The sequence below is a fragment of the Anabrus simplex genome, chromosome 3, assembly GCF_040414725.1.
Source record: "Anabrus simplex isolate iqAnaSimp1 chromosome 3, ASM4041472v1, whole genome shotgun sequence".
In the NCBI taxonomy this organism is placed as follows: Eukaryota; Metazoa; Arthropoda; class Insecta; order Orthoptera; family Tettigoniidae; genus Anabrus; species Anabrus simplex.
The window spans coordinates 329549043-329836767 of NC_090267.1; the positions used below are offsets into that span (position 1 = coordinate 329549043).

The 287725-nt window shown below is 40.1% G+C and overlaps 1 protein-coding gene across 1 annotated transcript; it reads right to left on the reverse strand.

Annotated features, from left to right (window-relative positions):
* Positions 1 to 19549: 19549 nt before the first annotated feature.
* LOC136866323 (transforming growth factor-beta-induced protein ig-h3) lies at positions 19550 to 125046 on the reverse strand. The gene is made up of 15 exons (XM_067143174.2): positions 124840 to 125046; positions 88805 to 88911; positions 87048 to 87111; positions 57174 to 57311; positions 56987 to 57081; positions 56268 to 56434; positions 47892 to 48032; positions 45631 to 45847; positions 45384 to 45521; positions 44403 to 44618; positions 41313 to 41623; positions 38881 to 39066; positions 29771 to 29927; positions 29348 to 29529; positions 19550 to 19980 (listed from the first exon to the last, which is right to left on the reverse strand). The coding sequence occupies exons 1-15, from the start codon at positions 124974 to 124976 to the stop codon at positions 19891 to 19893; spliced, it is 2346 nt and encodes a 781-aa protein (XP_066999275.2). The 5' UTR covers positions 124977 to 125046; the 3' UTR covers positions 19550 to 19890.
* Between the last annotated feature and the right edge of the window lie 162679 nt (positions 125047 to 287725).

A 287725-nucleotide genomic window follows, 5' to 3' on the forward strand; every position in this document is an offset into this window, starting at 1 on the left:
ACCCTACAGATAAAGGAAAATGTATTTTTAATGCATATTTCACTTAATTTTTAACATTTGATAGCAAGCTGCTAGGCTGGTTGTTTGAGTAATACTTGTAATAACGCAAGTAATAGGGCTTCATTTGCACTTGTTTGTTTCTTTGTATTGATGTCTTGAGTTAATCATGAATTGTCTTTGATGTGTGATCTCGTCTCAGTCCGGTGATATTATCTGAAAGTGCTCAAATATACCAGCCTATTCTTGGTAGATTTACCAAAAGAAAAGAACTCCTACAAGACATAATTCTAACACCTTGACATCTCGGAAAACTGTTGAAGTAGTTGGTGAGACATAAAACCAAGAATATTACTTTATTATTATTGACAGTTCTTGATGAAATGTGAATGGTTAAATCTCATTTTACCATCCCTTTAAAGCAATTATTTTAGACTCATACTTAGTCAGTGATAGAGGTAGAGTGAGATGACATACATACATTTGTTAAATTAGCTATCAATATTCCAGATCCATGTGCTATTGACATTGTTTTCTTTTTGTATAGAACAGCTGCAAAACTTTCTCTTTCAAACTCATGTCTGCTACTAGTCAGCTGCACAACAAGAGGATAACCAGTTATTATGCAAACATGTTGACACAGGTATTGTAATATATTTCATAAGGATCAGTATCAAAGCAATTATATGCTATTTATTGCAACAGTAAGTATTCCATACACAACATACGCATTGCAAATTGTCAAAATGTATCTGTGCACATTTGTAAAGTGATATCAAAGTAGATTGGTTTCATGTTCCATATTGATGTTCGACTACTTGCCATTGTTTTGTAAAGTGACACAAATGTAATAAGCCGTAATAGTACTTCAGGACGGAATCAAAATAATAGTGAATGAAGTAACACTTGTAAGAACAAGACTAGTACTCTGAATATGAAAAATATAAAATTTAACATAAATATTTTTTAGAATTACAACAAATAGTGGAAATCTTGTTTACCATGATAAATTCTACTTTCTTTTCTTGTGCAGTTTGAGGTGCCTATATAAACAGTGTCCCAGAGCACTCATTTTCCACTCTGTTACACTTTTGCCTAGAATTTTGTGCATAAGACAAGAGTATTTTGCCATGCTATTTTGGTCACTACCACATTGAGTGGAATTTTGAGACAATATTCCAGGTTCAGATATTATAATCTTCAAGAACCTACAGCTAACACTATGGAATTAGAAAAAAGAAAAGGACCATGTCATGGTATCAACTGGAGATATCTTAAAACATTTTGATGGTGAAAATGGATTTAGGTCCCCTATAACTGCACGGCCATCATGTATGGCTAGAAATGATGCATAGCCTGGGAGATGACTGTCATTTTCATCTATCTGTGACCATGAATTGAGAGGAGAAGCAATAGAATGATAAATGCTAAATAATTATTTTCTTCCTTCTCTTTTGAAAATTAGATCTTGATTAGATTTAAAATTTTATAGGAAATAAGTACCTAATTTTTATTTCAGACATAAATGTGTTCCATCATCAATTCCGTGTGTATCATAAGATACACAATCTTATGATTGTTTTTGAAAAGTATCTTCTAAAATTGTATTCATGTTAGGATGCACTGTAGATGTAATTATCTCAAGCTAATAGCCATGTGTGCTCAAACCTTCAATATGTTAGTGCGATGTTAAACCAATAGAAAAAAAAAGTTCTTCAATATAAATTATTTTAAATTTATTATTGTATTTCATCAGTGGTCTATTAAGTGATGGATTAATTAGAGTATCATTATGATCTTTAATTAGGTCACAATTTGCCTGTGATGAAAGAATTAATATATCTTCTCATTAATTACTTCTGTAATATTGTGAACTACAGGATAATAATCATTTAAATAAATTAACAAATATGCTATGAATCCAGGATAATAATAATAATAATAATTGTACCGGGTGTTACACCTCTACGCCGCACATTTGGATTTTCCGCCTTAAAATACTCCTCTACTGGAGAAACACTGAACTTAAAACTGGACCTACTTAAACTTTTGCTCTGAAGATGTCACTGTGTGAATTTTGACTTGTTTTTGTTTACTATTTATCAAGAAGGGTGGACATCCTCTCATAGATGTCTCTACTAAAAAAACTATGATCATGCACCCTGGTGAGAAGTGAAGGAACTTTATTTGAAGAAATTTTGTACTCATAAGTTTTTTCTTTACTAAATTTCGTTCTTTCATTTGTGGGTTGGCAATATTAATCTTTTCTTTCCGCCAGTTTTGAAGTTAGTCGATCAATTATTTCTGTAATTAATTTTCAGCCAGTCCCATGTGTCTTCTTCGATTTTGTATGTAACTGTGTACTGTAGCCAATAAAAGCCTGTGGGTGTGTCTTAATTATTCATGAAAGGTCTCGAAACTTCCCCGAAGGTATAAAAACTGCTGATTTTCCTGTCTCTCGGCCACTTGTTTAACATCTAACCCTGTGTATGGAAGTGTAGCAGGAGGCAGGAGGTGCCTCGTTCATCAGGCAGCAGCTCTTCAGCAAGGTAATGGCCACTTAACATCTTTATTTCTTGCTAGCTCAGCAGTTTAACCTGCGGGGAAGGTCTGAAACCTTTACCATGTAACCTATCTCTATAAATATGTAAATTTCTTCCAGTTTATGTAAAACTTAAGCAAATTTGTAACTGAAAATGGGGGGATAGAGAGTGCTTTACCCTCTCGAGCTCCCCTTCATTTTGGTTTGAGGTGACTACGTTTTGGTAACTGAATTCCTTTTCTTCCGTAATATTCATATTTCTTTCTTATACGGGTCACCTCCATAGTTTGGGAATAGCCCCTGTTTCATCGGCCTAGTGCCTTTTAGGTTTTTAGAAGTTTCATGTAGGAGTGCAAATTCACGCCTCATTCCTTTTGTATGTTGGGCCATTTAGTTAACCTGTTCTTTTTCTGCTAAGGCCCAGTAGGTTGGGTGCAAGATACCCTCGTTTAATTATGTAAGTTGTGCTTTGATGGCAAGTGATTGTAAAATTTGATGTTGCCTTGAATAGGCTTGATTAACTGAGAGCCTGTTAGCTCTTTTCAAAATTAGATTACTGAGTGCTTTTTGAAGGCTTGATATTGTGAGTTGGGAGCAAGTGCTCCAGGAATTAGGGGATTTCTGCCCTTAGAAAAATTTGTGCCTTGGTAAAGTTGGGCTAGTAGCTCAAGGATTGTAAAACTTGGGGCTTGAAGCCCAGATTGTTAAATTGTCTTTCAATTTTGGATTTTCTTGTTTTGGGTCAAAGCCTTGTCATTTTACCTAATGTTTCATTGTTATAAAATTTGTTAAATTTGAATTAAAAAAAAAAAAAGGAAATATAACCTTCAGTTTAAGTTTTAAATTTTTCTTTTCTTGGCATTTGTAGTTAGACCCATTCACCCCTGCACATTCTTTGACCTCTGCTGTTCCACAGAAACCTCGGAATAATAATAATAATAATAATAATAATAATAATACCGGGAGGTACACCTCAGCGCCGCACATTCAAAATAAGTGCCTTAATGAACTCATCTATTGGTAAAACTGTGAAACTGAAACTACACCAACTTGGAACTTAAATCAGATGATATCACCATTAAAATATTGAGTAATTTTGTTATTGTGAAGTTTCCTAAACTGACTGAATTTCTCCTAGTTTTGTTTGCTATACATCAAGAAGTTTGGACATTTCTCCACAGATGACACTACCAAGAAACTATGATCATGCACCCTGGTGCAAAGTGCAAGAACTTATAAGGAAGTTTTGTATTTCTAGGTTTTGTTTAACTCATTGATGTTAATTTTTTTGGGGTTGGCAATATTTCCTTTTCCTTTCTGCCAGTTTTGAATCTGGCCAATGAAAAATCTCTGTAATTAATTTTCAACCTATCACAGGCTTCTTGTTCGATTCTGAGTGTAACTTTGAAATTGACCAATTAAATTGAGAGGGTGTGGCTGGTTTAGTCTTGAATGATCTCGAACCTTCCCCGAGGGTTTATAAACTCCGGCTTTTCACGTTTCTTGGCCAATTGATCGACGTCTATCCGAGTGTGTGTGGTAAGCAGGAGGCGGGCGGCATCTTTCTTCGGTCAGCAGAACATCTACAAGGTAACGGCCACATAACTTATTTCTTTCTAGCTACCTCCACAGTTTAACCCGAGAGAAAGGTCCGACTCTTTTGTTATGTAACAAACTTTTCTAAAATGTAAATCTTTTTCTGGCTAATGTAAAAATTTCATAAAGCTTTGACTTTAAATCGGGATAGAGAGTGATGTACCCTCTCAAGCTCCCCTTCATCTTGGTTTGAGGTGACTAAGTTTTCTAACTGTTTCTTCTACTGTAGTTGGTTAATATAATTTCTATACGAGTCACCTCAGTAGTTTGGGAATAGCCCCTCTTTCATCGGCCTAGAGCCCTTTAGGTTTTTAAGTGTTCATTATATTGGAACGCAGTGTGCCTCCATTCACTTTGTGTTTGGGCCAGTTATCTAACCTCTTCTTTTCCATGAAGGTCCAGTAGGTTGGGTATTAAATACCCCAGTATAAATTATTTTCAAATTGTAAGTTGTGCCTTGTGAGGCCAGTGATTGTAAGGTGATATTGCCTCGAATAGGCTGGAAGGAACGGAGAGCCAATTAGCTCTTTTCAAAGTTTGTAATTGTGAATAGTGCCTCTGGGAGGCTTGAGATTGTGTTTAGGGAGCACATGCTCTTGAATTGGGGGATTTCTGCCCTTGAATTATTTGTGCTCTTTTGTAAATTTGAGCTAGGAGCTCAGGAAATATAAAGTGAGGGGCTTGAAGCCCAGGATCGGTTAAGGCCACTTATCTTGTCTTTTCCTAGACTTGTTTTAAGATTATCACTGTACCTGATGTTTCATTGTTATGAAAAATTGTTAAGTTTGAAGTTCTGAAAATATAACCTTCAGTTTAAGTTTTTAATTAATTTTGATATTGTAGTTAGACCCATTCAAGCCCGCACCTTCTTTCATCACCTCTGCATTCCACAGACACCCCGGAACAATAATAATAATAATAATAATAATAATAATAATAATAATGTTAATGTTTTCCTCGGCACCCTCTGGTGCAGCGGATTCAGGACCTGCTGGTTGGGTGTTAGGATGCCGGTACCAGAATCACGTTTATGTGGCTCTCAAGGTACAACAAAGGTATGGAGGACTTCCCTTCGGGCTTCTCGGAGGGAAGCAGTGGTATTATGTCGTTTTCGGATCGGCCACGGTATATTAATGCACTTCTATTTACTGAAAGAAGAACCCTCTCTCGTGTGTACTTGTGGCGATCATCTTGCCGTCGTACACATCCTTACGATGTGCGTGGTCCTGGTCGATCTGCGCCGTAGTCTAAAACTCCCGAGTACCACCTCCCTCATCCTGCAAGATGACGAGCAGTCAGCTAACCTCATCATCCATTTTATGATGGATAGTGGTTTGTTTTGTAGCATATAAACATTATGTTTTGTGTTAGACTTCGTATCAATGTTCACTACATTTTATTCATTTGACTCTGTCTTAGTGTGTGTTTATATATTTTAATGTTTTTCAACATAGTAATTTTTCATGTTATATTATTGAATTTTAAGGCAATGTCTTATTCTACCATTACCTATCATTTTGTTCACTTTACCGAAATTAAGGCTTTGCGAATTAGATCCACTGATTATTTTAAATTCACGATCATTATTCGTCTTCATTTGTTTTAATTTCTAATCAGTGGATAACTTTTAATTATATCATATTGTCCATCTCGTACTATTAGAGGCCAATGACCTTAGATTTTAGGCCCCTTTAAACAACGACAACAACAACTACTAATACTTTTTAAATAACTGTAGATAGGATGTACACCTACCTGGTTACTAGAGACGTGCATTATTCGAACTTGAGATGCAACACATGCAACCACCATTACACAAGTGGAACGTGTAATCTAAAATGCCCGTGCTTGCTCCAATTCTTTCGACAGGGGTAATGGGCAATGCTCTCGAGACTAATTCTACTGTGCTGTGAGCCATGGGGCATCCTAGTAACTACGAGCGTAAGCTTGATAGTACAGTATGTCATCAGCAGTTCTCATATGGAAACGTTATGCCCATAAATTTTGTCAAAAGCCTAGGAAAGTACTGTATGTTGAGCTATGAGCCCCTAAATACTATTAACGAAGGTGAAAACAAAATGTCAGTATTTTAAATTGTTCACAACTTATTTAAGGTGGACATCTTAGCTGAATAACCCTGTGTAATTTGTTAATAACTGTAGATAGGATGTACACCTACCTGGATACCTCCAAATTGTTGTCGTCAGGGTAGCTTCTTGTGATGGAGACCAGGCCGGAGTTGTTCTGTGACTATTCCTCTTCATTGATATTATGTGTTTCCAACAAGTGGCGGACAATTCAGTAACAAGGGAAGGAGGCTATGGCGCATCCCAGAATTTTTTAAATTATTATTACTATTTTTTTTTTTTGCTGACGTGTTTTACTTCTTTTGAACAAACAATACAATGGGCTGTGCAATACGGCATCTCTTCAAAATAAATGACATCCACAACTTACTTTGCGTTTCAGACAGCATCTTAAAGTTGTTGTGTACATTTGACACAATGTTGCACTGTCCTATACCGAAGTACCTAATTATGACGTGAATACTCTACAACATTGTAAGGAATTATGGTATTTCGTCCGCCACCAAAATATCGGTAAACACAAGCAGCGGTCAGATGATATTGAATGTGAGGTCTGGAAATGATGTACAGCTACCTGTCTAGAAAGAATTGGAGCAAACTCAGGTGTTTTAGATTACACATTCTGCTCATGCATAATGGTGGTTGTATATTCAGCAAGGGGCATCTTGGCCCATCTCGAGTTCAAATAATGCACACCTCTAATATCAAGGTAAATGTCCCTACAGTAACCATCAGTTTCTGTACTTAGCCGACTCATTCGTGTACTTACCACTGTATACAATGCCAGAATGTGTATCCTTTATAATTATGTTATACTGCATCAAAGAGACCTCGGTAGAAATTAAATAAATGACCGCCCTAGTTGCTTGTTAACACATATTTATGGAATGGAGAAAGCTTGTGGTTGGCTATTCGCATACTCGGCACAAACAATATTCATCTCAGACTGTCTGTAGGCCTACGACACGCTGCTCACCACACAAGGCGGGAACAATGCTCTCTAGATTTCTCAGAATTTCTCGGGAGAAATAGTGCCTGTGCTAGTCTTGGGAAATATCGAGACCTCATCTCAGAATGCCCATCACTATTGTATTGTGATACTTAAGGATTGTGATGGTCAGCACCTATACAAATGATAATAATTGGAGTTACACTGAAATATGCAATATAATCTGAAGGACTGAGAATGTGTTAGTGGGGTATTGTTCTTTACTGGAGTCCAACTGACAGAGAGTTCATGCTGTATTATTACTACCTCCCTCTGTGAATTAGTGGATCTCTCAATCTACCTCTGCTGGGTTTGATTTTGGGTTTTTGAAGGGTGGAGAAAGCCCATTATTAATATTATTATTACTCACTGTCATCAAGTTACATACAGAATTTTGTCGGTATGTTATCATATACTCCACTTTTTTCACTGCAGATTGTATGTTAGAAGCTCGCCTCCCCAATCACCACAATCATAATACACATTATATAGGCTTATGCCGTGTCAAGACTGATTCTGATGGTTCCATCAGCTTCCACTTCGAATGCTAGCGCTGTACCACATCTGAGGTGCCATCTGGTGATGATTGAACGTACCATTTCCACTACTATTGGGTAATGTATAAATTCAAAGCTCATTGTTTTAGAAGCCTTTCTTGAGGACAGTCGATATTTTCTTCTGATGATGCAGAGCATAGTTCTCTGCGAAACGTAAAGAATTTCACCTTATTTTCTTGACATGGCATAAGCCCAAAAGCCTATATCATGTCTATCAGTACGGGCCGTGAAAGCATCAATGGCAACAATCATATTAATTTATAAAAACAGACAATCATTCAAATCAGTCACTACTGATTTGCATTTAGGGCAGTCGCCCAGATGGTAGATTCCCTATCTGTTGCTTTCCTAACCTTTTCTTAAATGATTGCAAATAAATTGGAAATTTATTGAACATCTCCCTTGGTAAGTTATTCCAATCCCTAACTCCCCTTCCTATAAACAAATATTTGCCCCAATTTGTCCTCTTGAATTCCAACTTCTTCTTCATATTGTGATCTTTCCTATTTTTAAAGACACCACACAAACTTATTCATCTACTGATGTCATTCCACGCCATCTCTCCACTGGCAGCTCGTCTCCTTTCTCCCAAGTTTTCCCAGCTCAAACTTTGCAATATTTTTGTAATGCTGCTGTTTTGTCAGAAATCACACAGAACAAATCAAGCTGCTTTTCTTTGGATTTTTCCAGTTCTTGAATCAAGTAATCCTGGTGAGGGTCCCATACACTGGAACCATACTCTAGTTAGGGTTTTACGAGATACTTATATGCCCTTTCTGTTACATCCTTACTACAACCCCTAAATGCCCTCATAACCATGTGCAGAGATCTGTACCCTTTATTTACAATCATATTTATGTGATTACCCAAATGAAGATCTTTCCTTATATTAACACAAGCCAGAACAAAGTGTAGCTTCCACCTAAGTCCCAGTCTCATCCTTGGCTGTGACAAAATGGAAGCTGCTGAGTAATGACATTTGGAGCACAAATAGTGTCTGAGTGTTATGAAAGGTGTTGCTCATAGGATCAGTTGTGCTGCAGTAGCACCTTCTGGCCCAATGAGGAAAGCAATGGCAAACTACCTCACTCCTCATCTTACCTAGTACGCCTCATTTGGGCTCTGCCATTGGTTTTTTCAGTTTCCCTATAACTGCATAGCCTTTGGTGGTGCTATTTGAGGATCCAACCAGCCTCTGGGCTGATGACCTGACAGACAGACAGACACCTAGGTACATACAATGATCCCCAAAGGGAACTTTCACCCCATCAACGCAGTAATTAAAACTGAGAGGACTTTTTCTGTTTGTGAAACTCACAGCCTGACTTTTCAATTATGAGTAGAATAGCTCAGATCTTCCTCACCCACCATAAATCAGAGGCCCAAATGAAATGACAGATTCTACTATCCACTATCTATTATTAGGTTGATGGGGTAAATGAGATCACTTAACAACTTTCTTCTCGTTTGCATACACCATACCTCTATGCCATTCACACCATGAATAGAATACCTAATTGTCTCTTGAGCCATCTGGTTGACCAATACATTACAGCATGTTATCACTCTCAGTATATGGTGTAATGTAAGAAGCTAGTGAGTAAGGGGTAGATTTTAGTATTTAGTTGCTAATCATATTTCACCATTATGTAAATGTGTTTCAAGTTATTTGAACTAAAGAACAAGATTTTATAGTGCATATACATGCATATTTAGATGGTTCATGTATATTTCAGCTTTTAGTGCATATAAAAGCATTGTTTTCTCTTTTTCTAACTTCCCACATGAAGACTGAGGATCTGGCAAGATGTCTCTCTCGTCGCCATAAGACCTATCTCTGCCGGTGCGATGTAAAACTACTAGCAAAAAAGGAAAAAAAAAAATGTCCCTCAGTGAATGATGTTGCTCGTCGTAATGAAGCTGGAAGGCAGAAATTAGCTCGCTGGGGACTGAGAAGAGAGATGTACGGGGAGGAGAATGGATTTATGATGAAAGACCAATCTATTTGTAGACATTAATGTATGAAGTTGTGGATATTGTCCTTGTTCTTTTGCATTTTCAGGTTTTTCTTGTTGTTATTATTGTTATTATTATTATTATTATTATTATTATTTATTATTAACAAATACATCGCAATTGGGAAATATCCCATTGGCAATGATCATTTACAGTAGTGTGATAATAAAGCAAAGTTAAAACATACTTCAACAACAACAACAACAACATCAACAAGAAATTCCATGGAAAGAAAATATTACAAGAAATACTACTAGTTTAACATTCTAAATCCAGCATCATCATGTACAAATTCACATACACTTAAGTATTTCCAGTGCTTAATACTATGGCTTACAATACTATAGGTTGAACTTACTACTAGCTTAACATTACAACACTGTTATATACAAATTCGCACGTACCTTAAGTATTTCAAAATTTTACACTATGCCTTTATCTTAACATTATAGATACAGCGTGTCTGACTCGTTGGCTGAATGGTCAGTGTACTGGCCTCCAGTTCAGAGGGTCCCGGGTTCGATTCCCGACTGGGTTGGAGATTTTAATCTTCGTTGGTTAATTCTAATGGCCCGGGGGCTGGGTGTTTGTGCTGTCCCCAACATCCCCGCAACTCTCACACCACACATAACACTATCCTCCATCATAATAACACGCAGTTACCTAGACATGGCAGATGCTGCCCACCCTCATTGGAGGGTCTGCCTTGCAAGGGATGCACTTGGCTAGAAATAGCCACATGAAATTATTATAGATAGGTGCAGCATGTTCATATAAAAAGTCACACATACCTTAAATAATTCAGATGACTTAATACTACAATTTGCCGGCCCCGTGTGTAGAGGTAGCATGCCTGCCTCTCACCCGGAGGCCCCAGGTTCGATTCCCGGCCAGGTCAGGGATGTTTACCTGTATCTGTGGGCTGGTTTGAGGTCCACTCAGCCTACAGTTGAGGAGTTGTCTGACAGTGAAATAGCGGCCCCGGTCTAGAAAGCCAGGAATAACGTCAGAGAGGATCCGTTGTGCTGACCACACGACACCTCGTAATCTGCAGGCCTTCGGGCTGAGGCCATGGCCCTTCGGGGCTGTTGCACCATTGGGGGGGGGGGGATACTACAATTTACAGTGCATGAAATATGATGCCATCACATAGATATTTACACACAGTTTACAGAATGCTGGAGTATATTCTTGAAGCATCTTACATTTTTGGAAAAAGGCTCTAAGACAACTGCATTCCAGTCATAAATTTCTTGATTTAGAAACAAATATTTACCATAGTTTTCTGCAATCTTACTTTTACTTTATGCCGATGATCTGTCCTATTTATGTAACAGGGCTTTTCTAGTCGACTCTCCAACTCTTCCCAAGCTGGCTTATTCGTATAAGCTTTATACATGGCACATAACAATATCCGTTTCCTTCTGGTCCCCAGTGTCTCTCATCCAAGTTTTTCTATCGTACATGTCACACTACTTCTAGCATTGAAATCATTAAGGATGAATCTTGCAACCTTTCATTGTACCATCTCAAGTTCCTTAATGAGTCCTGTTTGGTACGGATCCCACACAGCTGCTCCATATTCCAGGACTCTTCCTATTCCTCCCCCCATCCTACACTAACCTACCATTGTGTTCATCCTATTGTGTGTTCCTTTCTCTCTCTATATGACTTGATTTCACATTTATTTGTTCCTTTCCAATACTTAATAGCATATTTTATTGATTTTTTGCAATCTGGTTCTTGAAAAACTATTAAGAATTTAGAATATTGGAAAAATGATGTATAGAAGAAATTGGGACATCGAAATATGTTACTATTTATATTTATTTACCGAAATCTGACATTCAAATAGTGCACTGCTGTCTGCATTACTGTGGGTAATCCCACAGCAATTACCAAAGCACTCCATAATTAAAAGCATTGTCAACTTTATGCAAATATACAATATTGGGAGAGTGTGATTCGTATATGAAAGGTGTAACCATACTTGAGCAGGTTAACACACGAGATGATTAAAGAAAGAAATTTGAAATACGAAAATAACTTTAGAATCTTCAAAATACATTGCAACATAAAATATTATAAAACAGGTTATGATACATGACATCTAAAGGACAGGATGTGGAAAATGACTGGAACCCTGAGTTGTAGTAGAACATAGGTTTTTTAATGGCTAAATAATCATTCCCTAGGATACAAGATTTATTTTAAAATTAATAACATATTTGAAAAATTCAAGAGTTTAGACAACTCCGTTATCATCATCATTAGTCATTTTGCTCATTGCTGAGACCTCATAACTCTCTCATTTCTGCATTGCAGCCTTGACGAGATGCCTCCATCCAGAGCGGTTTTCAGTTTTCCTTAGCAGTGATCTTCTTTGCCTGATCTAACCATCTACTTGCTGTTCATCTTCACGGTCTACTGCCTAGAAACTTTGCCTTGCAAAATGGTCTTTTCCAAGTTCTATCCTTCTCTTCTGAAAATGTGGCCGAAGAACTGGAGCGAACACTCACTCACACTGTAAAATAGAAGTTTTTGGATGCTCAGTTCATTCAGAATGAAAACATTTGGCTCTTCTTTCCGTCCAGAGTACACGCAGAATTCTCCACCAACACCACATCTCAAAGGCATCAATTCGACTTTTGTCTCTAGCATTCACGGTCCAGGTCTCACAGCCGTACAGAAAGATTGAGAACACTAGCGATTCCACCAAGCGCATTCGTAGCTTTTGATATTGCCCGGTTCTGCCTGATCTTAGTGAGTTTAACCGTTACAGCACGACCTAGAACAATATGTATTTTGATCTCTATTTCACAGCTTCCTGTGTCATTGATAACTGACCCAAGGTACACAAATTCCCTTACTATCTCCTTTAGACATCCTGTAAGTTGGATTTGACCTTGCCGATCAACTATCATTAGTTTGGTGTTTTTCATGTGTATCTCTAGACCATAGTGGAGGCTAATATTCTTCACTCTTGTGAACAGGTCAGCGAGTTCCTCTTCACTTCCGCCTATAAGGGAAGTATCATCTGCAAATCGCAGGTTGCTAATTTTTCTACCGCCCATCGAGATTCCACCATTCCAGCCATTGAGAGCTCTTTTGAAGACACACTCTGCATAGATGTTGTAGAATTGAGGTGATAATATGCAACCTTGCCTTACTCCGATTCTCATATTGAAAATGTCTGAGAGATCACCATCCATCTTTATGGTTGATGCATGGTTTTTATAGAGACCTTTCAATAATAATATTAAATGCAGTGGAACGCCAAATTCCTGTAGCACCTGCCACAACTTGTCCGACATAACACAATAAAAGGCCTTTTTGTAGTCAAGGAAACAAAAAAATGGCAGGGACTCAAAACTCACGACTTTTCTCGATTATCTGTCTCGTGTTCAGGATTGACTCTTGAATTCCTTTACCTGTGACAAAGCCTGCTTGTTCTGCGGATACCTGAGGTTGCAGGAATGGTTTTAGGCATTGATAAACAGTATTATGTAGAGCAGGACTTTGCTTGCGTGAGATATTAATGCAATAGTATGATAACTGGAACAATCTTTTACGGACCCCTTTTTGTGAAGAGGAATCAGTACAGATGTTGTTGAGTCCTTGGGCCATTCACCAGTTTTCCACACTATATTACATACTGAATGTAAAACATGCGTGCCATCCTCCCCCATCACTTTCAGCATTTCTCAGGAAATACCATCAATACCTGGGGCTTTGTAATTTTTCAGTTGATTAACGGCATTCACAATTTCACTGAAAATAATATCAGGTCGCTTATCATACCTCAGAAAAATTTCTTGTTCGGCAGAATATTTTCCTTTACAATACAGCGTTTTACAGTATTGTTTCTATCGCTCTATTGCTTTGTTCTTATTGGTAATAAGGTTGCCATCTTCAATCACCCATGTATGTGGTTTTGAATTCATGGGTAATGCTGTTAACTTTTTTAAAAAGATCACGTGTTTGATTCAACTTTTGATGGTGGTCTATTCCATCACAAATACTAGCGAGGAACTGTGTCTTGTCAGTTCTGCAATTGCGCTGCATTTCTCGGCAAAGTGCGCTATATGCTTCTTCATCTTGTTTTGTTTGAATGCCACATTTCTTCAGTAAGCTCCTCTCTTCTATCAGCAGTAGAGTGGTGTTCGATATCCAGGGGTACTTAGCTTGGGAAGGCTTAGGTAACATAACCAAAGAAATAAAGATTTGTGAGACTTACATTGACACGTGTGTAACGCCCTGGGGAAGAGATTTAAATTTACGTGTGCCTCGACACCCAATGAAAACTGTTGACACCTACTCCAACGACACTCGTCTATTAACTTGAGGGCTAGTCCCATTCTACATAAATCATAGAGAACTTATAAACTTTTACACCAGCCAAGAAGTAATCACAAACTGCGTCATCTCTGAAACACTTCATGTGTTTAAGCACATGAAAACAATTACTTAAGTAGGTTATACAGAGTAAAGGAAGGCAAACCAAATGGATAAGTTAAGGTTTTAAAAAGGTTTGCATCCAACAAACATGTAAATGATCTTAGCTGAGAAGCTAAGTCATTGCGACGTTGAAAATTAGTGATGAACGTGAGATCCGAGGGCAAACGCCTGCATAATAGACGAATTTTAATTTAAATTTTAAGTTAATTTATAATCAAACATGAAAGAAAGTGCTTACCCTGAGAGTCAGCCTTTCGAGCAGGGAGCTCGGATCAAGCAGAAAAGACATCTGGCGCCTCTTACAGATAACCACATCAAAGCATAGCATTTCATTTTTCAACTGTTTCTATGTTACTTATTTATAAGTATATTTATCAACAGTTTTACTTAAATATGTAATCAATCTTATTATTCTTCTGTTACCCTTCTCTTGGGTCGGGTAGTGGATCATTGACTTTTGTACAATTTTTGCACCTCTCTGGAGACATAAGATATGCGCGTTACTTGTGAGGCACTCGGTAACCCTTTGTCCTGATCGACTTTCATGCTTCACGTCTAGGCTATTGTTACAGTGGGCTTACAACTCCTAAATTTATTTTATGCCCAGCTGCCATGTTTCAATGAGGCTGCCCCTAACCTTGAGAACAGAGCTCCCTTCTGCTTCCCAGTTTCATCAGGATGGTGGGCATCAATGCTCACCGAGGGGCCATCCTGACAGATCTTCAGTCTTGATGTGGGTAAAAACTGGGGAAGTACAAGGAAAGGGGGAAAATGTATTACGAACACAGGACAAAGATAAAAGGAGGAAAAAGATCCAACAGAATAAGTACTGGAAGGGCTGAAAAATCGAGGGGGGAGTCGAGGAAAAAATACGACAATGTTATCTTTGGAAGGGTTGGTATTAAACACAGACGAAATAAAAGCTTCAGTATACGTATAGTTGAGAGAAGAACAAAGTGGTCTATACTGGCATATAGCTTCACAGTTATTCATGAAGTCAGAATGTAGGATCACAACCCATTTGGATTTGATGGCAATTAAAACACAGGATCTGGATATAGTTCCACGATCAGCCCTGAATAAAGAACTCCTTAGAGAGTGGGATTTCAGAAGCTAATACAGAAACTGTGGACCAAGTTTCACTGAAGGCAATGATGTTGAAAGCTGCTAATTCTTGAAATTGATGATCTTATTGTTTGTAGGTCTGATATTTTGTAGTACACAGAGAACTGATTAGTTGTTGTGGGTCCAGGGTTTATTTGTACATCACCTAACAACAATAATGGTGTTATTAAGAACCTTAATGGAGAACAGAGCGTATGACAGTTTATTTTCAATGAATCGTGGGTCGATGTTGGAACTGTAAGAGAACATGCCAGATTAGCCATCAGTAAGGATGGAAAATAAAAACTTACAAACAGCAGTTAACCTATTTCTTATTTGCTTTAAGTCGCACCAACACAGATAGGTCTTTTGGTGATGATGGAACAGGAAGGAGCTAGGGTGGGAAGGAATCGATTGCGGCCTTGATCGAGGTACAGCCCCAACATTTGCATGGTGTGTAAATGGGGAAACCATGGAAAACCATATTCAGGGCTGCCGACAGTGGGGTTCAAGCCCACTATTTCTGGAATATAAGCTGACAGCTACATGACCCAAACCGTGCACTCACTCACTTGGTCAGTCTCTTGCCAGTGAATGGACGAAGAAAGTTTTCAAGTTCTACTGTATACCTGTGGGCCAGTCCTGTAGCATGGGTAAGCTGGTCACAATTGAATCAGTGATGCAGAAGCACAAACTCACTGATTTCACCATTATATCACCACAGATTAACCGAGCAAAGTGGCAGCGTGTGATAACGTCCTACAGTTATGGAGCCAAGCTCTGCATTCAGGAGAAGAGATGTTTTGAACCCCATCATTGGCTGTTCTGAGAATGGTTTTTTAAGGTTTCCCATTTTTTTTACTTTCAGGCAAATGCTGGGGCAGTTCGTTTTCATAGGCCATAGCAGATTTCTTCCACCTCGTTACCCAATTTAATTCACCATAACTTATTTGATTTACATTAGCTTCGCATTTGATGATGGTGTCAGGAAGGGCATCCAGCTGTAAAACCATGCCATACAAGAAAATGGGACTAAGGGGTAGATATCTATCATCACAGATTCAACTCACTATACTCCACATCATCACTAAATTTCCTGTAAGAAACTCCAATGCAATAGAATTGCTTGATTTTTCATACATACTACTAAAATAGCACAGAGGATACCCACACAGAGACTTTCACTCACCACCAGTGATTTAGTTGGAACAAAATATTTACAGGAACTCACCTTATTAATTCAGCAATTTCCAAATGGACTCGTGTTGGGTGACAAAATCAGCGGCCTCATGTTTCCGACAAGTTGTTTCATGAGGTGAACGTCTCCCATTTCGTAGCCATAACTTGAGATATGGTTGTGGGTTAAATATATGCACAGGAGGTCCAACGTTGCTTATGAAAATGAGTCCGCTTGATCTTGCAACCAGTAGCATATTTGTCTTTTTGGTGTGGATCTCATTCATGGTACTGAAAGCTCTTTCAGCTTCTGCTGAAGAGATGAGAATGGTCTCTATAGTCTTAATTAAAGGCAACTGGTATTTCCTTGGTCTCGGCATACTTTCTAAAATCATTAATGTACCTCCTCTTGTCTGTCATGTGGAAAAAGTCACAAAGGTTTCCAACACTCTCATCACCATATTAGATATCCCAAGTAGAAGTGGAGGGCCAATTACTTTTGTACAGTACCTTTGAATCACTGATGACTTTTGTCATTCTCTCATGTCTCTGCTGACTAGAACTGGAACCATTTTCCATAAGCCTGTTATTTAAATTGCTCACAAGACTTCTGAAAAACTGCTTTCTGTCAATTTTTACAACTTTCTTAGAATCATGTAATCCTATGTTTCTTAACTTTTTGTTTTCTGATGCTTTAAGGACTGTTCTGTAGTATTCTCTAGAAGCTGAGTTACACATTGATTCATAGACTTTTATAGAGCACTTGATTGCATTTTCAATCTCTGTCAGACTTGTCTCTCTTTTCTGCAACTCTAATGAAAAGTTAGCTACCTGTAACTCAACAAGAGCATCATACATAATTACAATATGTTCTAGGAATTCTACACATGATAACACATTTTCTAGACCTTTAAATTTTGCCCTTTATTCAGAGTCTCTCTGGTGGTCATTTTTGGCCTCACTAAAATGTTTTACTAGTGCACTATAGTTTTCCCAGACAGCTTTTACAGTTCTCTGGCTTTATGCTACCCATCTTATTGTAGATATTTTCCCAATCTTCTTAACTCTTTGTTCCAGTGAAGCAGAACAAATGTTGAGTTCCCTTGATATTTTGGTGGGGGAGGGGGGCATGCTGTATAAAGAATACAATTTGTCAAAGAAAGAATGGAAATGGTTAACACCTGCAACTTCATTTCTTGTATCAGAAACGGCCAACTCCAAGCGATGGTTGAAACAGTGCCAGGTTACTATATCTGGAAATAACTTTAAAAACTGTGCTCCAACTATATTTTTTCTACCTAATATTACAGAGGCCCCATCACATGCTAGACCAAGTAAATGTTCTGCCAGAAGTTTTCATTCATCCCATATGAAGAAAGATTCTTCAATATCTCTTGAGCAATAACATCTGCTGTAGTTGATTCAAGTTCTATCAAGTCCCAGGGAAAGGAAACAACTTCAGAATTATCTGAAAGAGCATATCTTGAACATATTACTAAAACAGATTTTACACTTACTGTTGTTGATTCGTCAATCATAATACTGATTCTCCTCTGATTTTCTGTTATAGATTTTGCTGTTTTATTCCTCATTTCCTGTGAAATGTGTTCAATATTATTAGCACAACTTAAATTTGTGTGAAGAACTCATCCCACATCTAAACCATTTAATTGTTGAAGTTCAGGATAAACCTGTAGGTCTACGAAGGGTCTATTTCTTTTTGCAATTGAGTATGCTGTTTGAAATACTCGAACGGTGGTTTCTAGGTGTTTGACATTCATAGTATTCAAGCAATTTTGAAATATTTTTTTAATAAATTCTGATTTTTGTAACATAGCTTTTTGTGATATTCTGAATTTTTGTGCTCAAATATTTTTTTTTCCGAAGGCTTGCTTGTTGTTGATTAATATTATTTCCGTTGGGATGAACCTTTCATTCTTCCTACACTTTTATTAGCTTAAGTCCTGCCCCTTTAGAAACTCAAAATCATAATTTACTTTCCTCTTTACATATATTGCAACCTAAATTTTTATTTTCTGCAAATAACCACTTGTTCTCTGACAAAAAATAAGGGTACCGAGACTCGTTCCAACAGTCTGGATAATCTTGTTTTCGGTAGCTGGGTCCTTGAATTTCACAATCGATGGTAGGTGTAGAACCATAACCTAGATTCTCACTTGAATCTGCATCACACGTTTCGAAAACATTTAACACAGGCTCTGTCTTTATACTCACGTCTTTAATGAAACTAATGTTCTCGGAACTACATTCAGTTTCGTTTTTTACTTGAGCCATTACACACCTTTTTAGTATTCTTTGATTCTTTATCTTCATTTCCAGCACTTTTTCTGAACCCAGCCACTTCAGTAAACTCATGGTCACATTCACAACTCACTTTCATTGCCACTAGAAAACTTGGAAGGTACTACGGGGCTATTGATATTCATTAACTGCAGAGATAATCCATAATATCTGCTTCACAGCAAGACATTGAGCAAAACATAAAATAAAACTTGGTTTCACAAAAACATAACGAGTGGAAGAAAGCTGCTGTGCTCAGTTCTCGCTCTCCGAATCCAATAGCAGTGTAGAGAACCAGAAAAGGTTCGATATTAGTCCGCTAGAGTACACCCATGACGTTTCAGCGCTATGTATAGATTATAAGATGTTCTTACTGAATGTAAAAATGTTATGTCATTCTAAAGCGGGAAAAAAATTTCCGGAACGGCGTTCCGGTCCAACTAAACCACTGCTCGCCACCATCTTGGAAATGTTATTGAGAAAGGCTGATCAAAATCAGTCTAAAGTGCTTTATTAGGTAACCTATCTACTATTAAAGTAGCGACGTCACTATCATTCTTTGTTGAAATACTGATGATGAATATATGGCCTTTCCATGCCACTGCAAGATGAACACCTCAAGATATTCTCAAATTGGCTAATGTAAGAGCATAATATCTGTACAGGTTTCATCAAATTTATTCTGATGCCAGAAGTTTCATTAGGTAGGGGTTCCATATATTACAACATTTTTCTAAGTTTTAAATTATTTTATTTACTTATTTAGTAGATCTTGGATTTGTACATAGTTCTTTATTAAAAACAATTCATCTGTAACAGAAAATAATTTCAAAACATATACAAAAACATGCAATAAATAAACTGATTTTTTTCTGTTGTAGATAAATTGATGATCAGTATTTTATCTTAGACACTGGTGTTTCATTATAAAAATAAGGGAACTGATGTGGATCTTTTACAGTAAGAAATAACAATATTGCGAAATTTCTGTACTAAGAAAAGATAATGCAGATGTGTACATTCATCTGTGAAAACTTAAAGTTGCAAAACAAATTACTGGATGACTTGTTACAATCCATACAGGAAGACTTCAACATTAGGGTTGGTAATTCTATGCAAGCGCATATTTTGCTGATTGTACCCCTGGGGTAGCATAATCTGTAAATAAAAGAAGATGAATAGTTAAGTTTCAAATGCCTTGGCGAGCCTGTAGTTCATACTTAAAACCCTGCACTGTATATCATATTTTCTTGAACACTGATCAATTCATTTGCAATAACATTTTGCTCTTTTTGCTGCATGTAAGACATCCTGTCTGTTAACTAGAGCTCAGGTTTTTATGATGCATCATATTTGTATCCTAGTCTACTTTTACAAACGTAAACATTTCTAGCTTTTGTGAACATGATGACATGGTTTTTAAAATAAAAAATAAATGTGCATTTTACTCTATTTTATCATTAGGGCCTATTTGACCAAATACATGATTTAACAGCATATTTTTGGACATAGGTATTATAATAGTTTTAGCTGGTCTCCAAGTATTATTCACATATTTGTGCCAATAATAATAATAATAATAATAATAATAATAATAATAATAACTACAATGTACGAGATTTCTACAGGGAATTCGGAGGACAAGTCCGTGGGTACGCTCCTCAAAACCTGGCTTTCAAAAGATCAGATGGAAAACTTGCACTCAGTAATCAGGATAATTGTCAAGAATTAGCACTTTACTTCGCTGATCTCCTCAACTGTCCAGAGCCCCTCACAAGATTCCCTCAAGAACCCCCAAGGCACACTTTCCCAGAATCTCCACCACCGACAGAGGAAGAAATCCGCGGCCACATCTTCAAACTTAAAAACAATAGGACCTCCGGAGAAGATGGCATCAATGCGGAACTTCTGAAAAATCTTGGACCTAACTCCCTCAAGGAGCTCACTCAAATCATTACAGATATCTGGCAATCGGAAGAATTACCTCAGGACTGGAAGTGCGCCCTCATCCACCCATTACACAAAAAGGGAGATAAGACTGACGTAAATAATTACAGGGGCATTTCTCTTCTCCAAGTGACTTACAAAATTCTTTCAGCTTGCCTTTTGAAGAGAACGCAAGAACAACTTGAACAAAGTATTGGCGAATATCAAGCAGGCTTCCGCCCTGGTCGCTCGTGCGCAGAACAAATATTCAACTTGAAGACAACACTTAAATACAAAGCATTGAGGAACAAACCGGTCATCTGCATTTTTGTTGACTTTAGGAAAGCGTACGACTCGGTTGATCGACAGTCTCTCTTCGTTGTTCTTGAGGAACTGGGACTTGATTCTAAGACCCTCAACCTCATCAAGGCAACACTCACTGACACTATCTCCAAAGTTAAATTCATGGGGGAGATCTCTGAACCATTCCCGATTAAAACTGGCGTCCGACAAGGTGACGGCTTATCTCCGCTTCTTTTCAACCTCGTCCTAGACAAAGTCATCCGCAAGTGGGAAAAGGTATTGAAAGATATGGGATACTGGCGCCCCATACGACTAGGACGACCCAAAGACGGTATTGAGATATCATGCCTCGCTTTTGCAGATGACCTGGCCATACTTACAGATGATGTATTCACAGCCGTTAAACAAATTGAAACCCTTAGCGAATGTGCTGGAAAGGTTGGCCTACAAATTTCCTTTGAAAAGACTAAGTTCTTCTGCTCAAAATTTGACATCCAAAATTTGAACACGACACATGGGCAAATCAACCGAGTACCACACTTCAAGTACTTGGGAGAAATACTTGAACCAACGGGAGGCGAGAAGGCTGCCCAGAAAATTCGCCTACAAAAATTTCGGAAAGCCTACGGTAGGGTTCACAACATATACAATAAAAAGTGCTTGTCCCGCCATGCAAAGATCAGACACTATAATACAGTAATAAAGCCCGAAGTCTTATATGCCAGCGAGACCCTTACACTGAACGGGAAAGGTGACCTAGAAAACATTTTACCGAGCTCGATAGCTGCAGTCGCTTAAGTGCGTCCAGTATCCAGTATTCGGGAGATCGTGGGTTCGAGTCCCACTGTCGGCAGCCCTGAAGATGGTTTTCCGTGGTTTCCCATTTTCACACCAGGCAAATGCTGGGGCTGTACCTTAATTAAGGCCACGGCCGCTTCCTTCCCACTCCTAGCCCCTTCCTGCCTCATCGTCGCCATAAGACCTATCTGTGTCGGCGCGACGTAAAACAAATAACAAAAAAAAAAAAAAAAAGAAAACATTTTAAAAGAAGAAAGAAGAATCCTGAGGAAAATTCTCGGCCCCCGAAAAACAGAAGATGGATATAGAATGAGGTCACGCAAAGAGACAGAAGAGCATTCCAACATTGCAGCAGACATCCGCAAAAGACGTCTGAAATTCTATGGGCACGTCCACAGATTGCCGGCAAGTAGACTGACACACAAGATTCTCACTTACATAGAACATCTAAAGACATTCCATGGGTACTAGAAGTGAAGAAGGATCTGGAAAAAGCCCAGATAAACCCAAATGACACCGCGGACAGAAACCTTTATAGGAAAAAAATTAATGGATGGAAAGTGCAACCAGAGAACGAAGTGAAAAAGAAGACTGGAGCAAAGTGGACAGAAGAACGAAAAAGGATCCACGGAGAAAGGATGAGAGCTGTTTGGCAACTCAGAAAACAGAATCGTTAGAGCTTTGCGTGATCCATTGGGTCCATACGCACATAATAATAATAATAATAATAATAATAATAATAATAATAATAATAATAATAATAATAATAATAATAATAATTTATTGCAGCCAAAGTGGCCATAAAATGTACATAATTAAATGTACATAACTATAAATACTGACTGTCACATTTTTCAGAAGTTTATAACCAACATCTTCTGATTTGTACAAGTTAAGATTTGATATTTTGACATAACATACTTGCACAGAGTTGTCGTCTAGTTCATGGCAAGGTGAATTTCTGCATAGCTTGTGGTGATGTCTATGGACGGCCAGTGACATTAAAAATGGCAGAGCGTCTGGTTCGTACCTGTCCAGGTCTGGTTCATCATTGTCTCCGTCATATAAAATTCTTCCCAGATGCCTTCTCTTCTTTTTCTTTTCTCATCTATTGCCTCTTACCATTTGGGAGTGTAAAGAAGGTTAAGTTTCATTCTGAGATCTCCTATCAAGGAGGTCTCTTGGGCTTGCACATACGCCAGCCTGGAGAGAGTGTGTTTAGACACTCCTAGTGTAACCTCCAAGAAGGCGAGCCTTGACACTCTCTAGAGTATGGAAGTCGTTCATGCAGTTTGTCCCAGGTTAGTTCCAGTCCATACGAAAAAATTGGGACAATCTTTGGGAGGAAGATGATGTTGGTGAAATTACGCTTGAGGAAGTAGAAAGGATGGCAAATAAATTCCATTGTCATAAAGCAGCAGGAATAGATGAAATTAAACCTGAAATGGTGAAGTATAGTGGGAAGGTAGGGATGAAATGGCATGGAGTGTTGGTAAGGTATCTTCAGATTGGACAAAAGCAGTATCGGCACCTGTCTATAAGCAAGGGAACAGGAAGGATTGCAACAACTATTGAGATATCTCACTGATTAGTATACCAGGCAAAGTATTCACTGGCATCTTGGAAGGGAGGGTGCGATCAGTGATTGAGAGGAAGTTGGATGGAAACCAGTGTGGTTTCAGACCACAGAGGGGCTGTCAGGATCAGATCTTCAGTATGTACCAGGTAACTGAAAAATGTTACGAGATGAATAGACAGTTGTGTTTATGTTTCGTAGATTTAGAGAAAGCATATGACAGGGTACCGAGGGAAAAGATGTTTGCCATACTGGGGGACTGTGGAATTAAGGGTAGGTCATTAAAATCAATTAAAGGGATTTATGTTGACAATTGGGCTGCAGTGAGAGATATATATCCCTAATGGAAAACATTTTCATATTCATTCTGTCCTGACTTTCACATCTTTTAATATTCTCCTCTCATATTTAAAAACGGTAGATATAGTTTTAACTGTACCCATGGATTCACAACGTAAAATGATGTCATGCGGGAAAAAGTCTTATCTAGTGTTTCCATATGCCTGTTGGATAGTTTTTATTCGTGCACTAAGTAGTATGTTTTCTCGCTGAACACATTCTTTTTCCTTGTCCCCTGCATAAATGTCTTAATGAGGTTTTGCTGTACTAAACAAAATGGTGTAAATTTGGTTATACCTAAAAATATTTTCAGGTATATTCCTTTGACTCCCTCTATTTCTTCCAAATCTTGCTTTGTACAATAGTCCCAAATAAATGTCAATCCATAAGCGACTATTGGTGTTATTTTAATCTTGAATAATACTCTTGCTCTTTCCAATGAAATCTGATTAAAGTGTTTAATATTGTTTATCGTTATGATTCCTGCTACGGATTTCTCAAACCCCACTGTCGGCAGCCCAGAAGATGTTTTTCCGTAGTTTTCCACTTTCACACAACGGCCACTTCCTCCCAACTTCTAGCCCTTTCCTATCCTATTGTCACCATAAGACCTATCTGCGTCGATGCAATGTAAAGCCAATTGTAAAACAAAAACAAAAAACTCTCTCTTTGATATGTTCCGTGAACTTTTTTTTTGAGACTGCATGGTTACTCCTGGGTATTTATATTCATCAACTGTGGTGATATTTCTGTCAACATATTTAAGTTTCCCTGCTTGAAATTGTGAAATTATCATACAGTAGCCTCCCTTTAGTTCGGCCATCTCAGGACCAGACCCTTTGCCAGACTAAAAGACAATATTTAGCTTAAGTGAAGTACAGTACGTAAATAAAGAACCAATTACAAGGTAAGTAGTACTGATGTGTCTCTACCAAGTGTACTCACCCAAAATGAGTTGATGTTATCTTTATTATGTCTTCATACGCAACTGAAGTTTCACTCCCAATGAGAGATAAAAACTTGTGATGGAAAATTAAATGCAGAAAAACATATTATAAAAACTCAGAATTTAATTTGTGAAGGTACACCGACAGACTGTACACCGACAGACTGTCGTAAACAAAAAGAACTCACATTGCAGTATAGTACCGTGCCAAAAGCTCTGCTCTGCTTTTTCTGTTTATTGTGTTAATTGCTTTTTTAGAAGCAATATCATGCCACTTCTTTATAAACATTACACCAACTGCTGTGGCTTCTGTCTGCAGCCTATTGTACAGCTGCTCTTTTCCCAGTGTGACTCATTTTTCCCTCTTCATTTTCTTCTTCATCAACTTCTTCTACTTCTTTATCCTGCCGAATAACAGCTTGCACAATTTTTTCGTGAGGGAAGCATAACTCGAGGACAGGTGCTGGCCGGACTTCCCAGCAGCTGGACTAACCAAAGCCGAATTAGAGGCTAGAGAGAGTTATACTTTTAATTTTATTTATTTTCAATTGATTTTTCCTCCGACCATTTTGTTAATCTGTTCAAGGATTCCTGTAATTTGTTGTGATATTGTGATAATAAGATCCTGTTGTCTGCATATAATAACATCTTGGCTTGATCTGAGATGCAGGCCTGAGAACTATATGATGTGTTCTCACATTACAATAATGGGCTGATGTTGTAATATATTGATTAGCTTTTATATATATATATATCTTATTGATTACTTTCAAATAGATATCCTGCTCAATTAATCACATTCTGTACATGTATGGAAAATGAATAACATATTGTCTAAATAAAATTATAATGTAATAAGAAAAATATATTATAACATGGGATGAATGTCAATTCTTTTTTTTAAAAGTTAAATATAGGCAAAAGGGCAAAATTTAAATCGTTGTACTGAAAATTTGAAATCTGTTAAAATGAAATGTTTTAATGCACAATAAACAGTGAAAAGGGAAGTGGCCTAAATTTGCAATTCTGAATATTTTGTTATACTGGTATTCATTAAAGCAATATTTTACTGTATTATGTTTTTATGACTTATAATAAATAACCATTCTCTGCCATTCCGAAGGTCTCCTTCTCTGCCAAAGATGCCGTTAAGGTCTTCACCCGTAACCCTGGTCATGGGTTCAACGTTATACCCCGTGGTGCTGGGTCCCTGTCTGAACTTAGCCATCCTTTCACACCGGCCTACTGATGTGGAGGATGCCCACCCCCGCAGCGTGGATGCACCAGGCAAGAATTACTCAAGTGGAGAACAGGGAAGGTGATCCTCTCTCCCTTGAGCCGGGTTAATGGTTGCGTATGATGCCACAACCAGAGATGGCGGATGAGGCAACCCATCCTCCCTGGGGAAAATTAGAAGAGGACACCACTGCCTTGTGGAGAAGAGGGATCTTCAAAGGCTAAGGGAGTAAACCCCGAAAGAAAATCCTCACCTGTGTTAGGCTTAGCAAGTCAACAGTTGACTTTCAAACCTAAAACGAGCCTCGGATGGAAGAATATATTAAATACCGGACATGACAGTTCTTCTCGTACCATCCGAATTTATGATGGCCAAAAGCCTGATGCTCATCAGAGATACCAGAAGACACAAAACCCTCCCAAGAAAGAGCGACTGAAAATTGGTACACTTAATATCCTTACTCTCACCAACAAATATGAAGAACTTGTAGACCTTATGGAGAGGTATTGGGGTTTTAGTGAGACAAAATGGAAAGGATATGGGAAGAAGCCCTTGAGAAATGGATATGTGCTGTACTGGAGTGGGAACAATGATGAATCCAAAAATGGAGTTGGCTTCCTCCTTCATAAAGATATAGACACACAGACAGATGTCAAATATGTGAGTAATAGGATCATCCAGATGAGACTGTGTTGGTAATGCACATCAAACTCTCCTACAAGTATATGCACCACAGACAGGATGTACCACAGAAGAGAAAGAGCAATTCCTTATCAAACTTGAGGAACAAATAACAGAGGAGAACACGATCATTATGGGTGATCTGAATGCCCAAGTTGGTAAAGAAAGACTAGACTGTGAAAACATCGTTGGCCTACATGGCTATGGTAACAGAAACTCTGAAGGAGAGAAGCTGATTGATTTCTGTGTGCGAAACAACTTAATCATCCAGAACACATGGTATCAGAAGAGGGACAGCCATAAAATAACGAGATACAGCTGGGATGGAAAGCTCAAGACTATGATCGACTTCATCATCACTGATAGAAAAGTGGGTCAGTATGTTACAGATGTTAAAGTCATACCCAGCGAGTGCCTCGATAGCGACCATCAGCTATTAATTGCTTACCTAAAACATGTTCATGTGCCCAAAATTAAACAAAAGAAAATGCCAAAGATTAAGACATGGCTGTTGAAAGACATGGAGAAGAAAGGAAACTATGAAGCACGGATAACAGCTAAATTACCCAAAACTGAGAAAGGGGGAGTAGAAAAAGATTGGTCCTTATTAAAAGAAACCCTTGTAAAAGAAGCCACGGAAATTTATGGAAAAACAAGTGCCACACCAAAAGGGAAACACCTTGGTGGAATGACCGAGTGAAGACAGCAGTAAAAGATAGAAATATACTGAAAAAAAAATTAGACCTTGAAAAACAGAAAACAGATGATAGATAAAATTGAACATCTAGTACAGGAATACCGGAAAAAGAAACTAGCTGTAAAAAGACTGATCCAGGAAAAAAAGGAAAAGTGCTAGGATGACTTTACTAAAAGGTAGAGGAAGACTGTCCAGGAAGTCGGAAACTACTATACAAAATAGTAAACAGTAAAAGAAATGAAAATATAAACATCCTTGCACTGGAAACAGATGATGGTAGCTTAATACAAACAGAGGAAGGGATCAGGGATGAAATGAAGTACTTCAACATGCTGTTAAATGGAGATGGGGGCAACACCACCACCAATAATTGTAGTGTAGATGAAGCCAAAAGCAACAAATACCCATTAACATGGCTTGAGGTAGAAACAGCACTAAAGAGCATGCAAAATGGGAAGTCCCCAGGCTTTGATGATCTCAGCTCAGACATGTTAAAGGCAGCTGGAATACCAGGCTTGAATTGGCTATATAGAGTGTTATCAGTGATTTGAGAAAGTAAAATTCCAGAAGATTGGAATAAAGGAGTCATCATCCCGCTGTTCAAAAAGGGCAACCAATGGAAATGTGGAAATTACAAAGGCATCGTGCTGTTGTCACACTCACTGAAGCTGCTGGAAAAGATCATAGAAACAAGACTCAGGAAGAACAACCTGGGTTCAAGAAAGGTCGAAGTACTGTGGATCTTATCTTTGCAGTAAAGATGCTGACAGAAAAGTACTGGGAATACGGAAGAAATCTTGTGATTGCAGTTGTGGACATTGAAAAAGCATATGATAGTGTTCCTCAAAACAAAATATGCGAATGTCTGGAAGACCTAAAGGTGCTAAAGTACTTAATTGATGCTATACCAGAAGTGCTATAGCTGTGTCCAGATAGGCAACGGACAATCAAAATGGTTTGAAACAAAGAGAGGTGTCCAACAAGGAAGTGCTCTGTCACCACTCCTGTTCGTAATAGTAATGGACAAGGTCATCAAATCTATCAAGAAAATGGACAGTGAACCAAACGCCTTGGTATTTGCTGATGATGTGCTTTTATGGTGAGAGACAGAAGCTGAAGTTCAGAAGAAACTCAATGAATGGAACAACACATTCAAAAATTTTGGACTGAAGATGAGCAAAACAAAGACAGTGGAAATGACCATCAACAGGGAAGGAACAAGCTCAAATATATATCTGGAAGGAGCAAAAATCAAATCAGCTTCCCACTTCAAGTACCTCGGAAGCACAATATCGAAAGACAACACTGTTAGGCAGGAAATACTCAGCAGGACACAGAAAGCATTGAACTTCTACAGTCAAGTCAGGAATCTCCTCGGGGACTTCAAAATACCACAGAAAGCGAAAACAATCATGTACCACACTTACTTCATACCAATCCTCACGTACGTTTTAGAGACATGTTCCCTACTATACAAAGACTTCAGTAGAATCCAAGCAACTGAAATGAGATTCATTAGAACCATGAACCAAACAACCAGAAAGGACAAGATCAGAAATGAAGTGAATAGGAAAGTAGCTGGTATTGAGATTCGTATTATCAGTGTCATAAAGAAATGCAGACTTCAGTGGTATGGGCAAGTAATGAGAATGAACAGCGAAAGACCTGCCAGAAAATATTTCGACCTTAATCTCGTAGGAAGAAGACCACAGGGAAGACCAAGAAAACGTTAGATAGAGACTGTAAGATCAGATGTGGAGGAGAGAGGATACAAATGGGAGGATGTACTGGATCAAAAGATGTATGAAGACAGAAGGAGATGGCGAGTGCTTGTACACCACACCCGGGAAACTGGCGTTGGGAAATGATGATAATGATGATGATGAATAAATAACCAATTCTTTGATGCTACTTCTATCAGAGGGGAGTATTCATTTTTGTAATATTAGTCATAAGAAATAGTGTGAATGGCATACCAAGATCTATTATGGCAATACTGTTTGTCTTAATTTATTTTCTTACCCTATTTACTGTGTGAATAATTCCATTTGTTGCCATGATATCACACTGCTGCACTGTTGTGCTCCCAACGTGAATACGATCATCATGATCCCTCCTGACACCGACGGAACGACCACCCAAGGTCTCTACTCTGTTTATAAATGGCCATGAAGATATACCAACACCTGAGCAGCACAGCATCTCTGTAATGTAAAAAGAAAATACAAGTTTAAATACTAATTACTAAGAGCCATTTTCTGTGAAATAAGGGAATCTCTTGGCCTTAGTCAACCGTAATAAATTTGGTCTTTTGCATGGTGACCAGTACTACTAACTTGTGAATATTAACTAGATTAATGCCCAAATTCCTAATGTCTTACTCTTCCATCCCCTTATTTTTAACAATTAAGTTAGTGCCATTTCTATGACTGCTTGTAGGCTTACCAGGTAGAATATGTTGCTTGAGGATTCGAGCAGCCAGTTTATTATCTTCCAGCAAACGCTTGAGATCTTTTTCATCCAATTTCTTAAAGACTTCATCTGATGGAGCCAGCAAAGTATATGGAGCATTCTCTTTCAGCTCAGCCTCTAAATTAGCATTCTGTTAAGAATGAACAATTAAAATTCACCTTATATATTACAAATTGTAAATATGCAAGATATATATTCAAAGGTGATGGGTGCACAGCTAACTCTAACAAGGGACAGTTGCAGAGCTGTTGATGAGAATCTCTATGAAAGCACAGAATGCCAGCAAGTCCAAAGCAACATGTGCTAAATATTAAGATTCACAACTGCCCTTAGCTCTCAAACAAGGCTAAACATCTGGACAGTGTGCACCTACAAACTGCGCAGTTCATGAAAGAGCCACCCTCTAGAAATGCTGTAAAACCTGTTATGTAAACCTTTGGTAGTTACTGTGACAATCTGATTGTTGTGCGTTGTTTCGTGGAGTACACATTCATTTATTTAAACATCTTTAAATATGTGGTTCCACCTTGTCAATACTATTAACAATCTTTATTATGTTACTAATGGCCGTACATGTTTTGAGAACTCTGAATGTATTACAATGAAATTAGTTCATATATATTATGTTTGTTACAACATTATGCGTTCTCCACTGCAGGAGAATGAAACAATTTTAGAGTGATGCAAATCAATAGCTGCATATTTGTATGTATTTCTTGTGTACATGTCCCTTCCCATTTCCCAAACATATCAATATTGTAAATAGTTTATTCAATAATTGATTGTAAAGGCGACCCCCACCTCAGCTTCTGATCACTGCATCAGGAACTACAGGAAGTTTCAGAAATGGAAACAGTATTGATCTAAGGTGGAAGTTTTGTCAAGGCTCTCATAGACAACTCTGCAACTATCCCTTGTAAGGTCTGACTGGCTGAGAAAGAAAGAAAGAAAGAATTATTTACACCTAAAAGAAATAATATATTTTCATAAATTTTAGTAGACAGGTAATGTATTTTACCTAATGATTATGTAATATGAAAAAAATATTCGATACTTTGTTGGGTAATTTACTTGCTACACCCACAAGAATTTTGTTCCTTGTTGACATTTCAGTATAAGTAAATAATTGTCAATATAGCAATGAATCCTGAAGCAATGCATTATATACTATATTGCCAAAAATGTTCAGTCACTCTTTTATTGTAATGCTTGTTTACAGTTGAGGTAGAATTACTGTAGCCTTGGTACTACCTCGCTGTTGTCACCATAGAGTATTAACCAGAAAATGGGATAGCAGAGTTCAATGACTTTCAGTATGGCACAGTTATAGGCAGGCTCCTCTCCAGTACGACTGTCTGATCAACTGTAAGGTCATTGTAAAATGGAAGTAACAGGGAGCAACAGCAACACAACCACGAGCTGGCAGACCATATAAATTGACCAAGAGAAACCGGTGAGTTCTGAAGAGGGTAACACGACAAAACCATGTCGTCAGTTGAAAGACTCCATACAGAGTTCCAAAGTGAGTTCGGTTACACTGCCAGTACAAGAATTGTTCATCGAGAGCTTCACAAATTGGATTTTCATGGCTAGGCAACTGCACACAAACCAAACATCAAGGTCAATGCCTGCATTCAGCTTAAGTGGTGTAAAGGATGGTGCCATTGGACTCCTGAGCAATGGAGGCAAGTGCTATGGAGTGATTAATCATGCTTCATTATCTGACAATCTGACGGACAGGTCTGAGTATGGAGTATAGTAGGCAAACACCGCCATTCCAAGTGCATACTACCAACTGTGAAGTTTGGTGGAGAAGGCATCATGCTATAAGGCCATTTTTCATGGTACAGTCTAGGCCTTCTAATTCCTGTTAAAGGAGCATTAAAGGCCAGTGGGTATGAAACAATTCTGCACTCCCCACGGAGAGGGTCCATTTCTATTTCAACATGGTCAAGCCCCAGTTCATAAAGCAGCAGCTATACAGGCATGGTTCAAGTATACGCAGGTTGAAGAACTGAAGTGACTTTCCCAAATTTCCAATTTTAACCCCATTGATCATCTTTGGGACAAGTTAGAGCACTGACTGTGAGCAAGACTGCAACACCTACAATCTGCTTCCAACTTACTCAAGATTCTACAAGAAGTATGGTTGTTGATTCCTGTGGCAACATACCAAAACCTGGTGGACAGACTTACCAGAAGAACTACCATCAAAATGGCAGCAAAAGGCCAACCAGCATCATAATAGGAACATTGTTATCAGTGGTAACTTGCAAATGGACATCTGTCCAGAAACTTTTGGCAATATAATGTACTTTCATATAGAGAAATATATGTGGCTTTTGAATTATCATGAGATGTTTAGGTGTGTATGTGTATATATATAAGAAAACACACACACACACAAACCCTATCTATTTGATCTAAAAGTCTTAATTCCATGCTAATATATGAAAGATGGAGAAGACAGAATACACAGATAGAATTGGGACTTCAATGCATTATTTTGAAATTTCATGAAGTTTATACAAACATTCTCAGAAAAAGCAGACACGACTGTTTTACTTCTAAATATTGGAGAAACTTTAGGTCTACAATATATCATGGATGCTAATAGGAGTATATATCTGTTCAACATCATTCCAGTTAGTTTTGAAAAATATTACAAAGGATGTTTCACTAATCAACACTATATAAGTACAATATCAATATTTAATATTTGAGGACCAGTTTCGGTCCCTTTAGGACCATCTTCAGCTCAAAATAAATGAATTATAAAAAGCATTTGACAAACACACTTACAAACGAATACATATACAGTTGAACCTCGATATCTCGAACCTCCATTACTCAAATTTCCAGTATCTCGAAGTAACTTCAATATCTCGGACGTTTGCCCTATTCTTCACGTGTATTTATCTCTCTATTACTCGAAATTCAGTTACACAAATTTCTCAATTTCTCGAAGCAAACGTTTCCTCCCTTGAAACAAAAATACACTCTGTAACTTGAATTTTATACAACATTGACTGTGCAATACAGCATTTGTAGTTCGTGAGGAACAGTTAATAGGTAAAGAAAGGGTTACAGTGATGTTGGGAGCTAATACAGCGGAAACCAAAAAACAAACTTCTAGTGATGGGAAAAATCGGCGAAGCCTCGTTTTTCGGGTGTGAATTCATTGCCGGTCATGTACGAAAGCAACCCTGGAAGTCGTGGATGATAAGCTCCATTTACGAATCTTGGCTGTGTAGTTTTGAACCTACATACAGAGTCATTCAAATGTATATGACAGTGTTTCTCACAGCGATAAATGTTGTTGAAAAGCATGTGGGAAAAAAAGAAGGTTAATAGTAAAAAACAGAAGAGACTAATGAATTTTTTTCAAAAGTGAAAATGGAGATATGTTTCTCGTTTCACTACTGTATTCTATCTGCTAAAAAGTTACCTTAATAGGGCTCATAATTAAAGCGATGCCGTAAAATAAGAGTTTGTTAGTATATTTTGTAAATACTGTAAAAAATACTGTATTCAGTATAAGCCCATCGATACATGTGATTCAATTATGCGCTGTATATGCTAAAAAACGATAACTTGAAGTAAAATTTAGCTCCTGAGGTGATTCAAGATATCGAGTTTTCACTGTAAACTAATTAAAATATTGGTATTTCACTAAAATTGTTTTGTCTTCAAAAGCAATAAGAATTATCCTTCTTGATTATGGAAGACAAATTATAAAATTATGTATTCAAGTCAATTGAACAAATTGATAATCAAATAATGCATGGCTCTTATGACTGTGAATCTTCTAAGTTCTTGATGAGTGGCGATTTGTTTGCTGACATGTAAAATTGAAACGTGTCATAAAAGCTTGGTTATGATGTCAAACAACTTATTTACTACTTTTTTTTGTTATCAACATTCTAACTGAGTAGCATTCATGTGCAGTGAAACTTTAAAATATTACGTCGTTGTAAAATACGGGAAACTATAGATGTTTAGATGTTGGTCAAATTAAACAGTAGTGGTTCACATTTAGAGTTTGTATGATCTTGAAATTATCACTTCCAACACTAATAATAATGTGTGGCTTTCGAAGAGGCCGAGTGCAGGTCTTTCGAGTTGATGCCGCATTGGCGACCTGCGCGTCTATGAGAATGAATTCTAACACCCAGCCCCTGAGCCAATGGAATTAACCAAAGAAGGTTAAAATCCCCGACCCGGCCGGGAATCAAACCTGGGACCCTCAGGACCAAAGGCCAGCACACTAACTATTTAGCCATGGAGCCAGACATTTCCAACACTTATTGTGGTATACACATGGGACTGTTGAGTCTTGAGGGAACATCCTTCATAGTTGCTGTTATATGCAAAGTTGGAGTAGACAGATGATGGTTTGAAAGTAAGATATCTTGTGACAATAAGTAGCTATTGTCTAGATGTTGAATGTGAAAAGAATGGAATGTTCCCTTGTTTCTTGTCCTCATGACCCTGTTGCTAATTGTGTCAGACATGCACCGTACTGCTTAAAAAGATGCAACAGTTATAGTGAAATACCAGTATTTTAATTTGTTCATATGTATTCGTTTGTAAGCGTGTTTGTCTAATGCTTTTTATAATTCATGTGTTTTGCGCTGAAGACGGTCCTAAAGGGACTGAGACTTGTAATCAAATATTAGATATTGTTCTGATATAGTGTTGATTAGTGGAACATTCTTTGTAATATTTTTCGAAACTAGGTAATCATCAACACGGAAATGAAAATCATTAACTTGATAGTTCCAGTTATTCGATGGGTCAGCAAATTAAGCCCTGCCACCAACTCCTCCTGTTCTTCTTCACTGGTCTTGGTACTCTGTCCTAGTCTTGTCCCATATGCTGAATTTTGTTTTTCACCATATCCATATATCTCATTCTTGGAGTTTCTACATTTTTCCTGGTTTTCTACTAGCATCATTCACATGTAGCCATACCACTCGAGTCTACATAGAGTTATTTCATCCTGCAGTCTGTCAATTGGAGCCAAGTTTCCGATATCTTTATTATGGATTTTATCTCTTCTCGTCTTTCCAAATCTAATCTCAGCTGCCCGAATTCTACTCTCGAGCTTCTTTCTCCTGGTCAAAGTTTCACGTCCACATTTAAAAGTGGCACAAAATAAGTTAGGCAAAATGCACGCTTGCAAATTCAGTAGCACTTTCTGGTTCCATATTAGTTCTCTAACAACTTTAAATGATGTTTCTCCAGCTTTAATTCTATTGGTAGTTTTCTCATCAGCGTTCTCCCCAGAAATTTTAGTCAGCTGGGTGGCAGGAATGAGTACCCTGCCGGGGAATACTATGTAAAAAAAATGAATATAATACAATTTCAATTTAGTCCCCTCTGGGCATTAACAATAATGTTAATGCCCAAACTGAACTATGTCAGTGTTATTATCACGAACAAGACATAAGGGAGTATTTTATACTTCTGGTGTTCTACTGCTCGTTCACAATCGTGTAATACCGGAACTTAAGCACTCGGTTGCTGTGGAGTGCCATACGGGTTTGTGACGCCGGGCGGAATCGTGTGGTCGCGCTTTACACTACATGGTAATCAAGGTAAAGCTTGAAACGCTGATGTAATGGATGAAATTATGCTGACAATAACGAAGATGTATCATTTAAATAAACAGATTTACAGTATTTACATTTTCATTTGGAACACCTAATGACTAACATAGGCCTATGTATTAATATTGTGTAACTAGCACAAATACATATCTAGGTTATGATTGCCGGGCGGTCTGTAAAAATGGCCTAGAGAGAGCACTGCTCATAGATGGAACCCGTTGCTGTTAATATTAATTTTAAACCAAATTTACATACAACATAAGCTTCCCCTTTCTCTACTTCCTTGTGTTCTCTATCTCCCACTCCTTACCCTCTGTCCTTCCCCACCTCAATTACTTCTTCTCTCTCTGTTCGTTAGCCTTCTTCCTTCCCCACCTCTCCCTTTACACAAATACACACACAGCTATGTCACATTACCTGATTCAGTCAGTGCTGTGTTAAGCATTTAATAACAGGTTCTATTCAACCAATCCATGAGGCAAGTAAGAAGCCATACCGTATCTTTTCTTCGTATTCTACAGTTAGTATTTCTCAAGAGGACATTTCTTTTCATTCCCTCTTTTTCTTTCTGCACATATACATCAACAAAGTTCCTAATTGTATTTCACATTATCCACCTCTGTATAGTTGATCTCAGCCAATAGCCAAACAACATATAGTTGGGGACAAACCATGACGACCTCAGTTCCTGGAAGCGAGCTGAAAGCCAGTAGTCAATCACACCCTGCACCCTGCTGAGTTAAAGAGCTCTAAGTGATCCTTGTTTGTTTTGGAGAGGCTGTCAAACCACTTTCTTCCTCATTCTCTGTAGTATTTACCCTTTCTTCATGTAGAGTGCAGTAGCCGATTTGGCAACTCTGGCTGCAGTAGAGGTAGTGAATCCTTAAGTCGCTAATAGACACAGAGCTGCTGCTGGAAAATAGTGGTGTGAGGCGAGGTCGTCATGATTTGTCCCCAACTATAATAATAACGCAGCACTATAAATTTAGACTATACTAACTTCTCTACGAAGATTTCAACTATTTGTTAACTCAAGCAACTTTCAAGAAATCATTGCTTATCTGTGTACATCATGTTTGTATAACATTCTTTACTCACTCATGTACTGTAAATTTTTTAAGGTGCTAATTTTAAGCAAGAATATTTTTACCATATACAGCAGAAAGATTACGTATGAATCTATAATTTTAGGCTATATCTGAATCATTCGTGAAGATTTAGTATCTGATGATGGCTCAAAAGAGCTGAAACATGTACCAGAATCCATGTAAAATTATTAAATTTATAAAAGTATTAAATAGGTGGAAAAATAGATATTATTCTGATCTTTTTAAATATCAGCACAAGAAATGGGAAACTAGTTTCTTAGTCATAAACATCTCTCAAAAACTAGATCACTGACTTCCAGCAGAGAAAGACTCCTCCTGCATCACTTTGCGCAGCGTAACCGCAGCCCGAGCAATGTCCGACAGCAGCGTCAAAACTGAATCGGCCAAACATGATTCACCCCATGAATTTACAATTTGCTTCACATCACTTCGGAAGATATAATAGGAGTGAGTTGGCCTTGCGGTTTGGGTCGCGTAGCTGTGAGCTTGCCTTCAGGATATGGCAGGTTCTAATTCCACCGTGGGCAGCCCTGAAGATGGTGTTCCGTGGTTTCTCATTTTCACACCAGGCAAATGCTGGGGTTGTACCTGAATTAAGGCCATGGACACTAACATTCGAAGAATATCATTTTTCCAACCCCACATCGCTGAAAACCTTTGATGATTAAGGCAACGTTGAAAAAACTAGCAAATCAAAAACATAAAAATAATAGGACAAACACAATGACAGGTCACTGTGAAAAGCAGAGGAAATAGTTGGTTTGCTTTTGGGTTCATGTTCGTCCTTGCCTTCTCTTTCTATTGCTCCCTCTTCCCACACTGATCTGTCATTATATTTGTTCTATAAATGTTCCACTCTCTCTTTATACGATTTGATTTGACACTTGTTTGTTCCTTCCCAATATTCTTATTTGGATGGTGTTATGCATTAAGCGGCTATACATCAAATCTAAGTTTTGAGCAAAATGCGTCCAGAGGTTTTCATATTGAAAAATCATCTTGGAAGATACATTTTAGTCAAAATAAATAAATATTTGGTACAATTAAGTAATGTGGTGAGTGTAATGCAATTATTGAGAAAAAAACTCATTCAGTACAATATTTTCCTTAATTTCCTCAAATTTAACTTAGCCGTATTTGTAGTTTGTGGACCGAAGATACGCATCAAGCGGCTAAGCACCAAACTGTGACAGTTAACTTGCTGATGCTCAGGGCTACGTAATATTTAGTTAAGCACCACCATGTGAGATTTTGTTGTTAATAACGAAGAGTCAGCAACAAAATATTAGATTTTCAATAATTACTATTTTATTATATAAGAATTTCACATAAACATATAAGTAAATAAGTGTCGAACTCGTAAAACAAATAGCAGAAAAGGAAGGAAGTGATAGTATCTCATAAATTCTGACTACCTGATGAGGAATCGAACTGACATCCTTCCAGGTACACCTTTACCACCTGTGCTTGCACACCTACTTCAAGGCCTTAGCGGATGACTTATAATGAATTATTAACTTAACGAAAACATATGACCTTGCTGTATGTATTACTAAACTACTTCATGAAATTAGGTTACTCGAATCCAAAACAGCCAACTGTACATTTATAGTGTGATACAATAGAAACAAGAATCCACTAAAGGTAATGCACTGTAGGCCCTGTAGCAAAAACTTGTACTACATATCTGTAATATATGGAAGTATGTTAAGGAACGCCAAATACCACTTGGTGAATCAATTCTTGGAATAGGCGGATAGACAGTTGATGCATAAATTATAAACTCGCATTAGGATAGTGGTGCTTATGTTTTTCTTCTGTTACAGCTGTTTAAATTCAAACAGAGCTATGCGAGTATTTGAGCAGTTAGATTGAATCTTTAGGCGATGGTACCAGTATTCCGATTTTTGATAACTGTCGCTTAGGTGGTTGATGCATAACACCATCCATTCATGAAAGTGATCCTGAAATCAAACCTTATTTAATTTAAGAATTTTTTTTTCCAGAAATGAGTAAACTGTCAGTTTTGCACGAAATGTGAATCACACGAGATGACTTTTCATTTCAAAAATCGTGTCAGTCTTGCCCGTCTTAGTGAGAAAGTTGCTCAGTTCACACATCCTAATTTTCTTTTCCTCAAAATAATGCATCAAAGTCCCAATTCCTATACTCCTGTATTTTGTATCACTCATCTTCCTTTTATCAGTGTACAATTAAGAGGACATTTCAGGTTTATCATTTAAAATATTACTGAAAGTATTACAAAATTTTATAGTTGTGCTTTTCAAATACTAAAAGCAACACATCCAAGGACTGTTAATATTTTTTAAAACAACAGCTTTATGATCTGCACTTGAATTACCTTAATCAGACGGCTAAGTATGGTGTAATTGGCCATCGACTCCAGTGTTTCCTCGATGGAATGTGCAGGTGGTACCAGAAGACGTTCAATTTCGTGGACAACTCCTCCACATGCACGGTTGTTGTAATTTACAACTCTTGCACATTCAACTGTCACACGATCCACACCACCACTGAAGAATGGGAGCTGTAAATAATATAAATGTGTATATTTCTTATATTCATAAATAACCTATCTGAACAAGTTAAATATTCTAATTGTCTTCTGAAGATCCTTAATTTAAGCCATTTCAACTTTTAACAATTGTAAAATTCTTTGATCTTATATTCAGAGAAGAATGTTGCATTGAACAATTGAAAACAAACAAAATTTAAATATAGCAAAATATGTATCAGAGTTATTCATATAAAATAAATCTCCAATTACACAAGAACCTCGTTTATCCAGATTAAGTGGGACCAACACTGATCCAGATTATCGAAAATCTGGATAATCCAAAAACTAAGAAACAAATACAATACATGTTATATAATTTATTAACATAAGTTGTACCTTTTTCCAATTGTACAAAAAAGATATAAGAACACTTTTCTTACTTTTACAACTCTGTTTTTGCACTAAAATAATGTGCGAGTTTTTTCTGTTTTACATTTGTATAGCGTTTGCGTGCAGCACGATCACGAAGACGTTTTACTAATAACAGTTCTGCAGGTGTGGTTTCAGTCAAGGATTCTATACAGGCCATCAGTTTGTCCAGCTGCATTGTTGCCTCTCCATGAGTCATTGTTTCTTCTGGTGGAGCGCCGGTTTCATTTTTGAATTCACCATCACTGAATTAATAGTTCATTGCATTCAGAAGAGCGTGGGTTCGAATCCCACCTCGGCCGTCCTGGGAATAGTTTTCCACGGTTTACCATTCTCAATTCCAGGTGAATGCCAGGATGGTACTATGGCCGAATTACTTCCAATCCCTGTCCTTAACTATCCTTGGCGGAAAAGTCATTCAAGAAGAGTCGACGCGGTAAAAGAAATACTGTACAAGTAAAATTAAATTTTCATTATTTTTGATCCAGATAAACTGGAGATCCGGCTTAATGAGAGCCGGATAAACAAGGTTCTTGTGTATGTTTTAAGTACAAATTAGTCGGAGATAACAGAAGATGAAGATGAAGATGTCAGAATTTTCATCAACATTCCTGTTAAACAAGAGACAGATACAGCTCATGAAATCTTGGGGTTACCAATTCTTTTTTTTCCAATTGGCTTTACAACGCACTGACATAGATAGGACTTGTGGCGATGATGGGATAGGAAAGGACTAGGAGGGGAAGGAAGCAGCCGTGGCCTTTATTATGGTACAGCCCCAGCATTTGCCTGGTGTGAAAATGGTAAACTACGATTACCAATTCATGAAAGCCTGCCTGGTGTCAACGATCGTTAAGACGTCAAGTATTTATGGTCCGACAGAGGTGGTAGTATACAATTCCTATTTACTAGGTAGGGTAGGGTTCAATTCCAAACCTCTCCACATATGGAGCGAGGGCACAAGATGCTGATGGCGATTCGTCCGTCAGATGGAGATGTTAAGCCTTGAGCAGTAGAATATGCGCTGCACTAGGTTTCACTCTCTTCCTCATTATTGACAATTTCACGTGCTAGACAACATACAGTCATCACGGTGGTCACAGAAATACACGTACCTACGTAATGATTTCCATCTCAGAGGGAAGGAGTAACTAACTCCTTTAACAAAGATGGTGCATTTTAATAAATGAAGATCACAAACCACCCTTCATCACAGCCAGTGAACATATATCAAAGTGCCCAGGCATCACTCACTCACTCACTCACTCACCTCACAAGAAACAATGACTTGTGGAGAGACAATAATGAAGCTGGACAAACTGATGGCCAATTTAGAATCTCAGACTGCAACCACACCAGCAGAACTGATGTTAGTGAAACATCTTCGTGATTGTGCTGCACGTAAATGCCATACAAATGTAAAACACCAAAAACTCTCATTATTTTAGAGAATAAAACAGAGTCGTAAATGTAAGAAAAGTGGTTTTGTATTTTTTGTACAAGTGAAAGAGGTTTTACTGTCCAACTTATGTTAATAGATTATATAACATGTACTGCATTCGTTTTTTTAGTTTTTTTTACAGATTATCTAGATTTTTGATAATTTGGATCAGTTCCAGTCCCACTTAATCTGGATATATGAGGTTCTTGTATACATTTTTAATTTCTTCTTCACAATTTCAAATTTCCACTGAAAATATCCTCGGGAGAAAAGTGCAATACATCAGCATATTATTTCAAAATTGTGTAGTAATTCTGTGTATATCTACTCATACAGTAAATGGCAAGACTTCACAAGCAGTGACAGTGAAAATTCATAACAAGGAACATGGACAAATATTACTTACTGTAGCATACAGGTTGATTCGGACAGACTTGTCAGCCAGGCCTGTTTTCAGTTCCTGGTTGTTCATGAGATCACACCCATGGACTTCAGGGCCTGTTGTGTGATAGAGAAGAAGATCACGCAGTCTATCTTTGTCAGCTCTGACCTTCTCAATCTCTGCCATGGCCTCAGGTGTGGAGAGAGCCTCATCAGTGGGAGCAAATATGGTAACATTATTCATGCCATCCAGGGACTCTGTCAGACCTGCTTCATTCAGGAGTGACGAGAAGGTGGTGAGGTTGTGGGATGAAAGCACTCCACTCACTGGACGGCCTGTGGAATGAACAATGTATCTGCAGTCTGGATAAAATTATGTTCATGCAAGTATCCATGGATTACTACAGGAGAAATTTATTTGAATCAACTGTTTAATTTCATGAGTAGGTAACCCTTTATTTGAGTAACATTGAAATTTTTAGTTTCATTTATTAAGGTTACTTTATGAACCATGTGCTGCTGAAAAAAGATTCTTTATTATTTAGAAAGTAATTACTCTCTTGCTATGAATTTAAAAATAGTGCCGACTATCAAAAGCCTTCGATAAGTCAATAACAATACAGTTCATTTGACCTGAATCTGAAATACTGGTATCTGCTTTATACTTTTGGAATCCTTCAAGTTGAACTACACTGGAATAAACTTTCCTAAACCTAAATGGCCTTCTATAAAACCAGTTAGTAATTTTGCAAATGTGTAACATAATCGGAAAGAATGCTTTCCCAAAGCTTGCATGAAATACATGTCAAGCTGACTGGCCTGCAATTATCCACTTTTTATCACCCCTTCCTTTGCATACAGAAGCTACTATAACTACTCTCCATTCATTTGGTATAGTTCTTTCATACAAACAGTAATCAAATAAATACTTCAGGTATGGTACGATATGTATCTCAATGTATTATTTTTAATACATTCCCAGAAGTCTTTCCAGCTGCTTTCAACTTCTGTACCTTTTTGTAAATATATTTACTATCATAGAGCCTCCGTGGATCAGGCGGCAGCGCACCTCTCACCTCTGGATTCCATGGTTCAAATCCCGGTTACTCCATGTGAGATTTGTGTTGGACAAAGCGGAGGCAGGACAGGTTTTTCTTCAGGTACTCCGGTTTTCCCTCTCCAGTATCACTTCATTTCATCTGTCATTCATTACTCATTGCCCCAGAGGAGTGCAACAGGCTTCGGCAGCTGGCACAATTCCTCTCCTCGCCACTAGACGGGGGCTTCATTCATTCCATTCCTGACCCAGTCGAATGACTGGAAACAGGCTGTAGATTTTCATTCATTTATTATCATACGTAAATTTTAGTAATTCAGTACTAAAGAGGTTTATTTCACTACTTCAGTATTTTATTTGCATTACCTTCCCATTTAAAATATGGAATATTACTCACCTCCTCTAACTGGATATGATTATTATGTCCAACTACCATAACACATTGCAGACCAGGTGCCCTTCACCCCATGCACAGCCCTGTTCCCGGCCACTTTCTAACTACCTCCAAGCTGGAGTGCATGCGTACAAATAAACTGTCAGAACTTCACTAGCTTTTGAAGGACTACTGTGTTTTTTTTTCTGGTGGCCTTACTGAATAGTTGTTGAAATGCAGGTAGGTAAGTATTTGTTGAAATCTATTTTCAGAAATATGGGGTTTTCTATTAGAGGATCAGTTCGCCAGTAATCTTTCAGACATGATTTACCCTACCAATACACACAGAGCAATTTTTTTAAAATTTCCCTGCTAGTGACATTAGTCCACTTTAGTGTTTTAGGGGATACGTTATGAGAATGTGAATTCTGATCATAGTATAAGTTTGTCTGCTCAGCTACATACTGAAAAAATTTCTCACCAAACATAAGTCCTGCTACTTGTCCTATGTTTCCAGATTAATTCACCTTTATACCAGGAGCACCTTCAAAATCCTCTAGCCTAGGTTCATTGTTGTCCATAATCCAGTTGTCAGAAAACACTACATTATTTACATTATTTAGAATATTTACACCCATAACACAATTATCAGACTCGTTCTGCACTAGTTGAGTTCCACACCTTGAAGATAAGGCTATATCCTCATCATCACTTGAAACATTCCTGTTAGAAGATATTTCATTATCGAACTCTAAATATTCAGCATCACTTGGATATTCGGAGCCTGTATCAGCACATAATTCATGAATAATTTCATCCTTGTCCAAACACGTGCGATCCCTGGGCGCTGCCATCTTGCACGGCTCTTCAAACTTTGTAAACATGTCAGGAAATGCAAAAAATATGATCTGAAGAATAATCAGAAAGAAATTCTACTATCGACTGTGTAGAACCATACATAACAGAGTTCTATCACCTTTGGCCTCCAAATAGTTCCGGTATATCTCAAAAGATAGCATTAAACTTCAGACTGCAGACTGCTGGGTCTGCTGCTAACACAAGATAACTCGGGACCGGTCCGCAATGCTCGGCCAGGCAAACACGAGTTTTCTCTGGACCAGTCCGCATTGTGTTAACATATAGCTGACTAAATACTTCTGCCTTTTGAAAATCCTTATATATACACTCCCCTCATTCATCAATGACTCCTGGAATGCCTTTCCTGGAACCTGTTCCTGCCTTAAAGTATTTATACATACCTTTCCATTTTTTGGCTATAATTCATATGATTGCCATATTATCCTCATTTGAGTTTTTCACTAAATTCAACTTTCTGGTAAGTTCCTTCAATCTCTCCTTACTTTCACAGCCATTCCTAACCCGTATGGTTTGGCTGGATGTAAAGCGAATGCAGAAAACATAGATTTTCAAGCAATACTTAAAGACAATGGTGCTGGGAAGAAGACCATTTGGACATTCCAGATGGAGGTGGTTGGACCAAGTTAAGGAAGATCCAACAAAAAAGAAAGAGACACATTGGAAAATGAAATGAGAGAGGAAGTTTACAACGACAGAAACAGATGGAGACATATCATTCACACAAGTCGTACCCGGTCCAAGTAGTGGTAATGATGATGATTTCACTGAAGTACATTATATATGATGTAACAGTTATAATATACTACCTGAGTCAGGCATGAGAACATCATCTATAACATGGATGACGCCATTAGTTGCTATTATATCCTTGACAACAATTTGAACATCATTGATAAACAGCTTGCCATCTTCTGGGTGACGTTCAAGGACGAGTGTATTACCACCCAAGTTGCGAGCAAATGTGCGAGCCTGGATAGCTGCTGAACATAGCACCTGCGACACTAGGTGATGACGAACAACATCTATAACAAGAAAGATTTTCGTGTTAGGTTTTTTTTTACAGTTTTTATTTTTTTAAATTACTGCACCATAAACAAAGAAATGTGAAGGGAAATATAACCAATTGGAGAAACTTTGTTAAAATACATTATTTTATTATTGCGTAATGAATAGATAGCAAAGAGAAGGGAAAGGTGTTACAAACATTGGGGGGCAACACAATGAAATTATGGAAAGTTTCAAGTACTTGGGAAGTGAACTGATGCAAAATTGGACATGGAGACCAGTAAAAGGATAAACAGAAAAATGCATTTTTCAAGAGTGTGATCTGTAAGAAGGAAGTACTAAGGAAGTAACATACGCATCAGAGACCTTACACTGACAAGAAGACTGGATAGTAAAATCTGGGCCATTTTAAGAAGTATTATATGAAGACAAGACAGGACAGAGTAAGAAATGAGGAAATCAGGACGGAAATCAGAGTGGAAAAGCTTTCTGTTAAGATAGGGAGAAATAAACTGAGATGGTTTGAACAGAGGGTGGAAGAGGGAAGGATACCAAAGCAGGTGATATAAGCCAAGATAGGAGGAAGGAGAGCACGAGGTTGACCCAGACTAAGGTGGTTTGACTCAATGAAGAACAATATTATATGAAGAAACCGTGACTGGAACATAGCTGAGGAGCTATGGATAGGGAAAGATGGAAAGGTGCCATTGTCATCATTCGGCTGTAGCTGGATAAGAGATATTGATGACAAGGATTATAATAATTGAAAGTATAATACTTACTGCTAATACAGGATTCAGCTTGCATTAGACGTTTACGAACAGCTTGATCTAGTTTATCAAATGCAGAGTCTGTAGGTGCAAAGAGGGTGAGCTGCTCTGGTCCACTCAGCTGATTTAGCATGTCAGCCTTCCCCAGCACTAGGAACCATTAAGTAAGTTAGTTCAACTTTAACTGGTCTCATTATCAAACCAAACTTACTTTATATTTAATGTCACACCTACAAGTTCATACAGTTAGATCACTTACTAGTTTTGAAAGTAGTGAACTGGTCATCTTGAGCAATGAGTTCAGCCAGTGTCTTGCCAACGGGCTGAATCACTCTGTCCACTACATGAACAATGCCATTGGTTGCATAGTTGTTTACAGATGTGACGCGAGCACAATTGGCTGTGACTACTCGTTCTCCCAGTAGAGGGTAGATATTGATCCTAATGGAGCTGTTGTTGTTATCACTGAACAGAATCTGTCAAATAAACCAAGAAACATGGTGAAGCCTTCTACCTACTCACGTGCAAGGCTACAGCATGAATGTGAAATTTCTTAAAGGTGATCACATTATTAAAAGATTTTCACTTGCAACGGTTGCAGTATCATATACAAGATGTCTGAAAATAAGATATAGAAATTATAAGACGACAGTGTTCTAAAACAAAAAAGCAATCTCTAGTGTATTTATTTCCTCCTATTGAAGCTCTCCAGAAAATCAGCAAAGAAATGTAAGTTCAGTCATAAGCAACTTCTGTGTCAGCGTATGAAGAGTGTGGCCAGCCAAGCTCTCTTGCTTGATAATCTTTGGCGGTGCGCTCACAACCTTGCTAGTAACAGCAGCGTATCACAGCTCAGCATATGATAATCATGCCCAGATAATGTAGCGTCTTTATTGTGATTATTATGCGCTAAATAATAATAATGGCGTATGGCCTCCGGAGAGGCCTGGTGCAGGTCTTTTTCTAGTAGACGGCCTATTAGGCAATCTGCACGTCTGTGAAGATGAGGGCCCTACCTAGGATGATTTCTAATGTTGAATACGCCACACACACCCAGCCCACGAGCCATTGGAAGTAACCAATTAAGGTTAAAATCCCCGACCTGGCCAGGAATCGAACCCGGGACCCTCTGAACCGAAGGCCAGTATGCTGACCATTCAGCCAACGAGTTGGACAATCATGCACTAAGGAACTTATTATAAATTTACAGACTGTGTTAATTATCCTCCTAGTCAATACTTAGTATTACATCCAATTAAGATTTAATATGATGTAATATTATGTATTAATCAGATATATGTCCGACTCGTTGGCTGAATGGTCAGCGTACTGGCCTTCGGTTCAGAGGGTCCCGGGTTCGATTCCCGACTGGGTCGGGGATTTTAACCTTCATTGGTTAATTCCAACAGCCTGGGGGCTGGGTGTTTGTGCTGTCCCCAACATCCCTGCAACTCACACACCACACATAACACTATCCTCCACCACAACAACACGCAGTTACCTACACAAGGCATATGCCGCCCACCCTCATTGGAGGGTCTGCCTTACAAGGACTGCACTCAGCTAGAAATAGCCACACAAAATTATTATTATCAGATATATTACATAATATTAAATATATGTAATATTGTGGAATTAAACTGAATCTGCCGTAGAAGAAGCAGGTGCGATTTCTTAAAACACTTCCTTGAGCAACATGGGCTGATCAAAAATACATATTGTAGCAAACTATATTATTGATCATTATTAAGTTTTATTCTTTATTTTATGTTCCATTTTCAGAAGATCTTTGAGGATTTTAGTACACTAATCAATGCATTTTACGTACAGTTTCTCAGGCTCAGTGCTGTGGACACAAGAGCACCTTCAGCCGCATGCTCAAAATGCTATTTTAACATGTAGGCACAGTTACCAGGCAAATCATTAGAGTCACCAAGAAAACACACCAAGCATTTGTATAGAAAATTGAATTCTATATCCTGTATGTATGCATCTTTTGTTTGCAAGGCTAACAGTTTATTAGTTATTTTGGTTTTCATCAGATGAAGCATGCACTAAGATACAGGAAAGCATTTTTCCCCCTGAAAACTGTCAGAGTTAGGAAGAAAAGGATTTTAAAAGTTTTCTTCTAGAAAATTGAATTCCAAGTACACACCTGGTAGGCTCCATTTTTGTAATAGGACTAACCATTTAGGCAGTGTATTTACTTTTCAGAGTCTCAGACATATTTTCCTCAGACTAGCTTCACATTTTCTTTTTCTGTATGAACCTCTGAAGACAGTGTAATAGCTAGTAGCCTATATATTAACTGAAGGTATCAGCTTATAAGCTTGCCAAATTTAATCTTGGTTGGTCAAGTAATTTAGACATGAAAGGAAGACAGACAAAGAGGTAAATATTCAGATTTATATATAAGTAAGGGGAGATAGAAAAAAAATTGAGGTTTGAAACATTGTAATATACAATGCTGATGAATTCCAGAGGAAATTAAATCATGTATTAAAAAAAAGGAACACTTACCTGTTCATTCGTAATTTCACTGATGTCATGGAAACCTTCTACCATGTGACCCAGCACAATCTCCTTCATGCTAGTACTCTCAAGAGAAGTACTGCGTCGTCTTCGTACTGTTGTCGTTGGTGCGTAAAACTCAACCTGATTCTAGAATAGGAAATATTAACCTTGAGACAGACTGAACAAAAATTTTATTTGCGATAACAATGATTATTTATTAACATTTATTGTTCATATACAATAGACCTTGTAATAAAGTGTAATACAATCTGCACAATGTTCGGCTGTCCTCACCAGTCTTCTCAAATCTAGTCCTGTCCAAACTCGAAAGTTTCGCATCCAAGAGTTTCCTTTGACCATGGCCTCAATAGTTTTCAAGTAAGTGTTCAACATCATCATCATCATCATCATCATAATGTACACTACTTCAGGACAAGCCAGAATTAATGCAGTTTACAGAAAGAAAAATTATCATCAATCCAAACCCAAACAAGGTATGAAATAATTCTCATTAACTGCCGAATATATAAAATTGATTTAAAATAATTGTCCTGCCTATCTAAAATATAGAGGCCTAGGTAGTAAAGGCATACTCTGTTTACTGAAGGGACATGGGTTCAGTACCCTGTCAGGAAGTAAAAGCACTTAGAAACTAAACTTCTACTTCTAACGAAGCACATGACCCCAAAGTTCACTCGGCCTACACCAAAAATAAGTGAGAGGTTAATTCCTGCAGGCGAAGGTGGCTGGGCATTGGCCTAACCATTATTGCATTTAGTGCTGTAAATATGATCAGTGAAGCCTTTACCTTCCACTCTTTGAAATACCTTCACAGCATGAATGGAGCTTGCCCCTCCCCCCCATTCATTGACATTGAAAAGGCATATGACAGTGTCCCCAGGAGTAAAGTTTGGGACAGTCTGGTGCAAAAAGGAATTGGACAGGGACTAATAAAAATGATCATGGCAATGTACAAGGAATATTGTAGTTTCGTGCAAACACAAGTTGGCAGGACAAGTTGGTTCAAAATAATTAGTGGGCTGAGGCAGAGAAGTGTTCTATCACCAATCCTGTTTATAATGGATGACATCATGAGAACAGCAAAAGCAGAATATGGAGGAAGAGAAATGAACATGTTGTTATTTGCAGATAATATTGTGATTTGGGGAGAAGACAACAGGAAGGTTCAAGAACAGTTGAATGTGGTGAATGGGAAAATAGAAGAATGTGGGTTGAAAATAAGTGTAGAGAAGAGTAAACCCCTTATTATGACTAGAAGGAAGAAAGAAGGGAAAGGTCAAATTAGACTTGCAGACAAGCCCCTGGAAGTAGTGGAAACATTTAAATACCTGGGGAGTGAATTAATGGAGAATGCTCGACTGGATGCTGAGATTAGCAAGAGGATTCAAGTTGGAAGTTGTTTCTATCATAGTGTAAGAAACATGTTGTGAGACAAAGATGTGCCAATGGAAGCAAAGGAAAATATGTACAAGATGTATTACATACCCATAACTACTTATGGGGCAGAAACTTGGACAATGACAAAGAAGGATGAGAGTCGAATACAGGCAGCCGAAATGAAGTTCTTGAGGAGTAAGATACAGAAGAGTAGAAGAGACAAAATAAGGAATGTGAAAATCCAGGAAGAAATTGGAGTGGAAAAAATGAATGATAGAATAGAGAAGAGCTGACTAAGATGGTTTGAGCACATAAAGCGAATGAGTGACGGAAGAATGCCAAAAAAGGTGATGGAAATGCAAATGCAAGAAAGGAGAGGCTGTGGACGACCACGATTGAGATGGACGGACACAATCCAACGCAGTATTATAGGAAGAAACCTGGACTGGGACACAGTGTTGGAGGAGGAGTGGTGGAAAGACCGAAGGAAATGGAGAGGAACCATATTTGCCCCTACCCGGCTATAGCTGGATAAAGGGAAATGATGATGATATAATATAATATAATATTAATTAATAAGTATATTATTATTATTATAATTATAATTATTATTATTATTATTATTATTATTATTATTATTATTATTATTATTATTATTATTATTATTATTATTATTATTATTCATAAATGAAGAAGTTCAGCGAGTACTTTACATATTGTTCTGTAGTTGCAAGTTTAACCGTTCATGCTGAAACTTTTACAAAATTTAATACTTTAGACTTCAATGTTGTACATATTTACCATCTAAAATAAGCCTATGTTTCATTCTGTATCAGTTTCATCTCACATGCCTTACATAATACGTCTCTGAGAGACTCATTTATAACAACACAATTTGTCAGATCCCTTGTATGTCATTATAACCACATTCTACTGTACATTGCTTACGTCCAGTGCTCAGTCATCCAACTATATCGGCAAATACAGTAGTGTTTTAAAACTATAAGGTCATCGTTGTGAACATACATTTAAAATTTTCATTAAAAGCAAAATATTTGTAAGATTTTATTTTTCTCTACATACATACATACATACATACATACATACATTATAGACCGTTATGCCTTTCAGCACTCAGTCTGTAAGCCTCTGCGATTTTACTAAATACATCCAAAATTGACTTATTTGTAACCAAATCTGAAGCCTCATTTAGTTCCATACCTCTAGCCATCAACTCACTAGATACCAAGTCTAACCATTGTTATGTTTATCTCCCTATACTTGTCATTGCCCTCCATAACCGAATCTATTATTCTCCTAGGTTGCCTATCCTGCTCCGTTCACCTCACATGACCCCACCTCCAAAGCTGGTTTACGCATATCACTTCATCCACTGAGTTCATTCCTAACTTTATCTCCTCATTCAGAGAACCTCCTGCCAATGTACCAGCCTGTTTATACCAGTGATTATTCTTACTACTTTCATATCTGTTATTTCTAGCTTATGAATAAGATTTCCCGAGTCTGCCCAGTTTTCACTCAATCTAACTCGAGCATATTTTATCTTATAGGTTCCGAATTTTACTATCTGTAACATCAAACTGTTGCCACGGGATCCACTTTCCCAGCTATATTACTACACCACATTAATGAAGTGTGAACTCAGTGCCACACATAATTGTCGCAAGTTAATCTCCACTGAGGAACAACATTCATAAAAGAACGTACGTTCCTCATCGCCAAATGTTTCATTCCAGGCTTATGTCTATGTCTTACACCTGTTATATGTTACGCAAGCACGTTATGTGAGCCGCTTAGTCTGATTGTGATAGTTCGGTCAGCTTCCGCTTCGAATGCTAGCATTGTGCCACGTCCTGGGGACCATCTGGTGGTGAATGAACGTCCCATTTCCATTTCTACTTCTATTATAACGTTCCAAATTCAAACGTGTCATTGTTTAAGAAGCCTTTCTCGTGGACAGTCAAGAATTTTTCTGAGGACGCAGAGCACAGTTTTCTGCGAAACATCAAGAATTTCACCTTATTTTCTTGACACGGCACAAGCCTAAAAGCCTATACAATATCATGTCTGTAAGTATGGACTGTGAAAGCATTAATGGCAACATTCATAACAGAACTATCTGGCACTTTTATACATTATATTAAAAGTGAATCATGGCTATAATTTATATGTGCTATATATATTTCACACAAGTTGATCTCTAATGATGAACAATATTTAAAAAAGGAAGTCCCTGTTACTTACATACATACCCTTCCTTACAAGTTAATCATGATCACTAGGCCGCGGTTGTTTATGCAGTAATATGTTAGAATGCAAACTTGCTGAAGCGTGTAATAAGTAGATTCTACCCGCATGATGGTAATACTATGTTGTTTGCATAAACATTAGGGGATTCAGCCCATTAGAACCCTAGAATTTATGTTACTCCCACTACATTACGTTAGAGCGGGCTAGTCGACATTTCCTACTAAGTAATTTGGTTACTAAATAATTTAGTTAGTAGGAAACGTCAACTAGCCTGCTCTAACGTAATGTAGTAGGAGTAACATAAATTCTAGGGGTTCTAATGGGCTGAACCCCTAATGTTTATGCAAACCTCATAGCATTACTATCGTGCGGGTAGACTCTACTTATTACTCGCTTCAGTAAGTTTCCATTCTAACCTATTACTCCATAAACATCCAGGCCCTAATGATCACAATATACCATATCTGACCAACAAATTGTCACCATATTGTGAAAGACAATCAGTATTGGTTTTTAAAAAGTTTTTAATTCTTTTATTATATGACTTTCAAGTTTCAAACTTGTTAAAAAATACAGTTGTCATATGACATTCAAGTTTTATACTTGTAAAAAACAGGGTTTGTTTATAATATGGATATCCACCCCAAGCTAGTTAGTATATTTTAATTGTAAGGTCTTTTTTTTTTTGCTTTATGTCGCACCGACACAGATAGGTCTTATGGCGACGATGGGATGGGAAATGCCTAGGAAGTGGAAGGATGCGGCCGTGGCCTTAATTAAGGTACAGCCCTGGCATTTGCCTGGTGTGAAAATGGGAAACCACGGAAAACCATTTTCAGGGCTGCCGACAGTGGGGCTCAAACCCACGTTCTCCCGATTACTGGATACTGGGCGCACTTAAGCGACGGCAGCTATCGAGCTCGGTATTATAAGGTCTAAAATGATTATGTTTCCGTTATATATGTCACCGTAAGTTTCCCTATTTGGCTGATGTTGGCATCCATTATGTAATAAATAATAATGTGGTGATTTAAAAATTCCTACATAATTTGTATTGTGAACTTCAATTCAATACTGAACAAACAATAAAATTCTTTACGTTGAATCCCATACTAACACAGAAGTCCAGTAAATACTTTCCATTCCTATTAGTTTCCATAACTTCCCCATATTTACCTGTCATCTTCTCATATACTTCAGTTCTATTTCCAACTCTTGCTTTCAAATTGCCCATTAGCACTATTCTATCCTTGTTGTGGACCCTGACTACGATGTCACTCAGTGCTTCATAAAACTTATCAACTTTGTTCTGATCTACACCCTCCCATGGTGAACAGACCGAGAGAACTCTTGTTCTAATTCCTCCATCTGCCGAATCTACCCACATCATTCGCTCATTTATGGACCTGACAAACTACAGTATGTTGCATGCAATAGTATTCCCGATAAACAGTCCTATCCCACAATCTGCCCTTCCATTTTAACACCTGTTAAGAATACTCTATAATCTCCTATATCTTCCTCATTATCTCCCCTTACTGCAATATCATTAACTCCTAACACATCCACATGCATCCTCTTTGCTGACAGCCAGTTCTACTTTTTCTTCCATAAGCCATAGTAATATTGATTGCTCCCCATCGAATTCTATTTCGTTTGCCAAGTTGTTTCCAAGGAGTCCCCTACCTGTCAAATAGAAGTGGAACTCTGTTTCAGAGTCCAGCAGCGAGGCCCAGCCCATGAGCTGCTTCAACAGTACACTGCAATGGGCTTTGAAAGGCTCGAACAAACGAAGCCCGTAACGTCATCGCACGGGCTGGTCTGGGCCAGTGCTCTGTCATTCGTACGCAGTGAGCCAAAGCTGTGGTAGTTCTATGGGCTGACTGCTTCAATGTGTACAGTGTACTGCGTGTCACCGAAGTGCGTTGCAATACGGTCGAGTGGAGCCGATCAAATTTGCTGTGGTTTTCAGTTTGACTTCTCCGTCTATCCTGTTATCGGAAACGAATGTGGACTGTAATTCCAAAAGAAAAGAAACCGTGGCAAAAAATCGTGAAATTAAAAAAGAAGCAACAAACGAACTAAAACCGCACAATACAAGACTTCTGAATTGGATCTTAAACTTAAAAGTCATATTTGGTTGGTATTCAAGCCTGCAGTTGGCGGTGATGGGAAAGACGTTAATTTTGTGTGCTGTACAATCTGCGGTGAACTTTATGTACACACTAGCAGTTACTCGCGGCTTCTCACGTGGATTTCGTAATTTGATAAAAGTAATCGTTCCTCGGTACTGTACTAAGACATTATCTGAAAATCCCTGAAGTATAAAACCTCACTGAAAAATTGAGTTTCATTTACCTCAGAATCTCTTTCTAAACAAAGTTTTTTGTATTGCCTTTTGGGGCTGAGGTGACCATGTGACATAGAACTGTACACGTGAGAACGTCTTCTCTCAAGTAAAAAAAAAAAAAAACACGTTTCTTTATTTTTAAAGGAGATTACAAATACGTATTTCCACATCTGTAACATCTTCAGGTTTTGAGATATAAGTATCCGCATAAAAAGAATTCAACCCCTTTATCAGCCCTTCCTCCACCCCCTCCTTCGTGGATTTTCCAAAAACAAAAAAAAGAGAGACGTGTCTCTTTATTTTTAAAAGAGATTATAAATACAACTTCACATCTGTAACATGTTAATTTTTGGAGATATATTGTAGATATGCTCAGGGATTATGTATACAAATTTTGGTTGGCAGCTATGCCCAAACGTACACACATAATCGCGCTGCTGTAGAACCCTGGAGCTGGTGTTGCCATGGTTACGGCAGTTCATTTCCTTATCCGATTCCGAGAGCAGGGGTAGTGTGGTGCCAATATCTCCATAACGGTCGGTTTCAGGGCTGTAAAACATAGTTTTCGGGCCCATAGAGCTTACTGAGATTTGTTCTTTGGGTCAAGGGGCTTAAAATGAGCTTAGTGTTGTCCTTGCACGACAAATTCGATATTTCGCCTATATTAGCCTATTATTTTTATGCCTTCCCTGTCACCCCCACCTCGAATTGTTTTGAAAATAAAATACAGCCCATGTCCCTCAGGGATAATGTATATTTACATTAGTAAAAGGATTTTTAGAATCGGTCCAGTAGTTTCTGAGATTACCCTCCAGATATACACAAACTAAAAAAATTCGTGCTCTCTTTATTGTATTAGTGTAGATAAGGAGTCGGACTGATTTTGTCTTTTTTATGATTAGATAAAAAACGATGAACGAGGTATGCTTGAATGACGAGCATTCTAATGTTTCCATATCCGGCTCCATGGCTAAATGGTTAGCGTACTGGCCTTTGGTCACAGGGGCCCCGGGTTCGATTCCCGGCAGGGTCGGGAATTTTAATCTTAATTGGTTAATTTCGCTGGCACGGGGGCTGGGTGCATGTGTCGTCTTCATCATCATTTCATCCTCATCACGACGCGCAGGTCGCCTACAGGAGTCAAGTCAAAAGACCTGCATCTGGCGAGCCGAACATGACCTCGGACACTCCCGGCACTAAAAGCCATACGCCATTTCATCAGACTCCACGACTATGCCACAACCTGCCAAAGTAATGAAATTTTATTTGTGGACTGACGTTCATGATGCTCCTATTCCAACAGATGAGCTGGAAAGATATTTAAAGCAAAATTGTGGAATGCAAGAAGATATATAGCATCCTATTGGAGAACAAATGGACAAAACTATCCGAAATTTCACCAGATCGCTAAGAAAGTAATATGTATGCAAGCATCATGTTCAGCTTCAGAGATAAATTGCAGTTCAGTGGGCTTCATTATCAACGCACGACAATGCTGATGCTCTTCCTTTCATTCACAGTAATTCCATTCCACCACATTAACAATGACCAATAAACTACTCACACTAAGTAAAAGCTATGTTCAGGATTGTTTTTGTTGTTGGCAAATTGCACGTCATTTCTGTTTATATTTTATTTTTTGAGGTAAACGCGAATGAAGTCCTATGAATATGCTTCGTGTTATTTAGATTCATTTTCAGTTAACTTGATGTCAATTGCAAACGAATATTAGTTTATAATAAAGTTTCTGTTTGTTTTCAATTATTATTATTATTATTATTATTATTATTATTATTATTATTATTATTATTATTATTATAGTGCAGGAGAAATATCTACCGTTTAATTTCAAAATGCGATTAGCCTACTTTGCAATATGTTAGTAGCGTACGGAATTCGTAGAGGGAATGATCCGAATAGTAGTGTGACGTGAACATTTCGTTGTGCACAACGCACATGTTATTGTGGAGAATTACTCAAGGTTATTCCACGGAGCCCGTCCAGTGCGGTGGACTGCGGTGGGCCGTATGAGCCCAGTTCTGTGGGCCAGTACGCTGCCGTGTCAGAAAGAGAAAAGCACTGCACGGGCTGGGCTGCCGGAGCCCGTGGGTTCGAAGTGCTGCGCGGTGGGTCTGGCTGCAGGAGTGTCCTCTGTTTCTCACATATTGTAGGTCTGAGGTTTGCTTAAAATATTCTGAGCATGCTCATTTAAAAATGTGTTCACTATGGGAAAAAAGAAAAGAACAAACCACAAACATAATTATAAGTCATTCCGAGTTACAAGTATTTCAAACTGTTGCCCTTGAATTACATAAATACCAGTTTGCAATGAACAGTAACAGTGAAAAGTGAATGGTACTTACTGCTTCTTGTACACTATCAGTGAAGTCCCTGATAGCATCATCAGATGGTGCAAAGACAGTCAAGTTATTGACCGAAAGCTTTTCTTCCAGTCCTGCGGACCTCACTAGCTCAATGTAGTCATGAGCTCCAAGACCATTCAATGTATCCATTAGGCTCTTCAGGTTGGCTGTACATAAGAAAAAGAGTAAATGGAAATGGTTTATGACAAAGAAACCACACATGATGGATCAAACAGAAATCCATATACTGATAGTTCTTAGTTTTTTAATACAGTCAAATTACTAGGTTAGAGCTTTACAGCTTGAATAGCCACTGTGGGGTGACCTTTTCTAGTTATGGTCTTAAGAAAATTAACAGGAAATGCAGTAAAACTTCAGACACATTAACAAGTCTTTGTAGAAAACACGTTGTTTCTTGTAACAAAACAATCCAATATCTAGCAAAACTTAATAACACATGTGTTCAGAGCTAAAAGTATGGCACAACACATACTGAATGTGTAAAAATGAACCAATTACCATAATTCTAGATTGCATGCGACAATGCCCTCCATGTGGTACCTCCGTAATTTACCTTATACAAAATTGCATAGGTACCAGAGTATTTACTGCTGCACTATTCAGTTCAAGTTCCAAGATTCTAGGAATGTCACTGTAGGTTAGACAGTCATAAGGAGGTCAACAGTCACTTCAATTTATGTGGTGAAATATTTTGTTACCTTCAGTGCATCCAGGTTTGCCTTCTTCCCTCTTGTAGCCATGGCAACACTGGTATCGTACTATGTAAGTCTTGTGAATTCCATGACTCCGAACCCTGAAATATAAACCACATGGTCATTCCTGTTTTATACTCTATACTAATTAATGTTCTAAAAAAAGGGAAGAAAGTTGTCTCATGTCACTTACTTTGATGTGCAAACGTATTTTGTATCAGTTTGCTGGCAGCTGGAGAAGTGAAAGTTTCCAAATATGTTATCATCTCCATCAGTATCATTTTTGTGTTGATTTTCATCAATCTCTTCACGTTCCATGCACACATGAGGCCTGAAAACAAATATGATCATAATTAGTGAAATTACTTCAATGTTTAATACATTAGTTTGTTAGAGAAGACCAAATAGATATATATACTAGCAAATATAAAGTGAACTACAACAGAATTTCTATAATATAATTTCCCCATAATCAATTTCCCCATTCTGGTGAAAGAAGAATTTGTAAGCTACGAAAAAGTTAAAGATGAGACACATGAAATTCTAGGTGTAAGGCTCATTTCTAAAGATAATAGGCAACTTGATATATTTGGAGTGTACAGATCGGGAAAGGGTAGCACTGATGTGGATTCGGAATTATTTGATAGGATAGTAAGCTATGTGGGAAATGACATGGAAAGAAATGTGATTGTAGCGGAAGATCTGAATTTGCCAGATGTAAATTGGGAGGGAAATGCGAACGACAGGAAGCATGACCAACAAATGGCAAATAAGTTAATATGGGAAGGACAGCTGATTCCGAAAGTGATGGAACCAACCAGAGGGAAAAATATCCTGGATGTCGTGCTGATAAAACCAGATGAGCTCTATAGGGAAACTGAAGTAATAGATGGTATTAGTGATCATGAAGCTGTTTTTGTGGTAGTTAAAAATAAATGCGATAGAAAGGAAGGTCTTAAAAGTAGGACTGTTAGGCAGTACCATATGGCTGATAAAGCAGGTATGAGGCAGTTTCTAAAAAGTAACTATGATCAGTGGAAAACGGTAAATAAAAATGTAAACAGACTCTGGGATGGGTTTAAAGAAATTGTTGAGGAATGCGAAAACAGGTTTGTACCTTTAAGGGTGGTAAGGAATGGTAAAGACCCACCTTATTATAATAGAGAAATAAAGAGACTAAGAAGGAGGTGCAGACTGGAAAGAAATAGAGTTAGAAATGGCTGTGGAAGTAAGGAGAAATTGAAGGAACTTATTAGAAAATTGAATCTAGCAAAGAAGGCAGCTAAGGATAACATGATGGCAAGCATAATTGGCAGTCATACAAATTTTAGTGAAAAATGGAAGGGTATGTATAGGTATTTTAAGGCAGAAACAGGTTCCAAGAAGGACATTCCAGGAATAATTAATGAACAAGGGGAGTGTGTATGTGAGGATCTTCAAAAGGCAGAAGAATTCAGTCAGCAGTATGTAAAGATTGTTGGTGACAAGGAAAATGTCGAGATAGAGGAGGAGACTAAGGCCAATGAAGTATTAAAATTTACATATGATAACAATGACATTTACAATAAGATACAAAAGTTGAAAACTAGAAAAGTGGCTGGAATTGATCAGATTTCTGGGGATATACTAAAGACAATGGGTTGGAATGTAGTACCATATCTGAAGTACTTATTTGATTATTGTTTGGTCGAAGGAGCTATACCAGATGAATGGAGAGTTGCTATAGTAGCCCCTGTGTATAAAGGAAAGGGTGATAGACATAAAGCTGAAAATTACAGGCCAGTAAGTTTGACGTGCATTGTATGTAAGCTTTGGGAAGGCATTCTTTCTGATTATATTAGACATGTTTGTGAAATTAATAACTGGTTCGATAGAAGGCAATTCGGTTTTAGGAAAGGTTATTCCACTGAAGCTCAACTTGTAGGATTCCAGCAAGATATAGCAGATATCTTTGATTCTGGAGGTCAAATGGACTGTATCGCGATTGACATGTCTAAAGCATTTGATAGGGTGGATCATGGGAGACTACTGGCAAAAATGAGTGCAACTGGACTAGACAAAAGAGTGACTGAATGGTTGCTATATTTCTAGAAAATAGGTCTCAGAGAGTTAGAGTAGGTGAAGCTTTGTCTGACCCTGTAATAGTTGAGAGGGGAGTTCCTCAGGGCAGTGTTATCGGACCTTTATGTTTTCTTATATATATAAATGATATGAGTAAAGGAGTGGAATCGGAGGTAAGGCTTTTCGCGGATGATGTTATTCTCTATAGAGTGATAAATAAGTTACAAGATTGTGAGCAACTGCAACGTGACCTCGAAAATGTTGTGAGATGGACAGCAGGCAATGGTATGTTGATAAACGGGGCTAAAAGTCAGGTTGTGAGTTTCACAAATAGGAAAAGTCCTCTCAGTTTTAATTACTGTGTTGATTGGGTGAAAGTTCCTTTTGGGGATCATTGTAAGTATCTAGGTGTTAATATAAGGAAAGATCTTCACTGGGGTAATCACATAAATGGGATTGTAAATAAAGGGTACCGATCTCTACACATGGTTATGAGGGTGTTTAGGGGTTGTAGTAAGGATGTAAAGAAGAGTGCATACAAGTCTCTGGTAAGACCCCAACTAGAGTATGGTTCCAGTGTATGGGACCCTCACCAGGATTACCTGATTCAAGAACTGTAAAAAATCCAAAGAAAAGCAGCTCGATTTGTTCTGGGTGATTTCCGACAAAAGAGTAGCGTTACAAAAATGTTGCAATGTTTGGGTTGGGAAGAATTGAGCGAAAGAAGAAGAGCTGCTCGACTAAGTGGTATGTTCCGAGCTGTCAGCGGAGAGATGGTGTGGAATGACATTAGTAGACGAATAGGTTTGAATGGCGTTTATAAAAGTAGGAAAGATCACGATATGAAGATAAAGTTGGAATTCAAGAGGACAAACTGGGGCAAATATTCATTTATAGGAAGGGGAGTTAGGGATTGGAATAACTTACCAAGGGAGATGTTCAATAAATTTCCAATTTCTTTGAAATCATTTAGGAAAAGGCTAGGAAAGCAACAGACAGGGAATCTGCCACCTGGGCGACTGCCCTAAATGCAGATCAGTATTGATTGATTGATACGGGGTGGATTTCTATGACCTAAAAATGTATGAAATATGTATGCATTTATGACCTAAAAAAAAAAAAAAAAAAAAAGGCCACAAAGGAATACTTATGGTGATGAAGGTTGTACTGCCTCTGAAATACTGGATGAAAGAAATGGAAAGGAAGTCAACTTATCTGAATATGTAAAAAAAATTTGCAGAGGAAAGTATATCGACTGTGCACGAGCAATACCTTGTATCCCGCAATGCTCTTCCAATCTATTATCCTCCTTAAGACTGGTCATGCTTTCCAGCTACACATGGATATGCAGTCCATCAGAACAACGTTCAATTTATTCATTTTCCTGTGCTAATGAGTACAGGAAAATGAACCTTAAATGTATTATACTGTAGGAGTGCATAAATACTTCATGAAAATATACATTCCTACAGTATGGAACAATAAGGTTCATTTTCCTCTACATAGTGGCATAGGAAAATGAACGCAACAAAAATTGTCCTGGTGGACTACATATCTATGTGTGGCTGGGAAGCGTGATCAGTATTAAGGTAAATAATGGATAGGAAGAACATTGTGGGATACAAAGTACTGCTTGCGCACCATCAATATTGTTTGGAGATATCATGTTTAGATCAATAATTAACAAGGGAAGTATGTAGGTCGAGTCATAAGTCATGGCAACTAATTTTTTTCTCGTGAACAGGGGACAATCAACAAATTGTTAAACAAATTAATTTAAAACACCACCTAATCGATACTTTATTTCTTGCCTTTTGGCAGAATTATAAAAACATTATCGTATACAGGACATGTTTCGACCACTTAGTGTTCATCTTCAGCTGTCTTTAAACAGCTTAGATGAAACAATTTGATTAGTAAGTACATTAAAATCTTAAATTACTTTCCCATGGGAACTTATAACTATTGCTTAGAGCACTTGAATTTTTTTTTTTGGGGGGGGGAAGCGGGGATTTTAGTGATATGGTGTGTTAAAAGGTACTTAAATTACAATTTGCGTCTACAGTAATATTAAAAATCTTATTTTCTAATTGAACATATTTAAAAATCTTAAAACATCTGTAATTAGGCACTTTTTGTAAAAACACTAAATTAATTTGTTTAACAATTTGTTGATTGAATTCATTGATACAGTCATGAAGTGGACAGCTTGCAAACAGGAGACAACACGGAAAATCTAAGATATGCATTTGGAAATGTACGGTATGAACTTGCGTATGATGCCACTAGATGGTGTATGTAAACAAGAGTGTGGATCTAAGCGTGCCCCCAAGTTCAGTGTGTGAGTGAGAGCATCACAAAATGAAAGTCAACAAGCAGGAGCAACGATCATATATTAAAATAGCAGTTCTCCACAGCAGAAATGCACGCCAATGCCATGCAGAGCTGCAGGAAACATTAGGTGTGCATGCCATGCCCTACAGAACAGTGATGAGGTGGGTGGAGACGTTCATACGGAGTAGGGTATCAACTGGCGATTTGCCTCGCCCAAGCCGTCCAGTGTCCATGGACAAAGATGTAGGGATAATGGTCTGTAACCAGGTTTGTAACCAGTGGAGACCTGTCCTTTGTACGTAGTCTTGTGTATTTGCTCTCTATACCATAATAAAACAATGTTTACCAATGGCCTGTGTTCTATCACTTTCCTACGAGAATCTTCTGCAGTCAGAATTTGTCTTCAGGCACTCTGCATAAGTACATGCCCTATATTTACAAATGCATATCTTAGATCTTCTGTGTTGTCTCCTGTTCATGAGAAAAAAAATAGTTGCCATGACTTATGACTTGACCCTCGTATATATGTGATGATTTACAGAAGGCAGAAGTATGTAAAGATAGTTGGATATAAGGATAATGTCCAGATAGAGGAGCTGTGTAATACTAGCAAAGTACTGAAATTCACCTATGAAAATTAAGATGTTTATAAAAAGAAACACTGAAAAGTTGATAACTAGAAAAGTTTTGTAGCTAGAATTGATAAATTTCTGGGAATATTTTAAAGGCTATAGGTTGATATAGTACCATTTTGACCACTAGTGATGATTAGGGGTGGCGAGGGAGGGGGGCTGTTCCCCCCGCCCCCAACTTTGTGGAGAAAACGTTGCATTTTTATTCTATTTTAGCCAGCTGAAACTAGGAATTATTTTAAAAAAAAGCAATTTGTACCAGCCCTGTTGTCTTATCAGCTCTTTCCTTTATTTTCTTAAATTATTAGCAAAATTATTGGCGGAAATAAACACAAAATGTTGTTTCTTGCGGCTAACCGATTTGTATAGTGCCACAGCAAGTAGTGGAGAATTTGCAATTACTGTGATGAAGGGTATCAGGGATACTATTTTTCCCCGCCAAGGTCATGGTCACTGAGGTACGATTCACCCACTTATCGTGCGCATTCGTCAGTCTGTCAGTCTCTTTAGTGTCTGTTAGTTTCTTAGTGTGAAGTCAAATACCAAATGATTTTTAATTGTATTATCACGCCTTTCTTTTTTAAAATTGTAATACATGTGTAATATTGTTCCTTTGGTGAAATTTTTATTGAATCAAAATCTCAAAAACTATTATTACTGCACTTAAGTTGGTAAACTGTTACCTCTCTGTCAAAATTTACTCAGAGAGCATAAAGAAACTTACCATTTTGAAGCTTTTTTTTTTTTTTTTTTTTTTTCCAGATTTGAGTTATGTACCCCCGGCCAATCCGCTGCTGTAACCCACAAACCCCGGTACTTTTTGTTGTCTGTTCATTTTTTACCCCTCCCACTTCTAATTCCCCATTGCTGCTACTGATTTTGACTATTGTTTGCATAAAGGAGCTATACCAAATGAATGGGGAATTGCTATAATAAGCAATGTGTACAAAGGAAGGGTGATAAACATAAAGCCAATGATTACAGAGCAGTCAGCTTGAAATGTGTTGTGTATAAGCTCTGGGAAAGCGTTCTTTCCAAATATATTAAACATGTTGGAAAAATTAGTAATTGGTTTGAGAGAAGGCAGTTTGAGTTTAAGAAATGTTATTCCAGTGAGGCTTAACTCTAGGATTCCAACAAGATATAACAGATATTTTAGATTTACAAAGTCCAATGGACTGTATTGATAGTGACCTATCCAAGGTCGCTGATGCAAGACTTGACAAAAATGAGGGCTATTGGACTAGACAAAAAAAAAAGTGACTGAATTGGTGTCTAAATTTCTAGAAAACAGAACTCAGAGAAATAGAGCGATTAAAGCATTACCTGATTCTGTAATGATTAGTGGGAGGGACTACAAGCCAGTACAATTCGACCTTTGTGTTTTCTTATATACTGGAACATATAAATGTTATGAGTAAAGACCTGTCCTTTTGCAGATGATGTTATATTGAGGGCCCGGACTTTTAAAAAATGCATATGCACATATGCAAGTGCATATTTTGAAAGTTAGTGCATATACAGACATATTTTTCTCTTATGTGTGATTGATTATCTAAGATTTCTGAACAAAATGAAAAATTTAATGAAATCTGTGTGTATATTTTTCTCCTATGTATGATCAATTATCTAAGGTTTCTGAACAAAATGAAAAATTTAATGAAATCTGCATGTTGCACATCACTTGGCAACACGCGAAACCTTCCCTGATCAAGAAAAGTGCTTTCAGTGTGACAATATGAGTAGGTAGATGGATAATGACGTTTCTCACAACAGCAATTTCCTTCTTTCTGACATTCCTTCCTCCTTCTCCTTGCAGTAGCCTTCCAAGGTTTGCTTAAACTAGTGCGTTCATCTGTTAACTTGCTCTTCGCCTATTGCAGTGTTTTACCAGATGAAACAGCAAAAATGCCTAAAGTCTTTGCCAGAAGAATGTTCCGAGCACTCAGTGCCAGTGTACAAGTATTGCCCAGTTACATCCGTCGATGTAGAACGATAATTTTCAGCATATAAATTACTTCTGTCCGACAAAAGAATGTCATTGACTCCTGAAAACATTGAAAAACTGTTGAAACTTACTGCCATGCATCATTTTATAAGGAATGAAACTTGTTTATTAATTTAACACCGAGTTAAATTTAAATAATTTGTTTGGTAATTGCAATATTTTTTATTTTTGCGCATATTTTCAACATTTTTATGCATATGTGCATGCATATTTTTGGAGTTTTTAGTGCATATGAATCCGGGCCCTAGTTATTTTGTAGAGAGTAATAAGTAAGTTACAGAATTGTGAACAACTGCAAAAAGACCTCTACCTGCACAGCAATGGTATGATTGTCAACGGGGTGAAAAGTCAGGTTGTAAGTTTCACCAAGTGGAGAACACCTCTTAGTTATAACCACTGTATTGATCGGGTGGAAGTAACTCCCGGCAATCACTGTAAGTACCTAGGTGTTAATTTAAGGAAGGATCATCATTGAGGTAATTTTGATGGTATTTAGGGGTTGTAGTAAGGATGTAAAGGGGAGTGTGTATAGGTCACTGGCAAGACCCCAATTCCAGCATATGGTATCCTCACCAGGATTACTTGATTCAAGAACTGGAAAAGATTCTAAGAAAAGCAGCGCAATTTGTTCTGGGTGATTTCTGACAAACAAATACCATTATTAAAATGTTGCAAACTTGGGCTGAGAAGACTTTGGAATAAGGAGATGAACAGCTTGACTAGGCAGAATATTCCAAGCTGCCAGAGGAGAGATGGCTTTGGAATTACATTAATAGACAAATAAGCTCGAGTGGATTTTTTAAAGTAGGAAAAATCGTAATATGATGATGAAGTTTGAATTCACAAGGATAAATTGGGGCAAAACTCTGTTATAGGAAGAGGAATTAGGGAATGGAATAATTTACCAAGGGAATTGTTCAATAAATTTCCAAGTTCTTTTAAAATTTGAGAAAAGGCTAGGTAAACAACCGATAAGAGAATCTCCCACCAGGGTGACAGCCCTAATGGAGGTAAGTGGCATCTATCTATCTATCTATCTATCTATCTATCTATCTATCTATCTATCTCAATCAATCAATCAATCAATACTGATCTGCATTTAGGACAGTCGCCCAGGTCGCAGATTCCCTATCTGTTGCTTTCCTAGCCTTTTCCTAAATGATTTCAAAGAAATTGGAAATTTATTGAACATCCCCCTTGATAAGTTCTTCCAATCCCTAACTCCCCTTCCTATAAATTAATATTTGCTCCAGTTCGTCCTCTTGAATTCCAACTTTATCTTCATATTGTGATCTTTCCTACTTTTAAAGACACCACTCAAACTTATTACTAAAGTCATTCCATGCAATCTCCCTGCTGATAGCTCGGAACATACCACTTAGTTGAGCAGCTTGTCTTCTTTCTCCCAATTCTTCCCAGTCCAAACTTTGCAACATTTTTGTAACGCTACTCTTTTGTCAGAAATCACCCAGAACAAATCGGGCTGCTTTTCTTTGGATTTTTTCCAGTTCTTGAATCAGGAAACATACTCTAGTTGGGGTCTTACCAGAGACTTATATGCCTTCTCCTTTACATCCTTACTACAACCCCTAAACACCCTCATAACCATGTGCAAAGATCTATACCCTTTATTTGCAATCCCATTTATGTGATTACCCCAATGAAGATCTTTCCTTATATTAATACCTAGATACTTACAATGATCTCCAAAAGGAACTTTCACCCCATCAACGCAGTAATTAAAACTCAGAGGACTTTTCCTATTTGTGAAACTCACAACCTGACTTTTAACCCCATTTATCAACATACCATTGCCTGCTGTCAATCTCACAACATTATCAAGGTCACGTTGCAGTTGCTCACAATCTTGTAACTTATTTATTACTCTATACAGAATAACATCATCCACAAAAATCCTTACCTCTGATTCCACTCCTTTAGTCATATCATTTATATATATATATAAGAAAACAAAGGTCCAATAGTACTGCCTTGAGGAATTCCCCTCTTAATTATTACAGGGTCAGATAAAGCTTCACCTACTCTAATTCTCTGAGATCTTTCTAGAAATATAGCAACCCATTCAGTCACTCTTTTGTCTAGTCCGATTGCACTCATTTTTGCCAGTAGTCTCTCATGATCCACCCTATCAAATGCTTTAGACAGGTCAATCGATCTATCTATCTATCTATCTATCTATATGTCTTCTTTTGCTATTGTCATGACACATTACTATGGCCCGGATCCATTTCTGGTGAGATATAGTGTCTTCTGTTATAGGATAGAACAAAATTTATTACTGCCATTCATCTGTCTCAGTCCCATCCTTAGCTTTGACAATATTCCTTACTCAGCCTAGTGGCCGAGTCAGTAATGTGCCGGTCGCCTGTGGTATTGGTAGTGTAGTGGTTTGAATCCAACCGTATACAATTTTCTTTTCAACTACTGTACAGATCGTGCCTCATTCTAATGTAAGGGTGGGGGGACGACGACAATATTTATCCACAGCTACCAGGTCACATCCCAACACTTATTCACTCACGGTGTATTCCAAAGAAGAGTACTTTGATATGTTGCTAATTTATAGAGAAACAAAGCAAAACGCATTTGAGTCGCAGCGATGTATCACGAGCGGTTTTCTGAAAGAAGACTACCGACTACGAATAAGTTTCAAAAGCTTGAACGAAGATTGCAGTCTACTGGGACACTGAAAGAGTTCCTCCTGTTAAGAGATGCTCCTATAACGTCTGGTCCAAATAAAGAGGATATTTTGGTCGCAGTCCAGTATAATCCTCCTTAGTACATGGACACTTGCATGACGGACCAATATCACACGGTCGCCTGTTATGCGGCAATTGCATATCAATACTTTTCGTCCATACCGTCTGCAGTTACACCGGCAGCTCCACGGATGTGATTTCGATGCTCGAGTATAATTCTGTCAACGGGCATTACGCGGTGTGACTTTTTGTCGAGAATCCTGTTTTGAGATAAATCACAATTTGCAGCAATGGCACTGTGGATCAGCACAATACCCTACAATGCACTACGGGAGCGCGGCTGATTTCCACTAGGAACGACAGGACGCATTTCAAGTGCAATGTCTGGGCAACTACTGTATCTAGTCGGACCATATTTCTTCGACGGCCTTCTGACGGGAGCGCGTTACTTACATTTCTTTCAAAAAGAAGACGCGTCTCTGCGCGGCCGATTACGAATGTGGTTTCAACAGAATCCACCTCACGGATCAGTACCGGTAGTCGTTCTGAAGCATCTTCATGAGTTTTCGATCATTTTAAAGCCTCTTATGTTAACAGTTGGTGAAAGGACTTTTTTCGAACCAAGCGTGGCTACGCTGTTTGACCACGTAGCTGTGGAGCTTGCATTCGGGAGACAGTGCGTTCGAACCTCACTGTCGACAGCTCCGAGGATGGTTTTCCGTAGTTTTCCATTTTCACGCCTTAATTAAGGCCATGGTCGCTTTCTCACCAGCCCTTACTCTTTCCTAATACATCGTCGTCATAAGACCTGTCTGTGTCGATGAGACATATATATATCGTGCAACAATTATCTTAAATATTGTCTCTTTGATTTTGTTTTTGATACTTTTAGAACTCACTGAGAAGAATCAAATGATACCTTACACGATGAGTTACCACGCCGCAGTCTAGTGATACATTGTTAGCCGCGCGGCACGGCGATCTTAGTATATCAACACAGCGGCGCTGCAGTAGTAGTCGATGATGCCATACTGAGGTCAGACTTTTTGCTGGGAACTTTCGTCCTTCCTCTTTATAATTAAATATTGAACGCAGTCGTCGAAAGTGTCGTCTAGTAATTATTTCGATTGTAAAATGTTCATGCTTTTGTAAGGCTGACCGGTGCAGGTACAATTTCAAAACTATAGAATTATTTTCGACAAACAGGACTTTGGCAACCTTAGCAGGTAAACTTTCGTTAGTCGGAATTAGTGTGATAGTTTTCAATATTTAATAAGTTATTGCATGTACTGCCTTCAGGTCCGTTGTAGCGATTCAGACGTCGACTTGTATACCGCCTCCCCATTTTCAGAAGCCTCGCTCGCAATTCAGTCTGAATTATTTCCTCATTATCAAGCCTCGTAACTGGTTCATTCAGCAGAGTTCTAGAAACAGGGTGAACTACCTCCTCTACAACTCAGCGAAACGTTAGGTACACTTCCTGAACAAACACCGAGTGGATTCTTGTCAAAATGTGTACACCTCGTCCCGTGCTGTGGTGTGGCCGTTGTAATACAATATTTCCTGTCTTGCTCATTGTCCAACGCACACCTTACTAATAAAATGGCGTCGTTCAATTTGGTTAGAAATAAGACAACCAGCGCTTAGGGCCATTTGTAGTGAATATTATAATTTAAACTGAGAGCCTCCGCTGCTCAGGCAGCAGCGCGCCGGCCTCTCACCGCTGAGTTCCGTAGTTCAAATCCCGGTCACTCCATGTGAGATTTGTGCTGGGCAAAGCTGAGGCGGGACAGGTTTTTCTCCGGGTACTCCGGTTTTCCCTGTCATATTTCATTCCAGCTACACTCTCCAGTATCATTTCATCTGTCATTCATTAATCATTGCCCCAGAGGAGTGCGACAGGTTTCGGCAGCCGGCACAATTCCTATCCTCACCGCTAGATGGGGGGCTTCATTCCTGACCCGGTCGAATTTTTAAACTAAAGCATAGAAGTGCTCCTTTTTATATTGGCAAAGTGTTCATTCCTTTCGGTCGTGTTTGCACATGGGACGAATTTTCAGCTGATCACATTTCGTATCAGGAAGTGTACTCCTACTTGTCATTTAGATAGCCTCTAGCGTTTAAATGATGCTCATACTCAGTGATGAAAAAAGAAAAGAAAGTAATTGATCTGAATTACAGTTGTCGAGAATAACTGAAATTTACCAAATATCATATCCGGCTCCAAGGCTACGTGGTCAGAGCGCTGGCCTTTGGTCACAGGGGTCCCGGGTTCGATTCCCGGCAGGGTCGGGAATTGTAACCAGTAACCACCATTGGTTAGTTCCCCTGGCACGGGGGCTGGGTGTATGTGTGCTCTTCGCCATTTCATCCTCAATACGATGTGCAGGTCACCTACGGGAGTCAAATCAAGAGACCTACACCTGGTGAGCCGAACATTTCCTCTGATACTCCCGGCACTAAAAGTCATTATGCCATTTCCATTTCACGAAATATCATAATATATCGCTTTATTTGAGTAAAAACATTATTGATATACAGTAATTACTCTGGAAAACTACAAACAGGACAAGATTTCCGTCATAATGTCTCTTTGAAAACGTTCACCTTGCTGAAAATGTAGGCATAAGTTCAATCAAAACCGAAATACTTCCTGCTTAAAAATGTTCAAGAGGCAGCAAAATTTGTCGAAATTCATTTTATCGTTCATTCTATTACTTTGTGAAATAATAATAATAATAATAATAATAATAATAATAATAATAATAATAATAATAATACCCTTCTTCTCGTCCCCCTTCCCAACATGATAATACAGAACTTCGTGCTTCCTACCCTCTTCCCTTCATTTCCACTTTTATTTAAATTTAATTATTATTGAATCTAATCACAAGCAAATCTCATAATCTGATCTATACACAACCTCACTTACGGTTCTCATTATTCTGAAGCGATGATGAATAATTAAGGAGTGTTCTGAAATGAAGGCCAGTCATATGGTCTAGGAGTAGTGAGCCTGAATCATATCCTGGGTTCGATTCCCGACCACATCAGGAATGTTTACATGGATGTGAAGGCTGGTACGAGGTCCACTCAGCCTACATAAGAACAATTAATTGAGGATCGATTTGATGCTGAGTTAGCGGACATGGCCTAGAAGAGCAAGAATTGCGGCAGAGATGATTCGTTGCACTGACTTCGCGCCACTTCGCAATCGGCTGGCCTCCGGGTTGAGCAGCGACTCTTTTTGGAATTAAATTGATCGAGAAACTAAATATCCTGGAAAAGGTCTCCCCGAATTTCGCTTTGTCCTGGATATCGATCGCATGCTAAAAGTAGATAGGTGGACGGAATATAATATATCACATAAAGTGCGGTAAAAGGCCAGAGTCTATCTTAGCTGCAGACAGCCTCAACTTGTTTTTATTTTCCGCGCTCTCCTTTACAAGCCGTGGTGGCCTGTCAATAGAGCGCGCCCCACTATTGGGGAATGATTGAGGCTATGACGTACGAGTTGTGTTTGCTCGCTGGCCTCAAAAACGAGGCTCTCTCAAGTGGAACAAGGGGGAAGGCCAAGGTAGGAGGATAAGGGTAGGTCAATGTCCTTGCAAGGGTACGACCGTAACGGGATCATCAACTAAACAAGGAGGTCATCCCCGCCCCCACGGTACTGTTTGTGATAACGGAAAGAACCATTTTACAACTAGAAGTTGGAAGTGGATGACTCCAAAGTAGGTAGGCTACCGATCGAGACATAGAGCCCTCTAAACATCAAAGACTTAGGTAGTTCTGAACATAGTGTAGGCTACAGTAAAACTCCTCGTGGGTTGAACCAGGAAGCAGGGATTTTGCAACCCACCGCCCCCAGTTGAATTCGCGTAAATAAAAGATCAAACTAAAGTGCTTTTAATGTTGCTTGAAATTATTCTGTAGTGTATCATTTTGCGGATTTGTTTCACGTCCACGCTGTCATATTAATATTAAACTGTCAGTTAAAACAAGACGCTAATTAAATATAAAACTGTTATTTATTTGAACTTACTACACAATCCGTAATTTTAACATATACCGTACTGTACTCGTAAATACGAAACTAACCGCTTTGGTCGAAAGACAATCACGCACTGAGGGCTGAATGAGATATTTACAACGGTGAAGGAGCCAAAGGATGGCTTAAATTGTAACAATGAAATTTAAAGTTTAAACATTATCTGGAATAAATTTAGTATTTAGCCTATAAATGGATGACGTGGCGCTGTATTAGCTTCGTACCAGCGGCGTACCCACAATGTTCGTGTTTAGTGCGTAAAAACACAGCCATCTCCGTACAGGCCATGAAGGACCTTGGAGAAGTGGAAGGTAAAGGCTTCCACTTTCTGTAACCTTAGCACTAAGTAGAATAGAGAGGTTAGCTCTACGCCCAGCCATCTTTGCTCCCAGGAATTAACCTGGTTCTCACTTTATGTGTAGGCTGAGTGAATTCAGGAGTGGAAATCTCGTTTCTTGAATATCTCGACTTCCTGGCGGGGAATCGAACCCACATCCTTCCGGTGAACCGCCTCGGCTAGGTAGTCCCTGTTTAGAGCGTAAGGCTATGCAAATTATAATCCTCTTTTGGTTGGCTTTTTACTCAATTTCTTGAGGTCAGTACTTCGTGTGGATTTGTCCAGTTCTATGGCCGGATGCCCCTTCTGACTCTAACCTTATGGGGAGTATGTAATCACTATTGAGCGTTTCTGTCATGGTTGGTAGTGTGTCGTTCTGTGTGTAGATGTAGATGTAGATGAAGAGATGCGTATTAAGACTAACACAAACATAAGTGTCCCCGGGCTAGAGGAATGAACCATGCAGTTAAAATCTGAGAACCCTCTGAATTGAAAGGCCACTATGCGGGCCTTTCAGCCAAGCGGGAAACCGGCTAATTGCATTTTTTCCTCTGGAAGGCTCAACAGGAATGATTCTTCACGTAGACCAAAGATGAATAATTAAACCGTTTAATCGAAACAGACTTTCAACGTATTAGGTCATGTCACGTACATGTCGTACGTGTTGAAGAGATGTTAAGTACAGAACAAAAATGGCCAGCCGGACACCAGTGGGATCCGAACCCACAACGGGCGACTTAAATGCACTCTACAGTGTGCTAGCAACAGTGCCAGAGCTGTCGCTCAGATCCTTTCAAACAGAATAGCTCAATTGGTAGAGCAACCGACGCGAAATCGGGAGGTTGTGGGTTCGGATCCCACTGGTGTCCGGCTGGCCCTTTTTGTTCTGTACTTAACATCCCTTCAACACGTACGACATGTACGTAACACGACCTAATACGTTGAAAGTCTGTTTCGATTACAATGCGGTCGTGAAAATTCAATATTCATTAAACCGTTTAAATCGTTATAAGAGAGAACGACGTCGTTACAAGTTATATCGGACTAGAAGGGATGAGGAGCCGAGCGTCCTCTCAACACAGGGGGGAGGGGGAGGGGGGGAGTGCGCAAGTGGCAGTGTCACTGGTTTCTTAGCACGGTAGCCAGGGTTCGTATGGAGTCGTTTCTTAGCACGGTAGCCGGGGTTCTTATGGAGTCAATGTAAAACTGGATGTCCAGGGGTTGAGATCACGATATCAACAGTTTCGTAAAACTACAAGATTTATTGTTTACACGGAACAAGGCGCGTATCTTAACCCTTGAAACCCCACCTGTAGCCTGAATATGGTTTTCCGTGGTTTCTCGTTTTCATATCAGGCAAATGCATAAGCTGTAAGGCTGGTTGGATCCTTAACAGCTCTGCCATCAGCTATCATAGATGGCCTAGGCATCACTGGAGAGGCGTGCTAGGGAAATGAGGAGTGATGTAGTTTCCCGTTGCTTTCCTCACCGAGCCAGAAGTTGCTATTACATATCAGTCTGCCAGGCCTACTGAAATGCATGCATCAACCAACCCTATGAGCAACATTTTTACACTATTCATAGCAGGGACTGGCTGCATAAGGAATGGCATTATTAGCATCATTCATACCTCAGTCACTTTCATATTGTCAAGACTGAGACAGGTCGATGAAAGTAACAAAATTGCTCTAGCCTGTATCAGAAGACATAGTGCACTGTAAAAACTAGGTCCCGCCAGCAAAGGCATCTCCGTGTGGTACACCACTAAAATTGAAGTCTTGCAACATGTGTGTTGCTACAGTTACCGTAGGTGCGGATGTAAGAATACTAAATTCAAAGATTCAGTGAAGCAACGATCAATATAAATATAATTATACTGGCTATTGGTTTAATGTCGCACTAGCACACTAAAGGATTTCGGCGATGCCAAGGATGAGAAAGGGCTAGAATTAGGAAGGAAGCAGCCGTGGCCTTAGGTACAGCCCCAGTATTTGCCTGTGTGGAAATGGAAAGCCATCTCCAGGGCTGCCGACGATGGGATTCGAACCCACTATCTTCTGAATGCAAGATCACAGCTACGTGGCCGTAACCGCATGGCCAGCTCGTTCTGTCAACGATAAAATAAAAAAACCGACAAAATCTCTCTCCATAGACCGGGAAAGAAAAAATCCTATATAATGAGACTGGATTGGAAAGAGGAAAGATGGTGGGCCAACAAGTTGAAATATGTCCTACACGTAGGTTTCATTCCCATCCTGTGTACGTTCAATATTACCGCAATTTTACGGTGTCAATGTTTTGATCGCAATCAGCAGGTTAAATCATCATTAAATCCGAGTCTATGTCAAGTGAAGAATGAGCCTATTATGCACGAACGGTTTCCTTTAATGTGCTTTAGCACCGTGCCATTAACTATGTAGCCATGAATAAATACAATAGGCAGTAAAAGTTTGATGGTGTATTTTCGGTCTTCGAGAACAACTCGTTAGATCCAAGCCACTGTTTGAACATCAGGAAAGTAAAAATTCTTGCTGGTTGAAAGTCAGCAATGTTGATATACAAGAAACTGGAGCGTTTCTAAACTCTCACAATGCAGTACTGGTTACTGAGAAACAGTAACTGAAAATCATATCATAAATATGTTTATCTTCATTACCATTGCTGCTGATTTTAAGAGGCCTCATATTACCGGAGTTTTGGCCTGAAAAGAGGTTCTTGCAGCTTGTAGCCAGTAGCGTAGCCAGGATCGGCTGTTGGAAGGGGGGGGGGGGGGGAGGAGGAGGGTGTTATAGTTACAAAATGATGATAGAATACAATTAAGGTGCTTGTGCGTGTATGACGCGCGCATGCATGAGTGTCATTATTAGGACATTGATACGAGTGAATTATGTTGACATTCAGATTTCAGTACACTATAAAATCTTACATTAATATACAGAACAAGAACAAGGTTAACAGTTTAACATTTCCGTGGTTTTCCATTTTCACACCAGGCAAATGCTGGGGCTGTACCTTAATTAAGGCCACGGCGGCTTCCTTCCCATTCCTAGGTATTTCCTGTCCCATCGTCGCCATAAGACCTATCTGTGTCGGTGCGACGCAAAAAACAGTTTATAACAGCGAATTGTATGTTCAGTTTACAATCTAAAATCCACTTTAGAGGCTTCTTACAAAATAGATTCAATATATCTGTTGGTTCTACTATTATGTCTCTGAATGTTTGTTTGGTTTATTGTTAGTTTCTGTTTATTTTCTTTTTGTAAAACTTCAATGAGGGTTAACCCTTCAGTACAACCCCCACCCCCGGCTACGCCCCTGCTTGTAGCTGTAAGTAGTCGTTAAAATCGTCCGCCTGTTGCTATTTCTTGAGAGAGGAGTATTTTTGCGCCTGTCTCTTGGAAAATGTTGGTCATGGCAACATATAGCTTCCACCAGTCTCAGCCTCATTTATGGCTGTGACAGCATGGAAGCTGCTGAGGTATGAGTGTCGCTAATTAGAGCACGACCTGCGAGTGTGGATGTTATAATATGAACTACTCATCGTCCTGCAATAGCACTTTCTAACCCAGTGAGGAAAGCAATGGCAAACTACCTAATACTAATTGCTAGCCTGGTGCAGCCCTTGTAAGGCAGGCCCTCCGACGAGGTTTGGCAGCATCTGCCATGTAGGGCAAACTGCATGAAACTGTGGCGGAGGATAGTGTTTTGTGTCATGTACGAGTTGCAGGAATGTTGGGAACGGCACAGATACCCATTTCCCGAGCCAAGGATATTAACTATTTAGGATTAAAATCCCCGACCCGGTCGGGAATCGAAACCGGAGTCCTCTGAATGCTGACCATTCAGCCAAGGACCCAAACTGCCTCGCACGCCTCATTAAGGCGCCGCCATTAGTTCTTACGGTTTCCCTATACTTGCATAACATTTATGGTGCTATCTGAGGATTCAACGAGCCTCCGTACGGAAGATTTAATATACTGTTGATATCGAGTGGAATCCGAACCATAGGGACGTGAATTTCATTTAAAAAAATTACACGCATTGGCAGGGATTCAATTAAACAACAAATCCCATGACGCTGCAGATTACTAGGTGACGATTGGTCAGCGCAACGAATCATCCTTGGTTTTCTAGACCAGGATCGCTATCTCACCGTCAGATAAATATCTAATAATTGTTCTCACGTAGTCTGAGCGGACCTCGAACAAGCCCTATGATCCAGATCAAAATCCCTGATCTCGCCGGCAATCGAATCCAGGGCCTCGCTACCCCTACCCCTACCCCTACTACGAGATCCATTATCGAGAATTTTCTGCTGGCCTATAAAAAGAGTGACGCTGCAGGAGTGCGAATTAGATGTGAAACACCGGGCTGAGTGGCTCAGACGGTTAAGGCGCTGGCCTTCTGACCCCAATTTGGCAGGTTGGATCCTGGCTCAGTCCGGTGGTATTTGAAGGCGCTCAAATACGTCAGCCTCGTCTCGGTAGATTTACTGGTACCTAAGAGAACTCCTGCGGGACAAAACCGTAAAAGTAGTTAGTGGGACGTAAAGCAAATAACATTATTATTATTATTATTATTATTATTATTATTATTATTATTATTATTATTATTATTATTATTATATGTGAAACAGCGAATCAGGAGCAGGTCGTTAGGAAGCGCGCAACGCGGAGTGAGACCATTCTGACCACGCGAAGTGCGGCGTGTGAGTTCAGTTGTAGAAGTGACCTACTCTGGGGATGACAGTGCGCTGTGAGAGATCGTCTTGGAGAGCAGGATGTCGGACAAGTTAACTAGTACTGTAACTTCAGAGCACTTCTAATAACTGTAAATGGTAAGCAAAACGAACTGAACATAGTAAGCCAAAGCAGTCACCTCCATGCAGGCCATGAAGGAAAAGGCTACCACTGTCCGTAACCTCGGCACCTCATGGGGTAGAGTGGGTTAGCTCTACGGCCGGCCGCCTTTGCCTCCAGAAATTAACCTGGTCCCGGTACTCATTTTTGGTGCTGGCTGAATGAACCTGAGGGCCATGTGCAGCTCCGGAAGTCGAAATCTCGATTAGTTTTAATCAACGAGCTAGATTATAGAGTGGGTAACACTAGGTCGTGTTGTGAGATGGACGGCGGGCAATGGTATGATGATAAACGGGGTTAAAAGTCAGATTGTGAGTTTCACAAATAGGAAAAGTCCTCTCAGTTTTAATTACTGTGTTGATGGGGTAAGAGTTCCCTTTGGGGATCATTGTAAGTACCGAAGTGTTAATATAAGAAAAGACCTTCATTGGGGTAATCACATAAATATGATTGTTAATAAAGGGTACGGATCTCTGCACATGGTTATGAGGGTATTTAGGGGTTGCAGTAAGGATGTAAAGGAGAGGGCATATAAGTCTCTGGTAAGACCCCAACTAGAGTATGGTTCCAGTGTATGGGACCCTCACCAGGATTACTTGATTCAAGAACTGGAAAAAATCCAAAAGCAGCTCGATTTGTTCTGGGTGATTTCCGACAAAAGAGTAGCGTTACAAAAATATTGCAAAGTTTGGGCTGGGAAGATTTGGGAGAAAGGAGACCAGCTGCTCGATTAAGTGGTATGTTCCGAGCTGTCAGTGGAGAGATGGCGTGGGAGGACATCAGTAGACGAATAAGTTTGAGTGGTGTCTTTAAAAGTAGGAAAGATCACAATATGAAGATAAAGTTGAAATTCAAGAGGACAAATTGGGGGCAAATATTCTTTTATAGGAAGGGAAGTTAGGGATTGGAATAACTTACCAAGGGAAATGTTCGATAGTTTTCCAATTTCTTTGCGATCATTTAAGAAAAGGCTAGGGAAACAACAGATAGGGAATCTGCCACCTGAGTGACTGTCCTAAATGCAGATCAGTAGTGATTGATTGATTGATTGATTGATTGATTGAGGACCGAGCTCGATAGCTGCAGTCGCTTAAGTGCGGCCAGTATCCAGTATTCGGGAGAAAGTAGGATCGAACCCCACTGCCGGCAGCCCTGAAAATGGTTTTTCCGTGGTTTCCCATTTTCACACCAGGCTGTACCTTAATTAAGGCCACGGCCGCTTCCTTCCCACTCCTAGCCCTGCCCTGTCCCATCGTCGCCATAAGACCTATCTGTACCGGTGCGACGTAAAGCAACTAGCAAAGCCAAAGATTGACTGAGGGCTATATACACAGGTCAGGACACGTACAAGTAGCCGCCATATTGGGACCAAGTCTGGGCGTTCTCCCACAGTATTTCCGTGGTGGATACAGGCGAGTTTCGGATTTAAAAATGGATTTAAGAACAAATAAGCTGTTAAAATTAGTTCTTTGCCTTTGATTACATGTAATTAATAGTTTTACCATAACCTGCGAATTGTGAAATAATGTTAATGTATAGGCTATATTTTGTCATCTATAAGCACTCAGTTTTCATATATTGTGAGCAGTTGCAATGGCATTAAGAACAGACTATATGCCAAAATTATCATCAAGTTTTCAGCCAGTAGGCCTAATTTAGGGCACCTAAGCATGAACAAAGTAATATAATGATCAAAGAAGTGTGAAGGTTAACATTAAATAATTTCATACAGGCTAAGGCCTAACACATTAGGCCTATTATAATCAATATTAAAGACAGCAATTTAGGCTACATTTCTAGTAACAGGAATAAACGCGTATATTAGAGAACTGCCTTCGTAGTTATGTAATTAACGGTTTATGTAATTAACTGCCGTCCTCGGGGTCGGGGTTCAATTCCTGGTACTGCGGGAAATTTAAGAATGGTATGTGGTCGAAATGGTACATGCAGTTCACATCTATTGTGGGTGTGCCTGAAAAAAGAAAGAGCTGCACCGCCACGGGATGACGACACGAATATTTACTGTTATAATTTTATTACAATTTGCTTTACGTCGCACCGACACAGATAGGTCTTATGGCGACTATAGGAGAGGGAAGAGCTAGGAGAGGGAAGGAAACGACCGTGGCCTTAATTAAGGAACATCCCCAACTTTTGTCTGGTGTGAAAAAGGGGATGCACGGAAAACCATCAGCTGCCGACAGTGCGGTTCGAACCTACTATGTCCCGAATGCCAACTGATAATTACGTGACCCAAGACCCGCAGCCGCTTGCTCGGGGATATAAATTTTATAGCCTACAATAATAATAATAATAATAATAATAATAATAATAATAATAATAATAATAATAAGTTGGATAGGTTATGCAAATTTTACCTTATTTATTTCTTGATCCGTTTGCCGTCCGGTGTTGGTTTTCCCCTCGGACTCAGCAAGGGATCCCACCTCTACCGCCTCAAAGTTAGTATCCTCGAGCGTGAGACTTTGGGTCGGGGGATAAAACAGGGGAGGAGGGCCAGTACCTTGCTCAGGTGGCCTCACCTGCTATGCTGAACAGGGGCCTTGTCGGGGGATGGGAAGATTGGAAAGGGTAGACAAGGAAGAGAAAAGCGGCCGTGGTGTTAAGTTAGGTACCAACCCGGCATTTGCCCGGAGAAGAAGTGGAAAACCACTTCGAGGATGGCTGAGGCGGGAATCGAACACCCTTTTTACTCAGTTGACCTCCTGAGGCTGAATGGACTCCGTTCCAGTTCTCGTACCATTTTTCAAATTTCATGGAAGAACCGGAAATCGATCCCGGGCCTCCAGGGGTGGCAGCTAATCACACTAACCACTACACCACTAACGTAAATATATTTAAACTTGGAGATTATTTATTTTTATCTAGCAGTGGTTATACCAACCTCACACAGCTCCGAAAGTTCTGTGGGCTCTCACTTATGACACTGGCAATTTTGAACCCATTTTGCCCTCGTGTTCTTATCTTTCGGGAATCTAAATAACCTAGTCCCTCTACGTGTGTGGCATGCAATTGCATAAATTGTAGAGAAAACACGAAGGATATATCATATTTCAAATAAGTTCTTTTTTTTACTAACATACACAGTTTTGGGCGATTAGCAAAATTACGCTGCCGGTGTAGCACAATCCGGCACGTGTAGAGTAGCCCTACTTTTATTGTCTTGTAGGAACTGACCGAACAGCCAAACATGCTAAACGGTATCCTGCCTGACTGAGTGGCTCAGACGGTAGAGTGCTGGCTTTCTGAGCCCAAGTTGGCATGTTTGGTATTTGAAGGTGCTCAAATAAGTCACCCTTGTGTCAGTAGGTTTATCGACCCGTAAAGGAACTCTAGAGGGACAAAACTCCGGCACCTCAGCTTCTCCGAAAACTGTACAAAGTAGTCGGTAGGACGAAAAACCAATAACACTCTTTATTATTAAATGGTACCCTACGGAGCACAGTTCCCCGGCATTTTGAAAATAAAAAAAATAGAGAATAAAATGGAATGGCTTTTAGTGCCGGGAGTGTCCGAGGACATGTTCAATTTTCCAGATGCAGGTCTTTTGATTTGACACCCGTAGGCGACCTGCGCGCTGTGATGAGGATGAAATTATGAAGACGACACATAGGCCTACACCCAGCCCCCGTGCCAGCGAAATTAACCAATGATGGTTAAAATTCCCGACCCTGGCGGGAATCGAACCCGGGACCCCTCCGACCACGCTAACCATTTAGCTATGAAGCCGAACCATATATAGAAAACAACGATGATACAAGACCCTTACTGTCCAACGCCATACCTAGTGTTTTGAATTTCCTAGTCACCTCATCCCCTCTGCCAACGATACGGAGTAATACGAGGACTTTCAGTCCTACATCACCTACTACTTAGCGAGTTGGCTACGTGGTTTGCGGCATATAGCTCTTAGCTTGCATTCGGGACATAGTGAGTTCGAATTCCACTACCGACAGCTTTAATAGCTGGTTTTCCGGGTTCCCATTTTTACATCAGGCAAATACGGGGGCTGCTTGCTGTGCCTTAATTAATGCCACTGTAATTTCTTTCGCAGTCCTAGCCTTGTCCTATCACATCGTAGCGATAAGACGTGTCTGAGTGGGTGCAACAAAAGGCAAATAAAAAAGAAATCGCATTACCATAATCTTCGTCCAAAAATATCGAAGTGAACTATTGAAAAGTAAACTTACATGATTTAAGATCATTAACACAAGGACTGTCCTCTTTTTCAACAGTTATTTCCCACTGTTTATCCTACAACTTCTTGTTCTGATTTATTATTATTATTATTATTATTATTATTATTATTATTATTATTATTAAGGGATACTTTATTACACCATTGTTCATTCAAAACTTGTACTCCACGGCTCTAGAATGCTGATTTTTCGTGAATTATTATTAGTTTTACGTCCTACTAACTACTTTTTCGGATACGCCGAGGTGCCAGAATGTTGTCCCGCAGGAGTTCTTTTACGTGCCAGTAAAACTACTGACAATACTGACGGATTTGAGCACCTTCAAATGCCATCGGACTGAGCGAGGATCGAACCTGCCAAGTTGCTTGATGTCTGGCTCCTCGGCTGAATGATCAGCGTGTTGGCCTTCCGTTCACAGGGTCCCGGATTCGACCGAGTTGACAGTTGACAGTTAATTCCTCTGGATCGGCGACTGGATTAACCTTCTTCATCTACACACAACAGAACATGCTACAAACCACCACAGAAACACGCAAGAGTAAATGCATCACTCCACCTAGGGTTGGCGTCGTCAGGAAGGGCATCCGGCCTTAATATTAGGCTGAATCCATACAAAATGCCAAATCCAGGTAAATGGGAAGAGACCAGGATTTATTATTATTAAAGTGATATGAATTATTTCTCGGTGTGGTTGTATTATTTTGTTCAAGTATTATGTTCTATATTTTCATTCTCTGTAAGTACGGCTAAATGTGTTTAATGTATTGTGATTTCTTTTGTAATTACTGAAAATGCGTTAATTTTCTTTTTTTATACAATATGTAAGTATGTAGCCAGTATCTTGTATTTTTAATGTACTTTTAAAAAGACAATATGCACCTTTGAGTGCTTCCCTAATTAAGAAAACTGTGAAACGGTATTAAGTACCACAGCCTCTGTACTTTCATCATCACTACGCCCACTTGATTTGATCGCTTACAATATGGCGGACGCGGCGTTCAAGTAGATTCAACTATGGCGGCCCAATAGCCCCTCTATAGTACTCTTTCTAGCTCGTTGGTTTTAATCAGTTCAGTCGATATTAAAGTACGCTACCTCTCTGAGTAGTCATTTTAATGTACTTGAATCCTGATGATCCGTGACAGTATGTATGTATGTATGTATGTATGTATGTATGTATGTATGTATGTATGTATGTATAATATATACCAGTGATACACATGCAGTGCGAAGAGATGGCGTCATGTACACCAATGACACACAAGTATTGCATATACACTGGCGGAAAAAATATCCAAACACCATGAAATAAGGAATGTCGAATACAGAAATTTTGGCAATATATTTGTCGAGATAGCATATTTAATTGATTAAAAGGTACAAGACTACAGTTTAATATCCGCGCGAGAAAAGCTATCGCAAATGTGCCATGCTGGTCCATTAATAACCGGTATAATCGCCTGACTGTTGAATGAATGCAGGCATGCAAACGTGTACGCATTGTGTGGTACAGGTGCCGGCTGTCAGCTTGTGGGACGGAGTTCCATGCCTGTTGCACTTGGTCGGTCAATACAGGGACGGTTAATGCCAGTTGTGGATAACGCAGGAGTTGTCGTCCAATGATGTCCCATACGTGCTCTACTGGGGACAGATCGGGGGATCGAGCAGGCCAGGGAAACATTCGATACTCTGTAGAGCACGTTGGGTTACAACAGCGGCATGGGGTGTGCATTATCCGATTGAAAAACACCCCCCGGGAATGCTGTTCAAGAATGGCAGCATAACAGGTCGAATCACCAGACAGACGTACGCATCTACAGTCAGGGTGCGTGGGATAGCCACGAGAGTGCTCCTGCTGTCATATAAAATTACTCTCCAGAACAGAACTCCCGGTGTAGGTCCAATGTGGCGACGTCGCAGACGGGTGGAATGCAGGCACTCACCTGGCCTCCTTCTAACCAACACACGGCCATCACTGGCACCAAGGCAGAACAGGCTTTTCTTGGAAAATACTACGGACCTCCACTCCATCCTCCAATGAGCTCCTCGCTTGACACCACTGAAGAAGCAGACGGCGGTGGTTTTGGGTAAGTGGAATGCACGCCGCAGGGCGTCTGGCTTGGAGCTGTCCTTCAAGTGACCGACTGCGAACAGTTCGTTGCGTCACTGTGGTGCCAAATGCCGCTGGAATTGCTGCTGCAGACGCAGTCCGCTGCGCCACAGCCATACGCCGAATACGGCGGTCCTCCCTGTCGGTGGTGCCATGGGGAGCGTACCTTCTCGTGACCATTGCTGCCAACACGCATGCACAGTGGAGACATTCCTGCCAAGTCGTTCTGCAATACGTAGCCCTATTATACGGCCTCATTCAACCACAATGAGCTGTTGATAGTGGCCTCTTCGTCGTCGTAAAGGCATTCTTGACCCACTCACAGTCACTCCGTCCAATCTCACAGGTAACTAACGCTCTCATACAGTACAGCCCGCATTTAAAGCAAACCTGATGTGCAACGTCATGGGGCCGCTACTAGCGCCACGCTAATGCGTTTGCGGGAAATATGAATCAACGTCATCTTTCAGATGTATACAAACGCCTATCAACGTTCGTTAATCTAGCACAACCCCTTCTTGTTGTTTGGATATTTTTTCTATACACTGAAGCACCCAAAAGGGCAGGAGGAAACGAAATGGAACTTCAAATATTGAGAGGTTTTGTGATGTTATTACAGTGATTACAAAATCGAGTCGAATTTTCAAAGCACTTGGCAGTACGAGTCCACTTATCAGTATGATGTTGCACCCCGTCTGGCTTGGATGCTTGCACTGATTCGGTTTATCATAAAGCCGTTGTATCCTCTCCTGAGGCAAGCTGGCCCACACTGTTGTAACTGGTCGTTGATATTCTGGAGACTGGCACTGGGACAGAGTTGATGTCCGAGCTGGTCCCACACTTCTTCTGCCGGGGACAGATCTGAGGATCTTGCTGACCACGGGGGTACTTGAACATTACGCAGACAGTCCACAGAGACACGTTCCATGTGTTGATGAGCATTGTTCTGTTGAAAAATGGCACCACGATACTGTCGCATGAGAGGTAACACATGAGGACGTAGGATGTCCTTGACGTACCGCTGCGTCATTAGAGTTCCGTCAATCACTACGAACCGTGACCTGAAGTAATACCCGACGGTTCCCCATACCATAACACCAGGTGTAACACCGCTGTGACTCTCCAAAACATTGGAAGAATGGTACCTCTCTCCATGTCGCTGCCATACTCGCAGACGATGGTCATCCAGAGAGTGCAAAACTGCGATTTTTTTAAAAGAATTTGCTTTACGTCGCACCGATACAGATGGGTCTTATGGCGACGACGGGATAGGACAAGTCTAGGAGTGGGAAGGAAGTGGCCGTGGCCTTACATATACATATCTTAAGGTTGTATCCTCAGTTGTGATCAATCAATCAATCAATCAATCAATCCTGATCTGCATTTAGGGCAGTCGCCCAGGTGGCAGATTCCCTATCTCTTGTTTTCATAGCTTTTTCCTAAATGATTTCAAAGAAATTTATTGAACATCTCCCTTGGTAAGTTATTCCATTCCCTAACTCCCCTTCCTATAAACGAATATTTGCCCCAATTTGTCCTTAATCAAGATACAGCCCCAGCATTTGCCTGGTGTGAAAATGGGAAACCGCAGAAAACCATCTTCAGGGCTGCCGACAGTAGGGTTCGAACCCACTATCTCCCGGATGCAAGGTCACAGCTGAGCGCCCCTAAGCGCATTGCCAACTCGCCAGGTAAACCGCGATTTATCGCTGAACATAATGCAACGCCATTCATCAGCAGTCCATGCTTGCTAGTTACGGCGATAGCGCGACCCAAGTTATCCTGCCCTGCTTCTCGAAGTGGAAGCAGACGACCAAGTTAGCCTCCAGGAACGTCAGCCCCATTGCAAGGGCCACCAGGACCGATCCACCACTCGGGCACAAACCAGGAAAGTGTTCAGAACGGTGGGCGGCAGCATGGCAGCGGAGAGGGACACCTCCTGTTGGCCCGAGGCTGCTAGCCAGGCCCCCCGGCCTATTAGCGCCTTGTTCGCGATGGAGACATCAATGTGTGCCCCATAGGATAGGGCCAACACAAAGATGCCAGCAACCGCCGACGCCGACACCATCCAGGAAGGAGAAGCCGGCATAACAGCGGAGAAACCAGATCCACCACGGTCACCAGGCCGGCAGGAGGACTACAGCCAGGACGAGGCCACCTCCCCAGCCGAGAAGGTACAATCGCCGCCAGGAAAACGATGCCAGCCACGTACCAAGAAGAAGAAGACCAAGAAGCCAGCCCGACAGGAGAGGACCACACAGCCGCAAACTACGACTGTACCCAGGGAGGCAGTCAAAAGAAGGAGCCAGCGAGGAGAGAGAACCTCAACAAGAAGATGCGGCCGTCAGGCGAGATCAGAACGTCCCCTTCTACAACTCTTGCAGATTTTCCCGCAGTATGAGGAGGGGCGAAGGATAGGGTACCTGTGAGTTCTAGGTACGATGCAATCGCTCTTCTGGTGATCACACCACACAGCCTGCATGACACCTAGGGAGGCGTCTGTGTGCACCAACTGTGCGGAAGGCTATCCGACCTCCCATCGCAGTTGCTCAGTTTGCAGAGCCATGAATCTGGCAGAGAGGAAGGAGTCCCATCGCCATATGCTCACCCCCTCCAGTAGTTCCCCGCTTCGGCGGGTGTGGCCGCATTCTCTGGGATCGTAGCCTGGGAACCAGCGACCCCAAGGAGATCAAGCTGTGCAGCAGGTCCTACGATTTCTCGCGGCATGGCTTGGTAACCGGAAAAGCCGGCGCTAGTCACAGCAGTGCCCAAGGACTGATTCCCCGAATAACTGGACCGGCTTATGGACGATACCTGTTCCTAACTAACAATATTACCAGGATTTTTCTGCCCAGATCCATGCATGTGCTATCTTCAATCTGTCCTGTTTTACATATAGGCAATTTTTTTCTGCGTATGTGGTTTTGTCCTGACCCTTATTACCAGATTACGCCGCTATGACACCTTGTCACCACATCTGGCTTAATAGCATGCAGAGCATGGGGACTGGCAGATACTTATCACTCCCCCACCTCCCTCTAAAACAGAAAAGGTTAAGTGTTTGGCTTGCTTTGAATGTATATAGTCCCCATTTTCTGTATGACAATTCTTATTATGTTTTTAAGTAGTTTAACAGTATCCAGATTCGCAGTCCAGGGATCAAATACTTCCATACTTCTGTTCTTGACCCTCCCTTATATAGCAAAATGCAAGGAGGTGACTGTGGCGATGACAAAAAGGACGGTATTTATTTAGCGTACGGCTGTTAGTGTCGGGAATGCCTGAGGACATGTCAAGCTCACCTGGTGCAGGTCTTTCTATTTGACGCCCATGGGTGATCTACGCACCGGATGCGAGATGATGGTGATGAAGATGACGATGACGATGTAGGGCGCAGGGAGAGGGTGAAATCCTGTGTTGGCACATAGACTATTCCTGTCGAATAAAAACAAGGGGTCTACTCAAGCAGACGGGCGAATCGCCATCAACAGCGTCATATGCTATCACTCCATATGAACACCATGGAGAGGTTTGGAATTGAATCCAGGCTTTTTGGCTCGCAATATGGTGATTATAAATTGTATACCACCATCTCGCCTATCCTGCTGGACAATGTTCTGATAGTGGAAACTTATATAAACCTAAAGCCTTAACGATCATGGTCACCAGGCAGGCTGGCCCAATACACTACCATTTGTTAATTACACTTTTTCAAAGTTGGAGGGGAACGCGCATCGTGTCGAGTAGCCTCTGGCATGCCGACGGAAGTCGCCTCCAGTAACCGCTCGTGACGTTTCTCTTCCTTCCCAGTGCAGACCTTGTCGAGGCGCACTCATGGCGAGTCTGCCAGCAGATCGCAGTAAGACAAGTTCTCGTACATGCCCACCATTCACATGAACGTTTAAATTGCATATGTTATAAGTATTACTATAAGAACTAACAGTCTCTTCGAGCGATATCAGATGCAGACCTGGATGCAAAATTCTATACAGTCTGTAGTGCAACAACTGTAGTGAACAGGACTACTCAGCTTGGTTTGTTCCTTTTCTTATCACCACCTTGTTTTGTTTTTTTTTTATAGAGGAGAGACTCGCCCTGTATATTAATTAACAACATCTGTGTTTGAGGAAGACTTTATTCACGTGAGTAGACCTACTTACTTTCAAACTGACATAGGCGTACGTTACAATCAACTATTTTACGTACTACTTTAGAAATGAAAGACATATTTACACTACTCCTAAGATTTGTTCTGGGTGATTTCCGACAAAAGAGTAGCTTTACAAAAATGTTGCAAAGCTTGGGCTGGGAAGACTTGAGAGAAAGGTAACGAACGAGCTGCTCGACTAAGTGGTGTGTTCCAAGCTGTCAGTGGAGAGATGGGATGGAATGACATCAGTAGACGAATAAGTTTGAGTGGTGTCTTTAAAAGTAGGAAAGATCACAATATGAAGATAAAGTTGGAATTCAGGAGGAAAAATTGGGGCGAATATTCATCTATAGGAAGGGAAGTTAGGAATTGGAATAACTTACCAAGGGAGATGTTCAATAAATTTCCAATTTCTTTGCAATCATTTAAGAAAAGGATAGGGAAAGAACAGATAGGGAATCAGCCACCTGGGCGACTGCCCTAAATGCAGAGAAGTAGTGACTGATTGATTGAATACGTATAATTTTGAACAGTGTAGTAAAGGTGTCCTGATCACTTAGGAGATGTATCATACAAATTCCAACTTACCCCTTCCACCAGACTCCTTGACCTCTTTTCCCTCCTTTAAACAAGCCCCAGAAATCTTGCATGTCTGAAACGATAAACATACAACATTTACACAGGAACACTTCAGGACATTTGAGAGTGGGAGGAGGTTAAGGACAGACATTCAATTAGCAACACATAGAAGCCCCTCTTCACCAATCACTGCTTGCAATTTGCTGCATAGCTTCTCGCCACCTTTCGTCACTTGTTGTGATATGCATTATATACATGACGTAATGCTGTGAAATTTTCAGTTCTAATTTGTTAGTGAGGCGAGCCCGTTTTAATGCCCCACGTTATTATAACTATGTACAGTGAGTTCCTAAGTGACGAGATATTAATGAAAGCAGTCCAAACACACCAAAAATACTACTAGAACTGCAGCATGCGGATGAAACATGTAACAAGTATTACTATTTGTATGCAGTTTTTATTTAGTTTTGTTGGAAACTGTCATTGCACGAATGAAGTTAAGTATACGCGCAGGCAAGTGGGAGCACTTGAATACAAATGGTTTCGGAACGAAGTGTATTACCTTCCTCTCCCTGAGTTTCAAAAAGTATAAACAAGTAAGTTCGTTGCGAGATACTCAGTAGTAAGGGGCATGCCGAAAATACAGAACACTAAATGTTCTCTGTAGTACAAACTTTATAGGATTTCGGCAAAGAATATTTTATTATAAAGGACACAACACTACATTTTGCAAAGTTTGCCGAAAAGATGTATGGGCATTCAGAACTGGATTCTTTACAAAACACTGATATAGCAAAACACAGCAAATATTAAATCGCTCCAATAGGGCCTCAACATCAAAATCAGATCCACTAAATAAAAATTATTTGTGTTTGCTGGTGTTTAAATACCAGTATCCTTTTCAATAGGGTCTAAATTAAATATCTGGCAGATTTTCTTTTAAAAAATGTACGGGAAAGAAAGTCCACTGTAAGACAATATCATCTAAGACCTTCGTATCAAATGCTTCGAACCAAAGAAGAGACGCAGAACAAAACCAGAAAACGAGGGTTTCACTGGATGAAACGACAGCTATTTGTGGTAGATTCGTAGGGAGATTGTTGCTTGATCGTGTTCGAAAGAAAACTGTTAACAACTGATGTGCTACAGGAAGTTAACCAACCACACTGTGATTGAATACCTGTTTGAAAATTCGATGCAGCAGTATTTCCTCTTCTTCAAAAAATGAACTAACTGAGGCCTTTCCCTTTATTAAAGTGACTTCCGGTATTTAGCTCATGGTTCTTCTGACCAATCCGGTATAATAATATCCGGAACTTCAACCAATCGACAGCTGCCTATCGCCCCAATTTTATCGCTTTCGTGTTATCACTTTCATTTTATCGCACTTACGTGCACCATGTTTTGATAGAAATCTTCAGAAGAACGTACTGAAACGTCTTCAAAAATGCATTTGGCTCCAAACAGCTCAATCAACAGTTCGTAATCGTGTTATTCTAATGAAGCCGACAGTCGACATATTTGGAGTCTGCAATTCGAAAATACGATAGTATATTTCCGTGATGAATGTTTTGTTCTCTGTATAGGTTATGAATACCTATGCATTTGATTTACCTTACGTATATGCACCTAAATTACCACCATTTGTTTATTTTTCTAATTATTCGCTAAATAGCCAAAATAAATATAACTCGAACTTCAGATTCTCTCTAAATAAATTGTGGGCTCTTATTGTGTTACTACAAATAAATAAAGTATTATCTTACCAAAGGGATTTTCGTCCTTGTTCTCAGTGCTGTAGTCATCGAATATGTCGAACAACCCTCCGTGCATGGACGAAAGACCATCGTTTATGCCCTTCAGGGAGCTGATCCTGTAAACAACACATAACTAGGTCTCAAAACAATTTAACACTTAACATACTGATCTGGTAAACAGTAACAGGATAGAGGACTGGTAATCAAACATAGTCTACGTTCTCGCATTAGAACCACTGGGATAGAAGTTATGGGTTACGTAGGTCTATGGATATCATTCTTGACAAGTCAACTTATTCTTCATAGAAAGAGCTGAAATATTATAATCACTCGCGGTAAAAACCGAATGAAATAGTAAATTAAAACGTGTAGAGATTAATTTATCGGATAATTTCTATGAGGTAGTAATGTTCAAAAGTCACTTTTGTATGTTCTACCCACACGTTAAGGACCCCGAGGAGACCTACAATGTGGGTATGTTTTGGGGGTTTAAAATTTTCATTCCATACCCGGACTTGATATGACGGGCCTCATAGACGGCAAGGCGGTTTCTCAGACCAGGGAGATTTGTATCGGCGATCTGATTTGCGGTAAAGGTTTTTTTTTTTTTTTTTTGCTAGTGGCTTTATGTCGCACCGACACAGATACAGTAGGTCTTATGGCGACGATGGGATAGGGAAGACTTAAGATTTGGAAGGAAGCGGCCGTGGCCTTAATTAAGGTACAGCCGCAGCATTTGCCTGGTGTGAAAATAAGAAACGACGGAAAACTATCTTCAGGGCTGCCGACAGTGGGGTTCGAGCTCACTATCTCCCGGATGCCAGCTCACAGCTACGCGCCCCTGACTGTACGGCCACCTCGCTCGGTTGGCAATTCATTACCTAGTAAATTCTTTCTTTCTCTTTCTTTCTTTCTTAACTACTTTTGTATACGTTTACTCGGCGCAGTATCGTCTGACTAAATGCCATGGTACTCGCTATTGAAAGTAGTTCGCAATCTCGCCACGGAGCTTAAAACACTAACATGACATTAATCTAGCCATAACCACGTATTAAGCACCGCTCACTAGTGATGAGTTGCGACTGAAATCGCGAAGCATCGATTCCATATGCCTGGGCAATCGAATACCCGATTCCGAAACCGATTCAGAGGAATTCGTGGCGTTATCCATGGTGCTGGTGCGTGCTTATTTTAACCAACGAGCTAGAGAAAAAAATATCCTACCGGTACGTTAAAATTATGGCAGTTATTTCAATGGAAAGGAATTACAGATCTCTATTTTCCAGAATCGCGAGAACTGTGGTTCTAAACAGAAGAAGAAGATAATGTTATTGGCTTTACGTCCCACTAACTACTTCTTTTGGGTTTCGGAGACGCCAAGGTGCCGGAATTTTGTCCCGCAGGAGTTCTTTTACGTGCCAGTAAATCTACTGACACGAGGCTGACGTATTTGAGCACCTCGAAATACCACCGGGCTGAGCCAGGATCGAACCTGCCATGTTGGGGTCAGAAGGCCAGCGCCTCAACCGTCTGAGCCACTCAGTCCGGCAAGAAAAAGAAGAAACGTTAATGTTGTTTTAGTGGGACTATTTATTTGGTGAAAGAAATAATAATAAATAAAAGAAACCACTTTTCCCTTTGCGAAAATTAAATGATCATAAATATGTCTCCCGGCCATGTCCATCCATCAACGGCTGCTAATTTCAGATGGCCAGCAGCCTGCACGGTTGCTAGGTAACATTGTTCGTCCATCCATACCTTACATCATCGCTGCCTTCACGGTTGCTATGGTTACGCGTCCGTCACACATTTCGTCACGTTACATTACACACATTTTCGGATGACACCCAGCCATAAGACGTAGGGCCTATATATGTCAAAAACCACTCTTCCCTTTGCGAAAAATCAAATGATCTTAACTGGTTAATTCGTCTGGCTCGGTGTATGCGCCGTCTTCAACATTAAAAATGTCCGCCTCCGCAGCGTAACGGTCCTAGGGGGCCCGGGTTCGATTGCCGGTACTGCCAGAAATTTAAGAATGGCCGGAGGACTAGTATGTGGTTAAAATGGTACATGCAACTCACCTCCAATGGGGGTGCGCCTGAAAAGAGCTCTCCGGAGCCCATACGCCATTGATTTATTAACTAAATCTAGGACCAGCATAATCTGTACCAATCTAGGTAAGTTACTGTGTTAATCTCTTGATCACTGCGCCTCTAAATAATACTTCGAGGTCAAAGTCAAAGGAGCATGACAAAAAGCGCCCGGCCCAGCTGCTATCCGTGCACACCGAGTATTGATCTATGCCGGGTGGTACCACCACCGTCCATCCCGTCACTACTTCGTAACTCCCTTCTTAAATCACGATTCCGGGGATGGGAATATTGCAGTCAAAACATCACGTGCTTCTACTTCATTATTTCTGGTTCAAGTTCCAAGCTTCACCGTGAGTAGGAGTGGGGTGGTGCAATTGACCCCGTGAGAATAACTGAGTAGGCTAAAATCTCGTTGTTAGCCATCCTAGAAGAGGTGGCGCACTTCACTACCACAAGAGTTACCGGGTGGCATCGCTCTCTTGTGTAAAAGGTGGACGGGAACAATGCGAACCGGGTATATGAGCGTTTAAGAGTTGGTCATACTGCCAAATAATTTGAAAAAACTTCCGATATCTCGCGCCACTATCAGCTGTTGAAGTTATTGGATCAGATCGCTTTGCGGGTGAATTCAAATGCCCTTAGAGCGGCGATGTTGCTAAATCTGCGTGTGGCCTTAAGACCGGCTTGTGGTCACCAATCAAAGAAGAAGTCTTCGCCATGGGAGAGATTTGAACACGGACCTGCAGGATGACAGGATGGTGCTTCAGTAAGTACGCTATGGTGACGCCGGCTGCAACCCACGGTGTGTTTGTGATACTTATTTCTCGATATAGCTCTCAAGCCGGTCTAAGTTACCTGCAGATTTAGCAACACCGGCTCGCAAAGCCTATTTGCATTCGCCCGGGAAGCGATCCGATTCGCTAAATTCACCAGCTGGTAACATGACAACGATACGAGATATCGAATTCTTTTTTCAAATTATGTAATCAGTATGGCCAAGCCTGCAAGGTTCATATACCCCGTTCACGTTGTTTCCAACCACCCTGTGTATATACAGGATGTTTAAGAAAAACACGGCATAATTGCAGGGTTGGATTCCTCGCATATAGAGAAGGAAAAAAGTGTATAGTCTATATACATATGTCCGGAAGTGCGTATTTTCTGAGATATCAGACTCTGTTGTGGGCTAAACCCTGAAGTGTTATGGGCTAGTTTGCATGCTTTTTACGGACGTATGTCATACATCATCTTACAGGTGGTGTTCAAAATGTCCGCCTTCAGCCATAACGCAGGCTTCTGCTCCTTTTCGCATGGAGTTACGCACACACTGGGGTACGCCGGTGTTGTACGTATGATTTGAAAGGCCCTTCAAATTCTGCCGTGAAGTGTTTTTTCATCCTCTACAGACGTCACGTACACCAACGATTTCGCTTAACCCCACACAAACAAGCCCAACGAATTAAGGTCAGGTGATCGGCGAGGCCAAGAAATTGGTCCACCTCTACCTAGTCAGTGACCAGGGTGCTCACGGACAAGTTTTGAATGTTATCGCCTATGAACGTTGCCTCATCGGACCATTATACCAACGCTGGAAAGTGCGGCCGTGGAACGCACAGGTGGAAGAACCACTGGCAAAACGTTAGTCGTGGAGGAAAATCCGCCGATGCTAGAGGCTTGGACCCGCTGTAGGTGATACGGATACAGTTGCTATTTTCGCAAAAGCCGCCAGATACTGACATGATGAAGGTGCATCTGTCTACCGAAATTCCATATGCTGACGCGAGGATTCTGTTGTAGAGCCTCGAGAACAGCTTGAACAGTGGCAGGGGTAGTAGATTCTGGCCGTCTTCTGGTGTCAGGTGCAAAGCTGCAGAGTTCACGTAGGCGGCGTTGGACAGATTCAAGCGTTTTTCTATCGGGGCAATGACGATTTGGATATTGTTCTTGGTAGAAACGACGTGCCTCCACCGCATTTCTATCCGCCAATCCAAGCACGAAATGCATGTCCGCATACTTGGCACTGGAAAACCTGTACATTGCCTGGGAAACAACACAGCTGAATGAGTTAACTGCACGCATACACAATCAACTTCAGCAGCCACTAAGTAACTTAAGCATATGAACACTTACCCACAGCACATCAGCAATAGAGATCACCCCTCTAACCCAGGCCCTCTCAGGGTGCATGCACCGGTGCATTGCGCGGTACAAAGTGCAAAGGACGACTTCGCTAGGCTGATCAGAGTGCATGCTCCCACTCCTCGATTTTGAGTAATAGCTCGTCTCTCTCTTTCCCTACGCTTGTCTCTCTCGCTCCCCCCTGTCTCCCCCTTCCTCATTTGCTCTGTACCGGGCGAGTTGGCCGTGTGGTTAGGGGCGCGCAGCTGTGAGCTCGCATCCGGGAGATAGTGGGTTCGAACCCCACTGTCGGCAGTTCTGAAGATGTTTTTCCGTGGTTTTCCATTTTCACACCAGACAAATGCTGTGGCTGTATTTTAATTAAGGCCACGGCCGCTTCTTTCCCACTTCTAGGCCTTTCCCATCATATTGTCACCATAAGACCTATCTGTGTCGGTGTGACGTAAAACAAATTGTAAAAAATATCTAGCCCTGCAGCGCTCCAACATCCGAGACGAGTTAAGCCGAGCTTAGCCCAGTCGCCCCGAGAAAAAACGCTGGTCCGAGCCAAACCTAGCCGGACAGATGCACGGGGCACAGAACCTCTGCGCCTCGATTAGCACGCGTGAGTTTTTGGACGTTTGAGATGCCCTGCTGTAACCCGTCTCAAGGAGTACAAATGTACACCACCACTACCACCACTACTACTACTAAATGTTTTATTTCCTCTCCTGAGGGGGGAGGCGGGCCTCCTAGACGGTGACGCCGTCTTTCAGGTCGGGAGATTTGTCGGGTGAAGGAGATGTTCGGAGATGGTGATGGGTTTGGCGGCCTAGGAACTGTCCCGGCATTCGCCTTAGTGCAGGAGAATGGAAAACCACGGGAAATCATTCTCAGGACAACCGACGGTTGCGGCCAGCCGTGAGGTCTAGCCCTGTCCCGTCTCCCGAATGCAGAGGCGTAGAGCCACGGTAGAGCCGTGGCAACCCCTCCTCTGTTCGGTTGGCCGGTCAGAGTACAGAGCTGTTGGAGCACGGATCAGCCGTGGCCACTTATGGGCCGAGACTCACTCTGCATCTACCGACGAAATGTACAGATTGTACATTACTACTACTGCTACGAAAATGTTTTCATTCCTCCCCTGAAGTGGGAGGCGGGCCTCTTAGACGGAGACGCCGTCTCTCAGGCCGGGAGACTTGTTCGGTGAAGGAGATTTTCGGAGGTGAGGGGGTTGGCGGCCGTGGCTTATAGGCTATTAGGAAGCCCCGGCAAATGTACACGTTGTCTCCATCGCATTTGTTTGTAAACCACCGTAATCCACTTGCGGGTGTTAAACAGACTCCGTAAAGCATTGTCTTTTTAGCAACAATAAATACAGTACATATTTAAGGAAGTTGCCGCCTCTGTGGTGTAGTGGCTAGTGTGATTATCTGCCAGCCCTGGAGGCCCGAGTTCGATTCCCGGCTCTGCCATGAAATTTGAAACGTGGTACGAGGGCTGGAACGGGGTCCACTAAGCCTCGGGAAATCAACTGAGTAGAGGTGGGTTCGATTCCCACCTCAGCCATCCTGGAAGTGGTTTTCCGTGGTTTCCCACTTCTCCTCCAGGCAAATGCCGGGATGGTACCTAACTTAAGGCCACGGTCGCTTCCTTCTCTCTTCCTTGTCTATCCCTTCCAATCTTCCCATCCTCCACCAAGGCCCCTGTTCGGCATAGCAAGTGAGGCCGCCTGGGCGAGGTACTAGTCATCCTTCCCAGTTGTATCCCCCGACTCAGAGTCTGAAGCTCCAGGACACTGTCCTTGAGGCGGTAGAGGTGGGATCCCTCGTTGAGTCCGAGGGAAAAACCAACCCTGGAGGGTAAACAGATTAAGAAAGAAAGAAAGAAAGAAAGAAATACATACTTAAGGAAGTTACCCCTGTAATTATGCCGTGTTTAAATGAAACACACACACACACATATATATATATTCCATGGTCGAGTTCAGATAAGTTTATCCTGTTATTCTAGCTGCGGATAGATTATTATTATTATTATTATTATTATTATTATTATTATTATTATTATTATTATTATTATTATTATTATTTACAATTGGCTTTACGTCGCACCGACATGGTGACGATAGGATAGAAAACGGCTGCGAATGGGAAGGAACAGCCCCAGCATTTACCTGTTGTAAAAATGGAAACCACGGATGGCGGTTATTTTCAGAATTGTCTTATAGCTGCCCACGAAATTGTTCCAAGATTTCCACTCCATGCTGTATACGAACCAACAACCCCTTAGTATAAGGAAAAGTATGAAATGGAAGAAATAGTGGTAATCGGACAGAAGGTCTGTGTGCAAAAACGAAATAAATCCTATGGTGCAGCACTGACGCTACCAAGCGACCGATTCTCATCCTGAAGGTCTGCAGAGTACAGGTGACGCGCGGTTAGCGCCATGAATCCCTCTGCCATTATTCTTGGTTTATAGAACTGGACCGTCTTACCGTCTCCATATTCATGTGCAGGCTGAGTGGACCTCGAATCAACTCTTAGATCCAGGTAAAATCCCTGTCTTGACGGGGAATCGAACTCGGGACCTCCGGGTAAGAGGCAGGTTCGCTACCCTTAGACCCCAGGGCCGGCTGTCGACCGGTATACGGGCCTATATTACGTTACCACTTATAACACATAACACTGTTCGCTAACATCGAAGATTTCCAACACAGTAATAAGAACTTTTCTATGGCTGCCCTCAGAGGGTCAATCACCATCTTGAGAAACCACCTCACATGTGGTGTAAATTCTAGTGTTCTTTTCTACATATTATTGTGCATCAGTCTATATACCTTCTCAGAATCCAAGACATATAACTTATTCAGTAAGCTTTGTCTCGTAAGGCAAATTTGGAATTAATGAAACATTAAACATAATTTTAAAAAAGAGAGATCTACTCGCGAATGAAGCCAGATAATACCATGCCAACAATAGTATTATCGGTATTGTTCTACGTATTTGGGGTTATTGATGTGTGCAGTAGCACCATCTTGTCTGCCTATCTGAAACGTTGCAACGCAACTCCACTGTAGAACCGGTGTAATGACAATCAGTAAGTTGGTTGGCCTTTGCCAGTGTCACAGCAGTGAATGGTAATGAAATGCGAGTCCAACAGCTGTTGGGCTGCATACTAATTGAACGACCAGATGTTTTTAACACCCAGCTTAAACGGCCGCGAGGAGATGTAATTTAAGTCCTGTTACTATCTAATTTTCCGAATGAATTCGTCTGAAGAATTCATATTCGCAAACGTAATAATAATAATAATAATAATAATAATAATAATAATAATAATAATAATAATAATAATAATGCCGGGCTGTGTATCTGGCTCGATACCAGAGAGGCATTTGAAGGGGCTAAAATTTGTCAAACCTCGTATCGGTAGATTTACCAGCATGTCAGAGAACTCGTGCGGGACAAATTTCCGGCAGCACCGTAAAGCGCAAAAGTACAGTTAAACCAATCGTACAAGGGATATCTTCACGCCATTCATCACAAGGACCGACTGTATAACAAAAGATAAGAACAAGAAGAAGAAGAAGGATAAGAAGAAGTGTGTTATTCAGGACTCACTAAACCGAAAGCCAGACAACCGGGCTAGTTGGCTGTGCGCTTAGAGGCGCGCGACTGTGAGCTTGCAGCCGGGAGATAGTGGGTTCGAATCCCACTGTCGGCAGCCCAGAAGATGTTTTTCCGTGGTTTCCCATTTTCACACCAGGCAAATGCTGGAGTTTTACCTTAATTAAGGCCACGGCCGCTTCATTACAACTCCAAGACCTTTCCTATCCCAAGGTCGCCATAAGACCTATCTGTGTCGGTGCGATGTGAAACCACTAACAATATATATATATATATATAAAGTATCCAGACGGCCCGACATCAACTAATGGTAATAGGTACTCTTAGAAGAGGTGGTGAAACTCTCCCGTACAGCCCGTATGTAGAATAAAGGCTGTTCGTATCGCATACTAGGAATTGTCTACCAAGTGAGTTAGCTCATTTTCATTTCCATACTGTTACGTGCTCAACGGCTGACTGTCAACCCTCTGAAAGCTCAATTCGGTATTTCCTGAAAGGCGTGATTAATCCAGACCGGAGACCTCCCAGCCGGTCGAGGACATGCCGTGGCCTCTTCGATTGTGCCTAAATAAATAAATAAATAAATAAATAAATAAATAAGTAAATAAATAAATAAATAAATAAACTTTACGTCCCAGTAACTACTTTTACGGTCTTCGGAGACGCTGAGATGCCGGAATTTAGTCCCGCAGTTCTTTTATGTGCCAGAACTGTAAATCTACCAACACGAAGCTGACGTATCTGAGCATCTTCAAATACCACCGGACTGAGCCAGGATCGAGGTTGCCTGTGCTTTAACTTGGTTTTCCCATGGGATTTATCGAAGTTGAAACGATAATATTCCTTCTCTAGCAGTACCGTGAAGATTCAAGTACTTCTTCACCACGGATATAAATACAGGCCGCCGCGAATGAATTGTTCTGATAGTGTGTCGAGTGTGGGTGGGTGTTTCACCAGAATCAGTGTTAATTGTTGAGTTGGATAGCTGTCGTCAGAGTTATTGGAATTAGTACGACGAAAATTAATGTTAAAGTGTGCTCGCTGTTTTTAAGTTGTGCTGTCTTATTGTCTTGCCGAGTAGGCCCTAATACGTGCTGAGTAACCCACTATATAGAGGGGCCACGATGACTGTGCCCAATACTACTACTAAAAGGTTTTCATTCCTCCCCTGAAGGGGGAGGCGGGCCTCTTAAGACGGTGACGCCGTCTCTCAGGCCGGGAGATTTGTTACGGTGAAGGAGGTGCTCGGATAAGATGAGGGAGTTGGCGGCCGTGGCCTATACTAGGAACTGTCCCGGCCTTCGCCTTAGTGCAGGAGAATGTAAAACCACGGAAAACCATTCTCAGGACAGTCGACTGTTTGGCCATCCGTGAGGTCCAGCCCTGTCCCGTTTCCCGAATGCAGAGGCGTAGAGCCACGGTAAAGCCGTGGCCACCCTCCCCTTGACTGTGCGATTGACAGGACAAGAAACAGTAGACACGATTGGTAATAGATGGTGTGTTCGAACCTATCTGCGTGCAGCTGTTGTGTGAAGTGACTGAGCGTGTGAAGCAATTTTTAACAGTAAAGCAGAGCGGAAATCAGCATACACGGATAGTTTGCTTTTGCATCAAGACACGCTAAATACTCGAAAAGTATTGCTAAAAACGTACGGTAAAAATTACAGCGCTATTAAACACGATCCAGATACCGATCAGTAATTTAAAAAAACCGCCTTAATGAGCTACAACGTAATGTAATGTAAAGTAGGTTATGTTCAATTCTTTCCCCAGCTACAACGTATCTCATCCGGCGGCTAAGCACGTGCCGTCCCGCAGGAGACAGCGATGTTTTGCATTTGCTCGCTCCGTTATAACTTCTGAGAACGTTTCGCTAAGCTAGTTAGTAAGTATTGGGAATATAACTGAACCAACTTATTACCATTAGACCCCACCTGATTAAGGAATAGCAGAAAATTAATAGATATTATGTTTGTTTACGTGTTCAAAAATAATACTGGAAAATTGGACAATCTTTGCTAACTTTACGAGGTAATGGGAGCCGGTTCTCATTACTCCGCTGAATCAATCAAGTGTGTAAAATGCTGCGTTCGCAAGAAGGCAAAGGTTGAATGGAATTCACCTTTATCGTATCGATGTAGTGGACACACCATACTATACATGTAATGAATGGCCAGTCGATTCAGGACCTAAATCATGTGTGCTAATAAGCACATTCAAAAGCAAACGGCAAACTGTATTGATTAAATCTCTTGAACACGTCAAACAACAGTTACCATGCAGCATAATTACACTACTGGCGTCCAAATAAAACAAAGTGTTCTATTATTAGGAACTATTTAAAATAAACTTGTATACAAATTTGAATGTTTTTATATGGATCCTTATGTAATATAATGTGAAAATTGTGCACTATACTTAATATGTAAAATTTGCTTAAAGTCTGTTAAATATTCCAGCCTGTGTCAATGTGCGTATTGAATTGTAAAGTACAAAAAAATCATTGTGTAATATCCAGATGATTGTTTGGTCTGTCAATGATCTAAACAAAAGAAAAGGCTGAATGTCTACGTAGTGGAATGCACTAAGCTCAGATGACTTGTTCTGATACTTTCAGATGGCAAACGGCCAGAGGCGGATGGACAATGGATGCGCAGAATGCAGTTGTGGAATCTGTAAGGAATTAACTGAATTTCCATCTATCAAGCGTCAAAACAATCGGAGATTCCGTACAGGAATATGAAAAAAAAAAAAAAAAATAAAAAAAAAAAAATTGGCAAGTGTAGCTCCGCAAGTCCGAGGTCTCACTAAAATAAGATCTAGTAGATCCAAGCATAACACACGACGATGAGCAGATCAATGAATTACAATAAACAACACGTTTCTACGGGCTAACTTGTAATCAGTTTCACACAACTGCTTTTCAGTTTGCTGAGATGCTAACAAGAATGCATTAGACAAGGAAAACCAACTCCCTGGACCTGTCTGGCTGGAGCATTTTCTAAAGAGAAACCCTACTGTAAGCTACAAGCGTTAATCGCACTGAGAGTTTCAACAGAAACAAAGTAGACATTTTCCCACAAATTTGGCTTTGTGACCACTATTTTTCACTTTGAGGCCACTCATATTTAAAACGTTGATGAAATTGCGATATCCCCTGTTCAGGTGCACGAAAACAATTAATATTCTGACTCCTAAAGGAAAGAATCAGGCTGCATTATTGTCGTCGTGGAAACGTAGGAAATTATCACATGTGGTCTGAACATCGAGGGCCAGTTCGTGCCCCCATTATTTTCATTTGCCAAGCACAAACATTTGCTCGATAAGTATGGGCCCCCAGGGACTAAATATCTATATTTTTCCATAATGGGTGGAGTAATGAAGGCATTTTCATAAGATGCAAATATTTTTCTGCCTTTGCAAAATCATCTAGAGACAACCCCTTTCTACTAATTCTAGACAATCACTCGAGCCACTCTTCTTTAGCGGCTTTTTTTTTTTTTTTTTTTTTTTTTTTGTTGCAGAGAAAAATGACATCGTTATGTTGTCTTTGCCGCCTCACTCGTAATCGATGAATGCGCCTCTTGACTTCCTTTTCTGAGCCTCTTAAGAAAGTTTATAACGTGGAATAATACGTTGTTTAAGAATCAATAACCTTGGAAAGAATAGCATCCCATAACCTTGTTGGGTTATTCAGATAAAACCTATTCAAGATTACAGCTATAGAAAAGGGGATTTCATGCTTCAAAGCTGCCGAGTGTTGCCCTCTGGATTGGTCTTCACAGACGAGACTTCATCGCACAAGCTGGCGTTATGATGAACAGTGTGACTGAACCACCCCCTACCTCAAGCACCTATGCAAACGATGGCCAGCTCGATATCTCAGCGTTATCGACTTCATAGCCAGAACAGTTTAACCTGATTTTCAAATTCTGTCAAACAAGCGGAGAGAATCTACCAAAATCAGTCGCTGGTATCACCTCTCAACTTCGAGCCATGCGAAACAGTACGAGAAAACAGTATTCTGAGGTGTTAACAGCATCGCCTCCAGAGAATATTGTTAAAATGTAAAGTAAAAGTAAACAAACAGACAGGAATAAAACAGTTAATACAGAAAAAAACCCGCAAAAAAGCCTTCCAGGCGAAAAGAAAGAGACGTGTGTTTGACCGAGGCATATCATCCGTTGAATATTCAGTCGAATTATCTTTTAGGGATGGTGATACTAACAAAAGTTGAGAGATCAGAGAAGTGTAGAATGTGTTTTCACATTGGTAACGCAGAACAACAAAGGATCACGAGCAAGGGGCGTGGAATCCAGCCCATGCTGCTTGCGTTGACCGTGAAAACGTGAGCGATTTCTTCTCTAATTACTGTGCTTTCGAAAACAGGTCCTAGAAAATAAAAACACACTGTGTTTGTTTGAATGATCGTTAGAAAGTCGGAACTTTCAAGAACAAATAATCCTATCACGTTTTTGTTTTATTCAAATATTTTTGTTGAGCAATGGCTCCCATTTTCCCATAGGCTCCAGTTGCCCGGAGTCGGGGTAATGAGAACCAAAGCAGCCATTTTGCTAAATTTGTATATCCGTATGAAATAGTAGGTCCGTCTCTGTGGTGTAGTGGTTAGTGTGATTAGCTGCCACCCCCAGAGGCCCGTGTTCGATTCCCGGCTCTGCCACGAAATTTGAAAAGTGGTACGAGGGCTGGAACGGGGTCCACTCAGCCTAGGAAGGTCAACTGAGTAGAGGGGGGTTCGATTCCCTCAGCCATCCTGGAAGTGGTTTTCCGTGGTTTCCCACTTCTCCTCCAGGCAAGGCCACGGCCGCTTCCTTCCCTCTTCCTTGTCTATCCCTTCCAAACTTCCCATCCCCCACAAGGCTCCTGTTCAGCATAGCAGGTGAGGCCACCTGGGCGAGATACTGGTCATCCCCCCAGTTGTATCCCCCGACCAAGTGTCTGAAGCTCCAGGACACTGCCCTTGAGGCGATAGAGGTGGGATCCCTCGCTGAGTCCGAGGGAAAAACCGACCCTGGAGGGTAAACTGATGATGATGAAATAATTTATTCTTGGTGATAGCCGACAAAATAGTATTGTTACGAAAATGTTGCGAACTTCGAGCTGGGAAGACCAGCGGTTCGACTAAGCGAGATGTTCCGAGCTGTCAGAGAATAAGCTTGCGTTGAGCTTTTAAAAGACAGGGAAGATCATAACGAGGATAACATTGGAATTCAAGAGGATACATAGGGGTAGCATTCCTTACTTTATTGGAGCGTAAGGTTTTAGGTTATATTCAGATTCGTAAAGGGCCCAATAAAGTAGGATTTATAGGAATCAATCAATCAATCAATCAATACTGATCTGCATTTAGGGCAGTCGCCCAGGTGGCAGATTCCCTATTTGTTGTTTTCCTAGCCTTTTCCTAAATGATTTCAAAGAAATTGGAAATTTATTGAACATCTCTCTTGGTAAGTTATTCCAATCCCTAACTCCCCTTCCTATAAATGAATATTTGCCCCAGTTTGTCCTCTTGAATTCCAACTTTATCTTCATATTGTGATCTTTCCTACTTTTATAAACGCCATTCAAACTTATTCGTCTACTAATGTCATTCCACGCCATCTCTCCGCTGACAGCCCGGAACATACCACTTAGTCGAGCAGCTCTTCTTCTCCGAATTAGGGAATGGAACAATGTATAAAGGAAAATGTCCGATACATCTCCAAGTTATCTGAAATCGTTTAAGAAAACACTAATAATAATCTTATTTGCTTTACGTCCCACTAACTACTTACAGTTTTTGGAGACGCCGAGGTGCCGGAATTTAGTCCTGAGGGAGTTCTTTTAAGTGCCAGCAAATCTACCGACACGAGGCGGACGTATTTGAGCACCTTCAAGTACGACCGGACTGAGGCAGTATGAAAATACTTTTTTTTTTTTTTTGCTAGTGGCTTTACGTCACACCGACACAGATGGGTCTTATGGCGACGATGGGATAGGAAAGTCCTAGGAGTTGGAATGAAGCGGCCGTGGCCTTAATTAAGGCACAGCCCCAGCATTTGCCGGGTGTGAAAATGGGAAACCAGCGAAAACCATCTTCAGGGCTGCCGACAGTGGGATTCGAAAAGACTGTAAACAACCGATGAGGGATCTGGCACCTGGGAGACAGTCCCAAATGCAGATCAGTGATAACCGATTGATTGAAAATGACTGAAAATATGCAAATCCAATTCCTTTCAGTTGTCCTTTTGCGGTAATGTGCGATCCGTTCCAGTTTCTCAATACAGTCTTCAGTTCGTGTTTGAGGCGGGAATCAAACCCGAGAGCACTGGATAGGTGTTGTTCACTACACTAACCACTACACCAGAAACAACATTATTACAGTATAACAGTATAGTTTTTCTCACTAATGATTTGAAATTATGTTTATCTTTCGGTTGCAGAGACCATTTTTCCGGTAGCGACATGTGTTCATCATAAGCGGTATCGTTCATTCCCCTTCCGCAGATACTTTTAACGAAGACGAACAGGTTACCTAGTTCAGTACAATGGCATGGCTCGAACCATAACTATGCATCGTTCGCTATATTTATGATTAAAGTGTCTGAGCCGTAGTTACGCTTTGGGTCAAGCGATGTACAATTAAGTGAAGAAATCCGTTGCAAACTCAGGATATCTGGATTGGGGGTGATCGTTCTTGCCGGAGTTATCGAGGTGTCGGCATGGAATACAACGCTGGGGTCACATTTGATGGCGAAACCGACCCATGAATCACGACTAGCTTCGAGTTAAATCCTCAACTGGAATCACATATTTTTGTAACGTAACTAGTGTCATGCTGAGTGTTAGACCCCCGATAAATACTATTAAATGAAAAAAATATTCCTTAATATATATATTTTTGTTTATTGACCCTAAACCCCTTAAAAATATATTCGATTACGTCACAGCAAACTTCACAAAAAATACAAACTCAGAAGAAAATACTACTGTAACATGAAACTCTGAAAATGTAGACCATACTTGTTAACTCAAAAATCTAAATATTGGGCTTGCGACCAATATTTACAGGACCTTTTTTCCTGCGTTTGTTGCGCGCTGCCTCTATAAATACTGGAACGTTTTTCAAGGATTCCCTGTACAAAACATGAGTCCGGAAATTCACACTTTGAATTTCCTGTAATAATGAACTCTGTTGATTACCTTGAAGTACTGATAATGGCCATCCCTCGCAATGCTGTAGCCCTTTACTCGTCACGTCATTGTGTTACAAACACGATCGAAAATGCCCGGCGTTGTACATATTGTTAGACAGAATTCTCTCGCGCTATGAATTTGGAGGTTCTGTAGAGACACAATTACTTAAACGTACTCTACATACTTTTAGTGTATCTCTTAAATTATAGCAAATAATGTTACAACTTATGGTATTCGAGAGTTCGATATTTCAGAAATCACTCGTTTCTAAACATATCTATAAAATACTCATTCTTTACACCCTTGACTGTATCGCTGACTAAAGGCTCATCCCATGACTAGCAGTCAAACTGACGTCATGTGACTTCATCTCCATAGCTTTCAATGCATGTTAGTCTAGTTTTACGTCTGATGGCCTTCCTGACGCCAAACCTACTTGGAGCGATGTATTCACTATTCGTGTGTCTGTGGCAGTGTGTTGTATTTTATGGAGATGAAGTGTATTAAGATGAACACGAATATCTAGTTCACGAACGACAGGAATTAACTATACGCAATTAAAATCCTAGGTCCGGCCGGGAATAGAACCTTGGCCCTCTGAACCTAAGGCCAGTACGCTGACCATTCAGATAAAGAACCAGACCATATTGCGATGTAATTTTTTTGTTTTTAATTTGTACAAGTTGTTTTACGTACCGTCACAGATAGGTCTTATGGCAACGATGGGACAGGTAAGGGTTAGTAGTGGCAAGGAAACGGCCGTGGACTTAATAAACTACTGCCCCAGAATTTGCCTGGTGTGAAAATAAGAAACCACGGAAAACCATCGTCAGGGCTGCCGACAGTGGGTTTCGAACTCACTATCTTCCGTATACTGGATATTGGCCGCACTGAAACGACTGCAGCTATCGAGCTCGGTGATGTAATGTTTGTGCGAAACTCTCTGATGAACATTTAAAGCAATTAACATAAGGTAGACCTATCAAAACTGCGTTCCAGCATGTTCAGTCGCAAGGCGCAATAATAATAATAATAATAATAATAATAATAATAATAATAATAATAATAATAATATATTATATATATTATTATATTATTATATTATGATAATGAAAATCCACAGCCTGTTTCCAGTCATTTGACCGGGTCAGGAATGGAATGAATGGAGCCCCCATCTAGCGGCGAGGATAGGAATTATGCCAGCTGCCAAAGCCTGTCGCACTCCTCTGGGGCAATGATTAATGACTGGTAGATGAAATGATATTAGAGAGTGTTGCTGGAATGAAAGATGACAGGGAAAATCGGAGTACCCGGAGAAAAACCTGTCCCACGTCCGCTTTGTCCAACACAAATCTCATATGGAATGACCAGGATTTGAACCAGGGAACTCAGCGGTGAGAGGCCGCCTGAACCGCGGAGGCTTCAATAATAATAATAATAATAATAATAATAATAATAATAATAATAATAATAATAATAATAATAATAATAATAATAAGTTTGAAAGAGCCTTACGACTCACTCAAAACATATATAACGACAAGTATATCCCTCGATATGCAAAAATTATACATTATCAAACTGTAATTAGACCTGAAGCATTATATGCAGAAGAATGATTAACACTTCGAACGCATAGCCTGCTTGAAAAACTGGCGATTAAGGAAAAGGAGGATTATCCGAAAATTTATTAGTCCCAACCTCAAAGATGATGTTCACAGACTTCGGAGCAACTTAGAAATATATACCCACATCGAAAAGATATCAAGCGAAATTCTGAAAGTAAGGATAACTTTTTACGCTCACCGCTTCAGATTGCCAGTTGAAGTAATCTGTAAACGTTCGTTTATCTTACTTCAGAAGTCTCAAAATGATTCCTCCTTTGCTGGTGGAGCTCGATAAGGATTTTTTAAAGCATGGAATCACAGAAACAGACATTCAACTCCAAGCACCACTCAAACACAAACTTAGACAGGTTCATCCAGTAGCGGCGATTGGGAATTAAAAGTGGGGGTGGGGCAAAAATGTACAGACAACAAAAAGTACATGGGTTAATGGGATATAGCGTTTGAGGGGGAGGGGGGCTGGGGAGGAAGACGGCGTGGTGTATGCATGTAAACTGAGAAAAACCTCCATAGTGTGAATAATTTATGCCCTCTGAGCTAATTTCCACAGAGAGTTAAATGTTGTACCAACTTAAGTGTGGCAATAATTTGAGATTCCGATTCAATAATACACAATACAATAAAAATTTCACCAAAGGAACAATATATCCATCTATTAAAATTAAATAGAAGTATTATGCAATAGATTATGCAATTAAAATCATTTAGTATTTGACTAGGCCTATACACTAAGAAACTAATAGACAGTAAAGAGACTGCTAGACGGACGAATGTGCGCGGCAAGTCGGTGAATCATACCTCAGTGTCCATGATCTTGGCAAAATATTATACCCCAGCTACCCTTTCTCACAGCATATGCAAAGTCCCCACTACTTTCTGTGGCGCTATGCAAGTCAGTTAGCCACGACGAGCGACATTTTGTGCGTATTTCCGCTAATAATTAACGAAAATAAAGAATTAGCTGATAAGAAAACAGGGCTTGTACAAAGTACTTTTATAAAAAGATTACTCCTATATTCCTAGTTTCAGACGGATAAAATGGAATAATTTTTTCTCCACAAAGCCCCCCTTTGTCTCCGCTACTGGGTTCATCAAGAAGAAGTCGCAACTCGAATGAAGCAAGTCCATTCTGATGCCTGAAAGAAAGCACACTCCGAAAGGATGAAAACCTGATGAGCCCGCAAGAAGACAAACAGTTGAGATATCGCAATCCTTATTGGCCATAACGATGAATAATAATAATAATAATAATAATAATAATAATAATAATAATAATAATAATAATAATAATAAACGTATGGTCACGGGTGTCGTATGAATATTTTTGAATATATGGGTTAATCGAATTAAGAATGTATTACTTATGAAAACAAATGCTTTGCAAGCATCAACAGTTCACTTTGTGTAAACTATTTCTAAATCTACTTTCAACAGTTAAGGTACAACATATTAAACAACCTTATCATTGAGAAAACACGATGAAACTAAACATCAATATTCTAATCTTAAATACTTTGCTTAATATTACTTGCTTTAATAGACTTTTCTGTCACGTCAAATATTTCAACTTCATTAAACTAACCCAACTGTTTAAATTTCGATACTGCTCCGGTATAGTTTAGGGGTTAGATTAATAGTTCCCATCTGGTCATCCTGAGTTTGATTCCAGACTCTGCTACAAATTTAAGACTAATGGGTAAGGATTGGGACGGGATAGTAGCTAACAGACATGCCTCGCTTCTTCCTTCCCAAACCTAGCACCAATTAATCACACATAGGCAGAGGAGTACAATGTTATTGGATAGGGTAGTCGATTACCTTGCATGAAGCAACAATTAACAAAATTTACAATTTAGACTGTGTTATATATCTTTTCTATTCATTAGATTGAGGTGATCAGTTGATCTCTACCAGTTCCTATACTATTTTTTGAAGTTTGTCTGCAAAAGTAACGGTGGAATCTTCAAGGTGGTTGTTAAGTTAATCCGATACATCCTCGCATTTACTCAACCGACCTCCAAATCCCAGACTATCACCACTCTGAAATCCAGCATGAAGATGTTAGCTCGTGATTCCTTTATTTGTCATCAAGGACAATCCTCTTTGTTCGTATCTGAAGTTCGACAGCTGCAGATGAATGATTTGCTATTTTTATTTCATGGAATTCGCAGAACAGGCCTAGGGATTCTCACTGTAGATAGACTCAACTGAAGGGGGGAGGGGGGACTAGACTAGTGAGCGCTAGGCCGGAACAACAAAAAATGTCAGAAGGAGATTGGAAATTAAAAAAAGTTTCGGACAAAATACAGCAAATATTTTATGATTAGAATAAACAACAAACACATTCATACTGCCCCACTTTAGAATTCGAATCATATAATTCAATAGTAAGGGGCAGATTTTCTATGACCTAAAAATGAGGAAATATGCATCATTTATGACCCTGTCCCACAAAAAAATGCATTGTTACACATTACTTATCAAAGTCAATGTTACCACTGATTTGCATTTAGGACTTCGCTCAGGAGGCAGATTCCCTATCAGTTTTTTTACCTAGTCTTCTTTGAAATTATTTAAGAGAAGTTGGAAATTTATTAAACATCTCCCTTGGTACATTATTCCAAGCCCTAAATCCTCTTCCGATTAACGAGTATTGCCACAATTAGTGCTCGCGAATTCCAACTTTATCTTCATATTATGATCTTTCCTACTTTCGAGCTGGACAGACGGTTAAGGCGCTGGCCTTCTAACCCCAACTTGGCAGGTTCGATCCTGGCTCAGTCCAGTGGTATTTGAAGGTGCTCAAATACGACAGCCCCGTGTCGGTAGATTTACTGGCACGTTAAAGAACTCCTGCGGGACTAAATTTCGGCACCTCGGCGTCTCCGAAGACCTTAAAAAGTAGTTAGTGGGACGTAAAGCAAATAACATTATTATTATTATTCCTACTTTCGAGAACTGCACTCAAGCTCGTTAGTCTACTTAACTCATTTCACGTCATCTCCGAACATCCCGCTCACCTCCTTACTCCCAGCCTTCACAGCCCAAAGTTTGAAACACATACATCATCATCATCATCATCATCATCATCTGTTTACCCTCCAGGGTCGGCTTTTTCCCTCGGACACAGCGAGGGATCCCACCTCTACCGCCTCAAGAGCAGTGTCCTGGAGCTTCAGACTCTTGGTCGGCGATACAACTGGGGAGAATGACCAGTACCTCGCCCATGCGGCCTCACCTGCTATGCTGAACAGGGGCCTTGCAAGGGGATAGGCAAGGAATAGGGAAGGAAGCGGCCGTGGCCTTATGTTAGGTACCATCCCGGCATTCGCCTGGAGGAGAAGTGGGAAACCACGGAAAACCACTTCCAGGATGGCTGAGGTGGGAATCGAACCCACCTCTACTCAGTTGACCTCCCGAGGCTGAGTGGACCCCGTTCCAGCCCTCATACCACTTTTCAAATTTCGTGGCAGAGCCGGGAATCGAACCCGGGCCTCCGGGGGTGGCAGCTAATCACGCTAACCACTACACCACAGAGGCGGACTGAAACACATACACGGCTTTAAATCTGTGATTTAATCCATAGAATTATGTGAACCTGACATGTCAATCTTAGAAGTTGATATACAATTAATCCAATGAAAAGTCATCGAAAGTGTTGAAAATATTGGAGCATTCAAGGCCTATGCTTTCAATTTCAACCTCCCCATATGCCATTTATAATTCCCTTTTCCCCTTATTCTTCGAATGATCGTGACAGGGGCTAATGACCACATGATTTTGCAGCTTATTTATTTATTATCGTATGGTTGTTAATGTATGGAATGTCCGAGAACAAATGCGGCTTGCCTGTTGCTAGTCTTCCTACTAACATCCATGGGCGACCTGCGCGTCTGGATGTGAGATGATTATGACAATGAGTTAAGGTGAGTGGAAATCCATATGAACACTACGGAGGGGTTTTAAATTTAATCCAGGCTTTTGGCACGTAAACCGGCCCCGTGGTGTAGGGGTAGCGTGCCTGCCTCTTACCCGGAGGCCCCGGGTTCGATTCCCGGCCAGATCAGGGATTTTGACCTGGACCTGAGGGCTGGCTTGAGGTACACTCGGCCTACGTAATTAGAATTCAGGAGCTATCTGACAGTGAGATTGCGGCCCCGGTCTAGAAAGCCAAGAATAACGGCCGAGAGGATTCGTCGTGCTGACCACACGACACCTCGTAATCTGCAGGTCTTCGGGCTGAGCAGTGGTCGCTTGGTAGGCTAAGGCCCTTCAAGGGCTGTAGTGCCATTGGTTTTTTCTTAGCACGCAATGAAGTGATTACATATTGTATACAACCACCACTCCTACCCTGCCGGCCGATATTCCGATGGTGAATTTTACCCTCGCGCCCACGAACGGAACTCTTATCGGCTAACCACGGCGTCGTCAGACCGTATAGACTTTAAGCCTTAGCGACCACGGCCATCAGGCGGGCTTTTGCTGCTTATAAAAGGAATCGCCACCATGACGAGTGAATTCGTTACAATCACTGAACAATATCTGTACGTCAGCGATGCTCCTCGTCGATGGATTTCGCAATAAATTTTTTTCTTTTTCTTTCAATTTGTTTCACAGCGCACAGACACATACACAATATGTGTTATAGCGGCGATGGGAGAGGAGAGGGCTAGGAGTGGGAAGGAAGCGACGATAGCCTTAATTACGGTACAGTCCCAGCATTTTCCTGGGTGTGAAAAATGGAAAACCACAGAATTCACCTTCAGTGGGATTAGAGCCCAGTATGTCCCGAATTCTTTCGTGAAATCTCCATTATTATAGCCTGAAGCGTAAAAATGTAAGAAACGTTAAAGACTGAAGATGGGGTTCTCTATAATTTCTGCTGTGTAGTCCGGTTCCTTGACCGAATGGTCAGCATCGAGGCCTTCGGTTCAGAGGAACCCAGGTTCGGTTCCCGGTCGGGTATGAGATTTTAACCACGTCTGGATAATTTATCTGACTCGCGGACTAGTTATTTCTGTTTGACCCAACACAATCCTCTCGATATGCACACTACCAACCACCACAGAAGCACGCTATAGTGAATACATCCTCCATATAGAGTTGGCGTTGGGAAGGACATCCAGCCATAAAACTGGGACAAGTACACACGTGCGGCTCTACCAAGTTGCAGTCATTGTGGCCGAAAGAGAATAATTATAATAAGAATTTGTTATGTACCTTTCTAGGTAGGCCCGAAGAATATTATCGAGGGTATTTGTATGTTTATTAAAAATGTAATACTCGTAAAAAGTCTCCTATATTATGCCTCGTAGGGTAAGAGTACGTGAAGAAGAAAATATTGAAAAATAGTACCATTTTTATTAATCTATGTACGCTTAATTTTTCGATACCGCTAAAATTAACGGAAATTGACATTTGTTTTCCCCATTTAATATTGCCACGCTACTGAATAACGACCAAATAATATAGTCTAGTCTCTAGTGCATAACTCGGCTATCCTTGAACTTCAGTACTGGGTTTAAAGAAATTCCGTTCAGATGTTTCCCAATCTACATACATACATACATACATACATACATACATACATACATACATACATACATACATACATACATACATACATACATACATATATATATAAATAAATAAAAGAACATGTCCTGACTGACTGATTCCTCATCACCGAGCCAAAACTACTGGACATAACAAAACTAAATTTTGAGGACACATTTATATTACAATGTACGTGCTCACTAAGGGAGAATTTTTGGATATTCCGTAGCTCAGGGGGCAAAAAGGAGGGTGAATTTTTAAAATGAGTGTATCTATATCTCAAAACTTGAAAAGTTTACAGATGTAAAAACTGGTATTTAGAATCTCCTGTAAAAGTAAAGAAACATAGGTGATTTGTTTTTGGAAACTCCACTTAAATAAAACTAAAGAGGGTGAAATTTTAAAATGAGCATGTCTACAGTTTATCTCAAAAACTTAACATGTTGCAGAAGTGAAAAATGCTATTTTTTTTATCTCTATTAAAATAAAGAAACGTGTCATTTTTGTTTTCGGAAAAACCACTTGGGTGGGGACTAAAAAGACTGAAAATCGGGTTGAATTATTTTCAATGGAATACTGATATCTCAAAAACTGAAGATGTTACAGACATGACGTTTGATATTTGGAATCTCCTTTAAAAATAAAGAGGGGCTGCCAGGCCAAGGCGGTAAAGGCGTGCTCGGTTCGCCCGGAAGGACGTGGGTTCGAATCCCCGTCAGGAAGTCGTAAAATTTAAGAAACGAGATTTTCACTTCTGGAGGTGCACATGACCCTGAAGTCCACTCAGCCTACATAAAAAATGAGTACCAGGTTAATTCCTGGGGGCAAAGGCGGCGGAGCTTAGAGCTAACCGCTCTACCCTATCAAGTGCCGAGATTACGAACAGTGGAAGGCTTTACCTTCCACCACTCCAAGGGCCTTCATGGCCTGTACAGAGATGGCTTTGCTTTGCTTTTTTTTTAAATAAAGAAATACGTAATTTTTGTTTTCGGAAATTCACTTAAAGGGGGGTAGGGGTAGAACTGAAAAATTGTTCGAAAGATGTTGCAGACGTGAAAATTGGTATTTGGAATCCGCTTTACAAGTAAAGAAATGCGTATTCCTTTGATTTCGGATGATCCAATGAAAGGGGGGGGGGGTTGAAGGATTTGAAACAATAACTGAATTAATTGTATGAGGATACTTACATCTAATCAAAACTAAAGTTGTTACAGACATGGAAATTGCTATTTGGATCTCCTTTTAGCAAAGAAAAACACATGTTTGGGGGAAAGCCATCTTGGGGGCGGGGGTGAAAAGGAGTTGAATTCCGTTTATAAGGACACATATCTCAAAATCTGAAGATGTTACAGTCATGATAATCGGTATGTAAAAGATCCTTACTAATAAAGAAACAAGTCTTTTTTCCGGAAAATTCACTAAATGGTGGGGGGTGAAAATAAGTGAAAAATGTGAATTACTTTTATGGGATAACTTATATCTCAAAACTGAAGGTAACAGACGTGAACAATGGCATTTGGAATCTCCTTTAAGCATAAAGAAACACGCCTTCTTTCTTTGTTGGGGTATCAACTTAACGCGGTGGGGTGGGAAAAGAGTTGAGACCAATGATTTTACTGTTCATAATGTACTTGATTCTGATCATAAAACGATAATTTTTAATCTTTCCTGGGTTCGTTTTCAAGAGCCATTTTTTCCTTTGAAGAACTTAAAGTTAGATTACAGTAGATTCTCCTGGCACATAAATAAAAATTTAAACACATTTCAAATAAACGATAGGAATGACATTGACTGTGCAATTGTTCACCTCTATAACAAGGTCAATAATGCGGAAGTATATAATTCGTATCGCCAGAAATCCCGCGCACTTGCCTACGCGCGACGATGATGCTGGTCACACTGTCAGCAATGACAATGGCAGCAGATGTAATTTACCGCCAAGTAGCGGTCTTGCATCTTGCTGCGGCGTCCAGAACATCAATAATAATAATAATAATAATAATAATAATAATAATAATAATAATAATAATAATAATAATAATAATAATAATAATAATAATAATAATAATAATAATAATAAATCTTCTGGACCGTCGTCAAAATGTGCGGACCTAACCTGGTAATGACTATAGCTCATTTCACGTTAAGAAAACAGTATTGCTCTTACGGACCTACAAGGAGTGAACACACCCCCTCTGAGACACCCATAATTGCTCATGATTAAGGGATATCATACTGCACTTCGTAATGTATTATGAAAGACAGATAAAAAGGATGAGGCATTTTTGCCCGTGAGTTATTAAACTAACTACATAGCATTTTATTTTTCATTAATATATTCGTAGGGAGGAAGCACAATGGCAGGAACAGCCATCGCTTCGTTGCCTTCCTCCATTTTCCTTCCTGTGTTGCTCTGGTGCAAGCCTCGTGTAATCACTCACTCTTTGAAACGCCGGCAGCTCACTTATGTAGTAAAGTCATCTACAGTATTTATTTGTTGCGTGGGTGTTGTTAGGCTTTAAATCAGTGCGTACTTGTCTTGTGTTGAATGAGAGTTGGTTGTATATTGCATAGTATTTACGTGTTTTCTATTATTTTCGTACTTTACAGAAGTTGTTATGAAGAGTTTGGTGCGGAGCGCAGCGATACGTCATGGCATAACTTGTACTGTTAATAAAATTGCTGTGTGTTTTATTCGTGCTTAATTTTGTTATTTAGCTGTTCTTTTTAAAGCACATTTTAAATTTACCACTGTTTTTTACGACCACATTTAATTTTTACTATTATTTTTGTGAGCGTAATGACAGCACAGCAGTGCCCCGCGATTGCCTGGGGAGATTTATCAACAAATACAATTAAGTGCATCCCTCACCCTTCGCGTCCATAAAAATATTCTTCTATTTTCTGCCCCAAATTGCCTTACACTTCAATGCGGAGGTTTTTACTTGCCATAGTGCACCTCTGATTCCGTACAAACTAAAAATAGCTCCTGTAAACCCTCCGTCCCCCTCAGTTCATAAAAGTAATTTGCTGCTTAGTTTCTTCCGCTTTTTATCTTGAACTTCAATACTGAATTTCACTAATTTATGTGCCGCCGTTTACCCGTGATGGTGTTGAGCAGAGCCGTTCAATATGGCAACCCTGTTGTCATAAGAGCAATACTGTTTTCTTAACATGGAATGAACTATAGGAATGTAGCCCGGCCGCGGCTTCCGTACTGCCATGGCACCTAAGACGACACCACTCCGGATATCCTCAAGGATTTGTCCATATTAAAAATGCTTATAGGAAAAGGTGACAAAGATTTATGGACCCAACTGATCGGGCGGAATACCTGGAGCTAGCCCGGGAAGTACGAAATCGATTGCTGGAAAGAAAGATTGAAGAATGGGAGGAACTTTGCCGTCAGATCGCGAGTTTCGGCGGACTATATATAAAATGCTAAGCATTCAATTATAAATTTCAGTATAATACTGTAGCGAAACACGGGTATCTTGCTAGTTATGCAATAAACAAATAAACAAATCTTGAACTGAACTTACTTTCGCCTTTTTTACATCCAATTCGAGAATGCAAGTAAGTAGGAGGCATATATTTTAAGTTAATTTATATTAAAAATAACTCATTCCAAATCATTTGCCATTTTGCCATTGAGAATAGCGGATATACAGCATCACCGTGGTTGCGACTCTTCATGCCACTAAAAAGGAGAAATCGAGCATTGAGCCCTGGAGATCGAATGGTTACAGATAAAGAACTCTACGGGTGCCCGCATGATTAGGAAGCGGAGGAAGTGGAAGAGAAAAAATCGGTCTTCCATACCTAACATGAACAAGGTTTCAAGGGAGTGAAAATGTTATTTCAATAACAATGGAGTCTGGTTTGAGTAGCTCAAGAGCAATACAGCGCTGGTCTTCTGAGCCCAACGTGGCTCAAGCCGGTGGTATTTGCAGGTGCTCAAATAAGTCAGCCTCGTATCGGTAGATTTACTGGCACGTAACAGAACTCCTGCGGGACAAAATTTCTATATATCGGAGTCTCCGAAACTATACAAATGTTCATAGGACGTAAAACCAATAACATTATTTATATATTTTAAACTCCCTATATCACCAGAACCCTACGCGTGTAACGACTCTTCAATTTTAGGGGGGTGTATATTAAGTTAGGTTATATTTCCATCACCTTCTAATAATTGTTAAAAGACGTCGAAGTACTTAAATTTCAAGAAAATTACAATATAAAAAGAAAAACGAAGATATTAAATATATCTGCTTTAAAAAATCCTCATATCGCTGACCGTGCTATCAAGTTTATGATCCGTTTTCCAATAATTTATCTGTGCAAGAGCAGGTTGTAATCCATGGTTTACCTATTATAAGTACGGTACCACAGTAAGACAAATTTGGAGCCACGATTCACTTGGAAATTTCACCTGGTCTACCACATGCAGGCACACCCTGTCTGTCTGTTAGGTCATCAGCCCAGTGGCTGGTTGGATCCTCAAATAGCACCACCAAAGGTTATGCGGTTATAAGGAAACTTGCAAAAACCAATGGCAGCACCAAAATGAGGCGTACTGGGCAAGACGAGGAGTGAGGCAGTTTGCCACTGCTTTCCTCACTGGGTCTGAAAGTGCTATTGCAGCACGACTGACCCTATGAGCAACACCTTTCATAACACTCAGATGCACTAGTCGTGCTCTGAATGCCATTACTCAGCACTACCCATACCCCAGCAGCTTCCATATTGTCACAGCCATGGATGAGACTGGGACTTTGGTCTGGCCTGTGCCAAGAGATGGAAGGCACGCCCATCCCATTGAAATTTTGATGATTCTTAGTCTCTGAATTCCAGAATTAAGATTTAAAATGATTCATTCATAGTTATCATTTTGATATTGAGGCTAACAACAAGTTTTCTTGTTAAACCTTCATACAAATAGAGAAGGCTCTGTTATTTTATTGTCACTGCGTAATATTTGATGCAGACACACTTTTACATTTCTTGTGATGTGTTATAAAAATTGTATTTCATTTCACGATCTTCGTCCCTCAGTCATGGTCATCCATCAATGAGAGGTGGTGGTGATTATTGTTTTAAGAGGAAGTACAACTAGGCAACCATCCTCTAAATTTCAGATGATCAGCATCCAAAAGACATATTTATGTCAAAAGGTAGGTTAGGTACAGACAAGTAGTCTTCCTATTATAATGTTCCGAGGAATATGTCGTTATCTTATTCCACACCGTTTTTTCCCCTTTTTCTTGCACTGTGCAGCGATAACAACAACTGTAGCGTCAGCCTCTAACAGCTGTTAGTTTGCATTCCGCAGAGGGTGGTCCGAACCCCACCATCAGCAGACTTGAAGATGGTTTTTCGTAGTTTCTTATTTTCGTACAAGGCAATGCCCTAATGAATGTTACAGTCGCTTCCTTTCTTTCCTACCATATGGACACAAACAAGCCGACATTATAAGAGTTAAACAACTAGCAAAATCTAAAAGCACAATATGTGCACCATCCACTTTCACTCATTGCCACACTGATTCGCACTGTACTCTGGGCTACCACTGCAGCGGCGCGAGGTACCTGCTGGTCAGCAGATGTTTTTTGAATTTAAAAAATGATATAACATGGCGCTGAAAAATATATCCCATTCGTATAATTTTGAGATGTCAGTTAAACCAGGCGCAACTATCCGACTGATAGCGAGCATCAACAGTTATGTACGTTACGAAGGCAGAAAATAAGGGTTTAGAGACGAGAAATGAGAATACGTGGAACACTTTCGCCCGGTAACCTGTAACGTACAATATTTTATTTGGTACTATGTTGAATGTATTTATTTTTTCTTAAATTATATTAAGATAAACACATTATGCTCAGTTCAAAGCCAACCTATCATACAGTCGACGCCATCCACGAAAGAATCTATTTCGTTTTCAAGAATCAGTCGTCCACATGACGCAGAGTAGCCCTCTGGTAACTAAATAATTCTTTCTTACATGTTTTTATGTTGGTACATCCGAGTTCTGTATGTAGGCCTAACTACAGTATCGTAAAGTTCCACTTTCCACATTATTTTTGACGAATGTAAATAAACACATGAAACTGGCCAAATCCATCTCTGGTAAATGTGCAGAGTGCACTATGTATCTTGGTATGAGCTAGATCAAGATTGTTACTTCAATATTTCTGCCTGTCCCAGTCTCATCATTATTCATTAGCTTTGATATAATATGGAAGTTACTGAAGCATGAGCAATAGCCTACTAGTAACACAATTTCTTACACAGCCAGTCCCTGTGACGAATGGTATGAAAGTGCTCTTCATACAGTTTGGCGGTGTATGCATTTCAGTGGGCTTGGCAGACTGATATGCAACAGTGAACCAATGAGGAAAGCAACAGGAAACCCCACTCATTTTCCTAGTACGCTCCTCCACATAAGTGTAGTGTCAAGAAGGGCATAGTCCGTAAAACAGGGTTAAATCCCATGTACGATACAGTTCGCACCAGCGACGTCACCAAGGTATGGCGGGAAAAAGCGGTGGAAGAAGAAGTAGAAGAAGAAATCACTGCCTGTAACTTATTCTTTATCACAACATTTCTGTAGACTTTATTGTATCGAAATAAAGAAGTGAAGCTAATAACACTGCACATGTATGATACATTCGCCTCGCTATCTAACCACAAAGGAAGTAACTATTCACTGGTTCCCGCATGCGACTTACCTATCATGTTTGTGGTTTTACCAATGAAAATCCACAGCCTGTTTCCAGTCATTCGACCGGGTCAGGAATGGAATGAATGAAGTCCCCATCTAGCGGCGAGGATAGGAATTGTGCCGGCTGCCGAAGCCTGTCACACTCCTCTGGGGCAATGATTAATGAATGACACATGAAATGAAATGATATTGGAGAGTGTTGCTGGAATGAATGATGGCAGGGAAAACCGGAGTACCCGGAGAAAAATGTGTCCCGTCTCCGCTTTGTTCAGCACAAATCTCACATGGAGTGACCAGGATTTGAACCACGGAACCAGCCTGAGCCACGGAGAGTTTTGCCAATGACTGTCTGTAAACATAACATTATTGGAAAGGAGTTATTGAAAGTGACAGTGGCGGCGATAATCGATAGACCTACCTGTAGTACAATGGTCCTACTGTGGTGATAATTAAGCATAGACCTATATTAAATCTGAAGAGCGTGGATCTTCACTAAAATTGTCGAAATATATATTTAACTATCTGGTAGGTGCGCTGGTCCATAAGAAGTACAAAAGGATATTTAAAATCTGGTTAATATTTCAGAAACAATAAACTGGACACCTACGACTTTATTAATCGAGGAGTGCTTGATTAGTAGCTTACGAATTCATTTCAGTTTTGTCAGTGATCTGAAGCAGGAAATGTGATCGCAAGACCGCTCGTGTATATTTCACAACTACTAAAACTAAAGAATAACCGAGCTCGATAGCTGCAGTCGCTTAATTGCGGCAAGTGTCCAGTATTCGGGAGATAGTAGGTTCGAACCCCACTATCGGCAGCCCTGAAGATGGTTTTCCGTGGTTTCCCATTTTCACACCAGGCAAATGCTGGGGCTGTACCTTAATTAAGGCCACGGCCGATTCCTTCCCACTCCTAGCCATTTCCTGTCCCATCGTCGCCATAAGACCTATCTGAGTCGGTGCGACGTAAAGCAAAAAAAAAAAACTAAATAATTGACAATTATTTTTATTATTTTGTAATGATATCGATTACTGGTACGGCAGCGCGTCGGCCTCTCACCGCTGGATACCGTGGTTCAAATTCCGGTCACTCCATGTGAGATTTGTGCTGGACAAAGCGGAGGCGGGACAGTTTTTTCTCCGGGTACTCCGGTTTTCCCTGTCATCTTTCATTCCAGCAACACTCTCCATTATCATTTCATAGCATTTATCACTCATTAATAAATCACCATGGGAGTGGCGACCCCATTGTAATAACAGCCTATATAAGTTTCATTCATTACATCCCTGACCAGGTCAATGACTGGAAAACAGGTTGCAGGTTTTCATTTTCATTTCATCGATTACTGGTGCGTCTGATCGAATTCAGAGTTAGTTTGCCGGGATGAGTAGTTCAGGCGGTAGAGAGCTGGCCTTCTGAGCCTAACTTGGCAGGTTGGTTCCTGCCTCAGTCTGGTAATATTTGAAGATGCTCAAATAAGTCGGCGTTTTGTTGGTAGATTTACTGGCAAGCATAATAACTCACGCGGGACAAAATTCCTGCACCTCAGCGTCTCCGAACACCACAAAAATGTAGTTATTTGGCTGTAAAACCATTATGATTATTACTAATGTTTACGACAACAATGAACTTGAAATGCAGCTTTCTGCTGCTACGTAGTGTAGTGTAGCAGCCGTACGTGCCGTTGAGATATAGGGGTATTCTGGGAATTTCTGATTATACAGACCACTCTCTGATCTGCACTGAACCAATTATCTCTAAGCCTAGAAAAGAAAAATCTGACAGAAGTATATGCAAGTGATCAGTGAAAAGTTCCAAACAATGGACAGTAAGCAGGTTCAGGATATAGATAGAGAATGGGTTGTATACAGGGATGCTGTTGTAGAAACAGCAAGTGAATGCCTATGGAGAACAGTGTGTAAAGATGCACTTCCTTTTAAAATAGTGATTGGCGCCTCCAACCCCCGCCCTCACCCTCTTAACCAAACACCTAGGTGTTAGTTACCTACGACAAGACTTGAACACAGACTTTTCAGTTGCAAATAACTTGCCGGTTCATTTTTAAAGCATGTCACGGTGGTTAATAAAATGCATTTTATACAAATTATGTCCAGTATACGATCCAGGTTTCTTTTCACATCAGTTCCAGTACAAGGTCGGTTTTGCAGACTGACCGTCGTGCTATGCCAGTCGTGGTCTATCAGCTTTAAAGCAGCTCGCGTCGTCCTTGAGGGCAACGCTGTATTGGCAGAATAGAAGTGTAGCGGGGTTAACAGATAGCACACGTTGTGACGGGAACATCCCGGTACTGTGATAAGACCAAGGGTCCCCTCAGATCTAACAAAACAAGGTCTGCAATACTGACTTATTAATTGAAATCTTTATTGTCATTACCGGTTCTGACTCACTTGATAAACATAAATTCCCGCTATGTTCTACCAGGTAGATCCATCATTTACAAGTTTTCAACGAAAGGACTTCGGGAATCAGTAAGGCTCTAAGTTAGATGCACAGAGGTCACAAGACATTAAGACACTTTATGGATATCCATGCAGATACGTGTAGACATTTATTATGCGTATACTTGAGTCTTTATTACGTCTAATAACTTCTTTCTTAATTTATGGTTCATAAAACAGTAACATGCAATATGTTCGATGATAATATTTATATTACAAGTATGTTATTCGTTTTACGTCCCAAGGACTACTTTTATGGGTTTCGGAGTATAGAAGAAGAAGAAAATTCTAGACCCAAGGATTATGAACGGAAAAAAGATACCACATGTCCAACGAGGAACTATCTTAATAATGAACAATGAGCACCATTATAAAAAGACGCGTCATATTTTATGGATGGAAGAACCAAGACTAGCCAGCATAGTCAACAGAGCCAAATCACATAAGAAAATATCACTTTGGCAACAAACTGATTGAACAAGATCTTGAAACTTTCAACAGCCCTGAAACACTGCTACATGACAGGTACGCTTTCCGAAAATTGACACAAGTTAATTCAAAACTTTTAGAGAGGGTTGAGAGTATAGAGATCTGAAGCAGCTAACCAACAAAAAAGAGCGAGAGAGAGAGAGAGAGAGAGAGAGAGAGAGAGCTCTCAAGAACACCTGAACCAAGCTACAAATCATTTTGATCGACTTTCGTAGTCCATACTTGGCTCATCCGAAAACAACAACAAAAACAACAATATGATCTCAGTCACCTAGTATAAGTGCGTCTACGCTATTTGTTATCCTATAAATCAACTCCCAATTTCGTCTCCTCTGTACCCTGGGTACAGTATGAAGTTAGTATGTAGTTCGTATTTAATTTTGCTCAACAGTCACCAACATTTCTACCACTTACTTTTTCTGTTTACTTGTTCGATGTTTTGATTTCCTTTCCATAGAAAAATTCAGGCAGAAATAAGAACCGTGAAACTGTCTCAGGATCTAACGCCAATCAACTAGCCACGACTACACGAACTGAGCACTTTACACGAGAATACAATGTTATTTGAAAGAAATAAAATCTCTCTGTTATCTGAATTTTGTATCCTGCCACTCGATTCCCAAACCAAACATTCCAGGTTCAAATCTTAACGACCTTGGATGGGATTTTCTCTAGAAAAGTGCATGCCAAATAGATCTGGATCCTTGGCTGAATGATCAGGGTTCTGCTTCAGACGGCCCTGGCTTCAATTCCCGGTCGGATCGGGAATTTTAAGTGTGTGCAGTTAATTCCTCTGCCTCGGTGATTGGGTGTTTGTCTTAGTACGTTTCTTTTCATCCACATAGGGAATACACTCGCAGAAACACGTGATAGTGAATATATCTCCGCATACGGTTGGCATTTAGCTGTGAATGCCAGATCTACATCAGTGGTGACATCAATAAATTGAGAAAAAGGCTAAGAAGAAACGTGCATGCTCAATGCGCATCCGACATCAAACCCCTGGCAAATTCCCATCAGGGTGTAGGAAACGTGAATTAGTAGTGGTAGTAGTAGTAGTAGTAGTAGTAGTAGTAGTAGTAGTAGTAGTAGTAGTAGTAATTTCCCAGCGTCCGGGAGATAATGGGTTCGACCCCCACTGTCGGCAGCCCTGAAGATGGTTTTCCGTGGTTTCCCATTTTCACATCAGGCAAATGCTGGGGCTGTACCTTAATTAAGGCCACGGCCGCTTCCTTCCTATTCCTAGGCCTTTCATGTCCATCGTCGCCATAAGACCCATCTGTCTCGGTGAGACGTAAAGCAAATAGGAAAAAAAAGTAATTTCCCCATGCATTTGAAATTTAAAAACAAAGATGGAATAAAAGAAGCTTGTAGTGAATGTTGATATCGTCATCATAGCCATGGTACTTGCATTTTTAGGTCTGGTCCTAATCACGCACTGCCCGTGGTCGCCCTAGTGAGAAGTCAGTGACGATAATTGGAATGAGGGGAAGGCTACGTTAGAAATTGACTCGACGGATAAAGCTGTGCGTACAAACTGGCTTAGGTGAGGGAGTCGTGTGAGGCGAATGGAGGATCGGTTACCAAGGAGAATAATGGACTCTGCCACAGAGGGTAAGAGAAACAGAGGGAGCTGAAGGCGATGATGGTTAGACTCTGCTTTTAATGATTAAAAATAAAATAAAGTAGCGCTCTTTTCAGTCGCACCTCCAATGTAGATGAGCTGAATATACCAATTTAAGATATCAACCCTCCTACTATTCTTAACTTTTTGTCACCGGACGAGTTGGCCGTGCGGTTAGGAGCGCGCAGCTGTGAGCTGCATCCGGGAGATAGTGGGTTCGAACCTCACTGTCGGCAGCCCTGAATATGATTTTCCGTGGTTTCCCATTTTCACACCAGGCAAATGCTGGGGCTGTACCTTAATTAAGGCCACGACCGCTCACTTCCCATTTCTAGACTTTTCCTGTCCCACCGGCGCCACAAGACCTATCTGTGTCGGTGCGACGTAATGCAACTAGCAAAAAACTTTTTGTCAGTACCGGGAATCGAACCCGGGCCTCCGAGGACGGCAGCTAACGTGCTAGCCGTCATGCTATGGAGGTATAATGTAGAACTAAACGAGGCTACACAGATAGTTGCAAATTGAGGATTGTGGAGGTGCTTAGTTTATCATGAATTCAATCATTTGGAGCTCTGCACATTTTATTAATAACCTGAAAATTTCGGAATTTTATATGACATTTGGTTCATAGCCGTGCGCCCTATACATCCGTCACTCAGAGTTTAGTGTTCGATCTCAAGCCACGGCAAATTATGCCCAAGAAAGAGTGTGGATTTCCATACTTTTTCCTGATACTCTGCAGGAAAATAGTAAGATAGTACCATATTTTGGCTCCCGTTTACTGCTCCCAATAAATTACAATTATATTCTCACCTACGGTTTATTAAAGGAGGCCTTTTACGCCTTTATACCCATAGTTCAAATCTCGAGAGCATATGGTAGACAGAAGAAAGCGGTACGAAGTTTACTCCAGGCGTATCACAAATGGTCCGCCTCTGTGGTGTAGTGGTTAGCGTGATTAGCTGCCACCCCCGGAGGCCCGGGTTCGATTCCCGGCTCTGCCACGAAATTTGAAAAGTGGTACGAAATTTGAAAAGTGGTACGAGGGCTGGAACGGGGTCCACTCAGCCTCGGGAGGTCAACTGAGTAGAGGTGGGTTCGATTCCCACCTCAGCCAACCTGGAAGTGGTTTTCCGTGGTTTCCCACTTCTCCTCCAGGCGAATGCCGGGATGGTACCTAACTTAAGGCCACGGCCGCTTCCTTCCCTCTTCTTGCCTATCCCTTCCAATCTTCCCCATCCCTCCACAAGGCCCCTGTTCAGCATAGCAGGTGAGCCCGCCTGGGTGAGGTACTGGTCATACTCCCCAGTTGTATCCCCCGACCAAGAGTCTGAAGCTCCAGGACACTGCCCTTGAGGCGGTAGAGGTGGGATCCCTCGCTAAGTCCGAGGGAAAAACCGAACCTGGAGGGTAAACAGATGATGATGATGATGATGTATCACAAATGTCCATCACCATTTCGGCACTGTTTTATAATTATGAACACTCGTAGGGTTCATCGTATATACTGGCAGTGGTTGCGAAAACTGAACTTAGTTACACACATTTCGCTAACACAGGTTTTCATACATATTACATACGTGCATGTTTACGAAGCTGATGAGGACACTGACCACGTCAATAATGACGCTACAATACGTAAAGCATGTATTCAGTTAGAACTACGAAATTTTATTTTCTGGTTCTGTGACCATGTCTGGGATCCAGGAAATCATTCTGAGCACAAACATGTTTACCGTCCTAAAGTCGCTTGCCTTTTGTCCGGCTCCTTGGCTGGATAGTCAGATCACTGGCCATCGGTTCAGGATGCCCAAGGTTCGATTCCCTGTCGGGCCAGGGATTATAATCGTGAACGGACAGTGGGTGCGTGTGTTCATTTTTATACAATTCGTCTACATTTAACGCACCTTACTATCAATCACAGAAACGCACGATAGTGAATATATCCATAAACAAATAGTTGACGTCAGGAAGGGCATCCGATCGTAAAACTGGCGAAACGTTTACTCTTCCATCGTGGACTACTGAGGCGGAGAAGGAATCGGACCAACAATATTATAACACCCAAAATAAATCGCTAATCACCGGTCGAGCAACATCTCACTTATCCTTAAATCGTTTCTTTAGTTGCTTTACGTAAGCACCGACACAGATATGTCTTATGGCGACCAAGGGGCAGGAAAGGGATAGGAGTAGGAAGGAAGCGGCCGTGGCCTTAATTAAGGTAGAGCCCCAGCATTTGCCTGGAGTGAAAATGGGAAACCACGGAAAACCAGGGCTGCCGACAGTGGGGTTCAAACCCACTATCTCCCAAATACTGGACGCATTTAAGCGACTGCAGCTATCGAGCTCGGTCGTTTGTTTGGCATATCCCTTGAACGATCAAGATATGACGCTGCACTTTAAGTCTATATTTGTAACTCACAACAAGGGCATTAATTTGCTAGGAATTCATCACTGGGTGGAAGATTTGCTGTCTCTGCAAATTAAAGATGTAAATTAAGATTCAAACAATATTACTTACATGTCATTGGCACTGCTTACTTCGCCACTTGAAGACCAGAACGACGGATTCATGAAGAACATTGCCGATCCTTGTGTTATCAGAGTTGCTAGCATAAGCACAAGTAACTTGCGCTCAACGTTGATGACCCCCATCATTTGTGTTTACAGTCTAATTGCCTTCAATACTCGAGAATACACAAGCTCAAACTGACAGCTCGCACTTGCCGACTCGCCGGTTTTAAACACTGCATCACAGCGCCGAGCTCGCCATCTTACGGACAGAGTGGGAACCTTTATGACCTCCTAGAAGCTTCGCCCCGATTACTCACAGAGGAAACTGACGTCGTGGGTTCGTGTAACTTTTTATTGTTCTAACTGAAGTTACTGTATATTAAAATTAGAAGAGTAAAAGGCAGAATAAATGTGCCACGTCTTTCTCTTCCTCAAGATGAGGTGTTCTTCGTCATAGAACTAAAGATCATTCGAATTATTAAACTTAAACCAAAATTACACTCGATTTTGTTGATGATTTCACAATTCATTCAGGGCATCATGTATAAAAAATCCAGATGTCCCATTTTATCTGGGCTAGTCTTTCTCGGATATTTTTTCCTCAGTGTGCCAACAAAGTATGAATGGGACGAAAACTATCCCGCATTTCAGTTTCTTTCTTTCTTTCTTTCTTTCTTTATTTTTTGCTATTTGCTTTACGTCGCACCGACACAGAGAGGTCTTATTGCGACGATGGGATAGAAAAGGCCTAGGAATGGGAAGGAAGCGGCCGTGGCCTTAATTAAGGTACAGCTCCAGCATTTGCCTAGTGTGAAAATGGGAAATCACGGAAAACCATCTTCAGGACTGCCGAGAGTGGGGTTCGAGCTCACTATCTCCAGGATGCAAGCTCACAGCTGCGCGACCCTCACCGCACGGCCAACTCGCCCGATCTCTTAGTTTACCGTCCAGGGTTGGTTTTTCCCTCGGACTCTGCGAGGGATCCTACTTCTACCGCCTCAAGGGCAGTGTTCTAGAGCGTGAGACTGTTGGGTTGGGGCTAAACCTGGGGAGGAGGACGAGTACCTCGTACAGGATGCCTCAATTGCTATGCTTAATAGGGGCCTTGTAGGGGATGGAATGATTGGAATGGATAGACAAGTAAGAGGGAAGGAAGTGGCCGTGGTCTTAAGTTAGGTACCATCCCGGCATTTGCCTGGAGGAGAAGTGGGAAACAACGGAAAGCCACTTAGAAGATGGCTGAGGAAGGTGTCAACACCCCATCCCCTCTTTACATAATTGACCTCCCGAGGCTTAGTGGACCCCGTTCCAGTCCTCGTACCACTTTTCAAATTTCGTGGCAGAGCCTGGAATCGAACCCGGGCCTCCGGGGGTGGCAGCTCATCACACTACGCATTTAACCTAAGGAGGTGAAATATATCACCGAAAGGATCTTCTCACAGATTAACAGTATGTGTTGTCGCCTTAAGACCTATCTATGTCGGCGTGACGTAAATCAAATACAAGAATTGTCACAGCAGGCAAATGCTGGGGCTGTAATTTAATTAAAGCCACGGCCGCTACCATTCTAGTCTTATCACTTTCCCATCCTTGCGTCTCCGAAAACCTTCTATGTGTTAGTGTGACGTTAAACCATTAAATTAAATTAAATTAAATAAATAAATAAATAAATAAATAAATAAATAAATAAATAAATAAATAAATAAATAAATAAATAAATAAATTGAAAATATAAATCACTTATCTGAAGCTGAGGACTGACTGAGTTAATGTTGAGCACTTTACTTCAGAAAGATGCAGTATCATATTTTCTCTTTCTTTTTAAAACTAAATGAAAAATGAAAACCTACAACCTGTTTTCCAGTCATTGACCGGGTCAGGGATGTAATGAATGAAACATATATAGGCTGTTATTACAATGGGGTCGCCACGCCCAAGGTGATTTATTAATGAGTGATAAATGCTATGAAATGAGAATGGAGAGTGTTGCTGGAATGAGAGATGACAGGGAAAACCGGAGTACCCGGAGAAAAACCTGTCCCGCCTCCGCTTTGTACAGCACAAATCTCACATGGAGTGACCGGGATTTGAACCACGGTATCCAGCGGTGAGAGGCCGACGCGCTGCCGTCTGAGCCACGGAGGCTCCTTTCAAAACTAAATACTTATTTTAAATTCTGAGGCAAAATTGAAAATAAATAGCCAATTATATGAATTTTTATTTAGAAAATATCTCCAACACCATTCTAAGGGCTGTGCCTAATGATAACAGCAAGGATAGTCAATGCAGTATGGGTACCCATAAACCCCAAACATTTAAATATAAGTCTGCCTTAGATTATGATATTGCTGTGGTAGCACAACAATTTTCCTACATGCAGCGAAGTATCTCAGTCATTCCTTTTCAAAATCTGGGGTCCAAACTAAATATCAACAACGCAAATCTTTGACTAACGGTTCAACAATAATTATTGAACTACCAGTATCTTGTGTACTAACAGCAGGTTTGCCAATATAAGACTTCTCTTCTGACAGCGAAACATTCGCTACACTTTGCCTCGGACATGATGTGAATATTCAGAGTACCTTCCAAACAATAATCACAAACAATCTATGTATTAAGAAAAGTTTACTAAACACAGCTTTGTCCAGTCCGTCTGTCCGTTCTACTGGACCAATTTGCTTCATTTTTGTTTTATTTTCTCCGGAATTATCTGCCGGTGAATGATCAGGCATTGATAGGTCTCTACGTTCAGTCATCTTTGAGTGTTCCAAAAATCGAATCACGAAATGACCACTCCGATAATATCAGGCGAAGGCTCACGCTAGCCCGCAATACATTCTGTACTCAGCGGGTTGCATACACTTAAGGAGCAATATCTTTGCGTAATGATATCGGTGAAACTAAACGATTCAAAATAACGGCGATTATAGGCAAACCTGCAGTTTCAACTAAACTTGGTACACATGCGATTTAATACAATCTGGAGAGAAATACTGTGGGGGAAAGACACACCTAACACCCTTAGGGGTGGAGTTGAGAGGGAGTGACATGTAAAAGTAATTGAAAATGACTTATATGAGTGTTGCCCATAGTTTTCGGGGTCATTGAGATAAATAGTGACACTCCAGATGATATTTAAGTCCAAGTTCAGCCACCATCGCCGTGTGTGTGTGTGGGGGGGGGGGGGGTTGAGAGGGTGACATTTAAAAACCATCTAAAACGACCAATATTAGTGTCGAATTCATACTCCTCGGGGTCGCTGGGATGAATTGTGGCACTCTGGATGCCGTTTAAGTCCAAGTTCAGCCGTCAACGTCAATGGCAAGGGGGGGGGGGGCTGTAAAGAAAATGTCCCAAATGGTCGAGATTAGTGCTGAATCCACAGTTTTTGGGTTCGTTAGGTTAATTTGTGACCGTCTCGGTGAGAATTGGAATCTGCATAGCATCTATAAAGTGACGCGTAAATACATACAGTTATCGCTTATTTTTAGTACTTATTTGGAGGGATCAACTACTTCCCTGAAAATATGGGGTGCGAGAAGGACAAATTTCCACGTGAAGCAAAGTAATGCAAAACTAAAGCTTTTAATTAAACACACATCAATCACTCTAAAACTAGAAAATAGTTCGTAAAATATGAGTCAACATTACAATAAAGAAATATACAAAAATTCACTTGACACAGAATTAATACAAATCCTGAAGGTAGACATTCAAAATGTAGCCGGGTAGTGAATGGAGCAATTTCAGAAGAAAGCACGTTATCCCACCTATTTATATCGAATGCTGCGGAGCCACATGGCTCCTCTAGTTATTCATTTTATGTTCTTTTAGTAAAGCGCACAGAATTGGTAATGCAGCTTCTTTTTGTGGATCAGTGGCAGAGTGTCATCCTTCGGACCTCAAGATAGCGGGTCCAAACCCGGGAGAGGTAGTAGGATTTTTGAGGTAAAAGAAACGTACATTCCGTACGACGTCGGAATGTGAAAGATAGCTGGTGACACATTTAGGCCGGCCTCACAGTCCAGGTCCTATTCCCAGTAAGGTAAGGGATTTTTACATGGAAGTGACGGTCTGGGTTGAAGTCCAATCGGCCTACGTGAGGAAAATTGAGGAGCTATCTGGCAGTGAGATGGCAGCTCCGGTCTAGAAAGTCAAGAATAACGGTCGAGAAGATTCCTTACGCTGACCACGCGACACCTCTTAAAATGCAGGCTTTCTGGCTGAGAAGCGGTCACTTGGTAGGCCAAGGCCCATCAGGGCTGTAGAGCCTTGTGACGTTTTCTTTTTGACAGGTTTCGTGTTTATCTAACAAAGTTAAAACTCAGCCATAGATCGCCCTTCTGTACCACAGGCAGCCTAAATAGCGTCAGATCAAATTGTTTGTACACGGTAGCTGAGGTCATACACTTATTATTATTATTATTGTTACCGTGTTTTAGCGGTAGTTATGCGTAAAAGAAGGTGCGGGTGTGAATGGGTTTCAAGCTACGAAATTATAGTGCATGTAAAATTAATTTAAAATTTAACAAGGTTATATTTTCTTTTCAAAAACAAAGCAATAACAGACATGGCAGGTACAATGTAGCAAAACAAGGGGAGTTACAATATTTACAGGTTTTGGGCTTCACGCCCGGACTTCAGCGATCAGCTCAGTTTTACCACAAACACAAGTTTTAACAGAGGGGCAGAAAACCCCATTCATCCCTAGGAGCCCCTGGCTCCGAATTACACAGAAAAGCCTCCACGAGGCATATGACACTCCATTTTCAAAAGAGCGATCCGCTCTCAAAATTTAAGCCTCTCAAAGGCCACACCAAACTCTACCTTCAAGCTGTCCTCTAAGGACGTATTCACAGGGGTAAAATACCCAACCTACTGAGGTCTATTACATGAAAAGAAGGTTGATTACATGACCTCTAAAATAACAATTTGAGAGGAGGCTAACCGCACTCCTGATACACTTTGTTTAAGACCTACTTGGCACTAGGCCGTTAATACAAGGGCTAATCCCATACTACAGAGGTGACTTAAGAAAATAACAATTTACATTACATCACGGAAGAATGGGTTGAGAACATAAGTTCACCTCAAGACAATGTGAGTGGGAGCTCGAGAGGGTTAAGCACTCTCTATCCCGATATGTAGCTTTACAAGAAAAAGATGAAAAGAGTAATTACATTTTAGGAAAAGGTTACATGATGGAAATGCTTCGAACCCGCCGCGAGACTTAAACTGCCGACCTAGCAAGAAAAGAAGTTATTAATAGGCCATTACCTGGTGTTGAACGGCTGAAGAAGAAAGAGGCGCTTCCCGCCTCCTGCTATGTACTTAATACACTGAAAGATGGAACAGAAGTGGCCTGGAGACCCTAAAATCAGCAGTTTATATCCTCTCGCGGAAGATTCTAGGCGTTAGGGGAAATAAAACACCCTCCCTCAAAGTTTTTATTGGCTAGGGAAAAGAAACCCCTACATAGAGGAAGAAGAAACACATTATTGGTGGAAAATAAATTAAAGAAATTCGGGATTGGCTAGATCCAAAATAAGGGGAAAAAGAGGGGTATACAGCCAACTTAAACCATGACAGAAAGAAATTTAACAAAGAACCAACTCTTGAAATAAAAATTTCTCCAACAAAATAGTTCTTTGATTTCGCACTAGGTTGCACTATTGTAATTCTTCAGTAGTGTCCTCTAGAAGAGAAAGTTCACACTTCTTACTTCAAGCAAAACAAAGACACATCAAAAATGACACAGTTCACAAACTCAAAAATTTCCAAGTGGTGACATCTTCTGAGAAACTAGAAAATTAATAGAGTAGATAAAGTTCAGATTTCCACCAGAAGAGGAATTTCAACTGGCGCAACTTTTAAATAACCGGAGTAGAGGTGTACCGCCCGGTACAGACCTCCCCCCCCCAAAAGTTCCTCCAGGGGTGACACATGAAATCAGTTTGAAACAAGTTCCAAGTTATAAGGTGAATATGAAAATAGATTACAAGATTTTCAGAATGTTGTGAGATTCAGTTTCACAATTTGTTGTTGCAGGTGAAGTAAAGTCTTTCTGTTTGTAGAAGTTGAATTTCTGAAGATAAACTTTTAATACTTGAAAGTGATGAAAAATTTGGCAATGTCCACCAATTATTGTTGTTGAATTCCCAAGTGTAATCATTACTTATAGTAACTGTTCATGTAGTTGATGTTGATGAAGTGAGGTGGCCAGACCGGCTGTTACAGCTTGCGTTCAAAGGAGGCCGCTCGGACCCCTCAAGTACCCTGAGATACCGCTCGCCCGCACTATGAGGGGAGCAGAGGTGTTGAAACACGCCGCGCCCGCGGTGAACATATACAGGCTGCGGGCAAGTAGCAGGTCGTGCGCCGCACATCAGCCTTGGCCGGGAGGAGAGCTCCGGCTCGCCGGGCACATGTCGTCTTCGCTGGAGAGGAGGGGGCCCATCCCCCTCCCCAGTTGCTGCACGGCGCTGCGTGGCTGCGGGGGCACTGAAACATTAAAGCTAGGCGGCAGAATTGTGTTGGACCATCATGTTTCTTTGAGGGCACAGACTTGTAGAGAGATAGAGGGGCCAGCGGCGTGCAGATATCCATGGTATTCATTAAGCCACTGTGTAGAGTGGAGCAGGAGACGGGAGCGTGGTAATGGCCGTGGCAAAGACAGGATGGCAGTTTAATGGGTCGGGGCAGGTTTCACAAACATGCTTACATAAGAAACAAAATCCTATAGAAGGGGCAGAATGCCTAGAAATTGAAAACTCAAAAAAAATATAACCTCCATATTCCTTTCAAAATAATATGCAGCAAGTTAACACAGAAATTACACCGGTTTCACCTGTGACAGGTGAACCCTAAATATCCTCTCGGTGGCTGGATTGCTAACTAACAACGTAACTGGCGTAAGAAAATCGAGAATGATACAAGGCCCATGAAATCTGGGGGCAAGCTTGCCCGCGGGAACAAAATTCTTGACCATTACTTGGTCGCCTACCTTCAAAGGGGTGGGTCTCCGTCCACGATCATACCTTTCCCTAACCTTTTCATGAGACACTTTAAGATTGGCTTTAGCCTTCTTCCAAAGATCTTTAATGCTGTCCGGATCTATTGTCTCGGGTAGAATGTCATTCAGAGACCAGAGGTTAGAGAGCGGCGAGTTGGGAACAAACTTAAACATCAAAGAAGCTGGAGTAAACTTGTGAGATTCATGAACCGCCGAATTCAAAGCAAAAGCTATCCAATGCAGGGACGTGTCCCACCTGGAAGGATCTTCATGATGATAGGCAATAAGTGCGGACCTGAGATTACGGTTAACCCGTTCAGCCAGAGATGGTTGAGGGTAATAAGCAGAAGTAGTTACATGAGAGATTGATAAGTCAAAACAGAATTTACGAAATAAATTAGATGTAAAAGCCTTAGCATTATCAGATACAATATATTGACACGGACCAAAAGAAGCAAAAATAGAATTTAAGCAGGCAATGGTAGACTGAGCGGTAGCCAGCTTAGTCGGAAATAACCAAGAAAATCTAGTAAAACCATCTACACATACAAGGATGAACTTATTAGCATTACCCTTTGACTGGGGGAAGGGTCCTACATAGTCGATATACAGGCGTTCCATGGGGCGCGACGCTTGATGCGAAGACAAAAGGCCTACCTTGGTGGACATGGTAGGTTTACTAAGCAAACAAGATTTACAAGCTTTTACCAGTTCACGGATTTCACCGTCCATACCTTTCCAGATGAACATCTCACGAATCTTTTCACGAGTTTTAAAGATACCCAGATGCCCTCCTAATGGGGTCTCATGATAATACTTGAAGATCATAGGTACCAGAACAGCTGGAACGACAACTTTCATCATCTTGTCATGCCTCGAAGGGCAACATAAAACACCATTCCTCAGAACATAAGGGACAACATGTTCCCCAGAAGAAAGGGTTTCCATTATCGGACCCAGCGTCGGATCTTCGCGTTGGTATTTCTCAATATCCCTAAAGAGCATGGGAGCATCTGTTAAGATGGCATTAACCTCGGATAGTATGGACTCGGAAGGTGATGAACTGTCGACCGGTTCATGGGTCTCGACGTCGTTAGAAAACATACGGCTGAGTCCATCAGCAATAACATTTTCGGTACCTCTAATATGCCTGACATTGAATTGGAAGGCAGAAATACGGATGGCCCAACGGGCTATACGACCAGTACGACGCGGCCTACCTAAGACCCAGCTTAAAGCTTGGTTATCTGTCTCCAGGTCGAATTTGACATGTTCCAGATAGAGACGGAACTTTTCTAAGGCAAATAAAACTGCCAAACCTTCGAGCTCATAGATGGAATACTTGGCTTCTTGAGCCGATAGAGTCCTAGATGCATAGGCGATGGGTCGCCTCCCTAGTTCAGTCTCTTGAAGAAGGACTGCAGCTACAGCTGACGACGACGCGTCCGTTTGGACGATGAATTTCTTCGAGAAATCAGGCATAGCAAGTACAGGGGCATTACAGAGAGCTAATTTAAGATCTTCGAAAGCGGCTTGTTGAGAAGGTCCCCACTCAAATTTGATGCCTTTCCTACGTAGAAGGTTTAAGGGCGCCGCTCTATTAGCAAAGTTAGGAATGAACTTTCTGAAGAAATTCACCATACCAATAAACCTGGCGATGCCTTTAATGTCCTTGGGAGGTTTAAAATCACGGATGGCCTGTGTTCTAGAATGATCGACCGCTACACCATCGGGTGACACAATATGCCCTAGGAATGACATAGAGGGCTTAGCAAAGGCAACCTTGGACAACTTAACCGTTAACCCGGCCTTACGAAGGCGATTCAAAACTTCTCGCAGATGCCCTAGATGTTCTTCAAAGGTCTCCGAAAATACGACGACATCATCCAAGTAGTGATATAAGTACTCAAATTTGATGTCGGAGAAGACCCTATCTAGTAGCCTAGTGAGCACAGCTGCCCCCGTGGGGAGCCCGAAAGGCACGCGGTTGTATTCGTATAAGTTCCAGTCCGTGGCAAACGCAGTAAGATGTTTAGACTCTTCGGCAAGGGGAATTTGATTATAAGCCTGATTCAAGTCCAAGATGGTAAAGAACTTGGCCTTACGAAACCATGAAAAACAAGAATGAAGGTCGGGAAGGGGCACAGATTGCAACACCACCTTCCGATTGAGAGCCCTGTAATCAATGACAGGCCTGAAGCCTCCTTGGGGTTTCGGGACTAGAAAATAGGCGAAGAATACGCTGACTTAGAGGGCCTAATAATACCATCCTTCAACATCTGATCGATGATTTCTTTCAGAGCTTTCATTTTAGGAGGAGACAGCCTATAAGGTGGAAAGCGAACAGGAATCGAATCCGTGACCTCAATTTTGTATTCAATAAGGTCAGTAACACCAAGAGTATCAGAGAACACCTCGGGAAACGACTGACACAATTTGCGAATACTATCAGCCTGCTCCTCAGGTAGATGTCTAAGGTCTAACAACATCTCATCCTGGGTAGGCGAAATAGATGAACATGATGCAGAATTACACTTTAATAAAGGGATTTTACAATTAGAGGCAAATTTGAATGTGCACGACTTACTCTGAAGATCGAGCACAAGACCAGTGTGAGACATGAAGTCCGCTCCCAGTATGATGGGGCAAGACAAATGCTTGGCCACAAACAATTTGATTTTCCATGTAAATTTAAAAACACGAATTTTGACATGTAAGGAACCTAGAATTTCTAATGGAGATGAATTAGCCGAAACATATTTAACAGGAGATGAGTCATAGTCAGGGAGTTTACAAACAGATTTCAATTTAGAATACCAATCAGCCGAAATAATGGAACAAACACTGCCTGAATCTAAGAGAGCTGTTATAGGCTCGTTATTTAACTCAATCTTAAGGAAAGGAACAGGTGCGGGGGTATCCGCCGCAATCCTAAGACATTCTCTGGGGCATTCAAAAAAAAATTTTGAAGATTGCTCATTCCCTGAATTCTCGACCTTTTTGCCCGGGGCTGAGCCTTGGAAAGCAGAATTAGTCGACTCAGCCGAAGCCGCTAGTCACTTTTTATTATTGGCATAGGTGGAATTTGCACCAGAAGTTGAGCAGGAGGGGGTGCTATTTGAGTTTGGGCAATTCTTGGCGATATGTGAGAAAGCCCCACATTTAAAGCAGCCTTGTGATGAACCAGCTCCATTCCTAGTCCCACTTGGCTTGATCAGTGGACACTTGTTGCGCAGATGGTCAGGCGACCCGCAAGCATAACATTTACGGGGATTGACTGGTCGGCGAGGTGGAGGCCGAGTGTTACTAAAGGAAGGCGGGGGTTCTTTCGCGACACGCAAAGAATCGGCGTATCTAACTCCTTCCGCTGAGACGGCCAATGCTTCAAGTTCAGAGAAGGTTTGCGGACACGCCGCGAAACACAAATATGACCTGTAGGATGGCGAAATACCTTCTACAATAGCCTGTACAATCTGATCTTCAGGAAAGTGCAGAGCAAACACCCTAGTGTAGAATTTGATATCTTGTATGAAATCAGCCAAGTTTTCATCCAAGCGCTGTACACGGTAATAGTACTTCTGAATCAGAGATGACCTGGCGCGGGCAGGAATAAAATTTGCAAGCAAATGTGCATGGAAATCTTCGATAGATGACTGTTCAGCTATGGCTCTTACTATTTTATCAGAAAGAATACCAATTGCATAGGGATAGATGATTTGCAAAATCTGACAAGGGGAAAGCGAAAACACAAGGGCATGATCCTGAAATTCCACTAAAAATCTTAAAAATGAAATAACTTCACTAGTGGTGTTGACAGAAAACTTAGAGATACCTCTTAGCAACATTGCCAATGGATGAGGCAAGCTGCTAAACCCAGGTGACATAGTAGGTAAAGGTTTCAATGGCAAAGAAGTTAATTCAGAACGAATGTTACCCAATGACGCACGGCGTTCGGATTCGTTGTTCGATGGGGCAGAGATAGTTTGAGCAGCCACGGTCATCCTATTGACTTCTCCCTGAGGAGGCACTTCATCACTACCTACATTCACTACGGTGGGCTGATCAGATTTGGGAGGAACTTCCCCAGTTAACAATTGAGTGACTTTACTAGACAATTCAGAGATAGTTTCAAGGAGCGTATTAGCTTGCTTCCTCTGAACGTCATTCACCTTCAGAGACAACAGATCATTAACTCTATTTGAAAAGTGATATAATCTGCCTTGTACACGCTTAATTTGGTTAGGAGACGGATCATTTTCATCAAAAAAGCTGACTACGGATGCTAGCCCAGTAATGTTTTCGACGATCGTGGAAAGAGAGTCATCAATTTCTTTCTCTCCCAAATTGGGGATGGAAATGGGCAAATCAAGGGACTCTCTAAGCTTGTTGGTGTCGATTGCAACCGTGCCTCCAGATTGCACATTTCTGATAGTTAACTCGTATATCAACTCCTCTTTGCGCAAATAGTTAAGGAGGAGAACATCGCGAGGGCCGGGCATGATGACGGAACAATTTTGAAAAACTCAAAAAATTCCAGCAACTGAGAAAATTGTTAGAGTTCGAATCAAAGCAATGTTTAGCCGTCAAAAGGGGCTAAATTGAGACCCATTCAACCACGCTCTGCTACCACTTGTTACCGTGTTTTAGCGGTAGTTATGCGTAAAAGAAGGTGCGGGTGTGAATGGGTTTCAAGCTACGAAATTATAGTGCATGTAAAATTAATTTAAAATTTAACAAGGTTATATTTTCTTTTCAAAAACAAAGCAATAACAGACATGGCAGGTACAATGTAGCAAAACAAGGGGAGTTACAATATTTACAGGTTTTGGGCTTCACGCCCGGACTTCAGCGATCAGCTCAGTTTTACCACAAACACAAGTTTTAACAGAGGGGCAGAAAACCCCATTCATCCCTAGGAGCCCCTGGCTCCGAATTACACAGAAAAGCCTCCACGAGGCATATGACACTCCATTTTCAAAAGAGCGATCCGCTCTCAAAATTTAAGCCTCTCAAAGGCCACACCAAACTCTACCTTCAAGCTGTCCTCTAAGGACGTATTCACAGGGGTAAAATACCCAACCTACTGAGGTCTATTACATGAAAAGAAGGTTGATTACATGACCTCTAAAATAACAATTTGAGAGGAGGCTAACCGCACTCCTGATACACTTTGTTTAAGACCTACTTGGCACTAGGCCGTTAATACAAGGGCTAATCCCATACTACAGAGGTGACTTAAGAAAATAACAATTTACATTACATCACGGAAGAATGGGTTGAGAACATAAGTTCACCTCAAGACAATGTGAGTGGGAGCTCGAGAGGGTTAAGCACTCTCTATCCCGATATGTAGCTTTACAAGAAAAAGATGAAAAGAGTAATTACATTTTAGGAAAAGGTTACATGATGGAAATGCTTCGAACCCGCCGCGAGACTTAAACTGCCGACCTAGCAAGAAAAGAAGTTATTAATAGGCCATTACCTGGTGTTGAACGGCTGAAGAAGAAAGAGGCGCTTCCCGCCTCCTGCTATGTACTTAATACACTGAAAGATGGAACAGAAGTGGCCTGGAGACCCTAAAATCAGCAGTTTATATCCTCTCGCGGAAGATTCTAGGCGTTAGGGGAAATAAAACACCCTCCCTCAAAGTTTTTATTGGCTAGGGAAAAGAAACCCCTACATAGAGGAAGAAGAAACACATTATTGGTGGAAAATAAATTAAAGAAATTCGGGATTGGCTAGATCCAAAATAAGGGGAAAAAGAGGGGTATACAGCCAACTTAAACCATGACAGAAAGAAATTTAACAAAGAACCAACTCTTGAAATAAAAATTTCTCCAACAAAATAGTTCTTTGATTTCGCACTAGGTTGCACTATTGTAATTCTTCAGTAGTGTCCTCTAGAAGAGAAAGTTCACACTTCTTACTTCAAGCAAAACAAAGACACATCAAAAATGACACAGTTCACAAACTCAAAAATTTCCAAGTGGTGACATCTTCTGAGAAACTAGAAAATTAATAGAGTAGATAAAGTTCAGATTTCCACCAGAAGAGGAATTTCAACTGGCGCAACTTTTAAATAACCGGAGTAGAGGTGTACCGCCCGGTACAATTATTATTATTATTATTATTATTATTATTATTATTATTATTATTATTATTATTATTATTATTATTATTATTATTTGAATCTAAGGTCTCCGAACTGAATAGTTTCCCAGTCTTATCGGGTAGTCGATCATTGTTTACAAAGATGTAAAGGGAATAGTGACGAAGATTATTGTTGTAATACACAAATCAACATAATTATCAACTCGGCAGTGATAGTCGGATATTTGAAGGGTGAAGAAAGTCCATTCGACAATCTTGTCGTACGATATCGCATGGTTACACATTTGGTGTCTACCCGACAGAGTTAGTTAAAACACCCACAGGCGCCCAAGAGAGATTCCGTTTACTCTGCCATCTAGTAGGCCTAGAGTAAACTAACGAGCAAGCAGTCAGATGACATCAAATTAAAATGTATTCACACGGTAGCTGGGGCCATATTATTATTATTATTATTATTATTATTATTATTATTATTATTATTATTATTATTAGTAGAGCCTCCGTGGCTCAGGCGGCAGCGCGCCGGCTGGCTTCTGTGGTTCAAATCCCGGTCACTCCATGTCAGATTTGTGCTGGACAAAGCGAAGGTGGGACAGGTTTTTCTCCGGGTACTCCGATTTTCCCTGTCATATTGAATTCCAGCAACACTCTCTAATATAATTTCATTTCATGTGCCATTCATTGATCATTGCCCCAGAGGAGTGCGACAGGCTTCGGCAGCCGGCACAATTCCTATCCTCACCGCTAGATGGGGGCTTTCTTCACCCCATTCCTGACCCGGTCGAATGACTGGAAACAGGCTGTGTCTTTTCATTATTATTATTATTATTATTATTATTATTATTATTATTATTATTATTATTATTATTATTATTTCATATTCAAGATATGCCATATTATTGATTAACAGTCTTATGAACTCATGGGTATGTTGAAACTGTCTGACAAAGTCCGTTATTAAGATTCGGAAGGAAAACCAATAATAATAATAATAATAATAATAATAATAATAATAATAATAATAATAATAATAATAATAATAATAATAATAATAATAATAATTCTGTTTTTATATTCTCACAGGAGATCGACGACCATCTTGCAGTAAGCTTTCCTATTTTGGGTTTCCATATCAGATTTGGTGTATCGAGGAGATACCACAGGAAATCAAAATTCATAGAAGCAGTTGGGAAATATTGGGGAAAATCGCCGTTGGTGTTGGGATTTGAAATTAAGTTCTCCAAACTAAATAGTTTCCCATTCCTATCGGAGAGTCGATCATTGTCTACAATGATGTAGAGGGAATAGGGGCGAAGATTGTTGTTATAATAGGCAAAACAACGTAATTATCAACTCAGCTTACATTTATCATTGGAGAATAACACAACAACAAAGCTTGCCGTCTTGAGCAGCCTTCTACTACTGATAACAAATGTTTGTCTCTTCTGAGGTTGCAAGTTGCTTTACGTCGCACCGACACAGACAGGCCTTATGGCGACGGTGGGACAGGAAGGAGCTGGGAGTGGGAAGGAAGCGGCCGTGGCCTTAATTAGGTACAGCCCCAGCATTTGCCTGGTGTGAAAATGGGAAACCACGGAAAACCATCTTCAGGGCTGCCGACAGTGGGGTTCGAACCCACTATCACCCGAATACTGCATACTGGCCGCAATTAAGCGACTGCAGCTATCGAGCTCGGTACTCTGAGGCTGCAGGCTATAAGTCATTCCTTGTTATCATCTATTTGTCAGTGTAACTTTTTTTTTCCCATTTGATTTACGTCGCACCGACACAGGTATGTCTTATGGCGACGATGGGAGAGGAAAGGCGTAGGAATTGGAAGGAAGCGGCCGCGGCCTTAGTTAAGGCACAGCCCCGCCATTTGCCTGGTGTGAAAATGGGAAACCACGGAAAACCATCTTCAGGGCTGCCGACAGTGGGGCTCGAACCCACTATCTCCCGATTACTGGATACTGTCCGCAAATAAGCGACTGCAGCTATCGAACTCGGTGTCAGTGTAACCTGGCTGATAATCGGAGTCTATGCGGATTCTGGAATAACTGTAAAAGTAAATAAATATCTTAGTTCCAAGGTACCTGGGAGAAGCTGCACTCGATCTTTTTAATCTACACTAGGTATTCCCGTTGAAACTTTCTGGGCTCAATTCTCTCAGGAGTGTGGAGGATCGATCGAGACTATAGAGACGTTCCCTAGTAGACACGGCAGTATATTAGGTTGTATATTACGTTTCAATCAATCAATCAATCAATCAATCAATCAATCAATCAATCAATCAATCAATCAATCAATCAATCAATCAATCAATCAATCAATCAATCAATCAATCAATCAATCAATCAATCAATCAATCAATCAATCAATCAACCAACCAATCAATCAATCAATCAATCAATCCTGATCTTCATTTAGGGCAGTCGCCCAGGTGGCAGATTCCCTATCTGTTGTTTTCCTAGCCTTTTCTTAAATGATCGCAAAGAAATTGGAAAATTATTGAACATTTCCCTTGGTAAGTTATTCCAATCCCTAACTCCCCTTTCTATAAACGAATATTTGCCGCAATTTGTCCTCTTGAATCCAAACTTTATCTTCATATTGTGATCTTTCCTACTTTTAAAGACACCACTCAAACTTATTCGTCTACTGATGTTCTCCAACGCCATCTCTCCACTGACAGCTCGGAACATACCACTTAATCGAGCAGCTCGTCTCCTTTCTCCCAAGTCTTCCCAGACCAAACTTTGCAACATTTTTGTAACGCTACTCTTTTGTCGGAAATCACCCAGAACAAATCGAGCTGCTTTTCTTTGGATTTTTTCCAGTTCTTGAATCAAGTAATCCTGGTGAGGGTCCCATACAGTGGAACCATACTCAAGTTGGGGTCTTACCAGAGACTTATATGCCCTCTCCTTTACATCCTTACTACAACCCCTAAATACCCTCATAACCATGTGCAGAGATTTGTACCCTTTATTAACAATCATATTTATGTGATTACCCCAGTGAAGGTCTTTTCTTATATTAACACCTAGGTACTTACAATGATCCCCAAAAGGAACTTTCACCCCATCAACGCAGTAATTAAAATTGAGAGGACTTTTCCTATTTGTGAAACTCACAACCTGACTTTTAACCCCGTTTATCATCATACCATTGCCCACCGTCCATCTCACAACACTATCGAGGTCACTCTGCAGCCGCTCACAATCTTGTAACTTATTTATTACTCTGTACAGAATAACATCATCTGCAAACAGCCGTATCTCTGATTCCACTTCTTTACACATATCATTTATATATATAAGGAAACATAAAGGTCCAATAATACTGCCGTGAGGAATTCCCCTCTTAATTATTACAGGGACAGTTAGAAGCTTTGCCTACTCTAATTCTTAGAGGTCCTTTGTCTAGAAATATAGCCACCCATTCAGTCACTCTTTTTCTAGTCCAATTGCACTCATTTTTGCCAGTAGTCTTCCATGATCTACCCTATCAAATGCCTTAGATAGGTCAATCGCAATACAGTCAATTTGGCCTCCTGAATCCAGGATATCTGCTATATCTTGCTGAAATCCTACAAGCTGAGCTTCAGTCGAATAACCTTTCCTAAACCCAAACTGCCTTCTGTCAAACCAGTTATTAATTTCGCAAACATGTCTAATATAATCAGAAAGAATGCTTTCCCGAAGCTTACATACAATGCATGTCAAACTGACTGGCCTGTAATTTTCAGCTTTATGTCTATCACCCTTTCCTTTATACACAGGGGCTACTATAGCAACTCTCCATTTATTGGTATAGCTCCTTCAACCAAACAGTAATCAAATAAGTATTTCAGATATGCTACTATATCCCAACCCATTGCCTTTAGTATATCCCCAGAAATCTTACCAATTCCAGCTGCTTTTCTAGTTTTCAACTTTTGTATCTTACTGTAAATGTCATTGTTATCATAGGTATATTTTAATACTTCTTTAGTATTAGTCACGTCCTCTATCTTGACATTATCCTTGTAACCAACAATCTTTGCGTACTGCTGACTGAATACTTCTGCTTTTTGAAGATCCTAGCATACACACTCCCCTTGTTCATTAATGATTCCTGGAATGTCCTTCTTTGAACGTGTTTCTGCCTTAAAGTACCTATACATACCCTTCCACTTTTCACTAAAATTTGTATGACTGCCAATTATACTTGCCATCATGTTATCCTTAGCTGGCTTCTTTGCTAGATTCAATTTCCTAGTAAGTTCCTTCAATTTCTCATATTCCGAAAGTAACTCTATAAGTTCATACCAACAAAGTCTTAACAGTGCGCTAACATACTGTTTCTTGAAACTGACGGTTCATCCGCTATAGCGGCAATAACGATGATACGAGGTGGCACACGGTACTTAGCGGAGGGCTTTGGAACTACGTCAGCTGCTACACGGTATCTAGCCGTGCACCCGTTGCCTAAAGGAAGACCTTGAAATACTTAAAGAAAACAAGGAAGTTACTGAAGAAAATCTGCAATTTAATATGAGTTGCTATTTTTCCGAGGATCTTTAGACTGTACGCCTTAAAATTATGGTTCTTCCACTGTAATCTGTTCAGCCTTTTTTTCACACATTTTCCATGAGTGAAAAGTGGTGTATCAAATTTTATATACATGTTTATAACTGTCATTATTTGGATCCCGGACTGCGATAGACCTTCTTGGACTTGAAACAAACACTATTATTATTGAATATTTACCTTTCACGAAGTCATTGTAGTTGAAATAGACTTTCAGGTTATTGGATAGTGCCAAGTAGGTCTACATATACAGTAATTTGGCTATCCGGCAAAAGGAAAGGAAGGACCACGATGCGAGTGAAAATGAAAGACTTCTTAGGCCTTGAAAACCTAATACCGTCGGTGTCGGAAGATAACAAGAGTTGAACAAAGGAGGTCGGATAGAAGATATTAAAGTGAGGAGCCTGGCACAAGTAAGTGGAAACATGACTCAGCTAAGGGCCCCGTGGTCACCAACCCACGCCTCCAATTAAGAGCCCCTGCAGCTATTTATTTACATTCCTGCTTAGTAGCAACATAACAATGTTGTGTATCATGTCTCTTGTCATTGTTTTATTCCTTCTACCACGTTAAATGTAGTTTAGAAGAATTACGGTAAAAGAAACAGAACTAATCTTGTCTCTATCGGGCAAGGAAATAAAACTCGCTCATGTTCTAGATCTAGATTCTGGTTACTTCTTTCCTGTAATTGAGAATCCTCATATGGCAGTGCTGAGTGGCAAGTTGAAGCAACGCTACGCTAGCGCTCTTCACCGGCAGTAACCACTGCGTTTCGAAATGTGTTACTATAGTCCGTTTCAAATGAGAAGCTTTTTTCAATTGCGGTCGTAAGCATAATTTTTCTTCTTCTTCTTAATCTGTTTACCGTCCAAGGTTGCCTCTTCCCTCGGACTCAGCGAGAGATCCCACCTCTACCGCCTGAAACCAGTGTCCTGGAGCGTGAGACATTGGGTCGGGGATGAAACTGGGGAGAATGACCAGTACCTCGCCCAGGTGGCCTCACCTGCTATGCTGAATAGGAGCCTCGCGGGGGTGATGGGAAGATTGGAAGGAATAGACAAGGAAGCGGCCGTGGCCTTGTTAGGTACCGTACCATCCCGGCATTTGCCTGGAGGAGAAGTGGGAAACCACGGAAAACCACTTCCAGGATGGCTGAGCTGGGAATCGAACCCACCTCTACTCATATGACCTCCCGAGGTTGAGTGGACCCAGTTCCAGCCCTCGTGCCACTTTTCAAATTTCGTGGCAGAGCCGGGAATCGAACCCGGGCCTCCGGGGGTGGCAGGTAATCACACTAACCACTACACCACAGAGGCGGACGCAAGTAATTATTAACGCAGTGGAATTTGTTTTATTTGGAAATCTCTGTGAGGTGAGCCCAGAAGAAAGTTACTTAGTTTAATGTGGGCACCATTCCTTGAAGGCTGTTCATTTGATCGATTTCAAACTTTGAAGCAGAAATACGTTTCAGTGTTCTCCGCCACTTAAAGACGTATTTGCTGTATGTTCTATTATGACTCAAAAGAGACTAAATCATGTTTGCAAGATGCACCAAGACCACATAGACAGTCTTGACAACCAAAATGTGGCCAGGTCACGATTTTTGTTTCAAAAATTATAGAAGAGATACACAGTTTGGTGCTGGCCATTGGTAACTACAGTTGGATTGCAAATGGCTGGTTAATTTGGAAATCTTCTTTGGCGAATCATTGTTTTTCAGTCGGACGTGTATTTATGCCGATACAAAGGAATATCCTGTAAGTTTACATTTTCAACTAGAATAGTCGGTTGGTAGGTTGTGTGCTTATGGAGAAAAGCTTTTTCCTGCACATACGTTACAATAATTCTTTAAATTTCATTTTACAAATGAAAGCTATAGGCTGTATGTATGTATGTATGTATGTATGTATGTATGTATGTATGTATGTATGTATGTATGTATGTATGTATGTATGTATGTTCAGTCTTCAGCCTTAAGGCTGGTTGGATCCTCAACAGCTCCGACATCAGTTGTCATAGATGGCCTAGGCACCACTGAAAAGGCGTACTAGGGAAATGGGGAGTGAGGTAGTTTCCCGTTGCTTTCCTCACCAAACCAGAAGTTGCTATTACACATCAATCTGCCAAGCCCACTGAAATGGATGCACCAATCGACCCTATGAGCAGCATTTTCACACCATTCATAGCAGGGACTGGCTGCAGAAGAAATGGCATTACTAGCATCGCTCATACCTCAGTCACTTTCATATTTCAAAGCCAAGTATAAGACAGAGATAGATCAATGAAAGTAACAAAATTGCTCTAGCCCATACCAGAAGACATAGTGCACTGTAAACACTAGGTCCTGCCAGCAAAGGCAAAGCTATAGGCTATCTTGCAGTTAAAAATGACTTAAGCGTTTGACGTTTAGGATGCCCCCTCCCCCTCAGTAACTAACTGCCTGACGACGCCGGTGCGTTGTGCAGTATTTATTTGAGGAAATCTCGGTATGTCTGGAAGTATGACACTTAAGTAAATCCTCATCTAGATCAGTAGCAACCGAATAACTCGATATACGGCTTATTTCGTAACAATATGTAATGCAGAGATGAAGGTACCTCGCTGTGTTATGTGGCAAACTACTGTACGTTGTTTTGGTAGGAACTACAAGAGCAGTTGCGCAATGTTGTTCCACTATACGAGCTTGGCATACAGAACATTAAACTACTGGTAGAAAAGTAATAATTAAAAAATGATTAAAAAAAAGAATACAGTATAGCCTATCATTCTGCCGCTTTTCCCCCCATACCTTGATGATGTCACGGATGCGAAGTGCGTCGCATACTGTAAGTGGACTTGACCCTGTTTTACGGCCGGATGTCTTTCCTAATGGCAACCCTATATAGAGGGACGTGAGATGAAGCATCGTCGCAAGGTTTCACGATCGGATGCCCTTCCTCACGTCAGCCTTATCGGAGGAGTTAATGGGATGGAGTGAATGACGTGATATGATAGTACCGAAGGGAGAGGGTGAAACCCGGTGCCGGCACATCGCCTACCCTGTCAAAATGCTCTAAGGGGTCTGCTCAAAGCTTAACGTCCCCATCCGACGGACGAATCACCATCAACAGCGTCATATGCCCTCACTCCATATGAGCATTGCGGAGAGGTTTGGAATTGAATCCAGACTTTTGGCACGCATTCTAGTGATTAAAAATACTATACTATCACCTCCCCTACCCTGCCGAACAGCATTCTGATGGTGATATTTTTTTTCGACCGACGGGACTCGAACCGGGTAACTACGGTGTCAAACCATATATATATATATACTTTACGCGTTAACGATCATAGCCACCAGGCGGGATAATAATAATAATAATAATAATAATAATAATAATAATAATAATAATAATAATAATAATAATAATAATAATAATAATAATAATAATAATAATAATGGTGTAAAGTCGTGTCCTCCTCTTGAGGTGATGCATCTATAATAAATTATTTGCTTAACGCCCGGTTTAACTATTAATGGTCTTAATAGAAGCTAGGATGTCAGAACTGAATTTTGTGCTACAGAAATTCTGTAACGTCTCAGGAGCTAACAATACGGATTTGTCAAATTTGAACATCCACAACTGCACAGATCTGAGCCGAGATCGAACCCACTACCTTGACCACAGAAAATCAACGATAACCGATTACCACCGTTTTAATTTTCACGTAAAACTGTAGGCCTCGTAGATATAGGCACGAGTCATGTAAAACTTGAAGTTTGCTTATTTCTTACTAACCGCCTGCGCCACTTCGGCCGGCATTTCTAGTATTAAGTACTTACTAGTTCGCATACTGAAACTGCAACAATATATATCAGCATTGGATTATATATTTTTCTATGATGCTGATAATCCCTTATTTTTTTTACCTAAAATAGCGGCCATCACCACACCTGTATATGGACGATGATCATTTCTATATCAGGCCTGCACAACTGGACTGCTCTAGGGCAGCAGCTAGTCATACTTGCCGTCCGGGCTACAGAACGCGAGTTTTTATTTATTTATTTATTTATTTATTTATTTATTTATTTATTTATTTATTTATTTATTTATTTATTTATTCATTCATACATACATACATACATACATACATACATACATACATACATACATACATACATACATACATACATACATCATTCTAGACCGTTATGCCTTTCAGCGTTCAGTCTGCAAGCCTCTGTGAATTTACTAAACGTCACCACAATCCTCTGTTTGCAACTAGTGCACTGGCTTCATTTAGTTCTATACCTCTTATCTTTAAATCATTAGAAACTGAGTCTAACCACCGTCGTCTTGACCTCCCTCTAATTCTCTTACCGTCCACAAAAGAGTCCATTATTCTCCTAGGTAACCTCTCCTCCTCCATTCGCCTCACATGACCCCACCACCGAAGCCGGTTTATGAACACATCTTCATCCATAAAGTTCATTCCTAACTTAGCCTTTATCTCCTTATTCCCAGTACCCTCCTGCCATTGTTCCCACCGGTTTGTACCAGCAATCATTCTCGCCACTTTCATGTCTGTTACTCCTAACTTATGAATAAGATATCCTGAGTCTACCCAGCTTTCACTCCCGTAAAGCAAAGTTGGTCTGTAAACAGACCGATGTAAAGATAATTTCGTCTGGGAGCTGATTTCCTTCTTGCAGAATACTGTTGATCGCAACTGCGAGCTCACTGCATTATCTTTACTGCACCTTGATTCAATCTCACTTACTATACTACCACCCTAGGAAAACACATCCTAAATACTTGAAATTATCTATCTGTTCCAGCTTTGCATCACCAATCTGACATTCAGTTCCCTTGCATTTCTTACGTAGGGAAATCAGTTTAGTCTTTGAAAGGCTAATTTTCATACCACACTCACTGCACCGATTTTCAAGTTCCAAGATATTAGACTGCAGGCTTCCGGCACAACCTGCCGTTAAGACCAAGTCGTCAGCATAGGCCAGACTGCTTACTGCATTTCCACCTGCCTGAATCCCTCCCTGCCACTTTATACCTTTCACCAGATGATCCATGTAAACTACGAACAACAAAGCTGAGTGATTACAGCCTTGTGTAACCCCTGTAAGTACCCTGAACCAAGAACTCATTCTATCATCAATTCTCACTGCAGCTCAATTGTCAACATAAATGTCTTTCATTTATTTTTAATAACCTACCCTTAATCCCACAGCCCCCCAGTATAGCGAACATCTTTTCCCTCGGTACCCTGTCATATGCTTTCTCTAGGTCTGCGAAACATAAACACAACTGCCATTTCCTCTCGTAGCATTTTTCAGTTACCTGGTGCATACTGACAATCTGATCCTATTTTATTTATTTATTTATTTATTTATTTATTTATTTATTTATTTATTTATTTATTTATTTATTTATTCATAGCCTCCGTGGCTCAGGCGGCAGCGCACCGGACTCTCACCACTGGGTTCCGTGGTTCAAATCCCGGTCACTCCATGTGAGATTTCTGCTGGACAAAGCGGAGGCGGGACAGGTTTTATTCACGGTACTCAGGTTTCCCTGCCATATTTCATTCCAACAACACTCTCCAGTATCATTTCATTTCATCTGCTATTCATTAATCATTGCCCCAGAGGAGGGCGACAGGCTTTGGCAGCCGGCACAATTCCTATCTTCGCCGCTAGATGGGGGCTTCATTCATTCCATTCCTGACCTGGTCGAATGACTGGAAACATGCTGTGGATTTTCATTTTAATTTATTCATTCAAAGGGCACCTGAGCTTAAGCTCGGATTGATGTAGTAACCTACATTCATTTACACTCCAGATGTAATCTAAATTACGTACTAACAGTGTCTGACAAGAGGTAGTTTACTGCTTTACGCTTAAAAGTAAACAATGACCCGCTGCAATAAATGTGGTGATAATCACCGTCACACTGCCTCGGGACAAGCAAAATTCCCAAACTGCCATGGCAACCATGCTGCTTCTTTCCCTGGCTGTCGTCACATAACGCAATCATTGCTCAATACAAGCACCAGCACCCCCTCAAACTCAATACCCCCTCCACTCTCAAATCTCCATACCAACTTCACCACAAACCTAGCCGAACCATCAATCGCCACCCAGTCGCCAATTCCCACAGATTATAATCTCTTACAAGCAATATTACGAGCACCCGCCCGGGACCAAGACTCTCTCGCCCCACTGTCCCACTGACAACACACCAGCCTAAACCAACAATCAGTTGACGAGAAGTTGAGACCCTCGCAGCCAAGAACATCCCCCCGCCCTCCCCATCAAGTCCCGTGGACTGTACGTCCCCTAACTTACACAATCCTCCTCCCTCCTAGACACCCCGTCCACCCTCCTAGCCCAAGACACAGCCCTCTTCCGAACCTCGTCAACAACGGCCGCAGTCACCTCAAAACTCAATTCAGGAACAAACAATCACATTCTACCGAACACTCCTAAACACTCATTTTAAACCAAACACGCCAAGCTTCCCAAACAACAGCAACAGTCCACACTCAATGACACACACGTTAAAATGAAATGTGAAACCAAATAGGTCACAATTTTCAAAATGTACCCACTGCTGCCGTTCTTAAGCAGTCGCAAAGCGAGACTCAAGTAAAAATGTGTATGTGTCTCATATGTCTTCAGGGAGACTATTAAAAATGTGTTCAGAATAATATTCCATAATGAATTTGTACCAAACGTACAAGTATGCATTTGTGTACAATGAATGTTTGAATCACATCTGGTGTAGTTCATATGGATATCTGAATCAGCCTTACAGGAATTACTGGAGTGTATCAACTTATGCTTTAGATTATATACCATGATAGCTGAGGCTTATTGACGTAGACAAGTGAGCGACAGGATGTTACAATATTTTTACAAATGTGCAGTTGAGTCAACATGTGTAGTTTGAAGAGTATTTTAATGCTCTTCTATGTAAGACATTGATTTGTTCAAATTGTTTCTTCCTACAGTACGCCCAAGTATGTAAGGGAAGTGATTCTTAATAAAGTGCCTGGTAAATACTCTTCAGTAGTCTATGGGTTATCTTGCATTTCAGCCTGCTCAAGATGGATTTAGTAGGAATAATCTAATCGCAAATTGCTTTAACATGGTTATTCCGAGAAAGAGTTTCATCCATAATTAATCCAAGAAATCTCTTAGAGTAACAATGATATGAAGATGTGTGAAAAAAATAATTGTCTTCCCCAGGTTGATTGTTAATCTATTTTCATCCAGCCAACACCGAATTAAGGTTATATCATGCTGCATTTTCTGTCCAAGGTCATGATAGCGATTACTAACATAACTAATATTGGTGTCATCAATATATAAATATGGTCTGCATTTTAAATTGAAATAGCCAATGTAATTAATAAATATTAAAAAGAACATAGGGCCTAATACAGAACCCTTTGGTTCACCAATTGAGATCTTACGAGGAGTACCCTATTCACCCATACACTGAACAAATTGTTCTCTGCCATCAAGAAAGTCTTCAAACTAGTGGAGGGCAGTACCTCTCACACCTGCTCAGTGAGGGCTTGTGCTGAATTATGTTGGTGGTTCTGCTCTGTGACGTGTAGTCCACAGCAGTAAGTTTAATAGACAAATCTAAAGTCGTAATGCAAACGGCTTGTGTACATCCGTCCTCCAACCCTGCAGGAACACCTTACCTAATCCATGTCCTATCAGCTTTGAAGTTCCTGAAAATGTACAGAAGAAATTCAGGTAAACATACATCTCAATTATTAAGACATCGATTTCGAGGTTCTTCGACGATATACATAACTGACTTGTACAAATAAGTTACAAAATTGAAGCTTTTCTTCCGCTTGTCGAAAAAGTGATGATCTAGTATCGACACTCATATTTACAGAGGTTCTGAGATCTGCATACAACTTTGGCAGTCGGCTTTCTTAATGCAGGGAGAACATCGCCTGATAACACTAACGTTCATGTTTTCATTATCATAACTCCCTAATTTCGAAGAATTCACTACCATTATGGATTACTTGTTGATTACTTTTAGAATGTTCATTCAGGTATTGATGTCATTAATTTTACGGCTTGTCTCATCTTGCCAGCTGTATTACGAAGAGTAAAAGACTATCTACCAAAAACTTTGTCGAAAAGAGGTCTGTTTAAACCCTTGAAATAATTCTCCGCCACAGTGTTATCTATAGAGCCCTGCATGAAAATGAACCGCTAAATACGTCGGTGATTGTCGCAAGAGGAAATTCCTCATAGACCTGCGACTACAGCGGCTCTGGTGCCAGGTATGAGGTCTGTTGTATTGTGTTAACAGATCTATCCTTTTCAGTACCTTGAGTGTAATATAGTTAAATATTTACAATATTCGCGGATAACCATTCGGATGTGGGTGTGGAAGAAGGAAGTGCGGATGCGGATAATACAGGGTGTTTCAAAAAGGACTTTACAACTTTGACAGCTCATAGTTATTCATTTTACTTACAGAAATGGTTTTGGTGTCATCTTGACTGACAATAGATCAAGTTTTACCTAAACAGGTTGAATATGACCTCCATCGGTCATGGGGCACACCCCCTATCTGAAGTCGGTTTCTTCCCATACTCGCTGCAGCATGTCAGGCGTGACTCGTTCAATTGCGATGCAGATTCTACGTCTGAGTTCTGGTAGAGGAGCTGGTAAGGTGGAACAAACACTGTATCCTTGACGAATCCGCACAAGAAAAAGTCAAGAGGTGTCAGGTCTGGTGAGCATGGGGGCCATGCAATTGGTGCACCTCGTCCAATCCACTTACCCGGAAAGCGTACATTCAGGAAATCCTGGATGTCGGAGAGGCAGTGGGGCGGTGCGCCATCTTGCATGAAGGGTACACTGAGTTCTTGGTCATCGATTTTCGAGGACTGTGCTCAAAGCGTTGTCTCACTTGCTCTACGACATCGTCAGACGTACGTGGACGACCTGAGGTGAAGGCAGCCATCTTTGCCGTAATTGCCGCTAGCGCTTGCAGTGGCGCGGTTCTGTACTAGCGTACCACGCGAGTCAAAACTTGATCTATTGTCAGTCAAGATGACACCAAAACCATGCCTCTAACTGAAATGAATAAATAACTATGAGCTGTCAAAGTTGTAAAGTCCTTTTTGAAACACTCTGTATTTTGTATATCCGCGCAGGACTCCACTTATCTAACAGCAAGGTGTCAACCCGGAGCAGTGACATGCCAATACAAAACATCAAGCCAGGTATTAAAGGCCTTTCTTTCCTTTTATATCCAGCAAGACAAGGTCGTCCCAAAGAGGGAATATTCCAAGAGAGCAGAGGGTGTGATTTACAGCCGCGCTTGGAGAGAAAGTGCCAACGATTCCAAGACTGAGACTTCTCAGCGATACAGCTCCTCCAATACACACGAATAGGCCAGCCGTGCTGCAAGGCGTGCAGCTCATACAGAACCTAATGGGCGATTCTTAGCCACCTGTCGGAGAAAGCTGTAGTTAAGTGTCTTCTCATGCTTTCAACCCAATGTTCTGTCATTTACAGCAAGGTTGCCAAATCACCAGTGTTTGAATGGGTATCGATCTTTGGTTCGATAACGACACACATTATGAAGGATGGGATCGCTCATCGCTGTATTTTATTCGGATGGTTCTGCAGCTCTGCAGATCGTATTATGAAGCCGCACCTGCACCTGCTGCTTCTAATTTCTGAAAGAGGAGAACATGGGGTTAGGCGGAAGAGTCGAGCAACTGTCTCCTTCCCGTGCATACCGTCAAAATGTTTCCAGGACGTACGTCTGCAACACGACCTATGACGTGATACTAAATTAGAATAATGGATTGAACAGTCATAAACGGCAGTTTATTCAGGTCGACTCAGTGAGAAACTCATGTCAATAACAAAGGTAATAATTAACGTAATGAAGTCCGACTCGTTGGCTGAACGGTCAGCGTACTGGCCTTCGGTTCAGAGGGTCCCGGGTTCGATTCCTGGCCGGGTCGGGGATTTTAACCTTAATTGGTTAATTCCAATGGCACGGGGGCTGGGTGTATGTGTTGTCTTCATCACCATTTCATCCTCATCATGACGCGCAGGTCGCCTACGGGAGAAAAATAGAAAGACCTGCACCTGGCGAGCCAAACCCGTTCTGGGATATCCCGGCACTAAAAGCCATACGACATTTCATTTTCATTTCAACGTAATGAACATTTCAACAATGCATGACCGTTAAGGCGTCAATTCTCTCTGATCTGACGCCGTGGTTAGTCGGTTCGAATCCCGCTGGAGGGGAAGGTTCGCTATTAGAATATTTGCGCGGAGGTAGTGGTATACAAGTTCTAATCACTAGATTGCGTGTAAAAAGCCTGGGTTAAATTTCAAACATTTCTGCAGTATTCGTATGGGGTGCGGACATATGGCGCTGTTAATAGTGATTCACCCGTTTTGTGGAGACGTCAAACTTTGATCATAACCCTTGGTGTTATTCTATAGGAGTAGGCTATGTGTCAATACCAGGTTTCACCCTCTCCCTACCATATTGATATCATCATCATCACCACAAACTCAGATGCGCAGGTTGCCCATGGGAACCTACTAGAAAGACCTGCTCCAGACCTCTCCGGAGTCCCGACGCCATTAATTATTTTTATTTTGTTTACAATTTGTTTTACGTCGCACCGACACAGATAGGTCTTACGGCGACGATGGTATAGGAAAGGTCTAGGAATGGGAAGGAAGCGGCGTGGTCTTAATTAAGGTACAGCCCCAGCTTTTGCCTGGTGTGAAAATGGGAAACCAAGGAAAACCATCTTCAGGGCTGCCGATAGTGTGGGTTCGAACCCACTATCTCCCGGATGAAATCTCACAGCTGCGCGCCTCTAACCGCACGGCCAACTCGCCCGGTAAGATATGTGTCTAATAACTGAAATTATATTGATCATACACGAGTGACATAAATACTGTTGCGAATGAAACACTGTCTCTTTTATTGATCTAATTCAATATGACACAATAATTAATACACACACATTTATTTTCAGAATAGGTGATAATAGTTCCCTAATTGCTGTCTGTTTACAACTTTCTAGTGCAGCAAGCTCTCTGGTATTAGCTGAGATGGACGATAATGCTGATTGAATGGCACACTTTCATTTGGCTCCGCACGCTCAGTCACTTTCACACAGCAGCTGCACGCAGGCAGGTTCGACAACACAGTCTGTTAGCAATCACGACGCACAACTGTTCCTTGGCTTGACTCCAGACGAGTCCGGCAACTCAGACAATCAACACCGTCAATCCGATTAACTCACAGTCAACATGATTGCTCCACACGGTGAAGTACTCAATGCTGAGAAGTAAACAGTGGTCACATAACAGTAACATCTCAACAGCGCTAACCAGCACTACAATATTCCTCGCAACAATCAAATTAACACTGCTCCAAGTCTACCCACATCAACTGTTCCACACACTAACTGCACATAGGTACACACACATACAGTACCCAGTACTCCAAGGCAGTACACATACATTACTCAGTATTCTACGTCGACACACACACACACACACACACACACACACACACACACACACACACACACACACACACACACAGAGTACTTTACGGCAGTACCCTCAAAAGAACTCCATTCACCGAGCTCGATAGCTGCAGTCGCTTAAGTGCGGCCAGTATCCAGTATTCGGGAGATAGTAGGTTCGAACCCCACTGTCGGCAGCCCTGAAAATGGTTTTCCGTGGTTTCCCATTTTCACACCAGGCAAATGCTGGGGCTGTACCTTAATTAAGGCCACGGCCGCTTCCTTCCAACTCCTAGGCCTTCCCTATCCCATCGTCGTAAAGCAACTAGCAAAAAAAAAAAAAAAAAAAAAAAGAACTCCATTCAGTACTTCACGGCAGTACACATTCAGTACTCCGACAACACTCCAACACGATGATACTATGACACTGATTCCGGTGGGACACCCACCGCACCAACAACGAGGAGACGACAACCGGCACTGCTGCTGTCCAACCCCTCTACACTCACTGTCTGTTCGCGGCGACCTCGTTTTATTTCCCCGGTGATGAAGTTGCAGACTTTTTGGGGTGCGGTCGGAAGGAGAACATTCTGGTTACGCCTTCCAGAAGATCCACGAGCAATAAGAAGAGAACAATAAAGGCGAGAAGCTGTCACTATGCTCTCCGCCTGGTGCTCTCAGGTGACTCACAATTCCAGGAAATACCGAAGAGGGCTACAGACAGAGAGCTGGCACGTAGAAATAAGCGTTTTAGATATAGTACATTCACAATATTGTTTCACTTAATAATGAACAAAAGTTGTTCAGTAATAAATAACAAATAAACAACATTTTACTTTTATTCAAAGTAAGGCAATAGAAAAAGTTAACTTAAGTTTAATAAATAGGCCTTGTTTAAATAAATAAATAAATAAATAAATAAATAAATAAATAAATAAATAAATAAATAAATAAATAAAACATTCGCGAAACTAATTTTTCCTTGCATTTATTTTGATTTTATCAATTCTGTTTCAATTACTTTGACTTCACAATTCTTTAAATATTTGGTTTTATTTTGAGGGAAATACGTTTGATTTAAACGTAGCCATTAGAACATTCCACCTTCTTGTCGCACCTTTTAATGTGTTGTGAGGGTTGCGGAAGAGCGGATTTCAAACTAGCTGCGACTGTGGCCATTGCCACTTACGGCTGAGTTTTGCCATGCCTGGTCTATAATTACCATATCAACGTAAAACTGGTGTTTATTTTCAGCAATGCTCCCATTCGTACATGCTAGGCAAATACTGGGGCTAATAGACCAAAAGAAGCCTTGTACCTCATTCACTTTCTGACCCGTGTTCACGGTAAGCCGAAGTGTAGTCGGTTCCCCCATAATTACTGAAGCTAGTGATGATAATGATGATGTGTTATCTACGAAGAGGCCTGGTGCAGGTCTTTTTGTTGACGGCAAGGGGTGGCCTGCAGGTCTGGGTGTGTAGAAATCGCGATAATGAGGTAATGAGGGGGTAAAACCCGTTGTCGGCACACAGTCTACTCATACCGAATAACACCAAGGGGTCTGCTCAAGGCTACCCTGTCGACTAACATTCTGATGGTGGACTCGAACCAGCTAACCACGGTCCCAGAACATATAGGCTTGACGCCTTAACGATCATGGCTAACAGGCGGGCACTATACATTTGTAATTAAATGGGTTTAGGTTTGAGAAAGTAACAACCACAGTCTGTATTTTACATACCATCTCGTCGTCTTCCTGGAGGTACTGTCATCCTTCTTGGTCGAAACAATCAGGGAAGCCACTTCTCTTCCCAATTTTGTAATCCGCGACTGACTGTCCCGTTTGAATTCCTAAAACCGTGTTAGAAACCGGGACAGCCCCGAAGGAAACTGCTACGCTAATCCCTAAACCACGGCGGGGGACTTGTCTCCCTGATTTACTTTAAATTTAAAAAAGAAGTGTACTGTTCCCATCTAGCATATAGCTTGGTGTCAGCACAGACTGCAACAAGAATTGGACCTCTCGCCACCATGAATTACAATAACACACCGTAATATCTCGGTGGTACCCAGGAGAGAGGCCTAACGCTGTAAAATCACATAACACTCTACGGAGAGAGCAGTGCAATCTGCAATCTGGAGGAAACTCGCAGGCATTAGTTTAGATACATTAGTTTTTGTGCAGCAACCCATGTGAACACTGCGGAGAGGTTTGGAATAGAACCCAGGATTTTAAAACGCAATTCTTTCGAACATCTTATATCTGCCCTTTTCATCTCCACAGGAAAACAGCTCTTCTGAAAATGTGGAATTCTAAAAACGTTGATATTCAATTGTTCAATGACATACCAGATTATTTCATAAGTTAAAATTACTGACACTCAACTAACAACTGTTATAACCGGTACCGATGTGTTTCTGATAGATGAAAGTGACAAAAAAGACATTGGCAGATTCTTAACTTAGGAAAATATATGTGACACTCTTAAGTACGAATCATTGCTAAAACCATGAGCTCCACAACTACAGTACGATTTTAGGTCGGTTAGATGCAGAGTGGGTCTTGGGCCATAAGTGGCCACGGCTGGTCCGTGGTCCGAGAGCTCTGCACTCTGACCGGCCTACCGAACAGAGGAGGGGTTGCCACGGCTCTACCGTGGCTCTACGCCTCTGCATTCGTGATACGGAACAGGGCTAGACCTCACGGCTGGTCCCAACCGTCGTCTGTCCTGAGAATGGTTTTTCGTGGTTTTCCATTCTCCTGCACTAAGGCGAATGCCGGGACAATTCCTAGTATAGGCCACGGCCGCCAACCCCCTCACCTCCGAGCATCTCCTTCACCGTAACAAATCTTCCGGCCTGAGAGACGGCGTCACCATCTAAGAGGTCCGCCTCCCGCAGGGGAGGAATGAAAAAGACGAGAAGAAATAATACGATTTTAAAAGTGATTTACGATCTGGAGCCAGCCACGCCTTCAGACACCAGTGGTAGAAGGATCATTCTGCGTGTCTATGCTATATCGCGAATTGAAGGACACCTCATGTCGAACATGTGTTCTATTTTGGCCAAACGTTAAAAGAGGTTTTTCAAGGATCATGCATTATGAAATCTGTCACAAAATACAAGGACTTCAAGACCAGCGCAAAGGATTATATAAAATCAAATTGGGACAGAAAATCATCAGAAAAGGCGAAAAGCTTTCTGGATATCTATGAAGGAAGGCAATTCACGGTGGCTGATCAAATCAATAGTAGTCTCCACCATCACACTGTACTAAATAGAAAGAAACTGGGACCAATTTTATCAACTATTATTTTCTGTGGCACTCATCATGTCTCACTTCGAGGGATAATGTCAGACAGTTGAATTTTTCAGGATGTAATGGAATTATGCCTGGAAGCGGGAGATGTTGTAGCCTACTACATGAACATCTCTCAAATTCTGTAAAAAAGAAAAAAAGCCAACTAAACTTCTCATCGAACTGAAAAGGAAATGACGTAGTTTTGTAATCAGAAATTACGAAACATACTGGTTAGGGAAGCAAATTCATGCAATGCCTTCTCTGTTATTGCTGACGAGACAGCTGACGTATGTGGAACAGAACAGCTGTCTATTGGAATTCGGTTCGTAAATAATATATGCAGTGATGATTCCTTGGGAAGAAATGAACGCCAGATCCGTCGTAACCACAATTTTCAATTTTTTAACAACCTCTGGTCTCAATTTAACCAAACTATGTGGTTAAGGATACGACAGTTCTGCCACGAAGGCAGGACGTGAAGGTGCTGTTGCAAAATTAATACAAGATAGGTACCAAAAGGCTATTTTCTGTCACTGCCACTATCACACCATCCCACTGCACTAAATAGAAAGAAACTCGGACCAATTTTATCAACTATTATTTTCTGTGGCACTCATGATATGTCACTTCGAGGGAAAACTTAACCCGGTAATAAATGACCTCAGTGAACTCTTAATTGTGAAAAATGCGGCAGGTACCACCAAGGAAACAATTCATACTCTTTTTCGTGAAAGTTCACTTCGAAAGAAGCAGATCTGTAGAAGTGGAGAAGCAAACTCTATGGTCAAAAACTCTAAACTAAAGACAAAATATCCACACATTTTTGCCGTAAAGTAGCCAACGGTTTCATGGCAGCGAAATGCTGAATTTAACGAGTCAAGTAAGAAATTAAACGAAAACTCATGGGAGTGGGGGTAGAGTTGCGTCTCATCATCATCATCATCATCATAATCATCATCTAGGAAAAATAGGTAATGAAATGGAAGACCGAACTCGATAGCTGCAGTAGCTTAAGTGCGGCCAGTATCCAGTATTCGGGAGATAGTGGGTTCGAATCCCACTGTCGGCAGCCCTGAAGATGGTTTCCCGTGGTTTCTCATTTTCACACCAGGAAAATGCTGGGACTGTACCCTAAGTAAGTCCACGGACGCTTCCTTCCCACTCCCAGCCCTTTCCTCTCCAATCGTCGCCGTAAGACCTATCTGTGTCGGTGCGACGTAAAGCAATTTGTAAAAAACAAAAAAAAAAAAAAAAAAACAAACAAGAAAAACAAAAAATGGAAGAAATTTATCTCTTTTCCGTAGCGGGAAAGTTGATTTGGAATAGTGTCATTGTGCCCTCTCCAGAAAAGTACTGCGGGCGCTCACGTCTCTGAAGAGCTCTAACACAGACCGTTAGTCCTTACGTATAAAGCGGCTACGGTCCAGAAGACCAGCGTATGAAAAAGTAACACAACTGCTGAAATTGGGTTTGAATCACATGTGGAATGGTCATGAGTATGGGTGGAGACAAAGCCATGTAACCTCGAACTAATCAGCAATCCATCTGCTGAAGTGCCTGATTTCCATTAATCATGGGTATAGCATGACCGTACTGATCAAGGAATATGCTAGTACTTACAGTACGAGTCGAGTGGAGATTCTGTCGAGACAATCTGTGTGACTGTGGTACAATCCAGAGCTTAGACCGCATAGTAGAGGAGTGCCCCAAAAACGATTTCCTTGTATTATTATTATTATTATTATTATTATTATTATTATTATTATTATTATTATTATTATTATTATTATTATTATTATTATCTATATATATATAAAATAGCTTGTCCTGACTGACTGACTGATTCATCATCGCCGAGCCAAAACTACTGGACATAAAGAAATGAAATTTTGGGGATATATTCATGTTATGATGTAGGTGCTCGCTAAGAGAGGATTTTTGGATATTCCTTCGGTAAGGGGGTGAAAATGGGGGTGAAATTTTAAAATGAGTGTATCTATATCTCAAAACTTTAAAAGTTTACAGATGTAAAAATTGGTATTTAGAATCTTCTTTAAAAATAAGGAAACACGTATTTTTTTGTTTTCAGAAAATCCCAATATGAGGGATGAAAAAGGGTGAAAATGGGGGAAAATGGGTTGAATGCCTTTAATCAGGATACCGGTACTTATATCTCTGAAACTGAAGATATTACAGACCTGAAAATTGGTACTTTTGATCTCTTTTAAAAATAAAGAAGCACGTATTTTTTTGTTTTTGTAAAATACAATTAATGGGAGGGTGAAAAGTCGATGAATTTTTAAAATGAGTGACTCTATATCTCCAAACTTTTAAAGTTTGCAGATGTAAAAATTGGTATTTAGAATCTTTATTAAAAATAAAGAAACACGTATTTCTTTGTTTTCGGAAAATCGCAATAGGAGGAGTGAAAAGGGGGTGAAAAATGGGTTGAATGCCTTTAATGAGGCTACTTATATCTCAGAAACTGAAGATATTATAGACCTGAAAATTGGTGTTTGGGATCTCTTTTAAAAATAAAGAAACACGTATTTTTTTGTTTTTCTGGAAAACCCAATTAAGGGGGGTGAAAAGGGGGTAATATTTTAAAATTACTGTATCTATATCTCAAAACATTTAAAGGTTATAGATGTAAAAATTGGTATTTAGAATCTCCATTAAAAATAAAGAAACACTTATATTTTGTTTTCGGAAAATCGTAATAGGAAGGGTGGTAAAGGTTGAAAAACGGGTCGAATGCATTTCATGAGTCTACTTATATTTCAGAACCTGAAGATATCACAGACCTGAAAATTGGTGTTTGGGATCTCCTTAAAAAATAAAGAAACACGTATTTTTCTTTTTGTGGAAAATCCAATTAATGGGGGGGGGGGGTGAAAATGGGGTGATTTTTTTAAAATGAGTGTATCTATATCTCAAAACTTTGTAAGTTTATAGATGTAAAAATTGGAATTTAGAATCTCCTTTAAAAATAAAGAAACATGTATTCTTTTGTTTTCGGAAAATCCCAATAGGAGGGTGTAAAAGGGTGAATAATGGGTTGAATGCCTTTCATGAGGCTACTTATATTTCAGAACCTGAAGATATTACAGACCTGAAAATTGGCATTTTGGATCTACTTTAAAAGTAAAGAAACATATTTTTTTCGTTTTTGGAAAATCCAAATATTGGGGGGGTTAATTTTTTAAAATGAGTGTGTCTACATCTTAAAATTTTAAAATTTACAGATGTAAAAATTGGTAGTTAGAATCTCCTCTAAAAATTAAGGAACACGTATTTTTTGTTTCCTGAAAATCCTAATAGGAGGGGTGTAAAAGGGTGAAAAATGGGTTGAATGCCTTAATTGAGGATACACATATCTCAGAAACGAAAGATATTACAGAACTGATAATTTGCATATGGGATCTCCTTTAAAAATAAAGAAACACGTATTTTTTAGTTTTTGGAAAAGCCAATTAATGGCGGTTAAACAGGAGTGACAAATTGGGGTGAATTTTTTGAAAGGCTGTATCTACAGAATATCTTGGAAACGTAAAATGTTACAGAGTAAAGAGTGAGTGTAAATCTCCTGTAAATGTAAAGAAGTATAGGTGATTTGTTTTGGAAACTTCACTTAAGGGGAACTCAAAAGGGGTGAAATTTTAAAATGAGAATTTTTACAGTATATCTAAAAAAAACTTAACATGTTACAGAAGTGAAAAATGGTATTTTTTTTATCTCTATTAAGCATAAAGAAACGTGTACTTTTAGTTATCGGAAATACCACTTGGGTGGAGGGGGGGTAAAAGTGACTGAAAATGGTGATGAATTCTTTTAATTAGGCTACTGATATCTCAAAAATGAAGATGTTACAGACGTGAAATTTGATATTTGCAATCTACTTTAAAAGTAAAGAAACACGTATTCTCGAAAAATCCAATGAGGGGGGGGGGGGGTTGAAAGAAGTGAAAAATTAATTGACTGAATTGTATGAGAATACATACATCTAATAAAAACTAAAGTTGTTACAGACGTGAAAATTCTTATTTGGACCTCCTTTAAAAACAAAGAAGAACGCGTTTTGGCGGGGAAACCATCTTGGAGGGCGGGAGTGTAAAGGAGTTGAATTCCTTTCATGAGGACACATAAATCGAAAACTGAAGAAGTTAGAGTCGTGATAATTGGTATTTAGAAGATCCTTTACTATTGGTATTTAGAAGATCCTTTACTATTAAAGAAACAAGTATTATTTGCGGAAAAATTCATTTAAAAGGGGGGGATTATTGCGAAATGAAGTGAAAAAAGTGAATTATTTTTTATCTCAAAACTGAAGGTAATAGACGTGAACATTGGTGTTTTTAATCTCCCTTAAACATAAAGAAACAAGCATTCTTTTAATTTTTTGGTGTGGCGGGGGGGTGGGGGGGTGGCGGTAAATAAACTTAACGGCGGTGGGGTGTAGAAGGAGGTGAGACCAATTGATTTTACTGTTATTAATGTACTTATAAGGATCCTCCGTTGCTCAGGCGGCAGCGCGCCGGCCTCTCACAGCTGGGTTCCGTGGTTCAAATCCCGGTCACTCCATGTGGCATTCGTGCTGGACAAAACGGGGGTGCGACAGGTTTTTCTCCGGATACTCCGGTTTTCCCTGTCATCAGCCATTCCAGCAACACATAATAGTAATAATAATAATAATAATAATAATAATAATATTCCGGACCGTCGTCAAATGTGCGGACCGCGCTGGAAACGGCTCCTGGACGGGTAATGACTAAGAATGCAGTCCGGCCGCGGGTTCAGTGCCGCCAAGGCACCCAATATGACACCACGCCGGATCTCCTGAAGGATTTTATCCGTATTAAAAATATTATAGGAAAAGATGGCAAAGATTTACGGACCCAACTGACCGGGAGGAATACCTGAGCCTAGCCCGGGAAGTACGAAATCGATTGCTGGAAAGGAAGATTTAAAAGTGGGAGGAAACGTGCCGTAAAATCATAGAAAACCAGTCAGATCGGGAATTTTGGTGGATTCTCGCAGAAAACGAGTCAGATCGCGAATTTCGGCGGATTATATATCTAATACAATAAGCATTCAATTATAAATTTCAGTATAATACCGTAGCGAAGCACGGGTATCTTGCTAGTTATTATATAAAATTCAATATGCTATCCTCGAGTGAATTCTCCACTATCTCCTCTTTTTTAACCCAAAGTATTCAGAGCTCATTACTCTGCAATACACTGTGTGATCCACAACTCCTCTCTCCCTGGCCTTTGTGATAATCCGTTGCTTACGGCATGCTGGGAGCTCTATTGTTTGCTCGCTCCTCTCTGGTGTCGGTCGACCTGCGCTTCCTGCCGCTCATGTTCGTTGACTTCAGCTAGCTTGCAGATTCCTTTGTCCAGCAGCTCCGACCTCCGTTCATTTCCTGCTGCTAAAACACATATTCAGAGCATATCACTCACTAGAAGGTGGAATGAGCATGTGCATCTGCAGAGAGGTTCATGCATCCCTTCATCCCCTAAAGGTTCGAACTCCCTGAAGATGGTTTTCTCTTGTTTCCCATTTTCACACCTGGCAAATGCTGGGGCTGTACCTTGAATAAGGCCACAGCTGCTTCCTTCCCACTCCTAGCCCATCGTCGCCATAAGACATGTCTGTGTAGGTGCAAAGAAAAGCAGATTGTTAAAAAAAAAATCCCTAAAGCATGTGAGCAAACCGCGAAGCCATTTAATAAGCAGCCCACAAAGCCAGCAAAAACCGTGGACAGTGAGTGCTGTGGCGATTGCTGGTGAGTAGACAAGTACTGATTACGCTCCATACGCACTTTAGACCGTAGTAAACTAATAATAAACTTAAAAAAAAAACAACAACAACAGAAAACTCAATCGTAAAAGTACCAGTGTTTCGCCCCAGTGTGGCCTGGGCTCATCAGTTGGAAACTACACCTTTCCGAGAGGTGGTGGTGATTATTGTTTTAAGAGGAAGTGCAACTAGGTAACCATCCTCTATATAACACTAATCAGAGAGAGAAGAAATGGAAGACACTGACCGTCTTGCGCACTGGTACAAGATTTTCCTTTTAATCCCGTTTCTTTCGTATTTTCAATTATTTCTCTGAAATTACAGTTGAAGCTATTTTCAACTGCGCTAACAGTTGTCTGTTAGTCAGACGGGTTCTATACTTTGACGTGGTATAGTTCATGCGTGAAAAATGTTGCTCACACAACTAAGTAGAAGGTATCATACCCACAATCTTCTTCTTTTTCTGCCGCTTTTACCACACCTGTGGGATCGCGGGTGCGAAATGCGGCGCACATGTGGATTTGGCTCTGTTTTACGGCCGGATGCCCTTCTTGGCGCCAACCCGAAATGAGGGATGTACTTACTATTGCGTGTTGCTGTGGTGGTTGGTAGTGTGGCGTGTTGTCTGAATATGAAGAGAAAAGTGTTGGGACATACACAAACACCCAGTTCCCTAGCCAGAAGAATTAATCAGAAGTGATTAAAATCACCGATTGGCCGGGAATCGATCCCGGGACCCTCATGTGACGACTTTCCAGCGGAAACTGCAAAACTACCCACCAATTTATTAAGACTCAATGAACGGACGAATGAACACTGACCTCTCATAGTGCCATCTCTTGCAGTTTGAGTGAAGGTCAAGAACCACTTGCGATTCAATCCGTAAACAAGCAGCAACCTACCAAGACTACGAGTACGGAAGTCTTGTATTCGATATGCCTTCTAGATGCAGCATGACGCTTATGTAACACCGTACTAGCGTAGCTACTTTGGAACGAACGCAGAAAAACCCACAAAATGACTGTCGGTTACCAGTTACTTTCTGCAAACAGCACCATCGTCCAATTTAAAACATTTGGTTTGGTTTGGTTTGGTTTGGTTTGGAACTGGTAGTTCATTGCTAGAAACAGCACTACACCGAATAGAGACCTACTACTATTCCTTCCTGATCACTGCTAACAGAATATGGAATATATGTTCCCGGTAGACATTTAGAACACTTCTTCGTCTATCACGTTTTAAACAACCTCCAGTATAACCGTCCAAAGTACATCCATCCGACTTGAATGAATGTAGGTGTGAATGAAATCAAATATTTTAAAGATTCGAATCCTACTGTTGGCAGTCCTGGTGTCGGTGCGACGTAGAGCAAATCGTAAAATAAATTTATTCTTCTTATTATTCTTCTACCACTTTTTCCACACCTGTGGGGTCGCGGGTGTGAACTGCGTCGAACATGGGAAGTTGGCCCTGTTTTACGGCCGGATGCCCTTCCTGACGCCAACCCTATATGGAGGGATGTAATCACTCTTGCGTGTTTCTGTGGTGGTTGGTAGTGTGGTATGCTGTCTGAATATGAAGAGGAGAGTATTGGGACAGACACAATTACCCAGTCCCCGAGCCAGAAGAATTAATCGGAAACGATTAAAATCCCGGACTCGGCCGGTAATCGAACCCGGGTCTCTCTGAACCGAAGGGCAGTACGCTGACCATTCAGACAACGAGTCGGACAAATTATGTAATAATAATAATAATAATAATAATAATAATAATAATAATAATAATAATAATAATAATAATAATAATAATAATAATAATAATAATAATAATCATCATCATCATCATCATCATGGCATATGACCCCCGGAGAGGCGTGGTGCAGGTCTTTTTTACTCCCGTAGGCGACCTGCGCGTCGTGATGATGTAATAATGATGAAGACGGCACATGCACTCAGTCCCCGTGTCAGGGGAATTAACCAATTAAGGTTAAAATTCTCGACCCTGCCGGGAATCGAACCTGGGACTCCCGTGACCAAAGGCCAGCACGCTAACCACTTTAGGTACTCTTTAGGTATTTTTTTCGTTTACTCAATATATAATTTGTATAATTTTAGTAATCATTGTGCTATTTGAAATAACAGTGTAAGAATCTCAGAATTTGTACGTGGTAAACTGTAAGGGAGGGCAAAGATAACTTCGTCACGTTGTGAATAAAATAAATAAATAAATAAATAAATAAATAAATAAATAAATAAATAAATAAATAAATTTATCTAATTTATGCTCTGAAATGTTATCGCTTTCTAGATAAAGCTACAGCAGCTTCTGCTCTCTAATCTTCTCACTGTCTATGTTCTTCACCAACATTCTTATTCCTTCCGTGTGATCCGCATATGAAGTCACGGCCGCCCCTGTTTTCGCAGTTAGGCCTGGCATTGCTTCCAATTACTGATCCCGGAAGAGATAGTATACTGCAGGATAGAAAATAATAATGTTACTGTCGTTAAACACTGTACAGTTGTAACTGGCAAAGTCGATCACATAGTAAAATGATTGAAACTCTTGTGTACTTGTAAACAAATTAACTGAATCAGTCATTTAAGGGAGGGCACATGCCCAAATTGTCGATTTTTTAAATTATTAATTAACATTCTTCTCGTCCTGGTGCACCTTTTCGCAAAAGACATGGCATTTATCGAACCAGTAACATGCTGATATTTAAGGTTAATTTTTGTATGGCTTGAAAGTCATTTAAGAAAGGGTACATGTCCCTTGAGAAGTGCCTTTTCTTGAATGACTTCGTTGCTTTGGTGAAACAGATGAGTATACCTTCACTTGTTTACTAACTTCGATTACCAATATCCTGGTATCGGTTAACGCAGTTTCTGAGAGCTCTGGTGGCTGTAAAAATCGTAAGAACTTTACTGCATGGTGGCCGAAATTTCACAAGAAGGGAGGACTGTCGGATGAATCTCAAGGAAGGAGAGTGCCTGCCAACTAGAAAATTCGTTTCCAGCAAGCATCAGTCACACACTTTCTTTACTCTGCCGAAGATCCAGGAACCGTAGTAGACAATGTGTTTTTCGGCAAAACTGATTTTAATTGAGCCATCTTTATAGAAAGGGCACATAGCCATTTTTATCTGCCAATTTCCCTCAAGTCCTTCATATTTACTCTATATTTTATTAAGTAACCTAGCACCAACCATCAACACTAAAGGTCAAAACACATACATTTAACTTAAATAGCAAGACTAGCTTTGAAATCAGTTTTTTTGTTCCTCCTGAAAAGTTACATTTCTGGACATGTGCTATTTATTAAATGACTGATTCAATTTATTCTTCTGTATCCATACTGATAGTCTAGAAATTATTGAATTATTTTGCAAGTATTAAAAATATGGTCACCTTTTTGCTGTTTACAATTGACATGGACGGTAACATGAAGGCAGCATAAGAAATTAACGATAATGAGGGTATAAGAATGGATGCAAAACTGTTGATTAAATAATTGTGGTCTGAGGAAAGGATATGAGAGGAGCCCAAGAACAGTTTGATGCAGTAAATGAGAAGATGGAAGATTGCCAAATTGGAAACAGAGTAGAGAATAACAAGATACAATGAAGGCAAGAGAGAGGCGGGAAGATGAAGATATTAAATTTCGGAGAGTTTCAAATTTCCAGAAGAAAGTGAAATATGGGAATCAACTGGAGTGTCTTCTCTTACAGGGTTTGCATCATATTGAAGCCTTGAACTTACCGTTCCAGGTCGTCTGCCTTGGCTGCTTCGGTAGAGCCAATATCGTACTCTTGGATCTTGGGGTCGTCGCGAGTTTTTTCTGTCACTTCATCGACCAAACGATAGGGTTCAGAGGAGAGCATAACTACTTCAAATGAGGAGCAAAAATATGCTTACTAAAATATTTATTCAATGTAAATCACGATAAATTATTTATTAAATAGCCAGGAAAAGTCAGTTAAAATGTTTACTGCATGTTATCACGCAGTCATAATGCATAACGTGAGTGGTAAAGTTATATTGAAATTGTTTATTATTGTCCTCCAAAGAATGGAAACGTAGTGTAAAATTCGTGGACAGCAAAAACCAGAAAAAGAATAGAAAAAACTGAAAATCGGGCAACATTGATCCAAACGATAACCGAGAGCTAACCCACACGATCCGTAATAAATCGGACCTTCATCAAACAGAATACCAGATTTACATTTAATTAAGGTTATCCACCAGTCGACTATCCTCTCGGATATTGGAACATCCCACGAATGGATCCTTAATTGAACCAAATCGACTATCAGCTGCTTTGGATAGGTTGCGAAATATTACTTGAAAGCATGGTGTTCATTACAAATTAACAGCAATTGTCACAATCGAAAATAAAATTCCAACATGTATTGTCATCTCGTGACACCCTTAAGTTACAGAGGAATCCCGATGCTGAATCATGTATCACCCCAAACAGATGTTCAGAAGGAACCAACAACACTTGATCGGAGGGGATCTTACGTTATATCGTTCTGAAGGAACAAAACTGTGAAATGCAGGAAAACATTAATTCATTATGTATTTAGAAGAAACGCCAAACACTGAAGTTAAAGAAAAAGTGATAAATCACTTGAAAATGTTCTTGCTAAACCAACTTTCAGGTTATGAAACTGTTACGTCGTTAAATTCGTTAAAATACAAGTCCACAATATAAAACAAACAACAGGAAATCTTCCCAATTTTCTATAACTACGACTTCAACTACAAATCTGTCTACCTAGACTTGTCCCATTAAACCAAACTACAAGTGATCGGTAGATCAACGTCTCTCATAAATAGTGTGAATAACGAAAAATGAAAATAAAATAAATCAACAGCTAATGAATCGAAAACGCATTCGTAGTGAAAATCCTACATAAATCAACTATGTGTCAACACACGGCAATATACCGGACACCCGAATAATAAAACTTAAAGTAAAGAGAAGAAAATAGAAAACGAAAGGTTCATCGAACTTCAACTCACGCGGCTAAGTAGTAGTGATCAATCTCCATTAGCCAGGTTTCCATGTGGGACAACCCTTACATTCATGCCGCTACTGATGCAACGTTATTACGGGAGCACCTTTCGGCTAGTAAGAATGATGCCGAAACATGGCCTAAATAGTACTTGCTAATATCTTCCACACTCGTATCCACTACTGCAAACACTATTATCGTTCAAGTTGATTCGCAAAAATGCCTAATCTATGACTTGGCTATGTACAGACGACGTCCTAATCCCGTCGTTGAGTCAACGTTACAGTGTCTACTCATCCTTAAGTTATATAATACACACGGCATCCTAAATCTGTCGTTGAACCAACGTTATGGTATCTATACATCATTCATACTGCCAGGCGTAATCGAAACTTTAACACACCGTCCGGATATTTAAATCTGATCCTCGTTGAAACTCTAACACATGGAGTGAAGATCCGCTACAAAAATGAACTCGAGTCTGGAAATATTGTGTCTATTTCTTACAATGATGCGTGAAATCGAAATTAAACAACATGTTCGAATAGTTAAATCTATTCCTCATTACAATTTAAACACATGCGGTGAAGTTCACTAAATAAAAATAAACTAAAATCTCGTTTGACATTACATAATATTACTGAAAACAATAATCACAACCATCAAGATGTTCACGGCATAATTCGAGTGTGAGGTTTCAAATGACCTTCCATGCCACCACTCCTAATATGAATCATCATGAACTGTCCAGTAAAGTAATTTCTCATCAACCTAAGTAAATTAAACTCTCATTCTAATAAAACTACTTTTTGCACCCGCAATGTTTCTAGTCAGCGATATTTTCGTCTCGTAAAGATACTGAAGAGAATTCAATTTACAGTAATTAAGTATTATCTTGATCGTGTGTCAGAATGTATTTTGTTCGTGAGGTCGGTTATCACAAAATGCACTTCGCTGGTATCAATTAAAACCGCCACCTAGATTCAACTGCCGTTATCTACGGTCTTGCATAAAATGGCATTCATGAGAGAGCATCAACTTGTACTTAAAATAGGCGTTACAACGCGCTCACTTGGATTTAGCAACCCTTACATTCATCAATCATTCTGGATTGCTACAGGATATCATTCCTCTTAGACGGCCTGTCTCAGAAATATTACACCTCAACCTATACACCATATCACAAAAATTCCTCTCCGTCGAACTACAGGGCCTCTTATCTTCGGCGTCCTGCTTATTCTACATCACTCATAAAACACAGTCTTACTCTGCCTTTAACATCTTCCTAATCTTCTTATAAATAAAGTTGTTCGTGTCTGTCTGTTTGTCTGTTCCACCATCACGTCGAAACGGCTGGATAGATCTCAACCAAATTTCATATTTAGAGTATACTGACCCCGGGGAAGGTTTCGATATGCATATCATTTTAAAATCTTTGAAAAGACGGGGGTTTTATAGAAAAAACGGTTTTCCTCCATTTTCTCTTATACTATTATAGGCAAAATATCGAATTTGTCGTATAAGGACGAGACAAAGCTCAATTTTATCCTCTTGACGCAAAGAACAAAACTCGGTAAGCCCTACGGGCCCGAAAACCATGTTTTAAGGCCCTAAAACCAACCGTTACGGAGATATTGGAACCACACTACCCCTGCTCTAAGAATCGAATAAAGAAATGAACTGCCGTAACCATAGCAACGTCAGCTCCAGGATTCTAGAGCAGTGAGATTATGCATGTACGTTTGGGCATAGCTGCCAACCAAAATTGGTACAAATAAGACTTAATATCTGGAAAAAATATACTGTTGTGTAAGGCACTCATAGGACTCCTTTGGGCGGGAATGGAAAGGGGGTGAAGTACGAGTGTAAAAATCTTACTATATATAGAAATGGAAGTGTGTGTGTAAATGACACATCTCCAACTAAACCACTGGAGCAATTTCAACCAAACTTGGTACACGTATCACTTACTATCGGGAGACGAGCACTGTGGGGGTTAAGCCATCCCTAGCGCCCTTAAGGGAGAGGGTCGGGGGGGGGTAGTTACAATAATAATCGAGAATAGTGTCGAATTCATAGTTTTCGGGGTCGCTGAGTTGAAAAGTAATACTCTAGAATTTTTTAAAGTCCAGCCCCCTTTTAGGTGGGGAGCAAAAGGTGGGGGGTGGGGGGTGAGATATAGAAATAATTAAAAACAGTTTCGAATCCATAGATTTCAGGGTCTCTGAGATGAATAGTATTACTCCGGATTTTTTTGCAAATTCAAGTGGGGAGCGAAGGGGGTGAGATATAAAATTAATCGAAAAACTACATATAAAAATGTTATCTTCTTCTTCTTACTATATATAAAAATTGATGTATGTGTGTGCGTAGGTGTGTGGGTGTGGGTGTGTATATGACACATCTCCTCCTAAACCACTGGAGCAATTTCATCAAACGGAGACAAACCGCGTGAGGGTAAGATACCCCTAGCACCCTTATGGGCAGGGGGCGAGGGGGTGGTATAAAAATAATCTTATAAATAAAGTTGTTCGTTTCTGTTTGTCTGTTTGTTTGTTTGGCTTCAGTGCGGCCAGTATCCAGTATTCGTGAGATAGTAGGTTCGAACCCCACTGTCGGCAGCCCTGAAAATGGTTTTCCGTGGTTTCCCATTTTCACACCAGGCAAATGCCGGGGCTGTACCTTCATTAAGGCCACGGCCGATTCCTTCCAACTCCTATCCCTTCCCTGTCCCATCGTCGCCATAAGACCTATCTGTGTCGGTGCGACGTAAAGCAAGTAGCAAAATAAAAAAATGTTTGTTTGTTCCACCATCACGTCGAAAGGGCTGGATAGATCTCAACCAAACTTCATATTTAGAGTATACTCACCCCGGGGAAGATATCGATATGCATATCATTTTAAAATCTTTGAAAAGACGGGGGTTTTATAGGAAAACCACAACGGTTTTCCTCCATTTTCTCTTATACTATTGATTTTCTGCAAACTCTGTGGACCGTATGTGAAAGGTCTCTTCATCATAAACAACTTTTGTTATGTTCATAATTTACCTTACTCTTCAAATGACGGAGAAATTTACTATTTTCTGCCGATACCATGCTCGGCATTGAGTGACCGACAGAGCGATAACGAATATATGGGTTACCATGGCAACGTCTCTGACTGCTTGCCAGCAGGGAAGTAACGTATTGCCATTTTCTTCATCATTCCTTTAAATTAGTGGTTGTTCCTTGGGTAGAAAGCAAGAGAGTCGTCAATCGGCCATTCTGCGGGATATTGGCGGAATATCATTGGAGGTTATAACCGTCCTCGAATAGCTTAAGTAATAACACAAATATTCATCTTCTTATCTGATTACCTAAGAATCCCTGCGCCTAAATTTCTCTCCGATTACCGCTTTCTTATATCCATAACTCACACCGGCATAATTTATTGAGGAGCATTTGATTTTCCAATACATTCACTTGGTATTTATATATTTGTCGTCATCCGGATGTCCTCAGTTATAATCCATTTTCTATTAATTTCAACTTACTAAACTGTATTATTTTTTTCCTTAATTACCACGTATGTATGCGAGTGCTAATCCCGAATGATGTACACTCTTTCCTTTGGGGAAATATTCTAAGCTATGCAAATGTATAACTTTGGACCCAGGAAAATTCCGAAATATGGGTGCAATTTTAATGGCGGTGCAGACCTTCGTTTCGGAGTAATTGGTGGCTAATCAGTAAGTCGTATCACAAGTCACAAAGCAAATGGCGTTTCATTTTGGAGAGATCTGCAACTTTTGTCCTATGACTTTTCGTCGTATTTCTATCCCTAATGCATTAAATACAAGTTGATTTTGTACTTTTACACGTATATGTTATCATTTGGCACACTTATAGGAAAGGTAGAATCATGACATTCGGCACGCACATTGACATGACCATTGGCAATGTTATAGCCAAATTTTATGATTCTAGCTGTCACATGAGTATCGAAAATATAAAGTAGTATGTGAAAACTACAAGATTTCACCCCATTCAATGACTCTAACTCAATCTAACCCAGGAATATAGGAGATAAAGAGCGGGTGCGTGTAAAGCGTATGTTTTACAACTTGAAAACTACCTACTGAAGATATTTGAGTCAAACTTTACATTAACATCCACCTGTCAAACGCTACGTGTTAATCGTCAATAACATTTCATGTTCCCGGAATGGACTGGCGGTTTATAGCGAACCGAAATGTTGATTTTACTCTTACACAATATATACAGTACAAGATCAACCTGACTGGAAATCGACCAAACGTGATGGAATTCCATCTCTAAAACTTTTTTTCATGTGCATTTTTTCGACAGGAGGATTAATAAGGGAGATATCATAAACGGTCCGTTTTTCAGGTTAAGTCCAGCGGATATAGCCCATAAGGTGTTGTACGTGGAGCAGGTTCCTTATTTATCTATGTAAATAAAATCGTAACTACTGTGTGCCTGTACATTGACTATTTTGTCGAAATTTTCGTACAGCTACACGCTTAAGGGGTAATAATGATCATCTGCATATTTTTTGGTTTAGTTTCTTGAAAGTCCTACTTTTTACACTTCTCACCGAAAACCCAGATTTCGGCATAATCTGCCAGTCGAGAAAGAAAACTGAAATTTGGCAAAATTTTACGTTTTAGCCTGTAACGGGCGGAAAACTTCCAAGAGCTTTAAATTTTTCCCTTTCTATCCCGAAGAATATCGAAATATGGAGGCAATTTTAATGATGGTACAGAAGTATTATCACATAACGGATGGAACAATCCCTGTTCAATTTGGAGTGATCTACAACCTTGGTCTTACGACTTTTTGTCGTATTTATATCCATTTTACGTTTGATTTTTCTCTATTTCTCGATGTTAAGTAAAGTTGTTCTTTTCACATACATAATTCATACCTTCCATCACTTAGAGGGAAGATAGAATCATCATACTCTACACGAAAATTGGTCCACCCAGTAGCCATATGTGAGCCAAATGCTATGTATGTAGCTGTCACTTAATTATCCGAAAAGCAATGCAATGTGAGGTAATCTTACACAAATTTTACCCTATTCCAAGTTTCTAACTCAGTCTGACCCATGAATAGATGAGATATCATAAGACCAGCAATTTAGGCCGCTAAATCCGGCGTCTTATAGTACAATCCTTTCTCGATATGATGTACCGTTTAGAAGCAGTTAATCTGTAAATGAAGGTCTGCAATATTGTAAACAAACACATACTTTCGTATGCCGAATATATATATATATATATATATATATATATATATATATATATATATATATATATATATATATATATATATATATATATATTCACTGATGTCGATTTCGTAGCGATCGAGAAAGGGTGTGTCTGCTATTGTAATCAGCACTCCGCACACCGACTATGACTGGCAGTAGGAATGGAGTCCTTCTCCAATTCCTGTGTAACTGGCATTAATGGGGCAGGCCTACCATTGTAATGAATAATTCACTTCTCGATTTGACTTTCAGAAGGCAAGGGAGCATGCAGCATACAGTCTTTGGCTGTAGACAAGCGTTCCCGCAGTTATAAACAGATGTACCCATCTAAAATGTGACTGGCATTAGGCATACTGGTCTGCTATTTTGATGGAAACTCATCAATTTGGTGTGACTGGCAGGAAGCTGGCTGGCAGTTGGAAAAGGGGCCTATCATTATAATGATAACTGCACAACTCAATTTTGACTGGTTATAGGGAAGTTTCCTGCCATTATAATAAAAACTCCTCAATTTGTAATATGTCTGGAAGTACGAAAGGGGGCTGCCATTGTAACGGAAACTCCCCAAATCGATTGTGACCGCGCAGTAGGCAATGGGGCCTGCAATTATAATGTAAACTTCCCAACTCGATTGTGAATGGCAGTAGGCAAGTGAGCCTGTCGTTATCATCACAAATCCGTAACAAGCACTTTACACTGGAAACAACTTATGGGGACCTCTCCATATTGTTTCTCGGATAACGCTAAGAGACGTGCTATTTTAAAACAATCTTATTTACTGCATGTACAGTATTTACTTCAATATTCGTATACAATGCAGAATACCGTAGCGAAGGACGGGTACATTTGCTAGTTGTTATCATAATATTTCATTTCCATTACGATCAATTTCCTCTTTGCTTGAAGCTTTTTTAAATATAAGCTATACCATTACCAAAGAAATTTACAACGACCTCACAATTAACTTCTCGAAATGTTTCCGGATCTCAGGAGCAAAAAGGCATACCGTGATTTTCTGTATCATAAATACACGGTGTCACAAAATTTAAAGTTCTCAAAATGCCAACTTTATCATACTTAACTGGATTTAGATATAAACCGCAAATCTCGCTTACCTAACTGCTGAACGCATAACTATCATCATCTCAAATTTTATCCTGACGTGAATATTATTATTATTATTATTATTATTATTATTATTATTATTATTATTATTATTATTGGGATACATCGTTATTTGACTTTAACACACTCGTAACGGTTATTTTATAGTTATCATCATTCTAACTCTTACCGGCTCGAACATTATGTCATTGATTTTCATTGCAATATTGAACTTTAATTTTACTTTATTTTATTATTTTAAGAAATTGAAACACAGTTTAAAGTCTCGCGTGCTGACATAAATAACAGGAAAATCGCTTCATAAGACACACCATCGTCGTCGCAACACTTTAATTTACACACGGCACATATGCAACGCGATTTTATGATTTTTTATTTCATTTAAACAAAAACATAATATTTAAATTAGACAGACCTGTAATTGCGCCGCTGGCGTGGCATTATCTTGGCTTCATCTTACGCTTAGCCCCTTATAATTGCAGGACACATTCTTCGCTTAAATACTACCTTATAAATACACTGATTCTGCACTCGTCTTGAGGAAACTTTACAGTACAGTACAGTACAACAGTTAAACCGCCCCGCTTCGTGTCGAGAGTTCATACTGCAGTTTGCGGAAATCTTCAACTCCTTCCTCTCCAGGTGTTCCATAGATGTGACTAGCCATGAGACAAAAGCTTATCTCTGCCAGACTACAACGGTCCTCCCTTACCGATTACCAAAATCATCGTCCGCAATAATTCACAAGAGCTATCTATGAATCTGCTGTCTCCCTACGCAGAAGTTCAGGAATCCTACAATTATTTAACTTATTATTTTCTTCCCCGACCATTGATGGATATCGTACATACAGTACAATGTTTCAAGTTCTAAATTGTCTTCGCTCACCATTACCACTTGGTAAAATATTCATCCCTCAAGCCAGCTGGCTTTAGAGATTCTACAAATCTATTTCACACTCTTTAATTCGTCTTCTTAATGTTGTACGACATAGGTTCACCCTCTCGGACAACTGAATGATAATTGACTCTCTTGCCTGAGGAGGGGGTATTTGTGCCTTCTCTAGGGACGCTTTGCTAGGCGTTATTTAATGTGGTGCAGTCATTCCATTTGATGACCACTGGACCGATTTATTCGAGACTCACCCAGAGATTTCACCCGTTTTTCCAATCACGTTGGTGTCGTTTGCTGATTTTTCCTGTTTGTTTAACGGGCGTAATTAATTAATTAATTTAATGTCCTATCCCACCGTCACCGTAAGACCTATCTGTGTCCGTGTGACTTAAAGCAAAACTGTAAAAAAAGGGTTAAAAAAGTCTATGTCTTAAAAATAGTATATAATTTCATGTGGCTATTACTAGCTGGGTGCAGCCCTTGTAAGACAGACCCTCCGATGAGGGTGGGCGGCATCTGCCATGTGTAGATAACTACGTGTTAATGTGGTGGAGGATATTGTTATGTGAGTTGCAGGGATGTTGGGGATAGCACAAACACCCAGTCCCCGAGCCAAGGGAATTAATTATTTAAGTTTATAATCTCCGACCCGGTGGGGAATCGAACCCGGGACCCTCTGGACCAAAGGACAGCACGCTAACCATTTAGCCATGGAGCCGGACAATGGGAAGGTAACATGGGTGATGAATTTCTCTTCGGCAATATCGAGGATATCAGTCGCTTCACAACACAGAACTACTTCAGTGTTATGGACTGGCGGACGCTTAAACTTACAGCAGCAATTTTTTTTTTTTGCTAGTTGTTTTACGTCGCACTGACACAGATAGGTCTTACGGCGACGATGGGACAGGAAAGGGCTAGGAGTGGGAAGGAAGCGGCCGTGGCCTTAATTAAGGTACAGCCCCAGCATTTGCCTGGTGTGAAAATGGGAAACCACGGAAAACCATTTTCAGGGCTGCCGACAGTGGGGTTCGAACCTACTATCTCCCGAATACTGGATACTGGCCGCACTTAAGCGACTGCAGCTATCGAGCTCGGTCAGCAGCAATTAAATCACTAGCTAGGACAATAGCGTATGGATGTATAGATATATTTTACGACGGGTTAGGGTATGATCTGTATCGTAGAAATAGCAAAGGAAACTGTTTAGTCTGAGTTGAGTAAGATAATCATTTCAGAAATGAATGAGAGGAGCAAGAACAGATCCATTACCACGTAAAAGGAGTTTCCCTCTTAGAAAAAGAGAAAATGCTCAATTGTAAAAACGGAAAGGTCAGTCAAATGTGATATTCCTGCACACAGTGAACAGCCAGAAGTAGAGCAAAAATTACCCAGAAATGAAAGTATTGCTATTTATGTAATTAATAAGAAAGGAACAAAGACTTGCCTATCTCTGCTGCTCGTGTTTGAAACAGGTATACTTGTCTTGTTCGAAGAAAATATGCAGATATTGTGTTACAAAAAAGTAGTTGAACACTTGCTGGTTTCTGATTTTCATAGGAAGACATGCAATATTTTGTTTGTGTCGCTTAAAGCGGTACTAAGTTAGTTATTTTATAAAAGATGCTGATGACATTTGTAGCTTTAGACATTTCAAAAATAGGATATTATATATGTATATATTGAGTCCGCCTCTGTGGTGTAGTGGTTAGCGTGATTAGCTGCCACCCTCGGAGGTCCAGGTTCGATTTCCGGCTCTGCCACGAAATTTGAAAAAGGTGGTATGAGGGCTGAAAGGGGGTCTACTCAGCCTCGGAAGGTCAACTGAGTAAAAGTGGGTTCAGTTCCCACCTCAGCCATCCTCGAAGTGGTTTTCGTGGTTTTCCGTGGTTTCTGGATGGTACCTAACTTAAGGCCACGGCCGCCTCCTTTCCTCTTCCTTGTCTGTTCCTTCTCATCCCTCCACAAGGCCCCTGTTTAACATAGCAGATGAGGCCGCCTGGGCGAAATACTGGTCCTCCTTCCTAATTGTATCCCCCGACCCAGTGTCTCGCGCTCCAGGACACTGCCCTTGAGACGGTAAAGGTGGGACCTCTCCCTGAGTCCGAGGGAAAAGCCGACCCTGGAGAGTAAAGAGATTAAGAAAGAAAGAATTCTTTTTGAAAACGTTAGTGTATAGTAGTGATATTAAATTTAATTAGGAGGATATCTCATTACTCTTAAATATTTCAGTATTATTGCTTTAGTAAATAAGTGTATTAACAATAGAAAGTACTATAAAGTAAACGACATTTTCATTTACCGGTACATTGATATTTTCAAAAAGTGAGTCCGTGGGATTTAGGGTAGGTATATACGTAACTGGTTTCCAGGTAGTGAACTGAGGGTTAGATAAGATCGGATTACTGGCAGCATATCCAACTTTACAACTTTTTAGGATACTGGTAGCATAGCTAACCTAACTAACTTACTATGAATTCGCTAAATGCTAAAAATATTATGATAGATGGATACTAATACAATTTCTCCGGTTCATACAGCAAAGTTTGAATAGAAGAAAGGACCTCAGGGGTGTGCGTTCTTGCGGGCACTTCCTTTACCGGTATGACGAGAGTACCAAATGCAATTTAAAGAGCATCAGGATGAGAATGCCAGCTTTAGATCACACTGCTCCCAATAAGACGTCCGGAATACAATATAAATTGTACTGTATAAGGAATTCTGGAGCGTCATCGGTTGAGACCTGAAGGAAGTACAGCACTTACCTACACCTTTAGTCACATTTACGGAGGGAATATACTGTAGTAATATAGCGAGAGCTTCAGGATTTATCTAGAGAGAATCTGGAGCTCGACTTGTATTTATTTAGCGAATAAATACAAAATTAAACAAGTAGTTAAAATATAATTAAAATCAAATATACAGTTATTCAAAACCTATACAGAGAAGAAAACTTTGAGCACGGAAATATACTGTTTAACTCCTTGTGTCGCAATCCCCCAATATGTCAGCTATCGGCTTCATCAGAATAACTCAGCTATGTCTTATTGATTGTGCGCTCTGTGGTCAAATGTATTATTAAAGATGATTCAGCGCGCTCTTATAATGAATTCATACAAAATAAAGTGCACACAGGTGCGATAAAATGAAAGTGATAAGACGGAAACAATAAAATTGTGGCAATAGACAACTGTTGAATGGTTGAAATTTCCGTTATTCTTATATCAGAATGAGGGTGGCAGCTAATCATGCTAACCACTACACCACAGAGGTGGTGAATATATGGTACTATCTAATATTCCTACTTTTACAAAATTCCTTTCCATCACATTTATTTTTAGCTAGGATGAAAACAGCTGAATCTAGACGCGGTGCCGATAAAACCAGATAAACTCTACAGAGAAGTTGAATTTACAGCCACGTCTAGAATATCCTTTCATCTAGTTGGTCCCATCACTTTCTGATTCACACAAAAACCTACCTGAGCAGAACTGATTTCCTAGTGCGTCATCTAACGCTGGTATGACTTCACAGTCGAGGGGGCTATTGTTTCCTAAGAATATAGTCCGAGTGATAGTTACTATCGGCGCAGAAAGTATTTGAGCCCGAGTTTGAAGCTGTTTGCCTGGAGAACTGTCCAGTCTATTTTCACGAAAAAAAAAAAGTTACATTTATTTATATTAATCAGGTGGAAATCTTTATTTTTTAGACAATTGAAGTAATGTTTTAGCATCGATTGAAACAAAGTCAGTATATCTTATGCCTGCAACATTGAGAAATGTTCGGTTGAAATTTCCCACTGATACTTTCTATTTTTAAAGAGCTATTGTTAATTTTGTGGAACTTGGGTATCTGTGAACATAATGGTTGGAAAGAATCAACCGTTCCGCGTTGTTGACGTTGCGAGATGTTCGGTACTACGACATAGACGTTTTTAACATTTTTTTTTTTACAATTTTGCTTTAAGTCGCATGGACACAGATAGGTCTTACGGCGACGGTGGGATAGGAAAAGCCTAGGAGTGGGAAGGGAGTGACCATGACCTTAATTAAGGTACAGCCCCAGCATTTTCCTGGTGTAAAAATGGAAAACCACGAAAAAACATCATCAGGGCTGCCGTGGGTTCGAACCCACTATCTCCCGAATGCAAGCTCACAGCTGCGCGCCCCTAACCGCACCGCCAACTCGCCCGGTATATATAATATTCTTAAACGTAACGTTTATAGATAATTTTACTTGTTTCAAAAATGTATTTATCGCTTAACGATCCATGCTAATTGGCCTGATGTAGAAAGAGGTGGGCAGCGGAGAGAGTTTGTGCAGCTAAGCCAAGCTGCCAACAGAAGGAACGAGCCGGTAGAAATATGCAAGTTGGATTAGAAGACGGGGGTACATTTACAATAAAAGTTCTGCAAAATATAATTTCCGATATTTTATGTTTTATGCACTTTTGACGTGTCTAATAGTGGAGATGTTTTTCACAAAATTCTAAATATCATTGTACATATTAATTCTATCTAAAAAGTGTAGGCTACATAAGAAAAGTTACATACACTGCAGTTTAGCAATATTATATATGACAAGGGAGTTATTCAAGAAATAGGTTTTTATTTTTAAATCCATCAGTAGCGGCATGGTGGGGTGGTGGTGGTAGTGATGATGGTAGTGATTTTTGTAAGGTTTTATTATTTGCATATCATCAGCCCCTATACTTCAGGATCAACACGAGTGGGATCTAATCTTATGGTTTGTTGTTCAAAAACCTGTCAATGATGGGTAGTACAGGTAGTCTGCAAAAAAGACACATGGCTGATGAGCGAATATTACAGTGATGAGGATAATGCTGCCTTTAAACATGAAAGGAAAGATATAAGCCGTATAAATATCGTGGAATTAATTGTATTATTTGTCACGAGGAGGCGAAATGAGCTATAAAGAGAAGACAATGGACAATTAAGTTGCTTGGAATGTCGTGTCTCGTGTCACATCAGCGTGTTGCATGGAAATATCGCTTCTGAGTAATGAGATTACCAGTAAGAGAATGCAAGATTATCAGTACCTACGGAATGGTTCTTTTGCAATTGCTGTTAACTAGGGAGATGAGTGGTGACAAGAATGTCACCGGACGAGTTGGCTGTGCGGTTAGGAGCGCGCAGCTGTGAGCTTGCATCCGAGAGATAGTGGGTTCGAACCCCACTGCCGGCAGCCTGAAGATGGTTCTCCGTAGTTTCCCATTTCCACACCAGCCATACCTTAATTAAGGCAGCGGCTGCTTCCTTCCCACTCCTAGGCCTTGCTATCCCATCGTCGCCATAAGACGTATCTGTGGCGGTGCGAGGTAAAGCAAATTGCAAAAATAACAATGTCAAGTCAATAAGGCATAGGGACTTGTAGGACATCACATTTTTATTTTTATTTTGCTCGTGGTTTAACGTCGCACGAACACATCGACGGTTTTCGGCGACGCAAGGATGTAAACGTGATAGGACTTCGCATGATATTGGCCGTGGCCACTCCAGCAATTGCCTCGTGTGAAAATGGGGAAACCATAGAAAATCATCTTCAGGGCTGCCGACGCTGGGATTCGAACCCACCTCTCCCGAATGCAAGCTCACAGCTACGCGACTCAAACTGCACAGCCAACTCGCTCGGTCACAGTTTGCTTTCTTCCTGCTCCACTATATTTCAGATTTCGAGGTCTAGGCTTTCGACATCCACTTTTATAATCCCATTCACCTTTTCCTTCTCATTTCAATAGTTATCTTCATTATGTTCGTGATGAGTAGGGGTAATGACCAAACAATTTCGCATCTTCAGCACCACCACCACCACCACCACCACCACCACCACCACCACCACCACTACCACCACCACCAGTCAGTTCGTTACCATGGCAACTGAATACCTTCATTTTCATAGTTCGAACGGTAAAGTGTATCAGATACAAAATATTAAACATTAGATTTTCTATATTTTAACATAAATACTAGAGGACGCGTGCTGCTCCGCAGAATTCGTTATAAACAGGTCAGATAACTCGTCTTGATATGCCTGCCCTTTTCAATGGTTTTGTGAACATTTAATGAGAAGCACTTTATGGTATGCGGCAATTCGTAGTCAGAATTCATTCACTCTGATGTCACCGTGCCGTCTGTTTGGTAAAGATCTATCCATATATTAGCTTTTTTTAAATCTTGCAGTTCTTGATGTAAAGCTTGGCATTGTGTCGTAGAAGGCAATGGTATATTTTATCGCACTTCTTTTATATAGAACGGTTCTCCTTTAAGCTCATGGTTAGTCTCACAGGAGCGTTTTTTGCTAAACATAGAACTGGTTTTAAGATACGCGACCTTCGCCCTTCACTCTTTCTAGTGTAGCTAGGTTATACTTCGATAGGCGTTCCCGGATAATGTCTACGGCGTATGTCATGATGGGGTCTGTTTGCACGTAGACTTTTTTCTCTTAGCAACATGTAAGTTGTTATGAACGCTCTGCCATCTGTTGAATGTATTTGGAATCTGGGAAACGTTAGAGAATCAAAGAGTATCTAGCAGGGAATAGTATTCTTCTGTGATCAGAGGAAGTGTATACTCTCTGGCTTGACAAGTAATAATCAAACATGGCTGCGCGCAGTGGCATTACTAAGGAAGAAAATCACATATATCAGAATACTAGCTGTAGTAGCCGGCGTTACCCGGGTAGTTTTTGAATGTTTACCTTTACTATTTGTATTACCAGTTAGTTAAGTGTGCTTATTGAATTATATTTGAGATGTTGATTTTACGACTTATTATGTACTTTTAGAGTGATTTAGATGTATCTGATTTCAAGTTTTAGATTATTTAATTTTCGAGTAAGACTTTGTCCTTGTGGAAGCTATAATTGACTGGGAAGTATTTGATTCCTTCAAAAATAAAGTAATAATTATATGTATTTACCCGTCGCACTATACATATGACGTACACGACTTCGGCTGTCATTGAGACTGTCACAATATGCCTAGTGTCCCCAAAAGCAGTGGATTCAACACTAATCTCGGTCATTTCATACTGTATACTTTTAAGCCCTTCTCAGCTCCTGTATCAATAGAGACTGAACGTGGACTTAAACGGTATCAAGAGCGTTACAGTTCGTATCAGAGACACATAAACAATAGATTTCGACATTAATATTGGTTATTTTCCATTATTTTTGCACTCAGCCCCCCTCCTTCCCCACCCGCAGCGGAGGCTGTGATTTTTCATCTCCGTAGTATTTTTTCTAAGATGGTAAGTCATGTGTGTACCATGTTTCGTTGAGAGCATTTCTGGAACATACCCACATACAGTACATGCATAATATCCGTTATATTTACATTCATTTTCATCCCTTCTCAACCTCTACCCAGAGTGTCACAGTTCAACTCTGTGACCGTAAAGAATGTATTCGATATTAATATCAGTCAAATTAGTTTATTTTTATATTTCACTATCTCCCCTAGGAGTGCTAGGGGTGTTTTACCCCAACAGTATTTTTTCAGATAGTAAGTCGTACGTGTACCAATTTTATATGAGGGCTATGCTGGATGAAAAACACAAACAAAGGGATACATCCGTAATTTCGGTCATTTTGAACATTTTACTTTCCTCCCCTTCTAATATCCATGCCGATAGGGACTGAACAACGACATCCGGAGTGTCATTATTCATCTCAGCGACCTCGAAAACTATGGACTATACATGAATATTTGTTGTTGTCTATTATTTATTATATTTCACCCGTCTTTCTGCGTTTTCTATAATTCACCCTCGTCTCTAGGGGTGCTAGGTGTATCTGACCCCCACAGTAATGTTTTCTATGTAGTAAGTCATGCGTATACCAAGTTTGGTTGAGAGGTATGCTAGAACATACACACATACGTCTTTAAACTTTGTCCCTTTGGACATTTTCTTTTATTTACCAGTTCTCACCCGCCTGCCGATTAGGACCAAGGACCAAGGGGGATGTTTTCATTCCCCTCCCCGAAGGGGAGGGGCGGGCCACCTAGAAGGTTACGCCTTCTCTCTGGCCAGGAGATTTGGCGGGGTTTGGGGATTTGGTGGGATTGGTAGAGAAGGATGGAGCTTTGCTAAGTTGAAGGAGTTGGGGGGGGTCTCGACCTCTTGACTAAGTATTTATTGATTTCTTCCATATGTACAGTATTCATTTTACATTTTTACAATTTTTGGGTTTTTACATTAAGATTGTTTTTCTTGTGCTGTAACATTTACTTGTTTATTGTTTTGCCTACTGTGTATTTAATATATCCCTTCCCCCCTCTCTCTTTTTTTATTTTATTTTATTTTTTTATTTTATTGGGGGGTTATTAGGATATTTACATCTGTTACGATTAGGACTGACCTTTACCTTAAACGGCATCCAGAGTGTCAAACTTCATCTCAGCGATCCAGAAAACTATGGATTAGACAGATATCGGTCGTTTTTGGTTAATGTTTACATTTCACTTCTACTTTAGAGGCTAGGGGTCTCTTACCCTAAAAGGTATTTTTTTCCAGACAGTAGGTCCAATTTTCGTTGAGAGTTATGCTGGAATATACACATATACGTCCATTATCTCGGTCATTTTGGACATTTTGTTTTTCACCTCTCACCGCTATGCGAAAGGAGGCAGAACTTGGACTTCTAAAGAATACGAAGCGTGATTATTCATCTCAGCGACCCCGGAAAGAATGTATTCAACACCTTTTTCGATTATTTCTACATGTCACCCCCTCGTAGGTGTGCTAGGGTTGCCATACATCCACGCACTTTGTCTCCTGATAATAAGTCAAAAGTGGCACAGTTTGTTTGAAATCGCTCCCGTAGTCCCGAAAAGTATGGATTCAACACTAATATCGGTGGTTTTTAGACATAATTATATTTCGTCGCCCTATCTAAGGCTTCTAGGGGTGTCTTTTTCCCACAGTATTTTTTTTCCAGATAGTCGATAATATTTGTAACCAAGTTCGGCTGACAGTTATATTGGAACGTACACACAAACATCCTTAATCTTGGTCATTTGGATATTTTCTTTTCTTCACTCCTTCCCACCCGCCTTCCAATTGGGGATCAACTTGGACTTAAACGACAACCGGAGTGTCACTGTTCATTTCAGCGACCCCGAAAACTTTGGATGTGACCCTATTTTCGATTATTTTTCTATCTCACCCCCTCCAAAACCTGCCCCTAGTGGTGCTAATTTGTCATAATCCCACGCTGAGTAGGCCCCGCGGTGTAGGGGGCAACGCATCCGCCTGTCACCCGGCGGCACCGGGTTCGATTCTCGGCCGGATCAGGAGTTTTTAATTCTAAATTATTAATATCCCTAGCTGGGGACTGGGTGTTTGTGTCGTCCTTAATGTTCCTTTCATCACATTCACTTCCGCCATTTCCAAATACACGCAGGTTCACACTTACGGTACCAAGTAGGGGAAAAAGATCTTCTTAGGTCGACGCCCCGAATAAATAGCATTTCAAAAAACCAGGTTTTGTTTGAATCGCTCCAGTAGTCCGGAAAACTATTATTGTTCACTTTTAGTTATATATATCACCCCTCCTCTAGAAGTTCCAGGGGTGTCTGTCCTGAACAGTACTTTCTCCAAATAGTAAGTCATACTTCTGCCAATTTTGGTTGAAAGCTACGCTGTAACATACATAGGATTCGTCCATTATTTCGGTCATTTTTGAAAATTTCTGTTTTAACCCTTCTCCCCGAAAACTGTGGATTCGACACTATTTTCGATGAATTTATGTATCCCTCAGCCTCGCCGCCCACCCCAAAGGGAGCTGAACTTGGACTTTTAAGAAATCCGGAGTGTCACTATTCATGTCACTGACCCCGAAAACTACGGATTCGACACTATTTACGATTATTTTTTAATATCTGTCCTCCCTCGCCCCCTCCCAAAGGGGCTGAACTTGGTTTATAAAATTCTGGAGAGTCACTGTTCATATAAGTGACCCCGAAAAGTACGGATTCGACAGTACTTTCGATGATTTTTATATCTCACCCCTCTCCACCCCACCGCTAAGGGTGTCTGGGGTGTCTTACCCCCACGCGGTTTGTTAAAATAAATCCGGAGTGTCACTATTCATCTCAGCGACCCCGAAAGGGATGCATTGGATATTATTTTCTATTATTTTGATATATCACTCCCCCTCACCCCCACTCAAAAGGGGCTGAACTTGGACTTTAAAAATTTCCGGAGTGTCGCTATTCATTTCAGTGACGCCGAAAAGCATGGATTCGACACTACTCTCGATGATTTTTATATATAACCCCCTCGGCCCATCACACCTAAGGGTACCTGGGGTGTCTTACACCCACGTGGTTTGCCTCATGATACTAAAAATCCGGAGTGCCGCAGTTCATCTCAGCAACCCCGAAAACTGTGGATTCGACACCATTTTCGACTATTTTTATGTATCACTCCTCCCTCGCCCCCACATAAAAAGGGGCTGAACTTGGACTTATAAAAAATCCGGAGTCTCACTATTCATCTCAGCCACCCCGAAAACTATGGATTCGACACTATTTTCGATTATTTTTATATATATTTCTCCCACAGCCCCAACCACGAAGGGTGCTAAACTCGGACTTTAAAAAATTCTAGAGTGCCACTATTCATCACAGCGACCCCGAAAAGTATGGATTCGACACTATTTTCGATGATATTTATACTTCAACCCTCGCTCCCCCACCCCAAAAGTTCCTGGGGTGTCTTACCCCCACGTGGTTTTTCTCCTGATACTAAAAATCCGGAGTGCCACTGTTCACCTTGGCGATCCCGAAAACTATGTATTCGACACTATTTCCGATTAATTTTGTATATCACTCCACACCGCCCCCCCCACCCCAAAGGCGGATGAACTTGGACTTAAGAAAATTCCGGAATGTCACTATTCATCTCAGTGACCACAAAAGTATGGATTCGACACTATTTTCGAATATTTTATAATCTACCCCCTCGCCCCCCCGCCCCTATGGGTACATGGGGTGTCTTACCCCCACGTGGTTTGTTAAAACAAATCAGCAGTGTCACTATTCATCTCAACGACCCCGAAAAGGATGGATTCGACACTATTTTCTAATATTTTGATATATCACTGCCCCTACGCCCCCATCCCAAACTTGGACTTTATAAAATTCCGGAGTGTCACTATTCATCCCAGCGAAACCGAAAAGTATAGAAACGCATGAAACAAGTTATCAGTTCTCATGGAGGACGCAGTGGCTACTAGGCAACAGGACATATGCTGAACTTAGGTGAGTGAAATGCTAATCGTTTCTGCAGAACGTACTAATGAACATGTCCTGTGAATATTTATTTATTTATTTATTTATTTTATTTATTTACTTTATTGTGAAAATAACAGGTCATAAGTCCCAATTACAATGTTCACGACAATTGTTACTTAGACTTTAAAAGTACAAATTAAAATGAAAAACAATACATAGCTAGAGTAATCTTAAAACTTAACTCCTCTGACACACAAGTCACATTACTAAAAATAGAAATAATTACGGTTAATATAACTAATATTACATTACAGCACTAATACATTCTATTTAAAATTAGTATAATATTTAAAACAATTATTTTAACAGGATTTCCACTTGGAATGAAATACATTTAAAAAAACATGGTTTACAACATTTATACTAGTTTAAACTAGTTTTTCTTTTTTTTAAAAAAATCTTCATAATCTATTAAATTATGTTCAAAAGTACAGTGTTACATCAAATGAATGTACCTTCGGTCATACTAAAAATATCATTGTAGAGTCTCATTGCTCTGTTAATCGGGGAGCTCTTATGCATTTCAGTCTTAGCCTTTGATAGAAAGGATATATTTCTAGGACGACTTAGTTTATGTGGCACATAAAATGTTATTGAATTCAATATGTTTGAGTCATCAATTACAGAATTTATTATTTTATACAGGAAAGTCAAATCTTTGCAACTTCGTCTGTGGCGCAAGCTATACACACCACGTTCCTTCAGTATACCTGAATAATTTATGAAGGCCGGGTAATTGCCTGTGATTTTATAAGTCATTAATTTTAAAAATTTGTTTTGAGTACTCTCGATAAGATTGATATTTTTTGTGGTCATTGGGTTCCAAACAATTGAGCCATACTCAAGTCTGGACCTTGCAAATGAGTTAAACAAGGTTAATAGTGTTTGGACGATATGATAATGAATTCCGTATAATGAAGCCTAACATTTTAAGAGCATTATTCGTAATTTTTTGAATATGGTCGTTGAAAAATCTTCATTGAATGTTATTCCTAAATCCATTTTCATCTTGACACGAGTTAATATGTCAGCATCCATTGCATAATTATATTTAATCTTCTGTTTCTTCCGAATAAATGTCATGGCTACACATTTACCTATATTAAAAATGAACTTATTCTGTTTGCTCCAGTCTACAAGAGAATCTAAATTGTTTTGAAGTAGTTGACAATCAGATACTGTTTTAATAGATTTGTATATGTTAATATCATCAGCAAAAATAAGAATTTCAGAAGATGTTATAGTTTCCGGTATGTCACTTTTTTCTAGTTGCTTTACGTCGCACCGACACAGATTGGTCTTATGGCGACGATGGGACAGGAAAGGGCTAGGAGTGGGAAGGAAGTGGCCATGGCCTTTATTAAGGTACAACCCAAGCATTTGCCTGGTGTGAAAATGGGAAACCGAGAAAATCCATTTTCAGGGCTGCCGACAGTGGGGTTCGAACCCACTATCTCCCGAATACTGGATACTGGCCGCACTTAAGCGACTGCAGCTATCGAGCTCCCTGTATGTCATTAACAAAGATTAGAAATATCAAAGGCCCCAAGTTAGAACCTTGTGGAACTTCATAATTCACATCAAATTTGGGATATATATGACCTTTGTAACTTACAACCTGAGTTCTATCCTTTAAATACGATACCAATACGTTTTGTAATGTAGTATAAAATCCAAAGGAAGAAAATTTATTTATTAAGCAATCATGATTCACCTTGTCAAAAGCTTTTTGAAAATCCGTGTAAATTACATCAACCTGAGCATAATCATCTAAACTAAACTAACTAAACTAGCGGAGATTCAATAAAGTTGCAAAGATTTGTTTCGGTGGATCTTCTCGCCATGAATCCATGTTGTCTCGGTGAGATACTATTTCTAACATGATCATAAATTTGTTTGTACAATATAATTTCAAAAATTTTGGCTGGGGCACAAACAATAGTAACAGTTCTATAATTACTGAACAATTTGATATCTCTAGTTTTATATACAGGAGTAACCTCGGTTTGTTTCAACAAATCAGGGAATGTCTCTGTTTTTACAATTAGGTTGAAGAGAATGGTTAAAGGATATACTAACACTTCTCTACAACCTTTCAAAATATATGGGGGTATATCATCAGGTCCTACTGATTTCTTCGATTTTAGGTGGTCAATTGCTTTAAGGACTTCCTCTATAGTTATATGCTGTATATTAAGTACACCTATTTCGTTTAATTGATCATTATTCCTAAATTCCAAGTTATATTTAGACTATTCCTGAGATTATGTAGTTTTGAAATAGTCTGCAAATCAATTAGCTATGCAATCTGGTGATTGTAACAGACAACCCTGAAATTCAAACTGTGGGTTATTTGTTAAGCATCTCCTCTTATTATTAATAAAGTTCCAGAATACATTGCAATCATTACTCAAGTTATTTTCAATCTTCTGGACATATTGGTTGTATGCAATAGTTATATCTCTTTTTATTTTTGCTCAGAGAGTTTTAAATATATGCATGCAATACTCAGAATTTTTCTTCTTTCCATTTTTTTTCTTTTAATTTAATATTATAATATCCTTTGTAAACCAGATGGGATATTTTTTCTTGTAGCTTTTCGTTTTTGGAACACATTGATCCAATACATTTTATCATAGAAAAGTTGTGTGGCTAAGTTAACATCTCTGCATTCTTTAACATTAATCCAATCCGTTTCCATCAACAGACTGTACAGTTTCTCAAAATCTGCCTTTGTGAAATTATACCTTCTATGATGATTATTTTCTTTTCTCCTATTTCTCCTGAAGAGGAGGATGATACCCGTCTTTTGGAATGATTGGATCAATTTCCTCAACAATACGTATGCCTAATAAATTTGTTAACACAAGATCAAGTGTCTTATTATTACTATTCTGTACATTGTTAACAGAGTGGAGATTCGAAAAATGTAACACCCTGCTTAATTTGACTTATATTACTTCCTTTGTTCAAATCATACGTACTGTCAACTATTTCAGATATATTAAAGTCACCAACTATAATAATGTTATTTCCAAGTAGCATCTAAGTGTTATTGTTGAAAGTAAACTTCCTATCTCTAGGCTTTCAAAGTGTTCTTTCTTTTTATAAACATGAGTGTGTATATATATATTTTCGATGTAGCTAACATTAATGGATAGATTTGACGTTTTATCCGCCTTTGTGGTGTAGTGGTTACTGTGATTAGTTGCCTACCCCGGAGGCCCCGGTTCGATTCCCGGCTGTCACGATATTTGAAAAGTGGTACGAGGGCTGGAACGGGGTCCACTCAGCCTCGGGTGGTCAACTGAGTAGAGGGAGTTCGATTCCCACCTCAGCCATCCTCGAAGTGGTTTTCCTTGGTTTCCCACTTATTCTCCATGCAAATTCCGGAATAATACCTAACTTAAGGCCACGACCGCTTCCTTCCCTTTTCCTTTCCTATCCCTTCCAATCTTCTCATCATCTACAAACGTTTTTTTGGAAAATCATGAAAAATCCGATAATCGCGAATATATCCGTTATTACCTAGGGAAGGTACTAGTCCTCCTCCACAGTTGTATCCCCGACCAAATGTCTCACTTCCGGGACACTGCTTTCGAGGTGGCAGAGGTGGAATCCCTCACTGAGTCCGAGGGGAAAACCAAACCTGGACGATCAACTGATTAAATAATAATATTAATAAATAAACGTTCTGCTGTTTTGACCCTCGTAATAGTGCTACGCCATTATATAATAATATACTGAACGACCTAGTGCACAACCTGCCTATGTCTGAACTAATGTAGAGTCTCGTGAAATTTTAAGCCGTTTTCTCATTATGTAACAAACAAACAAACAAACAAACAAACAAACAAACAAACAAACAAACAAACAAACAAACAAACAAACAAACAAACAAACAAACACTCGAACAAAAATGCACTTAATCTACTTTCGACTCTTGCATACCTAATACTAGATTGAAATGAAGTAAGTGGGAACGTTTGAAGTGTACAGACAAAATTGTAACTGTACGAGGGCGAATCAAAAAGTAAGTTATACTTCCAAGTTATGGCCAAGTATTAAACCACCTACACATAGGAAACTGGGTTATGAAAATATACAATACATGTTCACTTTTTCACATAGTCCCCAAGATACTATAAACATTTCTCGCAACGGTCAACCAACTTTTCGATTCCGGGTGTGTAGAAATTATCTCCAGCGCTATGTAACCACCTGGAGACAGCTGCTTTTACCTCCTCATCGTTTCGGAATCGTCGTCCACCAAGATCCTTTTTCAGCTTACCGAACACATGATAATAGCATGGCGCTAAGCCTGGACTGTATGGAGGATGTTGCCATACCTCCCACTTGAATCGCTGCAGCAGTTCGGAAGTTTGGTGGGCCGTGTCAGATGTCGCGTTATAGTGCAACGAAATCACACCGGGGCTCAATTTTCCCCGCCGCTTTTCCTTAATTGCCTTACGTAACCGGTTCATCGTTTGAAATACGAATCCGACTTGATTGTCGGGCCTTTCGGCATAAATTCCAGGTGCACTACACCCTCCATGTCACGGACACTGTCGCCATTACCTTTCCTGCTGAAAGTTGGACCTTGGCTTTCTTTCGTCGTGGTTCTTTTTGTTTCGGGGGTGAAGTGGTGGACCCACGTTTCATCCTCTGTGATGATTCGCCGCAGAAACGCGTTGGCTTCCACAGAATACCGTTGAAAAATTCCAGTGACGATTGGAAACGTTGTCCCTTGTGAACATGTGGGACCCATCTTTGACACAGTTTACGAAATCCAAGGTGCTGGTGAACAATGGAGAATACACTGACAAAGGAAATGTTCAGCCTGCTGGCAGTTTCCTGCAGTGTTATGCGCCGAATCTCTTTAATGATCCCATCCACACATTTGCAACGGTACTGGACGTTGCGAGCCTGCCTTCGCGATATTCGTCCGTGAGATCCGTGCGACCGGCGTCAAATTGTTTACACCACTTTAGAATACTTAGGCGAGAAATTGCACGCTCACCCTATACAACAGTGATTTCATGATGAATGCCCGTGCAATTGAGCCGTTTAGCCCATAGAAATCCAATCGCTGCACGCACCTCCAATTTGGAGTGAACATCCACTTGACGCACCACTGCACACAAAACATGACGGGATACCACACCAACCTTCCTATCGGATGTGTCAGCAGCTACTGTAGCTTGCTCCGCATTGGTCACGGTCACGACACACAGCGTGCTCTCGCGGCGAGCTAGTGTAACATACCTTTTGATTCACCCTCGTATTTACATAGAAATATATGGCACTGGACAAGACATTGTGTTAATAATTGAAAGATTGGGCACTTGTTCACATACTCCTTTCATAAATGAATTGGGGAGTACATAACATTAATAATGCTACTGAAGAAGGTTGTGATATGTCCAACTCGTTGGCTGAATGGTCAGCGTACTGGTCTTCAGTTCAGAGGGTCACGGGTTCGATTACCGGCCGGGTTGGGGATTTTAACCTTCATTGGTTAATTCCAATGGCCCGGGGGCTGGGTGTTTGTACTGTCCCCAACATCCCTGCAACTCACACACCACACATAACACTATCCTCCACCACAACAACACGCAGTTACATATACATGGCAGATGCCGCCCACCCTCATCGGAGGGTCTGCTTTACAAGGGCTGCACTCGGCTAGAAATAGCCACACGAAATTAAAAATTATTAAAGGTTGTGATATTATTATTATTATTATTATTATTATTATTATTATTATTATTATTATTATTACTAGCAAGATACCCGTGCTTCGCTACGGTATTATACTGAAATTTATAATTGAATGCTTATTGTTTTAGATATATAATCCGCCGAAATTCGCAATCTGACTCGTTCTCTGCGAGAATCCACCAAAATTCCCGATCTATTATTTTACGGCACGTTTCCTCCCATTTTTAAATCTTCCTTTCCAGCAATCGATTTTGTACTTCCCGGGTTAGGCTCAGGTATTCCTCCAGGTCAGTTGGGTCCGTAAATCTTTGCCATCTTTTCCTATAATATTTTTAATACGGATATAATCCTTCAGGAGATCCGATGTGCTGTCATACTGGGTGCCTTGGCGACACTGAACCCGCGACCGGACTGCATTCTTAGTCATTACCCGTCCAGGAGCCGTTTCCATCGCGGTCCGCAATTTGACGACGGTCCGGAATATTATTATTATTATTATTATTATTATTATTATTATTATTATTACTATTATGTGTTGCTGGAATGGCTGATGACAGGGAAAACCGGAGTATCCGGAGAAAAACCTGTCCCGCCTCCGTTTTGTCCAGCACGAATGCCACATGGAGTGACCGGGATTTGAACCACGGAACCCAGCTGTGAGAGGCCGGCGCGCTGCCGCCTGAGCAACGGAGGATCCTTATAAGTACATTAATAACAGTAAAATCAATTGGTCTCACCTCCTTCTACACCCCACCGCCGTTAAGTTTATTTACAGCCACCCCCCCTCCCCGAAGAAGAATTAAAAGGATGCTTGTTTCTTTATGTTTAAGGGAGATTCTAAACACCAATGTTCACGTCTATTACCTTCAGTTTTGAGATATAAGTATCCATAAAAATAATTTACTTTTTTTCACTTCATTTCACAATAATCTCTCCTCCCCCTAAATGAATTTTCCAGCAAAAAAATACTTGTTTCTTTAATAGTAAAGGATCTTCTAAATACCAATTATCACGACTCTAACTTCTTCAGTTTTTGATTTATGTGTCCTCATGAAAGGAATTCAACTCCTTTACACTCCCGCCTTCCAAGATGGTTTCCCCACCAAAACGCCTTTTTCTTTGTTTTTAAAGGAGATCCAAATACGAATTTTCACGTCTGTAACAACTTTAGTATTAGATGTATGTATTCTCATACAATTAAGTCAACTAATGTTTCAATTCTTTCACCCCCCCCCCCCTTATTTGATTTTCCGAGAATACGTGTTTCTTTACTTTTAAAGCAGATTGCAAATATCAAATTTCACGTCTGTAACATCTTCATTTTTGAGATATCAGTAGCCTAATTAAAAGAATTCATCACCATTTTCAGTCACTTTTACCCCCCCCCCCCCGCCCTCCACCCAAGTGGTATTTCCGAAAACTAAAAATACACTTTTCTTTATGTTTAATAGAGATAAAAAAATACCATTTTTCACTTCTGTAACATGTTAAGTTTTTTAGATATCCGTAAAAATTCTCATTTTAAAATTTCACCCCTTTTGGGTTCCCCTTAAGTAGAGTTTCCAAAAACAAATAACCTATATTTCTTTACATTTACAGGAGATTTACACCCACTGTTTACGTCTGTAATATTTTACGATTCCAAGATATTCTGTAGATATAGTCCTTCAAAAAATTCACCCCAATTTGTCACTCCTGTTTAATCGCCATTAATTGGCTTTTCCAAAAACTAAAAAATACGTGTTTCTTTATTTTTAAAGGAGATCCCATATGCGAATTATCAGTTCCGTAATATCTTTCGTTTCTGAGATATGTGTATCCTCATTAAAGGCATTCAACCCATTTTTCACCCTTTTACACCCCTCCTATTAGGACTTACTGGAAACAAAAAAATACGTGTTCCTTTATTTTTAGAGGAGATTCTAACCACCAATTTTTACATCTTAAATTTTAAAGTTTTAAGATGTAGACACACTCATTTTAAAAAATTCACCCCCGTTTTCACCCCCCAATATTTGGATTTTCCAAAAACGAAAAAATACCTGTTTCTTTACTTTTAAAGTAGATCCAAAATACCAATTTTCAGGTCTGTAATATCTTCAGGTTCTGAAATATAAGTATCCTCATGAAAGGCATTCAACCCATTATTCACCCTTTTACACCCTTCCTATTGGGATTTTCCGAAAACAAAAGAATACGTGTTTCTTTATTTTTAAAGGAGATTCTAAATACCAATTTTTACATCTATAAACTTAAAAAGTTTTGAGATATAGATACACTCATTTTAAAAAATCACCCCCTTTTCACCCCCCCCCATTAATTGTATTTCCCACAAACAAAAAATACGTGTTTATTTATTTTTAAAGGAGATCCCAAACACCAATTTTCAGGTCTGTAATATCTTCAGGTTCTGAAATATAAGTAGACTCATGAAATGCATTCGACCCCTTTTTCAACCTTTTCCACCCTTCCTATTAGGATTTTCCGAAAAGAAAATATACGTGTTTCTTTATCTTTAATGGAGATTCTAAATACCTATTTTTACACCTATAACCTTTAAAAGTTTTGAGATATAGATACACTAATTTTAAAATATTACCCCATTTTTACCCCCCTTAATTGGGTTTTCCAGAAACAAAAAATACGTGTTTCTTTATTTTTAAAGGAGATCCCGAACACCAATTTTCAGGTCTATAATACTTCAGTTTCTGAGATATAAGTAGCCTCATTAAAGGCATTCAACCCCTTTTTCACCCCTTTTCACACCTCCTATTGCGATTTTCCGAAAACAAAAAAATACGTGTTTCTTTATTTTTAATGAAGATTCTAAATACCAATTTTTACATCTGCAAACTTTAAAAGTTTGGAGATATAGATTCACTAATTTTAAAAATTCACCCCCTTTTCACCCTCCCATTAAATAGATTTTCCAAAAACAAAAAAATACGCGTTTCTTTATTTTTAAAAGAGATCAAAAGTACCAATTTTCAGGTCTGTAATATCTTCAGTTTCTGAGATATAAGTACCGGTATCCTGATTAAAGGCATTCAACACATTTTCCCCCATTTTCACCCTTTTTCACCCCTCCTATTGGGATTTTCTGAAAACAAAAAAATACGTGTTTCCTTATTTTCAAAGAAGATTCTAAATACCAATTTTTACATTTGTAAACTTTTAAAGTTTTGAGATATAGGTGCACTCATTTTAAAACTTCACCCCCCCTTTTCACCCCCTTAGCAACGGAATATCCAAAAATCCTCTCTTAGCGAGCACCTACATCTTAATATGAATGTATCCCCAAAGTTTCATTTCATTATGTCCAGTAGTTTTGGCTCGGCGATGATGAATCAGTCAGTCAGTCAGGACAAGCTATTTTATATATATATATAGATTATTATTATTATTATTATTATTATTATTATTATTATTATTATTATTATTATTATTATTATTATTATTATTACTATTATTAGCATGGTTCGCGGTGTGGGTTACTGTTACTGACGCCCTAGCTCGTGAACCACTGGCAACGGCTGAGTAGCCTTGTAAGTGGTCCTGTGACTGTGGATACCAGCTGTTGCTGTGGAATAGCAGTGGGCATCTCGGACATATTCTGAGTCCCGTTCCACTTTGCGCCTCAGTTGGCTAGGACTATACAGTCCACCGTAGTCCCTAACCCGTTAGAGGAGAGATCCTCACTGCGACTGTGTGTTAGTAAGGGTAGCATCCTGCTTCGAAGAATTTTCACCGAGCAAACTCAACACGTTTTAAGCAAGCCTCGGACCTGTGCATAGAGCCTTGTGCGGGTATACAAAACATTATCCGCATCCGCATATGGTTATCCGCGGATATTGCAACTATTTAACTATATTACACCGGAGGTATTGAAATAGATAGATCTGTTAACATAATACAACAGGTCTCATACCTGGCACCAGACACCCTGCAGTCACGGCTTTATGAGAGATTTCTTCTTGCGACAACCATCGACATATTAAGCGGAATCTTTGTTCCTTCATTCTACTAATTGTGGACAAGGGCCAGTTAGGCTTCGGTCAGATTTACGGCTTTATGGTCTCAGGGTTCTTCATATATCACCATTCTTCCATACCACTGTCGGGGGTTGCCTAACCACAAGCGAAAACAAGAGTGTACCTGAGCGAAAATCAATAAAATTCATTATTTAGAAATTATAAGCAAAATTATCCTCACTGCCAGATAGTTTGCATCCGCCAAGACACTAACTCCGTGTAAATCCACATCCTTGCAAATCCTTTCCGCAATTACTCCAAGTTATTTCTCGGCCGGGTGGCTCACCAACTATACTTTTGCTACCTCGCCAAATTTAACAAAGCATACAGGCTGACACCAAGTACGAAGTCGGTCTTTCCACCATGTATGCCTGCATCGCCTGTGATGTTAATCCAGCTATCTCCGATGAAGACATCGCAACTGAACTTCGCCCGATCGCCGTCCATAGTGCCTCAAGGCTTCTCGCCGGGGCCACGTACCATCATCGGATATACTGCTGTATATCCCCTCTGCAGATGACTTCTGGAACATCAGACAATGGAGCGTATATCAACCACCGCCTCCATCGAGTAGGAATTACTCCTTCAGATATTACAGCTCATTTACTTCACAACGGACCAACTACGCCTTCAGCCGTCGTGAACTCGCAAGGGACACCACAACAACAGACTTCGACTAATTTCTACCCTCTTCCCATTACCATTACCAATATCACCACCAGTACTGCCGTCACTACAGCCACCCTGACATCTATCCACACCTCTTCACTGGTCCCTGTCATAATAGTTCTAACGTGCCATCCATCAGCACTCATGACCTCTTCCCTCCCTCCTTCCCTCAATCCTGAACAACCTCAACACCAATATATACCTGCCGGAACATCGCACCGCTTTCGTCATCTTCACATGCCGACGAAACAGCTGCCTCCGCACCACTATCGACAACGCAGCCACCACCAACTTGTCACACCATATCCAGCTGTGTGATCCGCGGTGTAGATGCTGGTCTTTCAAAAAGAACCATTTTCCATCAACTCCAAGCTGAAGGCGTCCAAGTTCGTCGCCTATTCCGAATTAAGAACGCCTCCGGCCCCACGTATATGATACGCATCCACGTCCCGAGCGCTGAAGATGTACAACACCTCATTGACAGCGGAGCTTACATCTTATCGCCAATGCCATAAAGTGGAGCCCTCCAGCTCCCTACTCCATCCTCTAAGACTAATACTAACAATACTCACCGTCGCACCCGGCCAGCCACTTCTTTTTCACCTCGTCAATCCGTCAGTCCAACCCCTTCCTCACCCAGTTTCTTCCCCTACTCACCTCCGACGCTCGAAATTATACGTTAGCTAACATCTTCCCTCCATAATATCACTTCGTCCCTAAACCTCCTAATTCTTCAAATCCATCCTGGTACCCCTCTCTAAACTTCAATCCTAGTGCACACCCTCTATCATTAACATCACCATCTTTCCCTTCACCTAAATTATCACATCGTTCCACCCAACTTCTTAATTTTTCACCTCACACAGTTCTTTTCACTGTTCCGGCCCGGGAGACAGCGTAAATATCTAGGGGCCCGCCCCACCTCTTAGGACGGGGAATGAAACACCTTTAAAGAAGAAGATATCCGTGCAGGGCTCTACCTATGGGAGTAACGGAGTCCCACTCCCATTTGGCAGGCGAGGGACTCCTTGGAAACAACTTGACGAACGAAATGGAGTTCGATGGCGAGCTATCAATATTAATGGGGCTTATGGAAGAAAGAAAGTAGAACTGGCTGAGTCAGCAAAGAGGATACATCTGGATGTGTTAGGAGTAAATGATTTTTGGGTAAGGGGAGTTAATGAGGAAGAGATAGGAGATTATAAATTGTACTTGACGGGTGTCAAAAGGGAAAGGGCATAGGGGGGGGGGGTAGGACTGGCCATCAAGAATATTATGACAAACATAGTTTCCGTTAGGCCCGTAAATGAGCGAATGATACGGGTATGTTTAGCTGTTGGAGGAATTAGGACAATTATTGCCTCAGTGAATTCACCGTATGAGAGTACAGATGAAGATGAAGTTGACAAGTTTTATGAAGCACTGTATGCCACCCTTCTCTTTCTACATCCTAAACCTGCTTACCGTAGTCAGGAGCAACAGCGATGATAGGATAATGCGAATGGGCGATTTCAGTGCGAAAGTTGGAAATAGAACTGAAGGATACGAAAGGGTGATTTGTAAATTTGGATAAGATATGGAAGCTAATAGGAATGGGAAGCATTTGCTGGACTTCTGTGCTAGTATGGAATTAGAAGTTACGAATACATTCTTCAAGTATACGGCTATTCACCGCTACACATGGGAAGGTAAGGGCACCAGATCTATAACAGTCTATATCTTAATGGATTTTGAATTCAGAAAATATGTTAGGAATGTGCGAGTTTTCCGGGATTTTTCAATGATACGGACCACTATCGGATCTGAAGTCAACTAAGTACCTCTAGACCTACGATAGAGAAAATGAAATCTGTCTGCAGACGAATAAGGGTAGGAAATCTCCAAGATGAGGAAAAAAATGAAATGGCGTATGGCTTTTAGTGCCGGGAGTGTCCGAGGACAAGTTCGGCTCGCCAGATGCAGGTCTTTTCACTTGACACCCGTAGGTGACCTGCGCGTCTTGATGAAGATGAAATGATGATGAAGACAACACATACATCCAGCCCCCGTTCTGGAGAAATTAACCAATCATGGTTAAAATTTCCGACCCTGCCGGGAATCGAACCCGGGACCCCTGTAACTAAAGGCCAGCACGCTAACCATTTAGCCATGGAGCCGTACCCAAGATGAGGAAATTAGACAGAAGTAAAAAGATATGATTAGTGAAAAGGTCCAAACAATGGACAGTAAGCAGGTTTAGGATGTAGAAAGAGAAGGGTGGCATACAGTGATGCCGCGGTAGAAACATGAAGCTCATACTTAGGAAAAACTGTGTGTAAAGATGGGAAAAGGCGAACTTCTTGTTATAATGATCAAGTGAGGGCAGCATGTAAATATAAAAAGAAGGCGTATCAGAAATTGCTCCAAACAAGGACTGACGCAGACAGGGAATTGTACGTTGATGAAAGAAACAGAGCAAAATAAATAGTAATTGATTTTTGATAGTAAATAGATCACACCCTCGCACTGTATGCAGAAGTGAAAAACATTATTGTCATTATTCCTATTATTATTTTATTATTATTGTTGTTATTATTATTTCATTTGGATGTTTATTCTTCATATTGTAAGCTGGAATATCTCCATATGTGGTATGGGTGATTTGTTTTGTACAACATTGCTATTTTAACTTGGAAACTTTGTATGACTCATGCGGACATCCCAAAATCTCATGAGGTGGACTTGTTATTGTAGTCGAAATGTACCGATGACTCATGTGAAACACCCCAGCGTCCGTTGATGGTGTTATTGTCTTGGGGCCAGGAAGAGATTCAGGGTGTGGTCTTGACTAGAGCATCTACTCATTATTGGCTAGCCAGAATGAATCTAGACGGATCATGAAATAGGAAGGGGAAAGCTGATCTATTTAGGCATGTGATCATCCGGCCAGGAACACACTGGTAGATTTTCAACTTCTGATACGGTACTGGAGTGACACTGCTACATTATACTGGACTGGGCTGGACTTCAAACGTTCGTGGAACATACTATTTTTATGTTTGCGGAACGTGACTGATCTACAAACTGTGGAGTGCTTAGGCACTGGGTATGGTATCACTTGTGGCGGCCTGGTATTATATGTTGGTGAAAGCTATCTCAGACTTTCCATAATTTACGTTTTAGAACGACAAGCGTGTGTTGCTCAAGTGAATGTATCTTTAAAACAAGTGTTAGAGCCAGTGAACACAATATTGTGAGGTACAGTATCTGTGTGATATAATAAGTGCCGATTATTAGAATCTACAAATCGTGTTGATACATAGAGGCAGTGAAGGGTACTTATCTACATATATGTACATTGTTCAACGGATAACTGCAAATGGTGGCTTAGACCTCGCTTTCGTTTTCCCACTGTTTTCATTGTTGTTGTTGTTGTTGTTGTTGTAAATATGGAGTCTTCCAGCAATATTTTGTGTGTATTATATGTATATTTTGGTGGGTTTATGAGGTGCTCATGCATGGATTTTATTGAGAATATAGTTCGTTATTTTAGAATCAGTTATTGATGAACCTAAGTGCAGTTCCTACCTATTTAGTCGTCTTCAGAAGGTTAGATAAGGCCTGAAGCAGATGTACCAGTACGCAGCTTTTATGTACACGCCCTGGGAGAGAAAGGATTATCATCATGCTCTATTTAAATTCGAGGGAACCATTCTGGTGAACTCTGACGCGCATACTACGGACATTTCGATTAATTATTTTTATTAATTTAATTTATTTCAATTATTTTATTAAGTTATTTAGTCATTTTATGATTTATTTATTCAGATATTCTATTTATTATATTTTTAAGAAAGTTAAAAATGGCTGCCCAACATGGAGCTGAATGATTGGTACATCTGTTACGCGTATAAGCGTAGCTGCACTTGTCAGTTGTGGGTAGAATTCTAAAAAAAATGTCAGTGAAGTGTTTTATGTATACGTAATATGTATTTTGGAGTATGAAGAAATTGTTTTTTTGTGAAGTTGATGAAGGTTGTTTGGTGAGTGAAGAGTGTTTACGGAGTATACATCAGAGTGAGGATGTTTTTGTTGATTTAAGTGTACGTGAGAAGATTAAGGTTAGGTGGATTATGTCTGAATATGGTGACATTGAGATGAATGAAATTTCCAGTAAGAGTCAAGAGTAGCAGTGTTGTTGGCATGAAGGTAATGAAAGTAGGAGCCGGTATGGAAGGTGGTGAAGATGGATTAAGTGTTGAGGCATTAAGTAGTAATGGTAGCGATAGGAATATTTTGGTAATAAGCTGGAAAGGCCAGGTCAACCGGGCTCATGGGGAGGATGACAATGATGTTAGTGAAATTACGCTTGAGGAAGTTTAAAGGGTGGTAAATAAACTCCATTGTCATAAAGCAGCAGGGGTAGATGAAATAGACTTAAAATGGAGAAATACAGTGGGAAGGCAGGGATGAAATGGCTTCATAGAGTAATAAGATTGCCATGGAATATTATTAAGGTGCCTTCTGATTGGACTAAAGCAGTGATTGCACCTATCTATAAACAAGGGGACAGGAAGGATTGCAACAACTATCGAGGTATCTCATTGATCAGTGTACCAGGCAAGGTGTTCACTAGGTGTTTGGAAGGGAAGGTGCGATCAATTGGTTGAAAGGAAGTTGGATGAAACAGGGGCTGACAGGATGAAATTTTCAGTGTGCGCCATATAAATGAAAAATGCTACGAGAGGAATAGTCAGTTGCTTTTGTTTCGTAGATCTAGAGAAGGCATATGCCAGAGCACCGAGGGAAAATAGCTGTTAAACAATTTGTGGACCAACCGCTTGTCGCCTTGAAGGTTGGGCTTCTTCCGGTGAAGACTGGGATGCTGGGCGCTTAGACTGAACCCGTGTTCCATCCCACTGCGGAGCCAGACGCACGGGGAGGTAGCGGGCTTGGTAGTTTGGGTCCATAGGCCTATGTGATGATAGAAGCGCAGAATGAAAGGCAAGTGCGGCCGCGTCAGCCGCCGACTGAGAGCTGGTGATGGTGGTGGTGGTGGTGTTAGCGGCTACGGGGACATACTGTTGATACAGATACATGGTTGTAAAGAATAACCAAGACTAGGAAAATGCCCAGCTCAGTTCGCTGAATAGATGAGAGAGAGGTGTGTGATGAGCTTAGCTTGTAGTGGAGGTGGACACTAGAAGGAGAAAGTACCCACACTGCCTGAGCAAGAAGAAATGCTCAGGCAGACCCACCCAAAAATACCCAAAACGAGGGTGGGGTTGAAACCCCGAAGCGAAGAATTTGTCCTGAGGTGAGACCTCGCTCGTGCATCACTCTGTCGACCTGTCTGAACACTTTTCAAGCGGCAATAAACCGACGTGACAGATTGCGGTGTAAAAGGGTGACGATGGACAGCTGCGTAGACGAAGGTAGAACCTGATCAAGCCACATGTATCGTACTGATCGTCGAAGAAGGATGGTAAACACCAACTGTGTCACCAGAGATCTTTTACATGCCGACGTCTTACGACATTGAGTATCGAATGGACTTTATTTATTACCTTTAAATTCCGTCTACATCTACCGGGCTTGAACCCGCGATTTTGGGATCCGGAGGCCGACACTTCCAAACGAACTGTTTCACAGATTGTTATACTCAATAAACAGACGAAAAAAAACGTACGCCTGTACACTAAGTGACAGTCACATTCACACTGAGCTCGATCGCTGCAGTCGCTTAAGTGCGGCCAGTATCCAGTATTCGGGAGATAGTGGGTTCGAACCCCACTGTCGGCAGCCCTGAAGATGGTTTTCCGTGGTTTCCCATTTTCACACCAGGCAAATGCTGGAGCTGTACCTTAATTAAGGCCACGGCCGCTTCCTTCCCATTCCTAGGCCTTTCCCATCCCATCGTCGCCATAAGACATATCTATGTCGGTGTGACGTAAACCAAATAGCAAAAGTAGTCACATTCATGCCGAATGATCCGACCGACAGTTGGTTGTATTCAGTGTCATCTTGCTTCTATTTGTTTAGTTTCGATAATCTAAAAACCGGGAGTGCAAACGTAAAATGTTGAGTTCTTCAAGAAATGGTAGTGTATCATCTCCCCAGAAATATAAACGTTCTCATAAAGAGCAAATTAACATTTTTTATAAACAGGGATATTTCTGCGTCCCGAGAAACCTTTCAGGGATACAAAGACAAACTACAAAAATGTGTGACTGCTCTGGTAAAATCGGATTGTCTGTTCACTCTGCCTAATGCACACTCACTCCTTACTTTCTTCTCTCATTCATCATCTGGAGGTCTCCGATTTGATTTTAAAAAAGGTCAGGAATTTATACCTGGATCTGAGGGCTGGCTCGAGGTCTTCTCAGCCTGCGCGAGAACAATTATTAAGGATATATTTACGACGGTCTAGAGAGCAAAGAATGGCAGCCGAGTGGATTCCTCGCACTGACCATGCATCTTCTCATACTATGCTGGTCTCCGCCCTAAGCAGTAATCATTTGGTAAGTCAAGGCCCATCAGGACTGTAGCTTTATTCATTTCGGTTTGTTTGTTTGTTTGTTTGTTTGTTTGTTTGTTTGGGCAACAGCTGACTGGCCTATATCCTGACTCTCAGGCGCTATGGAATAGAAAATCAATCAATCAATCAATCAATCAATCAATCAATCAATCAATCAATCAATCAATCAATCAATCAATCAATCAATCAATCAATCAATCAATCAATCAATCAATCACTACTGATCTGCATTTAGGGCAGTCGCCCAGATGGCGGATTCCGTATCTGTTGTTTTCCTAGCCTTTTCTTAAATTATTGCAAATAAATTGGACATTTATTGAACATCGCCCTTGGTAAGTTATTCCAATCCCTAACTTTCCTTCCTATAAACGAATATTTACCCCAAATTGTCCTCTTGAATTCCAACCTTATCTTCATACTGTGAGCTTTCCTGCTTTTAAAGATACCACTCAAAATTATTCGTCTGCTAATGTAATTTCACGCCACCTCTTCACTGACGGCTCGGGACATACCACTTAGTCGAGCAGCTCGTCTCCTTTCTACCAGGTTTTCCCAACCCAACTTTGCAACTTTTTTTTTTTTTTTTTTTTTTTTTTTTGCTATTTGCTTTACGTCGCACCGACACAGATAGGTCTTATGGCGACGATGGGACAGGGAAGGGCTAGGAGTGGGTAGGAAGCGGCCGTGGCCTTAATTAAGGTACAGCCCCAACATTTACCTGGTGTGAAAATGGGAAACCACGGAAAACCAACTTCAGGGCTGTCAACAGTAGGGTTCGAACCTACTGTCTCCCGAATACTGGATACTGGCGGCACTTAAGCTACTGCAGCTATCGAGCTCGGTAACATTTTTTTTGTAATGCTACTCTTTTGCCTGAAATCACCCAGAACAAATCGAGCTGCTTTTCTTTGGATTTTTTCCATTTCTCGAATCAAGTAATCCTGGTGATGGCCCCATACACTGGAACCATACTCTATTTGGGGTCTCACCAGAGACTTATATGCCCTGTCCTCTACATCCTTACTACAACCCCTAAATACCCTCATAACAATGTGCAGAGATCTGTACCCTTTATTTACAATAATATTTATGCGATTACCCCAGTGAAGATCTTTCATTACATTAAAAAAATAGGTATTGTACTTACAATGATCCCCAAAAGGAACTTTCACCCCATCAACGCAGTAATTAAAACTGAGAGGACTTTTCCTATTATTTTGTGAAACTCACTCGCAGGTGTGGTTATCTCTCATTTTTTATTACGTCGCACTGACACAGATGCTGTTGGTCTTATGGCGACGATACCGTGGTCTTAATATTAAGATACAGCCCCAGAAAGGAAGTAAATAAATGTAGGGAAATTCTGGATGTCTCTACTTGAATACTGGCGAATTTCATGAAAATTAGATTATCCTTTCTTGTGTTTACTCAATCGAAACAGAATAACAGGAAAATGTTCAAAATTATGGATATCGTTTCCACGTCGTTCATCCTATCAACCTTATCAAAACTGAAACAAAAATTAATGCGCAGACAGATTGTATTAGTAATATTTTTCATGTATTTCTTTCGGCCTATATCCTTCCTTACTTTCAATAGAGCGAGTTTAAATTGTAAATTTGAAACATCTACAGTGTACACCCATTGTAGTGGACCTTATTTGTTCTTCTGTTTCTCTATAATATGAATATATGAATTTGTTGGTGTTTAAAGCTGTGGTATCTGATGACTTGGACTACAGGTTTATGCAAATAAAATATTACGCTAATTTGAAACATCTACAGTGTACACCCATTGTAGTGGACCTTATTTGTTCTTCTGTTTCTCTATAATATGAATATATGAATTTGTTGGTGTTTAAAGCTGTGGTATCTGATGACTTGGACTACAGGTTTATGCAAATAAAATATTACGCTTCTGTAATATATAATGTTAAATTAGTTTAGTTGTACTAGGCCTCGTTCGATGCCGTGCGTCATTTTGCTGGTGCGGAAATGTGTTACGAATTTTTGTTCCTCATATTTATCAAGTATGTGACAGGAAATAGAAAATCGAATCCAGGACCGGTCTCAATACGTACTCGAGATCACGAAGACATTATTATTATTATTATTATTATTATTATTATTATTATTATTATTATTATTATTATTATTATTATTATTATTATTATTATTATTATTGTAGGTGGACAGTATATTGCGCGAGATGTAATGTGTGAAGTGTTTCGTGGAAACGGAAACACTTCATATTCACCCCAGATCGGGCTTCGTGACGCAACCTAGAGCGCGGCTTAATAGTCGAGAACCTTCCAGCAGGTTGGAGCTGAGTGTGGACTTCCTCCATTCCGAGAAGTCGGGTGGGGAAAGAAAATAATATTTTAACTGCGCATCAGCGACCCCTTGCGTAAGGTACCGCAACGTCCTGTCAAACATCTGTGAGGAGAGGGCGATAGGAACTTCTGGAAAATGATGTCATTATACCAAGAAAGAAGGTCTGATAAAATACAGTATAATGAAATAACTCAGACTACTGAAATAAACTCGTGTTGTGTTTGATTTTAAGAGATGTTGAGCTCATAAGATAAGGAAAAGGTCATGGCCAGTACCTGAAATCACATCAAGTCGGCTGATTGCAAAAAAGCTCATAATTCGCGCATTCGCTTCACTTTCAGTTTGAAACCGTGTCAACATTATATTATCTAACCATATAAAGCGTTCAGGGGAAATCAATTAGATATATATTTTTCAACTTCTGTGTAAACTGAATTTTTAAGTTTGAAAGCACGCTGTATTAAACTTCACCGCCGGGCTGAGTAGCTCGGACAGTTGAGGCGCTGGCCTTCTGATCTCAAATTGGCAGGTTCGATCCTGGCTTAGTCCGGTGGTATTTGAAGGTGCTCAAATACATCAATCTCGTGTCGGTAGATTTACTGGCACGTAAAAGAACTCCTGCGGGACTATATTCCGGCACCTCGGCGTCTCCGAAAATCGTAAAACAAGTAGTTCGTGGGACGTAAAGTCAATAACATTATTATTATTATTATTATTATTATTATTATTATTATATTATTATTATTATTATTATTATTATTATTATTATTATTATTATTATTATTATTATTATTATTATTATTATTATTATTATTATTAAAGTTCACTGGCTCATGTATTCTTCCATTTCAAAGTAGTAAATGGTATTTACATATTAAAAGCAGGCCATGTAATTGGTTGGAATTATGAGGTATTATTTAATATTTTAGTCCGCCTCGGTGGTGTAGTGGTTAGCGTGAGGTCCGAGTTCATTTCCCGGCTCTGCCACGAAATTTGAAAAGTACGAGGGCTGGAACGTGGTCCACTCAGCCTCAGGAGGTCAACTGAGTACAGGTGGGTTCGATTCCCACCTCAGCCATCCTCGAAGTGGTTTTCCGTGGTTTCCCACTTCTTCTCCAGGCATATGCCGGGATAGTACCTAACTTAAGGCTACGGCCACTTCCTTCCCTCTTCGTTGTCTATCCCTTCCAATATTCCCATCCTCTCTCAAGGCCTCTGTTTAGCATAGCAGGTGAGGCCGCCTAGGCGAGGTACTGGCCCTTCTCTCCTGATGCTTTCACCCGGCCCAAAGTTTTACGCTCCAGGACACTGCCCTTGAGACGGTAGAGGTGGGATCCCTCGCTGAGTTCGAGGGAAAAACCAACCCTGGAGGGTAAGCAGTTTAAGAAAGAAAGAAAGAAAGAACGAAAGAAAGAAAGAAAGATTTAATGTTTTATCCAATACTAGAAGTTACCCGCGGCTAGCTCGCGTGGATTTCGTAATTTGTTAAAAGTAATCGTTCTTCGGTACTGTAGTAAGACATTATCTGAAAATCCCTAAGTATAAAAACTCACCGGAAAACTGAGTTTCATTTACCCCAGAAACTCTTTGTAAACCACGTTTGTGGTATTGCCTTTTGGGGCTAAGATGACCATGCGACATAGAACTGTACATGTGAAATAGAGTCTTCTCTCAAGTCGAAAAATAGTTTTTAAAATGTTTCTTCATTTTTAAGAGAGATTCCAAATACCTATTTACACGTCTGTAACATTTTCAGTTTTTGATATACAAGTATCCTCATAAAAATAATTCAACTCCTTTTTCACTTCTTTTCACCCCCGTCAAGTGCCTTTTCAGAAAAAAAAATACATGTTCTTGTATTTTTAAAAGATTTTCCAAATACCAAGCTTCACGTCTGTAACATATTAAGTTTTTGACATATACTGTAGATATACCGGTACTCATTTTAAAAATTCACCCGGTTTTTCAGTTCTTTTCACCTCCTTAAGTTGATTCGCCGAAAAATGCGTTTTTCTTTATCTTAAAGGAGATTCCAAGTACCAGTTTTGATGTCTGTAACATCTTCAGTTTTTGAGATATAAGAACCCTCATAAAATGAATTCAACTTCATCTTAACTTCTTTCCACCGCTCTCTCCCCTTAAGTTGACTTTCCGAAAACAATAGATACGTGTTTTTATATTTTTAAAGGAGATTCAAAATACCAACTTTTACGTCTGTAACATCTTCAGTTTCTGAGATATTAGTATCCTCATAAAAATAACTCAAATCCTTCTTTACTTACTTTCACTCTCCCCCCTTAAGTCGATTTTCCGAAAACAAAAAATACGTGTTTCTTTATTTTTAAAGGAGATTCCAAATACCAATTTTTCACGTCTGTAACCTTCAGTGTTTGAGATATAAGTATCCCCATTAAAATAATTAATTTCTTTTCACTTCCTTTCACCCTCCCCTCAATTTCTTTATTTATAGAGGACCTTCCAAATACCAATTATCATGACTGTAACATCTTCAGTTTTGAGACATATGTATTCACATAAGAAGAATTCAACTCCGTTTTCACTCCCATCCCAAGTTGATTTTCTCCCCAAAATTCGTGTTTCTTTACTTTTAAAGGAGATTCCAAATACTAATTTTCACGTCTGCAACATCTTTAGCTTTTTTTGGATATAAGTATCCTTATATAAATAATTCAACTAATTTTTCAATTATTTCTCCCGCCTCAAGTGGATTTTCCGAAAACAAAATAATACATGTTTCTTTATTTTTTAAAGGAGATTCCAAATGCTTATTTTCACGACTGCAACACCTTTAGTTTTTGAGGTATAAGTATCCTGATATAAAAATTCAACCAATTTTTCAATTCTTTCACCCTCTTAAGTGGATTTTACTAAAACAAAGAAGTACTTATATCTTTATTTTTTAAAGAAGACTCCAAATATCAATTTTCACCGCTCTAACAGCTTCAGTGTTTGAGATATCACTATCCTCATAAAAAAGAATTCAACCTCCTTTCAGTCCTTTTTCTCCCCCTTAAGTGGTTTTTCCTAAAACAAAAAATAAATGTTTCTTTATTTTTAAAAGAGATTGAAAAATAACAATTTTCCCGCCTGTAACATGTTAAGTTTATGAGATACTCTGTAGATATTCTCATTTTAAAAATTCACTCTCTTTTTCAGTTCCTCTTAAGTGTAATTTCCGAAAACCAATAATTTATCTTTCTTTACTTTTACGGGAGATTCCAAATACCAATTTTCATGCCTGTAACATGTTACGTTTGTAAGATATACTGTAGAAATAGTCTTGTTTTAAATTCACCCCCCTTTTCACTCCTCTCATTTCGCTACTGTACTATTGTTACAGACGTGAAAATTGATATTTGGAATCCCCTTTAAAAATTAAAAACACGCATTTTTTAAGGATAATCTAATTAACGGGGAGTCGGGGAGGGGTGAAAAAGGAGTTGAATTCTTTGCACGATGGTACTTATATCTCAAAAAATATTTTATAGACTTGAAATTTGGTATTTGGAATATCTTTTAAAAATAAAGAAACACATTTGGATTAAAAAACGTGTTTCTTTATTTTTAAAGGAGATTCCAAATACCAATTTTTACGTTTGTAGACTTTTAAGTTTTTGGAGGTACAGATATACTCATTTAAACAATTCACCCCCATAGGGACGGAATATCCAAATATCCTCCCTTAGTGAGCACTTATACTCCAATATAAATGTAACCCCAAAATTTCATTTCTGTATGCCCAGTAGTTTGGACTCGGCGATGATGAATCTGTCAGTCAGGACATGTTATCTATACTAATACGAAAAAGAGGAAAATTTTGTATATTTGTTTGTAACGGATAGACTCAAAAACTACTGAACCAATTTTAAAAATTACTTCACCTATAGAAAGCTACATTGCCAGTGAGTAACATGGGCTGTATTTTATCTTGAAAACAGTTTGAGGGGGGGGGGGGGCGACGGGGGGGGAGATATATTAAAATAATTGGCTAATATAGGCGAAATCGAATTCGTCGTACAAGGACGAGACAAAGCTCATTTTAAGCCCCTTGACGCAAAGAACAAAACTCGGTAAGCCCTACGAGCCCGAAAACCATGTTTTAAGGTGCTAAAACCAACCGTTATTGGGATATTGGCGCGACACTACCCCTACTCTAGGAATCTCCTTTACAAATGAACACTCTTTTTTTGGGGGAAAATCCACTTAAGGGGGTGAAAAGGATAAAAAAGCGGGTGAATTTTTAAAATGAATATCTTATTTTTGTACCGCTTTACCCACACTGTGTCACACATATGTAGAATTGACCCTGTTTTACGGCTAGATGCCCTTCCTGACGGCAATCGTATGTGTAGGAATGTAATTACTATTGCGTGTTCCTGTTGTGGTTGGTAATGTGGTGTGTTGAGTGAATATGAAGAGGAGAATGTTGGGACAAACACAAACCTGTCCCCGAGCCAGAAGAATTAATCTCATGCGATTAAAAAACCCGACCAAGGCCGGAATCGAAGCCGGAACCATGTGAACCGAAGACCTCAACGCTGACTACTCAGCCAAGGAGTGGTGCAGTTTTTATAATGAGTATATCTACATCTCATAAACGTAACATGTTACAGACGTGAAAATTGGTATTTGTAGTCTCCTTTAAAAATATACACGTACTTTTTGTTTTTGGAAAATCAACTTAAGCTAGAGATCGAAAATAAGTGAAGAGTTGAATTCTATTTATGAGGATACCTATGTCTCAAAAACTAAGATGTTACAGACGTTAAATTTGGTATTTGGAATCTTCTTTAGAAACAAAGAAAACTCTTTTTTTTTTTCCGACATAAAAGAGAACTGTGAGAACACATAGAGTTCCATGTCCCGTGTTCCAGATTTGGGTCTGCCAGTAGCCCGGTCATCTTAGCCCCAAAACGCAATGCCACAAACGTGGTTTACAAAGAGGTTCTGGGGTAAATGAAATGTAATTATTCGGTGAGTTTTTATACTTTAGGGATTTACAGATAATGTCTTAGTGCAGTACCGAGGAACAAGTAATTTTTATCAAATTACGAAATCCTCGCGAGCGAAGCCGTGGGTAACAGCTAGTTTTATATATATATACACTAGCAAATCTACCCGTGCTTCGCCACGATATTCTACATTGTTTACGGATATCGAAGTAAATACTGTACGTGCAGTAAAAAAGATTGTTTTAAAATTGCATGTCACTTAGCGTTATCCAAGAAATAGTAAGGGGAGGTCCCCATACGTTGTTTCAATGTAAGGTGTGGGTTGCGGAATTGTGACGATGACGGCAGGCTCACTTGCCTACTGTCATTCACAATCGAGTAGGGAAGTTTAAATTATAATTGCAGGCCCCATTGCCTACTGCGCGGTCACAATCGACTTGGGGAGTTTTCGTTACAATGGCAGGCCCCATTTCCTACTTCCAGACATATTACAGTTGAGGAGTTTTTATTATAATGGCAGGCGATTTCCCTACTACCAGTCAAAATTGAGTTGTGCAGTTATCATTATAATGACAAGCCTTTTTTCCTGCTGCCAGCCACCTTACTGCCTGTCACATAGAGTTGGCGAGTTTCCATGAAAATAGCAGGACACTATGACTAATGCTGGTCACATTTTAGATGGGTACATTTGTTTATAATGGTATTTACCCTGGCCTACAGCCAAACACAATCGGGTAGGGGAGTTTTGAACAAAATTACATGCTCCCGTCAGTCAAAGTCGGTGTGGGGATTACAATAGCAGACACACCTTTTCTCGATCGCTACGAATCGACATCAGTGAATATAATATATCGACATACGAAAGTATATGCATGTTTACAATATTGCAGACCTTCATTTACAGATTAATTGCTGCTACATGGTATGTCATATCGACAAAGGATTGTACCATAAGACGCAGTATTTAGCGGCCTAAATGTCTGGTCTTATGATATTTTCTCGCATCTCATCTATTTATGGGTCAGATTGAGTTAGAAACGTTGAATAGGGTGAAATTTGTGTAATATTATCTTACATTGTATTACTTTTCGCATAATTATGTGACATAGCATTTGGTTCACATATGGGTACTGGGTGAGCCAATGTTCTTGTTGAGTTTGATGATTCTATCTTTCCTGTAAGTGACTGAAAGTATGAATTATGCATGTAAGAAAAACAAATTTACTTAATATCGAGAAATAGAGACGAGTCTAACGTATAACGGAGATTGTGCCATCTGTTATGTGACAGGACTTCCCGTTTATCCCACGAAATACCTCGAAACGAAGGTCTGCACCATCATTAAAATTGCCTCCATATTTTGATATTCTTCGGGGATAAAAAGTGAAAAATTTTAAAATCTTGGATATTATCCGTCCGTTACAGGATAAAACATACAATTTTGCCAAATTTCAATGTTCTTGCTTGTCTGCCAGATTATGCCGCAATCTGGATTTTGGGTAAGGGGGTAAAAATTAGGACTTCCAGGAAACTAAACCCAAAAAATATGCAGACGGTGATTATTACCCCTCAAACGGGTAACTGTACGAAAATTTCACCAAAATAGTCAATGTACAGATACACACAGTCGTTATGATTTTATTTATATAGGTAGATAAGGAATCTCCTCCACGTACAACACCTTTTGGGCTATGTCCGCTGGACTTAACCTGCATAACCGACTGTTCATGATATCTCACTTATTAATCCTCCTGTCGAAGAAATGCACATGAGAGAAAAACAGTATTGAAAATAAAGGGTACAAATCTCTCCACATGGTTATGACGGTGTTTAGGGGTTGTAGTAAGGATGTAAAGGAGAGGGCACACAAGTATCTGGTAAGACTCCAAATAGAGTATGGTTCCGGTGTATGGGACCCTCACAAGGATTACTTGATTTAAGAACAGGAAAAAATCAAAGAAAAGCAGCTCGATTTGTTCTGGGTGATTTCCGACAAAAGAGTAACGTTAAAAAAATGTTACAAAGTTTGGACTGGAAAAACTAGGGAGAAAGAAGACGAGCTGCCTGACTAAGTGGTATGTTTCGATCTGTAAGTGGAGAGATGGCGTGGAATGACATTCCAGTAAGTTTGAGTGGTGTCTTTAAGAGTAGGAAAGATCAAAATATTAAGATAAAGTTAGAATTCAAGAGGACAAATTGGGGCAAATATTCGTTTATAGGAAAGAGAGTTAAGGATTGGAATAGCTTCCCAAGGGAGATGTTTAATAAATGTCCAATTTCTTTGAAATCCTTTAAGAAAAAGCTAGGAAAACAACAGATAGGGAATCTGCCACCTGGGCGACTGCCCTAAATGCATATCACTAGTGACTGATTCAGTGACTAACAGGAGTGAAGCCATCCTTTACAATATTCACTTTGATATAAATCCTGTTGGAGGTGGAAAGATGTTCGTAATCGTAAATTAACTCACCTAATTGTACAGCTTTTTCCAGCTGTTATTCAGAAGGTGTCAGCACACATTTATTTTCTTATAAAACACCTTCACATTCAAGGTACTCGACACAACAGGCATTCCTTAAGACATATCGTCTAATCTACCATCATCGTATACCCTAATCAAAAGAGCACCGTCATTCACGTTAAGTGAAACCAGGAGTTGTTCTGAGGTCATCAAAAGTAGATAAAATCTTAGCGAGATTCAACTCGTCTCCCCAGAATACTGCACTACCACTTTCTGTTTGAAAGAGATATTTCAACCACAAATCTTGGTTCATTACGTTAAATGGTTTGGGTTTTGACTTAATTTTCCCGGTGTATATTCCTTATATATTTCTCCCTTAAAGCTCCCTTCAGGAAATTTAAAATCTGGAGTACTCTATCTGCAACAGTATAATTTAATCTGCAACCTAACACGCAGCACGAATGATCCATTTTGGCAAATGCTACAGCCGTTATAGCACAGCAATATATTGTTATGCACAATTATTTTCACCTATAACACTAGGCGTACACAATATGAATTACTCGTTAATGACTGTGTAGATACTTTATACTAATAACGTGGATGAAATAGTACTGAACACAATGTAAACAAACATAGCCATATGCGAATCACACATCCCTTACGACCACCACGAATTCCGCCACTTTTTCGCCAATCGATAGTAGTATTCATGTTTAAGATATTGTAGTCCAATCCTCAGACCTTGATGCTACTCTCGATCGTTTAAAGATGGCGAGTCGAGTAGCCGGAATTGTTGGAAATCTGGGGTTGTTTTGGTTTGTGGTTATCGTGTGTAGTCTGTGTAATTTTATGAAAGTTGTCGATAAATGTTAGTTTATTTGTAGAATATAAGTGTGCGAGTGTATTTATATGAGTCAGTGGATGCATACGATCTGTAATTATACGCAGTAATGTGAGAATATGCTTGTTTTGATCGTGTTTTTACCCATTAAAGAACATGAGTGCACTAGGTGGACCAGGTTTTAGTCTATGGCAATCCCTCTAATACAACTATTCTTAAGTTTCCTACGGAATAGAACATTAAGATAGAAATGAATTAGGAATATACATCGTTATTATTTTGTAGTCCATGACAAAACTGTGGCGTGCATACATCATTTTGAGAATAAGTCTGAGGTTAGGGAAACCATTTCTCTACTTCCAAACTATTCGTGTTCCTCGAAAAATATTAATTTAGATAGAATATAATTGATATTGTGTTATTCCGTCAGTGTCTATGTGCTTCAAAGTGTCGAATGATTTAGATGCACGTTTATTTTACAATAATCTGTGCTTTGCCTGCGGAAATGTTTGGCTGGATCTTGGAGTATGACAAAACTTGTAAGTGTGGCAGTTGGAACAATCTGTATACTGTTACACAGAAGAAATAGTGACTTAGAGGGTTTAGCTGGGTTTGTAACGTAGGGTTTTACACTACCAATACCTTCCGATTCATGCTGTGGTTATCTGTTATCAAGCAGACTGCGCTGAACTGGTTAAATATCAATGTTTAGTCAACAGAGTTTTTGCACTCATGTTCTTTAATGGGTAAAAACCTATTATATCTTTAGTGTCTGAACGTTTCATTACTAAGGTTACTATCATTGTGTGAAGTGCTGTTATGCCATATGTCAACATTATGGTAACATTAGCAGGTCCGTTCATTGGGTTAAAATAATCATTTCGGGTGTACTTCGGCTGAGTGACTCAGACGGTTAAGGCGTTGACCTTCTGACCCCCGAGTTAGCAGATTCGATCCTGGCGCAGACCGGTGGTATTTGAAGGTGCTCAAATACGTCAGCCTCGTGTCGGTAGATTTACTGGCATGTAAAAGAACTACTGCAGGACTAAGTTTAGGCACTTCAACGTCTCCGAAAAGCGTAACAAATGTAGTTAGTGGGACGTAAAGCCAATAACATTATTATTTCGGATGTACTTCCTATTCGTTGGGTACTGAATTAAAAAAAAATATCCAACACTTCAAAACTAAGGCAACAAATTGTGTTTCACAGTTCTCATGAGAGCGAATAAATCGAGGAATTTCCTACCTTAATTTATTTTGAAACATCCGAAATGATGTTAGAAGTATCATTTTAACAGTTTTATCATGTATTTTCATCTATCCAGCGAAGTGAAATCTAAGAAAAAGCGTTATTTGACGAATTGAAATTTCTAAATAGTTGGTCCCTTTTCTAGTAGAATATATGTGATTCTTGTTGGCGAAGCGTTTCATACGTGTAAAAGTGATTTTTCCTATGATGCTACATTTATCATGTTAATTTACCGCCGTTTATATAATATGTACGTGCTATTTTCGTGTTAGCCAATACCAGCAATCCGGCTACTTCGGCCGCCATGTTTTTTTATATTACGGTCTGAGGATTGGAGTCGGTCTTGGTTCAACGGTCGCAACAACAGTCCTCTTCATTTCCTGCTTGCCTGTTCATTTTAAGTGTTGCCAATTTATCTTCATAACTGTCTTTATTGACCTTAAATGAAACGCACTGACTGCACGTGTCCTTCCTAGGATAAGCAAATGAAATATTATGATGTTAAATATACTTGTGTAGGGTTCATATGAAACCTTGTTTTCAGGGTATTTGTGTACATGCAGCGTGACCCAAAAGTCGGTTGACAGTTGACGAGGCAATATTTCACCGGATATTGGAGGTAGAGAGGTAATAATTGACACACATGATTGGCATGACATGGGATTTTATTGACACCAAAATAAGGTACACAAAATTACCAGCATATGGCGCTTCATACGATACACAAGCAATAATTAGCATAATAACCGAGGTTAAGCAAAGACGATGTACTTTATAACTCAACATGAGGGTCGTCATTCTTCACCGATACCTGTAGTCGAGGGAGAACATTGTGAAGAGCACTGTACAGCATGGTGAGAAACTGCCGTCGGATGTTATCTTTTAGCATCCCTAATGAGGTCGGACGATCACGGTAGACTTGCGACTTCAGGTAACGCCACACGAACTGAGGTCGGGGGACCGCGAAGGCCAAGCATGACATGTCACGATTGCAGGTGGATCTGACGCCCTCTCTCACGACAGTTCTTTTTATACCGTACACGGCTCTCATGCGGCATTACTGACGTGTTGCTGTTCAGTGACATCTTTTAGACTGTTTGTGCACTCGTTGTTGGCGTCAATAAAACCCCATGTCATGTCAAGTATGTGTGGGCATTTGTACCTGACGTGTTGCTGTCCAGCGCCATCTGTTGGTGATTTTGTGTACTTTATTTTGATGTCAATAAAACCCCATGTCATGCTAATCATGTGTGTCAGTTATTACATTTCTACCTCCAATATTCCGCGAAGTATTGCCGCGTCAAATGTTAACGGACTTCTGAGCCATCCTGTATATAGTATGCATTTGTTAATAGTTAAATCTTCAGGAAGGTACATTCTTTAGGTATAATGCAAAGAATAATGCGAATTCCTTCCTTTGAAAAACTTTATGTGCTCATTAATGCATCGGATTGTTTTCGTCATTCAACTTGTTTGGCCTATTCGTTTGTCGACCACGGCCATCTTTTAGTGCTGTTCCAATTAAACTCAAACCCATCTGTATATTTTGGATTCGCTAAGCTGTAGTGCCATGAAATGACGACACAGCTTTGTAGCAGATCTGAATATCAACAATGGAATCTTCTCTCTTCACTTTCACTGTATATCTGTAGGAAGCAGAATTCAATTCAGTTTCATGTTCATCTTTTCTGGAACTCCGATTACGTATAGGCCACAGTGTAATAAATCATGCCAAGTATATGTTTTGCACATCGAAAGTTTTAACTCATTAAGGTATTTAATTAATTTAATCCTTTCCTGGGTTGCAGTGAGAATTGATGGTAGAATGAGTACGTGGTTCAGGGTACTTACAGGGGTTAGACAAGGCAGTAATCTTTCACCTTTGTTGTTCGTAATTTACATGGATCATCTGCTGAAAGATATAAAGTGGCAGGGAGGGATTCAGTTAGGTGGAAATGTAGTAAGCAGTCTGGCCTATTCCGACGACTTGGTCTTAATGGCAGATTGTGCCGAAAGCCTGCAGTCTAATATCTTGGAACTTGAAAATAGGTGCAATGGGTATGGTATGACAATTAGCCTTTCGAAGACTAAATTGATGTCAGCAGGTAAGAAATTCAATGGAAATGAATGTCAGATTGGTGACACAAAGCTGGAACAGGAGCAAGAATGTGCTTACTAAAGTTTTAGTCAATTAAATCACGACAAAAATATTTACTCAAATCATCCATAAAAATCACTTAATAATTTATAATGTTTTAACGCAGTCACAATACTCAACGTGCGTGTTACCTTCTTATTATTGTTTAACATTATATTTCAAGGAATGAATATTATAAAATTCGTGGACAGCAAAACTAGAAAACGAGAATAAAACCTGAAAATCGGGCACCATTTATCCAAACGATAACTGAACACGATCCGTGGAAAACCCGACCTTCAACAATTAGAATTCCAGATTGACATTTAACTAAGGTTATCCACAGTCTGGTATCCTATCTGATATTGGAACATCCTCTGAATGGAAAATTAATTGAACCAAATTGACTATCAGTTGCTTTGGATAGGTTGCGAAATATTACTAGAAATCATGGTGTTCATTACAAGTTAACAGCAATGGTCACAAAAAAGTAAAATTCCACCATGTATTGTCACCTCATGACACCCGTAAGTTACAGAATAATCCCGATGCTGAAACAGGTATCACGAAAACAGATGTTCAGAAGGAACAAACAACAACTTGATCCGAGGGGATCTTACGTTACGTCGTCCTGAAGGAAGAAAACTGCGAAATGCAGGAAACATTAATTCATTATGCATTTAGAAGAAGTGCCAAACACTAAAGTTAAAGAAAAGTGATAAATCACTTGAAAATATTCTTACTAAACCGACTTTCAGATCATAAAATAATAATGTCGTTAAGTTTGTTAAATTACAAGTCCACACTACAAAACAAATGACAGAAATCTTTCCAATTTTCTATAACTACGACTACCATTACAAATCTGTCTACCTACACTTGTCCAATTAAACCCAACTACAAGTAATCGGTAGACCAACGTCTCATCTAATATAAATTGAAATAACGAAAATTGAAAATAAAATATATTAACAGTTGACGAATCGAAACCGCATTCGTAGCGTAAATCCTACATAAATCAACTAAGTGTCAATACACGGCACTATCACAAAATACCAGACATCCAAACAATAAATTTAAAAGTAAAGAAAGAGAAAATAGAAAACGAAAGTTCACCGAACTTGAACATGCGCGGCTAAGCAGTAATGATCATCCATTAGCTAGGTTTCCATGATGGACAACTCTCACATTCATGCCATCACTGATGCAACGCTATTATGGGAGCATCTTCTGGCTAGTAAGAATTATGCTGAAAGATGGCCTTGATAATACCTGCTAACACTCTTGGCATTCATATTCACTATTGCTCACACTAACATCGTTCAAGTCGATTCGCAAAATGACTAACCTATGACTTGACTATATACAGACGACGTCATAATCCTGTCGTTGAGCCTACGTAGTGTCTACTCAGCCTTAAATTTATATAATACACGTAGCATCCTAAATCTACAGTTGAGCCTAAGTTAGGATATCTACACATCATTTACACCGTCAGGCGAAATCGAAACTTAAAACACAATCACGGATATTTAAATTTCATCCTTGTTGAAACTCTAACACAATGAAATGAAATTCGCCACAGAGTGAACTCTAACCTGGAAATATAACTATGCCCATTTCTTACAATAAGGCGTGAAATTCAAAATTAAACAACACCTTCGAATAGTTTAATCCGTTCTTCAATACAATCTCAACACATGCTATGAAATTCGCTAAATGAAAATAAATTCAACTCTCATCTAATTGTACGTAATATCGCTAAAACCACCGTCACGAGATCCACAACATAACTCAAGTAGGGCTCCCAATGACCTTTCGTTTCACCGTTCCAAACATGTATTGTCTTGAACTGTCCAGTGAAGTAACTGTCCATCAATCTACTCAAGCCAGACTATCATTCTAATAACATTCAATTTTCACATCCTCAATATTTCCAGTCAACGATAATTTCGTCTCGTAAAAATACAGAATAGAACTCAGTCTATAATAATCAAGTACCGGTAACACCTTGACCGGGTGTCAGAATGTATTTTGTTCGTGAGGTCGTCTATCACAAAATGCACTATGCTGGTTATACATAGAATCGTCACTTGGACTTAACTGCCAAAACCTATAGTCTCATATGAAATTAGCACCATGGAATAAAATCAACTTGTAATTAAAATAGGCGTTACTACGCTCTAACTTGGCTTCTGACCACTATTAAATTAGTCAACTGTTCTGGATTGCTTACAGGACATCGTTATCTTACACAGCCTGTCTCAGAAATATTACATCTTCTTAACATTCACCATGTCACTCAAATTCATCTCCGTCATAAAACAGGGCTTCTCATACTCAGACTCTTGTTCATTATACATCACTCGTAAAATGCAGGCTTACTCTGCCTTTAGCATCTTCCTAACTATTCTCATAATATTTCATTTCTATTACAATCCATTTCTGCTCTGTTCGAAACTTTTCAAATATACGTAATCCCATGAACAGCAACTTTATAATAATCTCTTACATTTTTCTGACCTCAAGAGCAAAATAACATGCCGTGATTTTCTGTAATACAAATACACGGTGTCACAAAATGTAAGCTTCCCAAAAATAAATGTTAACTTTATCAGACTGCACTGGATTTCGGTATAAATCGTAAATCTCAATTGACATTACTTCTGAACACATAATTTATCATCTCAAACTTATCCTGACGTGAATATTAAATTTATTATTATTATTATTATTATTATTATTATTATTATTATTATGAATATTTTTATTAATTTGATATTTGACTTTATCACGCTCACCATGACTATTTTGTCGTTATCTTTCTTGTAACTTTTATCAGTCTGAACATATTTCATTGATTTTTAGTACAATAATTAAAACTTCGCATATTACATTTTTCTAAAGAAAGTGTAAACGCATTTTTAAAGATTCACGCACTGACATGAATAATAGACACTTCGCCCCAACAACGCAATGTACTTCATTTCTACACACGCAACATAGTAATTTAATGGGACAAGCATTTACAATCTCTATCTACAAAACATTTTTAAAAATAGACAGACCTTGTAACAGCGTCGTAGCTTCCGAAGTCATTCTGCCTACATTCTAGTCAGCTCGTTCGGAAATTAAACACTCGAGAACATTCTTCTCTTTTATTTATGCTACTTACCGGGCGAGTTAGCCGTGCGGTTAGGAGCGCGCAGCTGTGAGCTCGCATCCGGGAGATAGTGCGTTCGAACCCCACTGTTGGCAGCGCTGAAGATTGTTTTCCGTGGTTTCCCATATTCACACCAGGCAAATGCCGAGGCTGTACCTTAATTATGGCCACGGCCGCTTCCTTCCCATTCCTAGGCCTTTCCTGTCCCATCGTCGCTATAAGACCTAGGTGTGTCGGTGCAATGCTACTTTTAATTACACCGACTCTACACTTCCATTGGTACAACACATGTAATAGTGAATTACTCTAGATGCACTCGATATGTATGCCTTCACCTTTCCCCGGCGAAAACTCAACTCTCCGTGAGAATCTCCCTCGCTCTCACCCCCTTGTTATGCCAGGTGGCCACGAGATATTAGACTTGAAGCGTATCTTTTTTTTTTTGCTACTGGCTTTACGTCGCACCGACGCAGATAGGTCTTATGGCGACGATGGGACAGGAAAGGGCTAGGACTGGGAAGGAAGTGGCCGTGGCCTTAATTAAGGTACAGCCCCGGCATTTTCCTGGTGTGAATATGGGAAACCACGGAAAACCATCTTCGGGGCTGCGGACAGTGGGGTTCGAACCCACTATCTCCCGAATACTGGATACTGGCCGCACTTAAGCGACTGCAGCTATCGAGCTCAGTGAAGCTTATCTTGGCTAGTCTACAACTTCCCTACTGGTTACAAAGACACACAATAATTTAATGAAAGCTATCTATGCACTCGCGGTTTTCATTTGCAGAAGTTAAGGAATTATATTACTAATTCAACTAAGAAAATGTCTTTTGCCACTTTACCACTTGGTAAAGTATTTCATCTCAAGCTAGCTAACTCAGTACATATCACAAGTTTATGTGAAGAAACAGTTCAAGACCTCTGCTTGATATTAACGCGACGCAGATCCACCCTCGCGACGACCGACCAAGTGAGTGTGGCTACTGTTCAGTGGTGGGGATACTTATAGGTGTCCAAGGGACGCTATCTTGTCATGGTGTATTGTGGTGTAATCATACAATTTCATAATCACTGGACCGATTTCTTTGAAACTCACCCCAGAAATTCCATCTAATTTCCAAGTCATGATGGTGTTGTTTACTGATTTTCCCCTTGCCTGTAACGGGCGTAATGAATTAATTTCATGCAGGCGACTGCGCGCGCTTTCTAATGGCGTGGCCTTGACACGTGCTGTTAATCTGTCAGTACAGAAATCAACTTTTCTCCAGGCTTAATTACATACATTTCCACCCTGTGGATTTTAGCTTCATTTAACATTTCTTACAGTTCTTAATTATTTACACCTTGGTTAATGCTATTGCCGAGATCTCTTGCTATGACGGTTTATTATGTATAAGTTAATTATTAATTACGCGACGTCGGCCGATGTGTTCCGACACCGTCCGAATGGATGGCTCGCTCGCTCAGCGGCTATTTCTCATGGTGACTTGTCCCGCTACGGAGGGTGAGATGCTTGCAATAAAGAATTATGGTTGTAGTTGTGTCTTGTAGTTGCAATTTTCTAGTTGCAATATTTAGCAGGGGTAGAATTATGGGTTCAGTACCTCGCCCAGGCGGCCTCGCCTGCTATGCTGAACAGTGGTCTTGTGGGAGTATGGAAAGATTTGAAGGGACAGACAAGGAAGAGAGAAGGCAGCTGCCGTGGCCTTAAGTTAGGTACCATCTCGGCATTTTCCTGGAGAAGAAGTAAGAAACCACTTCGAGGATGGCTGAGGTGGGAATCGAACACTCCTCTACTCTGTTGACCTCCCGAGGCTGAGTGGACCCCGTTCCAGCCCTCGTACCACTTTCCAAATTTCGTGGCAGAGCCGGGAATCGAACCCCAGACTCCAAGGGTGACAGCTAATCACACTAACCACTACACTGCAGAGGCGGATACCAATCCACACTGGTATCGATATTAATGTGCTTGCGCTCAAACTGTTTACAACTAGAGAAACGTGGTTCAACCTCAACACCTTATTTCAGACATGTGCATTTAGCTGACGCAGAAAACTAACAGCAGCATGAGGGGGAAGGGGGGACGAGCTCTTCTCCACTGATAGTTTTTACTGATAAGAACACATGTAGAAAAATATAATTTTTATCAAGGAACAAATCTGACTAGCCAGATTCATGTGATATGGCAGGAAATGTTTCTCCTCGTTCACTGAAAACCGACAATGTGACCAGTAAGACAGTCACCTGTAATCATAAAAGTTCACAACGCGATAACGAACATAGGCCCAGGCCTTCACCAAGAAACCTATTTTCACAGACTTCAACTTCCTCAAAGACTGAGTGTTGTGCCTGTAAGGGAGAAACAGGTCTAGTTTATCAAGAGGAAAACCTTATTACTTGTGACAACTGCAAGAAATCGTTCCACAAGAAATGCAATCCTGAATGAAACAACGAATTTATTCCAGAGAGTGAGGAAGAGGACTTTATTTGCCATAAGTGTTATAAGCTGGACGACTCAGATTATTTCATTAGTTCATTCAGTTTTTACTTATTCATCACCGACTGGGGTAGGTAAACACCTGACCTCGAATTCGTCGAGGTGGTGTAGTTCTTTTCAGGCACACTCCGAACGAAGGTGAGCTACGTGTACATTTTTAACCACATACTAGTCCTCCTACCGATCCTAAATCTCTGGCACTACCGGGAATCGAACTCGAGGCTCCGAGAATGGCAGCTAATAGCGCTAATTTACGCTACGGAGTTGAACACCGACTGGGATGACTACAGAAATTAGTAGTGATGTACTAAACACTCTTCAGGATTAGGTGTAATTGTAGTAACATGAAAAGAGAAAAACTGCCTGGAATTGAGCGGGGAAAATATTGCGGCTGGACACAGAGGAGGGACTGCCTCACTGAGTTTTTGCGACAATGTCACCCGACACAAATCTGACTTCTTACGGTGAAATGAAAGGCACGTTAGATAGTCCATTCAATACAGTTTAACTTCAAAGTGGCCGGCGATAACTACAGAGGGAGACGAATGGCGTCCCAGTGGGCAATTTTCACGTAAATAAATAAATAAATAAATAAATAAATAAATAAATAAATAAATAAATAAATAAATAAATAATGTCCGCCTCTGTGGTGTAGTGTGATTAGCTGCCACCCCCGGAGGCCCGGGTTCGATTCCCGGCTCTGCTACGAAATTTGAAAAGTGGTACGAGGACTGGAACGGGGTCCACTCAGCCTCGGGAGGTCAACTGAGTAGATGTGGGTTCGATTCCCACCTCAGCCATCCTGGAAGTGGTTTTCCGTGGTTTCCCACTTCTTCTCCAGGCAAATGCCGGGATGGTACCTAACTCAAGGGCACGGCCGCTTCCTTCCCTCTTCCTTGTCTATCCCTTCCTACCTTCCCATCCCCCCGCAAGGCCCCTGTTCAGCATAGCAGGTGAGGCCACCTGGGCGAGGTACTGGTCATCCTCCCCTGTTGTATCCCCGACCCAAAGTCTGAAGCTCCAGGACACTGCCCTTGAGGCGGTAGAGGTGGGATCCTTCGCTGAGTCCGAGGGAAAAGCCAAGCCTGGAGGGTAAGCAGATTAAGAAGAAGAAAGAGAAATAAATCAAAAAAATAAACGTTTAACGGGCTTTATCTTTACGGCAGTTGTTATTCGAGTTATTATTGCGAACTAATGAGTAATAAATGGGTCCCATCAAGACGGAATGGAAAGCGTATGGGAGGAACTGATGTCTTTAAAACAAAAATGTCCGTAGATCCGAAGAGAATAATTTTTGGTCAGTGTATCCTATTTTTTAATACGGTAATGGCCTTTGGTTATACACCATTTGGCCAGCTGGTAGTGATAAGGATAAAGATGATGCTATGTCTTCTCGCCATGAGGCCAGTTATGGCATTGCTATAGGGGTTGGAAGGTCATGGTAGAAAGGTAGTAGTAAATAGGGTGTAGAAGTTTCGATATTATCTTTGTTAACTTTATCGGTTGGTATCTTCTGCATCGGGGTTTATATATAGTTAGAATGGCGTCTTGTAGAAACTGAATCAGTGTTCTGTAGATTTTGTTATCGTGGTCTTGAAGAATAATGTTGACATTTGTGGGGATTTGGATATATAACATAAGACATTTCATCATTTATGTTATCCGTATTGAACCGAGATCATAAATACTTATAAAGTTTTTCAGAGGTTCCACTTATTCAACACAAAACCTCTGAAAAACTTTTATAAGTATTTGGGAATGGGGTAGGTAGTGACCGAAGCTGTGCGACTAACTTTTGTTTGTTGTTGCTCATACGTGGGACATATAATTCAGATCCGCATCACCGTAACCGTCATGTGGGCAAACTTTCGAGGTAGTCACTCCGATGCGGTGGAGGTGATGATGGTAGCAACCGTGTCCAAGCCTCATCCTGATGATAGTTGTTATATGTCTCCTTGCAGACCTAGGTTTTTTTCGGTATTGTTGTTTGCAGTATTGCGTAATGTGTACCTCGTTGGTGGCTAGTTCTTGCCCATTCATCTTTCCACTGGCTCCTCTTTTAACTAGCGGAATAAAGTCAGCATATGGAAGCTTTATCCCTTGAAACATACAACTGGTTATACTTCCTTTCTCGAGGTGATCTACATCTTCATTGTCCCTTATTCTACTGTGTCCTTTTATCCAGTGGTGGCTCGTGGTTGTAAATTTGGTGCAGCCCAGCACTCGCATCTGCAGTAAATGTGTAGCCTACATTTTGAATAGGTGTGTTGGATAATCTAGCTAGGAGGAAATAAGGGATCGGGGAGATCTTTTGGTATGATAATGGTCTACAAATATCCGCTGTGTAATTTTCATGCAATTAGGCCTACTTTAAAAAGCACAATGTAACTATAACATTAACTAAAAAACAAATATTACATTCGGTAACGTCTATTGCTTGTACGTTAAATCTATCCTTCGGTCCTTTGAAGCAACGAACTTATCGATGATGTCATCGTAAAAGGGCATTGTATCCATCAAGTCGCTGAGCAGTGACTTCTCCAGGGATATGGTTGCCAGCATATTCAACCTCTCCTGCGATGTTAAATTCCTTAAGTAGGTTTTTATCCGCTTAAGGCACGAAAAGCTTCTTTCTACTGAGGAGCTGGTAGACGGTATGGTAAGTATTAATTAAAATAATTTATACGCTTCTTTGAAAACGTCCATCAGTTCATTTTTATTGAGCGACAGAATTATTTCCTCCAAACTGGTATTTTTGTAGGTGGAATCAGAATAGATAAACTGAAGTTCATTTTTTAACCTGTGTGTGTCAAATGTCGTGGGATCCTGTTATTTTCTGATATGTCAACCTCCTCCTTCCATTTCGAAAACGGAGTTTCTCTTAAAATACGAACTAAATCCACGGAGGGTTCCATGTTATAGCACGCTTTGGAGGGAACACTATTCTTTCACACTATAAGAAAAGATTTAAATACTATAATACTACATATTTATATCCCTAATGAATTTCAAACGCACTTCCTCTCCAAACATCCATACGACAATAAATATTCTACGCTTCACATAGTAACTATGAAAACGCCAAGAGCTCACCGTGTGATCTGTGCTATTAAATGCTCTTCAAATGCGCTTATGTTATTTACAGTTCACTCACAATTAATCCGCCACACGCCCACGATTCACATTATAACAACGGACATTTATTTTCACTATGAAAGAATACTCCGTGCACCACACGTTCAAATTTATAACAAGCTTCTTGTTACAGCTGGTGTAACAGTAGCCACAACTCTCGCGACAAAATATACTAGTAAATGTGTCTTTGTTTGATTGTGTTTTAGCGTGAGATTGAGATACCAATATTGGCAGCAATGCTGTAGGAGCCCGCATGTGTGTTCAACCTAAGCAGAGAGGGCGGGTTACACGTTCGGTTGGGTTCGGATAATATCGTCCCAGCTCGGGCCAAGCAGCCGAATATCCCAGAGACTCGCTGGGCTGCACCAGGCCAAATACAACCGTATGCGTACTCATGACAGTCTTGAGCGTTGTCATGGCAACCGTTGTGTTACACGTCACAAGTCAGCCCGCGCTGCTTTGAGCATTGAGAGGGCTGCACTCAGTCCGCAGCACTCGTGAAGCGAACAGCGGTGGTTGCTTAACTATGAGCGCTACGCATGTTGAGTAATCACAACATATAGAGCGCACTCTTCGGTTTTTTCAACGAATATGTTTTAAACAGAAAATGTAGGGATACAGAAAATGATAGACAATTGTTTTGAGAAATGTAAGTGCAGCCGGGCTGTACCTGATGCACCTGAAAAGCCGCTACTGCTTTTATCCACAGAAAGTGTATTTGACTAGCTTCTTGAATCTCTTGAAGTAGATCATAATGTAAGGGTTTGTGGTACTGTTTTGAGTAGGGTGTTGCAGTTTTTCCAAGACACTTCTCGCGTCAGTGGGTATGAGCATGTTCTTAAAATGATAAGAGAGGCCATATTTTACGGCAGCAATGATGGCTAGAGTATCCACTGCGTAGATGTTTCTGTAGGAAGTTTGAGTTGGCCATATTCTTCTGTGAGTGAGCAATAAAATTCACATCCTGTTCCCGAGAGGTTTTTGAGCCGTCGGTGTAAACCTGGACATATTTGGAACAGGTATTGTTGACAAAATGTAAACCTGCATGATTGAAGCTTTTAAACTGCTCCATATATTGTGGAAGGTGATAAAACGAAGGCTTCAGAAGAGTAAGGTTTTAGTAATATTGGAAGGTAATGTTGATTGGACTTTTATAAAACAAAGGTATCCTCATTTTGTTTTCACTGATGAGGAGCAAGGAAAGTCGGCGTGGTTGGGATAATCATCCGTCAGCGATGGCCTGTGTCAGGGTCTCTAATTTGTTCTGTAACGGGTGTTCTGACATGGAAGCTGTAGGAAGTATGAAGACATCCGTAAGAACCTGACGACGAAGAGCTAGAGTCATTTCTGTGGCCTCAATCAGCAAAGCGTTTGTGGGAGTTGACATCATTGCACCTACACATAGCCTGATGCATCGGCGATGGGCTACGTCCAGTTTCTGCAAAGTGTGCTTTGATGCGTTTCCGAAGAAAGAACAACCATAATCAAATGTTGGGCGAATCAGACTCCTGTAAAGAATTAATAATGTCGCGGCATGGGCTCCCCACCACGTACGTGTACAGCCCATGACACATTCAATGTTTTGCTAATCTTCGTTCGCATATGTTCGATATGTCGTCTCCATGTTAGTTAACTATCGAAATATAATCCAAGCAGTTTTGTTGACGAGACAATAGGAAAGGTAAACGAACCCAGTCGAATATTTCTTGACTCATACGTGATTTCCTGGTGAAAACAATGACCGAGGATTTTGATGCCCAGAGTGTCAGGCCACGGTCTGAGGACCACGAAGAAAGAGCCATCGCAGCATCATTTAGCCAAAGTCTTGTTACCCAGAAGCATGAAGATTTAGCGTAGATGCAAATATCATCGGCGTATTGGAGTACTTAAATATTAGACTGGAATAAAATTTTCAAAATCGGAAGTGTACAAAGTATACAATAACGGACTCAAAATGGCCCCTTGAGGAAGGCCTATTATTACATAACGTGGTCCAAACAGACTATTGTCTTGTTCTCGAACATAAATTATTCGATGGTGGAGTACATTATAAATGCTGAGATAGTATCGAGCAGAAGCCGTAAGTTCTGATATTTGTCAATGAGGACCTCGATAAGAACTCTGCCATAGGCTGCAGAAATGTCAATAAAAATTGCTGTAAGGTATCCCTTCTCCTAAAACATTCTGTCAATGTCGGTGGTTATGGAGCTAAGATGATCGAGTGTGCTACGAGACTTTCTAAATCCGAATTGGGTTTTCATCATCAATTTGTTATGCTCTAATCACAATACTAGTGGTAGTTTTACAAAACGCTCGAAAGTTTTAGTGACGCGCGATGACAGTGCTCTGGCCTGATAAGACAATGGATCGCTAGGGTCCTTTCCTGGCTTCAAAATGGGAACCGCAATTTGTGTGATCCAGTCTTCTGGAAATGTTCCATTAACCCAAATTTCATTGAAGAGGTTCAGGAGCAATCTTTTTTGCGTTCACTGGGAGATATGAGATCATGCTGTAGTGTCTGTAGTCATAGCCCTGTGCGGTATATGAAGACATTTTTAAAAAAGTCTCGAGTTCATTCAGTGTAATGACGCCATCAGGATATCTTGTGTTTTGCCGGTGCAAGCCGATGGTGTTATATCGTATTGAGGGGCAAAATCTTCCGTGCACGAGTGGGCTGTTCGAGGCAGTGACGGTTTCTTTTTGAGTTTAGTTTTCATGGTCCAAACTATCGAAAGGGGTGTCCCCTTGGAGAGAGTTTCACAACATTGTTTCCAGCAATTCTTCTTCCGTTATTTCAGAAACAGGTTTGTTTCAGCATCTTGTTTCTTGAAGGCTATGAAATTGTCCCAAGTAGGAGATCTCCTGTAAGTACTAAAGCAGAATTTTTGCTTAGCTATCATTCTTGAACATACAGGGTTCCACCAAGGTACAGTATACCCCCGTGGTTTGCAGATGTTTCTTCTCTTCGGGGCTGCTATCGAAGCGGCTACATTTATGCGTTCAATGAAATGATTGTATTTGTCCAAGACAGGAAGAGTGAGTGGAATAGTATCTAACGGATCTTCTACTGTGCGGCTATGAGTTACCCAGTTCGCTTTCTTCACGTTCCAATTTGTTGTAGGATAATAAGTGACAGGAGTGACTGTGGTAGTGGGATTTATTTCAATGTGAAAATGATTGGATCCCATGGGGTAACGACGAATTGTCCAGATCAGTTCTGTTGAAATTGATGAAACACACAGCGTAAAATTAATAGCTGATTTACGTTGTTCAGAAACGAGAATTAAAGTTTGGTAGCCGTCATTTAATATGAACAGTTCCGAATTTTCTATATGTGTTAAGAGAACTGAACCGTTTGCGTCCGTATATTCACAACCCCAGGTGGTATTATGAACGTTTAAGTTTCCGCACAATAAAATGAGTTCACTGAGCTGTTTCATGAGCGAATGCCATTCTCGTGAAGTAATTATATTCCTAGGTGGACATTATATTGTTACTATGCTAATTTCTTGACGGCATAAGGCAAATCTGAATGCTATGGCTTGAAAGCTTTATATTTCACTGTGGTCGATATAGATTACAGAATGGGGACAATTGCTTTCAGTTATAATGGCTACTTCACCGCAACCATCTTCTCGGTCGTTACGGTATATTAAATGGCCGGAAATCGATATATCTCTATCTTTTTTCAACCATGTTTCATAAAGTACCGCAATAGAGATGTTTGTTGAGCGATTTCATGCAGAAGTGAGACTAGATTTGCATTCAGAGAGCGAATATTCCATTGAGGAATTTTGCCCATTTTTAATCTTTAAATTAATTGTTTATCACTTTTTTTTGTTTCTGCCAAATTGACGAAGAAGATCTAGTTGAATATCACTAGAAGGGGAAGTTCGGACTTCATATATCATACGCATTATAAGCTTTATTAGACTGCCTTATTTTAAGTTAGCTGGTTACGTAACTTAATTAACAGGTCGTACCAAATTTTAGCATTTGCCAAATAGTGCCGATTGCCGTGGTTCTAGAGTTTCTATTTAGTTTGGGCTAAGGACCTAGTAGACGATTCCGAGCCTTGTTTTGTTCCTTAGATACTCATTCTGGTTTGGTTCGTTTTCTTCCTCATAGTTTATACTAAAAGACTGTTCAGTTTATTGGCTTTGAGAACATGTAATTTGGGCTAAGAGCCTGTAATGTTTGATGTTTAAATAAATAATACATACTGGTATTACTATAAGCTGTATTATTTGTTCAACTACTTGGCAAGAAGGCGATTGTGGGGGAGGCTGAATATTGTGAGGTTGGGGGGAGTATGGGTTATGAATAATCGGTGTAATCGGAAGATGATGAGGAACATATATTCTCTGTTGAATAGGTGGGTAATTAATTAGGTGTTTGTATTATTTGGTTTCATTTCGGTAGTTTTGGTCTTGAAGTAAATGTTGATCCTCGCTGAGAGCTATTTCGAGTACTTGTTTCTACTTGGATTGACTGTTGCTGATAACCCGATGGCATGGTATAACTGTTAGTCGGCGTAGGATTGATTCTGTTCAACTGTTCAACTGGTTGGGTCTTGGTAGTTAGGTACTGTATCAGCCACTTGTGAATATAGTTGGGTCATGTATCGCATGTTGTGCTTAGCGAACGTTTGTTTGGCTTCCTGTTGTTTTTTGTAAACAGGGCAGGTCCGGTCCGTGGCGAGATGTGGGCCCATGCAGTGTGCACATTGCGGCTCAGTTGTGCTCGGGCATGACTTCATGGAGTGAGGACCTCCGCACTTGCTGCAGCGCGTGGCACTACGGCATTGTAAGTGACGATGTCCGAATCGTAAACAATTTCCACATACCAGAACTCGTGGAATTAATGGTTCTGCAGGGCATCGTGTTCCGAACAGTGCCACATGAGATGGAAGCCACTGAGTTCGAAATGTTATTGAAATTACTGGTAGTGGTGTGCATTCATTACGATGTTCAGTATTCGGCCGCGTGAAGCGTTTCACTGTGACAATCGGAACGTCACACTGACGTAGCTTTCAATTTCCTCCTCGGTTAGTGTTGTGTCGACATCCCTTATTATATTTTATCCTATTACGTCCAGAAGGTATTATGTCAACTATATCATGTTTGTAGGCCTGATTAGTGGAATATAACAATTTATCTATCGCCACAGGGTGAGTCTACCTATGTTCTTGTTGAGGCTTTCGACAAACACATAAAATTTTCTTTGATCAGTGCGACTACATCTATTATTTTTTACTACAATCCTGTACTGGTAAACGAATGGTAGGAGCATCCGTTTGATTAATTGGATTTTGCAACTCGATAGGTAACTGACTATGATGCGCGGCATCGTTACTAGTGCCCACGATGTTTAAAAGGACAGGAGTATCGGTTTCTTTAGTCTCTTGTTCTACGTCCATTATGTTGGCTGTGCTACGCAAACGTTCAGTAGCCTACTCTTTTCACCTAATTGTATGTCTGAAGACAAGTCACTTCATTGAAATGGAGTATTACCTTGTTGATGGTGTTGAGTTTTGATTGAATGTTGAAATGAAATGGCGTATGGCTTTTAGTGCCGGAAGTGTCCGAGGACATGTTTGGCTCATCAGGTGCAGGTCTTTCGATTTGACTCCTGTAGGCGACCTGCGCGTCGATTGAATGTTGCTGGAGTTCCATTAATGTGTCTCCGCTGAGACTTGGCGTATTAGAATGTTCCGGAAGTTGATAGCATGTCTGTAATGCGATGTTGATGAGTTGTTCTGTATCAGGTGGGTCCGCCATCACTGTAGCACTTTTAACGAGTATATTAAATGGACCAATGACCTTAGATGTTAGGCAGATTTAAACAACAAACAGCGTATATTAAATAGATATTCGATCAAATAAATATCACAAATTAATTTTTTTGCTAGTTGCTTTACGTCGCACCGACACAGATAGGTCTTATGGCGACGATGGGACAGGAAACGCTTAGGAATGGGAAGAAAGCGGCTGTGGCCTTAATTAAGGTTGAGCCCCAGCATTAGACTGGTGTGAAAATGGGAAACCATGGAAAACCATCTTCAGAGCTGCCGACAGTGGGGTTCGAACCCACTATCTTCCGGACGCGAGCTCCTTATCGTACGGCCAACTCGCCCGGTAAATTAAAATTAAACACTTAATTCACTGTTAAATAATGGCCCGATTTTACGAGTACACTGATATGAAGCGCCTCATTTGTTGAAACGACTTGGACGGAAGAGCTGTCCAAGCACGTCCGTACGCTGCGACTGACGAAGAGAGAATGAGTGTACCCTCTTTGTACATACTTGTGAGTTGTGAGGCCTGGGCAGTGAGTGAATAGCTCAAATATACATGGAAAGATCGATGCTGTGTTTCTCATGAAGAGGCAGAAAGAGAGTAGATGGCATACGTTCAGTTACTACGTTAATTGATCATTCAACGGGTAGCAACACTGAAATGAAATGGCAGTGGGCTGGACATGCGGCTCGTAGAAAGGACTGTTGATGGACAGGATTGGAATTTTCACCTGAAAAATCGTGTGGAGTCAGAAAGGGCACCCGGTCTTAAACTCCCGATAAAAACCAAAATGAGCCTGGATAGTTCTAGCGACTCCAGGGATAAGCCGAAGAAAATTATATACTGTACAGTGAAATACCCACTACCTGTATATTTTTATGCATAAGATAAATCTGGTTAACTAGATAATCTTTGTTTTCATTGGGATTCCTGGCATCTTAAAATTCTAACACGGGACAATGCACATTTTAGAGATGTGCCATTGAAACTGAAACGTTGCAGCTTTTTTTTTTTTTTGCTAGTTGTTTTACGTCGCACCGACACAGATAGGTCTTACGGCGACGATGGGACAGGAAAGGGCTAGGAGTGGGAAGGAAGCGGCCGTGGCCTTAATTAAGGTACAGCCCCAGCATTTGCCTGGTGTGAAAATGGGACACCACGGAAAACCATTTTCAGGGCTGCCGACAGTGGGGTTCGAGCCTACTATCTCCCGAATACTGGATACTGGCCGCACTTAAGCGACTGCAGCTATCGGGCTCGGTTCCAATAATTCGGTTCACCCCTTTCAGTCCTTCTTCTCGGTCAGTGTGGCAATTTATGTGAGGGCCACCTACAGTGCCACTGCTGATGTATACATATTGAAATACGAGCTACTCACAGGAGAAACAAAAACTGTGAGCTCGGAGATAAGAAACCAGATAGTGTGGCGTGAAAGAGGGGGGTGAAAACAAAGAGGCCTTGAGCTGACCCCTACGATGCGAGAGAGGGTTGGAAGAGGGGAGCCAATGAACACCTGCCTACGTACAACAAAGAACCGCTACAATCCTCAAGGGCAAGGGCGCTTGCCACTCTACCATTTTTTGCACACATTAGCTTGTTGACTAATAATATTTGTACCTACCTACAATTTATTCAACTTTCATACCTCCTATACGATCATAACACGTTTTGCATGTTTAAATCTCACTTCATGCAACAAAAAAGTGGTTAGGTACATTTCTGGAAAATGTGACTGTACCTTATATGATATTTTTTAGATTTTGAGAGAACTACGAGGCTTACAGACCCCGCTCTGCGCTTAATTTAAAGATAATTCAATTGCCCATAAATTATATTCTGCAAGTTTTACTTGTAGGATCAATGGTTTCAACGTAATTTCGGTCCAAAGAAGGTCTAAAACTAAAATTTGCAATTTTTGGAAAACTGGCCTATTTTCAAAGTGATTCGGTAATCAGTTGACCTACAGAGCTCCCGTTGGACTCAATTTGTCACAAATTTAATGTTCTTAATGTATATAGTATCTTTGGACGAAAAGTGCATGGATTAGGAGATATAGAGAAGAATCTGAAACAAGTCCAAAAATTTCGTGGTTTTTCGTGTGTAAACATTTTTCCACAACTTTTTGAGAGTTGAAAACTTGTGTATATATAGCCCTAATGGGTCCAAACAACATACTAAAATATCAGGGATACATCATGTTTTGCGAATTTAGCAATTTTTTGTGTCGATTTTGACTGACCTATGTGAGCTAGCAAACGAAGTATTAAAACAAGTTGGGAATGTGAATATAGTTCACCTTGAAATATATTTCGAATATTTTGAACTTAAATTATATACATTTTTACTATAGATGCAGTATTTTCATAACTCATCAAAGCTTAAGAAGGGAAAGGATGGTTGGGGCTGGTGGTTTCTGGCGGTTTTCGCGCAGTCGTTCAGTGGGTAATCCTATCCCACTATTGACAACGCTGGACAGCAGCAGTCGCGAAACGTAACTGTGAATACTTCCCGCTCTACACGGAATGAACGCTGGAGATGTGTTTTTTTTTTTTTTTTTTTTTTTTTAAATGACCTTTGGTAATACACCATTTGGCCAGTTGGTAATGATAAGGATGAGGCCAGTCATGGCATTGCTACGCGGTGGGAAGGCCATGGTAGAAAGGTAGTAGTTAAGGGGGTGTAACAGTTAGGAGATTATCTTTATTTACTACTAGCTGTAGTACCCGGCGTTGCATTACCAGTTAGTTATGTGTGAAGTGAATTTTTATAGAATTCCTTTTTCACTTGCAGATTGATATGTTACGATCTATAATGTAGTTTTAGAATTATTTAGATGTGTTTGATTTCAAGTTTTAGATTATTTAATTTTCAAGTAAAACTTCGTCCTTATGGAAGCTCGAATCGACTGGGAAGTATTTGATCCTGTCAAAGTTAATAAGTGATAACTAAATGTATTTAGCCGTCGCACTATAGATACGATCTACAGGATTTCAACTGTCAATGAGACTGTCCCCCTCTCGCCCCCCACCCCTAAGATATAAAAAAATCTGGATTGTCACCATTCATCTCAATGACCCCGAAAACTGTAGATTCGACAATGTTTTTGATTATTTTTATATCTCACTCCCCCCTCGCCCTCACCCCAAAGGGGGCTGAACACGAACTTTAAACAATTCATAGTGACACTATTCATTACAGCTACCACGGAAAAACTATGGATTCGATACTATTCTAGATTATTTTTATATCACCCCCTCGCCCCCTGCCCCTAAGGGTGCTAGGGGTGTCTTACCCCCACGCGGTTTGTCTCCTGATACTAATTGATAAGTCTACCAAGTTTGGTGAAATTGCTCCAGTGGTTTAGGAGGAGATGTGTCATTTATACACCCACAAACACACCCACGCACACACACATACATCCATTTTTATATAGAAGATAAGATTTTATATATAGTTTTTCGATTATTTTTATATCTCACACCCTTCGCCCCTCCCCCCACTTGGAACTGTAAAAAATCCGGAGTATTACCATTCATCTCAGAGACCCTGAAATCTATGGATTCGAAACTGTTTTAATTATTTCTATATCTCACCCCCCATTCGCTCTCCACCTAAAAGGGGGTTGAACTTGGACTTTAAAAAATTCTGGAATATTACTTTTCAACTCAGTGACCCCGAAAAGTATGAATTCGACACTATTCTCGATTATTTTTATAACTAACCCCCCTGAACCCACTCGCTTAAGGGCGCTAGGGATGGCTTACACCCGCAGTGCTCGTCTCCCGATAGTAAGTAGTACGTGTACCAAGTTTGGTTGAAATTGCTCCACTGGTTTAGGAGATGTGTCATTTACACACACACACACATACATCCATTGTTATATATAGTAAGGTACGATTTTTATACTTCACCCCCTTTCCATCCCCGCCCAAAGGAGTCCTATGAGTGCCTTGCACAACAGTATATTTTTTCCAGACAGTAAGTCTTATGTGTACCAATTTTGGTTGGCCGGGCTGAGTGGCTCAGACGGAAAGGCGCTGGCCTTCTAACCCCAACTTGGCAGGTTCGATCCTGGCTCAGTCCAGTGGTATTTGGAGGTGCTCAAATACGACAGCCTCGTGTCGGTAGATTTACTGGCACGTAAAAGAACTCCTGCGGGACTAAATTCCGGCACCTCGGCGTCTCCGAAGACCGTAAAAGTAGTTAGTGGGACGTAAAGCAAATAACATTATTATTATTATTATTATTATTATTATTATTATTATTATTATTATTATTATTATTATTATTAATTTTGGTTGGCAGCTATGCCCAAACGTACATGCATAATCTCGCTGCTCAAGAATCCTGGAGCTGACGTTGCCATGGTTACGGCAGTTCATTTCATTTATCCCATTCCTAGAGCAGGGGTAGAGAAAGGGGTAATGAATGACCACTAAGCTCTGTTTACGAACAGTTAACGTGAGCCTGGAGTTGCAGAAGTAGAGAAGGTCTGAACAGCTGATCAGTAAAGGTTTATTTCGGTTATATGAATCGTCTATTCCAGAGACAAGAATACTCTAGCGATTGATGAAAGTAAGTAGAGAAGGAAGCAGTTTAAAGACAGTACACGTAAAATAGACTCATTAAAGCCGTAGTTTGTACAAGCAGAAGGGTAGACGGCAGCCGGAAAATTCACATACGAGAGTGGTAGGTGGTCAAGGACGCATTCGTAAAGACTGTCCAGTTCGGGAGAAAGGTGTAATGAATGACCACTAAGCTCTGTTTACAAACAGTTAACGGAGTTGCAGAAGTAGATAAGTTCTGAACAGCTGATCAGTAAAGGATTATTTCGGTTATATGAATCGTCTATTCTAGAGACAAACGTGGTTTATAATCTAACTGTAAAATGTTTATGTATTAAGTGAGGAAACTAGAATAAGCTTCACCGAGGAGCTCGATAGCTGCAGTCGATTAAGTGTTGCCAGTATCCAGTATTCGGGAGATAGTGGGTTCGAACCCCATTGTCGGCAGACCTGAAGATGGTTTTCTGTAGTTTCCCATTTTCACACCAGGCAATATCTTAATTAAGGCCACGGCCGCTTTCTTCCCACTCCTAGCCTTTTCCTGTCCCATCGTCGCCATAAGACCTATCTGTGTCGGTGCGACGTAAAGCAACTTGCGAAAGAAGAAAAGAATAAGCTTCAAGAATAACGTGTGATAAATTGATGCGTGTGATCAGTGAAATAAAAATGCATTCTATCGATGTGTTCTACTGTTTCTATACCATGATTACGACCTTTGTCATGGAATAACTTCGTCATGGAAACGGGGACTGACTCAATGAAGTAATCAACAGATGATCCAGTAAAAAGGCAAAGACAATGTTGAATTTACTATTTTTTGTAATTAATGTGACGGTGAGCAAAGCGTTGTCTATGTAGCTTAGAATAATATAGAATCCCCACGGGGAGGATTATGTGGATTATGTGATTAGTTATAAGAAGTAGTAATTTAATTCACAAACCTAATAAATTTTTATTATTATTATTATTATTATTATTATTATTATTATTATTATTATTATTATTATTATTATTGTAGTCCAGATGAGAGATTGGAGCAGTCACGTTAACGATCGGGATTTAAATGTTTTAATCTAGCATGATGGATGAGATAAGTTTGAGTGTATTAGTGTCATTTTTTATATTTGTTCTAATAATCTGAGATATCCGACGCCTATCGGAGTAAATATAACAGTCATTTTCTTTGAAGGAGAGTTACCACAATAATAATAATAATAAGAAGAAGAAGAAGAAGAAGGAGGAGGAGGAAAGGAAATGTCAGTTAAAGTTCGTCAATAATACGAAATCTTTGTAATCAGCGTGTATTTGGTAATAATAGGTCACAGTGATAATTTATGTCCATACTAAATAAATAATGGACTAGGTATGCAAAATAATAATAATAATAACAACAATAATAATAATAAATTCCGTGCCCGGTCAGCTTGCGTGGGGGTCTAGCTCTGAACTGAGTAGGAGTTAGACATAACTCTATGTAAGACACTGGGGTGGGGGCCCTCAACCCCGACACGGCGCGTCCCAATGGCTGATAGGGAAAGTTCCTGTAGATATGCAGGACAGGTGCGAATAAGGCGTAGCCAAATAAGCACCCGCGGATCAATTGAGGGAACAAGGAAAATGGTCAACGGCCTCGACGGCAGAAGAGGATTCATCCCGATGGCGGAGAGGGCGGAAGAACTGACTGAAATCCACTTCGCGTCTGACTTGCAGCAAGCGGCAAAGTGGTCAGCGTCTGTTCACCAGAGGTGCGGCTGGAAATGTATGTTCTGCAACTATCCACTCCAGTCCTATGAAACTGGACTACGGTCCAATGCTTGGATAATCAAATACCATGAGGCGTGGCAGAAAACAAATTTGTACCCCAGGTGGTAACCAATCCACTGCTGACATTAGCAGCACAACCAGACTATCGGATTCTGGGGAGTCTGGCTGGACACGCAAACAGAGGGAGTCGGAGACCTCTGGCCAACTTCGCCCAAACAGCAAAACATTTTTCGGAACACTGAACATAAATTCTCTCTTGCGGGCAAGGAAGTTGTACGAACTAGAGCAAACCCTAAATGATCAAGAAATAGAAATACTGGCACTCCAAGAAACGAGGCTGACTGACGAACACGCAATGGATTTCGGGAACTACAGACTCTTCAAAAGTAAAACAGACAAACAGATTCTCAAAAACACACCCCATTTAGGAGTTGCTTTTGCAGTCAAGAAGAGCATACTTAACTCAGTAACAGGTGTGAAATGTGTAAACAATAGGCTAATGACAATCACCCTAAAGTGTGCAAACAAATCATACACACTGATCAATGCACATATGCCAGTCAATGAAGACAATCAAACAGATCGCGAGAAGGTAGACAAATCCTGGGAAATACTAGAAGAAACAGCATCAAAAATTCCTCAAAACCACGTCAAAATTCAGTTAGGAGATTTCAACGCTCAGCTAGGCAAGGAAAGGAAATACAAGAAAACAGTTGGAAAATTCCCAGCACATAAATGGTCGAACCAAAATGGACGGAGATTAGTCGAATTCTGCAGGGCATTCAACCTTAAAGTCATGTCGACTCACTTAAGGAAGAAACCTTCTAAACAAATGACATGGAGATCACCCAACTCCCTCTTGGGCGAGTTTCAAATTGACTACGTGGCAATTTCATACCCAAACCACAGAGAAATTATGAATGTCCAAGTAAGGAAGGGTGCAAACATAGACTCAGACCACTATCTGACAAGAGTCAAACTACAGTTGATACCCCAAAGATTCAGAAGAAGGAAGCAAATAATTCCGAAATTTGATACTAGTCGGATCCAGCCACCTCTCACCGAAGAATTAGAGAAAAAGCAGTCCAACAATTGGCAGCAACTCAAAACCAAACTAATTGAAACAGCACAAACACTGATTCCTCTGCAGAAAAGAGAAAACCACCCTTGGTGGAACGCAGACTGTGAACAAGCCATCCAATCCCGGCAGAATGCATACAATAAGCGGAACAGCAAAAAGACCGATAAGAATCACAAAATGTTTTTGGCAGTCAGGAAAGAGGCAGCGAAATTAATCCGACAGACCAAAAGGAAATTCGAGAAAGATCAACTACTAGAAATTGAAAAGGACTTCGAAAAAACCACACACGAAATTTCTACAAGCACTTCAAAACAAAGCTAACAGGATATCAGCCACAAAACCTTTGTTTTAAGAAAGTAAATGGGCAATTTGCACTGAACAATCAAGAAAACTGCACCGAACTTGCAAGGTATTTTGAAGAACTGCTTAACTGCCCAGAGCCAACACAAAGATTTTCACCGCAGGAACCTGACTTCACAAACCCAAATTCAGTACCACCGGATGAAGAAGAAATTACCAGATAGATAAAACGACTTAAGATTAATAAAGCTGCAGGTGAGGATGGGATCATAGCAGAAATTCTCAAATCAGCAGGCCCAAATACTATAAAAGAATTCACCGGTATCATCCAAGAGATTTGGGAAACAGAACAAATTCCAGAAGATTGGAAAAGTGCACTAATTCATCCTTTACATAAGAAAGGAGACAGAACAGACGTAAATAACTACAGAGGAATCTCATTGGTATCAGTTGCCTACAAAATTTTATCTCAGTGCCTTCTCGATAGAGCCCAACAGCAACTAGAACCAAAAATTGGAGAATATCGAGCAGGTTTCAGACCAGGCCGTTCATGTCCAGAGCAAATTTTGAACCTAAAGTTAATCCTAAGGCATCAGAGAATTTGTAGCAAAAATGTAGTTTGTACTTTTGTTGATTTCAAAAAGGCCTACGATTCAGTTGATCGTCAATAACTGTTTCAGATATTAAAAGAACAAGGTCTAGACCGGAAAACACTTGCAATTGTAAAAGAGACATTGACAGACACAAAATCTAAGGTTAAATTCATGGGGGAAATCTCAGACCCTTTTCCGATCAAAACAGGAGTAAGACAGGGAGATGGTCTCTCTCCACTACTCTTCAACTGCGTCCTTGAAAAGGTAATACAGGAATGGCGCAAACAGAAGTCTGTCCTCAAGATTGACCAACCAATCACTCTTGGTAGGGGCACATTAGGAGTAGACTGCCTGGCATTTGCGGACGATCTGGCAATCTTAACTCGTGACGTTTCAACAGCCATAAACCAGATCGAACTCCTGAAAGAAACAGCGGAAAAGTCGGCCTCCAAATATCGTTTGAAAAAACTGAATACATGACCTGCAGCAAAGAAGCCCCTAAATTCATGGAGACAAAATATGGCAAAATAAATCGGGTCCAGCAATTCAAATATCTCGGTGAAATAATTCAGGAGAATGGAATAGAAACAAAAGCCAACGAAGTTAGATGCCAAAAAATGGAAACTGCATATAGACTCCCCCAAAATATCTATAACAAAAAGTGTCTCTCCAAGCATGCAAAACTAAGACACTATAATACAGTAATAAAACCAGAATGCCTCTATGGATCAGAGACATTAATTTTGAACAGGAAAACTGATCTAGAAAATATTCAGAAAAAGGAACGCAAGATCATTAGAAAAATTTTAGGCCCAAAACTCGTAGATGAACAGTACCGCCTTAGAGGGAAACAGGAAATCAAACAATTTTCTAACATTCAGAGCGACATCAGAAAACGCAGATTAAGATTCTTTGGATATATAAAAAGGATGAACCCAGATAGACTTACTAAGCAAATAGTTGAATTTTATGAAAACCGAAGTAAAGCCAAAACGGACACAATAAAATGCATTGGCGAAATTAAAACAGATCTCAAACTGGCAGGAATTACACCTGAAGACATCCAAAGCCGGGTTATCTTCAGAGACAAAGTTCATAAGTGGCAAGTTGACCAAGAGGAGGAACCAAGGAAGAAGACCGGAACAACATGGTCTCAAGAGAGAAAAGAAGCACACAGCAAACGAATGAAGGAAGTGTGGGCACAAAGAAAGGCAAATGCCTGTCTCTAAGTACTTTGCGTAGTCCTAATGGGCTCATTCGCAAATAATAATAATAATAATAATAATAATAATAATAATAATAAAAATAATAATAATAATAATAATAATAATAATAATTAATAATAATAATAATAAATTATCTTGAATGTATAGTACATTTAGCTGAGGTAGCGTATGATTGCCAAGTAGTAAAAGTATAAAGCAGTGTAATGAATGTAGATGAATTGAGAAGAATAATAATCCCATGTCAGAATTTATAAGGAAAGATTTGTAATTATCCGCGAGTTTGGGATGTAGAAGCAAAAACCTATTGTGTAGGCAATCGTAGTTTGACTACAGAAATAGTAATGCCGTATTGGTACCGGTACATATGGAATCCATTACTAACTTGCATGAGATGTATACGATAAAGAGGTCTAAGTGAGAGATGGAAAATACGATCACGATTATACAATGATATCCCCTAGTGTAATTAATAGGGGAAATGCGAGAATAGAGGTCGGAAGGGCCATGTCGTGAAGATAATAAGTGATAATCGTCTTTAAGGAAACAAAAGACATGTTAATTTAAAATAATTAGCTCGATGAGCCGGAGCTCAAATCTACGTGGATGAAAAATGAAAAGGAAGTAATAAGAGGTGATGAATACGCCAGTAATTAACAGGCATCAGAAGGCATATCAAGAAATGACAGATGAAGTCATTATTTCAGAAATAAAGGTGCTCTTAGACATTATCGTGAAAACAAAAAGGAGCAATGAAGATATGAGATCAATAAGCAAGATAGCAATGAGATAGGAATAATGTCATGTTGATTAAATGATTAAATTCCGAGACGAATATAGTAAATTGATAAGAGGATAATAATTTATGGATTGATTGCCGACAGTAGAACCTCAGTGTGAGCAAGTAAAATAGCAAATTGTAATCAGGCGAGTGACTATATTATAAACTATGATTTAATTTGTGTTGTATTTGACGAGGTAACTTGTGCTATTGATCATTGATCATAGTGTAAATATTTAATTACGCTACCGAGATTAACATACTCATGAATATAATGGCGGAGACATGAGCTACGTGTATATTTAGTGAGATAAAGAACAGAATCACTAAAAATGCCAGTTAACAAACCGATATTATTGTATCTGACACGGTGATAGTAAAGTTATGGCGCTGATAGTTGTGTTCGAATCAATGCGTGAATGTCAAATTCAGTTGTAAATTCAGTGTAGATATTGTATTTCAGGATTGTGTGCTTTTGCTATTATATTTGAACGAACGCTATATTTTACATTGTTTTGTATATTTGTATATAATTTTAAGGGTGATTTGATCCTTTAATTTAGCAATAGTAAGGAAGGACAACCCGGTGAAAGACGTCGCAAAAACAAATCATCACAACCATTAAATGTAACTGAGAAATTATGTCATATCATTGAACCGACCTTGATAAATTAACTTAGTGTCAAAATAAATGTCGCAAAGTTGTTGATTAAGAGTGCGGAAACCTGCCGCAACAGTACCTAACGCAATTGATTGTATATTAGAAAGGGTTGCTAAGAGTAATCAGCGATATAATTTCTTTATGTGTAGAAAGGCGATTAGAAATGATCAATGGCAGAACAGAATGTATTTGTAAGTTTTAAAGTGTCCAGTGACTGTCACAGAGAATAAATTTATTTTTTCATGGTTGATAAATTGTTTTAATTTCTCATTTTATTAAATTTAAAGACAGCCATGAAAGGCAACAACAAGCCATTTTATAACAGTGTGTGAGCAAAATAACACCAAAATGAATTATATGTAGAAATAATAGTGTGTGTTTATGGGCGAAATGGTTTTGCACGGTCAACAGTCTGCAGTGCTAGGTTACCTAAGTATTTCGAATTAACTGGATTATTACTGTAATGAGCTAATTTCAGTAATGATGTTTGGTCTTAAGAATTAATGGTGTTAAGACTCTTGTAACAGTTGGATTTAAACTTATTATCATTTCTTTGGATATAATTAATTGCTTAATTTATGTTGATTTTGATTCATTCTTGAGTACGGTGAGGTGAAGATTTTTGTTTTTTTGGCTTAGATTTCAGGATACTTTTTATTTCGATATCGTCATTAATGTGTTGTATATGCGCTCTTTTGAGCGGGATTAAATTCATCAAATTTTCCAATTACAGTTAAATTTTATTTTATTTCACTTTTTTTTAAAATTGTCAATAAGTGTTATTCATTGGTCTGGGCTACGTTGTTTTGCCATATCCTACGAATTTGACAGGCTGGGGACTGGAAAGGGTTCTAAGGCACTAATGCGACTACAATGATAACACCAATTAAGAGTGGCTTGATTGCCGAGTCAACTATACTGAAATATTAATGAGAACGTTGTATACAAATTTACACACACACATATATATATATACAGTTTTATACAATCGGTAAGATTCGTCTTGTTTCTGGGGAACTTCCTACTCTACACACACATTTAAGCTGATTAAGCAGTCTTTGGTTCCCCTTCTTTACTCAGTTAATACTAGAGAATACTTATCTTCAGAGAGGAACGATGGCTTCCACGATGTCTTCTTTCTTCAAGCTATGTGATCACTCGCTCACTTTAACACTCACTAGTTTTACTTACGGTACTTCACTCACATTTACCCAAGAGAATGCAGTTATATTACCTCTTAATTGCTAATGTTTGTTTGACTCCCCTGGTGTTGGACTCGGTAGACGCATGGATCTACTTCTTCACAACTGTCGGCTCGATATTAGTAATGTCTTTGTCCCTGCTCGAGTCTATGATATAAAAACTCCACGCCTCTGATGTGAACTTTCCTTTGAACGACTTCTGTACAGATTAGTGACTACTTGATGGGGCTCCTCCAGGGCCCTTCGCTTGTTTTTAAAAGAAACAGCCAATGTCCTTTACAGTCACTCTCCCTAATTGTCTTTATTTTGCAGTTATAAGATTATGAGGATAGGATCCTTGCCCAAATAATTGTACTGTTTCCTGGTCGTCCGTTGCTACCTGAAAGGCTTTCCTTTCGTACTTACGGTTTTGACTAACCCGCTCAAGTGTTGTTCCGATCCTAGTGCAGATAATTTCCCGGCAAATTACCTTGAGAATACTTGGTAACAGTGATTGGTAATCACTGTCTCGCGGCCTGGTCGACTTACTGTCCTACTGGACTTCCCCGTTCCCGACTTCTGTTCCCAACTCTGCTCTCGCTTCCAACTCCCAACTGTGCTCCCAACTCTGCTCCCAATTGACTTCCTAACCTTTTGGCACCTCCTTAAGTCACCTTTGGTGTTCTCGAAACTACCGTGCCGTGTCGACTTCGTACTCCTCGTGATTCTGATTTGTCGTTTCCCTATTGGTCAGTAATATCCCTTCCTTGATGAATTTATAATCTCTTAATTGTTCTAGAAGCTTGAGAAGCCGAAATTTTCCTTTCTACGTGCGTTCTCTAAGCTTCGCTCCGTTGCCCTTTTGACCGTGTACACATCGTGATAAGGGAGTCACAAACATCCTGTGTGTACCTAAATGTTTCGCTATGCCTGGTTGGTTTCGACTTTTCAGAACTGAATTGTCTTACATTTCCAATATGTATCTTAAAATTATTTCCTTATATAATTATTTTACTCTAACTCCTTTGCCATATACTTAGATTGCATTTTCTTTCCTTGACTCTATGACTCTTATTTTATATTACTCTTTGTACTGGGAGGTCGCGGTTCGATTGTATATCGGACCGTTTGCTCAATTGTGTACAGATTGCGAGCGGCGCCGTGTCAGCGACACGACAGTTTGGTTCCTCCATCGGCCCTTTAATTCGAGGAACTATGGACGTACCAGCCCTGAAGTAAGTTTCTACGTGCGCGGTATCATTTCTTTTCAGCAGCCGAGGCAAATCTACGGGTCGATCACCGCCACACATACCATCAAACGGGTACAATATGTAGTATGATAAAACTTAATAATTAATTGTATCTGCTCTATGAGAAAGTTTTTCGGTCCTGCGGTCTAGGTGTAGCGAGCCTACCCCTCATCCAAAAGCCCCGGATTCGATTCCCGGCCAGGTCAGAGTTTTATCTGGATCTAAGGGCTGGTTCGAGGTCCACTCAGCCTATGTGATAACACTTGAGGAGCTATCTGGCAGTGTGATGGCGGCCCCGGTCTAAAAGGCGAAGAATAACGACCGAGAGGATTCGTTGCACTGACCATCCATCTCCTCGTAATCTCCAGGCCTTCAAGCTGAACAGTGGTCGCTTGATAGGGCAAGGCCCATCAAGGCTGTAGCGCCATGGGGTTTGATTTGGCTTAGTTTGGTTTTATGGAAATGTTTGTTTACAAGTGAACGGGTCGTGAGGAGGGGTATGTTGTGATATCTATGATCAGGGCACGTGTCACAAGACCGCATTTTGCGACTATTGCCTCGAAGATCCCGATCAAGTCAACTATGATTCACGAAGAATTATTTCCTGCTTGAACGTCGCATACGGCCACAGAAACATGAGTGATGTTTAAGTGCGTGATACTGATTCATTGCTTGTTTTACAAGGCTTTGGTTAGACATTTATAGGATACGCTAATTAGGCACTAATGTTCGTTTATGGCTCATCTTATCAGTAACTCTTGTCATTTCATGTAAAACATCGTCTGCAGGAATCCAATAGGCCTACACCAAATTAATTAAGGGGTTCGATTCTTCCTCGTTCATCTCTAGGTACTCGTCCTACACCGTGGACTCTACAAAAAATAACTTTCAAACGGTTTTCATAAAAACATGCCTAAATATATCTAGTTAAGGATCTAGTCCAAGTAATAACTTTGGAGTTGTACAGTAGAATTGCTCCAAACAAATCCTGGGTGTGAGATAGATAATATTTTAAAACATGTTTTAAAACATATTTTAAAACTTGTTGCCTTGTTGGAATCGTGTGTGGCCTGCCGCTCAGCAATTAACGAGAACTATAGACGATCAAAATATCTTAAACGAGGTAAGGTAGAGTACAAGAGAACAGGAAAGGAGCATATTGCAAATGCAAATCATCTATTAATAGTAAATAACAGTGTATAAAGTAAAATACAAGATCAAAATCTAGAGACGGTCAGGGTGAAAGTAGTGAGGTTAAGTAAGACGAAAAACAGATCATCCACCTGAAGACCAAACGTTAGTGAAACACTCGGAGGAGAAACAAACAGATCGCCCACATGAAGAGAAAATCTTAGTGAATCACTCGGGGGAGAAAACTCATAAGTGTTTCGAGGGTGGTGGAAGATTTTAATGCACAAAGGAAAGAGAAAACGTAGTTGCACATAGTGAATCACACGGGGAAGAGACCGCATACTTGCATCAAGGGTGGAGGAAAGTTTGACTCACAGCGGAGAGAGAAAGCATATTTGCAAATAGCGAATCACAAGGGGAAGAGTCCGCATTCTTGCCTTGAAGGTGAAAGAAAGTTTGACTCACACCGGAAAGACAAAGTATAGATGCAGAGAGAGTGAACTGGCGTTGATATACTCACAAGGGGAAAGCTAACCACTACTACGTGCTCTGCGCAAAGACTTTCAACAAACAAACGCGGAGAAACATACGAGAATTCGCTATGCCGAACAAGACCGATAACTACACATGTGAGGAATGCAACTCACAACTGAGGGAAGAAGACAAGATAATCACATGCGATGGTAACTGCAAGACACGATACCACGTGGAATGCATGGGTATTTCTGTGTCAGCTTGTAATGTGCTGAAAACCAAAAAGAACAACTTTTTCTGGTTCTGCCCTAAATGTAGGCACCAACTCGTTACATACGGCATAAAAACAGCACCCGAAGACGAAACAAGACCCGCTATCTTAGAAAACAAGGAAACATGCTTAGAAATAAGGAACGATGTGACCGAACTAAAGACTACTATCGACTCACTCAGCGAAACTATATTAAATAAACTAGCTCTCATGCTTGAAGTACAAGTAAAACAATCAGAAATTCTGACAGATCAGATGAAACGCAGCACAGATAACCAAACAGATAAAACCATCCAAAACACAGAGGAGCATCAACCATTGTATTCGGAGGTGACCCAAACCCGAACACACAATGCACCACTAATATCAAGACCACAAGGCCAAGAGGAAAAGGAAGTTACAACATACACAGATAATCTAGATAACTCTATGAACACTAATACCCAAGATATGAAAGGGCACGGAAATGACAGGCATGTAGAACCAAAGTGGACAGAGGCAGTCAAGAAGAGAAGAAACATAATAACAGGAACAAATACAGAGGAGAATGGATTACAGGCAGCGGTAAAACAAGCTTGGCTATACATTGGGAAACTTAAGGACACCACGACCACTGACAGCATCAAATCATATATAAAGAAAAAGTGTTCCGATTGCAAAATCGAATGTGAAGAACTAAAGACCCTTGGTAGCAACAAAGCATTTAAGTTAGGAATTCCATTCCAGATATTAGAAGAAATTGAAAAGCCAGAGTTCTGGCCAAAAGGAGTCATAGTACGACAGTTTATTTTTCGGAGAAGGCAACAATACAGTGGAGTCAACCTCGAATAAAAAGACGACGACGAACAAAACGAAGAGGATCGATCAACGAAATATAAACGTAATATCGTGTGATACTGAAGACCTTAAAACAACATTAATCCCAAGTAAATCTTTGGAAGAAGAACTTCATTTGGACATTCTAATTTGGAATACGGAAGGACTTAAGTCACTTATCTCGCTAATTCCAGATAGCTTTTGGTGCAAATTTAATATAATCATAGCAACTGAAACCTTCCTTACAGAGCAAATCAGCATACCATATCTGTACAGCAAGCATGCCTTAGCCACTCCAAAAGAAAGAGGAAGACCGGAAGGTGGAGTCAGCATATTCCACAAAAACAACATAGGTGCTGTAAAGGAAGTTCACACAGAAGAAAACATGATACTTATCAGAACAAACAAAATTACTGTTATAGGTATCTACATAAGCCCGGCTAGAAAGGTAGATGATGTAATTGAGCATATAGTGAAAGCCATTACATTATCAAAAGAAGACCAAAACGTGGTCCTGGGCGGTGATATCAACTGTAGAATTGATAGACTCGATCACAAATCCAGACTTATCCTTGACCTTCTATATGATGAAGGATACACATTGATTAATAGAACGGAAGAAGTTACCTACATTAGTCCCAATGGGAAAAGTACTATTGACCTAGCTTTTGTTAAAGGCGAATGCTATAAAATACTTGCTCGAAAAGTTATGTACCAAGACCCAGTGGCCACATTAAGAAAGCACATTCCAATTTCAGTATCTGTTGACTTCGGTAAAACAAGAGGAAATCTTAAGAATAATTTTCAAATGCTCACCACAAGGAACACAGATCTTGAAGTCCTTGAAAGGAAGATGAGCAGCCTAGAGAAAATCCCAGAAATGATTGAGGAGGGCCTCACTGACCTAGCGCTGGACATGACGCTGAATCCCATTAAGGAAGCCCAACTAAAAAGACCTCCCAAAACTGCAAAGATATGGTTCGATAAGGAATGTTACGACCTTAGAAAAGAGACTTTAGAACTTCTGCACAAAGCAAGACAGTCGGACAGTAATGACATACTGGCAGAATATGCGGCGAAGAGAAAAGTATATAAAATAACAATCAGGAAGAAAAAAGCTATATTCTTTGAAAACCAAGCTCTCACGCAAGCTAGGGATGCTCAGAGGGACCCCTTCATCGCTTTAAAGAAGAGAAAGGATTGTATCACCCCAGACTTCCCAATAGCATCATGGGAACAGCATTTCTCTAAGACTCTAAACGCAAAAAATGTTCAAATAGCTCTACCACTTCGTGAGAACACGGAAGCAGTGTCCGAGCCGATAACACAGGACGAAGTTAAAACAGCAATACTCAGCTCAAAGGATAAAAAGGCTGTGGGACCAGACGGCATATTCAATGAAAATCTGAAAGACACTATCGATGTACTACTAGATATATGGACCACTCTGTTTAACAAATGTCTCACTTCAGGGAAAATTCCGGAAATTTGGAGACAATCAAACTTAAAAATGTTGTACAAAGGAAAGGGAGACAAAGATGATCCTGATTCATATAGAGGAATTGCTCTAGAAAATAACATCTACAAAGTGTATTCAAGAATTTTAGAGAACAGGCTCGTCGCAGAGACCTACACAAATATTCCAGAACAGCAGTTCGGCTTTATGAAAGGAAGAGGAACACTACATGCAGTAGCAAACCTCATCGAGAGCATACATGACACAATCAGACATCAAAATGGTAAATTCTTTGCAGTCTTTGTTGACTTCAAAAAGGCATTCGATCTACTTGACAGAAAAATTATAATTACAAAACTGGCCAATATGATTGGACAAGATAATCCACTAACCATAGCAGTCAACAATATCCTAGCCTTCAATCAGATCACAGTACAAGATGGTAAATCATCATCGAACAACATAACTCAGGGAAACGGAGTATTGCAGGGCGACCCTTTAAGCCCCCTCCTCTTCAACATAACCTTAGCAGATATCATGCAGGTCACTGACAACAGTTCAGTTGTACTTTATCAATATGCAGACGATATTGTTATGGGTTCGAGTAGCAGGGAAGAGCTACAAAGATCAATAAACAAACTTGAAGAGTACGCAGTCAAAAACAGCCTTGTGATAAATAAGAATAAAACAGTTCAGATGGTTTTCCGGAAAGGGGGGAAAATCGCATCTAGTGACAGAATACAATGTGGAGGGGTGGACCTAGACATAGTGAACTCGTTCTCATATCTGGGTGTCACTTTACAACCTACGGTCACCTCATTTAGAATTCACGTAAGAGAAAGATCTTTAGCTGCCATCAGAAGCATATATGACATTACAAACCCGAGTAGACTATCGCTAGACACAGCCATGGCCTTATTTTACGCCAAGGTCCTCCCAGTTCTCACATATGGTATGGAACTTATTTGGGAAAGACTAACGGTGTCCGACCTTCGGACTATTGAAAATGTAAAGGCCAGATTTCTGAAACGAACACTGGGCATCTCCAAAATGTCACCATCACGACTTGCGTATGAATTATCCAAGGAAACGTTTTTACTCGAAGATTTGAAAATGAGAATGCAGCTTCCACATACGCAGCAAGAAAAGGAAGTTCTCCAAGAGCGAAAGAGGAAACAAGCAGAAATCAGCCTGGACTTTTACTCAACTGATGCTATGATTGACCGCAGCTGGACCGGTCCAAATAATGGCATGAGAAGTGCTTTGAATAGGCTGGCGGTACATGGGTTTCACCATCGTCTATGCCGGCGATCAGGCTTCCATGAACCATCTCTACATTGTGTGTGTATGTTGTGTGACAAACATTGCGATCGCTATCACTTCAGCAAGTGCAACAAAAGAACAAAATCTTTACTAGAATATGCGAAAGATTAATGTATTTTAATGCACATTTGTGCGCTATTAAATATATTATTATTGCTCCAAACATCAATGTTGCTGTCAAGATAGCACGATACAGGCAGTTGCTAACGTATAACAATTAAAAGATATACCGTACACGTGAATCAGAAAAGGAAAATTATTGTTTATAATATTTTATGATCCCACTTGATTTACTCCTTTATAAAGGAACTTTCACGTATCTCAAATATCAACTATCAGGCGATTAATCTCGGAAGTTATTGTTTTATTTATAATACGTAAAAATTCCAATGTACTTATAATGATTTGTACTATTACTTTTTTATTCTCAGAATTAGTTCAGAATTATCCCTTTGCACATGTTTCTTAGTAGTACCCGAGGCTCCGCTCGCACTGAAGTCAGAATTAGAAGTCGGATTTGAACATTGTTAGCAACAATAGTGAGCAGGCCAGTGATAATCTCTCTGTCATGTTACATCACTTTTCTCAGCCGCTACACCAACAATAGTGTCAATTGCTGTGGCTGTGTGCTTCTAACAAATGAGGCAGTGCATTCTCTAGTAAGGGTACCATATTTTCTTTCTTCCTGAAGTGGGAACGGGGAGTCCAGAAAGGATAGCTGTCCTTGAATAAGGGTTATCGCGAAGATACAGCCTCATAATTAGTTTTTCAAACAATATATCGATAATAACATTATTATGAAATTAAAATGTATGAATACAAAATATCCTTTTTTTTTCTTTCTTTGCAAGTTGCTTTATGTCGCACCGACACAAATAGGTCTTATGGCGACGATGGGACAGGAAAGGGCTAAGAATGCGAAGGAAGCGGCCGTGGCCTTAATTAAGGTACAGCCCCAGCATTTGCCTGGTGTGAAAATGGGAAACCACGGAAAACTATCTTCAGGGCTGCCGACAGTGGGGTTTGAACCCACTATCTCACTATCTCCCTAAAGAGATAACTATCTCCGTATGTATGTATGTATGTATGTATGTATGTATGCATGTATGTATGCATGTATTCTTCCCGTTTAAGCCACGACTAACACATTAGAGACACGAGACACCCTCAGGGGTGCTCAGTAAGGGATTGACATGTTCCATAAAAGAAATGGTGTGGATCAAGGAGATAGGCAGATATCAGTAAATAATGAAACATCGAAATACAAATTAATGGTGGATGATTTATTATAAAATAATTCCGTCCTTCTAAGAATTATGATTGTGTGAGATGATCACTAAAAATGTTAATTTTACGTTAACTCTTGCTGTACATCCCAAAATTAAAGCAAATGGGATGGTACATGTTAATGAATTCTTATTAATTCTGACAAACATTGTTTTCATAAAAGTAATGGTGCCCTTGTAAAGGCACCCAATGCGGTGGTCTTGTTTCTTGATATGTGCGCCGGCTGCTCCTGTAAATAATGACATTTAAAAAAAATACCTACCGCTGCATGTAGACTCTTCTTCCTCAGAGGTGGTGCGTCCCAAATATCCCACGGGTCGATGGGCCACACGTCGATCGGGGGATGAGGAGATGAAAGATGGGGTAAACTAAACTATAAATGACGGTACCCAAAGACTGAATTAAAATTTAGATAAATAAAATGATTTATTGAACAAAGTGCAAAGTGTAAAATATTGAAAGTAAAATGGTGAAAATAAAATAAAGTGAAATGAAGTAAAATTTAAAACAATTAAAAGATCTACATTACAATAACTCAATTATCTGCCTTAATACATTTTAACTGAAGGTCGATCAAATTAAAATATTCTAGATTACGTCGAATCACTGTCTCCATGACGATGACGTGAACAAATTCAAAACACTGGTCAGAAATACCACCTCATTTGAATACCTGGTTTGTAATACATTGGAAAATGTCTTGTCAAAATAAACTTGCGTAGTTAATTAATTAAGTGGTTAAGTCATCAAATCGACACTCTCTCAGAGGTGTTTATCAAATATCTAACCCATCTTCAAATTCAGTTGGGAAACACCCAACTCTCAAATAATCATGGAATGCACTAACCATGTGTAACAATAAGAGAAAAGGAAAGAAAACAAAACAACCATGAACATTGTACTACATCTGCCACATAACCATTTGCCACATTTTAAACTACTCGTGGCTGAAAACAAGAAGATTTATTGAAACATGAACCTGAGTGTTACAATCACTCATTTAATTAGTTAAACCTCACTTGCACGACTGTGATAGCCTGGACCTCTTAAAATACTAAAATTAATTAGGCCAAGTGCCTCATGTTTACATCTCAAATGAAAGCGATCCCTTTACATTATTAACTTTACTTAATTTGCCGCTGCCTGCATTTTCATCGCGAACTCATATTTGTGATACCACCACTAGATGGAGGCAGATCCCATCTCATTTATATAATTCACTTGCGGCACTGATGATACAACTGCTTGTTAAAGATCGCTTCATTTTCCTAACTGAAATGTAGTGGATTCCTAAGGCTTGGTGGTTACTGACTGTCTGGTATGAGCATACCACTACTATGGTTTTGACTATGAACTAATCGATGATCTCTTACCCTAACACATGAAATCTTATTTACATAAATGAACATGTCAATGGAGAAACACTGCTCCAAAATTACTGAAATCAAAAATAACCTGACTACACCTATTTTATTTACATAAATCAAATACAAACAATTCACGTATACTCAGATTCTAAAATAATACGGTGTTAAAAATATACACAAAGAAAGGATATAATAACAAAAATCTAGATCCCAAACATCGCTGCCTGCTGAAAGTTAAAAAAATAAAATGCGCAAATCGGAGTATAAAGAAAAATCTACCCTGCTTCAAGTAACAAAATATGTGAATTTGATGGCAATCTTCTAACCTCAGACGGAAAATGTCGGGCCATGACACTATTCAACCTTTACGGATAATAATTACTGGTATTACATGTCATCCATGATTCTACATGACTGTCTAAACACACATTGATTCGTCGCTCTGTTTACACATTACCTGGTTCTAACTCGCATATTTTCCGAGCATCTATTTTCCCTGGAAAACTATTTGAAACAATACAGGCTTTCCGCCTACGACCAACTCACATGTCGTCACATATTTAACACTCTCGGTTAAATTATTCATCTCTCAATTCTATTTATTCATCAACATTCTCGACGTAGTAACTCATAATACGGCCTCGCTCGTATCAGGCGGGCGAAATAACTGTCGTTCACATCTCTATTTCTTACGACACTGTTCATGACATGGTCCAAATATCACATATTCCATTTTCAACGCGGATCATCAGGGATATTATTATTAATCAGTTTGCTCGATCTTTTGATCATCCTCCACTTCACATACTATGAAATATCAGAGCTAACTTATCAATGGCTTCCTGTCACTAACTATTTTACTGAATGACGAGATTGCCTCTCAAAACACGGCTATTGAAATGTGTAACCGCATTTACACACAGAAATAAACACTCGCGTGTCAACCAAATAGTCGCGAAAATACACGGTATGAGAGCTACCGGAAACGGTCATCTGAATAATGATTACATAATATGAAATAAACTGAATGCGCTAGTAGCAAAAGTAAACATTAAAATCAACAAGGCGGCATCTACAAAATCATAACTTCAACAAAATTATCGCTCATAACCAACGTTATAATAACATTATTATTATTATTATTCACAAATCTGCACTACACTCCTGAAAAATAGGCTTCTCATATGTCACAATGACTTACTTCAAAATGATCCAGAAAAAATATGCAAAACACATCTACTTAAAGAAAGTACGCAGATAACACTTGCTCACACTTATATTATTATTATTATTATTTTTATTATTATTATTATTATTATTATTATTATTATTATTATTATTATTATTATTATTATTATGTGAATTATTTACAATCCTATCTAACAGTCTAAGCTACATTTTGATCATCGATTGGTTCATAGTCCTACATATTTATTTATACATTTTGTTGCTCATTACCTTAGTGCTGGAGGCAGGTTGGATCACCCTCCGGGCTCTATCATGATGAATTAGTATTCCATCTTGAAGCTGATGTGGTAATCCGAAATATCACACGTCCACATTTACATAAACACTCGCATTTTCTAGCACTTCAATGAAGATTATACAATAACACTGCATTAAACACCTGACGTGAAGTCGAAAGTCTGCTCTCCGCTACCTGCCTGGTCTCCTGCTGTGTCTCACACCCTTCTCAGTTTGTGTGTGTAAGGCTTACTGGTTATTCACCTCTTCTGAACATAACATTGGACTCAAGGTCTTAGCACAAAGTCATTCTCCTCCCTGTAACTGCTTTAACTAATTTTGTTCCCGCAATATCTCACTTGTCGTAATAATGATGCGTGGAGAATTTTTATATTAATCGTCCTCCAAAATATGACCTTTCAACAAATATCCAAACTACACGTGGATTAGGGAAATTTTATGCTGTTACGTGTTACGACGTGATCCATTGTCCCTCTCGGTTTGTTTGTGTAAGTTCATTTAAGGCAAGTGTTGAAAATGTAGCTATCATTGTCATTTGATAATTCAATTGCCTGATTATCTCTGCATAAATTCAAATAAATAAAAGTTTGTTAAAGTGTTCATTTCTCCTAACATATTACTCTCACAAGTAAATATATTGCTCACTCGGATGCCAACAAGTGTCTCTGATCGCGTTCCTACAAGACTCAGAATCCACACAAGAAAACGTTCATACACGAACTGACTGAACTAACTCCGTACAAGACTGGATCAGAAAAACTAACTGAAGATTCACCACACTGCTCGTTGGTTTTGTAAACAGTCCTCCCCCACTTCGAAAGTAGTCCTGTGGAAGGGATGTGGCGTAATAATCTTGCACTTGGGACTGATTTATCATACGTCCGTAGGTTAAAGTTTTAGGAAATATGTTCAAAACATTCCTAATTTTGGTCCGATTTACGTATTACATTGCGCTACGAGAAACGATCACAGGGCATTTCATACGACGGCGCGCGTCACTGGTTCTATTTTCTTCCAGAGGATGGCGTCTTCCCGCCATGATGGTTCAGTTCCTGGGCGATACCACCCTTCCATGTAAAGTTAAAAATTTCTTAATTAATCACTAATTAATCACACATTTGCACTGATAAATCCTCAAATATTGTTAGGAAGTCAGGACACCATTTTCCACAGCTACTCCGGGCACCAAATCGCTAAATACTGGCTATAGATTCCCGCTATGACAAAACATTTAAATTTGCAATTTTGTGATTGGCTGAGACGTTCGCGCTCTTCGCAGCATGGATGCTTCCATTTTCTGCCAGGGGACGACGGGTATTATTTTCTTTCTCTCTTGCACATCTAAGTAGGTCAAGTTCCTCCGTGCCGATTCCCGTGGGAACCGAGTAGAAAGTTTCCACTTCTCGTCGGCGTCATAAAACATTATTGGATGTACCACTTAGGCCAGCTGTATGCTGTCCGTGCCTTAAGACGTGTTCTGCGGATCTTCTTGCAGTCTGAACGGCGCCAGAATGTTGCTTTGTGAGACTGCCAGCTTTCCCCAGCCTACTGCTGTATTCCAATGTGCGAATTATTAAACATTTAATTCATGCATCAATTGCACATATTCGCTTATGGGTGCAGTAATATTTTATCGAATATTATTTGAATGTTAAATTTGATTTTGTTTAGAGAATGATGCTCGTACGCATGTCAAATCATGCCGGAAAATCTGGAACAAGATTTTAAATGCTTAAGTTACATGACTAGTCAAAAAGATGAAATTTAAAAAAATAATAAACTAATTTTCACTTGTTAATTATTTCTCCAATTTAACTCGACCTTTCAGTGATTATCTGTTCAGCGTAACCTCAGAATACACGTGACTTTACGTGATAAAAGTAGGCAAGAAAGAAAAAGAATTAAATTAAATTAAATCTTTAACCATGTGTCATGACCTTAACCCAACACCGAAACTCAGAACAACGATGGTAACACACACACCAATAATTTACAATAAAAATAAAATCACTCAACCTGTGGAAATAACAAAATAAAAATGCACGTAATAATTCTCCCGTTACCACCATCCACCAAGGAAAGAATTGTAACCAACTACAACTAAGGATACTATTTTACTAATATACACACACGTCCACACGTTATCCGTCCATTTCATGGAAATAGAAATGGAAGACTCCCCCTATAAGTAATCCATCCGGTACCAATAGTCTGGGTAATGGTGACTAATAATATCGTCGATATCTGCATCGAACTCAGGACGTTACCAAAATTTACCAAATATCGAGGAATTGAGTAATATTATACAGCTACGATTCTGATATTATTGCGATGACGCTCATCCAGTATGACAAAAAGGCTCTAACCATCTCATACACTCAATTTTATTTTGTAGGAAGACATGTGGTTTACCTCGTGGTTCAATAATATTTTATGAAGACTCTATCGCCTATGGTTCTCTCACGAAAACAACAACTCGTAAATACATAAAAATGACGATAAATTATTGCTAAATATCCATTCATCATTGCACACAACATCGCAGAAAATAGATTACATGTGCTTCTGTTCATAGAGACGCGAAGATTCGCCCCCAAATAGCACATAAAGTCACCATAATCCATGCGACATTTCTCCACATGGCCCAACGTGAGAGGTACAATATCGAAAATAATTCGCCACATCCGTCCAAAATATCACGGGAAAATTCTCATAACTGACTGGAACCACACGTAAATATAATAATCAGACAATTTCCTCCCTTAAAAGTATGGAATTGCATCCAAAAGAAAGCTATCCGTATCGTTAGCGTAGCATTAATATGTCAGATGAGCCTGCTCCCTCATGAAAAATGTAGCAAACACTTTCGGTAAAATATAAGAGGAATAAATTCCGAAGAATAAAAATATCACGCGCACACAATCCTTAATATTATAGTAATCGAATGAAAACGTAATATTCCTTAAAGGTTAGCCGATGGCTGATATTTAAACTAGATACTTGTCTGATGACATGACTAATTGAAACCCGCGTGGTCGATGAGGTTGATATACCGTCATCACACACCTTAAAATCATACAGTAGGATAAAATACAAATTCAACGTCGTATAACACAAGAAAATGACATGGTAAAGATACTAGAAATCTACTCAAACTACTGTTCAATCAATAATCCCTTCAAGAAGAAAGTCAACTACTTATTACAGCTACATAGAACAGATAATACCCAGTATAAATGAAATGTCGACTTAACTTGGATGTATTGATGACCCTAGTCTCCCTCTAGGCTGGATTCATGGCACTAGGACGCTGTCGGCATTGGTCCTATCTTTTAGTACTGCATCCTGATGTGGGGGATGTCTCCGGGGCACACGAGTTTCTTACTGCTTCTTATTGCCTAGGCCGGTATCGAACTGGTACTGCTTGATGTGCACTGAAACTTTCACAAAAGTGTTAGTGCAAATTCCTCACTCGTGGTTTCACAATTGACATGTAATAATACGTACTTTCTTCCTAGACACTATTGACGTCTGTTATGACTGTAGATGGTCTGTTAAACTGCCAAGAAATGACAATGTTCTCCTCGTGGTGCAAGTAACAGCTGTCCAGGTTTATAAAAGACCTCCCTGCGTAGTGAGCTTCCGAGCAACACGCGTAGCCAGCAGATAAGCAATTAAGAATATTCTAGTTCGGTTTGCCACCTATACTCTGAGCTCTGACGTCATACCTCGTGATTCGATTGACGTCCTGAATTCCTCGACGTTGTAATTAACATGTCCCCTAATTTCTTGATAATTCTTCTTCTTTCGGTGCCTATCCGTTTCGGATGTTGGCGATCATGATAGCTATTTTCGTCTTGTTTGTGGCAGCGCGGAACAGTTCAACTGATGACATATTGCACCAGCCTCTAAGATTGTCAAGCCAAGATATTCTTCTTCTTCCAGGACCTCTTTTGCTGCTGATTTTCCCCTGGAGTATTTTTTGGAGTAGGTTGTATCTATCTGTGTTACGAATTATATGTCCCAGATACTGCAGCTTTCGGCATTTCACTATCTTGATCAACTGAGGTGTTGTGTTCATCCTTCTCATTACTTCCACGTTTGTAATTCTCTGGGTCCAAGATATTCTCAGGATCCGCCTATAAAGCCATGTTTCAAAGGCCTCCAGCTTCTTCTCTGTGTTTTTATTTAAGGTCCATGTCTCTACACCATATAAAAGAACAGAAAATACATAACAGTGCAGAAGTCTGATTTTAGTCCCTAAAGTTAGATTGTGGCTTTTAAACACATTACTCGTTTTCTGGAACACACTTCTTTTTTTCCAATGCGTACCTTGACTTCTTGTGAGCAATCCCAGTCTTCATTTATTATGGTTCCAAGGTATGAATATTGTTTTACCCTTTCTATACTCTTTTGATTTATAACCAAGTTTATTCCGGAAATATTTTCCTTACTTATAACCATGAATTTTGTCTTTGCGGTGTTTATTTCAAGCCCAAATATTATCATTTATGCTTCCTGAAATGTGATATCAAAGCTTTTATGCACACTCGTTGGAGAATGTTTATTAAGACGTCGAATCTGAAGTTGTAATATCACGAAAGATTTTGAATGTAATATGTCTCGTGGCTGGAGAGTTCAGCAGTATTAAAATTTTTCCCGTCTTCTCTTGCGGTGATAACATTGTCTTTCACCCCTCAACAGGTTATATGAAAAGAAAAAAAAAGAAAGTCATCCCTTTGGATTTCGCCGGCGACACTCTGCGCGGAACACATGGCGTACAGTCCGGTCACATAAAATTCACTGCCAATTACAACAGACCTAAAATGTCACAGTATGTATGTATGTATGTATGTATGTATGTATGTATGTATGTATGTATGTATGTATGTATGTATGTATGTATGTATGTATGTATGTATGTATGTTTGTTTGTTTAGTCCTCATCCCGGAGGCTGGTTTTCATAGGTGGACCAGGCGTCACTAAAGTGGCTTACTAGGGAAATTAGAAGCGAGGTAGTTTCCTCTTGCTTTCCTCATTGAGCCAGAAGTTGCTTTACATCTCAGTCTGCCAAGACCACTGAAATGCCCGCACCAATCGACCCTATGAGTCACATTTTCACATAATTCATAACAGGGACTGACTGCAAAAGGAATGGCATTACTAGCATCACTCATACCTCGGTCAGTTTTATGTTGTCAAAGCCAAGGATGAGACTGAGACAGGTCAATGGAAATAACAAATATGTTCTATCCCACACCAGAAGACATAGTGCACTGTAAACACTAGGTCTTGCCAGCAAGGAAACACTTATTTCATTTCTAATGTATCCTGCTATACAAATGGTGATTGACAATTTGGAGAGATGCCATTGATGCTTTCACAGCTCGTACTTATAGACAAGATATAGGCTTTTGGCTTATGTTATATCAATAAAAGAAGGTGAAATTCTTTACGTTTCGCAGAGAATTTTGCTGTGCGTCTTCAGAAGAAAATCTCAACTGTTCATGGGAAATGCTTCTCAAGGAATGAGGTTTGAATTTAGACGTTATAATAGAAGTGGGAGTGGTACGTTCTTTCGACACCAGATGGCTCCCAGGACTTGGCACAGCGCTAGCGTTCGAAGCGGAAGCTGACAGAACCATCAGAATCAGTCTAAGAGGGAGTCACATAACATAACAGGAGTACACATATATGGAAGTATGACATAGACACAAGCCTGGAATGAAACATCTGGCGATGGAGAACGTACGAATTTGGGAAACACCGAAACGAAATAACAATATTGAAGGGACAGGGAAGGGAACTACCTACTTAAACCGTAATGGCTGGCAACCACGTATTACTTAATTTATGACCAGTGTCCCTGTTGAAATTGTTAGGATTTCTACGTATTTCCACAGCTTCCCGTATAATCCTGGACCTGCAGTGTCTAGTGTGGGTAAGAGCTCGAGCATCTTGGAACACGGCATAGTGACCAGACGATAAAGCGTGCTTAGCTATTGCTAATTTTGTCTGGCTGGTTGAGACGAATATTTCGTTCATGTTCCTTGAAAGAGTACCAATGGACCGGGATGTTTGACCAATGTATAGGGAATTTCATTTACCCCAGGATGTAAAAGTGGGGACAATTTGTCGTAGGTTTTACCCAGACTGTGAGCAATTTTAGTGACGGTGCTAAACACGGTTTTTATATTGTGTTTCGAGAGTGTCCCTGAGAATATTAGAGGCAATTTCTTCTAGTTCTAAAATAGTAATGCTAGAAAACCGAAAGAAGTGCACGCAGAATTTAGATAACCACTCCTCGAGCACCGAACAACGCACCAAAGACCTCCCAAATCCGGAATGGAATGTTGTATTTCTCGACAAATCACGGTTCTTAGTGCCTCTTCTTTTCAGCATCAACCCCTTCTGCTTGTGATTTCCTCCTTCAACCCTTACAACAGGATCGATAACGAAGCCGACGTTCTTCTTTCTGTCGGTCGCTGTGATGTCAGGACGCTTATGGGAGCCCTCAGATGGAATATATGGCACTTCTTCAAATACTTTAAACTTAATAATAATAATAATAATAATAATAATAATAATAATAATAATAATAATAATAATAATAATAATAATAATAATAATAATAATAATAATAATAATAATAATAATAATAATAATAATAGGGATGCCATTTCAGCCCTATGCTAGGGACCACGAATGGCAGCGGACAGCAGTAAAGTATCACCGATATTTGTTTATACAGGCAAGAACATCCACTCCTTGAAACATGACAGAATCAATAATCAAATACGCGTGAAATAATAAAATACGCAACTTTTAAACTGATTCGCAGTGGTATCTGGAAAGTGCAACGATAAGGCCGTGACTACAAGAATGATTATTTTAAAAGTTGCTTTAAGTAGCACCGACACATGGCGACTTATGGCGACCATGGGACAGGAAAGGGCTAGGAGTGGGAAGAAAGCGGCCGTGGCCTTAATTAAGCTACAGCCTGGCGTGAAAATGGGAAACCACGGAAAACCATCTTCAGGGCTGCCGACAGTGGGGTTAGAACCTACTATCTCCCGAATACTGGATACTGGCCGCACTTAAGCGACTGCAGCTATCGAGCTCGGTGGAATGAATATTCATTATATCGCAATATAGACGACTAACAACTAGTAAAGCCATTCTTCACGAGAGTAAATTGAAATATTTGCAGGCATTTTGGAGATCTAATACATTGATATTATACGAAGCAATGTTAAGCGGAATCAAGTAGATAAATAATGTTCGAAAACTTTGAAACTGTTATTATGTCACAGCTGATTTCATCATTGTATTTTGTATTCTCAATCGCGTTTTTGAAGCAAACCGTGACTTGGTGTCGACTATCTGGATGATTCCGAGCTGGACCGACATGGCAGAGATGACCCCTGCTTCCAGATGACATCACGATGATCGGCCAATCAGAATGACCAGAATTCAGAGCTGTAGAGGATGACCAAATGATAGAGATCATTCCGGAAAGCGACGGAAAGAGATAAGTTTTTCTAACAACCCGTATAATGATAAGTAGTAACAAGGTTGGGATGAATTGAAATGGCGTATGGATTTTAGTGCCGGGAGAACCCAGGACGGGTTCGGCCCGTCAGGTGCAGGTCTTTTGATTTGACTCCCGTAGGCGACCTGCGCGTCATGATGAGGATGAAATGATGATGAAGACAACACATACACCCAGCCCCCGTGCCAGGGAAATTAACCAATGATGGTTAAAATTCCCGACCCTGCCGGAAGTCGAACCCGGGACCCCTGTGACCAAAGGCCAGCACGCTAACCATTGAGCCATGGAGCCGGACACAAGGTTGGGATGCCTGTAGTTAAAGCCTACATTGGTAGATATGTGTTTTTTTATGCTAGTGGCTTTACGTCGCACCGACACAGATAGGTCTTATGGCAACAATGGGATAGGAAAGGCCTAGGAGTTGGAAGGAAGCGACCGTGGCCTTAACTGAGGTACAGCCACGCGTTTGCCTGGTGTGAAAATGGGAAACCACAGAAAACCATCTTCAGGGCTGCCGACAGTGGGATTCGAACCCACTATCTCCAGGATGCAAGCTCACAGCCGCGCGCCCCTAACCGCACGGCCAACTCGCCCGGTGGGATATGTGTTTAGAGTCTTCAGAATGACTGAAATTATATTAGATTTTCGCGAGTGATTATTTATGCCAATGATATAAGGGAATATATAATGGCAGATTAAAGCCATGTTAATGTTATTTGAGAAGATATTGATCCGATACTACGAATATTTGGAAATAAGGTTATTTTGAGCATCAGATAAGATGTATAGCTGAAATATATGAAAGAAAAATATGAAGTGATATAAGGTAAACTGAGTTATGATGAAGACATAACGATGTTATATGTTGAGAATGAATAATGTATTGAAGGTATATGTAATTCTACGACGAAATATGAGATATAATTGATTTACTTGAAGAGTAAGGAAAGGAATATTGATGCACAGTAGAATAGTATATGTTTATTATGCAATATCAGTATATTGCCTGAGAATCCATATCCGGTGTAAATGGTGACGTGGTTATACATATATAGAATGTTATTGCAGATCAAGATCATGAAAAGGAATTCTTATAAGACTGATTGGTTATGCACTTGGATATTTTATCATAATATTTCTATTTTAAAATCCAATTTTTCCCAAATAATGATGGCATAACGGAGACTAACATGGATAATTGTTATCATATTGTGTGATAAATATAACTGAGAGTAGATAGTACATAGTGTCTTCAAAAATGATTTTCCCTAGGCAAGATACTTAGAATAACTCGCATATTAGTACATTTATTGATATATATTTGGTCACATTTGAGAGCCTTATTACCTTGTTACGTACACCCAATGATGATTTAGGTTAAAATAAATAAATATAAAATATGATGATGGTTAATACAACAATTTTAACTTGAATAGAGGCAGATTTGTGCTGTCGAGTGAGAAAGTTATATTTTCCAGAAGCTTATACTGAAATGCTATGTAACCAAAATAACTGTCATACCCAGTTGTATATTAACAAAACTTGTCCTAAGCAAAATTAATGAAAACTAATGTATAGAATGATCCTTCAGATCGACGTAAGCAAGAATTTCCCATGCCAAGATGCAATTTATTATTTTTCGTTATGATTATTTAATTGAATATAATCACTTACCTGTTTCAATTGTTATGAACATAATAGCATGATTAATCCAGATAATATGAGCATAGATGATCATTACATATCAGAAGAACGAGCATTAATTAAATTCTAAATTTATTTTCACATTTTACTTTTCGCACCTACGTAATTATTAGTCTATTTTTTTGAATTAATGACATCAATTAAGGTTAATAGGATGTGATATTGATGTTTTCCATTGTAACAAATGTCAACTTAGATTTAAGCTGTAGAATTATCCATTTTCTTGCAATTTCATGATACGTCAGATGGAGACGTCCATCAATTCTGATAATAGATAGATTATATAGCTTATCAGCGTTGTTGAATCTCACGTTAAAATATTTGTGAAGATAGAAATAATGAACCCTGAGATCTAGTCGGGATATTTTTACGTCACCTATCCTGGACGCGGGAAGGGCGCAATAATACTAATACTAATAATAACTATAATCGCATTGCCTCAGCTACTTGACGCCATTCAGACTGCGTGACAATTTCGACGTTCCATCCTATTCTACCAAGTGGCAGAGAAACGGACCTCTGCTGGGCAGTCTATGAAAAGTTTCAATAAATTCGTCGGGTAAATACCACATGTGCCCTCAGAGATCTTGTACATGCCGACATCGTACGACATGGAGCGCCTAATGGATTTTCTTCCTTTCTTATTTCTTTCCTTCCTTCTTTCTTTCTTTCTTTCTTTCTTTCTTAAGCCTTTACCCCCCCCGCCAAGGTTGTTTCTTTCCCACGGACTCGTCGAGGCGGCCTCACTTGCTATGCTGAAAAGGGGCCTTAATGGGGGATGGGGACGATTGGAAGGGATAGGCAAGAAAGACGGAAGGGAGCGTCCGTGGCTTAAGTTAGGTACCATTCCGGCATTTGCCTGGAGGAGAGGTGGGAAACAACGGAAAACTGCTTCGAGGATGGCTGAGGTGGAAATCGAATCCCCTCTACTCGGTTGATGTCCCGATGCTGAGTGGACCTCGTTCCAGCCCACGTACTTTTCAAAATTCGTGGCAGAGCCGGGAATCGAACCCGGGCCTCCGGGGATGGCAGCTAATCACACTAACCACTACACCATAGAGGAGGGCGGATTTTCTTTCCCCTTCAAAAATCCGAACACGGTACCTCTGTCGTGTATGAATCCATGATTTTGTGATCCACAGGTCAACACTCTACTACTGATCCACCCAGGGCCCTATTTTCTGGCAAACAGAGTTACGATCAAAATATATGCGAATTTTTGTAGGAAATGGTTCACGGTGTGGGTTATTGTAGTCACCTCCTAGTTCGTGAACCATGGGAAACGGCTGAGTGGCCTAGTAAGTCGTCCTGAGAATCGGGATACCAGCTGCTATGGAATGGGAGTGGGCATCCCGGACATATTCTGAGTCATGGCCCTCCTTGTGCTGGGCGGCTAGGACTATACAATCCTCCGTTGCTTCCGAACCCGTTAGAGGAGAGATCCTCACATGGACTATGTGAATGTAGGGTAGTATCCTGCTTTACAGAATTTACCGAGCTCAGAACATTTTTAAGCAAGACTCGGACCTATGGGAGTAACGGAGTCCCACTCCCATTGGCAGGCGAAGGACTTATTGAAGAAAGAAAGTAGAACTCGATGGGCTAGGAGTAAATTATGATCGAGTAAGGGGAGATAACGAGGAAACGATATTAGATTATAAAGTGTACTTGATGGGTGTTAAAAAGTGAAGGGCAGAGTGCGGGGTAGGGCTGTTCATCAGTAATACTATTCCACGCAACATAATTCCTGTTAGGCACGTAAATGAGCGAATGATGTGGCTAGATTTATCAGTTGGAGGAATTAAGACGAGAATTGTCCCAGTGTATTCACTATGTGAGGGTGCAGATGAGGATGAATTTGGCAAGTCTTATGAAGCATTGAGTGACATCGTAGTCATGGTCAACAGCAAGGATAGGGCAGTGCTAATGGGTGATTTTAATGCGAGAGTTGGAAATAGAACTGAAGAATACGAAACGGTGATTAGTAAATGTGGGGAAGATATGGAAGCTAATAGGAATGGGAAGCGTTTGTTGGACTTCTGTGCTAGTATTGGTTTAGCAGTTACGAATGCACTCTTCAAGAATTGGGTTATTCATCGCTACACAGGTACCAGAATCAGTAGTGAACTAAGTATCTCTAGGCCTAGGATAGAGAAAGTGAAATCTCTCTGCAAACAAGGGTAGAAAATCTCCAGGACAAGGAAATTAGACAGGAGTACATGGATATGATTAGTGAGAAGTTTCGAACAGTAAACAGGTTCGGGATATAGAAAGAGAATGGGTGGCATACAGGGGTGCTCCTACAGCTAGGGAATGCACAGGAACAGCTGTGTGTAAAGATGGGGAAAAGCGAATATCTTGGTGGAATGATGAAGTGAGAGCAGCTTGTAATCGTAAATAGAGGGCGTATTAGAAATGGATCCAAACAAGGGCTGATGCAGAGAGGGAATTGTACGTAGATGAAAAAAACAGAGCGAAATAAATAACTGTTGAATCCAAAAAGAAGTCTTGGGAAGATTTTTGTAATAACCTGTAAAGGCTAGGTCAAGCAGCAGAGAACCCTTTCTAGACAGTAGTAAAGAATCTTAGGAAGGCAGGGAAAAAGGAAATGAACGGTGTTTTGGGTAATTCAGGTGAAATCATAATAGATCCCAGGAATCACTAGACAGTTGGAAGGAATATTTTGACAAACTTCTCAACGAAAAAGGAAATCACCCTGATGGAGTTGCCAACAAACGTACTCATGGGGAGGAGGAAAATGATGTTGGTGAAATTACGCCTGAGAAAGTGGAAAGGATGGTAAATATACTCCATTAGCATAAAGCAGCAGGAATAGATGAAATTAGACCTGAAATGGTGAAGTATGGTGGAAATTCAGGGATGAAATGGCTTTATAAAGCAGTAAGATTAGCATAGAGTTTTGGTAAGGTACCTTCAGACTGGACAAAAGCAGTAATTGCACCTATCTATAAGCAAGGAGACAGGGAGGATTGCAACAACTATCGAGATTTCTCATTGATTAGTAGGCTATACCAGGTAAAGTATTCACTGGCATCTTGGAAGGGAGGGTGTGATCATCAGTGGTTGAGAGGAAGTTGGATGAAAACAAGTTTGATTTCATACCACAGAGGGGCTGTCAGGATCATATTTCCAGTATATGCTAGGTAACTGAAAAATGCTACGAGAGGAATAGACAGTTGTGTTTATGACATATGACAGAGTACCGAGGGAAAAGATGTTCGCCGTACCGGGGAACTATGGGATTAAGGGTAGATTATTAAAATCAATCAAAGGCATTCATCTCAACAATTGGGCTGCAGTGAAAATTGATGGTAGAATGAGTTCTTGGTTCAGGGTACTTAAAGGGGTTAGACAAGGCTGTAATCTTTCACCTTTGTTATTCCCAGTTTACATAGATCATCTGCTGAATGGTATAAAGTAGCAGAGATGTATTCATTTAGGTGGAAATGTAGTGAGCACTCTGGCCTATGTTGACAACTTAGTCTTAACGGAAAATTGTGCCGAAAACCTAGAGTCTAATATCTTGAAAATAGGTGCAGTGAGTATGGTATGAAAATTAGACTAAATTGATGTCAGTAGGTAAGAAATTCAAGAAAACTGAAGTCAGATTCGTGATAGCCCACAAAGCTGGAACAGGTAGATAATTTCAAGTAATTAATATGTGCGTTCTCCCAGGATGGTAGTATAGTAAGTGAGATTGAATCAAGGTTCAGTAAAGCTAATGCAGTGAGCTCGCAGTTGCGATCAACAGTATTCTGTAAGAAGGAAGTCAGCTCCCAGACGAAACTATATTTACATCGGACTGTTTTTAGAACAACTTTGCTTCACGGGAGTGAAATCTGGGTGGACTCAAGATATCTTATTAATCCGTTAGAAGCGAGAATGATTGCTGGTTCAAACAGGTGGGAACAATGGCAGGAGGGTGCTTGGAATGAGGAGATAGAGGCTACGTTTGGAATGAACTCGATAGATGAAGCTGTGCGCATACACTGTCTTCCGTGGTGTGGTCATGTGAGGCGAATGGAGGAGGACAGGTTACCTAGGAGAATAATGGACTCTGTTATGGAGGATAAGAGAAGTAGAGGGAGACCAAGGCAACGATGGTTAGACTCAGTTTCTAGCAATCTAAAGATAAGAGGTATATAACTAAATAAGGACATAGCACTAGTTGCAAATAGAGGACTTTGGTGACGTTTAGTAAATTCACAGAGGCTTGCAGACTGAACGCTGATGTATGTGTAGGATATGTATGTAATATTTAAGTCCTGTTTCATCTCTACCCCTCCCTTTTATGGAGCCGACAGTTTACCCATTATATTAGTTTTTATTGGATAAAACATGCACCAAATCTCAGAACGCTATTTTTGTCCTGTAGAACTGCCACAATTAAGAAGAAAATTCATGTATGCACGCCCATCTCTTGTCCCACTTCTCTACGGGGTCGGGTGTGAAGTGAGTTCGTAGTGAGTTTTTACGACGGCATGTCCTTCCTGACGTTAACCTCATCGGAGGAGCTAATGAGGTGAAATGAATAACATACGATAGTAGGAAGGGAGAAGGTGAAACCTGGTGTCGGCACATGGCCAACTTCTGCCGAATTGCACCAAGGCTTAAAGTCTCCACCTTACGGACGAATCACCATCAACAGCGTCATATATGTCCTTTCTTCAACTAAACCAAGAGACATATTTACAACACCTTAAATAAATAAATAAATAAATAAATAAATAAATAAATATGAACCTCCTTAAATTTTCATAATTAAACTACATCTAGAGACATTTGTATATGCATATATAGAAATTTTACAGAGAATACCGGTACCTTACATTCATGAGGTCGTTAGAACACATCTAATTTTTGATGGGGTTAGTGAAAAAAGTCCACTGCGGAGAGATTCGGAATTTAATCCAGGCTTTTGGTGATTAGAAATTGTATACCACTACCTCGCCTACCCTGCCGGCAAATATTCTGGTGGTGAAAATGTTTTTGACCAACGGGACTCCAACCGGCTAACCACAGTGTTAGACCATATAGATTTGGCGCCTTAACAATCATGGGCACCGGACGAGCTCTAGGAAGAAAGTGCATATGGATCGACAATCAATACTGATCTGCATTTAGGGCAGTCGCCCAGGTGGCAGATTCCCTATCTGTTGTTTTCCTAGCCTTTTCTTAAATGATTTCTGAGAAATTGGAAATTTATTCAACATCTCCCTCCAATCCCTAAATCCCCTTCCTATGAATTAATATTTGCCCCAATTTGACCTCTTGAATTTCAGCTTTTTCTTCATATTGTGATATTTCTACTTTTAAAGACGCCACACAAACTTATTCGTCTAGTGATGTCCTCCCACGCCATCTATCCGCTGACAGCTCAGATCATACCACTTAGTCGAGCAGCTCGTCTACTTTCTCCTAATTTTTCCCAGCGCAAACTTTGCAACATTTTTGTAACGCTACTCTTTTGTCGGAAATCACCCAGAACAAATCGAGCTGCTTTTCTTTGGATTTTTCTCCAGTTCTTGAATCAAGTATACCTGGTGAGGGTCCCATAAACTGGAAACATACTCTAATTGGGATCTTACCAGAGACTCATATACCCTCTCCTTTACATCCTTACTACAACCCCTAAATACCCTCATAACCATGTGCAGAGATCTGTACCATTTATTTACAATCCCATTTATGTGATTACCCCACTGAAGATCTTTCCTTATAATAACACCTAGATGCTTACAATGATCCCCAAAAGGAACTTCCATCCCATCAACGCAGTAATTAAAACTGAGAGGACTTTTCCTATTTGTGAAACTCACAACCTGACTTTTAACACCGTTTATCATCGTACCATTGCCTGCTGTCCATCTCACAATAGTATCCAGGTCATGTTGCAGTTGCTCACAATCCTGTAACTTATTTATTCCTCTATATAGAATAACACCATCCGCAAAAAGCGTTACCTCTGATTTCACTTGTTTACTCATATCATTTATATATAAGAAAACATAAAGGTTGAATAATACTGCCTTGAGGAATTTCCCTCTTAATTATTACAGGGTCAGATTAAGCTTCGCCTACCCTAAATCTTTGAAATCTATTTTCTAAAAATATAGCAACCCATTCAGTCTCTCTTTTGTCTAGTCCAATTGCACTCATTTTTGCCAGTAGTCTCCCATGATCCACCCTAACAAATGCTTTAGACAGGTCAATCACGATACAGTCCATTTGACCTCCAGAATCCAAAATATCTGCTATATCTTGCTGGAATCCTACAAGTTGAGGTTAAGTGGAATAACTTTTCCTAAAACCGAAGTGCCTGCTATCGAACCAGTTATTAATTACGGAACATGTTTAATATAATCAGAAAGAATGCTTTCCCAAAGCTTACATGCAACGTATGTCAAACTTACTGGCCAGTAATTTTCAGCTTTATGTCTATCACCCTTTCCTTTACACACAGGGGCTACTATAGCAACTCTCCATTCGTTTGACATAGCTCCTTCATGCAAACAATAATCAAATAAGTACCGTACTTCAGATATGGTACTATATCCCTACCCATTGTCTTTAGTATTGAACCCATAATTCTACGGAGAGAAAAATACTTTTTTTTCTCAATATTTATTTGGTATCAAGAAGCTACTTTTATGTTTGAGGGCAGCCATGTTGCGCTCCTAAGAGCCCCGATGTCGCGAGGGAAGGATCTCACTCACGGCAAGCTCGTGAAATACCGGGACACCTCGGCGGAACTCGAGTGCCCGACAATTCTTTAAATTTATGGAATTCTATACAACGAGGGATTTTGGCAATACAGCAAATAAAGAAATAAATAAGTTAAATTATTCGTACACCCTACGTGAAGACAGAGCCCCCAGGGAAAAACATAAATGCAGTTAAGCCTAAGTACATGTTAGCGTCAGATCAGTGAACCAGCTACACGTGCCAAGGTCAATGGAAGAAGAAAACGCGCGAAACGCACGGGCAGAAATAATTCATTTCCCCCTGTTGTGAGTGTGGTAAAATTATAAGATTAACATCTAAAATAATTCCAAGCCTGTCCGGAAGTCTGGGACAAGTCTCATCAAAATCGGTCTATAGGACGCAAAATTGGCAGATTACACAATCAAGCTTAATAGTGGGGATAGCGTACCTTCTGAGATTATAAAAGAAACCCCCCCACCGTATATTTTTCAGTGTCGATCTGGAACTTGAAGCCGCGGGAGCTTGTGCCCGTCGTCATTGGAAATTCGCGCCAGATTTATCGACAAATAATTAAATACATGTCCGTGGCTAAGGTCCACATACTCGGTTAAGAAGAGAAGGTGATTGGAAAAGTTCTGAACGTTTGCCGACGAACTAGGAAAGTGTAGGCGTTGGTTAAAATATACACAGCAGATTTTATTTATATCATCTCATGTACGCTTGAAAGTGAAGAGGGTTGGGGAAGCTATTCAGAGTAGTTCTGCTCCCTTTATCTGTTGAACACCTGTTTTATTGGAGTAACGGAGAGAGACAACTCTGGGAACGAACCAGACAGTCGCAGCCGACTACAGAATGAGGGAAGTTCGTGGTGCAAATTACAGAGAAAGGTGCGTGATTTATGTGGTAATTTTAATATCGTGTGTGAGAAGGGTAGTGTTTGTAAGAGTGAGATGTTGGAAATGAAAATGTTCTTTGTGAAAATGTACGGCTAAGGAGCGAGGTCAGCTGGTGACGATGTAACCAGAATACTGGGAATGACGCCATGTGCAGGTCTGTCTATATTTGTATTATGTTGTAGTTAGCTTTATTTGTTCTGTCCCAACAAATTTTTCAAGATGATTGTCGGGTTGATATTTGTAATTATCAGGCGAAAGGTGTTGTAATTTTTGGTCAGCGTGTGAAAATTTCAGTGTGTAAATTTCATGTCAAGGAACTGTAAAATGCGACGTTTAAATTTTGGTGTTAATGTTCGATGAGATATTGTCCAAAGCGTGGATTTTTGGAAAGTTATAAGTGTAAATTAGTCGTGGCGAATATCTAAATTTCAAATATCAGTTGAATTCGGGAATGTTTGTCGATAATAATAATAATAATAATAATAATAATAATAATAATAATAATAATAATAATAATAATAATGTCTACCGCGGGATAAAGAAATTTTTTCTATGTTAAAAGTGCATTTAACCAGTATATTTTTACAAGGATCGCAGGCATATTTAGATAATTTCAGTGAAATTTGATAGAGTTACAGTTATTCATGGGAAGTAAAATTTTGAGACATCGTATATATCAATGATACGGAAAATCGCGGTGTGTTCTTGGATTCTCGAGGTCCGAAAGTCGTAATAACAGTAAAGTAAGAGATGTGTTTTATAGTGGTTGTTGTTTTCACCAGGGAATTGAATTATGAAAAAGGTCTTGGAAATATAAGAAAAGGGGATTGAGAGCGACGAATTAATGTATGTGGAGATGAGAGAGATGGATGAAATGAAGCCTGGATTTTAAGTGATACCGCTGGAATAAAGCGAGGAGAATGAGTGTGAGACAGGGTATATTTTTGCAGAGGAAGTATTTAGGAAACAGGCTGTGTTGAGGCAGGCTGTATTGTTTTCCGCTACCAATCCGAATTTGAGACGACTACTGTGTGAAGCACCGTAGATTTCTAGTAAGATCCCAAGTGAAAACGACTCTAGTAAAAGGTTAAAATCTTGGTAGTAAACGTCCAGCGATGTGTTACTTAAAGCCCGTATGAATATTAAGACAATGCGACCTCAAGGATAAAAGAGCATTTTGGACCCATGGTTGGGGTGTATTGAATTTGTTCACTGGATATGTCATTGATATAAATAGTTGGAATTGACGATAGGCGATTTGTGAGTTTCGAATGCGGTAGTGATGATTATTATTTGAAGGCATCCACTAAATGGTAAACGTGTGTTGGGAATTATTGCTTCCCTAAAACTTCAGTGCACAGGCTGAGATTGTGTTTGGGGTGGAGAATCGTTCGTCACGTATATTTATTTTTGAGTTCACGTATTGTAACGAGGTAGAGACTTACTGTATTTTTCGACTTGCATTCGTTTGATAGTAAAAGACGTGGTTCCGTCGTGCGTTATTTGTCTGACCAGGTTTAGTATTGAATGTCGGAGTTGTTTGAAATTGCTAGTTCGCCTGGTATGTTAAGGGAGGCGTAGTACAACCCACTTTGACGCCCGACGATAGATTTAGGACGTCACATGTTATCCTTGGAGTCACTGATGATGAGACGTCCTAGTTCACGCCCGACGATAGAATTTGGAAGGTATCCTGTACATAGTGATTAGTGTTAGGATGTACAGATTTCAAGTGAGCCCGACGATAGGTCTGGGATGGCAGCTGTACACACTCAAGTCTCAGATTAGATGTTTCTTTTGTTTTTTTGTTGAAGTGGCCTGGACGAAGGTAGCATCTACAGTATGATATGATTTATGAAGAGGGTCAATGCGTAGCTCTCCTTGAGATAACGGGACCGCTAGTGAGTGAGGGTTGCCCAAATGTTGGATATCGGCCCGATATAAATTAAATATTTTTACTGTAATTCTCCGCGCGTGTTGAGCTTTAATGACTTCGAGATGTTAATTTATTTTACGGACTTAATTGTTTTATCGTTTTGACGTCCGTTTCGTTTGATAGTGTGCATATTGACACTCAGCGTATTAGTGTGAGACTTAAGTTGCGAATGCGGTTTCGATTCGTCAGCCAGTAACAATATTTTATTTTCAATCTTGTCGTACTCTCATTTTATTCATAGTTGAAAGTAATTAAGTAATCACTTTATAAGTAGTGTGTTGGGACAGACAATAAATAGATAGATCTGTACTGGTAGCATTGTTTTTTCAAGGGAAAGAATTCCTTAAAGTTGTAGTAATTTTTAACGTGGACTGGTAATTTTATTAAACATAACAAACCCATTTCTAACCTGAAAATCGGTTCGATAATAATACTTTTCAAGTGACTTTCCACTTTTTAATTAACTTCAGTGTTTGGCATTTTTCTAAATGCATGATGAATAAGTGTTTCCTGCATTTCGCAGTTTTGTTCCTTTAGAACGACATAACGTAAGATCCTCACGGATCATGTTGTTGTTGGTTCCTTCCGAACAGCTGTTTTGGGTGATGCACATTTAGCATCGGGATTACCTTATCACTTAAGGGTGTCATGAATGACAAATACATGGTGGGATTTTATTTCAATTGTGAATGATGCTGTTAACTCGTAGTGAACACCATGCTTTCCCATGATATTTCGCAACCTATCCAAAGCAACTGATAGTCAGTTTGGTTCGATTAAGGGTCCATTCGGCGGGTGTTCCGTATCCGTAAAGGGTATTCGACTGGTGGATAACCTTAATTGAGAGAAAATCAGGCGTTCTACTTGTTGAAAGTCAGATTTTCCACGGATCGTGTGGATTAACTCTCAGTTCTCGTTTGGAATAATAGGTGCACGGTTTTCAGGTCTTCCCCTTTTCAGTTTTTCAGTTTCGCTGTCCAATAATATATTAACTTCTCCGAAGCAACTCTTCGATATTGTAAGAAACAAATCAACGCTATGTAATGTGACTGTGTTTGAAACATTCAAAAATCAATAATTCATATTTTTTATTTCAATAATGCATATTAAATTAATAATGTTATCGTGCTATTTCAATTTAATAAAAGTTAGTAAGCACACTTTGCTCCTCATTTCAAGTAGTTAGGCTCTCTTCTGAACCCCATCGTTTGGTTAAGATCGTGACCGAATTTATTCCCGCAACGACCCATGATTTAAGAGTTCTAGATTGTTCTACTGTAGCAGCCGTGGCCGACCAACGATGGAATGGTAAGTTCAAGGGTTCAATATATCTCCAGAAATCTTATCAATTCCAGCCGTTTTTCTAGTTTTCAACTTTTGTATCTTATTGTAAATATCATTGTTATCATATGTAAATTTTAATACTTCTTTAGCATTAGTCACCTCCTCTATCTGGACATTATCCTTGTAACCAACAATCTTTACATACTGCTGACTGAAGACTTCTGCCTTTTGCAGATCCTCACATACACACTCCCCTTGTACATTAATGATTCCTGTTGTGTCCTTCTTGGAACCTGTTTCTGCTTTAAAGTACCTGTACATACCCTTCCTATTTCGCCGATCCTGTGTCCAGGGCAGGTCGACAATAAATCCAGACTAGCTTGCTCAGGTCCTATTTCCAATCAAAGTTGATCTTCTTTTCGTGGTTTCGGAGAAGTTGCGAAGGATATTCTGACCTACGAATATTTCATCTATTGCCAATGCTGATGACGTCTCCACCGCACCAACTATCAGTAACTGATAATTCTGAAAATCGTAACTTATAAATGACTATGTGACTACGCTGCTTATGCTAAAATATGAACGTAAATACTAATAACGTTTTATTACATCTATTTATTCAAAATCTAGAAAATCAAAGAAAAGAATGAAATATTGTTGAAAATTATTATTATCTTCATTTAAAATTCATTAATTATCTTCCTTCGTTGTATTAAAAATCTTTGATTAAGTTGAAATAATAATAATATACAATAGAAAATTGAAATAATTCTGTAAGGTTCAACTCATGTAAATGTAATCACATTGTCATTTAATTAATTATATGTGTGAAAGGAACTGTCCCTAACTTCGGTTAAAGTTTCTCAAAATATTTACAGGTCTTCCTGGGAAATCATACATTTCAGCATCAACTAATTTTCTTCTTGTAATTATATATTCTTAGTTATTTAGGTATGTATTTAGTTATTTAGGATGATGATAACATTTATTACTCAGGAATTCTGGTTCATGGATGCATCAGGAAAAAGATAAGTATTAAGTCAATCACATCATGTGCTATCTTCTATATTAATCTCTACTATCACTTAATAGCTCAAATGTATATCATTCATCTCATAAATCTTACAAATTAGATTAGTTATTTAAATGTGTCTCATGAAATCTGTCATCACGTAATTAATTAAACTCCAGCACCTCACATACTATTATTTATAAAATAGGTATATGGTATTATTCATGAAGACTCTATCAATCATTACCTTCTGGAATTATACACGAAAAACTTGTCATACTTGTGCATAGCATTAAATAAGTGCCATGTACTTGTTAGCAAGTACTCATCATTATGGTAGAGATATGGGTTAATTTCTGATTAATATCCTACTCAACTTTGCCTACAGTGAATTATCTCGATGATTTACTAGCGCCTTAACTCACTATAAACCTCATAATACGTTTTCGTACATGTTGGATATAAATTACCCATCAACTATCACACATCATGGTATCAAGAACAGTACTAACCCTGGATTGCGTCAAACTTCTTATTTTTATCTTCACAACAAATTATTTTCTTCCTTAACGACGAAACAATACATGTCAAATTCATTCTTCTTTATATTTATTCAATATTCATATATAACTTTCTTCATATCTCAATATCATATTTCTTCTTTCTTTTGCAAATAACCTTCATATATACTTTACTTGATGCATAGAATTCTCTAACCATCTTTTATCTACTTGATTAATCCATTTCTTCTCAATCAATCTCTGTTTCACTTCATATTACTCTCATATCCCCCAATTATGATCTTTATACGGCACTGTAATATTAAATCGTTATAGATCTTATAATTCATACATAATAATCTTATCATTTGCTAAAATGTCACTGCGACAGCACTTACATGTTATACACTTCACATATATCCTAGCCAAGGGTTGGCTATGTTATACAGATGACTACCAATTATCCCTGCTTTTCGACACAACTATATTATTAATTCGCGAGAATCTACCATATCTGAAATAATTTGAAGATCACAACGCCTCACTATTTAAGGCCTATTCATCAACAAAATAACATATCATTTAAATCGGTACGATTTATTTTACTTATTGCGCTAATAAATAAGATTTAATTTTTCCATCCGCTCCAAAGGGATTGCATCAGATGCTCCGGGACATCTGTAGATCAGGCACGACAACTACATCCTCTCGCTGGTATAGGTAAAGTCACCGTCACCTCAGGTTAGTCTCCTCCGGACATCGGGCCATCGCCTTCTTAGAACACCTCGACAGCCATGACTTCAGCAAATGCAACAGAAATAAATACAGATGACGTAAATTTCGTCATAATACGGATTCCAAAGCCTTCTAACATAATTACTTAAACAGTAAGTCTGACGTTTTAACTTTAAGTAAAATAACGCTTGTAGACTACCAAAATGTCTGCTCTTGTTCAAATTGTTTTATAATTGCTATTTTATATGTCAATTCAGTTATTTCCCGTATCCTAAATATTTCTTTCTTGGTAATTGTATCAATGGTTATTCCCTGCCAATTTTGAGGATACGATGTAAGCCTACCTCGCTATCTTTCTTCTTGACTTGCCGCTGTCTTTACGGTCTCGTATTTCTGCGTTGTTCAATTAATATATGTGACGCCAATCTTCTTCCTCAAATCCCTTGAGTTTCTTTTCAAGTCTTACCTGCTGCTCGCAATATGTATCTCAATACGATCGTTGGTCTGGTTTGGTTTCAATTTGCAGCTTGTTTTCAATAGTAGTGTTGTAACAATTCTAAGTTTTTTGTCTTATTCACTGCCGCCTTGATCTTTCCTACCTCAATCACGCCATTATATTTTATTGACATAGATAATTGAGTTTGTGTACCGTATTTATGTTATGGCAACTGCGTCCATTTTAGTTCCAATAAACTATCAATTTCGGACAGTGAAATGGCACACTAGTAAGTTCGTTCAATATCGCCTTACTTCCACAGCCATTTCTAACTGTATTTCTTTTTCAATCTGCACCTCCTTAGACTCCTTATTTCTCTATTATAATAAAGTAGGTCTTTACCATTCCTTACCACCTTTGAAAGTACAAACCTGTTTTCACATTCCTCAACAATAGCTTTAAACCCAGCCCATAGTCTGTTTACATTTTTACTTACCGTTTTCAACCGATAATTACTTTTTATAAACTGCCTCATGCCTGCTTTATCAGCCATGTATTAATGCCTAATAGTCCTACTACCGAGCTGGATAGCTGCAGTCGCTTAAGTGCGGTCAGTAACCAGTATTCGGGAGATAGTGGGTTCGAACCCCTCTGTCGGCAGCCCTGAAGATGGTTTTCCGTCGTTTGCCATTTTCAAACCAGGTAAATACTGGGGCTGTACCTTAATTAAGGCCACGGCCACTTCCTTCCCATTCCTAGCCCTTTCCTGCCCCATCGTCGCCATAAGACCTATATGTGTCGGTGCGACGTAAAGCAACTTGAAAAAAAAGTTGTCCTACTTTTAAGACCTTCCTTTCTATCACATTTATTTTTAACTACGACTAAAACAGCTTTATGTTCACTAATACTATCTATTACTTCGGTTTCTCTACAGAGCTCATCTGGTTTTACCAGCACCGCATCCAGTATATTTTTCCCTCTAGTTGGTTCCGTCACTTTCTGAATCATCTGTCCTTCCCATATTAGCTTATTTGCCATTTGTTGGTCATGCTTCCTGTCGTTTGCATTTCCTTCCCAATTGACATCTGGTAAATTCAGATCTCCCGCTACAATCACATTCCTTTCCATGTCGTTTCACACATATCAAATAATTCTGAATCCGTGTCACCGCTAACCTTTCCATGTCTATACACTCCAGACATCAAGTTGCCTTTTATCTTTAGTAATGAGCCTTACACCTAGAATTGCATGTTTGTCATCTTTAACTTTTTCGTAGCTTACAAATTCTTCTTTCACCAGAATGAATACCCCCCTCACACCATTCCTATCCTATCTCTACGATACACACTGCAGTTCCGTGAGAAAATGTCTGCATCCATTATACAGAGTGTTAGGGGTATACGTGCAGATATTAAGCTAGTCGGCAAAGAAAAATACATCTCACAATATATGCTATGTACTTTTTACCTTGTCCTATTAGTTTGCCCATAACTGAGCCAAATATTTCAGGAGCTAATGTGTTTTGAACGGCCGTAGTAGGATACGCCGGTTACGTCATTCTGTCCACGCGTAGTGGAAGTACAGTACCAGAGTATAGGGCTTGTTGAACCTGTTTCTTATCGCAGGCCAACACATGTTGTTGTGCACTTCCCCTAAAGGCTTGGCCAGTAGGAGAGGTTGACTCACGTGCCTGGCCACTTGCTGTACTCGAAAACCGGTCTAGGGTAGTCTGTGTGAAAAGTACACAGAATTCTTACAGTGACGTCGAAGATCCGTACCACCACATGCATGCGAATCAAGTGTTGTGTAATTGTGTGTGATTTATAAGACGTCATTGGCATTACTCAGTGATCCAAGCTGACAAAATTAAAGGAAATAGTTAATAAGTAATGAAAAATGGGCGCAAAAGTTCTGTGCTGTTATTGCGACACTCTACGATGAACTTCTGACAATAGACAATGCGAGTTGTCTATGCTTATTCATAAACTTTTCAGGTCAATGAAAGGACGGTGGGCACTGAAAGAAAAGACTATAAGTATTCAGTGAAATTGTTATTAATGAGACAAATTTCAAAAACTGTAGTTTCATCCATCGTGAACATTGCTCGAAGGAAAAAGAGCTACTGTGGAATTGCCGCCGGGCATTTGTAATAGAAGGCTTATTCTGCCTTTTCCTAATATGTTTACCCTCCAGGGTTGGTTTTCGCTGGGACTCAGCAAGGGATCCCACCTCTACCGCCTCAGGGGCAGTGTCCTGGAGCGTGAGACATTGGTCGGGGACACAACTGGGGAGAATGACCAGTACCTCGCCCAAGCGGCCCCACCTGCTAGGATGAACAGGGGCATTGCGGGGGATGGGAAGGGATAGAAAAGGAAGAGGGAAGGAAGCGGCCGTGGCCTTAAGCTAGGTACTATCGCGGCATTTGCCTGGAGAAGTGGAAAACTACGGGAAACCACTTTCAGGATGGCTGAGGTGCGAATCAAACCACCTCTACTCATTTGACCTCCCGAGGCATAATGGGCCCCGTTCCAACTTTCGTACCACTTTTCAAATTTCGTGTCAGAGCTCGAAATCGAACCCGGGCCTTCGGGGGTGGCAGCTAATCACACTAACCACTATACCACACAGGCGGACAGAAGGCTTATTACTGGACAGTAAGTGCCGATAGGTAAAGTGATGACTGTAATGGACCCGCTTAATTAGAACTTCCGTAATCATAATAATATTACTACTACTACTACTACTACTACTACTACTACTAATAATAATAATAATAATAATAATAATAATAATAATAATGTCTTTACGTTCCACTAACTAATTTTCACGGTTTTCGGAGACGCTGAAATGCCAGAATTTTTTACCGCAGTGTTTTTTAGTGCAAGTAAATCTACAGACACGAGACTGGCTTATTTGAGCATCTTCAAATACCACCGAACTGAGCCGCCATCGAACCTGCCAAGGTGGGATCAGAAGACCAGCGCTCTATCGTCCGAGCTACTCAGTCCGGCATTAGAGGTTAGAATAAGTTGGTCGTGTGGTTAGGGGCGCGCAGCTGTGAGTTTGCATTTTGGTGATAGTGGATTCGAACTCCGCTGTCGGCAGCCGGGAAGATGGTTTTCCGTAATTTCCCATTTTCACATCAGGGAAATACTGGGACTGTACCTTTATTAAGGCCTCGAACGCTTCCTTCCCACTTGTATCCCTTTTCTCTCCCATCGTCGCCGTAAGACCTACTTGTGTCGGTGCGACGTACAACAATTTGTAAGTACATGTTTCGGTAATTCCGGAGACATGTCCGCAATTATAAGATTAATAATAATTCGGACTTGTTAAAAGTTCAGTGTTTTCTGTAGTGTTTTCTGACAGATTACCAGCTACGGAGTTTGAGTGGGGCGTTTAACTTTTATTTTAGTAATAGTTAGTAATAATGGACTAACACAGTTTTTATTATAATATTGGTAGGTGGCTTTACGACGAATGCAAGCTGACAGCCGCGCGCTCCTAATCACACGGCCAACTCGCTCAGTAATAATAATAATAATAATAATAATAATAATAATAATAATAATAATAATAATAATAATAATAATAATAATAATAATAAAACCGGGCGAGTTGGCCGTGCGCGTAGAGGCGCGCGGCTGTAAGCTTGCATCCGGGAGATAGTAGGTTCGAATCCCACTATCGGCAGCCCTGAAGATGGTTTTCCGTGGTTTCCCATTTTCACACCAGGCAAATGCTGGGGCTGTACCTTAATTAAGGCCACGGCCGCTTCCTTCCAGCTCCTAGGTCTTTCCTATCCCATCGTCGCCATAAGACCTATCTGTGTCGGTGCGACGTAAAGCCCCTAGCAAAAAAAAAAAAGGAAAAAAAAATGTTTACGTGCCAATGGAGACGCGCGGTTTAGGAATTTTGCCCACGGGTATTCTTTAACGTGCCTGTAATTCTACCGATCAGAAGCGGACGTATTTGAGCACCTTCAAATACCAGCGGACTGAGCCAGGATCGAGCCTGCTAAGTTCATGAGACCAGAGCTTGAACCGTCTGAGCCACTCAGCCTGGCAACATTTATTTTGATACGTTTAATAGGCACTGCAAAAGCAGAATGCTTTCATTTACCATTAAACAAGTTCTTTTCATTTGGAAGCACGAAGAGGAGATACGTTTAATTTATTTATTTTTATAACATGTCCCTTATTGATATGAAGCAAAACGTTCGATGTGCTTTGACAATTCAATGCTGATACTACTCACTTGGAAATCCTATCTCACGCATTCTTTCGTTTACGTAAGAAACTTTATTTACGTACACGTCAACACGGGGTGTTTCTGCATACGGCGAGTTGGTCTCCCAAGAATCCATGGTATTGAAATCACACTGTGGGAGAATATTTCACGTAAGCAGTTTGACAAATTCACTAGACCTGTCACGTGCCGGTTTGGTCGTGTGCTGTTCCTAGCGACGGGGGTGTGGTGGGACGGGTTCCCGCCCCTACATGAAACCACCGGACTAGAGGTATGAGCTGTCTGTCTGACCTTGATCTGAATAACAGCTGTCAGAGAGGCGAATTATCGTCCGTACTAGTACGCGAGTTACTTCGTAGTAGTACGAGGGCTATTTTTTTTCAAGGTCCGATCGGTCGCGACAGTCAAACGCCCGCGAATATATGATGAACCGCTGCGCAGATGTGTTGCGCAACGTCGTTGTATTTGAATAATTCCAGTGTATGAATACCACGAATACCATGATATGCTGCTAGTGTATCGTGTGGCAGAAGAGAACACGGGTCGCCCTCCATGAATCTATCGGATAAGGCTTCCCAACAGACGGGTGCCGAATAAAGCAACGATACTAGCTGTACTGCAGCGTATTCGCGATGCAAGTTGTGTTACATCACGCTTTCATAAGCGATGGCCTAAACGGCCACGTGTAATTCTAGACGCGGAAGAAGACATCCTGACAATGGAAATGAAATGGCGTATGGATATTAGTGCCGGGAGATCCCAGGACGGGTTCGGCTCGCTAGGTGCATGTCTTTTGGTTTGACTCCCGTAGGTGACCTGCGCATCTTGATGATAATCAAATGAGGATGAAGACAACACATACACCCAGCCCCATGCCAGGGAAAATAACCATGATGGTTCAAATACCGACCCTGCCGGGAATCGAACCCGGGACCCCTGTAACCAAAGGCCAGCACGCTAACCGTTTTGCAATGGAGCCGGGCATCCTAACAATAGTAAACGATGATCCCGGGCGCCGTACGCGTAGTATAACACGTGCCGTTGGTGTACCAACTTGGACCATACGTAGGACACTGCATGAAGAACTAGTGCATCCTGACCATTTTCTTACGAGTTGATGTACGTCGCCACGTCACAGATAGATCTTACGGCGACGACGGGACAGGAAAGGGCTAGGATGGTGAAGAAGCAACCGTGACCTTAATTAAGGAACAGCACCAGCATTTGCCTGGTGTGAACATGGCAAACCACGGAAAACCGTCTTTAGGGCTGCCGACAGAGGAGTTCGAACCCACTATATCCCACTCATGGGCTGTGGAACATACCCATTCAGTAAGAGAAGGCAATTTCCAGCACCGGTTATGAATTAATACCTGGATGGGTGTAGTAGGAAGTCGGTTACGTGGACTAATCATCTTTTTATTAATGTTACCTTGCTCCTGTAGATACAGTACGTTACTTGAGCTTTCAGAGGACGTGTCGCTTCGACTACGCAGAACCACGTGGATTTTACACGATGGTGCAGACATTTCCTCAACGGTGGACAGGACGATGTGGAACTATCAATTGGCCAGCCAGATCTCCAGACCTTATTCCAATTGACTTTAATGTCTGGGGGAACATGAAACACAAACTATATCGAACTGAAGTACCCACTTCGGACGACTTCCGTGAACGTATTGTTTAAGCAGCAGAGGATATTCTGAACAACCCTGGTGAAATGAAATGAAATGAAATGTCGTATGGCTTTTAGCGCCGCGATATCCCAGGACGAGTTCGGCTCGCCAGGTGCAGGTCTTTCCATTTGACTCTCGTAGGCGACCTGCACGTCGTGATGAGGATGAAATGATGAAGACAACACATACACTCAGCCCCCGTGCCATTGGAATTAACCAGTTAAGGTTAAAATCCCCGACCCGGCTGGGAATCGAACCCGGGACCCTCTGAACGGAAGGCCAGTACGCTGACCGTTCAGCCAACGAGTCGGACACAACCCTGGTGTCTTGGCTCGAATGCGTCGCAACTGGATTCGGAGAAGTGAAGCCTGCAGGGAAGCCCAGGGTGATCACTTTGAACAATTGCTACGAGTTTTACTTTGGTATGTCAGATGTTACGCCATTTGTGCAACGTAATGGCTTGGGAGTACAGTACAGTATCGTTATAGTATTTTGAGTCTCGATAGGTCGATATTCTCATAAATCCGAGCAGGGAAACTTATGTACCGGTAACAAAACTTATAATCGAGAGTTTCAATGTGCGAGTGCGGAAGACGTGCTTGTTAAAACGCTAGACATTGACCTTGAACGCATTTCGGCAGTTGCTCAATCCTACACTGCATGTTGTTTTCTTTTTTTTTTTGCTACTTGCTTTACGTCGCACCGACACAGATACGTCTTATGGCGACGATGGGACAGGAAAGGGCTAGGAGTGGGAAGGAAGCGGCCGTGGCCTTAATTAAGGTACAGCCCCACCATTTGCCTGGTGTGAATATGGGAAACCACGGAAAACCATTTTCAGGGCTGCCGACAGTGGGGTTCGAACCTACTATCTCCCGAATACTGGATACTGGCCGCATTTAAGTGACTGCGGCTATCGAGCTCGAGTTAAAACAGAAGACACTTTGCGTTTTTAAGGGCCGATGACCTTAAAACAGCAATCATCATCATCATTAACACGTATAAAAATTCAAAAAATGCTTGTTTTATATTCATCACTGCTGAAATATGAAAAAAATTCAATCAAATTAGTTATTTCATTCCCACACTCGTAGAGGGGTGGGTAGGTCGTCAGCTATACGTGTAGCTCTTGGGCCATGGAGTAAGGAAGTAGAGTTGTGAGGATGAAATAATTCAAGTTGGGCGTATGTCTTGTACATACAATAAATTGAATTGAACATGTTAGTAAATACCTGAACGCACAGAGAGATAACCGCAGCAACAACACGGACCCCAGAGTAGGCCCGCAGAACACACCACCCAGGACAGAGACCCCCCCCCAAACACCCCGTTTATTGAGTAAATGTTCGTGGTACGATGTTGACATAGTACAATGTTGACATACATACCTGGGTAAATAAATAAACAAACAAACAGATAGAAGTAGTTGGCCTTGAACTTGCTGTGCCGAGTGAGACGAGTTCTTAGTCCAGATATGTGAACAAAACAAGCACTGAGGTCATTGACCATGCTACACTTTTAAAGGCTACAGAGCAGATTAAAGGCGATCTATCACAAGGCCAAACTTAAACATGTAACAGAACATAAGATGTAACTCTGTCACATGAGAAACGAAACACACCCGGGCTGGGGAAACAAACACAGATCTTGCAGCACTGTCTTGAAGCACAGGACAGAAACATATAAGTATACCGGCACACGACACAAAAGTTGAATTAAAGACAGAAAAAGTATTGTGTCACATGAAGCTAAACTAAATAATAAAAATAATAATATAAAAATAACAATAATATTAATAACAAAACATCAAATATGAATAACAAGTATACGACTTAAAAGGAGAGTAAAAAGAGGAATAAGACGAAAGTATGAACAGGTGAATAATAATAATAATAATAATAATAATAATAATAATAATAATAATAATAATCAAACGAGAAAAAAGAGTAATAAGAAGAAGTTCAATATGAGTAGTAGCAATAATAATAAGACTGAATAATAATAATAATAATAATAATAATAATAATAATAATAATAATAATAATGATACCGGTAATGTTATTTGCTTTACGTCCCACTAACTACTCATACTGTTTATGGAGGCGCTGTAATTTAGTCCCGCAGGAGTTATTTTTACGTGCCAGTAAATCTACCGACACGAGGCTGACGAGCTCCTTCGAATGCCACCGGACGGACCCAAGATCGAGCCTGCTAAGTTGGAAACAAGAAACCAGTGCTTTAAACGTTTGAGCAAGTCAGACTGGCCACTTTTATTTTGCTTTATTTTATCATTACACATATGCTTTTCGTTTGCAAGCACGAAATAATAATGTAATTTTTTACGTCCTAATAACTACTTTGGCGGGTTTTGGAGATGCCGAGGTGCTGGAATGTTGTACTGCAGGACTTTTTTTAATGCAAGTAAATCTACAGACACGAAACTGGCGTATTTCAGCACCTTCAAATACCCCCGAATTGAGCCTCCATCGAACCTGCCAAGATGGGATCAGAATATCAGCGGTCTATCGTCCGAGGTACTCAGCCCGGCATTAGAGCTTGGAATACGTTGGTCGTGCGGTTAGGGGCGCGAAATTGTGAACTTTCATTGGGAAGATACTGGGTTCGAACTCCACTGTCGACAGCCCTGAAGATGGGTCTCCGTGGTTTCCTATTTTCACATCAGGAAAATGCTGGAGCTGAACCTCATTTAGGTCATGAATGCTTCCTTCTCACTTCTACCCCTTTTCTGTCCCATCGTCGCCATAAGACCTATCTGTGTCGGTGCGACTTAAAGCCAATTTTGAAAATCATCATAATTAGGACATTATACAACTGTCGAGATCCATAGTTATAAACGATGAGAAGTATTTTCTAGGCAGACATTATTGGCGAGTAGTCAATAATAATAATAATAATAATAATAATAATAATAATAATAATAATAATAATAATAATAATAATAATGGTATTTGCGTTACGTTTACGGTTTTCGGAGACGATGAGGTGCCGGAATTTAGTCCCGCAGGGGTTCTATTTACGTGCCACTAAATCTTCCGGCACGAGTGTGACGTATTTGAGCACATTCAAAAACTACCGGACTGGGCCAAGTTCGAACCTGCGAGGTTGGAGTCAAAAGGCCAGCACCTCAACCTTCTGAGCCACACAGCCCGACAGGAGGCACGAAATGTAGGTACGTTTAATTTATTTATTTGTATAACATGTCCATTATTCGTTTGAAGTAAAACGTTGGCTGTGCTTGCCTAATTCAATTCAATCCCATGCTTGCTTTCGTTGGCGTAAAGACATAGGTTTTCAGGTCATTTCCATACTCACTAGACCACGGGGCTGACGACCACAGATATCCCAATCCCCTAAGTGACGTAACAGCAAATGAACCAGTATTAACGCTGACAATTCGATACAGCTCCAGGGTCCGAAACCGATAACTAGCGTTGTCTGACGGAAAATAAATACTAACAACAAAACCAGTCTGGCGAGAATGTAACGTAACATGGTGAACACAGGTAGCAGCCTTCAGCTGTTATCGTAGTTCAGTTGCTCGTAAACATAAAACCAGTTTGGCAAGTATATTACGTAACATCTCGTGGCATTACAAAGGTAGCGTTCAGCTGTTACAGTAGAACCAGTTTGGTACGGATGG

Coding starts and splice junctions, on each gene's coding strand:
- LOC136866323 (XM_067143174.2), bottom strand. CDS start 124,976: ATGATGGGGGTCATCAACGTTGAGCGCAAGTTACTTGTGCTTATGCTA. Junction 87,112..88,804: donor CAAGGACGAAAATCCCTTTG/GTAAGATAATAC, acceptor TTATCGTTTCAG/ACATGCAAGATTTCTGGGGC. Junction 39,067..41,312: donor GAATCAACCTGTATGCTACA/GTAAGTAATATT, acceptor TATTATTTACAG/CTCCCATTCTTCAGTGGTGG.